At 35.7% G+C, this 249085-nt stretch overlaps 9 protein-coding genes and 1 non-coding gene across 10 annotated transcripts; 6 read left to right on the top strand and 4 right to left on the bottom strand.

Moving 5' to 3' along the window:
* The first annotated feature begins 20338 nt into the window (after nucleotides 1–20338).
* Nucleotides 20339–23683, top strand: LOC132565683 (sulfate transporter-like). The gene is made up of 2 exons (XM_060230379.1): nucleotides 20339–20444; nucleotides 21603–23683. The coding sequence occupies exons 1-2, from the start codon at nucleotides 20339–20341 to the stop codon at nucleotides 23681–23683; spliced, it is 2187 nt and encodes a 728-aa protein (XP_060086362.1).
* A 7538-nt stretch (nucleotides 23684–31221) lies between these two features.
* Nucleotides 31222–65164, top strand: LOC132565733 (branched-chain-amino-acid aminotransferase, cytosolic-like). Its single transcript, XM_060230471.1, has 11 exons — nucleotides 31222–31260; nucleotides 35894–35983; nucleotides 37632–37832; nucleotides 41391–41501; nucleotides 52446–52571; nucleotides 54186–54346; nucleotides 57764–57906; nucleotides 58204–58289; nucleotides 58407–58475; nucleotides 62338–62481; nucleotides 62701–65164. The coding sequence occupies exons 1-11, from the start codon at nucleotides 31240–31242 to the stop codon at nucleotides 62782–62784; spliced, it is 1236 nt and encodes a 411-aa protein (XP_060086454.1). The 5' UTR covers nucleotides 31222–31239; the 3' UTR covers nucleotides 62785–65164.
* Nucleotides 65165–68526: 3362 nt separating this feature from the next.
* On the bottom strand, nucleotides 68527–76639 carry LOC132565708 (tRNA (cytosine(38)-C(5))-methyltransferase-like). The gene is made up of 9 exons (XM_060230405.1): nucleotides 76555–76639; nucleotides 75044–75153; nucleotides 74471–74619; nucleotides 73901–74012; nucleotides 73274–73381; nucleotides 72403–73025; nucleotides 71902–71959; nucleotides 70005–70161; nucleotides 68527–69249 (listed from the first exon to the last, which is right to left on the bottom strand). The coding sequence occupies exons 1-9, from the start codon at nucleotides 76616–76618 to the stop codon at nucleotides 69140–69142; spliced, it is 1491 nt and encodes a 496-aa protein (XP_060086388.1). The 5' UTR covers nucleotides 76619–76639; the 3' UTR covers nucleotides 68527–69139.
* Nucleotides 76640–76881: 242 nt separating this feature from the next.
* Trnae-cuc (transfer RNA glutamic acid (anticodon CUC)) lies at nucleotides 76882–76953 on the top strand. The gene has a single exon. It is a non-coding gene; the product is annotated as a tRNA-Glu (tRNA).
* Nucleotides 76954–100838: 23885 nt separating this feature from the next.
* On the top strand, nucleotides 100839–158220 carry LOC132565681 (centrosomal protein of 290 kDa-like). Its single transcript, XM_060230377.1, has 21 exons — nucleotides 100839–101076; nucleotides 102266–102410; nucleotides 102957–103103; nucleotides 123542–123632; nucleotides 130775–130870; nucleotides 131311–131382; nucleotides 131743–131858; nucleotides 132150–132221; nucleotides 132482–132533; nucleotides 133892–133930; nucleotides 136280–136380; nucleotides 136547–136873; nucleotides 138421–143086; nucleotides 143216–148374; nucleotides 149246–149315; nucleotides 149614–149746; nucleotides 150004–150085; nucleotides 150236–150350; nucleotides 151176–151286; nucleotides 152333–152409; nucleotides 155091–158220. The coding sequence occupies exons 1-21, from the start codon at nucleotides 100839–100841 to the stop codon at nucleotides 155176–155178; spliced, it is 11997 nt and encodes a 3998-aa protein (XP_060086360.1). The 3' UTR covers nucleotides 155179–158220.
* Nucleotides 158221–158985: 765 nt separating this feature from the next.
* On the bottom strand, nucleotides 158986–162093 carry LOC132565639 (glutaredoxin-2, mitochondrial-like). The gene is made up of 3 exons (XM_060230332.1): nucleotides 161989–162093; nucleotides 161229–161485; nucleotides 158986–159435 (listed from the first exon to the last, which is right to left on the bottom strand). The coding sequence occupies exons 2-3, from the start codon at nucleotides 161466–161468 to the stop codon at nucleotides 159331–159333; spliced, it is 345 nt and encodes a 114-aa protein (XP_060086315.1). The 5' UTR covers nucleotides 161469–161485; nucleotides 161989–162093; the 3' UTR covers nucleotides 158986–159330.
* A 6761-nt stretch (nucleotides 162094–168854) lies between these two features.
* On the bottom strand, nucleotides 168855–179066 carry LOC132565693 (SH3 domain-containing YSC84-like protein 1). Its single transcript, XM_060230389.1, has 9 exons — nucleotides 179036–179066; nucleotides 178117–178264; nucleotides 177613–177735; nucleotides 177295–177359; nucleotides 176705–176946; nucleotides 176080–176272; nucleotides 172608–173088; nucleotides 172041–172157; nucleotides 168855–170095 (listed from the first exon to the last, which is right to left on the bottom strand). The coding sequence occupies exons 2-9, from the start codon at nucleotides 178229–178231 to the stop codon at nucleotides 169986–169988; spliced, it is 1446 nt and encodes a 481-aa protein (XP_060086372.1). The 5' UTR covers nucleotides 178232–178264; nucleotides 179036–179066; the 3' UTR covers nucleotides 168855–169985.
* Nucleotides 179067–179428: 362 nt separating this feature from the next.
* LOC132565697 (zinc finger protein 227-like) lies at nucleotides 179429–182702 on the top strand. Its single transcript, XM_060230394.1, has 3 exons — nucleotides 179429–179515; nucleotides 179848–179967; nucleotides 180508–182702. Exons 2-3 carry the CDS (start codon nucleotides 179873–179875, stop codon nucleotides 182189–182191), a joined length of 1779 nt encoding a protein of 592 aa, XP_060086377.1. The 5' UTR covers nucleotides 179429–179515; nucleotides 179848–179872; the 3' UTR covers nucleotides 182192–182702.
* Nucleotides 182703–186662: 3960 nt separating this feature from the next.
* LOC132565700 (prolyl 3-hydroxylase 1-like) lies at nucleotides 186663–209812 on the bottom strand. The gene is made up of 13 exons (XM_060230398.1): nucleotides 209729–209812; nucleotides 197942–198094; nucleotides 196741–196909; nucleotides 196270–196395; nucleotides 195836–195972; nucleotides 194525–194653; nucleotides 194010–194130; nucleotides 192224–192330; nucleotides 191860–191964; nucleotides 190552–190702; nucleotides 188094–188217; nucleotides 187330–187402; nucleotides 186663–186842 (listed from the first exon to the last, which is right to left on the bottom strand). Exons 1-13 carry the CDS (start codon nucleotides 209768–209770, stop codon nucleotides 186678–186680), a joined length of 1602 nt encoding a protein of 533 aa, XP_060086381.1. The 5' UTR covers nucleotides 209771–209812; the 3' UTR covers nucleotides 186663–186677.
* A 7953-nt stretch (nucleotides 209813–217765) lies between these two features.
* Nucleotides 217766–248581, top strand: LOC132565680 (prolyl 3-hydroxylase 1-like). Its single transcript, XM_060230376.1, has 18 exons — nucleotides 217766–218569; nucleotides 224440–224592; nucleotides 224833–225004; nucleotides 225621–225746; nucleotides 227706–227842; nucleotides 228871–229017; nucleotides 229825–230007; nucleotides 232781–232837; nucleotides 233262–233412; nucleotides 234889–234973; nucleotides 235187–235256; nucleotides 238232–238466; nucleotides 239049–239155; nucleotides 242499–242615; nucleotides 243658–243808; nucleotides 244426–244543; nucleotides 248025–248097; nucleotides 248348–248581. Exons 1-18 carry the CDS (start codon nucleotides 218102–218104, stop codon nucleotides 248579–248581), a joined length of 2784 nt encoding a protein of 927 aa, XP_060086359.1. The 5' UTR covers nucleotides 217766–218101.
* Nucleotides 248582–249085: the final 504 nt, after the last annotated feature.

Raw genomic sequence — 249085 nt, 5'->3', positions numbered from 1 at the left:
TGTTAATTGCTATGATTGGGCATGTGTTGTTTTTGTTAATTGCTGTTATTGGGCATGTGTTGTTTTTGTTAATTGCTGTTATTGGGCATGTGTTGTTTCTGTTAATTTCTATGATTGGGCATGTGTTGTTTCTGTTAATTTCTGTGATTGGGCATGTGTTGTTTCTGTTAATTTCTATGATTGGGCATGTGTTGTTTCTGTTAATTTCTATGATTGGGCATGTGTTGTTTCTGTTAATTTCTATGATTGGGCATGTGTTGTTTCTGTTAATTTCTATGATTGGGCATGTGTTGTTTCTGTTAATTTCTGTGATTGGGCATGTGTTGTTTCTGTTAATTTCTATGATTGGGCATGTGTTGTTTCTGTTAATTGCTGTCTTTGGGCATGTGTTGTTTCTGTTAATTTCTATGATTGGGCATGTGTTGTTTCTGTTAATTTCTATAATTGGGCATGTGTTGTTTCCGTTCATTTCTATGATTGGGCATGTGTTGTTTCTGTTAATTTCTATGATTGGGCATGTGTTGTTTCTGTTAATTTCTATGATTGGGCATGTGTTGTTTCTGTTAATTTCTATGATTGGGCATGTGTTGTTTCTGTTAATTTCTGTGATTGGGCATGTGTTGTTTTTGTTAATTGCTGTTATTGGGCATGTGTTGTTTCTGTTAATTTCTATGATTGGGCATGTGTTGTTTTTGTTAATTTCTATGATTGGGCATGTGTTGTTTCTGTTAATTTCTATAATTGGGCATGTGTTGTTTCCGTTCATTTCTATGATTGGGCATGTGTTGTTTCTGTTAATTTCTATGATTGGGCATGTGTTGTTTCTGTTAATTTCTGTGATTGGGCATGTGTTGTTTCTGTTCATTTCTATGATTGGGCATGTGTTGTTTCTGTTAATTTCTATGATTGGGCATGTGTTGTTTCTGTTAATTTCTATGATAGGGCATGTGTTGTTTCTGTTAATTTCTATGATTGGGCATGTGTTGTTTCTGTTAATTGCTGTGATTAGGCATGTGTTGTTTCTGTTAATTTCTATGATTGGGCATGTGTTGTTTCTGTTAATTGCTGTCTTTGGGCATGTGTTGTTTCTGTTAATTTCTATGATTGGGCATGTGTTGTTTCCGTTAATTTCTGTGATTGGGCATGTGTTGTTTCTGTTAATTGCTGTGATTGGGCATGTGTTGTCTCTTGTAAGTTTTAAGGTACGGCAGGTTTGTTTCTGATAATTTTTAGGGTTGGGTAAATGTTTGTTTCTAGTTTGTTCTAAAACCTGGCGGGTGTCGTCAGTTAAGTAGAAGACGCTTACCCTTCCGGAACACCTGGTCTTATTCTCCCTTATAATTTGTAGACAAGCACCAAACATCTAGTCAGTAGTTATCATATCTAAATGTCGAGGAGGAATTCTCCGAAAACAAGGAATAGTCTTCATTTTGCGATCAGGAGATTGTTTCAATACAAATTATAAATGTTTGTTTTAAACCGATTCATTATCTCTAATTGACTCAACACCCTGGTAGTGTTTTGTACATCTGCTTATTTATACATGTACACTAGATAACCACACTAACAGAGGTCAGTAATATTATCCCAGGACTTTGTCCTACATACATGTTATGTCATAGTTTTGGGACAGAACAATAAATACAAGACCACACTTCACTGAAATGTGTGTATGGATCAACAAATTACTGTTTACCACCATCAAGACGTTCATTGGCAGGAAGGACATCTTACAATGATCTTCCGTCTCCTATCACATTGACGCTATAAACACGCCCAGGACACATGAGAGTGGGCCCAGTCTGGTATTGGAAGTTGAACTGTTCACAAGGTGTATGCATAGCAATACCACCAGGTAAGGCAGTTTTTTACAGTGCATACTATCGTTTTATTATTTTTTTTAAAAGGCTTAAAAGAAAATTTTCAGAAATGTCGCATATTCTAGTTTGCTTAATTAGTATTTAAATATGTCATTGTTGTGTGTCTGAAGATAGCTGAGTTTTGTGACTTTAGATAAGTTTTGTCGTAATTATGTGTACCACGTTCAGATTCCGGAGAATGGCGGATTGATATTCTGAAAATGTATCCGTACTTAGCATGTTTATGTATATACATAATTTTACTTGTTTTCATTAGTATTCAAAACCTACTTTATTGATTTACTTTGTAGTGAGTGTTCCTTCTCCCTTCAGCTTCCGAATATGTCCTTCTTACAGTCGTCAGTATCATAAAATTGGTGCGAGTGATAGAATGAAACAACTGTATGTTACAGTTTAAATAATTATTTGGCATGTAATTGTTGTTAAATCCTTTCTCTTCTATGATGCTTACATCAAATTTTATTGATAGAGTCTGTCAGAAAAGCTATTAATAATTTTCGTTACTGATGATCGATCGCTCATTGCTTTATTCCCCGTGTGTACATTTCCATGCTTTAGCGTTTATAAACATTCCGTTAAGTACCAATAGGGTTCAATCAGATTTTTTTTTCTTTTATTTTCATTTATTGACTGTTTTTGTTTTGGTTTGTGTTTTTCCAGTCTTGGGGGTAACTGACGAATATGTTAGAGCCTAAACATGAATATATTTATTAAAACGAAATAGTCACGACATGGTTGCTTGGAAAGAGCATTTCCGGTTATAATTTCACGTTCATCTCCTTTCTCGATTTTATAAAAGAGTTTAAACATACTACTTGAGAACACTGAACAAAAATGTTTTAAATCTGTCTGATCTTTATTCTGTGACTAAAATATTGAGGCGAATTACCTGACGATTCGTGAAACATTAAATGAATAGAGGGTTTTACGTTTTCTTTCAGTTTATTTAATTTCGAAATTAAGTTAACTGTTCAATGGCTTGGGCCCGTATCACTGTCCGTATGTCGTCGCTTTCGTGTCAGTCTATATCTACTTAAAGCTTGTCCTCTATCTATTCAGTAATATCTTTGAACACCTTAGCATATAAGCATATCTACAGATTCCGAAGGTGAGTTATAAAATTGAACATGTTATCAACGTTGATAAGAAAATAGAACATTTATATAGGTCAAAAAAGATAGTCCGTTAAAAACTTCCACAGTATTCAATATATTCAATATATCTAATAAATCCTTTCTACCTCATGTACAATCATTGTACCATATATAGATAGATATAATTACGTGTGTCTCGTGTTATCACACTCGTCCCTCACTATTGTTTTTGACATATTTAGATGTGTACCATGGACAATTCATTTACAGTTTAGATACAAGATATTCAAAATCGTGTAATTTATTAGGATCTGTGTGTAAACACTAAACAAGATAGACAAGGTATGGCCAATCAGGCGTCTGCTACTTCCCTATATCCGGGCACTTCCTTATATCCGGGCACTTCCTTATATCCGGGCAATTTTTACCATTTGTTATATCAGCATGTAAATTACACTTTCCTAATAGTGTTTTAATTTCATATTTAGTAATACTGTGCTATCCTAGTGTTGATAAGATTTGAAAAAAAATCAATGAAAAAAATTGTTTCATTGTAAACTACCATTTTGTGATGCTTTGATAAAACTGTGGTATTTTTCACCATTATCTTCTGTGATCTATAATTTCAAGCTCTATTTGTATAACTAAGTTCCTTGGTTTTCGTATCTTTGTTTGTAGAAACTCATTCGAGCCTGTGTCTACCGTTGCCATACATTCGACGAAAAATGAAATTTCTTTTATCTTGTATCTATTTGGAACCCACTCTGTGACGGTGAACGGCAATTAAGAATTAATAACTAATTTAGGTAGATATGTCGATCATACATACAATGATGTAATAACAATGATATTATGACTATGACGTAATGTATATCACAACTATGACGTAATGTATTATAAACATTATGCAGTGTACTGGCCTAATTTAGACACGAGTAATTTCTTCCTGATGATGAATTAGAAGTGAAGGTTTGCCGCAACCTGTATAACACGTTTTATTTTATTCCAACAGTAGCGTGGTTCAGAATAAACAAATGTATTTGACTTTGTTCTAAAATTATCAGATATGTGGAAATAACAAAATATATTGTATTATGAGGCAAGTGCACCTCCCCATCTAGGTTTTCACTTTTCTTTCGACTTCGTTGGATTTTCCTCAGTCGATTCCTAGGCTTCGAAATTTAGTCCCTTATCATCACTGACGAGTCATGGAAGGACGAAACAGCTGTCTGATACATTTGAAATAATTGTTTGGCTCTATTGTGTCCGACTATAAAGGTGTTTTAAAGATGCTATGCACTTGTGTGTATTTTATACAACAATACTTATCAATAGGTTTCCATACAGTGGTCCTGTTCCTAATGAAAAAAAATACTTTGATTTGACAATATAAGTTACAGCAGCATAACCCTTCTGAAATAGACTAGCAGTTCTATTGGATGGTCTTTCAGGTTTGGTTCCGTATATAAGAAAATTGATTAAGCCCGAACATAGCTAGAGGTTCAGAGATCTAAAACTTGGTGTATTCACCGGCTGCTGGGTCGTGACTGGTGATGGAATGTCAGTATCCCAAAAATAACGGGATTCGACCCCGAAAAATGTGCCGAAAACTTACACGAGATGACAACAAGATGTAAGATGTATTAAACCCGGATTACTCAGCCTTCCAGTCTAAGACTTAAAATTTCTAGGGGTATAAGAAAATAATTGTCTGGAGAAATATACAAGGTATTTATACGATGTTGTCTATTCGGCTGAAAATACGACTCATCAAAATGTAATCTGCATAGATGATAGAACTCGTAAAACAGATTTAAAATATCGCTTGTCACTTAAATGGTACAAATGTACGACATCTTAGAAATCAATTGGGAATCGTTTTGCTTTAATGGGGAAGAAAGTTTCTTTTTTAATCTAATCTTTAAGATAAAGTGTTCACTCAACCTCTTTTTATACATGAGCCTAACATCAGCATTTAAGATGGTCAATGTAATCCGGTTTCTTGAACATAGGTATTGAGATGATTGTACGAATGGAATAAAATTACACTACCTATACAGATACAATTACAGTATAGTATTAAATCACCGTACAGCAATTTAATCGTTCCAGTGACTTGTCAGTGATGTTGTGGAGCAATACATAAATCAGAGACTAGATATGACACTCGTCCTACATAGGTCTTGTATGCTGACCTTTTTTCTACATTTAAATGAAGCTGGATCGGAAAACCTTATGCCTAAATGTAATTAATGAAAGATGAATTTGAAATATACAATGGATGTAAATACAATGTTCTTAGAACACACATTTTATAACAGTAAGAATAAATAAAAAAAAATATCACGCCTGTTATTCTCATTAGCAAACATATGCCAATAGTGATGAAAGTTTCTCCGGGAAGACCTCGTCGATATAGCGTTTGTACAAGATTTTCATTCAGATTTAACCTATATAGTGGATTTAACATGTATAGTAGATTTAACCTGTAAAGTAGATTTACCCTGTACAGTAGATATAACTAGTACAGTAGATATAACCTGTACAGTACATTTAACCTGTACAGTAGATATAACTAGTACAGTAGATATAACCTGTACAGTAGATTTAACCTGTACAGTAGATTTAACCTGTACAGTAGATTTAACCTGTAGATATAACCTGTACAGTAGATTTAACCTGTATAGTAGATTTAACCTGTACAGTAGATTTAACCTGTATAGTAGATTTAACCTGTACAGTAGATATAACTAGTACAGTAGATATAACTAGTACAGTAGATATAACCTGTACAGTAGATATAACCTGTACAGTAGATTTAACCTGTGTAGTAGATTTAACCTGTACAGTAGATTTAACCTGTACAGTAGATTTAACCTGTACAGTAGATTTAACCTGTATAGTAGATATAACTTGTACAGTATATTTAACATGTACAGTTTATTTACCTGTGTAGTAGATTTAACCTGTACAGTAGATTTAACCTGTATAGTAGATTTAACCTGTATAGTAGATTTAACCTGTGTAGTAGATTTAACCTGTACAGTAGATATAACTAGTACAGTAGATATAACCTGTACAGTAGATTTAACCTGTGTAGTAGATTTAACCTGTATAGTAGATATAACTTGTACAGTAGATTTAACCTGTACAGTTTATTTAACCTGTGTAGTAGATTTAACCTGTACAGTAGATTTAACCTTTGTATTAGATTTAACCTGTACAGTAGATTTAACCTGTACAGTAGATTTAACCCGTACAGTAGATTTAACCTGTATAGTGGATTTAACCTGTACGGTAGATTTAACTAGTACAGTAGATATAACCTGTACAGTAGATTTAATCTCTACAGAAGATTTAACCCGTACAGTATATTTAACCTGTACAGTAGATTTAACCTGTACAGTAGATTTAACCTGTACAGTAGATTTAACCTGTGTAGTGGATTTAACCTGTACAGTTTATTTAACATGTGTAGTAGATTTAACCTTTGTATTAGATTTAACCTGTACAGTAGATTTAACCTGTACGGTAGATTTAACCTTTGTATTAGATTTAACCTGTACAGTAGATTTAACCTGTACAGTAGATTTAACCTGTGTAGTAGATTTAACCTGTACAGTTTATTTAACATGTGTAGTAGATTTAACCTTTGTATTAGATTTAACCTGTACAGTAGATTTAACCTGTACAGTAGATTTAACCTTTGTATTAGATTTAACCTGTATAGTAGATATAACCTGTACAGTAGATTTAACCTGTACAGTAGATATAACTAGTACAGTAGATATAACCTGTACAGTAGATATAACTAGTACAGTAGATATAACTAGTACAGTAGATATAACCTGTACAGTAGATATAACTAGTACAGTAGATATAACCTGTACAGTAGATATAACCTGTACAGTAGATTTAACTAGTACAGTAGATTTAACCTGTATAGTAGATTTAACCTGTACAGTAGATATAACCTGTATTGTAGATTTAACCTGTACGGTAGATTTAATCTCTACAGTAGATTTCACCTGTACAGTAGATTTAACCTGTACCGTAGATTTTACCTCTTATCGGACGAAAAAGTAGTCGGTACGAGACAATACCGTGTACAAAAATTACATCATGTTTCGTATATCTTGATTTTCGTTTTTTAATTTCTGTGGTACAACACTTTGTATCTTCTATGTCATTTCTGGCATTGGATTTTGAAATTTTGGTTTTCTAAAATTCAATGCTGTATGTATCAATGTTCAATGTATCATCGGAAAACAAGCAGACAAACAACCAGAAAATACCAACAAGGCCACATAATTATAATCCAGACTCTGTTTCAATAAAACTAGGGCAAAACATGACCAGAGGAAAATCCAAACGGCGACTCCTGAAAAACTTCAAGGAGAATAAGACCAGGTGTTCCAAAAGAGTAAAAGTCTTCTTCTTCATCGATGCTACCCGTCATTTAAACCTTGGTCAATCTAAATATATAAATGTCACGTTCTCAAATTAGAACAAGTGTTTTGATTATCATTATGTCGTTTTGAGAGATCCCTTGAGAGATCTGGATGATCAATGCTGGTTGTGTTTTTTGGTCACAAAACGTTGTCGAACTGAACCTTCATTCTACATTTAAATACTCTCATCAAAATATGTTTCGCTTAAAAAACACAAACGTCAGTTTGCAAGTTCCTTTAACATTTTAACGATTTTATTACAGGAGCTGAAATTGTACAACTTTCAAAGGGCTAGACTCCGACAGTATCGAAATCAATGACATTGTGAACTGGCCTTGTCAGCGATATTGAATTTTTCGCTTTATTTCTTCAATTCGATTTATCGGTCTACCTGCCACAAACTCTTTGAAATAAATCATAGTTCTGAGACGTAAACGTAATATGTATAGAAATGACGTAAACGATACAGAAATAACGTGTATGTAATTGAAGCTTAGAGGATTGCAGGAAGGATCTTACATCGTATCATTTTATGTTATGGTGCTTTATATATAGACGTCTTAATGGAAATCCACAAAGAACTTTGTCGCTCCAAGTATTAAGCTCATATATTTACAAGCAATGACGTATGTCGATAACAAATGAAATCAAACTTGTACTTTGAAGTAAGCAAGTTTCCGCCGCTAAAAGTGTTATTCTTTTAGCTTCAACGTTACGATTTTTAAGCTGAATATTATAGATAGATCTTGTCCCAGCTGTTACGTCCAATATCCGGCAATATGGTGCTGTCCTTGTAAGTTATGGTTAATCCCCGAGCAACGAAGTCAACAGAGCGCACACAAACAAACCACTAAACTGCCTGATCAGCCATTACAACTGTCCAGATTGGTATATAAATATACACGAGACAAGACTATAGAAATAATGTTGTGTAAATTTATGGCATTCCTAGGCTCTAGATAGTTTTCAACAAGCAACATGCGAACTCGGTCACAAAGGATGTAATATAACATTCTCAGGGGATGGGATAGAAGACGGGGCTCAATATTTCACCAGTTCTTCAAAGAACTTTACAAAATATGAAACACGCTGGCTGATTGGCTGTTTTCCTTGCAAATCGGATTAGTGTTTGTTGTTATACGAGGTAGCATTGTATCGTCTATTGTACATCTCTCCACAAAGTTAATGATCTCACGTGTATCCATCATTTGTCAATATGTTCACTCAGTGACTGACCATTAATAGGTCTAACAAGCCATTAATTAGTACCATATCGGTCCTGGTGTTGGCCCTAATAGTTATTTGTCATGTTTTGAGAACAAAAGTAATTTTACGATCAACTGTAATTTGTTTACTGAGAACAATGGAAACACCTAAACAACTGTGTTATCGATATCTCACATCCTTTCAATTACATGCATGCCTCCTGCTATCCTTTCATTTTATGTGTCACTGTGCTGAGATAATGATTTTAACTAATCAAGAATAGGGTCATCTAATGTAAAGACCAATATCGGGAATGGTTTTATAAATATTAAAGGTTCTATTTATCACAATCATGGCAATGGTAGTTGCTCTCAGAGTTCTACGATATAAACAAGACATCAGATGGTCTTGCTGTGTGATAGTGATGACAACACACAGTGCAAGGTCTCCCTTTGGTCACACACAAGGGCCGGGGCACTTTGACCTCACATTCTAGTTAATCTCTGTACATTATACTATTTCAGATATCATAAACCTGTCTCAACTGTCAGATCGACGGAGAGACTGTTCACGGATGACCTGGACTGGCGATGGACAACACAACCAATTCAGATAATTCACGTGAGTAAAACATTAACATATGTCAAAATTATAATTTATTTAATTGTTCTGTTATTACATCTTGACCTAATCCGATAGGTAACAGAAACCTTTTCTTTGAGCAACAAGAAAGATCGACGATGTCGATACGATATAATAATATGTGATAAAGAGTAATACATTGAATTGATCTGACATTACATGGATATATTTACACATTACATGGATATATTTAGACACTACTTGGATATATTTACACATTACATAGATAAATTTATACATTACATGGATATATTTACACATTACATGGATATATTTTCACATTACATAGATAAATTTATACATTACATGGATATATTTACACATTACATGGATATATTTTCACATTACATAGATAAATTTAGACATTACATAGATATATTTATACATTACATGGATATATTTTCACATTACATAGATAAATTTAGACATTACATAGATATATTTATACATTACATGGATATATTTAGACACTACTTGGATATATTTACACATTACATAGATATATTTAGACATTACATAGATATATTTACACATTACATAGATAAATTTAGACATTACATAGATATATTTACACATTACATGGATATATTTACACATTACATGGATATATTAACACATTACATGGATATATTTACACATAACATGGATATATTTACACATCACATGGATATATTTACACATTACATGGATATATTTAGACATTACATAGATATATTTATACATTACACGGATATATTTACACATTACATGGATATATTTACACATTACATGGATATAGTTACACATAACATGGATATATTTACACATCACATGGATATATTTACACATCACATGGATACATTTAGACACTACATGGATATATTTACACATTACATAGATATATTAACACATTACACGGATATATTTACACATTACATGGATATATTTACACATTACATGGATATGTTTAGACACTACTTAGATATATTTACATACTACATGGATATATTTAGACATAACATGGATATATTTACATATTACACGGATATAATTAGACATTACATGGATATATTTACACATTACATGGATATATTTACACATTACATGGATATATTTACATATTACATGGATATATTTAGACATTACATGGATATATTTACACATTACATGGATATATTTACACATAGCATGGATATATTTACACATTACATGGAAATATTTACACATCACATGGATATATTTACACATAGCATTGATATATTTACACATTACATGGATAAATTTACACATTGCATGGATATATTTACACATTACATGGATATATTTACACATAGCATGGATATATTTACACATTACATTGATATATTTACACATCACATGGATATATTTACACGTAACATTGATATATTTACACATTACATGGATATATTTACACATTGCATGGATATATTTACATATTACACGGATATATTTAGACATTACATGGATATATTTACACATTACATGGATATATTTACATATTACATGGATATATTTACACATTACATGGATATATTTACACATTACATGGATATATTTACATATTACACGGATATATTTAGACATTACATGGATATATTTACACATTACTTGGATATATTTACATATTACACGGATATATTTAGACATTACATGGATATATTTACACATTACATGGATATATTTACACATTACATGGATATATTTACACAACACATGGATATATTTACACATTACATGGATATATTTACATTACATGGATATATTTACATATTACACGGATATAATTAGACATTACATGGATATATTTACACATCACATGGATATATTTACACATAGCATTGATATATTTACACATTACATGGATAAATTTACATATTACACGGATATATTTAGACATTACATGGGTATATTTACACATTACATGGATATATTTACACATAGCATGGATATATTTACACATTACATGGATATATTTACACATCACATGGATATATTTACACATAGCATTGATATATTTACACATTACATGGATAAATTTACACATTGCATGGATATATTTACACATTACATGGATATATTTACACATAGCATGGATATATTTACACATTACATGGATATATTTAGACAATACATGATATATTTACATACTACTTGGATATATTTAGCCCAGACTTAACCTTGTTTATAACGATATAGATTTGTAGTCAAAACTTAACCTTGTGTAAAATGATACCTACTTAAGGCTTCTGCTTTTATCTTATATAAGGTACATAGGTGGTGATTTTTTTCATTTCTATTTCCTCACCGACATATATCAGAGTCTTTAAACTCTGTCGTATTTACTCCATGCTGAGCTCTCAGCATTGTGGTAGTGTAATGATTGCTGTTACTTACAAAGAAACTGATTCAGGTAAAAGAAAGACTACATTAAAATCGGTTGTTTGTTTTCTAGTACCATGCTATAGCTTATTGAATTGACTGGAAGTAAAATAATTCAATATCGGATTGCGAAGGAATTAGTCATTCTAATTGACTAAACTGTTATTTAATAAGTTGTGCGATAGTTAGATAACGTCCGGAGATCAAATGTTGACAGATAAAACCATTTACAGTTGAGCAATTCTTTACACCAATAGCTTTGCAATGTAAGTCAAATTTCGGACCGGTTGAATTATTAGAAACGATAGTGCGCGTTGCGGACCTCAGATCAGTACAAAAAAAGACTAGGTATATTCCTGAGGTAAGGTAGTAAAAATATCCTTACAGTCTTGGATTTAGAAACACAATCAAATTAAGGGTCTCGTGACAGTTTCTTGTTTTGAGAAGCTATCGTGATTTGTCGCCTGGTTTTATACTTCTGTGAACTTTATGGAATATGGTAAGGTATATTTTCATTCATTTCAGAATATATCATTTATAAAAATAACCAATAGGATTAGACAGCAGGCTAGAACCTATATAAACCTTCTCCCAAGACAACATGGTGGTCAGACATAAACATAATACACACACACACACACGCACACACCCTCACACACACACACACACACACACACACACACACACACACACACACACACACACATACATACATAAATACAAACCTTACATTACATACATACAATCATAAATTTAGTGTTGACAAACTAATTAATTTTAAATTATGGGAGACACCTCTGTTATGTTTTATAACTTAATCTTATGATTATAACAAGATAATTAAAAATCCACCAGCTTTTCAGTTTACTATGTCTTATGATATCGATGATATTAAATGTGCATTACATGTACTTTCTCTCCCATATAAAAGGGGTATGGGCCAGAATGTCCATGATATAAAAGTTTGTCCTCTCCCACCTCAGTGAGCGAGCGAATACACATAAAGCACATTTTTTCTTATATCACAGGATTATTATTCTAAATAAAAAGGATATTCAGACCAAGATAAAGAACTGTTCAGAGTGGTTTCCTTATTATAAGATGATAACTGAAATATTGGGAATAAATCAGAAAGAACATAAATAATGGGGGAAAAGGGGGAAAAGTAAATAACTAATAACCAGCATTCACCTCGTTATTGATAAAAGATGAATCAACTATATCTATGGAAGGACATAATTGTTTTTCCAATTATATTTTGTCTTAGTTTTAGATTTGTTCTATAATTTCAATTCATGTCAGTAGATATTAAGCATTTGACATTAAATCCTTTCTGTATCATCAATATACTTAACTCCAGCATCAAACAATGATTTATTGGTGTGGGTGGTACAGATATATACGGATATATCCCGTATGAACGACTGATTATTATCATTTTAATCAAAATGCTTCTTGGTTTTTCTAACTTACATTGAGTATGTTATTTATTTTTTAATATTCTTTCTAGAATTGGGTGATATTTTTATAATGTCGCAAAAGCTTAACTACAATATCCTCATTCATATATGAACGAAAAAATACATTGGATCAATATCTTTCAATGCCTTTTTCATGAAACGTTGTATAGAAAAACATATTTACAAATTAAGTACAGTATTTATGAAGTGGCCACGTTCAAGTCATACAAAATCAATAAGTGAATATAAGAAAACAAGGGTGATAGATCATTATAGATGATTCCAATAAAAGTATCAAGTTTCTGTAGTGTTTCCCGTTTGTAGTGTTCATTAATTCAGTAAAATGAACTATACTTGGAATGAAACAGGAATATTTATTTATGTATAACATTCTAAATAGATAAACATTCAAGCAGATTCATAACCAATATATGATGCTGACGGTTACTATGGCAATATTTCCTTTCTCTGTTCTCAATCAAAGATAATAGTTTTGCACTTTCCAGTTTCAGTATTAAATCTATGATTCTTAGGTCGGAATTTACAAATTATATCGATATGCAATTATATCCATTTTTGTGACTAATATTCAAAATGATTCTATTAAACAAACTAGAACAAGAAAATACCAACATGTCAATATAATCCTAACCCAAACTCAAATTCAATAAAAGTAGGGCAAAATATGAATAAAATAAAAGATTTACATGTAGAGTCATGAAAAAGTACGAGGAGAATAAGACCAGCTGTTCCGGAAGGGTAAGCGTCTTATGCTCCATCGACGACACCCGCCATGTAAACCTTGGTCAACCAAAGTAAGTAGTGTCAATCAAATGGGAACAAACTATACAACAACGGAACCTACAGGCAAACTAACGAGCATCAAACACGTCCATTTCCTCCATGAGATCACTATGGCGACCATAAAACTTCCCAATAATTTTCATCAACCTGCATCTTTGGAAACCATGTTCACCAAACGTTGATCATTATTTAATACCATAAAATCTTCAATGTCATTTAGGTATTTTGGTATATCAGAGAGGAGAAATGTCTTGACCATGTCTCAAACCGCTTCGTGAGGAAAGAAGATAGAATTTCCACATTTAAAAATCATATTCCTCGGTACATGTTGTAAACAATTCCAGTCATTTTCTTGTTTAATATCACTCATTTATAATGGTTTACTTCACAGGTTGTTAAGAGAACATCAAATATTGTTATCATTATCATTTGTTAACATTAGATAGTAACTATTTTTATGCTTGTTATCAAATCTTTTATACAGTACAGTATACACTATCTATGCTAACCCAAGCCATAAGTTTTGCCCTGACACTAAGTATTATTAGATCAGACACCGGAATATGATGTTGGTACAGACACTAGAATATAACATACGGTTATAGACACTGGAATATAATGTTTGGTCTGAACGAGAATATAATGTTCAGACACTGGAATATGATGCTGGGTCAGAGACTGGAATATGATGCTTGACCAGAAACAGGAACATAATGGTTTGTCACACACTGGAATATGATGCTTGGCCAGAAACAGGAACATAATGGTTTGTCACACACTGGAATATGATGCTTGGCCAGAAACAGGAACATAATGGTTTGTCACACACTGGAATATGATGCTTGGCCAGATACAGGAACATAATGGTTTGTCACACACTGGAATATGATGCTTGGCCAGATACAGGAACATAATGGTTTTGTCACACACTGGAATATGATGTTTGGCCAGATACAGGAACATAATGCTACTATTAACCCAAAGGATTGATATTTTTGTTGAGCTATTTTATCCATTTAATCATTTTGTCACACACTGGAATATGATGTTTGGCCAGATACAGGAACATAATGGTTTTGTCACACACTGGAATATGATGTTTGGCCAGATACAGGAACATAATGGTTTTGTCACACACTGGAATATGATGCTTGGCCAGATACAGGAACATAATGGTTTTGTCACACACTGGAATATGATGCTTGGCCAGATACAGGAACATAATGGTTTTGTCACACACTGGAATATGATGTTTGGCCAGAAATTGTATATGAAGTTTCTGATCTCCTTACACATTTCATCTGTCGGTTTGGCGTATTTTTTTTTTATTTTCCCTGGCACTGGTTCCTGGTAACAATCTGTCTGTGTTGCACTTGATTTTTAACACTGCTATTTTCTTATATGGCGTGTGTACAATAGCGTGACAACTTAGTTGTCAACAGAGAAGTACGGCTTCGACAATTACATAAATCATCCGTTGCATTTCCGATAATCAAATGTTTCCTACCGCAAAGCCATGTAATTGAAAAAGCTGCTACTATTAACCCAAAGGATTGATATTTTTGTTGAGCTATTTTATCCATTTAATCATGCTACACTGAGAAAATGTAAACTGACCCAGAATGACCATGTATCATTTAATTTCATCAAAGTCTTTAGAAAATCACTATCGTAACGAAATCGATGTCAATTACTGGAACAGCATTTTCTACTGCTACCGTGTATCAGGTCACCGTCATTAGTACAGCGTGACTATGGTGTACAGATATCACATGTACTGGTGAACTATCCACTATACAAACATTAACTGGCAGTTTTTAACCTTCCCAGTACATAAATAAGATATTGGTGGACAGTAATGGTTGGTAGTATGTCTAAGAACGATCAAACAACAATGGCAGGTAAGTCCTGTAGTAATTGTGAGCACCTGATTAGTAAGGAAAAACATCTGTTTATGTTTGTGTGATTTGGTCATGGCATTGCCTGTTCATTTAACAACGATGTTTTACATTGTAATGTTATCATGAACCGTCGCTTTAAAAAAATCTTGCCACGTGATGGTTGAATGATTTTCCATGGATCGATATAGTTTTTGCGTGTCTATGTGTCACATAGTGCTTATTCAATCCAATGCCTCTTTGTATGTCATGACCCAATCGAGGTTAAGAAAGTAATTGAAATGTCACAACTACAAAATTCTGTCTAAACCAGCTGATTTCTAACTGTTGTTTCGAAGTGTTCTTCTAGATAACCACTCGTTTTCATTTAATATTTTCACAGTTTTTCTCTTATTACTGTTCCTTAGCAATACATATATACATAGTGTTTTTAAAGAATAGAACACTAAGTACCAATCTGTAATCTGTGTTCTTTAGGAAAAGGACACTAAGTAAAAATCTGTAATCTGTGTTCTTTAGGAACATGACACTAAGTACCAATCTGTAATCTGTGTTCTTTAGGAACAGGACACTAAGTACCAATTTGTAATTTATGGTCTTTAGGAACAGGACACGATGTACCAATCTGTAATCTGTGTTCTTTAGGAACAGGACACTAAGAACCAATCTGTAATCTGTGTTCTTTAGGAACAGGACACTAAGTACCAATTTGTAATTCATGTTATTTAAGAACAGGACACTAAGTACCAATCTGTAATCTGTGTTCTTTAGGAACATGACACTAAGTACCAATCTGTAGTCTGTGTTCTTTGGGAACAGGACACTAAGTACCAATTTGTAATCCATGTTCTTTAGGAACAGGACACTAAGTACCAATCTCTAATTTATGTTCTTTAGGAACATGACACTAAGTACCAATCTGTAATCTGTGTTCTTTAGGAACAGGACACTAAGAACCAATCTGTAATCTGTGTTCTTTAGGAACAGGACACTAAGAACCAATCTGTAGTTTATGTTCTTTAGGAACAGGACACTAAGTACCAATCTGTAGTCTGTGTTCTTTAGGAACAGGACACTAAGTACCAATCTGTAATCTGTGTTCTTTAGGAACAGGACACTAAGTACCAATCTGTAATCTGTGTTCTTTAGGAACAGGACACTAAGTACCAATCTGTAGTCTGTGTTCTTTAGGAACAGGACACTAAGTACCAATCTGTAGTCTGTGTTCTTTAGGAACAGGACACTAAGTACCAATCTGTAATCTGTGTTCTTTAGGAACAGGACACTAAGTACCAATCTGTAATCTGTGTTCTTTAGGAACAGGACACTAAGTACCAATCTGTAGTCTGGAACAGGACACTAAGTACCAATCTGTAGTCTGTGTTCTTTAGGAACAGGACACTAAGTACCAATCTGTAATCTGTGTTCTTTAGGAACAGGACACTAAGTACCAATCTGTAATCTGTGTTCTTTAGGAACAGGACACTAAGTACCAATCTGTAATCTGTGTTCTTTAGGAACAGGACACTAAGTACCAATCTGTATGTAATCTGTTCTTTAGGAACAGGACACTAAGTACCAATCTGTAATCTGTGTTCTTTAGGAACAGGACACTAAGTACCAATCTGTAATCTGTGTTCTTTAGGAACAGGACACTAAGTACCAATCTGTAGTCTGTGTTCTTTAGGAACAGGACACTAAGTACCAATCTGTAATCTGTGTTCTTTAGGAACAGGACACTAAGTACCAATCTGTAGTCTGTGTTCTTTGTGTTCTTTAGGAACAGGACACTAAGTACCAATCTGTAGTCTGTGTTCTTTAGGAACAGGACACTAAGTACCAATCTGTAGTCTGTGTTCTTTAGGAACAGGACACTAAGTACCAATCTGTAGTCTGTGTTCTTTAGGAACAGGACACTAAGTACCAATCTGTAGTCTGTGTTCTTTAGGAACAGGACACTAAGTACCAATCTGTAATCTGTGTTCTTTAGGAACAGGACACTAAGTACCAATCTGTAGTCTGTGTTCTTTAGGAACAGGACACTAAGTACCAATCTGTAGTCTGTGTTCTTTAGGAACAGGACACTAAATACCAATCTGTAATCTGTGTTCTTTAGGAACAGGACACTAAGTACCAATCTGTAGTCTGTGTTCTTTAGGAACAGGACACTAAGTACCAATCTGTAGTCTGTATTCTTTAGGAACAGGACACTAAGTACCAATCTGTAGTCTGTATTCTTTAGGAACAGGACACTAAGTACCAATCTGTAATCTGTGTTCTTTAGGAACAGGACACTAAGTACCAATCTGTAATCTGTGTTCTTTAGGAACAGGACACTAAGTACCAATCTGTAGTCTGTATTCTTTAGGAACAGGACACTAAGTACCAATCTGTAGTCTGTGTTCAATCTGTAGTCTGTGTTCTTTAGGAACAGGACACTAAGTACCAATCTGTAATATACGCACCTCTACTTATATAATACATCGTTATTTTTTTCGATAAGATTTTTTTATTTCTTCATCCTTAAACCACCATGATTAAGACCAATAAATCACTACAGACGAAACAACATTACTAAGTATATATACACAGTATCTGACACCACTGTTTGATGGATAGGTGCCACACCTTAAAATGAATTTACTTGTCCAGTTTGAATTAAACAGATCATATTTACTAATGAGGAGCTAGTCGAAATGGAATATTAATCTTTTCTTTCCACAATGCCTGCCTTTCTTTACGTTACATTACATACCTGACGCATGCGCTTATAAGACATCAGATTAGTGGACGTAACTTAGAAGGCGTGTTAAGTCCTTTATGGAGGTTGTATTAATACATAATGTAAGTACTATGCTTAATGTGTGTCATATTACTGTAGCGACATTCATATCATATTTCATAAACACGAATTAACATCATATATCATTTATATATCAAACAGTTAAACTGTCTTATTGGGAAATAGAAACTCTCATGTGAATAGCAGATTGGTTTACAATGCATTAAACTCCACGGCGTGATGGACTCTCCAGTGATCGTTATATGCCTAGATTAATTAAATCTATGACGTCTTCGTTAAATCATCATTGGCCAAAAGAAACGTTATAATATAGACTCGTCATCATTCAACAATTTGCAAAAATTTTTAACAATTATACAAATTTTTCTTAGAGGCAATAAAAACCTGAAATTGACATCTATAATATGTGAACATGTAATTATTTTCAACTAGTTTTTTAAAATAAAACTCCGAATGCGCTTCGGGCCGAAAGTACACAAAAAATTGGTATTGTCACTTCGTAAAATGGTTATGTTCTGTGTTCTTTAAATCGAAAAGTTCATTTATAACCAACATATTTAATATGAAATATAACCTTGTTCTTTATGTATGAGACTGTTCTTATCTTTCAGTGGTGTTTGAATCTGTATGCTACGAGTTATTTATTCAGGTGTCTGTCGATCTTGCAACAAATTGACGAGGATAACACTAACAAACATACATGCTAACTCACTGTCGGAGTTAAGTCGCAGTTCCGTAGGTTATATTTTATTGGCGGTGATATCACCGATTGAAATGTTAAGATAAGAATTTGACTCCAGTGTGATACTGTGCAATATTTTACCTGCAATCATGTATAGGTAGCTGTTACGTAATAAACTATGGAAGCCAAATCTACATAGTCCAAGACGGTGAGTTCTGAGGTATGCTGGTAAGGTATTTGGTTGGCCAAATGATACTAGGTGTGAAATGTAGCTATGAGATGCAGTATCAGCATAAGCTAGCACAACAATTTGTTTATTTCTGTATCGGTCCTTCAGATGACTTAAGCGAGAGTTTATGTGGCGGTATTTCCTCTTCTTTGGTCTATATTTACCTCCAGTCGAAAGTTGAATCGTCTTGGCTTCATCAGTAGCCTGAATCTTCTTTAGTGGCAGTTGAACAGACCCGAAGATGTTCGGGTGCACATGCTGACAGAGTTTGTTGACATTGCTGTGCCATCCCTCAACATGATTTGCTGTCTGTGAGCCATCATGGTCATAGTTGTTCCACAAAGCTATGTTCTGGGCCTCTTCCTCATATTTCTGTATCATAGTCCTTAAACCGTGTAGTTTTAGGGCTGATATAATCGTTGTTGTCACGGACAGAAAACCATAAACCGTCCATTTGATCAAGGGCCACTAAAAGTAGCACAGCTGCACGTCTAACTAGAGTTTTTAGTTCATCATCTTGTCTATAGCGTCCATCCAGCCCACATTGTTGTGCTTTCCTCCAGATATACTGCATGTAGTGGAAAAAACCGCTTTTTCAGTCAATGTATGAAACAGTTTCCAACATAACTGTTCAGTCTTGTTTGGTAGTATGGCAAACACCAACGGGAACACGGTCGAATCAACACATCCGTGAAGTGAAAACAACTGGCTGAATACTCCTGGGCAAGAATAAAATGTTCCATATCCAAACACAATAGAATATTCACACAGTACACACAAAATGTCATCACTAGCAAAAATGATGAGTCTATGTCCATGTTATCGGTATCATCACAGAGTAGAAATCTCTCTCCTGCTAGCGTTTCCGTCCAGGCACACTTTAAGTCCACTTCCTGTTGTGTAAGTGGACGTTTTGGTAAGGTCTTGGAACGGTCTCTGTAGAGGGATGCTGTACAGCTCTAAAATGTAAGAATTTTCGGTATCATCTCACCAAAGTCTCTATCACGGAGTCTCGCCAAAGATAGCTGAAATAACACAAACTTCTTCACTGCAACATTGCTTTACTTCATAAAGAAACACAACCGCTGCTATTTTGATAGAATCTCCGGGATTTTTGTGATTATGTCCAAAGTTAACAGGAATGTTGTTGATTGTTATGGTTGTGGCAGGACACGGCCTTTGTACGCATCTCCAATAAACTCTGTCATTACGTCTGGCCCTGTCTGAAAACCTGAAAACTTGCATGAAGGAGACAGTAACCACCTCTTCCATTTTCTTTGAAGTTAACATTATCTAGTGCATTTGCTATCATGGAATGAGAATGATGAAATTTTTATTTTAACTCCTTTGATATATCTGTTGTAATTCCATCCCACCCAAGCCAATAAGTAAGTGTAACACTCAATCAAGATTTGATATCCTCTTCCATCGCATCCCTGTTTTGATTGATATTATAACAGCACTAGTATATTAGGGAAACAGTTACACATTTAACATTATTTCACAAATATGCTATCAAATTAAAAAAACAACATTAAAAGCAATTAATGCAAACAGTATCTAATGCTATTTCACAATTCTATAAACAAGCTATGTAAATAATATGATGATTAACAGAATAGATTTTATTTGATTTCTGAAAAAAATCTTATTCAAACCATAGTGATTAAAACACGTGTTAATACATTCCATATTGAAAACACATTTGCACCCATAAGATGAAGGTTTCTTAATATATGTAGTATGTGGTATCTACCGCAAACATGTAAAATATGTCATGATAAATTGCCCACATAAATTAATTTAAATCTTTATTTTATAAATCATTTCCAACCTGTCATTTTCATACTATAGCTGAAACTCACTCAGGTGTAAAATTTGACATTCTGGCCAGGCAATACTGGTATATTTCAGAATATTGCCTAATCGAAAATAAACCAAGACTATTACCTTTACTATTGTCTGAGGTGTTGAGTTGTATTCCATGAATGCCTTTATTTCAGTAAATCTATCGTCATATTTGTCATAGAGATTTGTTTGATATTCATGTAGTCACATTTTCTTTTATTTACAGTTACACCGTTGTCAGTCATACCTGTAAAACCCATGGAAGACGAAGAAATACTCTTGGTCAATTGTGAGAAGAAATTAGATGTTACACGTTTTCTGCATACCCAGAAACAAATTAAGGACACTTACGGCAAGGAGGAGGCTGTTGTGCCATTGAAGGAGCGACTGCGAGGCAAATTTAAATGCTCTGGCTCTTCATGTCTACGTAAATGCCTCGCCTACATCCCATTTATTAACGTTATACGGACATACAAACTGCGGGAATACATTCTCGGAGATGTCCTAAGTGGAATTACCGCAGCGTGTCTACATTTTCCACAAGGTCTTGCGTTCGGGATCCTCGCCTCTCTTGCCCCGGCCTTTGGTTTATACACTTCCTTCTTTCCCATCATATTCTATATGTTATTTGGGACATCTCACCACATATCGTTTGGTACAAATGCTGTCATCGCCCTTTTTACAGCGGAAATGGCCCAAAACCAAGTCAGCGGTCTTGTGCAGCAGACAGTAACTATTGGGAACGGGACAGAAAATGATACGGTAACGACGGTGGGACTTGACGACGACGCCATAATGGATATCAAAGTGATGACAGCTTCTGGAGCATCACTGATTGTAGGGATCGTACTGTTAGCCATGGGTATATTACGGTTAGGCTTTCTCACTTCGTACATGTCATCATCCTTCATACACGCGTTTGTGTGCGCTAGTGCATTTCACATTGCATCAAGCCAAGTTCCCAAGGCCTTGGGTATATCTATCCCTTTGTTTACTGGTCCTGGGAAACTCGTTCTGTCATATATCGAAATATTCAAAGCCATTCCAGACATCAATGTCGCTTCGTTAATCATCACAATTATCTCGGTGACGATTTTATTGTTAGTCAAGGAATGCATCAATAAACGATTTAAAGATAAGATGTTAATGCCCGTGCCCATAGACCTAATCCTCATTGTTGTTGCCACAGTCATATCGCATTTTGCAAAATTCAAAGAAAACTTCCAAGTACCTGTGGCTGGCAGTATTCCCAGTGGAATCCCGGCTCCCCGGGTTCCAGTTCTGACTTCAGATTATATTGGAACAGCTATAATAGTCGCCATTTTAGTTTTTGTGTTGTCAATCGCAATGGCACGAACCTGCGAACTAAAACATGACTACCAAATCGATGACAACCAAGAACTTGTTGCTTATGGAGTTTCCAATTTAGGTAGTGCGTTTTTTCATTGTTTCCCGTCCTGTACCGCGCCTCCCCGAACAATGCTTTTAAGTTTGATGGGCGCAAAAACAACATTGAACGGTCTATTTTCAGCCATCGTCATGCTTCTTGTATTGATGGTGGTTGGGCAGCTGTTCGAGTCACTTCCGCTTCCGGTTCTGTCATCTATGGTCATCATTGCTGTGAAAGATCTTCTGATGCAGGTGACGGAATTACCCAACTTCTGGAGAATGAATAGATATGATTTCCTTATATGGATGGGCACAGGGTTGTGTGGCGTGTTTATTGATATCCCATATGCCCTATATGCTGGTGTTGGACTCGGTCTGGTAACGGTTATAGTACAGAGTCAGCGGTCAGCTGCCTACACACTTTCAACACCCGAGGACGAGGATATATATCTGGACTCTTCAAAACACCACCATCTCTATCAGCTACCGAACATACGTATATTCCGAATGGAAGCATCCATCTATTTCGCAACGGCAACAATCTTCAAGCAGAGGTTATATAGAGAGGTATGCGATCCAAGGGAACTTATAAAGTCAAATGCAACGGAAGACAAAAATGGAACTGAACACAATGACATTGGGGTAAATGAAAAACCCAGCAAACGTTACCAGGAGGGAATTAAATATGTGGTGATAGATTGTTCTCTCGTCAGCTATATCGACATGAATGGGATGAAGATCTTGGCTCAAATCGACAAGGAATTCCGCAAAGCGAACGTCACTGTTGTCTTAGCGCGGTGTTCGCGTTGTGTGCTACAAAGCCTAAGGACACCATTGCTTACGGACGTGTTTACCGACAATAAAGTATTCCTGGATCTAAACGACGCCGTATATGCCTGCAAACAATCTTTGGTTTAGGGGTTGAGGGGGTAGGGGTGGGGTGGGGGAGAGAGGTTCAACAACCGTTGTTTAAGGTCTAAAGATTATTTAAATGAACACTTCAGTTCTAATACAAAGTATTCAATAGAAAGCAAAATGTGAACAAATGGAAAGTTCGAAGAGAATGGGAACCAGACAGGTTCTAAGGGAATAAGCCCCCGGAAAATTAAGAGAAAAGGCCCCCAAAAATGTTCATTCCCTGAAAGTTCAAACAGTACAAGCTTCGGAAAGTCCAGAGAATAAGTCCCAAAAGTTCAAAGAGAAACATTTTACCGAAAAAAAGTTATAAGAAGAATAAACTCTGGAAAAGTCCAGAGAATTAGTCTACCTAGAAAGTCCAGAGAATTAGTCTACCTACAAAGTCCAGAGAATTAGTCTACCCAGAAAGTCCAGAGAATTAGTCTACCTAGAAAGTCCAGAGAATTAGTCTACCTACAAAGTCCAGAGAATTAGTCTACCTACAAAGTCCAGAGAATTAGTCTACCCAGAAAGTCCAGAGAATTAGTCTACCTACAAAGTCCAGAGAATTAGTCTACCTACAAAGTCCAGAGAATTAGTCTACCTACAAAGTCCAGAGAATTAGTCTACCCAGAAAGTCCAGAGAATTAGTCTACCTACAAAGTCCAGAGAATTAGTCTACCTACAAAGTCCAGAGAATTAGTCTACCTAGAAAGTCCAGAGAATTAGTCTACCTACAAAGTCCAGAGAATTAGTCTACCCAGAAAGTCCAGAGAATTAGTCTACCTACAAAGTCCAGAGAATTAGTCTACCCAGAAAGTCCAGAGAATTAGGCTACCCAGAAAGTCCAGAGAATTAGGCTACCCAGAAAGTCCAGAGAATTAGTCTACCTACAAAGTCCAGAGAATTACCCAGAAAGTCCACAGAATTAGGCTACCCAGAAAGTCCAGAGAATTAGGCTACCCAGAAAGTCCAGAGAATTAGTCTACCTACAGAAAGTCCAGAGAATTAGTCTACCACAGAATTAGGCAAGAAAGTCCAGAGAATTAGTCTACCCAGAAAGTCCAGAGAATTAGTCTACCTAGAGAATTAGGCAAAGTCCAGAGAATTAGTCTACCTAGAAAGTTCAGAGAATTAGTCTACCCAGAAAGTCCACAGAATTAGGCTACCCAGAAAGTCCAGAGAATTAGTCTACCCAGAAAGTCCAGAGAATTAGTCTACCTACAAAGTCCAGAGAATTAGTCTACCTAGAAAGTTCAGAGAATTAGTCTACCCAGAAAGTCCACAGAATTAGGCTACCCAGAAAGTCCAGAGAATTAGTCTACCCAGAAAGTCCAGAGAATTAGGCTACCCAGAAAGTCCAGAGAATTAGGCTACCCAGAAAGTCCAGAGAATTAGTCTACCTAGAAAGTCCAGAGAATTAGGCTACCCAGAAAGTCCAGAGAATTAGTCTACCTAGAAAGTCCAGAGAATTAGTCTACCCAGAAAGTCCAGAGAATTAGTCTACCTAGAAAGTCCAGAGAATTAGTCTACCCAGAAAGTCCAGAGAATTAGTCTACCTAGAAAGTCCAGAGAATTAGTCTACCCAGAAAGTCCAGAGAATGAGTCTACCCAGAATGTCCAGAGAATTAGGCTACCCAGAAAGTCCAGAGAATTAGTCTACCCAGAAAGTCCACAGAATTAATCTACCCAGAAAGTCCACAGAATTAGTCTACCACAAAATTAAGAGAAATAGTCCTCGAAATGTTCAGGAGAATAAGCCCCAAAAAGAAATATTTGGAAAAAAATAAGGTAATGGGAAATATGTATTTATTTATGCACGTTTTGAGATAAAGGTTTCCATACAACAATGATAAGTACTACATGAAACACGTACGTTATTGGGGTTATCAGAGTTATACTAAACATAACGATAGCTGAGAGGTTTTACCGTTGAAAAAGATAACAATATGTGGCAGGGTGAACTCTAACCTTTCTGTACTTTAACTTTTTAAAGTTTACGTAATATTTTGTAAGGTATCACGACCTTTGACCTTTTCTCTTGGCGTTCGTGATTTAGGTACGTGACAGGTTCGTTCTTGGTCCTAGTCTAGACACACAATAAATACAACCTATGTTTTCAATATCACAGATGTTTTATTGATCGAATAACACACAAATAAAAGGAACTGAGCGACAGGTGAAGAAAAGCTATAGAAGTCTACTCCTTATATGTTGAGTGGTAAAAATGTTGTGCTAAATTAACTAAGTTAAGTTGTATAATAGGAAAAAGACAAAAAGACAAGTCACCTATATGTACTTATAGATGTAATTGTAAAAACAAACGTTGATGCTACGTAAAGTAAATGAAGTAATACAAGGGGAAAAGATAATAAGACTCCACAGGCTCCCTCCCTGTGCTTAAACAACCTTTATACTAATAAGTAGTGTGGTAAATAACGTAAAAAACGAAAGGTTTTTTACGCGGGAAAAAGGTCACTACAAGCGCACTCTTTATAAGGTGGAGTGGTGAATAACGTAAAAAACGAAAGTTTTTTTACGCGGGAAAAAGGTCACTACAAGCGCACTCTTTATAAGGTGGAGTGGTGAATAACGTAAAAAACGAAAGGTTTTTTACGCGGGAAAAATGTCACTACAAGCGCACTCCTTATAGATGGAGTGGTGAATAACTAAACATTTCAAGTGTGTTGAATGAAAAAAAATATACAAGCCCGTTCCTTATAGACCGAGTGGTAACTGATGGAAATAATGAGATGTATCTATTAGCATTAAAGTGCCTTCAGTTTATAGGCTTAATAATGTAGACCAATGTGTTGATGTAAATATGGAATAGAGTTTTACAACCTCCGTCATATCGCAAATATTGACAATTTGTTGGTAACATGGTGAGAGAATATAATACAAAAATATACTTAAAGTAGAGAGTTATGTACATTCTAAATTAGAGATTATACATATTTAAATACATGTTGATACACCAGTTCTGTTGAATGATATGTTAAATGATTGTCGATGATTTTGTAACATTATACACTTTTGAAGTTATTTATACGTTTGTTTTTTGTTTTGGGGGATTTTTTATGGTTCTTTTTTAAGAATCTTGAACAGAAATTGTTTTATAAATAATATGAAGCTGTGTGAATCTGTATATTATGTTATTTATTTTGTTCGTAAATAAACACACTTGTCATTCTAGTACATTGTATGTAGTGACTTGTGGTCTGAATTGATAATCATTATACAAATCGTGGGACTCGTGTAATTAAATGATAATCATAAACATATCTGACCTTTAACAGATTAGTCATAACTGACCTTCAGCAACTTTTTCAAGATTTGCTCATTTTACTTCCCTGCAATTTTTTTTTATTATTCTTATTATTCCTAATAGCGGTCTAACTGGACATTGAAAGGAGGATATTTATCATCAGTTAAGTCCATGACCAAAATCGGAAGTTTGAGGTTTCCCCAATGCTAAATAACTATAACTCATCCAACAATCATTCTTGCACAACAAAATCTAAATCAGACCAAGGGAAAAGGCGAAATTATGTTCCAACTCGGAGCCACATATTTCTCAATAAGAAAATCTTTAAAAAGAGGTTGTGAGCTATTAAAAAAATAAAATGTCACAGTAAATAAAATCTCACTCAAAATTTCACTTTCAAAGAATATATACCTTACCGATATAGGAAACCAGCACAAGTGTTACCTAACACAGAAGTAGTACAGGTACTAAGCGTATGTAAAAAATGTTACCTCCTTTTCACACCATACACAAACCAAAATTATCATGTCTGTACAAAGTTTTCAGTTCCGGGTAATTACCATGAACGGTTTAAGAGAACTGGTATGAAAAAACTAACTTTTTGAATGGGCCTATCTGTTTCCATGAAAAAGTATTTAAATGGAGTACTTCCCCAAAGCAATAGATACTACTATCTTAATAAGTGTACAAAATTTAGAGCAATTATCTTGAACGGTTTCAGAGCATAAGTCCAGAAAACCTGAAATTTGTGATAAGGGTTATCTGTTTCCATGGTAACAAAATACAACTAGTGCACTAATCTAATATGTACAGAAAGTTTTCTGTAGTTGAGCGAAATAGTTTCGAAGTTGTAGCCCGAAAAGGAACGTTAACACTAATTTAGTAGGTATTTTTAAAAATTTATGTTACCATGGTAACAGAACAATTATTTTTAAAAATAGCAAAAGGCACAACTAGGGCACTTACCTAATACATGTTGAAGAAAGTTTAGTAAAGTTGAGTAGAATGGTTTCAAAGTTGCAGACCGGTAAGAAAAGTTAACACTTATTAAGTGTTTTTTTTTTTACTTTGTTTCTATGGTAACTGAAAAAAATAAGATAAATTAAATGTCGTCAATAGCAAAAGGCACAACTAGTGCACTAACTGAAAATCTTGTGAAGTTGAGTTGAACGGTTTTAGGCCAGAAAAGCCCCTCGGACGGACGTACGGACACATGCATGACCGGACGGAGCCCAAATCAATATCCCATGCAAACGTGTTTCGCTGTGATAAAAAGTTAAACATTATACCATAAACCATGTTTAAGTGACAATAAGAACATGCGTTCCTTAGGATTTTACACAGTTTCTCCTACATTTTCAAATAAGACCTTTGTTTAACACAAAACCTCGTGTACAGTTGAAAGAGTGCACTCCAATGTTTAGCCTAGTTAACTGCACGTGCATCACAAAGTGCACTAGTTATCAAGTTTAGCGGTTTACTACTAACTTAATGCACATTGACTATACACGACTGAATGTTTCGCGATAATTAGTGAGTTGTCTTCTAACAAAAACTTCTCTGAAGATACCGATGAATATTCATCCTTTACGTTAACTGAAAAATAGAATGGAAATTTAAGGTTACTGTGGTAGCAAATCTAATTGTAACGCGAATGAAGATTTGATATGTGAGGGTGAATGCTTTACTAATCAAAAATATTTCCAACTGTAATTATTATCAATGAATACCGCACACCGCAAATTTTAACCTTCTAATTTATATATTGTGTGTGATTTAGACTAGATGCTGAAAGGCAACAAAAGCATTGTTAACACCAGCGGGCTCTCTTAATGAGAGACTAATATTACTGAATAAATATCAGTGGCCTACACAAATTGCAAAATAGTAACTAAGGGGAGGTAAATCAAAATTAAAAACTGTCATCGTCCAAAAAATATAAGAAAAACATGCAGACTTACATATGATTAAACGTACATTGAAAGTGAAGAATTGTATCCAATATTCTTGGGACTTACTGCACAAGTTGAAGATCCTTTGTTCTTATATTGCTTATTTAGAACGTGAAGAGTAAAACAATGGGACTTACAAACTAAATATCTCTACAGTTTCTTGTTTACAAAATGTACAGGTGCGATGTATATAGTTGTGTGATTTAGGAAAACAATTTTGAAACAAGTTTTATGTTCATTAAAAGAAATAGGATCCGTTTTTGAACACTGAACACTGTGAAATGTCAAGGCTACGAAAATGAAAGTAGCAAAGAAGAAGCATGCACTCGTCGCATGCTCGGATTTTTATAGGTCATCGACCTGATCAGGGCTCAGTTGACTCGGCCCTTGGTGTTGTTTATCGAGTAACTGAACAGTTCATTTCTTTGAGTTTTGTCTGATTGGAGGGATTTACCAGTCAAACACACGCTCTGAGAATCAAGAGGATATATTTTGTACAGGTAGGTAGATTCTACGTGCTGGTTGTCGAGCCGCTGTCATAGTTCGTGTTTATGAAGCTTTATATAGCTCAAATATGGAAAGGGGACTTTGGACCCTCGCATATTTGACGTATTTATGATTTTTTAAAAATGAGTCTTTTGGAAATCTAATGTTGATATGTAGTTAAAATTTCAATAATCAAAACATTCCATCAGCCAGTCGAGAATGGCGAAAGGGAAAGAAAGTAAAGTATTATTTATCGAGAGGAAACTGACATATTGTGTGGGCACAATTTAGCAGCGGTTGTCTCCCTTTAACTAGCGAGTCTAGCTTTGAAGCGGTGAAAAGAGATGTCAGTTCACATGCATTTAAAGTTTTGCGACACATTGAAGTGTTTGCTGGGTAGGTTGTCCTGTGAAAAGCCAGTGCCGTTTTGAGGTTGAATATCCTTAGAGTATCTGGTGGCTACCACAACGAACAACATACACGATCCCCGTCAACAGTGGAGTTGTGTCAAAGGAAGGATCTACTACTTTAAAACTACTGAAAAAGATGTATTTCGTTCAGGAGTTAGAATGCTAACAGAAGAAGCAAATTACGAGCTCGTCTTATCAATTATAAATATGTTATAGCTGAGATAAATATATATATATTTAAGTTTTTAATTATTTTCATTTCTTGCTTTGGAGCCATTGAGTCAATCCTCTTTTAAGGTCGTCTCTTATTCGTCGTACACTCAACACTTTCTTTCCTGTTTTCTCTCTGAGCAGTCACCCCTTCTCTCATTCTTATCCTATTCTTACATTCAACCAGATTCAACATACAATCATATATTAAGTTCTTTGTCGTGTAAAAAGAACATAGGTTTGAAGCTAAGTGTCCTACATAGACAACTCGTTAATGTGCACGTGTCAGTCGTGCGTAATAGTCGAGAATATAGATTTCTAGTTTTAAAAAAAAAGTTAAATAAAATGAATTTTGAAACATATTTTTTCAAACTGTTTATGTATTGATAATATTTGCTTTTTTGGCTTATGACCTTACTTCTAAACAGGGTGTGTTTTAAAACCAAGGACATTCGAAAAACACGAATTACGCCAACAATGTAATTAAATTACTGAAACGATCACCCCTCCACAAGTGTAGGATCGTCCTCCTCTCAGTCTACAACCGGTCCACTCGCTGCTACATGTCTAACAAATCAGTTAGGTTCATAAGACCAAGGAGTCGTCTTCAAAAATGTAATTTAAGAACATATCTCATAAATAATTATTCAATACACAATAATAAGCTTAAACAAATTATATAAATAATATAATTACACATATCTTGGATATAACCCTGTACACGTCACTATATTGTGGGTTGGATCGACTTGGGGCCGGAACGACAAAGGACGACCTGGTCTGGGACCGGAGGCCGGAACGACTTGATTCGATTTCCACCTCATCTCCCTTCTACCTTCCCCTCTCCCCGATCCCTTCCTACTGTTTCCTCTCTGTTCATTTTCCTTTCTTTTCTCGCACGCTGAAAGACCATAACAGTCGACGTAAATCCTGTTATATATGCAAATTAAAATTATTCCAAGTCGATTACACTAAACAAGGTCAAAATGACTTTTGAACTTGTAAATTGATAATAATTTTCATAATTTGTAATGATATATAATTGAAGCTTAGCGAAGATCTGAACAAAACATCTTGTCTTGTTTTTTTATGCACACAATGATATCGACTACTGGGAAATGTGTCACGTGTACAGTATTATACCGAGTGATGTTCTGTGCAATACGTAGGTATATAAATTCCACGAACTTGCATACACTATAAAACACAAAGAGTTGTCTACCGTAGCAAACATCTCCTAGAACCGAAAACATGGCGATATGGATTCGCAAGGTAGGTTGTAAACAAACAAGATTCGGTTGAATGTCAATGGAACTGTAATTGGATGTCAGTGTATTTCTATTATTAGATACTTATTTATATGTTGCTATTAATTTCTTTCTGATTTTCTTATTGTAGTGACATGTTTTCCGTGGAATGTACACTGCATGAAAGCTTCTGTCACATGTAATTTTCGGAGAATAAATTACCATTTGACTTTGAAACTTGACTTTTAGCTAGATGTTCTCACATCTATTTAAGCTATTATCACTTGACCAAATTAGTGGAGTGCCTAGTTTAATGTTGTTTATAATAATTTGATAGGAATCGAAGTTTTTTCCACTGCTGCTAATCGAAGCCCTTACCATGACCTTCGGTTACCGTTCAGAATACAGTAGACTTAGGAAATTCCAATACAGTTCTTAAGGAGATCCTTAACGATAAGACTGTCATGTACAGTATCCAGAATTATTATTAAATTTATTTCAAACGATTCAGGTATTCCATTTATATACTGCCTTACCATGATTTCTGTTATATTTACATAACAATTCTTTATTTGAAAGCCATCTGGTTGAGTTGTTTACACTTTCTTCTGTCTCACCTCAGCTGTTTCCAGATTATTATACCTTTTCGTGATAACAACAATAAAGATATTTCTTGATCATAAAAACCCTACAGCAGTAAGATGAAGTTTGGAGATTTATGTCGCCATATTGTTCTGTGGCCACCTCTTCATTTAAATTAAAAGTTATCAATGTTATTTCATAGTACAATATGAAATTTTCATTCTTCATATTAGATAAATAAGAAAAATCAATTTGAAAACAGCATTTAAAAGAAATCAAATAAGACGTCATTTTTTTATAATTAGGAAAAATATCAGTGCCACTCTATATCTCTCATAATTTAGAAATTCCATTATATTTTGTTGTGTTAAGTATATGAGCCATGCTTATGGTATATGCATTGATTGTCCATCTGTCATCATTTGATCAAACAAAATTTCGAGTTATTTCTTTTCTTTTGCTTTTTGTTTCATTTGTTTTCGTATCTTTTGCAAAGATCATTTCATGTTTTTAACTTATCAGGATTTCTTTGAAGCATGTTTAACTATATGAAACCTGCTTTATTTCCTTTACATGAAGGCTTGTTTTTCTGAATGTAATCGTTTGAAAAAATATATTTCTTATGTTAGCATGTCTCTCCGAGTCTGATTTCTTTCATTAATTGTAGGTTTATCAGGATGACCTGTTGTATATGGTATTTTCCCCATTAGATCTATAGGCCCAAAACAACACTGTTTATTTTCTTCCTGCTGTCTATACTTCATATATTACATAAATAATTTCACTTATAGACATGCATGACCATGTGACAGTAATGATACAGGATGAACAGGTACTTGTTGAGAATCCATTCTGACACCGCTGTCTCTTGCTTTTGTTACAAAACTAAATGGTACAATGACAAAATTGTCAGGTTAAGGTGAATATATAGATGATATAGCAGATATATTAAAAGGTTTACTGTAGGAATGTGTGTGGCCAGTGCTGTAAGGTTGTCCTAGATTAAGTTTTCTTTGCATTGCATATCAGAATTTTCAACTAGCAGTCATCTAAATAAAATGAAGTCTTTAGACTTTTGTTATTTACATTAGATTTATGGAATTAAATTAATAAGTTAATGCCATGTTTACCAACTGTTCTTAGTATTACCAACAAATGCTTGTTTTTTTTTTGATGTCAGTCTTTTTCCAGAAAACTCCTTTCTGAGTTTTCAACCAATTTCTTTGAAATTTGGTCAGCTGTTAATCAATTACCATGAAATGAAATGCTGTTTCCTGTAACAGAAGTTTGATTAAACAATTTTATTGAGTGTCAATTTAACTTTTTCTATTTCCTTTTTTTTTCTTTTTCTTTTTTTTTTTTTTTTTTTTTTCGCATTTTAAGATCCCTTTCTTCAGTTTAAAAAACGATTTCTCTCGAACTTGGTGGGCTTTATAACCATTACATAAAATGGTGTTTTCCTTAATTATATGGCATTGTGATTTTAAAATTTTTTAAAGAGTTATTGCCCTTTGTTTTTTTTTTCAAACATTTTAATCTTGTCCAGATATTTTTTCTATCAGTTTTTAATCAAATTCTTTGACACTTGGAAGGCTGTGAACCCACAACATGAGATGTTTTCTTGTGAACAGCATTTTGATCTGATCATTTTTCGAAAACTTTCCCCTTTGTTCTTTTCAGCATTTTAATCTTGCTCAGAGAATGATCAAGGCAAGAACGAATTGTAACTCATAGGTATGACTGCTTGACGTGTATACTGGTATTGAGTCCTCTGTTCTTTTTGGTCCACTTTAATTGGCACTACACTTAAAATAATCTGGAATACTTCCATCGAATATTTTTCTCTTTTTTCTAGTTTTAATGGATGACGTCATTACATTATAAATATACCTGCACATTTAATCAACCGAAATGTGATACTTTTCAATAAGATCTCTTTTGAGTACTTTGTATGGAAACTGAGTGTGAACAGTCGTTGTATGGAAACTGAATGTGAACAGTGTCTTTGTCACTGATTATTTATATAAAATACATTCAGTTGATCAGTAACAACTGTGATATTATTTCCACTGCCTATTGGCTCCAATGGTTGATGGTTGATAGCTTCAAAAAGACAAATCTAAACAAGGAGTCATCTGTACATATATGTTATAGCCAAGTAAAGACAAATTGTACTTTTGCTAAGAATTAAAACAAGGAGAGCAAGACCAGATATTTTTCGGACTTGAATATTTAAGTTCTTGACTCGGACTTCTCCTATGGGATACTCAAAAATTTTCAGAATATTTGTGACTGGAATAATCAGAATTTTGGAAATGGTGTTATGGACTTATCGAAACTTGAAATCTTATCAAACCTATAGAAGATGGTGACTAGTCATAATGACAAATGTTTAAATTAAATCTGATTACATGCAAGAATACTGACTTGTATGATCCTAAATCTGGTAGTTTCTTTTAATTTTCTGCAAGCTACTATTAATTAGCATACAGTCTACAGTAAAACTATATTGTAGATCAGAGCTGTGATCATGATGGCCTGGCAGGGTCACGCTGCACTACTGAAATGATTTCATCTACACAACAAAGAATTTGAAACTTATTGACCTCATAGTCCCAGAGACATTAACACAATGAATAAAATACAAAAGAAATGTTGTCCACAATGGACCTTATTGTTCTGTATATTCTTTTATAAGAATATTCTTTTATGTGAATATTCTTATAAAATTTTGTGTGATTGATGTAGAACAGGATTGTGGAGACAATGACCTCGTCTGACAGGTGTAATCATTGACCGAGATCTGTAAACTAAGCACACTGACTTGAACAGGTAAAAATCTAGTTCATTGCCTTCTTAAATATGGAAATTTAGAAGTATTTTATTTGCACATTATACACCTCGAATATCAAATGAATTTTTATTGAAACTCAAAAACTTGGCTGTACATTGTACATTGCTAATAAGCACATAGCACTTACAGAATTTATTTACAGAGAAAACTTTCCACATGAAACTTGTACTTAGACTGTAGACTTGGGTCACAGAAAACTCCAATTGAATTGATAAAAAAGGAATAAGGTATTGAGTTTACCTGTCATATTATTTAGTTTGATGGCTATGTATTTCGGAGGTGAAGAATGAAAAAAATTTAACATTGAATTAATTTGATAAAAGCTATTATTAAGAAAATTTGAACATTGAATTTTTGTATTTATATACTATGGCCACTTTAAGGTTGATTAGTAGAGAATGTAAATATATATATAACAGGAAACTCTGATGGACTCCAATAGATATACAAATATAGGAGACTCCCTCAAGTTATACACATCGTCGGACTCAAATATGTATGTTACAATTATGATCGTTTTTGAGATGTTATAACACTGATGTAACATAAAAATCCTTCTGGCTATTCCCATGGATCTTTAGGATGTATATTTTCAATCCTGATCTGCATTATGTGACACATCTCTGGAGATATGACTGCTGAATGGTCTAGCAAGACTAGCAGCTGTCACTAAAATCACATCAAATAGTCCTACCTCATCTAATAAAATTTCCTTCAAAACATTGATATGAAAACTTGTATCTCCATATGTATCTGCAAGCCATGTTCTGAATATAAAATTTAATCCTGACAATTACTTCCAAGGATGTTTTTAAAAAAAATTTGAATGAGAATAAAATACAATGATCTTTTGAAAATACCAGGAAAAATAAGTACTTCCAACATGTATGTGTGCCTTTTAGAAACTGAAAATAAATATAATATGACAACTGTTCAATACTCTAGTTATATTTACATTTAAGAAATTATTTAAAGGTTATTAACAGGAAGATCTTCATGAAAAACTATATCTGAAACAATGTATATGTTGTAAGTTTAAATCTATAATGTGTATTATCTAATTAGGGTGATGCACGTGCAAAGCATTTTTCAGGTACAGCTATGTATTTTGTTACATAATGGAGTGTTTATGGTTGTCTTTGTATGCAGCCTTTATTAGCCTCAAGTGCTTCGTTTTCTAACATCAGTTGATAAGACTTTGTACATCTGCCTTTGTTTACAGCCCTTTGTTGGTGCCCGTAGTCTCCTCCAGTTCCTCAGACCAGGCCTTGCCTCACAGACCAGCTCATTCAAGTCTGGACCATCCTTCAAGGTAAATTCTTAATCAGAAGATTTTTAAGCTTCCAATTTAGCTAATGACTTTAAAAAATAATTACAGAAGAAGAATTACAGGAATTCAGCCAGAAGAGCAGTGTCTCATTGTTTTAATGGCTTAAGGTTGGATGGGGCCTATTTACATCATATGGATACTGTTACATCTTGTTTACAATAGTGCCATCAAACTAGAAATCAAAACTTTATAACAATAAGTTGTATTTATTAATCAGCTTGTCAACCTTAGTTGTTTTGATTGTAAGTGAATCATACCATATGTACGTCAAGTATTTGATGCATTGGAAATGAAGAATTGGAGGAAAGCCTCAGGTATTCTACGTTTATAACTAGTGACCACAGATATTCCTAAGGACATACCGGTATATATTTGTATTTTTGTAACAGGTTTACAGATGAACAGGCTATTAGATATTTGAAATGCACATATCATTAAAGTATAGATGTCTACAAAAACACATAATTATACATATATACTTATATTACAGTGTTCATTCCAATAATAATATATGGGTGTGCCATTGCTATGAAATTTAATCACTAGGCTTTATAACTGTTTAATTGAGCATAAACTTATTAGCACACAGATTATGACCAAACTGTCAATGTTTTTTGACACATGTTGGTTCCAGGTTCTGTGAAAAACTAGTTAATGTCATGCTTGTTTTGATAACGCATTTTCTTGAAACCTCTACATATTTTACGTAACATGTTGTAGTGCTTTTATTTGGCTGTAAAAACCCAACACTTTTAATGAGGAAGACACTTTTTGAGTCATTCTTTGTGATACAGGCTTTACACCTGTATTTAAATCAACTTTAATTACAATTTCCAAGAATTATTGATACCCTAAAGCAGTTCCATTTTTAAGTTATCTGACCCGAAGTATCAGTATGACCTGTATCCATTGTGTTTTGTCCGTCGTCGTGCGTCATGCACCATTTGTAAACTTTCTGCTTAAATAACTTTTTCTCAATAACCAGAAGGCCCTGGGTGCTGAGCCAAGAGCATGATGAAAGGTGCTGATATTTAGCCTGTAGCACGATGAAGGGCTGCCAAGTTTATGACAATGAATGACCTTGATTTATGTCAAGGTCACAGTGGTCAAATATGTGAAAATCTTAAAACCACTTCACAGTAATCCAGAATGCTGATATTGTGTTGGTATGATGCTGCTACTTTCAAGGTCACAGGTGTCAAATATGTTCAAGTCTTCAAATGACCTCAAGAACCAAAAGGCCCAGGGTACTGAAATTGGGCCTGTAGGCAGCTGGGAGGAAAGGCTACTAAATTTGTTTATATCATTGACCTTGACTGACCTTCAAGGTCATAGGTGTCATATATGTCAAAATCTTTAAAAGACTTCTTCTCAATAACCAAAAGGCCCAGGGTACTGATATTGGTTCTGTATCATGTTTGATAAAGTAATTGACTTTGACTTATTTTCAAGGTCACAGGGGACAAATGAGTAGAAATCTTTAAATGAATTTGTAATAACCAGAAGGGCCAAATCGCTGATAATAAACTGTAGAGTAGTTGAGCAATTTATTTTAGGCCTATTTGACTTCTTTTAGGTATATGTCTTTATACTGTTAAGGCCCATGTGTCTCATATTTTCTTATAACTAGCATGAAGACCTGCAGATTACCCTTACTACGAACCCAAAGCAAAAGCCAGATGTGGACAAACTGGTGTTTGGCAGGCATCACAGTGATCACATGCTGACTGTTGAGTGGACTAACGACAAAGGATGGGGAAAGCCACATATCCACCCAGTACAGAACCTCAGCATCCACCCAGCAGCCAAAGTGTTCCACTATGCTGTGGAGGTAAGTGTCCCTAGTCATATGTACCACCCAGCAGCCAAAGTGTTCCAATATGCTGTGGAGGTAAGTGTCCCTAGTCATATGTACCACCCAGCAGCCAAAGTGTTCCACTATGCTGTGGAGGTAAGTGTCCCTAGTCATATGTACCACCCAGCAGCCAAAGTGTTCCACTATACTGTGGAGGTAAGTGTCCCTAGTCATATGTACCACCCAGCAGCCAAAGTGTTCCACTGCACAGTGGAGGTAAGTGTCCCTAATCCTGTGTACCTCCCAGAAGCTTAAGTATTCCTCTACAATGTGGAGGTAAGTGTGCAGTGTGCTTTCAAAATTGGATTTCATAAGTTCTGATACAGCATCATTTTTAACTCAAAAATCACGTTTTGTGAGGGTCCAGTTCCAAGTAAAGGAATGTGGAAGTGACTTATATGGGTCAACATAGATATCAGGGGTTACTAAATAATTGTTTGGATTCATGAATCAGTGAAACTCCACCATTTTTCTTCCTGAATGATTATGTGGAAACACTTTGGTATAAATACTGTACAATCAATTTAATTATATCAACTTATCAACGTTTGTGTCCAAGGTGGAATGGTAATTTGCATTAAGTATTGTAATAAGCTTGTGATACCCAGCTCTACATGAGGCATCCATTGTATTACAGAGTTTTAGCACAAGTAATGTGGGGTTTGGATGTTTGTTGTGGCTAGAACATTATTGACACAACTGTGCATGATGTAATTTAGCTTCAAACTTAATTAGTGTGCATCTCTCATGTCTGCAGTGTCAGCACTGTTCAGTCATATAGAAGCTACAGAGATCGATACAGCCTGTACATCTATCTCAAAGTTGTAATGTTACTAAAACAGGAAATTGATTTTCATTCATGACAGATTATATAGTTATTTTTGGCCTGTTCTGAAGAGTTTTGTTTGTATAGGACTATCTTGTATATATACACCAATTAGTTGCAGCAGTGTGAGAGTCTTGTCTGTCTGTAGACAGACAAATGAGTTAGGTAGATATGACAGGCCTTTCTATCTGTAAACAGATCTAGATCTTTGAGTGACACTGGTATAAGGGCTGTGTGTCTGTAGTCAGAGATCTGAGTTACAAAGATATGAGGGGCTTGTTTGTCTGTAGACAGACCTGAAAGTTACACCGGTATAAGGGCTGTATGTCTGAAGACAGACCTCTGAGTTACAAAGATATGAGGGGCTTGTTTGTCTGTAGACAGACCTGAAAGTTACACCGGTATAAGGGCTGTATGTCTGAAGACAGACCTCTGAGTTACAAAGATATGAGGGGTTTGTCTGTCTGTAGACGGACCTGAAAGTTAAACTGGTATAAGGGATGTCTGTCTGTAGACAAACATATGAAATACATGGGTATGGGTTGCTTGTCTGTAGCTATGAATGAGACTGGTATGATCTGTGGGTCTGTAGACAGATCTATAGCTATGAGTAGGACTGGTATGATCTGTGGGTCTTTAGACAGACCTATAGCTATGAATGAGACTGGTATGATCTGCGGGGCTTTAGGCAGACCAATAGCTATGGGTAGGACTGTTATGATCTGTGGGTCTGTAGACAGACCTATAGCTATGAGTAGGACTGGTATGATCTGTGGGGCTGTAGACAGACCTATAGCTATGAGTAGGACTGGTATGATCTGTGGGGCTGTAGGCAGACCTATAGCTATGAGTAGGACTGGTATGATCTGTGGGGCTGTAGGTAGACCTATAGCTATGAGTAGGACTGGTATGATCTGTGGGTCTGTAGACAGACCTATAGCTATGAATGAGACTGGTATGATATGTGGGGCTGTAGACAGACCTATAGCTATGAGTAGGACTGGTATGATCTGTGGGGCTGTAGGCAGACCTATAGCTATGAGTAGGACTGGTATGATCTGTGGGGCTGTAGACAGACCTATAGTTATGAGTAGGACTGGTATGATCTGTGGGGCTGTAGACAGACCTATATCATGGACTGGTATGATCCAAGGGTCTGTAGACAGACCTATAGCTATGAGTAGGACAGGTATGATCTGTGAGTCTGTAGACAGACCTATATCATGGACTGGTATGATCCGTGGGTCTGTAGACAGACCTATAGCTATGAGTAGGACTGGTATGATCTGTGGGTCTGTAGACAGACCTATAGCTATGAGTAGGACTGGTATGATATGTGGGTCTGTAGACAGACCTATATCATGGACTGGTATGATCTGTGGGGCTGTAGACAGACTTATAGCTATGAGTAGGACTGGTATGATCCGTGGGTCTGTAGACAGACCTATAGCTATGAGTAGGACTGGTATGATCTGTGGGTCTGTAGACAGACCTATATCATGGACTGGTATGATCTGTGGGGCTGTAGACAGACCTATAGCTATGAGTAGGACTGGTATGATCCGTGGGTCTGTAGACAGACCTATAGCTATGAGTAGGACTGGTATGATCTGTGGGGCTGTAGACAGACCTATAGCTATGAGTAGGACTGGTATGATCCGTGGGTCTGTAGACAGTCCTATATCATGGACTGGTATGATCTGTGGGGCTGTAGACAGACCTATATCATGGACTGGTATGATCTGTGGGGCTGTAGACAGACTTATAGCTATGAGTAGGACTGGTATGATCCGTGGGTCTGTAGACAGACCTATATCATGGACTGGTATGATCTGTGGGGCTGTAGACAGACTTATAGCTATGAGTAGGACTGGTATGATCCGTGGGTCTGTAGACAGACCTATAGCTAATAGATAGATTGGTATGTTTTTTTTTCTAATCAGTTAGATTTGTTCCTTTTTTTGTTATAAGTCGGAAAATTGATTGAAGATATGGTCTGTCACTTAGCGCTTATTATTGCATCAAGGTAACAGACAGAATGGACTAGACAAAACAGTTTGAGTTGTCTTTGTCCCTCGTATGAAAATTAAGGAGCTTGTTACCTATATATATTGATAGATCGCAGTGGTGGAGGGTTGTTATTACACCGAAGTAAAACTATTCAATATTATGTTTAAAGAATCTCTGCTAAATACCACCTGGTGTCTATTCAATAAAACTGATGTAATTTGATATGTCAACAATGCAAGCTGACTTACCTTGTGTAACTATACAATATATATAAAGGTGTACTAATGTGATGTGTAAGGTATTTAGGTCAGTATGACCTTCAATTTCACTTCCAATTCAAAAGCGAGGTAAAGTGGAGAGAAACTTTGTTCACTAACACTTCTCTCACAGTAGTTGATGTGCTAAAACTCCGCTTGGGTCATGGGTCACTATTGCCTGATTTACTACAAAAGCTTTATTTACATTGAAGTTTCATTATTAAAATTCTTGTGTCAAATTTCCAACTCTAGATGTACATGAGAAAGTCACAGAGAGTGTCCTGCTAAATTTGTGGCAAGAAATTTTATTAGAGCAATGTCAGATCACTATAGTAAATCATTAATGTGAATTAATTGAAGTAGTGAAATCTCCTACAAAACACTTTATGTATTTAATATATCTGTTTTATTAGAATTTGTATTTTTTGTTTTTGTTGTCAGTTGTTCGAGGGAATGAAATCTTACCGTGGACATGACAATAAGATCCGTCTGTTCAGACCAATGGAGAATATGGAGAGGATGGTACGATCTGCGGAGAGAGCCTGTCTCCCTGTGAGTCAATCACTCTGTAGTATATATAATAGCCTGTCTATAACAAGCATTAATATTTTGTGCAATACTTACAAGTTTTAGTAATTGATAAAAGTAATATATATAGAAATGTTCATTTCTAATATACATAGAAATGAAATAGAAAATACATAGGATTAGATAGAGATGTAGTCCGTGGAAGCTAGCTCAAGGTCTGGATAATACAAGTTTTCAGACTACCCAGATTTAGCATGATTATACAGGAAAATTAATTTCATTGGAAACTAGCTAAAGGTCTGGTAAATATGTGTTTTCAGGCAAACAGATTCTGCCAGTTTATTTTTTATAGGAAATCAATTGAATTTTGTTGTGTGATTAGTTTATTTAAGATTACGCAGGGTTACATAGAATGTTCACCGATAGATTTTACTAGTTTAACCATATTTGGTTAATTTGGGACGGACACTAAGGGTTGTACTGTATTGAACTAGATACAACAAAGCAGGAAAGTTTTAATATGTCTGATTACCTAGGGTATGTTACATAGGATTTAACATCCACGCAACATCCAGGGTCATATGAGGATAGGAAGTAGTAAGTGTTTGTTATACAGTGTTTAACAGTAAGTGTTTGTTGTACAGTGTTTAACGGTAAGTGTTTGTTATACAGTGTTTAACAGTAAGTGTTTGTTATACAGTGTTTAACGGTAAGTGTTTGTTATACAGTGTTTAACGGTAAGTGTTTGTTATACAGTGTTTAACAGTAAGTGTTTGTTATACAGTGTTTAACAGTAAGTGTTTGTTATACAGTGTTTAACAGTAAGTGTTTGTTATACAGTGTTTAACGGTAAGTGTTTGTTATACAGTGTTTAACGGTAAGTGTTTGTTATACAGTGTTTAACAGTAAGTGTTTGTTATACAGTGTTTAACAGTAAGTGTTTGTTATACAGTGTTTAACAGTAAGTGTTTGTTATACAATGTTTAACAGTAAGTGTTTGTTATACAGTGTTTAACAGTAAGTGTTTGTTATACAGTGTTTAACAGTAAGTGTTTGTTATACAGTGTTTAACAGTAAGTGTTTGTTATACAGTGTTTAACAGTAAGTGTTTGTTATACAGTGTTTAACAGTAAGTGTTTGTTATACAGTGTTTAAGATCCTTGCAACAACCAAGGTCATATGAGGATAGGAAATAGTAGTGTTTGTTTTAGAGGTTAACATCCTCACATCGCCAGGATTATATGAGGACAGGAAATAGTAGTGTTTGTTTTAGAGGTTAACATCCTCACATCGCCAGGATTATATGAGGATAGGAAATAGTAGTGTTTGTTTTAGAGGTTAACATCCTCACATCGCCAGGATTATATGAGGATAGGAAATAGTAGTGTTTGTTTTAGAGGTTAACATCCTCACATCGCCAGGATTATATGAGGACAGGAAATAGTAGTGTTTGTTTTAGAGGTTAACATCCTCACATCGCCAGGATTATATGAGGACAGGAAATAGTAGTGTTTGTTTTAGAGGTTAACATCCTCACATCGCCAGGATTATATGAGGATAGGAAATAGTAGTGTTTGTTTTAGAGGTTAACGTCCTCACATTGTCCAGGATTATATGAGGACAGGAAATAGTGGTGTTTGTTTTAGAGGTCAACATCCTCACATCGCCAGGATTATATGAAGACAGGGATTATCTCAAGGAAAACATGTAACAAAATCTGTATGTTATTATTTCATTTTTATGCTAAGAGCATTTTCAATGCTCTTCAGCATGTTGCTGTTGCCTCTGGCCCTGAGTATCAGTACTTCATTTTCATTGGTTCATAAATCGAAAGTTTGCTCCTACTCCATCTGCCGGACATTACCGCAATCATTGGATTATCGCCCCTACAAGTTGCTGATGCTAGTCATTAAATGAAACAACCTTATTGACATTTTCTTCATTACTTGTACATCAAGAAAACGTTTTGTGTTGTGTATTTATGATAATCAGACATCGAAATTTGCAAATACAGTGACGAAGACTCATGTTTTATGGTGGTAAATTTTGCGAGGCGATGCCAATATGGCGGCTTAACTTTCTTTTCCGCGCGATGCATTGTGGGTGTCATATATCTTTCTTTTTTTTTCTTTTTCGAAAATTTTCATCCCGTTTAATACTGTTGAAAACTTTTGAAAATAATGAAATATGTAGTTGAAAATAAGAATGAAATTGAAATAAGAATGATTTAGAGTAGCATAAAATTTTGACGGAAACAGCCGGGGTGCTCTTTGCTGCTGGACCCTGAAAGAAGACGGCGGCAGAAAGAAGATGGCGGGTATTTGATGTAAGTAAGTATCACTATATATATATATAAGCTGAATTTAAAGTCAATACTTATACTGAACTAGCAATTGCATTTTTTGCAAAATACTCATTTGAAATGAGCTAATGCATGTATTGAATTTAGGCTCGACAGCGACGCGCAAACTGGGCACTGCCGCCATGGCACTTTTTTCAAAATATTTTCAAGACTTTTCCTTTGAAGCAGTATGCATTTGAAAAGTGTTATGTAAGCATCTAGCACATTTTTGTTGCTTCCGTAAAGTATTTCAGTGTTTTGAAATAAATTTATTTTTGAATGATCGGAAATTAAACAGAAAAAAACTTATCCGTAATATTGTACTGTACTACTTACGCTACTGTGAATAGATCTAGGAATCTATCTGTGTAATATATCGATTTTACTTTAAAATATCGGTCACTGTCCGTGCTCTTGTAGATCTAGCTCTTTCAAATTTCTGATCGGAGATAATTTATAAGTACCCCAAGTCCAGGGTATGAAATCGTACGGGAACTCTACAGCTATGCCAATTGAAGTTTATATATATAGTTTTAGCTTAAATTTAGTTTTTGTCTTTCTGACATGATGTCTCGTTGATTCTGTTGAAGAGTAATGCATGTGAACGACTACAATATGAAGATTGGGAATAATGAAGATGTCAATTAACATCTGAATCCCGGAAAGTGTTTTAATGAAGATTAGGATAAACCTAGCAAAGTGTTAGGTCCCATTGTTATTATACCTGAACTTTTAATATATGTACTGTATTTGTTCATCTCAGAAATTTCAGTATTATGTCAACTGCGTCAACTTTCAGTTCAACACTTGATTCATCAATTTTACACAGCCCTAGGCTCAATATTTGTCATTAATTGTCGACTGTTTTTAAGCATTTTAGAGTTTTGTTTCCATGGTGAATGGAATGAAATGGGATAAATAGTCTAACCAATACCCCTCGAGAGCTTATTAAAACATTGCAGTATTATCACATTGGGCCTTATTAAAAGTCAAATTCAAACTTTAACTGAAACTCAAGTGACCGGAAGTACAACAATAAGATGTTGATAATCAATGAAATTGATTAATTGAGAGGACATTGTCTTAGTACAGATAACCAGGCTTTGTAGTGGTTTGTTCAGAACTGTAGTTCTGGTTAAGTGACCATTAATTATGTCCTTTCAGCTACAATGACGTACATTTTTGAAATACCTCTACTGTAGCTAAATGTGGCATTTGTAATAGACATAGCCAAAGTTAATTTTGTGATAGATGTAGCCAAAGTTAATTTTAGGATCAGTTAGGACAGCTACTGTTTGTAACAGGCATGGGTTCAATTACATGATGATGTAATTAATTAAATTACAATTACATTATGAAAATGGCATTGCCATTACAGGTATTTTCAAAATAATTAAATAACCATTACATGACGGTCCAATGTAATTAATTAAATTACACATTACTTTTCAAGTCAAAATGATTTTTTTTGAAATACAAACGTCAAAATAAATTATCATACTGCACAGATTTATCACACAAATCTAATTTTATGATTCAATCTCTGTATGACCATGGTCAAGATATTATCATTTTGCTAGCTGTCCATCGCTTAATAATTTGACAGTCCTGAACGTCAAAGTAATTAATTACCGTATATTTAATATAGACTCCTATTGGGAAGACTATAAGCTTATAAAGAAGTGTATATTTCTTGCACATAATCATAGCAATAATGAAATATAGTAATTTATTTCCCTTACTCTCTTTTAGCAGGTGGATGTCCCTGAAGAAATGAAATCTGGAATGGTAGAAGGTATCTCTATTGATTCTTCTAAGTTGAAATTGGCCATGGTGACCAACAATGGATTTGAGGACATTATGGTGGAGAAAAACGTCCTTCTTTCCGGCCTCCAATTAAATGTTGAAGATGATTAATCACTTGAGGAGATGCTAACAACCATGTTGCCTTTTAATGTCACAGTACTCTCTAAAGGCGGAAATATATTTACCATCACAAAAGAAGAATCAACAAATCGCGGAAACTAAAAAAATGTGGAAACGATCATTGTATACTGCATTTGTAGTAAATTTGTATACAATCTTCTATTTACTGGAGTAGAAAGATTCACTAGTTATACCAAGTTTGTGTAGAAAGGATCACTGTATACTGAGTTTGTAGTGTACATAGAAAGGTTTACTTATTTGTTTTTTTTCTGAGTTTAGTGTATACAATATATAAAAAAAAAACTTTTTGTAGAAAAGATCACCGCATACTGAGTTTGTTGTTTACAAATGTGTAGAAAAGATCGCTGTATACCAAGTTTATAGTTTACAATTGTCTAGAAAAATCACTGTATACTGAACATAATACGACTTCTGTTTAAAACCTTCATTTAAACTTAGGCATGTATTTTTTTATGTATCTTAAAAGTCTACCTACAACAATTTTGTGTATGCAATCTTGTACTAGGATATTGACATGAGTGATGACAAGATTACATTGCTGATCAAAGCATGGAAAGAATTCTGTATCTAAAAACTGAATAAAACAAGATATAAGCATCTGTATCATGTTTTATTATTATTATTATTATTTTTCCATAATGTCTGTCCACATGGAATTTGTAAGCACTCTTGTGCATTCTTATACCACCAAAAGGGTGGGTAAACTGGAATCAGGTTGTCTATCCGTCCATCCATCTGTTTGTCTGTCTGTAGACACATCTTGTCTGGACAACTCCAATGAAACTTATCAGTAATATTCGGGACAATGTGTAGATGTGCATGCACCATTTTCCCTTGAAATATCGATTGCTATGGCAACTGGTCAATATAGACGGGTTTTGCTCGTCGGTCAACTTCTAAACCTGTGGACCAATTTCAGCAAAACTTTGCAGGAATGTTGGGGAACGTGCACATGCCGCTGTGTTTCAGAGGATGTTTCTGTGCAAAAGGTCACCAAGGGGAGATAGCTAAGGCTGTGGGTGTTGGGGGTATTAGTTATCATTTGGATTACAGTTTCAGTTATCCCTGGGCAATGTGGAGAGGATATAGTAATGATTTTGAGGATTGAATGTAGAGGTCACAGTACTTGCATAAGTACTATATGATTACCTTGTAAACGCATTGAGTCTAAGACAGTATACCGGTACCTTAATCAAATTTGGAACATGTATCCCTTATGAGAAGTCGGTTTCTTTAGAAATTCAGGGTCAGATGTCAAAGATCAAGGTCACAGTCAAAAAATGGATAGATGCATGGGGGTGTTCTTTGCATTACCCTCATTTTTCTATCAAATTTCACAACCTAAAAGATATTCACATCTTGCAAATTTCAAGGTTCAAGGTCACTGTTAGTATGTGAAAATTATAATACAAGAGGAATAAAATATCTTGCGACAAGTTTTAGAGAACAAAGAATATATAAACATGTCAACAGAATTGTAGAACCAGCAAAACAAGTGTAAAATTGAAACAAAGACAATATCTACTCGAAGATTTCCTGAAAAAGTACAAGGAGAATAAGACCAGGTGTTCCGAAAGAACAGGCATCTTTTATTTTAAGATATGGTGACATATCATGTTTGTTTTAGAAAATTGGCACTCTTATGCAGTCATTTACAGACAATCTGGAAAATGGGACATGTATTACATAAGTAATACTACTATGCCTGTTATTTCTGATATCTGCTGGTCATTTTTTATGGGCAATGATTTACTGCTTGCATATAGTTGGTTTCAGTATATAGCAAGCTAATAACAAAGAATTTATTTTTTTAATGGTCTTAGCATACCAGTACTTTCAGTACTTTGATTGTAAAACTGTTCTGCTTGAAATATTTTTCTGCCTCATGGTTACAGAAAATTGCACATCTGATTTTTGTATCGTAAACATTCCAGTATTTTAGTCATTTGTTGTTAAATGAACATCATAAACAGGTATCGTGCATGTTTAAATCTTTATAAAAAGTTTGCAACACAAAATTTAAAATGAAAATTCAAGATTTATGATTGCCAAGGTTTTCTCTCACCATAGTGTTAACACAGCTGTTGTAGCCAAGCATAACTTCTTTTTTATTGTGGAATTGTAAACAAACTTAAATTTTTATTATGAATTCAGTCTTGTTAAGTACACATATGATTGCTTCCTACATATTGTAACACATCAGTGGGATGGCATAGTGTAAAGACTGGACATTACAACCTTACAAACCTGATACATAGGTATTAGTAAAAGTTGAAAACAACCTGCTGTTAAACAAATACTGGCCATTCTAGAAGAAAGAGAATTAGAAAATCAGAGAGATTGTAAGGAAGAAAACTAGTTGTATACTAGAAGCAAGTAAAATAGTTATTATTAGAAACTATAATGTAGAGTTAAGAGAGACATTTAGAGAATTTATGTTAAAAACTAATAACCCTGGCCCCTGAGTTGGCCTGTTGGGCTTGTTGCAGGAGAAATAGGGTACGGAGGTAGGAGAAATATATTTGTATTCTGTGTAGGTAAGGCTTGCTTCTAAAGGATAGCTGAGGTTAGTTATATAAAACAGAATTTAAAACTTTTAAAACCTGAATGCTTATTTGTATCATATATATGCATCACAAGTGACCCTGAAAATGAATAGAAAATAAAATTTAAAGCGTCTCTTTAATTCAAAGAAAAAATATCAAATAACATGGCTGTAATATATATGTGAATAGAATTGCTGAAAAATTTAACCATGTTATGTCTGTCTGGTACCATAACACTGCTTCAAATGCAAAATAAATCAAGCACACATTTTTGTGTCCAATAACAAGCAATGATCATCACAAAATATTAAAAAAAGCAGCACACATAAAAGTTCAATAGCTATAGTTTAGATGTCACTGTCACAGGACAAACGCAATATTTTACACTTATGGAACAGTTATAAATTTTTATTTTACAGCTATGGCATAAATGTAAAATTCAGTCATTGTTTATCAGGCTGTTTGCTGAAGGTGTAGTCTCAGGCAAGTTCCACCCAAGTGATCAATATAGAAATATGTTGTTTTTTTCCAGTGAAGTTCACTTCATGTCTTTATGAAATGATTAAAAGTTTTTATAATATCTTCCATATACTGACGTTTCTAGTACATTGTCATTAGCTATCTGTTTGAAAATAATTATTTCAAGCTAGGAAAGCGAAAATAATACTGAATTTAAGATATTGGATTGTTAATGTATATTTGGAACCGGCTTATGCCAAAATGCTGGTTTATGTACACTATTTTTCCAGTAAAAAGAAACCAAAGGAAAGACTGAGGGTTATAGGTCAGAGCTGCAATTGATGTTTATATAAATCTAGATTGTATATTTGGTGTTGACCTGCATACAAACTAATCAAGACCCTGGTTGGTACCAGAGTTTTGTCAATACATTCACCGGTAGTAAGTGTATATAGGGAAACCTCAGTGTGGAGATTGGTACTGCAGTGATTGATCTTTAAACAAACTAATCTGAGTTGAATATGGTTGTGTTGTAGACAATAACTTAACCATGTAGATTTTACCCAAGTACACTCACCACCTACCCTGTATAAAATTGGATGCAAGCCAAGTTCCATATATGTTGTTAGTGTTAGCACCTGTTTAGTACTGAACATCAATAATCCATAAGGGTACAGTCTCCAGTGCTTATCGACATTGCATGGGATGGATGTGGCCAAACATACCCATTTTTAGCAGGACAGTGCATAAGTCTTGATTTTAAAATGGATTATAACCTTTTAAGATCACTTCACATATTAACTTTAAATTTAGTGCTATAGAGAATAATGAAAGGTTACCTAGCCCTGACCTCAGACTTGATTAAACAAAGCTAAAATATACATAGAAGAGAGGATGGCCTCCTCGCACTGATATAACTGTCAGTTATTAACCAAGCAATACTATACAGTATAATGAGGATACCTAGCCCTGAACTTCTACTTTTTGACAAGCTAGATTTCCATGGTAGAAGAGGGGATACCCAACCCTGACCTTAGACCTCTTTGTCCAGCTACATATCTTCAGTAGAAGAAGGGGTGCCAAACTTTGTTCAGCTGCATATCCTCAGTAAAAGAGGGGATGCCCAACCCTGACCTTAGACCTCTTTGTCCAGCTACATATCTTCAGTAGAAGAAGGGGTGCCAAACTTTGTTCAGCTGCATATCCTCAGTAAAAGAGGGGATGCCCAACCCTGACCTTAGACCTCTTTGTCCAGCTACATATCTTCAGTAGAAGAAGGGGTGCCAAACTTTGTCCAGCTACATATCCTCAGTAATTGAGGGGATGCTCAATCCTGACCTTTAACTTCTTTGACAAGCTAGATTTCCTTTGTAGAAGAGAGGATGCTCAACCCTGACCTTAGACCTCTTTGTTCAGCTATATTTCCTCAGTAAAGGATGCTCAACCCTGACCTTAGACCTCTTTGTTCAGCTATATTTCCTCAGTAAAGGATGCTCAACTCTGACCTGAATTTACTCTTTTAATCCAAATTAGTCTATACAGAGTAGATGGAGGGGATACTCAGCCCTGAACTTCAAACTCTTTTGACAAACTATATAGAGGAAGGGATACCTTACCTTGATCTTCTTCAACAGGATAAGTGATACTCTACAGGATACCCAGCCCTGAACTTAAACCACTTTACTCCACCAGGAGTGTAGAGTGGATTCCCTGTCTCACATAAACCTCTTTACTAAGCTAGACTATACAGTGTGGAGGGAATACCCAGCCTTGAACTCAGACAACTTTACCAAGCTAGAAGTATAGACAGGGTTCCTTGTCCTGACCTAAACCACTTAACTAAGCTAGACTGTACAGTTTGAAGGGGATACAAAGCCCTGACCTCAAAATACTTTACCAAGCTAGAAGTGTAGATGGGATTTCCTGTCTAACCTAAATTCTTTACTAAACTAGACTGCACAGTTTGAAGGGGATACTCAGCCCTGAAAAGTTATTTCCATAGGTCAAAAATAAAGTATATATAGGATACGCTGACCTGATGTCAAGCATCTGTACTGAGCTGGACTAAACAGGACAAACCTATCCCTTTTTAAAAGAGATTAAGAGGTGTGCTAATTGCTATCTAGATAAATCTTAGACTGCATGTCTAGAAATTCCTAGTTCTATTGACTGAACTTGTCGATCGTTCATCTTCTTCCTTTAATCTCCTTTACACAGGGCAACACATGTCACATTTTCACGTTAGCTTTTTCCATTTGGTCGATAGAGTAAAAGTAAAAGACTTCAAATATGCATAGGAGTGAGAAAGATGATCTCTTATATGCATATTCCAGGTACCTGCTGATTTATTATGATAAAGGAACTTGTTTGGCATTCATCCAGACTCCATAAGAAATGTAACAGATATACTAGAAATGGGCGAATGTTAAAAATCAACATAAAATGATGTATTGCCCCATCCCTTTGACTTAAGATAGGATTGTCAATTTACGGGGCAATCTGGCCTTGGTATATACATTCTGTGAAAGTTGTTGTTGTAGATTCAGAATGTTTTCCGTATGTCTGTTTCTGATGATATTTAAATGTTCCAGTGTTATCACAATGTAATGTGTAATACAAGGTATTTACGCATAAAGATGCATGTTGTGATAATTTTTCCAGTGTTGCTGTAAATGCTAGAGCAGGTAGCATTTCATTCTTCCCTCTTAATAATAGTAATATTAAAAAAACACAAATTATGCACAATTTCAGTTTTCCTGTCATTCCCCTTTATAGCCAAGGGAGTCTACACATAACTTTTCGACTCAAATCAATAAGATGGCATGGTCTTATTATAGGACAACGATATGGCTTTTGTTCTCATTTCTACTGAATCTGCAATAAATGTGGGTGGGCTTATTACCAGGCATTAGCTTACTGCACTAAATGGGTATGAGCTTATGACCAGGAATTGGCATATTGCCATATACATATGGTACATTGCACTTATGTTTATAATATTAACTTTCATTAGGAAGTAGTTGTTTCAGAATAATTTTTTGCCATAATTGGTATACATCCCCAAATTTTGAACCGTTTGGGATAGCCAATTGTTATTTATTGTCTGGTGTAGTTCACTCTCAACACTTCAATTCAGAATAAATGATAACTGATGATGATATAATATTGTGTCAGTCTTACATAGACAAAACTACAAACAATCCTCTTACATATAGGAAAAAACAATGATTGGATGTCGTGTAAATCTCCGCATGATGCCTTGGTGTTGTTTAACCAACACAATGAACTGATTTCCTTCAGCCATGAGGTTGATCCTAACATCCTGGGGAAACAGTTTTGACTGTTAAGTGATATTGAAGGCATGGAACAACTGTTTCTTTACCTGAATATTTTCAATTCTTCGTTATGGTTGCCAGAAGCAGCCATCCTGGCAAAAAGTGTCTAGTTACATTGGCAATCATGATCAGAAATGTTTCATCTGAATTTTTGAAAGTTTGGGCATGTTTAGATATTGGATGCCATGGTCAACAGAGCTAGTGATGTGTCAGTGGTTTTTACTGGTAACTGACTTGTTATGATTTTCTAGCAATTTTCTCTGGTGTTGTAACGATGTCTGTATGCTCTGCTCTTTTTGATATCATATGGAAGAGACTGATGTGTTTTGTTTCACTGTAGACATTTGATGGGCGTGAGTTGGTGCATTGCATGAAGAAATTGATCTCTATTGATGAGAGCTGGGTACCCCACTCCACAGAGGTGGCAAATGCTCTCTACTTGCGACCAACTTTTATTGGCACAGAGGTAAGTGTAATACTTAATACTCCTAATTTTTAGGTACCTTCCCTCACTTACTCCACTAAACTCTCTACCAATTACATCAACAGAACATGAGAGAGAAAACTTACCAAATAGAAAGATTTATAGAATTTTGTACAGTCAATAGTAACTATTCAAAAGCCAAAAGTATATTTTAAAGTCTTAATTATTCTTTTGTAATTTTTCAACAAAGAATAACATTATGCTATTTTCAATAGAATTCACCTCACTAATTTGTGTTTATAACTGCTTCCTCAAGTGTTAAGTATTTCAACTAACTTACAACTTTTAATGGCAGAATGCCATGTACGATGGTTAAGTGGCAGAGTGCCATGTATGTTGTTAAAGTGGCAGAGTGCCATGTACGTTTGTGAAGTGGCAGATTGCCATGTACAATGGTTAAGTGGCAGAGTGCCATGTATGTTTGTGAAGTGGCAGAATGCCATTTACGTTGGTTAAGTGGCAGAATGCCATGTACGTTTGTTAAGTGGCAAAGTGCCATGTACAATGGTTAAGTAGGTGAATGCAATTTACCTTGGTTAAGTAGCAGAATACTGTGTTCATTGGTTTAGTAAAGTCATTATTACTGGGTAGTAATGATTTACTTTCAACCTCTGTCTGCATCAATGATTGAAACAATTTGTCAATCTCATAATACAGTATTTTACCCCAGGTTCATTTTGAGTTGATAGAGTGAACCTTACCAAAATGGTGTCCATACCACATATCTTGACCTCTGACCTTTATCTCACCTTTCATCTAAAAGGTCAAATAATTGTCTCATTCTTTTTTATTAACCAGAAAGGGCCATGGAAATCCACAATCCTTGTTACATTGCTCATGTACTAATTTTCTTGATCTTAATTTTGCTAAGATGAAGGTTTGTCAGTTGTAAACATTTTCATGATTAGATAGTATCTCTCCTTTATACCTGTAGATTTGCTTCTTATGTGAGATTATTGATAATTTTTTTGTTCTTTGTGAATATCTCTATGAAAATAAGAAGGGAAGATGCGCAATGTCTATACAGGGATTGTTTGTTAAGACATGCATGAAACAACTTGTCAGTTAATGCTCATAATACTATCTGTTTTTGTCATGTCAGGTCTAAGGTTCAGGTACCAGCATGCTGTGATAGAACTGGTTATATTGTCTTGAAAAAAGTTTGCATTCGTAATGAAGTGTAATGTAGGTAAATAAAGATGAGATAAACCCCAGCAATAACAAATGTGGAACCTTTTATACTTTCAATTTGTAACTTTACCTGTATTACAATCATTAGATCAAAAATACTGTATGCTGAATGTCAAAGTGACAGGCAGGGGGGAATAACTCCCACCCACTTAAACTTTCTTTATGGTCTTTCTATATGTATTTTCTTCATATGGGATGCATTGGTACTTTTCACCTTATTACAATATGATATTTTACGTGTGAATGCCTTTTGTCTTTGAGAAATTGGAGGAAGATTAAACAGCTGTAACAATGTTGCTGTATCTGCCAGGACAACACCTATTCTTTGTGAGGTTACATTTAATGATAGCAAATAAAACATTATGTAACAGTTTTGAAGAGATCTGAATAAACTTGATTTTGCAGCCCTGCCTTGGAGTAGCCAGGTCCAAAAATGCCCTGCTTTATGTACTTACAGGCCCAGTAGGTCCATATTATCCGACAGGACTAAAGCCAGTTAGCCTCATGGCTGACCCTTCCTATGCCCGGGCCTGGCCTGGGGGTAGTGGCATGTTTAAGATGGGATCGTAAGTATACAATTAGAAATCTAAATTTAGAAAGTTTTTCCATTCTGGTTCTGATACAGTGTATCATTTAATCAATTCACAACCTATTGTAAACTTTACAGAGAAATTAAATAACAGCAATAATTGATTAGGAGAAATGAAAAATTAATCTTTTGATATCAAATACACTGGTTAAGGGTACAATGGTAACAACATATGATACCTTTGAATTACAAGTAAATATCCTCTTTTATGATGCAAATATGTTTTACATGGACAGAAAACCAAGATTTTATTTTAATATAAACATTATTTTCATTTTCAAACATTTCCAAATATCTAACAGTAACAATGTTTAGGGAAAGGTCCCTCTAACACCATCAACACAATCATCCCTATATGTAACACTATTAAGTAAACCATCCTCAAATGTAGCAGAATTAATCAAACAAAACCATAAGAAGAATCATTGATGAAAACATTCCCATATGCAGTACAATATTATCAAAAAGTCTTTCCCATATGTAGCAGCATCAATGAAAACATCCCCATGTTTAGCAGTATCAATTAAAACATCCCCATCTGTAACAGTATCAATGAAAACATCCCCATATGTAACAGTATCAATGAAAACATCCCCATATGTAGCAGTATCAATGAAAACATCCCCATGTGTAGCAATGTTAATGAAAACATCCCCATATGTAGCAGTATCAATGAAAACATCCCCATATGTAGCAATGTTAATGAAAACATCCCCATATGTAGCAGTATCAATGAAAACATCCCCATATGTAGCAATGTTAATGAAAACATCCCCATATGTAGCAATGTTAATGAAAACATCCCCATATGTAGCAGTATCAATGAAAACATCCCCATATGTAGCAATGTTAATGAAAACATCCCCATATGTAGCAATGTTAATGAAAACATCCCCATATGTAGCAATGTTAATGAAAACATCCCCATATGTAGCAATGTTAATGAAAACATCCCCATATGTAGCAGTATCAATGAAAACATCCCCATATGTAGCAATGTTAATGAAAACATCCCCATATGTAGCAATGTTAATGAAAACATCCCCATATGTAGCAGTGTCAATGAAAACATCCCCATATGTAGCAATGTTAATGAAAACATCCCCATATGTAGCAATGTTAATGAAAACATCCCCATATGTAGCAATGTTAATGAAAACATCCCCATATGTAGCAATGTTAATGAAAACATCCCCATATGTAGCAATGTTAATGAAAACATCCCCATATGTAGCAATGTTAATGAAAACATCCCCATATGTAGCAGTATCAATGAAAACATCCCCATATGTAGCAATGTTAATGAAAACATCCCCATATGTAGCAATGTTAATGAAAACATCCCCATGTAACAGTATCAATGAAAACATCCCCATATGTAGCAGTATCAATGAAAACATCCCCATATGTAACAGTATTAATGAAAACATCCCCATGTGTAGCAGTATCAATTAAAACATCCCCATCTGTAACAGTATCAATGAAAACATCCCCATATGTAGCAGTATCAATGAAAACATCCCCATATGTAGCAGTATCAATGAAAACATCCCCATATGTAGCAGTATCAATTAAAACATCCCCATCTGTAACAGTATCAATGAAAACATCCCCATATGTAACAGTATTAATGAAAACATCCCCATATGTAACAGTATTAATGAAAACATCCCCATATGTAACAGTATTAATGAAAACATCCCCATATGTAGCAGTATCAATGAAAACATCCCCATATGTAGCAATGTTAATGAAAACATCCCCATATGTAGCAATGTTAATGAAAACATCCCCATGTAACAGTATCAATGAAAACATCCCCATATGTAGCAGTATCAATGAAAACATCCCCATATGTAACAGTATTAATGAAAACATCCCCATATGTAACAGTATTAATGAAAACATCCCCATATGTAACAGTATTAATGAAAACATCCCCATATGTAACAGTATTAATGAAAACATCCCCATATGTAACAGTATTAATGAAAACATCCCCATATGTAGCAGTATCAATGAAAACATCCCCATATGTAGCAATGTTAATGAAAACATCCCCATATGTAGCAATGTTAATGAAAACATCCCCATGTAACAGTATCAATGAAAACATCCCCATATGTAGCAGTATCAATGAAAACATCCCCATATGTAACAGTATTAATGAAAACATCCCCATATGTAACAGTATTAATGAAAACATCCCCATATGTAACAGTATTAATGAAAACATCCCCATATGTAACAGTATTAATGAAAACATCCCCATATGTAGCAATGTTAATGAAAACATTGCCATATGTAACAGTATCAATGAAAACATCCCCATATGTAACAGTATCAATGAAAACATCCTCATATGTAACAGTATTAATGAAAACATCCCCATATGTAACAGTATTAATGAAAACATCCCCATATGTAGCAATGTTAATGAAAACATCCCCATATGTAGCAGTATCAATGAAAACATCCCCATATGTAGCAGTATCAATGAAAACATCCCCATATGTAACAGTATTAATGAAAACATCCCCATATGTAACAGTATTAATGAAAACATCCCCATATGTAACAGTATTAATGAAAACATCCCCATATGTAACAGTATTAATGAAAACATCCCCATATGTAACAGTATTAATGAAAACATCCCCATATGTAGCAGTATCAATGAAAACATCCCCATATGTAGCAATGTTAATGAAAACATCCCCATATGTAGCAATGTTAATGAAAACATCCCCATGTAACAGTATCAATGAAAACATCCCCATATGTAGCAGTATCAATGAAAACATCCCCATATGTAACAGTATTAATGAAAACATCCCCATATGTAACAGTATTAATGAAAACATCCCCATATGTAACAGTATTAATGAAAACATCCCCATATGTAACAGTATTAATGAAAACATCCCCATATGTAACAGTATCAATGAAAACATCCTCATATGTAACAGTATTAATGAAAACATCCCCATATGTAACAGTATTAATGAAAACATCCCCATATGTAGCAGTATCAATGAAAACATTCCTATATGTAGCAGTATAATTGAAAACATCCTCTAACATAACATTTTTAATGAAACTGTTCCTATGTACAGCACCAAAAAGTAGAATCATCCCGACAATATTAGGATTTGAAGGACCATCTCCATATGGGACATTATTGAAATCATCCCTATATCTTAAGTACAAGACTTCTGTGCCCATGTTGAAGATAGATCATTTTTGTATTCACTTTGATTTAGTTATTTAATGTGTTTACTAAAAGTGAACAATGATGTCAATATTCTTGTGAAATAAAATTGGATAAGGTTTTATTTGAATGTGACTTATAATGCCCGGTGATGATCCTTAATGTATAGATTTTAATTGGCAGTAACTATGCCCCAACGATTGCAGTACAGGACTTGGCTGAGGAGCGAGGCTGTCAGCAGGTCCTGTGGCTGTACGGAGATAACCACGAAATGACCGAAGTGGGAACTATGAATCTCTTCCTACATTGGATTAACAAACAAGGAGGTATATAATAGTATAAAAGGTCCTTTGTCTTTGTTCTGAGTCATTTACACTTTGTGGGAAATGGAAAAAGTAAATTCATTTTGAATATGAAATGTTTTTAGCTCACTACCCAAAGGGAAAGTGAACTTATATTGTTGTCTATACAGAGTCAACTTTTCCCTTTAAGCAACTTCTTCTCAGTAACCAAGATGCACAGGGTCTTGATAATGAGTCTGCAATATATGAAGGGCTGTGAATTTTTGTGAAGACTGATAAGGATAATTTTGAGGCAGCTGATGTACATTTTTGATGTTGTAGAGGAAGAACTTATCACGGCTCCATTGAATGGAATTATACTTCCTGGGATTACACGAAGCAGTCTTCTCCATTTAGCTAGAGAATGGGTAAGTCAGTATACCAAAATCTAAGCTAGAATAATTCAGCACATAATAGTTGATGAATGATATGATGTTGTATTAATGCTGTTCCTTTTGATATGATGTATGTTGTATCTTTTCCAGAACGAGTTCAAAGTGTCAGAAGGAATATACACTATGGAAGAAATGATCGAGGCCCTCAATGAGAACAGAGTAAGAGCATTATTTTATTGTTTGTGTAGAGCAATTAATCGTTATATTTCGTCAGTTATGACGGGTTACTGAGGTGATTCTGTTTGATGGGTTATTGAGGTGATTCTGTTTGATGGGTTATTGAGATGATTCTGTTTGACAGGTTATTGAGGTGATTCTGTTTGATGGGTTATTGAGGTGATTCTGTTTGATGGGTTATTGAGGTGATTCTGTTTGATGGGTTATTGAGATGAATCTGTTTGATAGTTTATTGAGGTGATTCTGTTTGATGGGTTATTGAGGTGATTCTGTTTGATGGGTTATTGAGGTGATTCTGTTTGATGGGTTATTGAGATGATTCTGTTTGATAGTTTATTGAGGTGATTCTGTTTGATGGGTTATTGAGGTGATTCTGTTTGATGGGTTATTGAGGTGATTCTGTTTGATGGGTTATTGAGATGATTCTGTTTGACAGGTTATTGAGGTGATTCTGTTTGATGGGTTATTGAGGTGATTCTGTTTGATGGGTTATTGAGATGATTCTGTTTGACAGGTTATTGAGGTGGTTCTGTTTGATGGGTTATTGAGGTGATTCTGTTTGATGGGTTATTGAGGTGATTCTGTTTGATGGGTTATTGAGATGAATCTGTTTGATAGTTTATTGAGGTGATTCTGTTTGATGGGTTATTGAGGTGATTCTGTTTGGTGGGTTATTGAGGTGATTCTGTTTGATGGGTTATTGAGATGATTCTGTTTGATAGTTTATTGAGGTGATTCTGTTTGATGGGTTATTGAGGTGATTCTGTTTGATGGGTTATTGAGGTGATTCTGTTTGATGGGTTATTGAGATGATTCTGTTTGACAGGTTATTGAGGTGATTCTGTTTGATGGGTTATTGAGGTGATTCTGTTTGATGGGTTATTGAGGTGATTCTGTTTGACAGGTTATTAAGGTGGTTCTGTTTGATAGTTTATTGAGGTGATTCTGTTTGATGGGTTATTGAGATGATTCCGTTTGAGGGGTTATTTTGACAGGTTATTGAGGTGATTCTGTTTGATGGGTAATTGAGGTGTTTCCGTTTGATGGGTTATTGAGGTTATTTTGTTTTACAGGTTATGACGGTGATTCAGTTTGATGGGTTATTGAGGTGATTCTGTTTGATGGGTTATTGAGGTGATTCTGTTTGATGGGTTATTGAGATGATTCAGTTTGACAGGTTATTGAGGTGGTTCTGTTTGATAGTTTATTGAGGTGATTCTGTTTGATGGGTTATTGAGATGATTCCGTTTGAGGGGTTATTTTGACAGGTTACTGAGGTGATTCTGTTTGATGGGTTATTGAGATGATTCAGTTTGACAGGTTATTGAGGTGGTTCTGTTTGATAGTTTATTGAGGTGATTCTGTTTCATGGGTTATTGAGATGATTCCATTTGAGGGGTTATTGAGATGATTCCGTTTGAGGGGTTATTGAGATGATTCCGTTTGAGGGGTTATTTTGATGGGTTATTGAGGTGATTCCGTTTGACGGGTTACTCAGGTGATTCTGTTTTATGAGTTATTGAAATGATTCTGTTTGATGGGTTATTGAGATGATTCCGTTTGAGGGGTTATTGAGATGATTCCGTTTGAGGGGTTATTTTGATGGGTTATTGAGGTGATTCCGTTTGACGGGTTACTCAGGTGATTCTGTTTTATGAGTTATTGAAATGATTCTGTTTGATGGATTATTGAGATGATTCTGTTTGATGGGTTATTTTGATTGGTTATTGAGGTGATTCTGTTTGATGGGTAATTGAGGTGTTTCCGTTTGATGGGTTATTGAGGTTATTTTGTTTTACAGGTTATTACGGTGATTCTGTTTGATGGGTTATTGAGGTGATTCTGTTTGATGGGTTATTGAGGTGATTCTGTTTGATGGGTTATTGAAATGATTCTGTTTGAGGGGTTATTTTGATTGGTTATTGAGGTGATTCTGTTTGATGGGTTATTGAGGTGATTCTGTTTGATGGGTTATTGAGGTGATTCTGTTTGAGGGGTTATTTTGATTGGTTATTGAGGTGATTCTGTTTGATGGGTTATTGAGGTTATTTTGTTTTACAGGTTATTACGGTGATTCTGTTTGATGGGTTATTGAGGTGATTCTGTTTGATGGGTTATTGAGGTGATTCTGTTTGATGGGTTATTGAGATGATTCAGTTTGACAGGTTATTGAGGTGATTCTGTTTGATAGTTTATTGAGGTGATTCTGCTTGATGGGTTATTGAGATGATTCCGTTTGAGGGGTTATTTTGACAGGTTATTGAAGTGGTTCTGTTTGATGGGTTATTGAGATGATTCTGTTTGATGGGTTATTTTGATTGGTAATTGAGGTGTTTCCGTTTGATGGGTTATTGAGGTTATTTTGTTTTACAGGTTATTACGGTGATTCTGTTTGACGGGTTATTGAGGTGATTCTGTTTGATGGGTTATTGAGATGAATCCATTTGATGGGTTATTTGATGAGTTATTGAGGTGATTCCGTTTGATGGGTTATTGAGGTGATTCTGTTTGACGGGTTATTGAGGTGAAGCTGTTTGATAGTTTATTGAGGTGATTCTGTTTGATGGGTTATTGAGATGATTCCATTTGAGGGGTTATTTTGACAGGTTACTGAGGTGATTCTGTTTGATGGGTTATTGAGATGATCCCGTTTGACAGGTTAATGAGGTGATTCTGTTTGATGTATTCAGTTATATACTCTGTGATCTTGTTAAATCACATAAAAAAGGGTGTCATACATATGAGCCTTGTTTTCACCCTTTCACCCTTGTCTTAGCTGGTCATGACCTGATATTTCACTCTATAGGTTGGCTATACTGATAAGGCTTTTTCTGTAGAAGGAGACTGGAATACTTGGGAAACCTACATGGTCAAACAGATTACCTCTATACCTTTTCACATCCATACTGGATATCAAACCCAAGGCATCTAGTTGAACGACATGTACCACTGTGCCACCCACCCACCTTACAGTTTATATTTGATGGGTTTTTAACTGACTAGGTTTGATAGGTTATTGTACTGACTGGGTTTGATAAGTTATTAAACTTACTGGGTTAGATAAGTTATTGTACCGACTGGGTTTGATAGGTTATTGTACTGACTGGGTTTGATAGGTTATTGTACTGCCTGGGTTTGATAGGTTATTTTTGGTTTGATAGGTTATTGTACTGACTGGGTTTGATAGGGTATTGTACTGCCTGGGTTTTATAGGTTATTGTACTGACTGGGTGTGAAAGGTTATTGTACTGCCTGGGTTTGATAGGTTATTTTTGGTTTGATAGGTTATTGTACTGCCTGGGTTTGATAGGTTATTGTACTGACCGGGTTTGATAGGTTATTGTATTGACCGGGTTTGATAGGTTATTTTACTGCCTGGGTTTGATAGGTTATTGTACTGACCGGGTTTGATAGGTTATTGTACTGACCGGGTTTGATAGGTTATTGTACTGACCGGGTTTGATAGGTTATTGTACTGATAGGTTATTGTACTGACCGGGTTTGATAGGTTATTTTACTGCCTGGGTTTGATAGGTTATTGTACTGACCGGGTTTGATAGGTTATTGTACTGACCGGGTTTGATAGGTTATTGTACTGACTGGGTTTGATAGGTTATTGTACTGACTGGGTTTGATAGGTTGTTGTACTGACCGGGTTTGATAGGTTGTTGTACTGACCGGGTTTGATAGGTTGTTGTACTGACCGGGTTTGATAGGTTGTTGTACTGACCGGGTTTGATAGGTTGTTGTACTGACCGGGTTTGATAGGTTATTGTACTGACCGGGTGTGATAGTTTAATGAACTGTTGATATTTGAATGCTTATTGAACTGTTCATTTAACAGGTTATTGAGCTGTTTGGAGCTGGAACAGCTGCTGTTGTGTCCCCTGTCGGAAGAATTTTATATAAAGATGACTGGATATATCTCCCTGTCGGGGATGAGAGCTCTCTTACACAGAGATTTTACAATGAATTGACAGATATACAGGTAAGTTTCCCTCATACTTACTGCTACTATATCCCTTCCCTAACAAACCTGGAAAAAATCAATTCATGTAATAATCTAACTTCCAATCACACTTACAATCACACTTACAATCACACTTACAATCACACTTCCAATCCACTGCAGTAAAATATTGAACTGTGTTAAAAACTGATAGTGTGCTTCAGTATAAAAACAGTTTACTTATCATTACATTTTCAGTATGGTAAAAAACCAAGTGACTGGATGGAGGAAATCAATGATGTAAAAAACAGCAGTGACTCACGGGTGAACATGTCGGGGTGAAAGCCATCAGGCTTGATTGTACAGCTGTTCCATCAAGAACAATCCAGCTGTGATCGACTGGTGAATCTCAGACATTTACTCCAATATTGTGTTACCTCATGTCTTTGTTTTTATCTGTGGAATCTCAATAGTGTAAGTTGGTGCTTTCGAGGAATAGTTTATAGGACTTTTGGTTAAAGATTCTCTCTATTTGGGGATCATCTTATGTCTTTGTATACAGGTAAATGGTTTAAAATTTGGAAACTTTAAGATATTAAATTACCTGGATATCATGGTTCAGTACAATAAGAACTTAAATTCTAATTTAAACTTAGAGGCAACTAGGGTGAAGTTAATGCTCAACCTAAAAAATAGTACCTAAAGACTAACATACATCTATTCTTTCTATGTGTACTTCTAAATCATGTTTGACAACGTTTCTGTGAAATTTTGTTTTCTCGCTTCATTTCTTTACAATAAAAACATTGAAAAATCAAAAAAAAAAAAAAAAAATAACAAAGTTTAACAAGTCCTTTCCTATTCTGTTCACTTGTATCCTGAAAATGGAGAAAAATACTGTAATCTTTGAAATCTTTTGGAACTTTGGACAGTAAACAACTACTATTGAATCAAAATTTGCTGATAATTCACAATTTAAGTTCATTTTATTAGTAATGAGTTATTTGGCAATAGAAGTGTGTATTCTAAGTCGTGAAAATTTTCTTTGTTTTGAAAGATATGCCAGTTAATTGAAATTTTCTCTTATTTGAAAGAGGTTCAATGTACATCCAGTGCTGATAAGTAAATTTCTTAATGGGCAAAAACTTTATATCAAGACAAATACCTACTGGTAGGTAGAGATGTTATGGTTTTACCGGAGGCCCTGCTAGATGTACCATTTTAGTATCATCTTGGCTAAAACACTAAAACACCAGTCTGTACTAATTTTGCTTAGTGTATTGGATAAAACCTGATTTATGATAATTTTGTAACCATTAACGGGTATTTTTTGTTCGTTAAGGTATCAAGTCTTTTTCAATAATCCTTATTTATGGCTTTTGTTTATGTTGATAGTACATTAACCTAATTGTTCAAATAGATTTCTGAGAATCTCGTCTAATAGACAGAATTGTTTTGTATTTTTAAGTTGTTACATTTTTGTTTTTTTTTTGTATCGAGTGATATTTATTTCAAGGGTTTACATTTCATGCGTAAATATACACATGACTTACTTTGTAGTGAAATTATTATAAACATAATGTGTGGCTATCTTAATAAAATGTATATGACATGATATATTTGCATATGATCTAAGTATTTTTCAATAAGTGCTTGAGATATAGGCAAATTGTCCTTTTGATATAAAACTGTTTTTTTTCCCAAAACAAAATTGTGCTAATAAGGCAATGGCTCTGTTCATCAAATGAAAATAACTTATCATAACCTTTGTCTTATATCCCTTTACGGAATTGTTATTTGTGTATTTTATGCATTGCTATAATGTATTGTAATATTCGTTGAAATGTTGAAATCAAAGGGAGGTAATCTGTTACTCATTCTGTGTATACAGGTGACAGGACTTCTCTAATAGAATCTTTCCCTAGCTGGAGGATAGAACAGAGAAATCTCTACCCGGGGAGGAGATTCATGACTGCCTAACCCCAGGCTTTGTCGAGAGACTGTTAGGAATCTCCTCTGAGGGTAGAGGTTTCTCAAGTCCACCCTCTAACTATGGAATGATCCTTTATCTATCCCTTATCTCCAACATGTTAGAACAAGACAAATATATATGCTGACAAATATGGAAACATCACCAGGCAAATAACAACTTTTGTTTTTGACTGATTTTTAAATGAATTAATATCAAATTATCTTAAACTATCGATACCAATCAGTCTCGTCTCAAATTTACAACTTCCCTTTCAGCACATATTTATGTCCAGTGCTGCTGGCTGTCTTTCTCCAGCAGGGTAGAGATATCTTACCCTCACTGGCATTGTGAATCTTTCTTTCCAGTGGGGTAGAAATGAATGATCTGTAGATATGTTATTTCTTGTTACTTATAACACATATATACAGACCATGGGGTTGGGATTGTTCCAAGTTCCTTTGATACAGGCCAGATTTAAAACAATAGTCATAACATTGTGTCTTAAGATCATTGTTTCTTGTTGGCGTGTTAATTAAATCAATTTTATGTATGTAATTAATGAAAACTCACTAAGGTGCATTTATTGTTTTTTTTAATCTGAAGGACTTCTATGTTTTGTTGGAGTATTAAGTTTGAAACATCCATTTGTGCTTTATATATCAAAGAATTCAGAAAATGTTCGATTAACTTGTGTTAAATGTTCATTCTAAGGGATGAAGAATGACTCGCCAAATGTTTTTTTGGAATACTGTAAGTTAAGAATAAGTAATTTTCAGAGATCATTTTTTTGAAACAGGATTTTTACTTCAAACCAAAGCTGTAGTCTTTGTTTTAGATCAACTTTTCTTCTGCATAGGAATATTATTGTTATCACTGTTTCTGTTATAGAATCACGGTCGATCGACATGTAAAATGATTTTCACGTTCTGAGTCAGTTGGATGTTTTTGTGTGGTATTCCAGTACAATCAGAGATGTTAGGAGAAATATGAATAAGGCTTATTGATTCCAGATAAAATAACATATCGTTTATATTTGTACATAGAATGGTATCAATTAATATTTGTTACTGTTAAAAATGAAAGCTATGCATATTGTTGTAGATACACATTGTTGTAGATACACTCTGTAGGGCTCAGTGTTGTAATACTGGTAATCGTGTTGGAGGAACTAGTCAATTGAATTCTTTATTTAATATAATTGGCCAGGACACTCAAACCAAGTGTAGATAATTTTCATCAACTCACCTTTCATCAAAGTAATGGTACATCGACAACAGCATAGAAATATCTGTCTAATGAAGTCCTATCTATTAGATCAACATCTGTTAAAGTCTGGTGTGTATGTATACAACCTGTCAGGTCTCAGTAATTTGGAATTCTCAATCAATCTGGCAATGGACTAATACAATATTTTTAATATTGTCACAGGAGATGAGCTTTAGAGATGAAAAGTAAGAATACCTTGATTTTCATTTAGAAATATTTTGCTTAAGATGAAAATTAGTAATGTAAGGGGAAGTAATTCCATAAGTGGCCGATGTTTGTTGTCTCCGGATAAACAAGCTTAAAGCTGACGGCACATATAACCAAACATCTGCTGTGCAATGATAGAGTTGTGTACATCTCACTATTAAATGCTTTAAGAATCACAATTGTGACAGCTTACTTTGTCTGCAGTTTTGTATTGCAATATAAATTTTAATCCACCTAGTTGCTATGACATACAAATGGACTACCAGTATTGTTAAAATGGGTTTTATTGTTGTGTAAATAGTATAACTATCACTGGCCTTCATTGATATTTTAATGAGCTGTATTTTTAGTGACTGATCTTGTTTTGGACTTTTTATTGTTATTCCCAGCTTGGTAGAATCTGTTTACTCTTCATAAACAATGATGTTGATAAGTATGCTCATTGTATTTTCTCTTTCTTTTGTTGTTGATGTGTTGATTTTAAAAACTATGATTTGCGTATGTTTATACTTATCTAGAATAAGAATAATCAAAAACAAAATTAAGGAAGAAATTTATAGAATATTAACTTTCCAATCATGATCTCGTAAGTAGCTAATTCAGTTGTTAGATGATATTGGTCAAATTGCATGTTTATAGAATTAGAATACATTCCTGTATCTAGGTAAGATGTATTTTTTGTGAAGTTTTTGTGACAATTGTTTGTTCTCAGGTGTTTCACATAACTAAAAACTTGCCTAATTGATATTGAAAGGGAGAAAAAATCAAACATAAGGAATATCCACTTAAAGGAACTCCTAGAGTTTTATCAGGTTGTGGCGCCAGTGAATTGGGAAATATGACCTGACAATACACTGTTATTAGAGCAAGTCAATACTTCAAATAGGGCAAGAATATTATGCATGTATCATGATTTTTGTGTTTATTTTTTTTTTAATTTTTTGTTTTTCACTCCTGTAATATCAAATTTCATCCTAGACTTGTGTGATGATCTAGATTTTTCTGTTACTAGCTTGGATGACAACTTTCTGTTAAAGCATGGTATTGTTTTAGGATAAATTTACTTTCCTCCATAGAAAGTAGAATCTCTGTCTTGGTAGTTTTTATTGCATGAAAATTATTGTTAAGTACTTTGTTTAATGGTTTACCAGTGGTAAATTTCAAATTCAGCATTAGCAATGCAGCTCAACCTTTTATCAGTATTGTGCTATTGATGATGATGATGATGATGATGATGATGATGATGATGATGATGATGATGATGACGATGAAGATGAATAAAGAGGATAATTACTATTTTGTATGATGATGATGATGAGTATATTTGTAAAAACAATAATGTTACAAAAAAGTATTTGGCTATTGGGTAGATAGTGTAGCATTCTAACTGCTACTCAAGAAAGATTCATTGATACTGTAAAACCTGTTAATAAACAAAAGCACATATCACATCTATGTTCAGATTCCTCTCACATACCGTATAAAGATTCCTGTGCACTACCAAGCAGGTCAATAAGAGCCATTGATACAACATTTAAAAAAAATTTTATGATTGTTAATTGTTGTAAAATAAAGTATATATATTTGTTGGAAATTATTAAGAAAAAGTTTATTTTTTTTTGTCACTCATCAAATTTATACCAGTTGCAATTTATGCTATAGAGTAATATGAAAATACATCAGAATAAGGTTTTGATTTTTGGGGGATTTTTAGTAGATATGAAAACTTTATGATACATTGTATTTTCAACATTTTTATGGCAAGAGTTTATCAGTGGTATGAAGCAAAATAAATAAACCTGCAGGAAAGATTTTACAGAACCCTTGATATTGTAAAATTATTTTGTTGACTTGTGGGCAATAGGTGATAAAAAATTGAATCGGAAAAAGAGGAAGTGTTCAGTGAATCAATTTTGATTTGACTTAATAAAGGAAGGAGTTTTAATAGCAAGTTCAAGTAGAAAGATCAAACAGCGTAATTTGACTTTTACCTCCGCCTTTTGTGATTGTGTTTTTGAAACTTGAACAAGTGAACAGTAAGGGTTTTCTTTTTATTTCTACATCACCAGAAAAGTAAGCTATGGCACCATGTAGTTTGCCAACACCAGAATCATCCTCTCTTTTTGATTTGAGTATGCTTTGTTGAATTGCAATTTGAAAGTGTGCTCTAAAACAATATCATGCTACCAGCAGGGCTGTGAAATATACCTAATGAAGATAGACTAGTGTCTGTGTGTTCATATTACACTTCATAGCTCTATACAGTCTGTATATCATTTTCAGGCTTGGAAGTTTTTTTAATAAATAAAAGAAAAATGATACAAAAATCTGTTGTTTGCTTATTCATCATGGTAGAAAATCTGACTGGTAAAAGAAGAAGATACACACATACATGACACAGATTATCGCTTTGTCAACACTCTAATTGATTCTGACCAGTATTCCATTATACATGTGCAGGTACAAAAACATTATTTACATCAGGAAGTACACTTGCATTTTGTAGACACGTGATTACTGACGAGACAAGCGTTTCACTATTTAACACGGGTAGTTTGACATTTATATAACAAAAGCAAAGAGTACAATGTAAATACATCTGTATTTTAATCACATATTATTAATTAATTGCATCACAGATCAATTGATTCCAGAATATATCCAGTGTTAACCAAGACCCAATATACCATAAGCTTAAATCCATTCCAGTAATCCTTAGAAACAAGTCTCTCTTAATAGTCAAGTGTGTCATGTAGCATTTAATATTTATAGACATCTGGGCAGGTACATACGTAGTAAAATAAGTAATACAGTCAGTATGATTAGTTCAAACATAAAAAAGTATCATTCACTTTAAATAAATTATACAAAGCTGCATACTTTAAAATTTGTTACTTTATATAAATCTCTTTTAAACAATTCACTAGCAGGACAGTGTTGGTATCAGGATAGGATCAATTTTTGTTGTAGCTAGTGGATAGAGTGCTTATCCTGGATTTTTCTTTTGTTTCATGTCCTGAATAATAACATCCAAAATCATCAGCATATTAGAGAGGAACTACTACAGAGACAGCAGTTTTAAAAACCCAAGTAAATCTGTCAACATCATCTACCATCAAATTCAAATACATGGGAACTGAGAGTGGATGTGCAGACTTGTAAATCCCTCTTTGAGAAGTTCATCAAGTGAAGACTCTAATAATTTTCATGTCATATCTTTCAACATGACACCATCTGCGATATCATTCTCTATCAGGTGTCGCCTTCAGTTAACATCCTCAACAGAACAGACACAACATGGACATTCAGACTGTTGCCTAACAAGCGATATGACTGTATTCTGGACAAGTCTTCTGGAAAACCTGTGGAAAAGTAAAAGTGATTCTTGTTGATTTCAAAAATTTCTTTTCAAATTTTTAGTGTCATCATGTGATGTAAACAGCATAGATATTCCAGGTCTTCTTATGGCAAAAATATTTGACCCTCTGTGCTGGTAGTTCGCCATGTGTATATTGCATGTGACCAGAGGCAGAGTGCAATATACTAGTAACATGGTCAACTTCCAGTGCTGAGGAACCAGTATTTTTTATCATAATATGCAAAAACATAAAATATCTGTTTTATTACATAATTATGTAATGAAAACAAATCTACACAAACTCGCTACAACAGAGCTCGAGGTTTTCTGACAAAGTTTTGCCGACATATGGTTCGGAAATTTAAATTGAACACTTTCCAGTGTTTTTACTTTGATATCTTAAAGTATTTTGAATCTTCCAGGGTAAGAAAAAAACCTCTCCTGTCAATCGTGTAGTCTGACAGACATTTTGAAAATTTCATGCCTTATCCTTCCTGAAGTCACTATTACCAACACATCATGCAATTAAAATCTTAAATGCACCATTGCATGACTAGGTACCGAGAAATATATCATTCTCATATGGAAATGGTTTATTCCAATATATGTAGAGCAAAAACAGCACATTATGTTATAAAATCTTTCAATCTTATCCTAAATGCTTGTTTAGCACTTTCCAATACTAACATCAAACTTCCATTTCATCAACCCTGAAAATTTCAGCCGTGTAGTAGTTTTCAAATTCCAACCATAACTTACCATAGCTCTGTGGAAAGCAGAGAAGGTTGGCAATTTCTCGAGGCGTAAAGTAGCGTAGCTGTAGGGCCCTGATGATGGACATATCCTCTTCTCCCCATTCATCACGATTCTTTAACTCCATGGCACTGTCTTTGAATTCACTAGCTCTCTTTACCACCTGATACAAGTGTAAAAGGGAAATCGTAATTAACAAAAATTTCAATATATTCAGTGTCATACAGGTTTGTAGATTTCCCCAAAATGATATATTTAAACCTGCCAGTGAAATAAAGGAATGAATGAATTTGATAAAAACTTTAATTATTACTGCTGGGATACTGTTCTGACACAAAATGAAGCCATTACAGGGCTGGTTTTCTCAAATTTGGTTCATAAATACAGTCTTGTAAGCAATGTTTACCAGATAACAATATAAAATGGTAGAAAACAATGTAGAGCATTCCATTCAAAATGGTGTTGTCTTGTTGTCTTGTTGTCAGGCATAACAACAAACTATTTGACATCAAAGAACTAGCTATTGTTTCTTGATCATTTGTTAACACTCAATTTACTTTATCTTTGGATTGCAATCAGCTTTTTTTCATTTGCTTTTCCTTCGAAAATGGAATTAAAAGAAAATTTAATGGTGTCCTGTTAAAAATCAAAGTTTTGATCAGTAAACAATGTAATTAATACTAGGAGATACAAAATGTGTCAAAATGTTTTGAGCCACATATATTTTTCTTGTAAGGAGGTGAAATGCACCACACCTAATGATGATGTATAAATCCTTGTATTAGCTACTGGTTTGTTGCAGCATATTTTCTGGCTGTCATTGTTTACTCATAACACTGCTGTTGGAAAGACATACCCCAGTGAGTTGGTAAAATGGACAAAACTGAGTATAGAGTAGGTTAAAAATAGTATGACAAGATGGTTAACAGATTACAGATCAAAAATACGAAAGATGGTAATAGAGTTCTGCAGTCAATGCAGCTACACTTTGTTTTGAAATAATTAGTCATAGATGTTCTGAAATGTGGGAGAGATGGTTTAGAAGATAATCCCAATCAGGTTGGTCACCTACAGGCACTAACCCAAAATAGATTGACACTGTGCACAAAAAAGTGATGGAGGCTTTTCATATGGATCCATACATGGAGTAAATCAACATAAACTATATATGAAGATTTTGAGCGTCACCATCAGCGGCACCTTGCTAATTTGCTACAATGGCAACCTAGATCATTTTCATTTAAGGGATGTAAACTGTGATCACGCCTGGTTTTATCATTACGATGGGGAGAAATGGAATGGAAATATATAACACACCCCATCTACAAAGACAAGGAGGTTCAAAGTCACCAGGTACAACAAGAAGGTTATAGCCACCATTTATTTTACAGTAAAGAAGTATCTCGAATCACAATCTGCTTTATATAGCCACAACTGATGTCCTACACTAACCTACTGAAGGATGTATGCTAATCATCCAGGAGAAACACCTTGGAAAAATCTGTAGATAGATTCTACTTTACCAGGGATGGGATGGGAGATCTGTGAGAGTGTGGCCATGAAATCCGCCCGCACACTTTTCTGCAGACCTAATGCAGAATGCAATCTATTTCACAAAAACCACTTTCTCTGCTGGAGATTGGAGGATGATGATGAGCTATGTGCTTTAGAGGGCTGGTTACACAGGGGACCAAGTAGTTGAGTTCTATTGATTGGGTATCAATGAAAGGAAACTATGGTGAAAAGTATATATCTCAATATCTTGCTCTTCATGTGTGAGGTTCAACACTTTCTGATATGTTCTAAGTTATATATACAGAAATATGGTGTGTGAAATATCCTGAGTACACTATAAATTTTGTTAAAATTTTTGATTATGAAATACAGTGAATATAACACTGACCTGAACATCTGTGGTCATCTGTATGATAGATCCTGCTCCCTCCATAAAGTGACCATATCTGTTAACACAGTCATTTACTTCAAATACAGAATGTTTACAAAAAAAAAAAAATGCCTTACCTTTGTACATGATTATAATGCAATGAAACAAAGCAGCCAAGACCTTATCATTAATTCATTCATTTACCATGGCATACAAATAGATTCTTCACAAAACAAGACATCTTAATCAAAAGAAATGAAATGTTATGTCTTTAGCAACTAAACTTTGACATAACTGTAAGGTTAGCTATGTTACCTCATCACTGCATCGTTGTGTTTTGCATGTTCTTTTCTTATCCATATTTACCAATAAGTAAATCCAACGTTTAGCTCATTATCTAAGTCAAGGAATACAACAGGACAATGAAGAAGCATTGATTTGTAATTTTACTGAACAGCATCATAACTTGTAGACTGACTTGTTAACAGCTGTAGGCTTATCACTGGATAGTTTACCTACCGTTTCGTGAAGCAAATAGTTTTGGTGAGACAGGGGTGTACAATGTCCATCACTATAAACCGGCGCAGCTCCTTGTCTGTGAGTTTATATGCATCAAAATACTGATCTTCAAAATGTTCCAGAAAGTGTCCAAGCTTAACACAATCTTCAGAAAGTTTACGAACATCACTTTCTAACTGTCTCATGTTATGTCCACATTCAAGTAGTGCCTGATATTTATCACTTTCTTTAAATTTACTCTTTCCAGATAAAACTGAATGACAGTCAGACTTTAACACCTCTGGTGGGACAAATTGCCTTCCTTGATCTTCTCGTGAAATTGCTGAACACTTTAGTGAACATGTCTGTATGTTTTTACTGTTGATGCTGGTCTGTGTATCACTGGTAGCATAAATGTTAGTTGATAGTGAAGTTGCTTGATCAGACCCCTGAGTGTCAGTGATTTCTGTGGCAACAGATGATGATACAATGACTTGGTCATTCTGTGTGGTGTCCATTCCAACATCAGATGATGTGGCAGTTCCACAAGCCCCTGAACTATCGGCAGAACTTGTCATGCAGTGACTTCTCCACAATTTGTATGATAACCATCTTAATGCACAGTTTGGAATTGTATCGAGAATCTGAAATTAACAGCATTGAAAGCGTACTTTTTGTTGGTATCAGATTTATCAACTGGTATGTAAAAGAATGAGTGCATTACCAAAGAAATCAGATTAAAGCTAAATCAAGCCAAGTGTGGGGTGTAAGCATGGCGATAGAGTCACACATGAATAACAATATAAAAAAGATGACTTCTTTTTTATAAATCAACAATATTGGACTTGATCTTGGAATCTCACAACATTGTAAGTGCATTGGTTATAGTTACCTTTTCACTTGTATTAAAACAGAATTTCAGAGGTGCTTTTTTAGCGATGAGGTAGTAGCGGAGTCTTGAGTTAGGAATTCCGAACTGTAGGGGAGTCAGCAAACATTCCTTTAAAAAAAATAATAATAATAAAATCCTATTTGCTTTTTCTTCTAAAGATTTTGAAATTAAATATATCAAGCAGACAAAACAAAGCAGGTTTACTGATGTATATAGAATCAGTATTACATACATCTCTATATATAACTGTTCTTTATACAGAGGTTAAAGCAGGAACCTGTAGTACTTAAAATCATAAAGATAGGTTCTGTATCAATAATGATAATGACAATTCAATACATATGATAATATAAACACTTGGTACCTACAAATTTTAATTACAGTTTGATCAAGACACGTCCTGTGTATATATCATTAAGAGCTCAATGACAGATTCATATCAAGACATCTATTGAGGGAAAGGACCCAGACATAATGTCCAAATCATCAAAAATATCTCCTGTTAAATACATCCTCAGAAGTCCTTATTAAACATAGAGATGACCTATGGCAATTTATCTACATATTCCTTATAAGGAAGTTTACATTATTGCATCATTACAACACCAATATTTATACCAAATTTACCTGGAAATTAAACTTGCAGGTATGGAGTGTTTCCAGCAAACGGTCCCTGGTTTGTGAGGACTCAAATCCCTTTACATTTTCTACTAAGATATAGGATGGACAGTTGGTTAGTCTGAAATATCCAAGTGCAGTAATACTTGAAGGGTTTCCTCCCTCATTTTGGCACACCTGAACTAATCTTGGAAGAGTTCCCTCCCTTACTTTGACATCCACTATAAAGGCAGAGCTGATCATATTTTGTATGTTTTTACTACATTACAGCTATAACTACTGTCCTTACACCAATAAGTTCCATGTGTCAATAACAACCCTTTACCCATCCCAATCAAGTCTCTCAGAAAGATTTATAATAATTATCTTTCACTAAAACGTCACAAATACCAATTCTTTTTTCTTTCTTTTATAAACTTTTACATGACCTAGTTTTTCATGGCAAAAGCATATAATATTATCACAGAAGATTTAGAAAATTTATGTTTATGTTGTTGTTTTCAAGGTAAATTCACTTCACATTTTGTTCTACTTTAATCAATGATAATACATTAGTGGTCAGCAACTGTGTTATCTTACCTTGGCAGGACACCAAGGAGATGAAGAAAGGACTTGGTTCTTAGATCTTCTGTATCCAACTTTTTACCAACTCGTGTGAATGGCTGGCAGGGTGGACTCATTACTATAATATCAATCTTCCATTCATCCAACTGTTTCACCGTAAGTGTCTAAAATATCAAGCATACATATGCATCAATATACATTTTTGTAGTGAGAAACATACTTTGGTGTAAACATGACCAGCTATCACTGGGGTATGGTCAGTGATTGCACTGGTGTCCGGTTTTCATTACATCTGCTATGAACTTTCGTTATTCACTTGGTTCCTACAGCACAAATATATCTCACAAAAATTTCCAGTTCAATTTAACACAATTTTGGAGAAGATCTATTATTTATCTTACCCAGTGATTTTGACTCTCAATTGTTAATACTTAACTCGCACAAGTTCAAAAGTTAAAAATAAATTTATTTTTATTATTCAAAGTATTATAATTGTAGCAAAAAGAAGGCACTGTGTACAGGTTACGTATTTTGTGAAGAAATAACATGTATTTTGTGCAAGGTCAGTCAGTGTTGAGTAAATATTACCTCTATTCCACACTCTGAGAGTTTGGTAGCTGGGAATGCATGTCTGTATACTTTGTTTGCTGTGGTATTGATATCAATGGCACATATCACTTCAAATGGAAGGCAGCTTTCTGTCATGGAAAAAAAATATCATTTTAAGACTGGTAATGTTACAGGAATTTTCATTCTAAACCATGCTATATGCCATAGAGGTCATTACTTATTTCAATGCCTCTGCTAGGATTCGACCCAGGACTTCTAGCTTACTAGTCTGACGCTCAACTGATCGAACTTGTGAGAAGTTCTCGCCAGCCAAGCAATATTTTGTGGCTAGTATTTTGCAATGATTACATACTCCCCCTCCAGTGAAAGACTCATCCTTGAGTTTCCAGGGGTTACAATGATTGATGCTTGTAAAGTATTACAAAGTATTATAACCAAGTCCAAACGTAATACCAATGTAATAAAGGTCAATATTTAGTTCAATTTCTCAGCTAAGATTCAAACCAAGGACCTCTGGCTTACTAGTGTAACGCTCAACTGATTAACCTACAGAAAAGTTCTCTGTAGCCAAGCAGTATGTTAAGACAAGGGGATGTAGTGGACTGGGTTGATCACTGGCAACCATGTAGGAACCTACAGCTTAATTGGTAGTGTTCATCTAAGAGGTCCAGGTCCCAGGTTTAAACCCTGGCATGGATTTGTATTTTTCTGCTCCTACTACGTTTGGTGCCTGGTGTAACCAACCCTTGTTTCAAGTATAGAAGGTGAATGCTAGACGAGAGTTACCCGAACTGGTGTTGTAAATAGTATAGTTAATACTTTAGGGGCAAGGACTAAGAAAACCAAGGAAGGAATGAGTACTGGGCGGGGTCAATAGTTGGGAACCAAGGTGCTCTGTTGGTAGTGAGTGTTGTAAAAAAAATGAATGGTATTGTGTTACACTGTCCAAGAGTTCAGAAGGTTCCAGTTTTGAACCCCAGTCTGGCTCTGCAATTTTTCCACTCCTACTATACTTTTGGTTTGTAGAAACAAATTTGTAGCCAAACAGGAAAGAGTAATGAAAAACACACTGCCTTCCGCTGGGATTCGAACTAGTGACCCTTCAGTCTCTAGCGAAACAACATTAGTAAGGTGACCTGTACTTTTTTCTACACTATAATATTTGGTACATACGGTTATGGATAGCTACATTAAATTGTTGAGGCAGTGAACTGTTTTGCTGTTTTACAGCCGGAAAAAGACCTCGCCAAAGTGAGTGTCATTCTCCACTTTATTTTCCCCAAGGTGTGATTGGCCATAGGAATCGGACAGTTATTATACTACAAAAATAGCAAGATATTACATTCAGTACATCCGATTCCAATGTAATTAAAATACCACTCCAATACTTTCCGTTCACTAATTAGAGTGATAAATTGAGATTTGTTTTTTAATCAGATTGGTCCGATTCCTGTAGAATGGCAGACGGAAAGGCTAGCGCTGGGATCAAGAAAAACACTAAACATACGTTTCATACATATCAAAATAACCTTTTAAAGCACAATGCATCCCACCGATGCCACTGTAAAGTTCTAAAACTCGTAATGTTTTCATTGTGATTGTCCGGATCCAAAGTGAGTTGTCGTTTTTGCCTTTTCGAAAAGCATTTCCGAGACCAAGACTGCAACACGTGCTTTGGGGCAACAGGATATGTTCATAACAGCTGATAGAAATGAATTATATAACTCATGTCGTACGAAATATATTGATTTGTTTCAAAATCTCAAATTAACAAATGATTGTCCCACAAAGGTCGTAAACCATAAAATATCCGAAATATAGTATTATATAGTTAGAGCATCCAATGTTTAGCAAGTTCCCAAGTGGTCTAGTGGTTAGGATTCCGCGCTCTCACCGCGGCGGCCGGGGTTCGATTCCCCGCTTGGGAAAATATTTTTGTTTTTATTTTCAATTAAAGCACATTGCATAAAGTCAACCAAATCTTTATTTCTTCGACGCACCCAGTTCTTCGTAATCATAAATATTAATGTCAAATATTTTCCATTCCATTATTATCGCCTTTGCCGGACTCGATAATGGCTTTTAATTGGGGGAGGGGCAGGGATGTACCTGTTACGATTTCTTATCAAGTAAAAGTATCTTTTGAAACTTAACCATTAAAAACAGAAATATTATGTGTAAATGTTGCTCATCCAATCTTCATTTACCAGTAGAAACAGATAGATGGACAGGAATTCCGCGGGAAGATGATTTGTAATTTATGTACTGAAGAAGTAGGTAACGAAATTCATTATCTATTTAAATGTAATAATCCTAGTGTTTGTCAATTACGACGGAAATTCATTCGGAACACTACTTTAAATCTTTACTGGAAAAATATCTAAATTACTGTAAGACCATCCTGTAATTTGGTTTCTTTTCTGTTATATATAAGCTGCAGTGTTACTACTCAAGTATATTTAATATCAGGTATTGGTTAGTCAATCTGTATTTTAGTTTCAATGTAACTGTATTGTTACTATCAAGTAAACAGAAAACATTTGTTACAAAAGTTGGCGAGATCAATTTGAAAACTGAGATTTCTACTGTACTGTTTGCTTTGAAGTTTGTTTGGATTTTTTGAGAAAAATGGTATATAAAAACAGCAACGCTAATTAACTATAATTGATACAGTATTTCAAATCAAAAATATTCTATAATACAAGCATCGTACAGAAATATCAATTTATACGTTATAATTAGCACGTTTCTAGACACTCATAATAATCAAATATCAAAAATAGATACAAAAATGCATTTTCGAGCGTTTGAAACAACCGCGGGAAAAGTAGAAATACGTTTCTGATTTTACCTGGTATAGCTGACTTTCAAAATTTGGTTGAAAAAAGATATAATTATGTTGGCAGGCTAGTATCGAATTTAGTACATTGTATATCATTATATCGGACTTGTAAAAAATCACGGACTTGTTGCTCGAAAATTAAGAACATGACCGCTATCTATAAATGTTATTCATAAATCTGAATGAGAAATAAAATGTCCAGCTTCAATGAATTCGAGATTTGCTCTGTACTATGTATTTATATTGGCTAGAAGCATTGCCACTGTAGAGAAAAAAAAGTCTTTTAAAAAGGCTGTGGTTAAGCAATTTCTAATCATTGTCTTTAGATATATTTGACGGTAGATGTTGTTGTCCAATTCGAATCCTTGATCAAGAGTTTTTAGTTGCTAATATTCCAATTTTAATTGCTATAGTAATAATCAATTGTTTTGTTCAAAGATATTTTCAAATTCTACATCTTCTCGCAGTTTTGTTTGTTTTACACCAAATCCAGAGGTGTCTTTATCACACGCCCCTGACCGAATCAGATGATTTCTTCGTAACTTGACTGAAGTAATGTGAAATCATATAGGACATAGTCAGACGATGAGAAATTTACCCATGAAAGAGATGGTTATAGTTCACACCTGTCCAGGTAAACCACAGGGGTTCTCAGTTGTGGTTTTACTGGCGCGTCCTTCGAAATAACTGACCACATGCATTCATATAATAAAATGTGATGTTTTTATAAGACATATTGTTGAGGTGAATTGTAACACTCTGGTTTTTATAATAATCATTGAAGGTGGTTATTTTTTGGTTATGATTTTTAACATGGATATTCATGATATCACGGGTTCAAATTCGAAATAAGTCCGACATGTTATGTACCGTACTATTACGGACTAGTAGATGTGTAACCTATATGTACAACAGATACCAATATAACCATGGCTGCACGGGTCTCCGAGTCTAAATCGGATTACTGAATCACTCATCCATGACCTGTGCGCTCACGACAAGACTAGTGATAAGGGGACGTAACCCATGGTATTCCGTAGAAATAAATATAGTTGCAAATTAATCAAATAGCTTAAAAATCTCACAATATTTCAGGTTTTTTTTGTTGTAAAAATATGCTACGTAATTTGTTATTTCAAACGTGAATACCTCTCGACAGTCTGGTTTTATTAGTTGCATTTGATTTTAAGTGAAATGTGTACCATGTATGCAAATTAGTGTATATCCACACAGACGTCTTTAAGGACCCTACATAAGAAATACTCAAAAAGGGTGGATGGTGGGGGTGTTCTAGACTCCGTTGCAACCGGAGCAAGGACGTTAAGCTCCAAACTGGAAAAGAGACAAATGGTGTGGTTGTCTCTGCTCCAAAAGGAAGATGTCACTATCTCCTTAAATGAAAAGTTAGATACGGCAGTCCCAAAAGGGGACTGAGGCACATATAAAGTGAAAGAAACGTTGACATTGAAAACTCTACACTTATTTAGTAAAGAATCAATAAAGTATCGGTAGCACGGCGGTAAGACCCTTGCTCACAGCTGCAAAGTTCTCGGATCGAATGCTCCTGCCGGGTTTTTTTCTTTTACTGAAGGCATGTCACATGGTATTTTTCAAACATGTACAGAACACTGGTAGACCATTGCTGCCGCTTTTGTCTGCTTAATCCATAACATCTAACATTTACAGGGATAATGATCGTGTCTCTAATGTCTTACATATAACTGATGTAAGGCTAACAGGCCTATAGTATCCGGCCTCACATTTGTCTCCCTTGTTATACATCGCACTCACCTGGGCTTTAAACTATGATCTGGGATACTTTATGTGACTAGGAACGGGTTGAAAATAACCGTAAGTAGTGGGGCTATTGAAATCGCAATTTCTTTGATATAGACTTATCTAGAAAAAATACCTGCCATTAATTTCTGATTGATTTTTTTATTTTGACTTGGTGTGTTTCCAGATTGCCTTTGCATTTTTCCTCGCCTTCGCTGATAGATCTTTTTTTAATTTCACATTTGAGTTAGGTCCCTATGATACCGTATTAGAATCACTGATGCATAACTAAACTGCGCACGCCGCTTGTACAACAGAATAAGAGACAAAAGCACGACACCTAGAACCCAGTATAAAGGTTTGGTTCAAAATCTGTGTGTGCGAATCTTCAGACATATCCGTCTTGATTTCCCACATTTTAAGCACAAACAGTTCACCGTTAAAATGCCACGACTGTCCGAAGTTGACAGGGGTCGCGCCATTGCACTTCTTATGCAAGGTACCCCGCAAAATCAGGTCGCTAATCAATTTGGAGTCCATCCATCGAATATTTGCCGTCTCATCCAAAGACTTCATGCCACCGGAAGGTTTGCAGACCGTCCCCGAAGCGGTCGCCCTCGTGTGACGAAGCGTCGGCAGGATAGGTCAATGCGACTTTCGCACCTACGCAATCGCTTTCTGACGGCCACGCAAACAGCACGGAACACAATTGGGCGTCATCTTGTTCCAGTTGATCCAAAGACAGTGCGTACTCGACTGCGTGCCTTCGGTCTAAGACCGCCGCAGCCATATGTTGGACCACAGCTTAATGCGCGGCGACGTGCCAGACGAATGCAATGGCTGAACGCACATTCCGCAAGACGCTTCCAAATGCAACGTTGGAGAAGGTCCTGTTCTCAGACGAGTCAAGGTTTTCGCTTTACCGGGCAGACAGCCGACGTCGTATCTATAGACGTACCCACGAGCGCTATGCAGATGCTTGCGTGATAAAGAATGGCCACTTTGGAAGAGGATCGGTCATGGTATGAGGTGGGATTGCGCATGGTGTCAAGACTCCTCTTGTCGTTATTCAGGGGAATCTCACGACCGTCCGCTATAGAGATCAAGTCCTAGCGCCGCATGTTGTTCCTCTAGTACAGCAGCGTCAACTGACGTTTCAGCAGGACAACGCCCGGCCGCATGTAGTGAGGGTTTGCCGTGGTTATCTCGCATCAAACAATGTCCCCACCCTAGACTGGTCCCCATACAGCCCTGACCTCTCCCCAATAGAACATTTATGGGACGAGTTGGACAGAAGGATAAAAAGTAGGCACTTCATTTTAAGTGGGGTACTCTTAAATCAACGTCAAATTTGAAAAGTTTACTTAACGTACACGAATTAAATTCTCGTAGATTACAGAGTGGTCAACTATCTCCCATTTACACCATAATTACATTCTAAAACCGTTTTCTATTTCCCGTAGTTGACCTAGAAATTCCTAATTGCGTTTTTCCTCTCAGTATAGTACATAGAAGTAATTCATGACTGTATTATTCTGATATGATATTAAATTTCAGCCTATTGAACAGAGCTGAATGACTCCCACGTGGATACATTGTGTATAGTAGATGAATATCAGGGACGTCTCTGTTGTATACCTTATGATTAGTTTGGTCATGTGTAAAGGATTAGAGATGGAATCAGGGCGTAATACAGGACGATAGACATTGAAATATGCATCATTGCATCACGTTCGTTCGTTACAAAAATATCACAAATACAAATGCATGTAGATTTTCATATACTACTTCTCGATTCATATCACGTCAGTAAATGTATATAGCAAACTAGTTCTGTTATTAGGTGTGGGTGTAGGAATTGCGGTTAGAGGGACACCCCCAAACACCCTCACACATGTTCTCGAGCTACTAGTTAAACAAATAATAACTGATTAACAGATATGCCTTGGGCAGAGGATTACAATCCCCAGAAACATTAAACTAAAATACAAGGTATAATCAAAAGTAACCACTACATTTAGAAACTAAACGGACTGATGTGACGTCAAAGCCCCAAGTCTACGATAGAAAGACAACTTAAGACATAAATAGTTAACCAAGATAATTGTTTAGGTTGGAAAAAGAATGATTTTGTCAATTTTCTCAATCCCTCAAAGGTAATGTATATCTTAATCAACCTTTCAACGCCTGGCAAGGGAGAATGAATAGTGACTATGTATGAAACAATTTGTTTATACAGAAACATGTACGTGTGTACATGCAAGCAGAGACATATGTGTGTTATGTATGTCTCTGATGCAAAAGAGAATGAAAAGTGACTGTGGATGAAACAACTTGTTTATAGATAAGTATGTAGGCTTATATGTGTATATGCAAGGGAGAATGAATAGTGATTGTGTATGAAACAGTTTGTTTATGTGTGTGTATGCATACAGTATATTGTTTTTTTATTGTTGTGTGTATGAGCATGTCTTGCTTGAGATATACAAACAATAGCTACTATAAGAGCTGTCATGTGTGCAAAGGTGTGTGTGGGCTTGCATGGATGAGCAATAGGATGTTTCATTGTATATTCCCTCTCTGTATCAACTCATTGTATTGAATAAAATGATAAATTACAAAAAAAAAAACAAACTTTCAACGCCTGTGTCAAGATATAACCCCGAAATCATTTACTAGCATTCATAAATAACGTTCTCAATCGATTTATTGGTATGCGATTTGAAATTTATTATTTATTAATTGAATTTTATTATTATTATAGCATATAATGGAGATTTGGCGAATTCAAAAGGGCACCACCTTCCGGATTCACCTACTTTTAAAAATGACCTATAACAACGATTCTTATATAAGAAGTGGTATAACTTCATTTGTTTTGGACAAATGAATGATTTTTATAAGCGTTTTTTTATTTGCGTTGAGATGATCAAAAACTGTTCTTTGTTTGTAAAAATTGACGTATCCAAGTCCTTGGTAGTACGCGCCACTTAAAAACAATTACATATTACTGTGAAGCTTTTAAAATTACCAATTTTCATCAGATTTCACCACTCTGAAATACTCTGTATCTGATTTACTGTATTAACAGAGAATAATAACAGAGTTTTTACTATGTCATTAGCAGTTAAATCTCACCCAAGTTAATAATAACCAAGAAAATTTAATTCTTCAAGCCACGTACTTGCCCACTTTTCGTCGGTCTTGAGTAAAAGGTTATGCTTCTACTGACTTGTGTATTTTATAGTCATTGTTCTCTGAGCATATATCTAAGTCAGCGGTCTAACATTGAATATATGTAACCATTGGGGCATCGCATCTAGTAACATTATGTCGTCCCTGCCTAAAATTGATGAAGACCTCCCAATAAATTCACACTGCCCAAACACTCAAAATTTGTATTTAGACCACGGAACAAGTTCTTTCTTTTAAATCTTTATTCTCATTTTATAAGAGGTGGGCGCCAAACAAAACGGCGAAAAATAGTAATTGGTACAAAACGAAAGTAGACAGACCTACGTTGTTTATGCTGTTAATTATGCGCTTATTTTGTTGTTAGTTAAATTTGAGGTTTGTCATACGGTAATTACATTATCGACGTTTTATACAAGCTAACAGCCTATTCGAACATGATGTTTTACATTGATAAAACCACATTTAACATAAAATACGAAACTTTGGCGGCCGAAACGCTACACTACACTTCCTGTGTTGACAACTTTGGTGACAGGTGGCAAGTACGGTGTGGAGTTGTCATTCGATATCTCATGCAACTACTCTAAGGAACGTGTCCTCATTTTACAGGTAATGTTGCAACCATAGAAGCATTGTGAACCCGAATATTACCAATTTTAAAAAATGATACATGTTCATTTTAATTCTGTAAAATTGTAGTCACAGGGAAGTTAACTAGTGAAGTGAGAAGATACAATTATGAGAACGTACGCCCACTCCAGAATATACACGTGTAAACATGTCTCACATGCAGTTTCAAATGACGTGCAAACCTCAACACTAAACGTTTTCGCAATTTGTCGCCTTGAAATGAATTTCAGTTGTTACAGGCTGAGGTATATTATGTAAAGTTTGTTGTCATTAGCAATAGTGCAGCAGTACATGTACCCGTGTTGAAGGGAGGTAACTCAAAACAAGTTTCAGGCATATATTTATGCTAGGAGTAGTAAAGGCATTGGTTGGAAACAAAGCTCACAGGAGATTTATTTGGTGACTCTTACTGTTTGTTCACTGAACAGCGGCATAAAGTCATCACTGTCCTCTTCATTTATAATCATTTCAGCTTCCTAAGAAACAAAAACTTTTATGGATAGGGAGCATCATATCTAACACCCCAGATACCTTCAGCTGAGGTCTTGTGTGGAATACTCTACTGACTCAACAAATCAAAGGAAATTATCAGTCCCGAAACCAGCCATTATCAACCAGTCCCAAAACAAAAATAAAATTAGGTATAGGTAGTCAGAAGTTTATGCTAAACCTTCAGAATAGTTCTGAAAATGTTCCATGGTCATGCAAACCTGGTGTCCATACTTGCACCAATTCTCTTTCTAGTCTAATGGTTTCCAAGAATACCTTAACCAACATAGCATTAATTAATTATTCCTAGAGGATGGTATTGTTTATAAAGACATTAAATACCTGTATAACTGCACACTTTTACAGCGAGATCCAAATGTTGCACCAAAATGGGAAGTTGTTTTCCTGATCAGTTTACAGTTATGTCAATCTTATACAAACAACAACCTCATCAGTGTAAATCGCTTTGTTATCATACTCCGTCTCTTCAGCCAAATGTCGGGGGTCACATTAGTAGTTATTTAAAATAGTTCGGACATGTTGGAAACACAGCAGCATTACTGCCATCAGGAAACATTAGGCTTCCTAAAGATGCTGTCTGAAAACAACAACATAAAGAGTAATGCATGTTATGATATTTGTCTGCCTAAAAATTAGAATACAGATAGCTATACCCTGGATTCATGTCACAAATTCTAGAGCTCTTTATTGATTAACTGGGAAAGAGATATGCATTTAGGCATGTCTTTGATAGATTTACTCTATCATCAGTATTGTCTCTGCCATCTTGTTGAATGTCAGCATAGGATATTTTAAGCTTGTATAACTCTATGGGATTAAAACTGAAATTTAGAATAACTATAGAGACCAAATCAGATCAGATTAAACAAGAATGTCCCTGGCTATAGAGACCATCAGACTGTATACAATCAGAATATACAATATTGTCCCTGGCTATAGAGACCATCAGATGGTATACAATCAGAATAAACAATAATGTCCCTGGCTATAGAGGCCATCAGACTGTATACAATCAGAGTATACAAGAATGTCCCTGGCTATAGAGACCATCAGATGGTATACAATCAGAATATACAAGAATGTCCCTGGCTATAGAGACCATCAGATGGTATACAATCAGAATATACAAGAATGTCCCTGGCTATAGAGACCATCAGACTGTATACAATCAGAATATACAAGAATATCCCTGGCTATAGAGACCATCAGACTGTATCCAATCAGAGTATACAAGAATGTCCCTGGCTATAGAGACCATCAGATGGTATACAATTAGAAAATACAAGAATGTCCCTGGCTATAGAGGCCATCAGACTGTATCCAATCAGAGTATACAATAATGTCCCTGGCTATAGAGACCATCAGATGGTATACAATTAGAAAATGCAAGAATGTCCCTGGCTATAGAGGCCATCAGACTGTATCCAATCAGAGTATATAATAATGTCCCTGGCTATAGAGACCATCAGATGGTATACAATTAGAAAATATAAGAATGTCCCTTGCTATAGAGGCCATCAGACTGTATACAATCAGAATATACAATAATGTCCCTGGCTATAGAGACCATCAGACTGTATACAATCAGAATATACAATATTGTCCCTGGCTATAGAGACCATCAGATGGTATACAATCAGAATAAACAATAATGTCCCTGGCTATAGAGGCCATCAGACTGTATACAATCAGAGTATACAAGAATGTCCCTGGCTATAGAGACCATCAGATGGTATACAATCAGAATATACAAGAATGTCCCTGGCTATAGAGACCATCAGATGGTATACAATCAGAATATACAAGAATGTCCCTGGCTATAGAGACCATCAGACTGTATACAATCAGAATATACAAGAATATCCCTGGCTATAGAGACCATCAGACTGTATCCAATCAGAGTATACAAGAATGTCCCTGGCTATAGAGACCATCAGATGGTATACAATTAGAAAATACAAGAATGTCCCTGGCTATAGAGGCCATCAGACTGTATCCAATCAGAGTATACAATAATGTCCCTGGCTATAGAGACCATCAGATGGTATACAATTAGAAAATGCAAGAATGTCCCTGGCTATAGAGGCCATCAGACTGTATCCAATCAGAGTATATAATAATGTCCCTGGCTATAGAGACCATCAGATGGTATACAATTAGAAAATATAAGAATGTCCCTTGCTATAGAGGCCATCAGACTGTATACAATCAGAATATACAATAATGTCCCTGGCTATAGAGACCATCAGACTGTATACAATCAGAATATACAATAATGTCCCTGGCTATAGAGACCATCAGACTGTATACAATCAGAGTATACAAGAATGTCCCTGGCTATAGAGACCATCAGACTGTATACAATCAGAATATACAATAATGTCCCTGGCTATAGAGACCATCAGATGGTATACAATTAGAAAATACAAGAATGTCCCTGGCTATAGAGGCCATCAGACTGTATCCAATCAGAGTATACAATAATGTCCCTGGCTATAGAGACCATCAAATGGTATACAATTAGAAAATACAAGAATGTCCCTGGCTATAGAGGCCATCAGACTGTATCCAATCAGAGTATACAATAATGTCCCTGGCTATAGAGACCATCAGATGGTATACAATTAGAAAATATAAGAATGTCCCTTGCTATAGAGGCCATCAGACTGTATACAATCAGAATATACAATAATGTCCCTGGCTATAGAGACCATCAGACTGTATACAATCAGAGTATACAAGAATGTCCCTGGCTATAGATACAATCAGAATATACAAGAATATCCCTGGCTATAGAGACCATCAGACTGTATCCAATCAGAATATACAAGAATGTCTCTGGCTATAGAGACCATCAGATGGTATACAATCAGAATATACAAGAATGTCCCTGGCTATAGAGACCATCAGATGGTATACAATCAGAATATACAAGAATGTCCCTGGCTATAGAGACCATCAGATGGTATACAATCAGAGTATACAAGAATGTCCCTGGCTATAGAGACCATCAGACTGTATACAATCAGAATATACAATAATGTCCCTGGCTATAGAGACCATCAGACTGTATACAATCAGAATATACAAGAATATCCCTGGCTATAGAGACCATCAGACTGTATCCAATCAGAATATACAAGAATGTCTCTGGCTATAGAGACCATCAGATGGTATACAATCAGAATATACAAGAATGTCCCTGGCTATAGAGACCATCAGATGGTATACAATCAGAATATACAAGAATGTCCCTGGCTATAGAGACCATCAGATGGTATACAATCAGAATATACAAGAATGTCCCTGGCTATAGAGACCATCAGATGGTATACAATCAGAATATACAAGAATATCCCTGGCTATAGAGACCATCAGATGGTATACAATCAGAATATACAAGAATGTCCCTGGCTATAGAGACCATCAGATGGTATACAATCAGAATATACAAGAATGTCCCTGGCTATAGAGACCATCAGACTGTATCCAATCAGAGTATACAAGAATGTCCCTGGCTATAGATACCATCAGATGGTATACAATCAGAATATACAAGAATGTCCCTGGCTATAGAGACCATCAGACTGTATACAATCAGAATATACAAGAATATCCCTGGCTATAGAGACCATCAGACTGTATCCAATCAGAGTATACAAGAATGTCCCTGGCTATAGAGACCATCAGATGATATACAATCAGAGTATACAAGAATGTCCCTGGCTATAGAGACCATAAGATGGTATACAATCAGAGTATACAATAATGTCCCTGGCTATAGAGACCATCAGACTGTATCCAATCAGAGTATACAAGAATGTCCCTGGCTATAGAGACCATCAGATGGTATACAATCAGAGTATACAAGAATGTCCCTGGCTATAGAGACCATCAGATGGTATACAATCAGAATATACAAGAATGTCCCTGGCTATAGAGACCATCAGACTGTATCCAATCAGAGTATACGATAATGTCCCTGGCTATAGAGACCATCAGACTGTATCCAATCAGAGTATACAAGAATGTCCCTGGCTATAGAGACCATCAGATGGTATACAATCAGAGTATACAAGAATGTCCCTGGCTATAGAGACCATCAGATGGTATACAATCAGAATATACAATAATGTCCCAGTTCCCATGTGGCTTACCTGATGACATCTGGCTTTGATTATAGGTAAAGAACTTGTCGTAATACATGTTACTATAGAATCAAATCTGTTGAGAGGTTCTAAAGATGTAATTGACACCGATTCAGAACGGGACGAGACAGTGATTTACTTGAAAAAATCCTACAGATATTACATTTGTTCTTAAGTTTGTAACAGGATATGCATACAACCCAGATTTGAACCTTGTGATTTAATTTGGAGCATTTGATCAAACTGTTATAGACTCACTACGTACATACACACGCATACACAATTATAAAGGAAATAGTTATATTAGTTGCTGGGTTTTATTGTTATCTTTTAAGTTGTAAATAAAGATCTATTTCAGAAAGGGACACCTGTAAACTATATTGTTGTTAGAACGTAATACAAGAGATAAATAACCATTGTATATTATGCTGTATGTGACAGCTAGCCACTTCTTGTCAAAACCTTTGCATGATAAAGCTTAGTTTGTGCTGCCAAATCACAGGAAATGGAGGTTTTAGATTTATAAGTAGTATTGTTGTACTGGTGTAGTTGTACCCTGAGGCTACCCTGTACATCATTGTCTACCTATTCCAGGTATAAACACCTTAATTACATTACCATATGTTACATAACATGATTTAAAACACCTCACCAGGTATGTTAATTTTAGCTGGATGGGAAGTACAGAACATAAGGTACACCGAAACAGGACAGGTAAGCAGGATGTTTGGTTTTAGTTTTGTACGATGTGAATCCTGCCTTATTATCAATTAATATACTGTGATGACTGGCCTGAGAAAAAAACCATCCTTCATTTAGTTTGGATACATGAAGCTAAAATTATTTGTTTATTAGCAGTTTTTTTGTGCGATCCATAGTTCATCTGTAGATGTATATTTCTCTGCACCCAATGACCATAGAATATTTTGTGACAAAACCAAAAGATTCTACCAGCGTGAACTGTATGATATGTTGTGTAAAATCCTTCAGTGACAGTTACCTTTTCAGGTTCCTTGAAGAGTTCTGTAATTTGACTAGTGTATATCCCAGTGAATGTATGATATGATAATGACCTTAACCTACTTTACTCAATGGACAAATAACTAAAGGAAAACAAAACGTGATTGGTTGGTTATGAGTTTTGTGCCTTATTCTTTAACCAATTTTTACGTGTGTTTAGCAGGTGAGAGGGATGGGGCTGTTATCCCTGCCTCAGGTGAGTCTGGCCCAGTCCATCTGGTAACTGTCAGAGTTTGGTCGGGTCTCTGGAACAGACTGTCACACAGTAGAATGCAAGAGGTCCTTTTAGAATCTGTTTGGGCGATCTTGATAAATTTGATGGTGTTGCTCCAATGAACTTGAAACATCCATATCTAAAATGTATATACATTGTAACAAGCTATATTACCTAGAGACATTAAATACTAGTACTGTTATGTGGTATAATGTAGATTATCTCTGGGCATTTTAATTTTATTCTGATTTACTTATGTCAAAAGTACTGGTATCTAGTCATAATTGGCTAGGAACAATGAGAAGCTTGAGAACTCATTTCATTGCATGTAGACATTTTATAATTTGATAATCAAACATACCATAGATTCTTGATGAATACTGAGTTACTAGTCACAATATATGATTCAAATCGTTTGTAAAGCATCAGTCAATAGCATTGAGTTTTCATCCCTCAGTCATGTGACTTTCCTTTTAACATTTTAAGGTGACAGATTGTATGTTCTGGTCATGATTCTATTTTTGGAAGTCAAGTTTTAACTTTTGATCTGTGTTTTCCTGACATACAGAAGGCTATCGGTGGAGACTCTCTAGAATGTGGATTACCAAGTTAATTAAAATGGTACTTGAGTCCTCTTGTTTGATTCCATGTCAGATAGAGATCTGTCATGTAAATGTGATACATAGGGCAGTTAAGGACACTATATAATTGTGACCCTTCAGTTAGCATTAGTTCTGTATGTACCTAAATAACTTTACAGTGTTGATAGTTCAATCCTGTAACAGCTAGTACAATGTTAGTGATAACTTTTTTCTTTAGGTATGCTGGGGCCATTTTAACTGCTTTGGTTAAGCATCCGAGGTGTGTGGTTCAGTCCTGACATGGGCCAGTTTGTAGGTCTCATCCTGTGCTGTTGTGGTTGTGTAGCTAGCTGAGCAGTGTAGTTTTCCCTCTGTCCATCATGTGGTGAACCTCCTGCATGTTGTTCAGTGAGGTAGCCTTTGCAAAGCATCCATAATGTCTGTTTATGATGATAAACAAATTAATTCTTAGCATCTTTGGGTTTGTCTACTGCGGTGATAGTTTAGAAAGAGTAGACTTACCATGCAAAAACAAACACAAATATACTTCCACAACCTAGAAAGACATTTTTTCCGTCCTGCCTCTGGATATTTGGTTCCTCTACAGTCAGCCTCTATTCAGAACTATACATAAACATGGTTCCTGGTAGTTTTTATTGGATTTACAATTACAAGGCAACGAATATATAGCTGTAATGTATTAGCATGTTCTACCTGTAATTGGTATGTATCCTATAATTGGTACGTATCCTGTGATCATTCATCACATGGATGATGGATCCCAGCCATGTTAACCTTGGACATGGAGTGAAATTAGAAATTATTGATGATGAGAAAAATACTGCAGGATTGATGAAATAAGCTAGTGAACAATAAACACAGGTCATTGGGTCATCTTGTCAATAAGATGTTGTAAATAGTGATAATATTACACAAATACTAAAATGTAATGAGCCTGTATTAATGAGCTTGAATGAATCTTTGTAGATACAGACTGCAAATATTGTAGGTTGGTTAGCAAGGATCCACATGTCCTCAACAAATATATGATCATGTACTGTTATTCCATAGCCTCATAGCCCTGAATAGATTAGCCTCACTATGAAAACTAAACTCTGATCTTATAAATGATAAACATATTAAAACATCGTCCTCCTCAGGCACATTTACAAATTATTTTAGTTCTACAATAGTGATTATGTACTGTTATTCCATATCAGGATTAGCCTCACTATGAAAACTAAACTCTGACCTTATAAATAATAATCATATTAAAACATTGCCCTCTTAAGGCACAAATTATTTTAATCCTACAATTTTTGTACATACTGAATTAAAGTATGTCTGAAATTAGCATATTATAATAACATGTTAAAGTCCAGTGTAGTGTTATAAGTTTGTGTACTTTCCTTCAATAGAAAGTTCATTGTCACAGGGCTGTAAGTCGGGTGTATATATTTACCAACAGATTTTGTCGGACGATCGTTTTTTTTTTAATAGATCGGTAGACCTGACCTTTTTGTATAGATCAGTGAGAGGAAATGTGGGTAAGTTTTTGTAACTGTTGATTGTATGAGTGCTGGCAGATTATCTGTTTAACACAGTATACTGCTGACGTGGCTCCGACTTCAGCCAGAATTGTCAGATTTATATAATGTTTTCACAATCATTTATTGAGGTCTCTGGATGTACCTGTGTTTTGTATTTGAGTGTCGGTTTGGATGTACCTGTGTTTTGTATTTGAGGGTCGGTCTGGATGTACCTGTGTTATGTATTTGAGGGTCGGTCTGGATGTACCTGTGTTATGTATTTGAGGGTCGGTCTGGATGTACCTGTGTTATGTATTTGAGGGTCGGTCTGGATGTACCTGTGTTATGTATTTGAGGGTCGGTCTTGATGTACCTGTGTTATGTATTTGAGGGTGGGTCTGGATGTACCTGTGTTATGTATTTGAGGGTCGGTCTGGATGTACCTGTGTTATGTATTTGAGGGCTGGTCTGGATGTACCTGTGTTATGTATTTGAGGGCTGGTCTGGATGTACCTGTGTTATGTATTTGAGGGCTGGTCTGGATGTACCTGTATTTTGTATTTTAGGGTCGGTCTGGATGTACCTGTATTTGAGGGTTGGTCTGGATGTACCTGTATTTGAGGGTCGGTCAGGATGTGCCTGTGTTATGTATTTGAGGGTCGGTCGGGATGTACCTGTGTTATGTATTTGAGGGTGGGTCTGGATGTACCTGTGTTTTGTATTTGAGGGCTGGTCTGGATGTACCTGTGTTTTGTATTTGAGGGCTGGTCTGGATGTACCTGTGTTTTGTATTTGAGTGTCGGTCTGGATGTACCTGTGTTTTGTATTTGAGGGCTGGTCTGGATGTACCTGTGTTTTGTATTTGAGGGTCGGTCTGGATGTACCTGTGTTATGTATTTGAGGATCAGTCTGGATGTACCTGTGTTTTGTATTTGAGGATCAGTCTGGATGTACCTGTGTTTTGTATTTGAGGGTGGGTCTGGATGTACCTGTGTTTTGTATTTGAGGGTGGGTCTGGATGTACCTGTGTTATGTATTTGAGGGTCGGTCTGGATGTACCTGTGTTTTGTATTTGAGGGCTGGTCTGGATGTACCTGTGTTTTGTATTTGAGGGTCGGTCTGGATGTACCTGTGTTTTGTATTTGAGGGCTGGTCTGGATGTACCTGTGTTTTGTATTTGAGGGTCGGTCTGGATGTACCTGTGTTTTGTATTTGAGGGTCGGTCTGGATGTACCTGTGTTTTGTATTTGAGGGTCGGTCTGGATGTACCTGTGTTATGTATTTGAGGGTGGGTCTGGATGTACCTGAGGACTTCAGAGATATCTAGAGGATGATCTAGATGTAAGGGAATTGTAGACTGATAGGTTGAAGGCCAAGATAGATTCAATTGTCTCACTTGCACTAAGTTGCTGAGACAGAATGATAAATTGAGAAAATGCAATGTAGGATAATATTCACAATTACTTCTCTAATACATTGTATTAAAATTCTGTTGAAGAAATTTTATTGATTTCCATTGGAGAACATAAAACAGCTAGCAGGTGATTCACTGTATTACATACCGTAACATAACAATGAGTTTGAGTACATACAGTACTATGGTGTAAGCGTGAAGATCACATAATGGTGTGTGTGGGTATAGACCACATAATGGTGTGTGGGTGTAGACCACATAATGGTGTGTGGGTATAGACCACATAATGGTATGTGGGTATAGACCACATAATGGTGTGTGGGTATAGACCACATAATGGTGTGTGTGGGTGTAGACCACATAATGGTGTGTGGGTGTAGACCACATAATGGTGTGTGGATATAGACCACATAATGGTGTGTGGGTGTAGACCACATAATGGTGTGTGGGTGTAGACCACATAATGGTGTGTGGGTATAGACCACATAATGGTGTGTGGGTGTAGACCACATAATGGTGTGTGTGGGTATAGACCACATAATGGTGTGTGGGTGTAGACCACATAATGGTGTGTGTGGGTATAGAACACATAATGGTGTGTGTGGGTGTGTGTATAGACCACATAATGGTGTGTGGGTGTAGAACACATAATGGTGTGTGTGGGTATAGACCACATAATGGTGTGTGTGGGTATAGACAATAATGGTGTGTGTGGTATAGACATAATGGTGTGTGTGGGACCACATAATGGTGTGTGTATAGACCACATAATGGTGTGTGTGGGTATAGACTACATAATGGTGTGTGTGGGTGTAGACCACATAATGGTGTGTGGGTGTAGACCACATAATGGTGTGTGTGGGTGTAGACCACATAATGGTGTGTGTGGGTATAGACCACATAATGGTGTGTGTGGGTATAGACCACATAATGGTGTGTGTGGGTATAGACCACATAATGGTGTGTGTGGATATAGACCACATAATGGTGTGTGTGGGTATAGACAACATAATGGTGTGTGTGGGTATAGACAACATAATGGTGTGTGTGGGTATAGACCACATAATGGTGTGTGTGGGTATAGACCACATAATGGTGTGTGGGTATAGACCACATAATGGTGTGTGGGTATAGACCACATAATGTTGTGTAAGTATAGACCATATAATGGTGTGTGTATAGACCACATAATGGTGTGTGTGGGTATAGACTACATAATGGTGTGTGGGTATAGACCACATAATGGTGTGTGGGTGTAGACCACATAATGGTGTGTGGGTGTAGACCACATAATGGTGTGTGTGGGTATAGACCACATAATGGTGTGTGGGTGTAGACCACATAATGGTGTGTGTGGGTATAGACCACATAATGGTGTGTGTGGGTATAGACAACATAATGGTGTGTGTGGGTATAGACCACATAATGGTGTGTGGGTGTAGACCACATAATGGTGTGTGGGTGTAGACCACATAATGGTGTGTGTGGGTATAGACCACATAATGGTGTGTGGGTATAGACCACATAATGGTGTGTGAGTATAGACCACGTAATGGTGTGTGTGTATAGACCACATAATGTTGTGTGAGTATAGACCACATAATGGTGTGTGTGGGTATAGACCACATAATGGTGTGTGAGTATAGACCACATAATGGTGTGTGTGGGTATAGACCACATAATGGTGTGTGTGGGGTGTGTGGGTATAGACCACATAATGGTGTGTGTGGGTATAGACCACATAATGGTGTGTGTGGGTATAGACCACATAATGGTGTGTGGGTATAGACCACATAATGGTGTGTGTGGGTGTAGACCACATAATGGTGTGTGGGTGTAGACCACATAATGGTGTGTGTGGGTATAGACCACATAATGGTGTGTGTGGGTATAGACCACATAATGGTGTGTGGGTATAGACCACATAATGGTGTGTGTGTATAGACCACATAATGGTGTGTGGATATAGACCACATAATGGTGTGTGGGTATAGACCACATAATGTTGTGTGAGTATAGACCACATAATGGTGTGTGGGTATAGACCATATAATGGTGTGTGGGTATAGACCATATAATGGTGTGTGGATATAGACAACACAATAGTGTGTGTGTATAGACCATATAATGTTGTGTGAGTATAGGCCATATATTGGTGTGTGAGTATAGACCACATAATGGTGTGTGTATAGACCACATAATGGTGTGTGTGGGTATAGACCACATAATGGTGTGTGAGTATAGACCATATAATGGTGTGTGAGTATAGACCATATAATAGTGTGTGTGTATAGACAACATAATGGTGTGTGGGTATAGACCACATAATGGTGTGTGGGTATAGACCACATAATGGTGTGTGGGTATAGACCACATAATGGTGTGTGTGGGTGTGTGTGGGTATAGACCACATAATGGTGTGTGGGTGTAGACCACATAATGGTGTGTGTGGGTATAGACCACATAATGATGTGTGGGTGTATGGTGTGTGAGGTGTGTGGGTATAGACCACATAATGGTGTGTGTGTGGGTATAGACCACATAATGGTGTGTGTGTATAGACCACATAATGGTGTGTGTGGGTATAGACCACATAATGGTGTGTGAGTATAGACCACATAATGGTGTGTGTGGGTATAGACCACATAATGGTGTGTGTGTATAGACCACATAATGATGTGTGGGTATAGACCACATAATGGTGAGTGTGTATAGACTACATAATGGTGTGTGTGGGTATAGACCACATAATGGTGTGTGGGTATAGACCACATAATGGTGTGTGTGGGTATAGACCACATAATGGTGTGTGGGTATAGACCACATAATGGTGTGTGGGTATAGACCATATAATGATGTGTGGGTATAGACCACATAATGGTGTGTGAGTATAGACCACATAATGGTGTGTGTGTGGGTATAGACCACATAATGGTGTGTGTGTATAGACCACATAATGGTGTGTGTGGGTATAGACCACATAATGGTGTGTGAGTATAGACCACATAATGGTGTGTGTGTGTATAGACCACATAATGGTGTGTGTGTGTATAGACCACATAATAGTGTGAGGGTGTACGTTGACCACATAATGCTTTATGAGATTTTCACTTCCTTATACCTACTTGAGACAATACCTGGTAACATTTACCTGCATTACCTGCGTTCCTGTTGTGTTGTGCAGTTTGTACACAAACTTGTTTTATGGTCTCTGTGTTCATATGACTGTTAGGTATTTATCTTAAGGTATAAGTCAACTGATAAATTTTATACAGTGGTTTTTTCTGATACCTTCTTAGTCTGTTACAGAAGTTATCAAGCATTTTTTTATATCGGTATAAACAGATTACATAAAACGTAACTGTGACATTTATGGCTAAGCAATGGTTTTACATGACAGTGATATTTGGGAAAAAATCACGGACCACTTGAATGATGTAAATAAATATACAAAAAATAACACACACGTAGGTGTACTGCCTGATGGATGGTAACTATTTCTCACAGTGAATATCTCACTGTGGTATGTCAGAGGTAGTGTGTGATTGGTAGACAATTAACTATAGGAGAAAATGCAGCACCAGCTGTTGTCCACTTCTACCTGAGCCGATTCACATGGTACAGGTCATTACAGATACCCATATATAGAGCATTGTGATGTCAACCTGTTGCATTCTGTGGTATTTTGGAGGAAATCTACCTGTAAGTATACACAAATACAGGTAGTACTCTGTAGTAGGTATTTACCGTTTACTGTGTTTCAGGATGATGAATTATGTCGTGCTGTAAATGTAAATATTCTGGTTGTTCAATAATTTGTAATGGGATACAACTAGGACCAATTTCATGTAGCGAAGACCTGAGGACTGTTGAATGTGTGCTTTGGTGCAGCTTCCATAGTAACTAATGTCTTCTGTCAATCACTACAAATGAGTGAATTTGTTTAGATTTGGTCTGGACCATCATTGGGTGAATTCATTATTGACGTAAGAAGGGATGGAGGGTTGGACTCATTTACAAGCACAGGTATATATGGGACCTGTGAAAATTACGAATGGGAGGTAAATCCATGAAAAAAACATATTTGTTCCATATAAGTCTGGATCTGGAGCCTCTTGATGTGAAGAGAAATTAATTTTGTGTGAACAGAACAGCAAGGACCAAGGTGAATGAATACCAGAAGTCTGCTATTGTACGAATCAAAGAATTTGTCAACAGTTCACATGAAGCATCCTTGAATGAAAAGAGTTTAATGTTGAATTAAAAACTCGTAAAATATATAGTAATGAGAAAGATTTTGGTAGGAATGGATTAGTGGTGGTTAGATACATGGGAATCTACCAGTGGTAAGGGTTTTCTTCTGAGGAATTTTTATTAAGTAAGATTAAACGATAGAAACATCTTGTTTTACACAACATTAGAAAGAAATTTGGTTTTGAATGATATTTGGGTGTTGTCCCTCACGGTACTAAAGATCAAGAAATGAGATAATATGGTAATACTTTTGTAAATGAGATGTAATGAGATTGGTGAGATGTAATGAGATTGGTGAGATGTAATGAGATGTAATGAGATTGGTGAGATGTCATGAGTTTGGTGAGATGTAATGAGATTGGTGAGATGTCATGAGTTTGGTGAGATGTAATGAGTTTGGTGAGATGTAATGAGATTGTTGAGATGTCATGAGTTTGGTGAGATGTAATGAGATTGGTGAGGTGTAATAAGATGTAATGAGGTGTAATGAGATGTAATGAGGTGTAATGAGGTGTAATGAGATGTCATGAGTTTGGTGAGATGTCATGAGTTTGGTGAGATGTAATGAGATTGGGGTGATGTAAGAGGTTGGTGAGATGTAATGAGATGTAACGAGATTGGTGAGATGTAATGAGATGTAATGAGATTGGTGAGATGTAATGAGATTGGTAAGATGTAATGAGATGTAATGAGTTTGGTGAGATGTAATGAGATTGGTGAGATGTCATGAGTTTGGTGAGATGTAATGAGATTGGTGAGGTGTAATGAGATGTCATGAGTTTGGTGAGATGTCATGAGTTTGGTGAGATGTCATGAGTTTGGTGAGATGTCATGAGTTTGGTGAGATGTCATGAGTTTGGTGAGATGTAATGAGATTGGGGTGATGTAAGAGGTTGGTGAGATGTAATGAGATGTAATGAGATTGGTGAGATGTAATGAGATTGGTAAGATGTAAGAGGTTGGTGAGATGTGTGTGTTGATTGGTAAATCTATTGTGATGAGACTTAAGGCTATATGTAGCTGTCTTATTGCTATTCACAAATAGTTCTCTCACAGAAAACTGACAAGTAGCATGAAAGTATGATAAAACTATCAATTGAGATATTTTGTCTAAATTCTTTTTGTAACAAAATCCTGTAACATACTGAGATCATTGTGCTGACAATCATTCAATGATCATGACGAGGTTTTGACGTGGGTGTACTGATAATGGTGACAAAGGAGTTAAGATGCTGATGTGAACATCTGTTTCTATCAGGTCAATACTGCCAGGGTTTATACTGTAACATCTGGGACTCGGACTAATCATTTACCACCAGGTGTGTATATCAGTCCTGTTATTAATTTATAGATTGTGTGATATTTTAGATTAATGGAACCTATCACCCTCTATGGAGTGCGGCATAGGATCTCAACAGGATGGGGGAGATTATTAAGTTGACTAACACATCGTTTATCAGGTGTTTGCAAGTTAATCTTTCCCAAAGGGTAGAGATTAACAGAATCTTCCACTGCCTTGAAGGTGAAATAGGGGTATCTTTACCCCAGGGGAAAGATGATTAAGATGGCAAACATGAGGCTTGCTAAGTGTTTCGAACTTTAACATCTTTTCCCAAGGGTTGAGATTCCCCCTATCTCATCAACAATGAGTGAATGATTAATTTTCTCTTACCCTGCTGGCTTTATTAAATGTTTGCTTTTGTTATTCCAGTTCATTCCATTGTTGACCTGATTGAATTGTTGACATGACATCAGTGAATCGTTACAGTGACATCCTATCAATGACCTGACTGGGGAATCCCCTCATCTCAACCCAAAGCTGAAATGAGGAAATCCCACTGTCCAGGGTCAGAGATCTCCCTATCTCAACCCTAGGGTGAGACAAGGGAATCTCCCTGTCCAGGGCCAGAGATCTCCCTATCTCAACCCTAGGGTGAGACAAGGGAATCTCACTGTCCAGGGTCAGAGATCTCCCTGTCTCAACCCTAGGGTGAGACAAGGGGATCTCACTGTCCAGGGTGAGAGATCTCCCTATCTCAACCCAGGGGTGAGACAAGGGAATCTCACTGTCCAGGGTGAGAGATCTCCCTATCTCAACCCTAGGGTGAGACAAGGGAATCTCACAGTCCAGGGTGAGAGATCTCCCTATCTCAACCCTAGGGTGAGACAAGGAAATCTCACAGTCCAGGGTGAGAGATCTCCCTATCTCAACCCTAGGGTGAGACAAGGGAATCTCACTGTCCAGGGTAAAAGATCTCCCTATCTCAACCCTAGGGTAAGACAAGGAAATCTCACAGTCCAGGGTGAGAGATCTCACTATCTCACCAATGAGGGGGCCAAATGGTTGTTTCTCTACTGGTCTTCTTATGTATGTGTTGTTATATCCCAATCACTAATCATTGTTGATGTAACATTATAGTTAAGAAAGGAGATTGATTAACGGTATGATAGATACAATTAGTGTTGATACTGTTGATTCTTAGACCTGATTACATCCATTTCTGGTCTGAGCATCGCAAATGTTTGCAATAACGTCTTTGAAAAACAGCTATCATAGCAATTTTTTTTAAGAAGTATTGAAGGTTAAATGCAATTAGTAAGTTTTACGTATATGTGATGTGTTCAATATTGTTACAGGTTGTAGGTGATAAGTGCTTTTATCACATTAATATGTCAGTTATCCATAATGACTTAAGTAAACCACTTTTTCAGAAATTTCAGAAAAAAACTTTAAAATAGCGCTATTTGTTGCCAAACCAGTTTTTTGGCATCATGTCATGGTTCTGTTTATGAGGTTTCAGTTTGGCATGTGACCATTTCTTATTGTGTACGTTTTATATAAATGTAGGCATATTGGGATGTATTGAATTACATTTAGAAATAATGATCTAAAAATTAGTTCAAGAATGGCTCTTAAATATAAAACTGTTGTTTACAAGAGTAGTCATACCATCATTTTTTTAAAACTAAATTGACATTTAAGTAGATCTATAAAAATGTCAGTTAGAATTTGATCATCTACAACATAAGATACTTGATTTGTATTCAATCTCTGTATCCGAGATAGTTTTCTAATGAATATTTACAAATCAGGGTAAAGGTATATATATGTATAATCTATAAATATTGAACATGTGTGTCAAATGTTCTAGTTATCATCTCAATTTGTCGTCAAGAGAAGTTCAGACTGGTAAAAAAAAAAAAAAATACATGTTATTGTGGTACTAAATGATGTATTTCATCTTTATAGTAAAGATAACATTCTGCTGGTACAGACTTTAAATTCTCTACATCAAGGATTTTCTGTAAGCTGATTAACCTGATGGTCTAGAAGCTCTGTAGTGTCACCAGGAATGTAGGGCAGATGTGGTTATGCTCACTAGCACAGATCATGTATTTCTGTTGAAGTACACTAACTGAAGTATAATTTTTTTCTGTTTCAGATCTGACAAGTTATGTTAACATTTGGACGATTGAAAAGGATTCACTGAGATGTTGTCAGGATAATAATGTTAACCATCACTTTAATAATTTGTTGACGATGTAATGATGCTTTGAAAAAATAAGAATGAAAAAGAAGATGTTTTAAAAACTATGTGTTTAGTAGAAGTGGAAAAACTGTGATCTTTATGTGTTGTAACTACCTCTGCAAAGGAGTTTTATAATCAGACCTTTAGAGATCAAAATCTGAGTAACCAGGATGTATGAGGTGAACCAGTCTGCCTCCTCAGAGGACATGGAAGCGCTGGCTGTACAGAAAGCCAAGGAGCTGTTCCAAGTCTGTGATAAGGAAGAAAAAGGATTCATTAACAAGAAGGACATGCAGAGACTACAGTCAGAACTTGCTCTTGAACCTGAACAGCTGGAGGCTGTGTTTGACTCGCTGGACGATGATGGCAATGGTTTCCTTACACTGGAAGAATTCATAGAAGGGTTTGGTTAGTGTTTTTGTTACTGTAGAACTTTTCTAATTCATTATTTTTAATGTATTATATACATTTGTCTTGGTTAAGCTGCTGAGGTTTGAGTAATACTTGTTAAGTGAACCTACTGAGGTTTGAGTAATACTTGTTAAGTGAACCTGCTGAGGTTTGAGCAATACTTGTTAAGTGAACCTGCTGAGGTTTGAGCAATACTTGTTAAGTGAACCTGCTGAGGTTTGAGTATTACTTGTTAAGTGAACCTGCTGAGGTTTGAGTATTACTTGTTAAGTGAACCTGCTGAGGTTTGAGTATTACTTGTTAAGTGAACCTGCTGAGGTTTGAGTATTACTTGTTAAGTGAACCTGCTGAAGTTTGAGTATTACTTGTTAAGTGAACCTGCTGAGGTTTGAACATTACTTGTTAAGTGAACCTACTGAGGTTTGAGTATTACTTGTTAAGTGAACCTGCTGAGGTTTGAGTATTACTTGTTAAGTGAACCTGCTGAGGTTTGAGTATTACTTGTTAAGTGAACCTGCTGAGGTTTGAGTATTACTTGTTAAGTGAACCTGCTGAGGTTTGAACATTACTTGTTAAGTGAACCTTGAGGTTTGAATTACTTGTTAAGTGAACCTGCTGAGGTTTGAGTATTACTTGTTAAGTGAACCTACTGAGGTTTGAGTATTACTTGTTAAGTGAACCTGCTGAGGTTTGAGTATTACTTGTTAAGTGAACCTACTGAGGTTTGAGTATTACTTGTTAAGTGAACCTGCTGAGGTTTGAGTATTACTTGTTAAGTGAACCTGCTGAGGTTTGAGTATTACTTGTTAAGTGAACCTGCTGAGGTTTGAGTATTACTTGTTAAGTGAACCTGCTGAGGATTGAGTATTACTTGTTAAGTGAACCTGCTGAGGTTTGAGCAATACTTGTTAAGTGAACCTGCTGGCATTGAGCAATACTCATTCTGGTTTATATAATAGCTCAGGGAGTTACCTCAGATTTTCTGGTATATATAATATCTCAGGTAGTTACCAAACATTTTGTGACTTAATTCTGGTTTATCTCAGGGAGTTACCTCACATTTTGTGACAAAATTCTGGTATATATTAATTTATCAAGTTATAGCTGAAGCACTATCAGGCTGTAGTCTTACATTTGATTCTCATACCTTGAGGATGAGTAATATATGTAATTTTCATTGTTTCAGGGAGTTACCTTGGTTTTAAGTCAACTGGTACAGAGGAGACACCAGTCGAGGCTGAGAATGTGTACGAGGGTGTGGATGAAGGAACTGAGGAAATCCTCTTTAAGGAAATGCTTCACAATGTAGGAGCCTCCAAGTTGTATGATGAGTAAGTAAGGTGACCTGACTTAATGACACCTACACATAGTGCTACTTTTCTTGTTACTTTCTTCTGAAATGTTGCTCTGTTAAAAATGTCATTTTTTAATGGCTCTGACCTTGCTTCATATGAAATAAAAAATATTTGGTTTATATGTACTGAGAAAAAAAAATACAGGAACAACAGAAATTACTATAAGCTACTGGGCTTACAAATAAATACATGTAGCTTAAAGATGCTAGAGTTATTGCCCTTTATGTGTATGCAGCCGAGTCATGAATGTAACAAGTACTTTTGACAGTAAAATCATTCCAGATCAGACATAACCTTATATAACCTAAACATATAATATTTTTGTTGGTGCTTATGTTTTTATGATAAAAGTGAATTAAAATAGTAATATGTAAGTAAAGTTGAACATTTCATTTAGTGCCCAAGAATATTAGACATCTCCACTTCTCTATTTGGTGAAGAAGAAGTATTATTCATTTTACATCTGGCCACCAACATTTAAGTTGTATATGACAAATATAACGCAACAATTTTGTGTTCCAGTGAAAAGGCTATCCAGAGTTTGTGGACTCGGTTACGTAAAGAAGATACTGAAATGGCTTCGAACTTTGAAGATTTTTTATACAAAGTCTCTAACGACATTCACAGATCTAAGACTGACTTTGAAACTTTGGAGTCAGCTCTGAAAAGGTAGGATGTTTTATCAACTTCTCTTGTTATCACTGGCTGTAGTTTCCCACTAATTCTATTGTGACATCACAGCTTCATGACATCATATGTATTGTGACTCGCCAGAGAAAGATATATTATGTCTTTATTTTAGTTTAATAAGTTTTCATTTAGGTTTGCAAAAGTATCTGAGCTATGTGAGAAACAGATTCTTACACTTGTTTTCATTTCCAATGCTAGTAAGGTGACCTGTAATTTCAACTTCTACACTACCCTCAGTTGGTTAAGGAAGCCATCTGGATATGACACATTGGGTCAATACTAAACACAGACGATAAGGGCCACAGACTCTCGCCTGAAAAACATAGCTGAATGGATTACAGTACATTGTTTCCATCTTGTGTATTTTTTGGTCTATATTGTGTTAACTATCTTGTCACACAGTTATCATCCTTAGTGTACATAGGATTATAGTACAGCTGAAAAATGATTGGATTCCATTCCATCTCGTACAATACATATGTCAGTGCAAGTATGCTCCACATTGGTCATTTGTTGAAGATGACTGTGTAGGCGTCAAAACATCACACTCTAATCTTTACAGGTTGTTTTATATAATCTTTGTTATAATGACATTACCAACCCTATAGAAAATGTTCAGAAATAAATCTTCTCTGCTTGCTAGTCAGTCATGTACAAGAGTAAGATAAATGTTTTGTAAAGTCTATGATTTATATAATCTACTAGAAGGCGGTATAATTTACATCTCAGCAGTCTATATATGTATGTATTCTGTACATGTTTATCCATACTTTATGGATATGTATAGAAGGACCTGTTATTGATCTTGAAAACATCATATCTAATAGTGGTCTATTTTAAGTGTGAGTAAAGGGTTTCCTTGAGAGCGACAGATATTTGTTGAAATCTGTTTACTTTTGTGGGTGTGTCTATACCTGCTGTTTGATGTAAGATTATAAGTGGGTCTTCCTGTGATTGGTGATCTGTATAGTGGGATTAGGATCCCATGACACATTAACTTATAAATTATTGAAGTCACATATTGAAGTATACTATATTTAACTCATAGAATCCCTTGTCATTTATATGTTAATTTTAGTAGATTTTAAGATAGCTAGGTGGCCCTTCAGAGCTTGTGGCCTATAAAACTTTGAATGTCAGATTTAAGGGTAAAAACAACCAATCTGCATTTCAACCAATGATAAAGTGAGATTGTCAATTTCTGCTGACATGCAACCTCTCTAGAAAGAAAAAGTTAGGCTTGGTACTATGGGTGTACTGGCTGAGGTTGCATACTACGAACCTTTGGAGCTGTAGACAGGACAAGAAACCAGGACACAACATGATAGAATGCCTTTGTAGGAGGAATAAGGAAATCTGGGCAGGAGACTTAAGGAACCCCCTGTGGAAGATTGTAGGAATCCTGGACAGGAGACTATATACACAGAGGTAGGAGACTATAGGAGCCCTGGGCAGGAGACTATATACCTGAAGGTAATAGGAGACTATAGGAGCGGTGGGCAGGAGACTATATACCTGGAGGTAGGGGACTATAGGAGCCCTGGGCAGGAGACTATATACCTGAAGGTAATAGGAGACTATAGGAGCGGTGGGCAGGAGACTATATACCTGAAGGTAATAGGAGACTATAGGAGCGGTGGGCAGGAGACTATATACCTGGAGGTAGGGGACTATAGGAGCCCTGGGCAGGAGACTATATACCTGGAGGTAGGAGACTATATGAGCCCTGGGCAGAAGACTATATACCTGGAGGTAGGAGACTATAGAAGCCCTGGGGAGGAGACTATATAGCTGAAGGTAATAGGAGACTATAGGAGCCGTGGGCAGGAGACTATATACCCAGTGGTAGGAGACTATAGAAGCCCTGGACAGGAGATTATAGGATCCTTAGGAAGGAGATATAGGACCCTTGGACAGGAGACTATATGATCCTTAGGAAGGAGATATAGGACCCTTGGGCAGGTGACTCCATTTGCCATGGACAGGAAATTAAACTAAGAGCCAATGGAACCCCTTGGCAGGAGACAATAATTACCTTGGTAGGAGGATGTAGGATCTGTGGGTAGGAGACTATAGACCCCTAGATAATAGACTGCAGGACCCCTGGGTTGAAAATTATAGGAGCTGTGGGTAGGAGATTGTAGACCCCTGGACAGGAGACTAATGGACCCTTGGATTGGAGACTATAGACTCCTAGATAGGAGAATATAGGAGCCCTGGGAGGGAGAATATAGAAGCCTTAGCCAGGAGGTTAGAGGTGCTCAAGGCAGGTGTCTCTATGACCTGTGGACAAGTTAAACTTGGAGTACTTTGCAGTAGACTAGGATCCCCCTGTCATCTGTCTCTGACCAAAGGAGCCCTGGACTGGACACTATAGCCTTGGACACCATTGCAGGAGACTATAGAGGCCACCTTACAAGAAACAGACTTCATTCTGCAAGCATTATTTTATGATTGTCATCTAATACAACAGTTATTGTATTTAGTTAACACCAGGTTTATCTACTTTAAAGATATATAAAATGTTGTAATCAGTGTATAGCTGATGTAAAAGTCAGTAATCATGTATTTTATATACTGTTTGAGATTCAAAAACAGAAAAAAAAAAATCAAACATTATAGCACAAAGTATTTATATATTAATGTTGGAGATTTTACATTGATAAGAGATATAAAAGAGGTGTGGTGATAGTCTTCCCATATAAAACAGTCTATAGAGGTATGGCATGTGACTAGGCTACTGGAGGAAGTGTATTATATTTTCGTCAGTGGTTTTACCTGTGGCATTTTGTCGTTAGTGTGTCTCTGTCACTATCTCCGCCTGTGTTATATGAGGGATCAGAGAAAGTCAAACTAAAGGTTGTGTTAGGTAAGGGTCACACAGCCCCAGGTATCTACAGGTAGACAGATTTACGGTAAGCAGTTTATCCAACATACTGAGCTGATCACTCTGGTCAGAGAAGTTTGGATGTTCATCAAATGACTCCAGTTGTACAGGTGAGTGGTAAGGGGACAGGTAAAAATTATAGCTACCTGTGCCAGAAGTTCAGGTGTGAGACCTAGTACCATTAATTTTAGTGCAGGAGGCTGTATAGTAGATAGACAAGGTAAGTTTATTGTAACTACATGTTGAAATCCTGTGATAAATGTTCCCCCAAGTACTACTGGAAGGAATGATGACTTTGTACCATGTACCTCAGTATGTATGCCACTGTGTGTAACTCTGTATGTCACTCTGTCTGGGCTATCTGTTTGCTAGAAAAGCTTTTGATTTGATCTATTCTGTTTAATTTCACATCTGATCACCTTTTAGTGATGGTGAGGTATATTACATGGGAAAAGCTTATCATGTTTAAGTATCTGTAGAGTTATGGCCCTTTCTCAGCTGATTTCACATTTGATTACCTTTTAGTGATGGTGACGTATATTACACAGGTCATTGCACAGGTCATGTTTTGTAGTTAGAGTTATAGCCCTTTGTTTGAAATAACTTTGTATGGTACATATTCATGGTCTGTTTACTTTCACATTGGGTTACCTTTTGTGATGATGAGGTGTATTGCACAGATCATTACACAGGTGATGTTGTAGCATTAAAAGTTTGACTCTTTGTTCACTGTAACATTTCATGGTTCATGTGCTTTTAATACATTGTCTGTTTGGTATCACACATTTAATACAGAAATAGGTATCACATTTTAGTGTACACAGAGTTATTGTGTTGCACTGAAATAGGTTCTGGTATCCTTCTATATAAAGTGATAAATGGCTGTCTGTTTGCTCATTCTCAATTTGACATGGAAGAAATGACATATTGCTGACAGTAATTTGAAATGTACAAGTAAACAAAAGAAATTGTCCTTGTTGTTACTTGTAATCTTCTTCCTAACATACAAGTCTCTTATATAATAGGGAATCTTAGAAATCCATCAGTTCAGGTTACAATTAAGATTAAAATGTCCAATTTATTACAAGAAAAGTCAAGACGGTATGACAAAGTATTTACAAAGTAAAAATAGGACAAATTTTAATACAAAGCAGAAATGACACAAATGTTGATACAAAGTAAAAATAGGACAAATGTTGATACAAAGTAAAAATGACACAAATGTCGATACAAAGTAAAAATAGGACAAATGTTGATACAAAGTAAAAATAGGACCAATGTTGATACAAAGTGAAAATAGGACAAATGTTGATACAAAGTAAAAATAATACAAATGTTGATATGTGTATACTTGTACTTCTAGGATTAATACAGCATTTTCATGCCTTTTTGAAACAAGTTTCTCAAGATTTTACTATGACTAAAAAAATTCTTCCAACAATCTGAATTCCAGTGTCTACCTGAATAACTTCAATGATAAACAAATAAATTATCTCATTTTCCATTCAAATATTGCTGTAACTTTACCTCATATTGTTTGATTTAATTGCTCTTTATAAATATTTCTGCTAATATCATATGTTGTATAGAGGTTGCACTATACAATATTTGATAAACATATTTATAAAACTTAGCTGTATTGGGTTGATGAAATTGATGCAAAATGTTTACAAAGTTAAGACACGTAAACACGCACAAAAGAGAGATGAAACAAATATATGACAATATAATGAAAACCTTTAATGCCTCCACGTTTATAACTTAACATTTCTTTAGGGATATGTTTATTGTGATATTCCTTTGAACCATCGCATTTAAACTCTATAGATTTATTGCTTTGTGGAAGGAAAGAAAGCCGTCTTTGTGAATCCTAATGAATATTTCATGACAAGAGGTTTAGATCATGAAGATAGACCCTTTAGGTGTTATTATATATCTGTTATATCATTTCTCTGACACTTTCCTGTCATTAATTCTTTACATTAGAGAGTTGACAGGATGATAAAAGTACACTCCTTAGACATATACAATACCTATCTTCGGGTTTAGATCAGATATGGTATACAATATATATTTTGACAGCCTTCCAGTTTTCGTTTCTAATTGTTCCCGATTTAGGCTTTAGAAATTAAGATAAAAAATTAAGATCTGACTGTCGCTGGAGTGAGAATCAATAAATATGGGGTAGAACATACATCATTAAAAATCAACAAATTACTGACTTGAATTAGATGAATTATTTTTAATTGAAATGCTAGAACACACTCCCATTGATAACTTCAGTATTTTCCAGGTGGATGAGCCACTTTGCTCCCAGAGGCTTTCTTCTATTTTTTCTGCAACAATCCAAATTTGTGTCATCCGAAAGTATAGGCAATTAACATACATTTACACTATGGGATTCACTCTGTCAGAATCATTTTAAAGACAGTCTTGATTTTTTTATTTTCTGTACATGTAATTAGTCTGGCTGATGAACTTTTTAAAATTTTATTTAAAACAACTTTTCTGAGTATGAAAGAGGCTCAGACCTGTAATATTTGGGAAATAGCATGCTGGAGTAAAGAGCAAGAAGTTTTTGAAATGTTTGACCATGAGGAACAGGGTTAAAGGGCTTTAGGAAACTTACAGAAGGTAAACAGAACCCTAAATTTCCTTACCCTTGTTATATTTTGTTTTATCATATGTGAAGGAACAAAATCAAGCAAACTGATAAATTAAGCAAACTAAAATAAAAATAAAACAAATTGATAAAAACTTAAGTGAAGAAAGATTCATTGAAAGCAAACTATAAGGTGGCTTCATTTTACCGGGAGGGGGTTCATTTTACCGGGAGGGGGTTCATTTTACCAGAAGGGGGTTCATTTTACCAGGAGGGGGTTCATTTTGCCAGGTTCATTTTACCAGGAGGGGGTTCATTTTACCGGGAGGGGGTTCATTTTACCAGAAGGGGGTTCATTTTACCGGGAGGGGGTACATTTTACCGGGAGGGGGTTCATTTTACCGGAAGGGGGTTCATTTTACCGGGAGGGGGTTCATTTTACCAGAAGGGGGTTCATTTTACCAGGAGGGGGTTCATTTTATGGGAAGGTGGTTCATTTTACTGGGAGGGGGTTCATTTTACCGGAAGGGGGTTCATTTTACCGGGAGGGGGTTCATTTTACCAGAAGGGGGTTCATTTTACCGGGAGGGGTTAATTTTACCAGGAGGGGGTTCATTTTACCAGGAGGGAGTTCATTTTATCAGAAGGGGGTTCATTTTACCATAATGGTGAAATCAACTGTGGTTCACATCACCATTATGGTATTTTGAACCAAATTCATTTCACCATGCAATGCAATACCATGCCACATTGGTTATGTTTTACTAATATGGAAAACAATGGTTCTTAAAATGACTCATGTCTTTTTTTATATATGAAGAGAGGAGAACTAACTTTGAAACCGATAAAGTTATTCGCAAGAACTAAAATCAATTTCTTGGCCTCTTTTTGAATTTTAAAAATGCAAAAATAACACAATACTTTGTCGTATTGGAAATGGTAAGATACAAATATATCCTTTCATATTTCAAAACTGAGAAAATGGCATTGTTGTTAAAACACATACCTGGTTAGAGACTTTTTTAGATAGAGTAATTGTCGATTTAACTTCATAACATAATCTGTTTCACTATTAACATAATAACAAAACTAAGGTAGACGTCTAATCCAGGTCCATTTCAGTGGTGTCCTGGGATATATAGCCCAGAATATTGTGAACAAAAATTATCTAATGATTGACATACAACTTCCTATGATTGAATCACAATGTGTTGACATGGTCATGAATATATTCACTTAGTACATCATCATTTCTGTAGCATTTCAAATATCTGCAGAAAGATCCCATTGGATAGTCACCCCAATATTATAATTACTGTCCATCATTGTTCCTCAGAATAGACCCAATTAATGATAGTGACAGACTGTGCTATAAGTTCACAACAGTATAACAGGTACTTCTTTGATCTTCGTGGTTTATGTTCTTCAGGTATGAAAATTAGCTGGTGAGAGGTGACTTCAGGCCCTCCAGCGAGGAGCTAATTAGTGTTATGATGACTTGTACAGGTGTGAAACTTTTACCACTTATCATACCTTGATGTTGTAGCTGACACATTTTATTCAGAATGAGAATTGAATTCGTCAAAAGAGAACAGATAAATTTTAGTTATCTGCCAAATATTAATCTCTAAAAAATCAAGAAAACAAATATTCAAATATTTTCCTCTTCAAATACTGTCCGACTGAACAAATATTTGTATGTTTCGGCATTCGCTGACATCCCTAGTTAAAATATTTCATCTATTCCTATGGCAAATAGCAGACATAGCAATGTATAAATATTTACTGGAATGAACCTGTTTGAATGAATAACCTTTACCTACATTCAAGGTCAAAGTAGTTCTGGCCCCACTTGTATAAAACATCTCAACTTGAGATTTCCTCAAGTCGAGATTTTCCTCTGCTGATATCTCCTTGAAAATATCTTGTATGAAAATTCCTCAAGAAATTTCAGGACATCCTAGCCGATGCCTTTCTCATGTTCCTTGAGAAAATTTTATACGAGCCGTTTTTGAGGAGATATCAGCTGAGGAAAATCTCGACTTGAGGAAATCTCAAGTTGAGATGTTTTATACAAGTGGGGCCAGATGTGTTAAAATCTTAAAAAACAACCTCTTGACTTTCCTGAAAGATAAAAGTCTTGGTATATGTATATGTTAAGTTTAAGCAATATTTTATTCAATAATCAACAGTATAACACATACATGAAGTACATATGGGATGGGAAATTTAGTTCCTTGCTAGAATGATGAGTACCATATTTTCTGAGTTACAAGCCACAGTTTTTTTCCTCGGCAGTTGGGGTGCAACTTTTATACTGCTTGTATGTGGAAGTAAAATCAGCATGATGAAAAAAAACAGAGGAGTTTCGTCCGGACAGTATATCAGAATGTCTTTTTTGTGGAGGCGTATCACATACACTATCGACTTGAATGACCTTGCACCCTGATAATTTTGGTTGCTGTAACATGTCACACTTACAGAAAGAATAAGAACTAGTGAAAAAATAATTAATTAACCGTTCCGTTTAATATGAATCATGATAATTCCTTCTGAAATTATGTGTTGCTTCAGAAGCTGTAGCGGAAGTATACAATAGCCTGTTGCATCCTGGGGTCAATAGGTCGTCGGGTCAAATTCTTGAAATACCGCCATGCTTGTTTACGATAAAAATGGCTTCATGTCACTTACAAGAAGAAATAATATGCGATTTTGTCATCATGCAAGGGCCTTTGGTAATACAGACACCAATGGAGATATTGTTAAGTAAACAGTATGTAACATCAGGCCCTATATCTCTATGTAGGCAGTCTTTGAAGGATCCCATGCCAAACAAGTTCAATAATTGCTATTTTACTTTTTTCAAACACATCAGCAGAATAAAAGAATATTGTGTGTAATTCATTTGCACACTTGATTAATTATTAATTGTTTCACTGATGATAAGTTTCCTTCGGTTGTTGCTAAAACTCAGCCCTGTGGTTTATGGTTGGTAGCGGTTTATAGTCGGGTGCAGTTTATAGTCGGGTGCGGATTATAGCCCAGAAAATATGGTAGTTTCTTCAGATGAAGGACCTAGTTAATCCCAAGGTCATGATATTTGGCACATTGCATGGTTATGAAAAAGGTTTTTTTTTTTTTTTTTTTCAAATAGAAGACCTAGATGTAGACTTTCAAATTCAGATGTAAATTTATCTGTGATATATGTTTTAATTTCTTACTGTCATAATTTGTTTTGTGTCAGAGGAATAGCTCTACAGAGCTCGTGTTTTATTGTTCAAAACCATGATTCTAAATAAAAAATTTTGTATCTAGCTGTGTGTTTATATATGGAAATCTTTGTTTAACAAGATTTTTATTTTCAATATGGCTGTCTAAGACTAAATACAAGGTGCTAGACAGGATATGCGTTGTGTTATAACAGATTTTACACTCATCAACATGCATCACCCGTGAGAGTGTAGAAAGGTATATAGGTAACACAACCTTTGAATTTCAAAGATATCACGTAGATGATATGTGATACAAACATATTGCTTCAATAGGTTATCCATGTTATCTGTTTACAAAGCATTACTTATACTGACCGAACAAGACAAAAGCAAGTGTTTGAAGATACAAGGAAATTATTCAAGGAGGAATTTTATTCCTTTTCTAAGATATTAAATTTTTTAAATTATCATTGAAAAGAACCTGAAAATATGAGGGCATTATCAAAACAAGTTATAGCACACCACATTGAAATCTACTTTTATTGACATGTTTGTTTACTTCAGTTGATGTAGAATAGGGCTTTCATAGGGTTTGTCTGTAAGTTTATCATTTCCATTTGCCTGTTAGACCTATTCAGGAAAATTGTCTGAAACAATGAAAATAAGTCATAGAGATTATGAATTTTTAGCTACAAATTGAAGCAATTTGTGTAATATTGTCCTCCCACTGAAACTGACATCATAAAGACACATGTGTAATATTGTCCTCCCACTGAAACTGACATCATAAAGACATGCGTAATATTGTCCTCCGACAGAAACTGACATCATAAAGACACATGTGTAATATTGTCCTCCCACTGAAACTGACATCATAAAGACACATGTGTAATATTGTCCTCCCACTGAAACTGACATCATAAAGACACATGTGTAATATTATCCTCCCACTGAAACTGACATCATAAAGACACATGTGTGATATTATCCTCCCACTGAAACTGACATCATAAAGACACGTGTAATATTGTCCTCCCACTGAAACTGACATCATAAAGACACATGTGTAATATTGTCCTCCCACTGAAACTGACATCATAAAGACACATGTGTAATATTGTCCTCCCACTGAAACTGACATCATAAAGACACATGTGTAATATTATCCTCCCACTGAAACTGACATCATAAAGACACATGTGTAATATTGTCCTCCCAGTGAAACTGACATCATAAAGACACGTGTAATATTGTCCTCCCACTGAAACTGACATCATAAAGACACATGTGTAATATTGTCATCCCACTGAAACTGACATCATAAAGGCACATGTGTAATATTGTCCTCCCACTGAAACTGACATCATAAAGACACATGTGTAATATTGTCCTCCCACTGAAACTGACATCATAAAGACACATGTGTAATATTATCCTCCCACTGAAACTGACATCATAAAGACACATGTGTAATATTGTCCTCCCACTGAAACTGACATCATAAAGACACATGTGTAATATTATCCTCTCACTGAAACTGACATCATAAAGACACATGTGTAATATTGTCCTCCCACTGAAACTGACATCATAAAGACACATGTGTAATATTGTCCTCCCACTAAAACTGACATCATAAAGACACATGTGTAATATTGTCCTCCCACTGAAACTGACATCATAAAGACACATGTGTAATATTATCCTCCCACTGAAACTGACATCATAAAGACACATGTGTAATATTGTCCTCCCACTGAAACTGACATCATAAAGACACGTGTAATATTGTCCTCCCACTGAAACTGACATCATAAAGACACATGTGTAATATTGTCCTCCCACTGAAACTGACATCATAAAGACACATGTGTAATATTGTCCTCCCACTGAAACTGACATCATAAAGACACGTGTAATATTATCCTCCCACTGAAACTGACATCATAAAGACACATGTGTAATATTGTCCTCCCACTGAAACTGACATCCTAAAGACACATGTGTAATATTATCCTCCCACTGAAACTGACATCATAAAGACACATGTGTAATATTGTCCTCCCACTGAAACTGACATCATAAAGACACATGTGTAATATTGTCCTCCCACTGAAACTGACATCATAAAGACACATGTGTAATATTGTCATCCCACTGAAACTGACATCATAAAGACACATTCATGTTTTACCATGTAAAATCTTCCCTCCATTGTTGAAAATTGTCACCTTTGCTTCATTCCAAGTCTGATACTGAGACCTCTGCCTAAATTTTCAATATTTTTGAGGAAGTATAGCAATGTCACAATGACAGGATGGTTGGTTGGTGTTGAGCATCACTTGGAAATATGCCTTTCAGTTAAACATCTGGCTTGTACTTCCGAAGTAACCTGAGGAATATATCTATAATCTTATTGGTGAAAAACTGTTTAAAAATACATGGTTTTTTTATCTTATTCATTGAAGAAATCCAGTCACTTCCTCAAAGTATTTGTGTGTTCCCGTCATGAATTTGAATGCTGCTGTGTGGAACCAATTCTTCTGAGGGCATACATGTATAATGACAATTGTACATGTCTGACAGTACCCAACATTTTGTTAACAATATCCTTTTCAGTTAGAGTTTATAGTCAATGGTATTGAATTTTTTTAAGATTATTTATGAATGCAAAAAAAAATGTTCTTTCACGCCTGAATTGTTACTTAAGTATGAAATGTTGTGCTGTGTCATTTATTGTCTTCATAAATGACACAGATTTACAGATGAATTGCCATTGATTGAAAATATTTCAGTATTATGTTTCTTATATGATTTTTGATTCCTTTAAACTGTAGTTATTTCTTACCAACAGCATGATGAGTCATTTTGGCTACAGTAAGGATGCCATATTCGATGTGTGAGTGACGTCATATAAATAACGTACTCTGTTAATGAAAATATAACTCTATATATCTGGTATTATAATTAAACATCATCAGACAAGACTTTCAATAATTTCCCTTGCATGATTGAGCCTTATGTAAATGAATCATTGTAATACCATGGTGGTGAAGATGATCTCACTATCTACTCCTGACCTCTTCTTTTGAAAAACCTGTCTGTCCCTCACAGTTCTATGTTCGACTTTTGTGCAGACTTCAATAGACCTGTGTGTGGTAACATGCCAGTGATGATGTATGATAGTTTCATGATTCATCACTAATGGACAATATGATGTAAACAAGCACCTGTTACAGGGATATAATTACTACACAAGTATGCATGTCACATACACTTAACGACAGACACTTTACTTCTTTGAGTTGTCAAACTGGTAAATTGGTCTATATAATATATCTTCTGATCAAAAAATCAAACATCAAATGCAGTTTATGTTAGCAAATATTCCCAAAAATTTTCTCATATAGTTTCAAACACTTGCAAGAAAAGCAATTTGTTTGTTCCCAGAAGATTTTTGCTAACTGTTGGTGGTCTTTTCACCGAATTAATTTTGTAATATGGAATTTTAAGTTTTTATCGTTCTGGTCTTTTGACTGAATTAGCTCTGTGGTACACAATTTAAGTTTTTATCTCAAATAAAAATTAGGTTAATTGATTACAAATGGAAACTTTTTATTACCTGTTTTATTGATGGTAAAGTAGATTCTGTTTGAAAAAATAAATGATTTTTTAAATACTTTTTAGGCTAAACGTACTCAGTACGCATAGCCTATTGCGACAGCCTTTCAGACAAAATTTACCGATCCTGGCTTTCTCATTGGCTGAAATATCGAAAAGAGTTAGAGCCCTCTATCGACAATTTTCTGCGTAAATAATGCAGTGATTTTTCAAATCGCTATTTTAAAAGCATCCAAAATAAGTTTATTTTTTAATAACAATACGATTACTATATATTTCAAAAAAGAAGCACATTGTGGTTAAACTATTGATAAATTTTGAACAATATATTTTACGGAATTCTCGACATGACGTAAGCGTACAGAACACTGTACGTGCGAGTTGGCGCCATGATAAGAAGCTAGTCTGGGGGCTTGGTTTGAATTATCAACTAACAGCACTGATAAACAAACAAAACTTACAAACAGAACATCAATTTTGCTTTAATCCTTGTCGTTGTGGCAAGATCGTCTTAATATATAACATCACTTTACCTCATTAGACGTCACAAAATTGGACTGTTCGTCCTACGTGCACACCCGCCGATATGACACTTTTTTTCAGGATTTTCACACCCACCGCCATGACACTTTTTCAAGTTTTTGAAGATAAAAAGTTTGCGTTTGGTAGGCAAGGTACATTTGGTGCTCATGATTTATGAATGATATATTTTTAATACTGTACAGATCAAGATGTTGACTTTGTTATAACATATATTTTTTTGTCTTTTATTTTATTTGATGAAGGTTGATTGTGCTGATTTCTCAAGGTTTGTTAATGTGTATCAAAGTTCCTTGAAATGAAAATATTCCTTCAAACAAAGTGCGTATATAAAACCCCAAAATATTCATGTTTATAATTATTAATTAACTAAAACGAAATATTTCCATAACATGTTTATTCATTTAGCGTGTCATGGTGACATTATCTCATGCATTAGAGATCAGAAAAAGTAGTAGCTATAGTGAAAATATTGTAAATTTTGTATATGTATGGAAGTCTGGTTTAATCTCATAGAACTATGCCTTTATAGACATAATTACTGGAAGAAAAGTCTATCCATGATACTTCAAGGAAGATAGGGATGTAAATACATTTAATGTAATTACTTACACTTCGATCTATCTGAAATGCTGTGTGTACCTTATCTACTTTCCTCAACTACAAATATAACCATAATAAGTAAGGACTATTACTTTGCAATTCATTCAAAATAAAGAAGTAGGTATAATGTCCTTTCGATTTGTCTAAATCCTCATATTGATAGGATAGTAATTGCAACATCTTGGGTATTTCAAAGGTTTTATTTAGTCAACTTCATCATAGAGCTATTTATCATTTGGCTTGTTGGTGATAAATATATGGTTGTGTGTATTTTGTTAATTTTTTTACCTATTTTTATTTATTCACATTATTATCGTCAAATTTGAAATAAGAATTAAAGAAGATATAAGATCGCTTAAAGTTAAGACAAATAGCCTCTGGTTCTCTTAGTAATTTTTGCATTCCAAAGTGTAGGAGTATGGGGAAAGTAATATAGCTTAGCGGTTATTTGTGAACATTTTTCAATACGTTTAGCCTCTCAGTACTTTCAGTACTTTGATTTAATTATGTGTCATTAGATTAACAAAACATTAATCAGATACACTGACAGTTCCGACATTATGACAGGTAATTAACACACATGAATTTGCCATTATGACAGGTAATTAACACACATGAATTTGCCATTATGACAGGTAATTAACACACATGAATTTGCCATTATGACAGGTAATTAACACACATGAATTTGCCATTATGACAGGTAATTAACACACATGAATTTGCCATTATGACAGGTAATTAACACACATGAATTTGCCATTATGACAGGTAATTAACACACATGAATTTGCCATTATGACAGGTAATTAACACACATGAATTTGCCATTATGACAGGTAATTAACACACATGAATTTGCCATTATGACAGGTAATTAACACACATGAATTTGCCATTATGACAGGTAATTAACACACATGAATTTGACATTATGACAGGTAATTAACACACATGAATTTGACATTATGACAGGTAATTAACACACATGAATTTGCCATTATGACAGGTAATTAACACACATGAATTTGCCATTATGACAGGTAATTAACTCACATGAATTTTCCATTATGACAGGTAATTAACACTCATGAATTTGCCATTATGACAGGTAATTAACACACAAGAATTTGCCATTATGACAGGTAATTAACACACATGAATTTGCCATTATGACAGGTAATTAACACACATGAATTTGCCATTATGACAGGTAATTAACACACATGAATTTGCCATTATGACAGGTAATTAACACACATGAATTTGCCATTATGACAGGTAATTAACACACATGAATTTGCCATTATGACAGGTAATTAACACACATGAATTTGCCATTATGACAGGTAATTAACACACATGAATTTGCCATTATGACAGGTAATTAACACACATGAATTTGACATTATGACAGGTAATTAACACACATGAATTTGCCATTATGACAGGTAATTAACACACATGAATTTGCCATTATGACAGGTAATTAACACACATGAATTTGCCATTATGACAGGTAATTAACACACATGAATTTGCCATTATGACAGGTAATTAACACACATGAATTTGCCATTATGACAGGTAATTAACACACATGAATTTGCCATTATGACAGGTAATTAACACACATGAATTTGCCATTATGACAGGTAATTAACACACATGAATTTGCCATTATGACAGGTAATTAACACACATGAATTTGCCATTATGACAGGTAATTAACACACATGAATTTGCCATTATGACAGGTAATTAACACACATGAATTTGACATTATGACAGGTAATTAACACACATGAATTTGCCATTATGACAGGTAATTAACACACATGAATTTGCCATTATGACAGGTAATTAACACACATGAATTTGCCATTATGACAGGTAATTAACACACATGAATTTGCCATTATGACAGGTAATTAACACACATGAATTTGCCATTATGACAGGTAATTAACACACATGAATTTGCCATTTTGACAGGTAATTAACACACATGAATTTGCCATTATGACAGGTAATTAACACACATGAATTTGCCATTATGACAGGTAATTAACACACATGAATTTGACATTATGACAGGTAATTAACACACATGAATTTGCCATTATGACAGGTAATTAACACACATGAATTTGCCATTATGACAGGTAATTAACACACATGAATTTGCCATTATGACAGGTAATTAACACCACATGAATTTGCCATTATGACAGGTAATTAACACACATGAATTTGCCATTATGACAGGTAATTAACACCACATGAATTTGCCATTATGACAGGTAATTAACACCACATGAATTTGCCATTATGACAGGTAATTAACACACATGAATTTGCCATTTTGACAGGTAATTAACACACATGAATTTGCCATTATGACAGGTAATTAACACACATGAATTTGCCATTATGACAGGTAATTAACACACATGAATTTGCCATTATGACAGGTAATTAACACACATGAATTTGCCAAGTACAATAACAACAGACTAGTTGACATTTTCTGTCCTTGGGCTAAAGTCTACCTAGTGGTATAAAGTAACATTCACACAGTTGATGTCCTAAACTTGCATGTGGTCATCTTTACTGCCCATTGTGATTACATACTGTTAGATGTTAGATTCTGTGTTGACATCGTTGTACAGACCTTGACCAACAGCAGCTGTATGGTAAGCTATATATGATATGTATTATAATGGTAAAAGAAATGGTAAAGTTATGTTTATGATTTGTGTATTGTTACATTATGATTATATGAATACAGTGGAAGCCACTTAATGTCACATCAGTTAATATCACTTTCCGGTTAATATCAAGTTTTCTTAAAACAAAAAAATAAGAATGTAGTAATAATTGGTACATCAACTGTTGTAACATAATTGTATCATGTTTTGTGGTATGGTCAGTGTATATTGTAAATATAGTATGTTTATAATAATTATAGAAGTGATGGTTATTAAATCATCAAGTTTAAAGTCTGTGTGTGACTAAAGAAATGTCATGATATTGTCTGACCATATTCACAATATGATGTGTTTAACAATATAGTCTCACATTTTACACAATATGATATATTGTATGAGAATTTAGTCCAATATTTTACACATTATGATATATTGTATGAGAATTTAGTCCAATATTTTACACAATATATATTGATATATTGTATATTGAGAATTTAGTCCAATATTTTACACAATATGATATATTGTATGAGAATTTAGTTATTTTACAATATTATATACACAATATGATATATTGTATGAGAATTTAGTTCAATATTTCACACATTATGAGGACACGGTATAACACATTATTTAAAAAATTCAAAATTATCATTTTTATCTAATATGGACATTCATCTAATTACATACTAATGTGATAACTGTACAATGGCATTGATGAAAACATTTTTTTTTTCAAACTCTGTTGAAGGGTTATGACCAGTTGGCAGTGGTGGATCTGATGTGATATATGGTGTATGATTACATTTAGTTTAATTAGTAGGACTTTGTAATTATGACATATAAGAATTATTCTTTATGCATGTAGCATATCAGTTATTTACTTATTTAAATGGTAGGCTGGCCATACACAACTGTCACTTAAAACCTCTATAAACTATTATTATGACTTGACCGTATAGATCATGGTCAGATGTGTTAATTTCTTTTTGACAATCATTATGTCCAGGTCTGTGGAGAACTATTGAAGTTTAGAATGTTTGGTCTGAAAGGTCATGTTTTGGCTAGTACAATAATTCATAGTTTATGACAAGATATCTGTGTTATCACAACCTGTTGTTGGAAGGTTATTTCACTGCCACCTGCATGTTTTCTGTCACCACACAGATGTAAAACATGGATGTGTCATACATCCACTTGAAGTCTGATACAGGCTATCATTAGCTCAACTTTCATGACACAAGTATGAAATTAACTCAACAGTACATGCCTCTGGTACTCAGATTTACTCACTGAAATTGATTGAAGTTGACACATTTCATACTAAGTATAATATTTGCTCAATGGTACATGAAAAAAAGTTGATCCCTAACCCAGTGGAAAAAAGTTATGGTATGAACTCAATTGTACCAAACATAAGTTGACCACTAACTCAATGGTATCTTATATAAGAATACCACTGACTCAATGGTACTGACCTAAGTTAACCACTGACTCAATGGTATCTGACATCAGTTAACCACTGACTCAATGGTACCTGACATCAGTTAACCACTGACTCAATGGTATCTGATATAAGTATACCACTGACTCAATGGTACTGATATAAGTTAACCACTGACATAACAGTACATGACATCAGTTAACCACTGACTCAGTGGTATCTGACATCAGTTAACCACTGACTCAATGGTACCTGACATAAGTATACCACTGACTCAATGGTATCTGACATCAGTTAACCACTGACTCAATGGTACCTGACATCAGTTAACCACTGACTCAATGGTATCTGACATCAGTTAACCACTGACTCAATGGTACCTGACATCAGTTAACCACTGACTCAATGGTATCTGATATAAGTATACCACTGACTCAATGGTACTGATATAAGTTAACCACTGACATAACAGTACATGACATCAGTTAACCACTGACTCAGTGGTATCTGACATCAGTTAACCACTGACTCAATGGTACCTGACATAAGTATACCACTGACTCAATGGTATCTGACATCAGTTAACCACTGACTCAATGGTACCTGACATCAGTTAACCACTGACTCAATGGTATCTGACATCAGTTAACCACTGACTCAATGGTATCTGACATCAGTTAACCACTAACTCAATGGTATCTGACATCAGTTAACCACTGACTCAATGGTATCTGACATCAGTTAACCACTGACTCAATGGTACCTGACATCAGTTAACCACTGACTCAATGGTATCTGACATCAGTTAACCACTGACTCAATGGTACCTGACATCAGTTAACTACTGACTCAATGGTACTGATATGAGTTAACCAAATGACATAACGGTACATGACATCAGTTAACCACTGACTCAATGGTACCTGACATCAGTTAACCACTGACTCAATGGTATCTGACATCAGTTAACCACTGACTCAATGGTACCTGACATCAGTTAACCACTGACTCAATGGTACCTGACATCAGTTAACCACTGACTCAATGGTATCTGACATCAGTTAACCACTGACTCAATGGTATCTGACATCAGTTAACCACTGACTCAATGGTATCTGATATAAGTATACCACTGACTCAATGGTACTGATATAAGTTAACCAAATGACATAACGGTACATGATATCAGTTAACCACTGACTCAATTGTATCTTATATAAGTTAACCACTGACTTAATGGTATCTTATATAAGTTAACCACTGACTTAACGGTACATGACATGAATGTAACATAACTCAATATGGCATGACATAATGCTGAAATCTGAAATTGACTAAGTGGCATATAAATGAAGTGAAACAGTTAAAAGTTGATAAAACATTTTGTGGTATATATACGTATATATTTAGTGTTTGTTACTTATTATTATAATCTTAAGGATTGTACATACAGTAAATATGATAGAACATCTGAGGGCCTTTTACAAGGTCAGTTCTGTGGATGTGGTAATTACTAAATTGTCACACATTCCTGATATTACCCTAGCCTGATCTGGCATGGTGACATGCTATGATAGAGGAGCAAGACAGGGCCAAGAACATGTGAGCAATGCTGTATCTGTTCAGAGATCAAAGGTACAGGGTTTGAATCCTGGTCAGGCCATAGTTTGAAAGTATTTATCTCCTCCATCTCAGTAATGTATATGGACTATCATTTCACTGTATCTATTCCCATAGAGTGATTACTGATATGCACAGGGACTGTCATTTCTGTGTGTCACCTCCCATACAGTGATTGTTGATATACAGGAACTGTCATTTCCCTGTATCACCTCCCATACAGTGATTGTTGGTACACAGGAACTGTCATTACTCTGTGTCACCTCCCATACAGTGATTGTTGGTACACATGAACTGTCATTACACTGTATCACCTCCCATACAGTGATTGTTGGTACACAGGAACTGTCATTACTCTGTGTCACCTCCCATACAGTGATTGTTGGTACACATGAACTGTCATTACTCTGTGTCACCTCCCATGCAGTGATTGTTGATATACATGAACTGTCATTAGTCTGTGTCACCTCCCATACAGTGATTGTTGATATACATGAACTGTCATTATTCTGTGTCACCTCCCATACAGTGATTGTTGATATACATGAACTGTCAATACTCTGTATCACCTCCCATACAGTGATTGTTGGTACACTTGAACTGTCATGACTGTGTGTCACCTCCCATGCAGTGATTGTTGATATAGAAGGACTGTCATTACTCTGTGTCACCTCCCATACAGTGATTGTTGATATACAGGAACTGTCATTACTCTGTATCGCCTCCCATACAGTGATTGTTGATATACAAGAACTGTCATTACTCTGTGTCACCTCCCATACAGTGATTGTTGATATACAGGAACTGTCATTACTCTGTGTCACCTCCCATGCAGTGATTGTTGATATAGAGGGACAGATATTTCAATAAATAGGAGTGCATGTTGTGTACACCTCTCCAGTTCACTGTAAAGGTTTCTACAGGGAGGTTCCTGCCTAACTAATGGCATGTTTACATTTTATCTTGGACTTACACTGTGTATTATCTAATGCTATAGAAACGATTTTGTTGGGGTAGTCACCAGTGTGTACATTAGAAAACACTTGAGAAGTATATATATTGGACTGGTATAATTTCCTACAGTGGGGACAGAAGTGTGTTAGAAGACAGATTTAGAGAAATCTACAAAATTTGGACTAACATCACTCTCTACACTGGTATAATTTTATGTTCACAGTAAGTCTTTGGCACATGATGAAGAAGTGAGAAAATTGTATGAAGAGATGGAATTACAGATCAAACAGGAAAAGGACCGTGTCCTCACAGAGGTATGTAAATGTCATATATGGGTTACATTTTTTAAATATTTGGTGTCCCTATAGGGTATAAGTCTGTCCACATTACACATCAATTCAAGGCTTTAAAGAGATATTATTTTCATGTCCATTTAAATTGCATTCCCTGTAGTCAGAGTGATGTATTAAACTGCCGAAAACTAGATAATTTTAATCTGATTTTAATCTGAATCAAATTGTTTTGAATAATATTCCTGAAATCAGATCTCTTTAAATCAGATTCTTGTAATCAAATTGTTTAGATTAGATTTCTGTAATCTGACCCATTTCAATTAAATTCCTGTTTTTGAAATTGTTTGAAACAAAAATCTTGTAATGAGATCATTTTTAATTGGATTGCTCCTTTAATGAGATGCTCGGATGTCTTGTATCCTATGATCAGATTCTGTTAAATCACATTCCTAGAAATATACAGGTCTCTTGTAATCAGGTCCTCAGTAACCAGATTCTACTTAGTTAGATTCCAGATGTTATCACATTCTTTTATATCAGACCCCTTTGATGAGTTCCCCTGTAATGAAGTCTCTGTAAGGAGACCCCCTGTGATAAGATGTCTGTTTCTTTTTCTTGTCATTTGTTCACTCTCATGTTAGAATATGAAAGTAAGATAACAGTATACATCAAGATGTTAGCCATATGGTAAGAATCAAGATGTCAGCCATATGGTAAGAATCAAGATGTCAGCCATATGGTAAGAATCCAAATGTCAGCCATATGGTAAGAATCCAGATGTCAAACATATGGTAAGAATCCAGATGTCAAACATATGGTAAGAATCAAGATGTCAGCCATATGGTAAGAATCAAGATGTCTGCCATATGGTAAGAATCAAGATGTCAGCCATATGGTAAGAATCCAGATGTCTGCCATATGGTAAGAATCCTGATGTCAGCCATATGGTAAGAATCCAGATGTCTGCCATATGGTAAGAATCCTGATGTCAGCCATATGGTAAGAATCAAGATGTCAGCCATATGGTAAGAATCAAGATGTCTGCCATATGGTAAGAATCAAGATGTCAGCCATATGGTAAGAATCCAGATGTCTGCCATATGGTAAGAATCCTGAACTCAGCCATATGGTAAGAATCCAGATGTCTGCCATATGGTAAGAATCAAGATGTCAGCCATATGGTAAGAATCAAGATGTCAGCCATATGGTAAGAATCCAGATGTCTGCCATATGGTAAGAATCAAGATGTCACCCATATGGTAAGAATCCAGATGTCTGCCATATGGTAAGAATCCAGATGTCTGCCATATGGTAAGAATCAAGATGTCAGCCATATGGTAATAATCCAGATGTTAGCCATGTGGTAAGAATCAAGATGTCTGCCATATGGTAAGAATCCAGATGTCCGACATATGGTAAGAATACAGATGACAGCCATATCGTAAGAATCCAGATGTCTGCCATGTGGTAAGATATCAGATCTCAACCATATGATAAGAATCCAAATGTTAATCATATGTTAAGAATCCAGATGTCTGACATATGGTAAGATATGAAGTTGTCAGCCATATGGTAAGAATCCTGATGTCAGCCATATGGTAAGAATCCAGATGTCTGCCATATGGTAAGAATCCAGATGTTAACCATATGGTAAGATATCAGATCTCAACCATATGATAACAATCCAAATGTTAACAATATGTTAAGAATCCAGATGTCTGACATATGGTAAGATATGAAGTTGTCAGCCATATGGTAAGAATCCAGATGTCAGCCATATGGTAAGAATCCAGATGTCTGCCATATGGTAAAAATCCAGATGTCTGCCATATGGTAAAAATCAAGATGTCACCCATATGGTAAGAATCAAGATGTCAGCCATATGTTAAGAATCCAGATGTCTGCCATATGGTAAGATATCAGATCTCAACCATATGATAAGTTTCAAGATGTGTGCCATATGTTAAGAATCCAGATGTCTACCATATGGTTAAAATCAAGATGTCTGCCATATGTTAAGAATCCAGATGTCTGCCATATGGTAAAAATCCAGATGTCAGCCATATGGTAAGAATCCAGACGTCAGCCATATGGTAAGAATCCAGATGTCAGCCATATGGTAAGAATCCAGATGTCTGCCATATGGTAGTCCAGATGTTAGCCATATGGTAAAATTCAAGATGTCAGCCATATGGTAAGAATAAAGATGTCTGCCATATGGTAAAAATCCAGATGTCTGACATATCATAAAATTCAAGATGTCAGCCATATGGTAAGAATCCAGATGTCTGCCATATGGTAGTCCAGATGTTAGCCATATGGTTAGAATCCAGATGTCAGCCATATGATATAAATCAAGATGTCAGCCATATGGTAAGAATCCAGATGTCAGACATACGGTAAGAATCCAGATGTCTGCCATATGGTAAGAATCCAGATGTCTGCCATAAGGTAAAAATCCAGATGTCTGCCATATCGTAAGAATCCAGATGTCTGCCATATGATAAAAATCAATATGTCAGTCATATGGTAAGAATCCAGATGTCAGACATATGGTAAGAATCAAGATGTCAGCCATATGGTAAGAATCCAGATGTCAAACATATGGTAAGAATCTAGATGTTAGCCATATGGTAAGAATCCAGATGTTGGCCTTATGGTAAGAATCCAGATGTTAGCCATGTGGTAAGATATCAGATCTCAACCATATGATAAGAATCCAAATGTTAACCATATGTTAAGAATCCAGATGTCTGACATATGGTAAGATATGAAGTTGTCAGCCATATGGTAAGAATCCTGATGTCAGCCATATGGTAAGAATCCAGATGTCTGCCATATGGTAAGAATCCAGATGTTAACCATATGGTAAGATATCAGATCTCAACCATATGATAAGAATCCAAATGTTAACCATATGTTAAGAATCCTGATGTCAGCCATATGTTAAGAATCCAGATGTCTGCCATATGGTAAAAATCCAGATGTCTGCCATATGGTAAAAATCAAGATGTCACCCATATGGTAAGAATCAAGATGTCTGCCATATGTTAAGAATCCAGATGTCTGCCATATGGTAAGATATCAGATCTCAACCATATGATAAGTTTCAAGATGTGTGCCATATGTTAAGAATCCAGATGTCTGCCATATGGTAAAAATCCAGATGTCTGCCATATGGTAAGAATCCAGATGTCAGCCATATGGTAAGAATCCAGATGTCAGCCATATGGTAGTCCAGATGTTGGCCATATGGTAAGAATCCAGATGTCAGCCATATGGTAAAAATCCAGATGTCTGCCATATGGTAAAATTCAAGATGTCAGCCATATGGTAAGAATAAAGATGTCTGCCATATGGTAAAAATCCAGATGTCTGCCATATGGTAAGAATCCAGATGTCTGCCATATGGTAGTCCAGATGTTAGCCATATGGTTAGAATCCAGATGTCTGCCATATGATATAAATCAAGATGTCAGTCATATGGTAAGAATCCAGATGTCAGACATATGGTAAGAATCAAGATGTCAGCCATATGGTAAGAATCCAGATGTCTGCCATATGGTAAGAATCCAGATGTCAGCCATATGGTAAGAATCCAGATGTCTGCCATATGGTAAGAATCCAGATGTCAGCCATATGGTAAGAATCCAGATGTCTGCCATAAGGTAAAAATCCAGATGTCTGCCATATCGTAAGAATCCAGATGTCTGCCATATGATAAAAATCAATATGTCAGTCATATGGTAATTATCCAGATGTCAGACATATGGTAAGAATCAAGATGTCTGCCATATGGTAGTCCAGATGTTAGCCATATGGTTAGAATCCAGATGTCTGCCATATGATATAAATCAAGATGTCAGTCATATGGTAAGAATCCAGATGTCAGACATATGGTAAGAATCAAGATGTCAGCCATATGGTAAGAATCCAGATGTCTGCCATATGGTAAGAATCCAGATGTCAGCCATATGGTAAGAATCCAGATGTCTGCCATATGGTAAGAATCCAGATGTCAGCCATATGGTAAGAATCCAGATGTCTGCCATAAGGTAAAAATCCAGATGTCTGCCATATCGTAAGAATCCAGATGTCTGCCATATGATAAAAATCAATATGTCAGTCATATGGTAATTATCCAGATGTCAGACATATGGTAAGAATCAAGATGTCAGCCATATGGTAAGAATCCAGATGTCAAACATATGGTAAGAATCTAGATGTTAGCCATATGGTAAGAATCCAGATGTTAGCCATATGGTAAGATATGAAACAGTCAGCCGTTTGGTAAGATATGAAGTTGTCAGTCGTTTGGTGAGATATGAGGTTGTCAGCCGTTTGGTGAGATATGAGGTTGTCAGCCGTTTGGTAAGACATTGATATGTCAGCCATTTGGTAAGACATTGATATGTCAGCTGTATGGTAAGACATTGATATGTCAGCTGTATGGTAAGACATTGATATGTCAGCTGTATGGTAAGACATTGATATGTCAGCTGTATGGTAAGACATTGATATGTCAGCTGTATGGTAGGAATGATTATCCATTTACAGTATTAGAAAGATTTAATCTACAGTGTATTATGTACCGGCCTGAGCTTTAAACCTGTGTTTTATCAACCTGACTCTGATGTGACCAGGTCTGGTATTAAATCTGTATATAAAGCTCTCAATCCTGATTAGAATTAACATTATCACTATTGTAAATATACATTAATGGTGTGATTCCTAAGAGTGTATACAAAGTCATATTCTTTGTAAATTTAGACAGTACCTCTTACAGCTAGGTTATTGCACAGAAGTGTTCCTCTTTTTCCAGGTGCATAGCCAAGCAATTTTGGGGTGTTGGGGGCAGAATCCTCTGCTCAAGAACCAGGGGTAAAGGCCTGGTAGGGGGTTTGGGAGCAAGCTGGAAAGAAATTAGGATAATTTGGTAGATAATTTGCTTCATTTTGTAACAGTATGTATGCACATCTGTGTGTTTGTACAAAGGCAGCTATGTGCATATTTATTATCAATGTCTATTGTTAAACAAGACTGATATTTATCTCCTATTTGTTACAAATGACTAGATATAAATGAGTAATGTTGTCACTGTCCCTTTCATTCGTCTGTTGGAAAATGGGATGGGACAATAAAATGTCAATATGAATTGTGGTAGTGTTGTTACCACAATGTTTTATTACTGTTGACATTTTTATATATAAACTTGAGATAGCAATGATGGTATATTATAAAATCTCCATAGTGTTTGTTAAAATGATGTCTCAGGTCAAATCATTGGTTTATCATTGCCTTATGGGCATCCCAAGAATTTCTAAATCCTACAGACAACGAAGGGCAGCCCTTTATTTTCAAAACTGATAAATCCTGTTTATCTTCCTCAATATAAAACACACACCAGGATTACCTCTATACAGCTGTTTACCTAAATATACAGTAAATTCCCTTGGTTTTTTGTAGAATTGCATGAAATTGAAATTCCCATTTGACCAACTTTTCTATAATAAAATGCAGTCTTGTTAGGCCTTACTCCACCTCCAGGAAAGCACTCTTTACTACTCCAGCCTCCCAAAATCCAACTTTACCCAAAGGAAAGCACTCTTCACTACCCCAGCCTCCCAAAATTCAACTTTACCCAAAGGAAAGCACTCTTCACTACCCCAGCCTCCCAAAATTCCAACTTTACCCAAAGGAAAGCACTCTTCACTACCCCAGCCTCCCAAAATTCCAACTTTACCCAAAGGAAAGCACTCTTCACTACCCCAGCATCCCAAAATCCAACTTTACCCAAAGGAAAGCAGTCTTCACTACCCCAGCATCCCAAAATCCAACTTTACCCAAAGGAAAGCAGTCTTCACTACCCCAGCCTCCCAAAATCCAACTTTACCCAAAGGAAAGCACTCTTCACTAATCCAGCCTCCCAAAATTCCAACTCGAATCAATCCTTGTATCATCCAGACTAACCCTACACTAACATCTCACCTGTTTAATCTACCTTCTACCCATTACTCTAAACATTTTACCCTTTACTCTCTATTCATATCTCTATGTTTTCTATCCTTTACTCTCTTTCCTCCACTTCTGCCCTTTACCCATTACTCTTTACTCAACCTTTTACCCTTTACTCTCAACTATATACCCTCTACCCATTACTCTTTACTCAACCTTTTACCCTTTACTCTCAACTATATACCCTCTACCCATTACTCTTTACTCAACCTTTTACCCTTTACTCTCAGCTATATACCCTCTACCCAGTACTCTTTACTCAACATTTTACCCTTTACTCTCAGCTATATACCCTCTACCCAGTACTCTTTACTCAACATTTTACCCTTTACTCTCAACCATATACCCTCTACCCATTACTCTTTACTCAACCTTTTACCCTTTACTCTCAACTATATACCCTCTACCCATTACTCTTTACACAACTTTTTACTCTTTACTCTCAGCTATATACCCTCTACCCATTACTCTTTACTCAACCTTTTACACTTTACTCTCAACTATATACCCTCTACCCATTACTCTTTACTCAACCTTTTACCCTTTACTCTCAGCTATATACCCTCTACCCATTACTCTTTACTCAACCTTTTACCCTTTACTCTCAGCTATATACCCTCTACCCATTACTCTTTACTCAACTTTTTACCCTTTACTCTCAACCATATACCCTCTACCCATTACTCTTTACTCAACCTTTTACCCTTTACTCTCAACCATATACCCTCTACCCATTACTCTTTACTCAACCTTTTACCCTTTACTCTCAACCATATACCCTCTACCCATTACTCTTTACTCAACCTTTTACCCTTTACTCTCAACCATATACCCTCTACCCATTACTCTTTACACAACTTTTTACTTTTTCTCTCAACTATATACCCTCTACCCATTACTTTTTGCACTTTCCCCTCAAATGTCTTCCTTTTATCCTCTACTCATCACTCTCTACCCGTTTTCTTTTCTCTTTATGCTCTATCATCCATTCCCTACCCTCTACCTTCTCACTTTACAGTAGAAACAGCTTACTCCATCATGTGTTATTATCCTGGTTATTTGATCTGTCCTCCTACTGATCTGTCAGATATACCTGTGAACCTTGGAGGGTTGGTAAATATTAAGATTAATGGTTACTCTTATTTCAGGAACAGTTAAAAGAACAGCAGATGAAAGACAGTATGGAGGCAGAGCTTAAAGAGAAAGACAGACAACTCCAAGAATTGTTACTGAAACACCAGGAGGTAGGTTAAAGGTGGCAGTACAGATTATACTTCGGGATGGAGGATAGGGATGTTCCACTCGAGGGGTCACAAAATGTAAAACCTAAGGATTTCAGAAGGTTATACCACATTTTACGATCTTAAGAGTGAAATATCCCATCCTTCATCCAGACATATGAAATAGTATTTTTCTGTCATTCCTGTTTCTAAAATATTAAGAAAAAATATCTTCAATTTTTATGTGTTACTTAACAGATGTAACTTAGCTGAAACTTTAACACTTTTCCTGTACTCCTTATCTTGGTAATTTGGCATCACTATACAGGATTTTAGGGGATGTTACCTATAAAACCTTGTCCTTGTACAGAAACAGGAATTAGTATGTTGATCTAAATTATATTGTTTTTGATGAAATGTTTTCCTATTTTGTGTGATACTTAACTAGACAACTGTATTTTCAGATGGAAAATAGGTTATCACAGTTGAATGTGGCTGAAAGTGAGACAAAACAAGAGAATGAGAAACTACAGAGGGTAAGGCCAACATCTAGTAGTGTCCAATATGGTCCTTATGTTGATGTCCTTTGTAAGACAGACACATTACAGCTCCTTTGTGGAAAGTTTTCAAAATAGAGATAAATTCTTCACAGTCAGATGACATGTGCTGTAATTCTGTGCCTTGTACACTTTACTTAGAGAGTATAACAACATAGCTTTATAGCGTTTGGTTTAGGTTAACACTGGGAAAGTTTAGTTTGTAACTTGTTCTGTCCGTTTTAGGCAAATTACAAGTAATGACTGCAGGACATCAGTATTTATCATATATTACCACTCTAAGGATTAACTACAGGCCCTCAATACCTCTTACTGTTATACTGATCTTATGTCTTATAGGAAAAAGAGGACCTGCAAATTCAGCTGAGGAAGTCTGAGGATGGACTAGAGGAATCCAAGTCCTACATAGACCAGCTACGCATCCAGTCCAAGGATGAGAAACGTGAAAGGGCACGGTAGGTCATATGTCAATAGGTGAAAGTTCAACTTATTTTCATACTGAAAACCTGTCCAACATATTCCATAACTCTACCTGCTCCTTGTTATGTCGTATCTTAGTGATCAACACTCACAGTTTTCTTGTTTCAGGTCCTTTTGCAAAAATACTTAATATATTGTTTTATCTTGATATCAACCTAGAATTTTTAAATTAGAACATAATAAATACCAATTGTTTGTCACAGATGTAAGTAGATTACATTCTGATCTGTCATGGTTTGCAAATACAGATCCTAATTCTGTTACAGGGCAGCGCTGAAGGTGACAGAGGGTATTGCCTTGGAGAGAGAGAGTCTTGTCAAACAATTGGATTCCCTTAGGTAATCCTTGTGAAGTATTTTGTCCTGATAGTACAACAAATCTGCTGCATTAGTTGTGTAGCACAACTGGTTCAGAAACCTAACTTTAACATTATGCTAATTATCATATTATCTAATGCAATGTTTTTGGCCCAAAGATAGATCAAGATGATAAAGATCTAACAAAGATCATACAGTGATGAAATATCTTGTTATATTTTCTCTCATAAAATGTAGAATAGAAATTATTGTACTGTGATACTTTTGGTTTCTTTCCTCAGAGACATCAACCAACAGCTCCGAGACGACAAGGATGAAGCGGAGACAAGGCGGGTACAGACCACTTTGTCACCTTCAGACAGGAGAGCTCATAAACCCCAATTATAGAGCACCAAACAGGCCCTTATCTATTCATCACACCCGTCATTCTGTTGTTTGTGTCAAAATTATTAACTGCAACAAAATTGATCCAGTAACAAATGGAAGATCAAAACTTCAGTCAGAAAAAATTTAATATCCAATTTTTTTATTATATAATCTCTAAATGGGAGCTTTATAGAAAATAACACTTCATATGATAATAGCCAAGCTTTCTGTATAATTGGCACTAGTGTGGGCAGAATCCAAATAAGAGCACACTTTAGCAATTTGTAAACTTCATGTTCAGAATCATTTAATTTCAGTGGCTTTTTTTGTAACAATCTCATAGGGATTCTTGTCTTCAGAAAATGCTATTTTTAATCCACGAACTTGATTTGTATCTTTAGTTACGATTTCAGTATTTACATCAAATAGAATTTGATTTTTCTTCTCTTTAAACATACTAAACCATATACTGGTGCCCAATACATCTTTATCAAAGATAATAAATGTATTGTAATTATATGTGTGGATACATTGTTCTGTAATTTCAATGTAGAATACTTCATAACCATGTATGATATACGAGAGAAAAATATTTTGAAATCCACTGATGAATGATCTGAAGACAAGAAACAAATCTATTACACAAATCATGATAAGATAATTATAAAACAAATTGAACATTGTGTTCACGCCTTTAAAAGCTTAGAGACTGACTACCTGTGTACCACATGTACTAATATTGTCAGTAAGGCAGTATATATATCGGCTCATTTCTAACCATCATATATGATGCTCACATTGTACTCCTATCAATGCCAGCAGCACCTTAATTATAACTGCTGAAGGAAAATCTGTTCAAAAGAATTTATTTCTGGGAAAAATTTTATTCTTATTTTGGTTGCACAATATGATTGTCTACCAATGTACATTTCTTTTTAAGCACATTTTCTGATCTTTCTAAGATTCATCTTCCACCATACTTCGTCTTGATAACATTTCTTTGGTATTTCCTCTGTACCAATGTAATAACAATGACCATTAGATTCTCTCCTTCACTAACACTAAATGGAGTGTTTCCATAGCAACGTGTAAACAGCATTTCCTCGAGGACATCATGGCTTCCCTGTCAATTAAATAAACCATTCAGTCTAGTTTTGAGGTTCTTTTAAAAGTCTGGTCTCCTATGAGAACTTTTACATGAAAATTCCTTGTTAACTTTGTTTGAACTGAGGAAATGTTGGTAATAAATCTCTATATTAAATGTGTTACTTGACTGACCTCTACATACTGTGTGTTTGTTGTTTTGAACAATCCTACACCAGGAGGATCTAAGTGTCTCTTCTTTGAGTGACGATCTCCACCAGGTATATTCATGCCCGACCCCTCTCAGAACCTTACCCACTTATCTCCTGTCTGAACTGACTTAGTTGGGATACTTACGGTTCTTGTTTAAAGTTTTTGCATGCTTGTGTTATTTCTTTATCTACCAGTATTTACAGCCAAGCTTACTGCACTTGCTGAAATTGTACACCAAATAAGACTGCTTTTGAGAAAAAAAAAAAAAACAACTTGCTTGTGCTCCAACTTTATGTCATTTAATTGTGCATTCTTTTCATTTTAACATGCAGCTGTTTTTGGTGGAGCTTTCCTCAGACTTGTGATATAGGCTTGGCTGTTTTATAATTTGTATAATTTGTTACTATATTTCACTATTTTATTGATTTAAATATTGTCATTGAGGTAAAAGTGGTTAGTGGATAAGTAGTAGGTTTTTACATGTTATAGATATTTATAGATAGTTTTTAACGCTTCCCAAAAAGAAGGCATATAGTCGCAGCTTTGTCCCTCCATCCGTCTGTCCATTCATCCATTTGTCTGTCAGTTATAATTTTGTCTGCAGCATAACACAAAAATAATGAGAGGTATCAACATAAAACTCCATAGGTAGATAGATCTCAACAAGGTGAATAATTTAGGAGTTAATGCCCTTTGTTATTTTTGATACTTAAAATTTTGTCAGGAGCATTACACTAAAACTATTAGAGGTATCATCATGAAACTTCATAGGTAGATAGATTTCAACAAGGTGAATAATTTAGGAGTTAATGCCCTTTGTTATTTTTGATACTTAAAATTTTGTCAGGAGCATTACACTAAAACTATTAGAGGTATCGTTATTTTTGATACTTAATATTTTGTCAGGAGCATTACACTAAAACTATTAGAGGTATCATCATGAAACTTCATAGGTAGATAAATCCCAACAAGGAGAAATGTAATGAACTAGAACCGTCACTCTTTTATACCCTTCGTTATTTTTCATACTTCAATTTTGTTCCATTTGGGAAGCATAACCTGTCTCTGATGGCCGTTGTCTTATTCAGGTGTGCAGTTAAAATATACAGAACAATAGAGGTTGCTTAATAGTTTGAAATTGGTTTGTATAATAGAAAAAATATCAGGAAAAAGAATTAGACAATATTAGATTAGAGATACTATCTAATTCAGTGAATGTTGGATTTAAAACATTATATTTGTAATATATCAATGATTGCACAGCAATGTCACAACATGAACTAACCAGATAGAAGTGTTAATTTTCTGATGCTATACAAGGCCAAGCGCTCTTAACATTTAGCTTTAGGTCAGAATTGCATGTTCAAAGCTATTCCCAGTTGTTTTGCAGTCTGAATTAAAATTGAACCATATATTTTACTATCAGAAGACTCTTTCATCCTTCAGTTGACATTGTTTGACCTCAAAACACAGAATTATGAGTCCACAAATTTGCGATAATAGACATATAAGTGTATATTTTTGATTGGCTAAAAGTATGGCTGCATAAACCTTGTTTGGTAGTATGTCGCGTCTGAGCAAGATAATTTCCTCTCATGTAATAAGATACATGGTTCATTTTTCAATTAAGTTTGGATGTTCACCTTGTTTATGTTTAATTTTTCAGTTCCATGTTCCAGGTTTAAACTTTTAGTTTATATCTTATTCTTCTTCCAATATAAATAATTTGCTAATTCAATACTAAACAAATTGTTTATGAATAGGTGATAAATTTGTGAATAACCAGAATAGAAGTTGTTTTGTTTATTGATGACAATCTATATTTAGACTACAAAGAAAAATTAGTTGGAATTTTTTATCATAATATTTTAGTTAGAATAAAGGATAAACTTGTACAATTGTTTACTAATTCCTGTAAATTATAATGTTTTAATTTGGTGATAAGCCTATGGACTTTTTACAGGACTTTTCTACTGAACTTAAGTAGACTGGTATTGTACCAGACATGGATAGATTGTGTAATAAATACAGACCATGTTGTTATTTGTTGACGTTGTAATTCAATTATATTGTGATTCAGTGACATTGAAATTTTAAATTAGACACTCAGAATCCACTTTAATGTAATTCATTTGTATTGTAATTCAGTGATAATATAATTTTAAATTAGACACTCAGAATCTACTCCAACATTTCTATAGGTAATCTGGATTACATCAGAGGATATAGGTAAAACTTGTAAATTCTTATCATTTGTTAGACTAATGGAATTTGTTCAAAAGAGCATAATTTTTCATATTTTAGGTTTTAAATGGGACATGTGTTAGATTTAAGAACTCACTTATTGAGGCTGATAACAATTGATAAATTCATTATATGACTCCATGCTTACACCAGATGTGTTGTTTTTCTTAAAGGTTCTTGAAACAGAAGCAAGAACAAAGCCGACAGTGTCCAGTCGTCGTGACCAGCTATCCAAACAGGGCTCAGTCCTTGGCGACTACTTCCCAAGTAACAGGTAAGGTTTATGTCACCAGCAAATTTGATTTTATTCTTTATGGCTGTAGGAGACGAGAAATGAAATAAAAAGTTAAATGTTGTTACCAGCAGGAATAGAAGTTAACTTTGGAGGTAATCTTATCATAGATCCGGTCAGTATTTTAATACATCTCATTTTGTTTTAGGGGGCAGCCACCATTTGGGGAATCGGTATCCGAGGACACACCAGATGTAGAGGAGGATGACATAGAAGTAGATTATGACGATGACCATGACGGTCAGATTAGTTATAGTACTCATAGTGACTTAGTAGAATCTAGAAATTTGTCTTTTCATCAAAACGGTCATTACAGTGAATCACAGAAAGTCAGTGGTAATCAAGGCAATACAAGTGAAGGTGACTCAGAGGAGAAAACTGGGAATGATGAATCAACGGGCAGGAGTCGCAAAGTGCGCAAAACCAAAAGGAGGCTACTCCCTGATACAGCAGCCAGCCAGCCGCGAGCAGACAGGTAAGCAATTTTTTATAGTAGGTGATGGGGTATTTTCATGAGGTAGAGAATAGTTGTGGTGGGGGGAAAGCTTCTTTGATCTGACATTTTAACTCACATTAATGGATATTGTAAATTCAGTTTAGGTGTAATAATTTCACCTGCCTGTGACAAAATGAGGGGAAATACACTATTTGACTCTGTGTATATTGTTTTCCCTGTTTGACTCTCTGTACATTGTTTTCACTTTTGACTCTCTGTATATTTTTTTCATCCCATGAATAGCTGTTTGGATCAACATATGACCTTTCAATCAAAGGTAACAGAGAATAAACAGGATTATTACCAGACATATGTAAATAGAAACTTTATCTATTTTACAGCAATTGCAAAACAAGCTATCAGCTTATATGAATCACTCTAATTGGCCTAAATGGAAGTGTGCATTTGAGGGAGGGGGTCTTACTGTGGGAGGAAACTGGAGTAGCTGGGGAAAACCCTAAGGGTTGGGCAGATGAACCCATACCTTTTCATGTCCATTCTGGAAACTGAACCCAAGTTGACTAGGTGAAAAGCGAGTAGATTAGCACTACACTACCTGACAACCCATTACCACATAAGTGCTGATAGAAGTGATAGCTAAATCAGATCAAGGCAGCTTAGGAATGGGAATTAGTCTAACAGAATCTGTTGCATGAGTGTTGAAATAACAGTAGTTTTGTAATCATTAACACTTTTAAAGTTTCTTTTGTTTATATGTGTAACATGTTTCTTACTCAAAACAGCTGTAGAACCAGCTAGATATCTCACAAACTCCAGTGTGAATAATAGTGCAAGATCACACAAAACATACACAAGCAAATACTAATCTATAGTACAAATTTGCACATTAAGACAAATCTTGGGTACTGAAAGTCAACCAGCAACCACCTGCAATATCAAAGATAACGTAATAAAGTTGATAATAATTAAGATAATTGATACCAGTTAACATGTATTACTTTAATATCAAGGAAACCTTGACCTAAATATATCATCAACTTTGATCAGAAACCTGTATATCTTGATATCGGGTGAAGAGCTTTATTTCAGCATCATTGAAACGAAAATGATTGTACAGTAAATATTAGGATTATTTTCAGGTTTTTGGGGATGGTCGAGAATTTCTAAACAAAAGAAGAAACAAGAAAAGAAAAGTTACTTTATAGTATTTGAAATATTTCCCTGCTGGCATTTTATTAGTTATGGTCAATAAAATTAACATTGGGAAAATGAGGAGCAGCCATATATCAGTAATGAATGAGAGTATTGATAGCCCATTCTGTGAAGCACTATAAACAAATTACAGGATATTTATACACTTAGTTCAATGATTATTCCCTCTGTAAGAAACTTTGATAATATCTGTCTGTTTGTAATCAATTTTTTAAAGGAAGTGACTCTGTTAGTCTAATGTTTGATAAAAAAAAAAACCGACATGTTAAAGAAATGAGAAACACAAACTACATCATATTACTAACACATTTAACAATGGTTTCTCTTCTGACAATGACCTGTTTCTCTCCCAGATCTAGCATAGATAGCAATTCTGATGGAGATACAGACAAGAGTGCAGGAGATCCTGATGATGTAAAGCAGGGTGCGGAACCTGAGAAGCAGGAAGAAATTGTTGATGTCCACGGAACTTCGGAAAATATTCCTAAATCAGAAGAGAACTTAGAAAAGATAAGCTTGGAAGGATCCAACCAATCAGCTGGAACATTGCAGGGGAAACCAGAGCAAACAATGAAGGTGGCATCACACGCACTGTTTGTTGAAAAGTCAGAGATAATTTTAGAAATGAAGCCAAAAGAGACATTGGTGAGAAAAGTTAAGGATAAAACTGAAAATGAATTAGCGAAGAAGGCAAAGGCTGTATTGGACTTCAGTACGGAGAAATCACAGGATACTGTTGAGGCTGTGTCTGACCTCAGTACTGAGAAATCAGAGGGTACTGTTGAGGTTGTATCTGTTCACAGTACAGAAAAATCAGAGAGTACTGTTGAGGTTGTATCTGTTCACAGGACTGTGAAATCAGAGGGTACCGTTGAGGTTGTGTCTGACCTTAGGACTGAGCAATCAGAGGGTACTGTTGAGGCTGTGTCTGACCTCAGTACTGAGAAATCAGAGGATTCTGTTGAGGTTGTATCTGTTCACAGGACTGAGAAATCAGAGGGTACTGTTGAGGCTGTGTCTGACCTCAGTACTGAGAAATCAGAGGTTACTGTTGAGGCTGTGTCTGACCTTAGGACTGAGAAATCAGAGGGTACTCTTGAGGCTGTGTCTGACCTTAGGACTGAGAAATCGGAGGATTCTGTTGAGGCTGTATCTGTTCACAAGACTGTGAAATCAGAGGGTACTGTTGAGGCTGTGTCTGACCTAAGGACTGAGAAATCAGAGGGTACTGTTGAGGCTGTATCTGTTCACAAGACTGTGAAATCAGAGGGTACTGTTGAGGCTGTATCTGTTCACAAGACTGAGAAATCAGAGGGAACTGTTGAGGTTGTGTCTGACCTCAGAACTGAGAAATCAGAGGGAACTGTTGAGGTTGTGTCTGACCTCAGTACTGAGAAATCAGAGGTTACTGTTGAGGCTGTGTCTGACCTCAGTACTGTGAAATCAGAGGGTACTGTTGAGGCTGTATCTGACCTCAGTACTGTGAAATCAGAGGTTACTGTTGAGGTTGTGTCTGACCTCAGTACTGAGAAATCAGAGGTTACTGTCGAGGCTGTGTCTGACCTCAGTACTGTGAAATCAGAGGGTACTGTTGAGGCTGTGTCTGACCTCAGTACTGTGAAATCAGAGGTTACTGTTGAGGCTGTATCTGACATCAGTACCAAGAAATCAGAGGTTACTGTTGAGGCTGTGTCTGACCTCAGTGCTGTGAAATCAGAGGGTACTGTTGAGGCTGTATCTGACCTCAGTGCTGAGAAATCAGAGGGAACTGTTGAGGCTGTATCTGACCTCAGTACTGAGAAGTCAGAGGGTACTGTTGAGGCTGTGTCTGACCTCAGTGCTGTGAAATCAGAGGTTACTGTTGAGGCTGTGTCTGACCTCAGTGCTGTGAAATCAGAAGGTACTGTTGAGGCTGTATCTGACCTCAGTGCTGAGAAATCAGAGGGAACTGTTGAGGCTGTATCTGACCTCAGTACTGAGAAGTCAGAGGGTACTGTTGAGGCTGTGTCTGACCTCAGTAGTGAGAAATCAGAGGTTACTGTTGAGGTTGTGTCTGACCTCAGTGCTGTGAAATCAGAGGGTACTGTTGAGGCTGTGTCTGACCTCAGTACTGAGAAATCAGAGGGTACTGTTGAGGCTGTGTCTGACCTCAGTGCTGAGAAATCAGAGGGTACTGTTGAGGCTGTGTCTGACCTCAGTACTGAGAAATCAGAGGTTACTGTTGAGGCTGTGTCTGACCTCAGAACTGAGAAATCAGAGGATACTGTTGAGGCTGTGTCTGACCTCAGTACTGAGACATCAGAGGGTACTGTTGATGCTGTGTCTGACCTCAGTACTGAGAAATCAGAGGTTACTGTCGAGGCTGTGTCTGACCTCAGTACTGTGAAATCAGAGGGTACTGTTGAGGCTGTGTCTGACCTCAGTACTGAGAAATCAGAGGTTACTGTTGAGGCTGTGTCTGACCTTAGTACTGAGACATCAGAGGTTACTGTTGAGGCTGTGTCTGACCTCAGTACTGAGAAATCAGAGGTTACTGTTGAGGCTGTGTCTGACCTCAGTACTGAGAAATCAGAGGTTACTGTTGAGGCTGTGTCTGACCTCAGTACTGAGAAATCAGAGGTTACTGTTGAGGCTGTGTCTGACCTCAGTACTGAGAAATCAGAGGTTACTGTTGAGGCTGTATCAACAACTAAGGTCAGTGTGAAGACAACAGAGATTATCAATGTTGATCAAGAAAAGGGATTAGATATACATGCCAGAGGGAAGGCAGATACTGGAGAAGATACAGGAGCTAGAACAGACACATATGAGAAAACTTCAGCTAATCAAATATTTGTCAAAGATTCTGAAGAAGATGTGGAGATTGATACAACTGTGGAGCTGAACTACAGTAACAAAGTTATTGAGGAACAGGTGGATATCAATGAACTGGTCAAACAAAACTTTGACAAAGTAGAAGAAATAACAGATATTGCAAAGGGAGAAACAGCAAAAGAGATACATTCAGGAAGCAGTACAGTGATAGGTAAGGTGGAAAATGAGGATGTTGTAGATGTAGGGAAGAATAACTCTTATCAGGATCAAGAGTTAAATGTTGCAGTTCAGAAAGAAGGCGGCCAAGTGATGGAAAAATCCCTAACTACTAATGATCAGGTTGTTAAAGCGGAATCTGCTCTTATTTCAGTTAATCAGCTGGCAGGGCTAACAGCAAATCAACAAACAGTAGAAACAACGGATACAGCCATTCAGCTCACTGGGAAAGTGACAGATACAACCAATCAGATGTCAGAGAAAGCAACAGATACAACCAATCAGCTCACTGGGAAAGTGACAGATACAACCAATCAGATGTCAGAGAAAGCAACAGATACAACCAATCAGCTCACTGGGAAAGTGACAGATACAACCAATCAGATGCCAGAGAAAGCAACAGATACAACCAATCAGCTCACTGGGAAAGTGACAGATACAACCAATCAGATGTCAGAGAAAGCAACAGATACAACCAATCAGATGTCAGAGAAAGCAACAGATACAACCAATCAGATGTCAGAGAAAGCAACAGATACAACCAATCAGATGTCAGAGAAAGCAACAGATACAACCAGTCAGATGCCAGAGAAAGCAACAGATACATTGAATCAATTTTTGGAGAAAGCAACAAGTTCCTCAAATCAGCCTTCAGAGGAAAATGCAAAACAAGAACTCTCTGTTTTGGACTCTCAGAATAAAATGGATGTGCTTTCAGACCTCCACTCTACTGAAGCTCTCCAGTCATCTAGTAAAGAAGATATCAAGCAATCTACAATAGTCATACAGGAAATTACAACACCTGTAACTATAGACATTGGAGCATTAAAAATAGCCCCAAAGGATGTTGTGGAGAATGTGCAAATATTTACTGGGCCCGCTAATGATTTTCAGGTATCTGCACCTGTCTCCAATGACCAGCAGAAAGCAACCACTGTTTTAGAGGATCCAACAACATCAGTTCCTGGACCTAAGGATCTGCAAACATTAGATGCTGTTGCAGAAGAACAACAGACAGCATTTGTTTCTGAAGTTCTTCCAACATCAGCTGCTGTTGTTAAAGACTTAAAGACTGCTGGAATTGCTAAAGATCAACGGATATCTGTCGCTGTAGCTAAGGACCTGCAGACATCAGATGCAATTGTTGAGGACCTGCAGACTTCTGCTGCTGTTGCAGATGATCAACAGACAGCTACAGGTACCGCTGCTTTTGGTGAAGAGGATGTGCAGACAGTTGCTGATGGGAATGTTCTACAGACATCACTTGCTGTTGGTAAGAACCTGCAGACAACAGATGATGTTGGTAAGGATAAACACAAATCAACTGCTGTTGTTGAAAATCTTGAGAAAACTGCAGTTGCTAAGGACCTACAGACATCGCATGCTGTCGCTAAGGACCTTCAAACATCAACTACTACTGCAGAAGATAAACAAGCAGCTTTTGTTATAGTAAATAAAGATCTGCAGACAACTGTCGTACCTACAGATTCACAAACATCTACTGCTGTTGCAGAGGATCAAGAGACAACTGTTGATACTGAAGGTCTGAAAACATCAACTTCTGTTGTTGAAGATTTGCAGACAGTTGCTGTTAATACAGATCTACAGACATCGGGCGTTGATGTTGAGGACCAGAAAATATCAGCAGTTGTTGCTGAGTATCAACAAAAAACTATTGTTACAAAAGACCTGCAAAATTCAGATGTTGTTGCTGAAGAACTACAGACATCAGTTATTGTAGATGAAGATCTGCAGACAGCTGTCGTAGCTACAGATTTGCAAACATCAGTTGCTCTTGTTGAGGAGCATAAAACAGTTATTGTTACTGGAAATCGACAAAATTCAGCAGCTGTGGTTGAAATTCTGCAGACTCCAGATGCTGTTGTTGAGGAACAACAGACAGCTGTTGCTGAAGAACAACAAACAATTATTGTTACAAAAGACCTGCAAAATTCAGATGTTGCTGAAGAACTACAGACAACAGTTATTGTAGATGAAGATCTGCAGACAGCTGTCATAGCTACAGATTTGCAGACATCAGTTGTTGTTGAGAATCATAAAACAATTATTGTTACAAAAGACAAAATTCAGCTGAAGAACTGTGGTTGAGATCTGCAGACAGCTGTCGTAGCTACAGATTTGCAAACATCAGTTGCTCTTGTTGAGGAGCATAAAACAGTTATTGTTGCTGGAAATCAACAAAATTCAGCAGCTGTGGTTGAAATTCTGCAAACTCCAGATGCTGTTGTTGAGGAACAACAGACAGCTGTTGCTGAAGAACAACAGACATCAGTGACGGTAGATGAAGATCTGCAGACAACTGCCGTAGCTACAGATTTGCAAACATCAGTTGCTCTTGTTGAGGAGCATAAAACAGTTATTGTTACTGGAAATCAACAAAATTCAGCTGCTGTGGTTGAAATTCTGCAGACACCAGATGCTGTTGTTGCTGAAGAACTACAGACATCAGTTATTGTAGATGAAGATCTGCAGACAGCTGTCATAGCTACAGATTCGCAGACATCTACTGCTGTTGCTGAGAATCAACAAACAATTATTGTTACAAAAGACCTGCAAAATTCAGATGCTGTTGTTGAGGAACTAAAGACATCAGTTATTGTAGATGGAGATCTGCAGACAGCTGTCATAGCTACAGATTCGCAGACATCTACTGCTGTTGCTGAGAATCAACAAACAATTATTGTTACAAAAGACCTGCAAAATTCAGATGTTGTTGCTGAAGAACTACAGACATCAGTTATTGTAGATGAAGATCTGCAGACAACTGTCGTAGCTACAGATTTGCAAACATCAATTGCTCGTGAGGAGCAAAAGACAGTTATTGTTGCTGGAAATCAGGAACAACAGACAGCTGTTGTTGCTGCTGGAAATCAGGAACAACAGACAGCTGTTGTTGCTGAAGAACTACCGATATCAGTGACGGTAGATGAAGATCTGCAGACAGCTGTCATAGCTACAGATTCGCAGATATCTACTGCTATTGCTGAGAGTCAACAAACAATTATTGTTACAAAAGACCTGCAAAATTCAGATGTTGTTGCTGAAGAACTACAGACATCAGTTATTGTAGATGAAGATCTGCAGACAACTGTCGTAGCTACAGATTTGCAAACATCAGTTGCTCGTGAGGAGCAAAAGACAGTTATTGTTGCTGAAAATCAAAATTCAGCTGCTGAGGTTGCTGCTGGAAATCAGGAACAACAGACAGCTGTTGTTGCTGAAGAACTACCGATATCAGTGACGGTAGATGAAGATCTGCAGACAGCTGTCATAGCTACAGATTCGCAGATATCTACTGCTATTGCTGAGAGTCAACAAACAATTATTGTTACAAAAGACCTGCAAAATTCAGATGTTGCTGCTGAAGAACTACAGACATCAGTTATTGTAGATGACGATCTGCAGACAACTGTCGTAGCTACAGATTTGCAAACATCAGTTGCTCGTGAGGAGCAAAAGACAGTTATTGTTGCTGAAAATCAACAAAATTCAGCTGCTGAGGTTGAAATTCTGCAGACACCAGATGTTGTTGTTGAGGAACAACAGACAGCTGTTGTTGCTGAAGAACTACAGACATCAGTGACGGTAGATGAAGATCTGCAGACAACTGTCGTAGCTACAGATTTGCAAACATCAGTTGCTCGTGAGGAGCAAAAGACAGTTATTGTTGCTGAAAATCAACAAAATTCAGCTGCTGAGGTTGAAATTCTGCAGACACCAGATGCTGTTGTTGAGGAACAACAGACAGCTGTTGTTGCTGAAGAACTACAGACATCAGTGACGGTAGATGAAGATCTGCAGACAGCTGTCATAGCTACAGATTCGCAGACATCTACTGCTATTGCTGAGAATCAACAAACAATTATTGTTACAAAAGACCTGCAAAATTCAGATGTTGCTGAAGAACTACAGACAACAGTTATTGTAGATGAAGATCTGCAGACAGCTGTCATAGCTACAGATTCGCAGACATCTACTGCTGTTGCTGAGAATCAACAAACAATTATTGTTACAAAAGACCTGCAAAATTCAGATGTTGTTGCTGAAGAACTACACACATCAGTTATTGTAGATGAAGATCTGCAGACAACTGTCATAGCTACAGATTTGCAAACATCAATTGCTCGTGAGGAGCAAAAGACAGTTATTGTTGCTGGAAATCAGGAACAACAGATAGCTGTTGTTGCTGAAGAACTACCGACATCAGTGACGGTAGATGAAGATCTGCAGACAGCTGTCATAGCTACAGATTCGCAGATATCTACTGCTATTGCTGAGAGTCAACAAACAATTATTGTTACAAAAGACCTGCAAAATTCAGATGTTGTTGCTGAAGAACTACAGACATCAGTTATTGTAGATGACGATCTGCAGACAACTGTCGTAGCTACAGATTTGCAAACATCAGTTGCTCGTGAGGAGCAAAAGACAGATACTGTTGCTGAAAATCAACAAAATTCAGCTGCTGAGGTTGAAATTCTGCAGACACCAGATGCTGTTGTTGAGGAACAACAGACAGCTGTTGTTGCTGAAGAACTACAGACATCAGTGACGGTAGATGATGATCTGCAGACAGCTGTCATAGCTACAGATTCGCAGACATCAACTGCTATTGCTGAGAATCAACAAACAATTATTGTTACAAAAGACCTGCAAAATTCAGATGTTGCTGAAGAACTACAGACAACAGTTATTGTAGATGAAGATCTGCAGACAGCTGTCATAGCTACAGATTCGCAGACATCTACTGCTGTTGCTGAGAATCAACAAACAATTATTGTTACAAAAGACCTGCAAAATTCAGATGTTGTTGCTGAAGAACTACACACATCAGTTATTGTAGATGAAGATCTGCAGACAACTGTCATAGCTACAGATTCGCAAACATCTACTGCTGTTGCAGAGGATCAAGAGACAACTATTGATACTGAAGGTCTGAAAACATCAACTTCTGTTGTTGAAGGTCTGCAGACAGTTGCTGTTAATACAGATCTACAGACATCAGGCGTTGATGTTGAGGACCAGAAAATATCAGCTGCTATTGCGGAGTATCAACAAAAAACTATTGTTACAAAAGACCTGCAAAATTCAGATGTTGTTGTTGAAGGTCTGCACACAACTGCTGTCACTAAGGATCTAAAGACATTGGATATTGTTGTTGAGGACCTGAAAACATCAGCTGCTGTGGAGGAGGAACAACAAACATCTATTGTTGCTGAAGAACTACAGACATCAGTTGTTGTTGCTAAGGATCTGCAGACAACAGCTGCTTTTGCTGAGGATGAACAAACAACTATTGTCAAAAAAGACCTGCAAAATTCAGATGTTGTTGCTGAAGAACAGCAGACATCAGTGATGGTAGATGAAGATCTGCAGACAGCTGTTGTAGCTACAGATTCGCAGACATCTACTGCTGTTGCAGAGGATCAAGAGACAACTATTGATACTGAAGGTCTGAAAACATCAATTTCTGTTGTTGATGGTCTGCAGACAACTGCTGTGGCTAAGGATATAAAGACATTGGATATTGTTGTTGAGGACCAGAAAACATCAGCTGCTGTGGAGGAGGAACAACAAACATCTATTGTTGCTGAAAACCAACAGATATCAGTTGTAGCTAATGAACTGCAGACATCACTTGTTGTTGCTAAGGATCTTCAGTCATCAGATGCTGTTTCTAAGGATCTGCAGACATCAGCTGCTTTTGCTGAGGATAGACAGACAGTTATTGTTGCTAAGGAACTACAGACATCAGTTGCTGTTGTTGAGGACTTACAGATATCAGATTTTTCTAAACAGGTTGAGACCTCAACAACTAGTAAAACGGAGGTTGAGATTTCTGTAACTCCAGGAGATGATCATTCCATTAAAGAAGTGAATGAGGAACTCCAATTAGCTTTAGATTCAAGTGTAGTTGAAACAATATATTATCCTAGCACATCCACAGATGAACCAGGCTCCATTATACTAGATACTGGTACAGACACCACAGCTGAAATTGTTGATCAGCAACCTGTTCCAGAATCAGAACAATTGTCTGAAAGTATTATACCACATGACACTGCTGTTTATATGGATTTAAAGGCTGCTTTAGACACTGTTCCAGAAAGTCTTGAAAGGGCAGCAGATTTGAAGTTTGCAGATAGTAAAACATTAGCTGATCTTGCTCTCAGGTCTGAGGTGAACACTAAAGACATGGAACAAACACTCCAAGGTGATAGTTTGTCAGGTGAAGCAAGCAAGATGACAGGTGAAACAATTATCAATAGAAACTTTAATGAAGAAAATATATCGGAGGTTGCTGAGAGTAAGATTTTGTCCTATCCAGAGGGCACACATACAGAGGGTAGAGCTGAAACAGGAAAAACTGAGGAACAAACGAAAGCAACAGTATCTACAGGGGACAATCTATCTATTGATATAACTATCAAAGACCAGAAAGGAAATACAGATGTAGATTCATCGAAAATGAAACCAGACAAGGTATCTGGTGTTGCAGGTGCTGATGATGAAGATGATACATTTTCTACAACCATGATCATTTACACCAACAAATTTGAGGGTTGTGATGAGCAGACAAGAATGGAGGAGACACGAGAAGCCCTAGAAAGCACAGTTTTATCTTATCCGGAACCGAAATACTACAGCTTCATGCCTCACAACAAATCTAAACATCTGTACAGTACACTGACAACATCTGGACTACAGGGCCACACACCAGAAGGCCAGGACTTGTCATCAGAGACCATGTTCCGATCTCCTCGGCTAACATCTCCAACAGGCATGTTTGATGGAAGTCTGTCCTCTCGCGTTGACTCCATACCAGATCAGTGTCATGGTAAGATTGTGGACAGAAAGGGAAATAAATCTGTCCATTTCCAGGATAGTGATGGCACTATCTTCACACCAGCACACACTTTATCATCTCAACAAAAAACAGACACAGAGGTTGTAATTGGAGAGTCGGGTGCTGAAGAAGAAGGTCGGAAACTCCATGTTATAAAACAAAGTCAGGAAGAACAAAAGGAAACAACAGACGATACGACACAATCTGAAACTGAAAGTACAAGTAAAGAAAAACAAAAGGTTTCTTCAGAAAAAAAGAAAAAGAAATCTATCCTTTCAAGTCTCTCTTATATCTTGCCTAGTGTTCCCTTTACTCGTGGAGTTGTCGTGGATCCTTGGGAGGGAGAAGAGGTCACTTTTCGCGGTGAATTTGGAGATGTTATTGATGAGGAGGAGGCACTTTCAGGAGAGCAAGTAGTCTTTTGCTCATTGACAAGTGTATGCATGTCACTGCTTTGTAACTGGCTGTGTATCATGCCAGGTGCAGCCTGTATAATATTATACTATATATGCAGTACAAAACACGCAACGGACTTGTATTCCCAGCCAGTATACTTTATATTTGTTGTCTATATGCCATTGTTCCTGTTATATATGATAATACTGGTTTTTTACTCTGGAAAGCCACATTCTATTTGCATGAAATCAGCACAAGGATTGGACGGATGTGCACTATAATTAACATTGTGTATCTCTGTTCTCTGTGCTGATCCTAACAAAACAGGAACCACATCTTAGTGTAATACTGATACTTTTAAGTGGACTTGTTGCTATGGTGATGGTTGTGGTGGTATGGTTTTGTAAGAGCATATTGTCACTATATTTGAGGTGACTGTGAAGCTTGGAATGGCAGTTGGTTGAGAAGCATGGCTTGTCTTTAGCCTAAGGTGAGAGCTGCTGACTATTTTATCCATCTTAACTTAAATTTTCTTCTGTCTTTTTTAATACACTAATAATACTATTAATTAATTACCTATTAATCAACATATATATATATTATATACCAACTACTAATACTAAACCTGTCGTACTTAAGGTTAATTACAAGATAATTCTACAAAACATTAAAAACAAGGTATAAAATTATCAGTCTTTGAAAGGCATATTTATCTGTCAAAATCTTAAAACTGAAAATTTTGACATATTGAATAGTGTTTCTATTTGTTTTTGAACACCTGCTGGAAATCAAGGAAAGATATCAACAAAATCCGTAAATATGAACTTATCTGATCTTGACTCAAGAAGTTTTTGTGACCTTGACATTGCAATATGTTTTTGTAGGAGTCCAGACCAAGATATGACCAATGTTCCTCGAGGACAACCTGTCGGGGCTGGAGATTCTGATGGAGAGGTATTAACTGAAGGGAAATAATCTATAGTTGCATGGTACTACCCTGTAAAAAGGGGAGATAATCAGTATTACATGTATCAGTAAATACTGGTATATAAAAAAGGGAGAAAACCTAGTTATTGTGATCTTCATTTATAACCTGTAATTATTAAGATATACTCTTGATAAACCAGAATTTAGAGTAAAATCCGGTTAAAGGTTAGAATGGTGTAGTCAAATTATCTGTTTTTCAGAGAAATAGCATGACTACTAGTCGGTTCTGTAATATCAAGGTAATGCATGATTAATATGATTCTAGCAAATGAACCCTGCACTGACAACACAGCGAGTGTTCAAGGTGGTGTTTGTAGGAGACTCAGGTGTTGGCAAGAGTAGTTTTATCCATCGTTTCTGTAACAACACATTCAACCCATCCTTCAGTGCCACCATAGGTAAGTGTGGTATGATTAACTATGGTTAACTACAGACTCAAAACGTCTCTTCTAAACAGATTTATAGATTCAAAGCTGATCATACTTAAATATAGAAATGTAGCAGTCCTTTCTTGCACTACTTCTTTTAAAATTACTCAAATATGTACAAATGTAATTTTAATGGAAACAGCCAGCAATTTGGACATCTAAGTCATATATTGTATAAAAATTTATCAGACTTGCAAACTGATCACAAGAAATAATGTTTGGTACAGGTGTGGATTTCCAGGTAAAGACAATTGAGCTGAAGGACACAGTTGTAGTGCTCCAGTTGTGGGACACTGCAGGGCAGGAAAGGTTAGTTTTAAATACAGCCATTTGGTCTATCAATACATCTATCATCTGCATGTTGTAATGGTAAAGTTAGTCATAAAATTCAATAGGTAAACATTGACATCCAGACCCAGAATAGGTATATTTTTATAACAGTGACATTACCATTTTCAGGTTCCGCAGCATCACCAAACAGTATTTCCGTAAGGCTGATGGAGTGGTTGTTATGTATGATGTGACCTCAGAGGCCTCATTCCTCAATGTACGGAATTGGATGGCCAATATAAAGGTAAATATGTATATAAGTACGCCTGTGTGAAACTGGTCATCACAGAGAATGTGGGTCCGGATCAAGGGAGCTATTGACATGAATAGAATTAATGGTAGAATTACATTTCATATATGATCTGCTTTTTTATTGCTATCCTATCAACATCTAATGTCATTTCAGGACAGACCTTTGATAAACATTCATAACGTAGACAAATCCATCGTAAATGTGCTGATGAAATTTAATTTTATGAAAGACTGTATTCACATGAATGATGGTAATTTCAAAACGACATTTTTTTTTCTTTTCTTATACCAAAACATGTACTTTTATTATTATCATTTTATTTTATTGTTCATGAATATTTTCCGTCATTTTCAATTAGATTTTTTAAATATAGGTTTCTTCCAACATTTTTCAATTTATTCACATGCATCACAGACAGGTACAGCTGTATCAGTAAAACTATGGTAGCCTTAGTTGCTGAAGAACTATACATTTACCTTTATAACCTTTTGTTCTTCACTAGTTTACCTGTTGTCTAAAGCTGATGAACTACTAGTCTAAACCTTGTGAACTATGGACGCATAAGAGTGAAAAGATCAGTCTACACAAATCGATAGCTAAGGATTTACGCTAGGTTAAACACACATATAATGCAACTTTCGAAAACCCAAAACAACTCTGTAGTTTTCTATAAATGTCTATAAAAGTTATTGTATCAGAAATGTTGAAAATTATTGTCAAAGATCTGCATATCATTGTAAAATTTGAAATACTAATAGCATTCATCCTCTTCACAACCAAGATGTCAACTATAAATATTGAAGGATTTTTTTTCAGGAAAATGTGGATGAAAACACAGTGATTGAAATCTTAGGAAATAAAGCAGATATGGCTGAAGGAGATGATCATCGTGTTGTGCGGATGAATGATGGCAAGAAACTCTCCATGGTGAGTGACTAGATTGTAAAGCCATGTAATGATTGTATGATAATGTCTTGCACAGAATTCAGTAGAACAGATTTCTTTTATCAAGTCCATCTTCTTTGTTGATGTGTTTTTCTAACAATCTGTTTTAATCTTTTATCTGTTGTTTTAAAACTGTTTATATACCAGGTGTATAATATATATCAAAGTCACCATTTTACTTGATATTTGTTAAAAACAACTTTTTTTCCTGAAGAAGTGAAAGTTATTAACCTCAAACTGATTTGGCAAAGTTAATAAATATCCTGATGTTCTAAAGGTACATAATATTTGAAATTCTTCATTTCAACATGAAGGACAAAGATTAATCCTGACAGCACAGTCATGCTTTTTTAGCTTATGTATGCTTATTTCCATGATCTGAATTCTTAAGAAATGAAGAATAAAATGAACAAGTAAGTGAACGACAGAAAAATTGGTTCAACCTTGGCAAAGCCAGAAAATTACACTTACTACCATCCAGACATTAAGACTCTTCGAACTCTTTAGATTGGTCTTTGATATCTGATTACTTGGTTGCCAGGAGGGGAATCCCTGTGCTGTAATGTCTTAATTTTAAAGTGTTGAGGTATAAATGCAGCTTTCAAACATTGTACATGTATTTTCTCTTCAATTCCTCCATCTTATCACAATTAGGCACACATATTCATGTGATCCAGTTTTAATTTGAAGTTTGAAAACAAATGAAAATAATAACAACCACATATGGTGGAAGTGAAGGAATGTGAAACTAGGCATGTTTCGTATGTCAGTTATTCTCATATGATCAAACACAGAAATTAGAATACCATTAAGGAGATAGGGGTTCCATATGTGTTTCCTTCTCTTAAAACTTGTTTCATCTGTCAGAAAGTACAAATTTAACAAGTAGGAAATAAACTATTCTTGGGAAAAGGGTAAATAATGTTTGAACAAGGCCACCTGTATTTGGAAATTACTACATTTTGGAATCTTGATCAAATTATAAATAACAGCTAATGGACATTAACAAAGGTTATGTCATGTTTTAGGAATATGAAGCCTTGTTTTTCGAGTGCAGTGCCAAATCGGGAGCTAACCTACAAGAGAGTATGTCTGCCATGGCTGAGTAAGTACTCCAGGGTTAGAAACATCAAACTACCGAGGTCAGATATTCAGTATATCTTCAAAACTTAAAGGTTCTGTTGACATTTTACATATCCTATCTATATATGGTGTGTACATGTATCTTAAAAATTCATGAGTCTTGTTGATACTATACCTGTTCACCTACCCATGAGATGTATCTCCAGAATAGAAGTGTTCTGTAGATATTATACCTATCTTCTCTACTAATGAGGTGTATCTCCAGAATACAAGTGTTGTGTAGATATTATACCTATCTTCTCTACAAATGAGGTGTATCTCCAGAATACAAGTGTTGTGTAGATATTATACATATCTTCTCTACAAATGAGGTGTATCTCCAGAATACAAGTGTTCTGTAGATATTATACCTATCTTCTCTACTAATGAGGTGTATCTCCAGAATACAAGTGTTGTGTAGATATTATACCTATCTTCTCTACAAATGAGAATACAAGTGTTCTGTAGATCTTATACCTAGAATACAAATGAGTGTTCTGTAGATATTATACCTATCTTCTCTACAAATGAGGTGTATCTCCAGAATACAAGTGTTCTGTAGATATTATACCTATCTTCTCTACAAATGAGGTGTATCTCCAGAATACAAGTGTTCTATAGATATTATACCTATCTTCTCTACAAATGAGGTGTATCTCCAGAATACAAGTGTTCTGTAGATATTATACCTATCTTCTCTACAAATGAGGTGTATCTCCAGAATACAAGTGTTCTGTAGACATTATACCTATCTTCTCTACAAATGAGGTGTATCTCCAGAATACAAGTGTTCTGTAGATATTATACCTATCTTCTCTACAAATGAGGTGTATCTCCAGAATACACCTCATGATGATGTTATACCTATCTTCTCTACAAATGAGGTGTATCTCCAGAATACAAGTGTTCTATAGATATTATACCTATCTTCTCTACAAATGAGGTGTATCTCCAGAATACAAGTGTTCTATAGATATTATACCTATCTTCTCTACAAATGAGGTGTATCTCCAGAATACAAGTGTTCTATAGATATTATACCTATCTTCTCTACAAATGAGGTGTATCTCCAGAATACAAGTGTTCTGTTGATATTATATCTATCTTCTCTACAAATGAGGTGTACCTCCAGAATACAAGTGTTCTATAGATATTATACCTATCTTCTCTACAAATGAGGTGTATCTCCAGAATACAAGTGTTCTGTTGATATTATACCTATCTTCTCTACAAATGAGGTGTATCTCCGGAATACAAGTGTTCTGTAGATATTATACCTATCTTCTCTACAAATGAGGTGTATCTCCAGAATACAAGTGTTCTGTAGATGTTATACCTATCTTCTCTACAAATGAGGTGTATCTCCAGAATACAAGTGTTCTGTAGATGTTATACCTATCTTCTCTACAAATGAGGTGTATCTCCAGAATACACCTCATGATGATGTTATACCTATCTTCTCTACAAATGAGGAGTATCTCCAGAATACACCTCATGATGATGTTATACCTATCTTCTCTACAAATGAGGAGTATCTCCAGAATACACCTCATGATGATGTTATACCTATCTTCTCTACAAATGAGGAGTATCTCCAGAATACACCTCATGATGATGTTATACCTATCTTCTCTACAAATGAGGAGTATCTCCAGAATACACCTCATGATGATGTTATACCTATCTTCTCTACAAATGAGGAGTATTTCCAGAATACAAGTGTTCTGTAGATATTATACCTATCTTCTCTACAAATGAGGAGTATCTCCAGAATACACCTCATGATGATGTTATACCTATCTTCTCTACAAATAAGGTGTATCTCCAGAATACAAGTGTTCTGTAGATATTATACCTATCTTCTCTACAAATGAGGTGTATCTCCAGAATACACCTCATGATGATGTTATACCTATCTTCTCTACAAATGAGGAGTATCTCCAGAATACACCTCATGATGATGTTATACCTATCTTCTTTACAAATGAGGAGTATCTCCAGAATACAAGTGTTCTGTAGATATTATACCTATCTTCTCTACAAATGAGGAGTATCTCCAGAATACAAGTGTTCTGTAGATATTATACCTATCTTCTCTACAAATGAGGAGTATCTCCAGAATACACCTCATGATGATGTTATACCTATCTTCTTTACAAATGAGGAGTATCTCCAGAATACAAGTGTTATGTAGATATTATACCTATCTTCTCTACAAATGAGGTGTATCTCCGGAATACAAGTGTTCTGTAGATATTATACCTATCTTCTCTACAAATGAGGTGTATCTCCGGAATACACCTCATGATGATGTTATACCTATCTTCTCTAAAACAGTCAAATTCTCTTGGAGTCATGATTTTCTCATGACTTATTCCAAAAATACCAGTAACATATTGTATATGTATTGATCAAAAAGGGGCCTTATGGATTTCCAAAAAGTATATGGTATCACATGGCTGTTAGAAGTATGTAACTTTTGATTTACAGTAATGTAGAAATGCAATGGAAAAGACTCACACAGTGTTATCTTTATGTATGACTTGTTACTCAAATATGATATACTGGTAAAAATTCTTAGTGAAGTTTTAAAGAATTGTAAATTTTAAAATGATGTAGAATATTCTGTATTATACATGACAGTATTGGTATGATTGTTTACAGTCTGCTGAAAGATAAGGAGGATGAGGAATTGGAGAAGGCTCTACAAATACAGGATGTTGAAGTAGAGAAGAAAAAGTGCTGCAAGTGATTAAAGCATGCCAGAGTCAAAAGTGAATTCCAGAATGAAAGTATCAAATCCAAACCAATGTGATTCCTGTTGAAGTGGACTACAACATTGTTATTTATTTATACAGTTTACTGTTGATTTCAGTGATTTTGATTGATTTCTACTCCATGTGGATTGTTTTTATGTTAATTTATACAAAAATTATTAGAATTGTTTTTCGTTTATTAAGTCAAAAGTTGTCAACATTCCAATTTTGTGATGATCAGTCAGTCGATATGTTATTGTTATATTCACTGAACCTTTGACGTACGGGTAATTTTTGGGACAGCAGAGTATCATTTCTGAAAATCCTTTCTTCAGTCTTAAAGGAAATTGCTACCTACATTTGCCAACATTAGCTAGGATGGAGTTTCACAATAAATTCTATACAGAGTTATGGTCCTTTTGTTCACTTTTTTTTTGGTGGGAGGAGGGGCATATTTTCCTTGTTCAATCACCTACAATCGCACAATTATTAATGCAAGTATCTTTCAGGTGTCATTTTTTCACTCCGTACAAATTTATCAAGCAAGGGTCATCTTTTTTTTCATTCTTACATCTGATCATGGAACAGTCATAGTATTCCTTGTTAGTTTCTTAGGGGTTAATTTTTTTCCTTAAGTTGGTTAAAGTTTATTTTCATCTGTTGTTCATGTATTTTGAAAATAAAGACATGAATTAGCAGACAGAATTTTGAGTTAGAAGCAGTAATTTTTTTAAGGTTGATGAAATTACCCTAAGTTCATTTGCTCCACAAACTCATTTTGATACTAAATATAAATGTCTATTTTTTCATATCTCCTTTATCAGACACCTGATATAAATTCCTCATCAATACAAACCTGAAGTTTTTTTTCAAATATTTCTATCAGCTTATTGAAAAAATATATTAGTCTGAGGTATATATTATTAGAAATCACCTTTTGTAAATGGTTGGATGAATAAGTAACAGTTTAACATAACTAATGGTATGTCAATGAAATTGTTTACTGTAAATTTCTGTGCCATTATCAACCAGTTTCCAGCCTGTTGCATGGAGGGATAAATCTGTGTATAAGTTGTATTTACACTGAAATGTGCATGGAGTGGTGTCTAACAATGTTGTAAGATACATCAGCTTATACAAAGTTGAACAATGTTGTAAGATACATCAACTTATACAAAGTTGAACAATGTTGTAAGATACATCAACTTATACAAAGTTGAACAATGTTGTAAGATACATCAACTTATACAAAGTTGAACAATGTTGTAAGGTACATCAGCATATACAAAGTTGAACAATGTTGTAAGTTACATCAGCATATATGAAGTTAAACAATGTTGTAAGATACATCAACTTATACAAAGTTGAACAATGTTGTAAGATACATCAGCTTATACAAAGTTGAACAATGTTGTAAGATACATCAGCTTATACAAAGTTGAAAATGTTGTAAGATACATCAGCATATATAAAGTCTAATGATGTTGTAAGGTACATCACCATATACAAACGGAAGACTTTGTAAAACTTTAAATGTGTATCAGTAGACAGATATAAAACATAACTTCATTAGTTTCAGAATTATTAAAGCATAATATTTTTCTTCCTTCTAATCTATATGCATATTTCTGGTTTACCCTAATCAATATACAGTACATGGCGGTGAAGGATTGAGGTGACAGTGGATCATAAAACTCGGAATATCTATCATTTATCTCCAAGTCATGTGCAATAATTTTTCAGTCTTCCATATAATCTTTAAATATATATCAATGTCATGTTATCTTTAGAAGTAGAAATCCTGTATTTCGTTATTTTGGTTATTTCCATTGGGTGATTTTATGGTCTTTGTAGTATCATTATAAACATGTTTCTGGTTCCACATTTTATGTACATTACATTGACGATAGAGGCTATAACCACAATAGAGCCATAATCCAATTTTCAATTATTTCCAGTATCTGTATTGAATTTTCTTAAATGTAAGGGGTCATTTTTGCTTGTCCCATTGAAATGTGTTTATCGTATATATAATCTCTAATAGTTTAAACACAAGTTTTATTGTCATTAAGCAATGTGGTACTAGTTTTAACAACTTAATAACACCTAATACATCATATTACTGTGAATAAGACTGTGTTCTCGGAGAACATTTTCTCATCAGGATCTTCATGGTAATTTTTACCTCCGACTCGGAATGAGGAGGTGTAATTATTACATTATTGTCAATAATAATTTTCTTAGCAATACCAAATCTTCATGACTGGTTTTAAGTATATTAATCTATGTTATCTGCGACTCTGAATGAGGGGGTGAAATTATTATGTTGTGAGTAATATTTTTTCTTACCAGCATGGGAGCTTCATGGCTGAAGCCCAAGAGGCCAACTCATTACAGAATCAGTGGTTGACATGATGAAGTAGATGCTATTCTACTGAACAGCAACAGATGAGCAGGCTTTATTTCCAGTCATTGTATAAATACAGTACGCCTTTAAGATAAACTGGTCCAGATACTGTAACCATTAACCTTACTTCATATCCAATACAGATTATTTATTAATATAAACGGACATGGCCTCAGTGGTTCAGCACTGGAATATACACCCTTATTATGGCTGTATCCCTGTCTATGTTGGACCATTGTTGTATAAAGGGCTTGCCACAGGCCCAATTTGTCACTGACCTCTTTACAAGCTGCTACCGAGAAAATGAATGGAAAAGAAGTGAAAAATGATTTGAATATGTCTATATTTCAATGTATATCATTTGATTACATCTGCGAAGCAAATAATAAACATTCCTTACCCTAAATGATAATTTTCACCAATTTTGTTGTAGGAAACTTTGAAAAATGGAAAAAATTTCCTGCATGCAATTTAACATATCTTGACTCTTACCGTGTGTGTTTTAAACTTTATTTTAGATTTTTATATATGTAGATCTAGTAGGGGGTGATTTGTTTTGATTTTGCATTTATCGACTGCCAAATATAGCTTTTTTGTTATAATATGCTTATGAATTCATGTTGCATTAAAATTTCCATAGTAAATTTTTGTTGGTTTATTTTTATTGGTTCTAGCTTACCTTATACGACCTTTAACAAGAGTATTATAAAAACACTTGTCAATAACAAGAGTACCGCAAAGCGGAACAAAATACGCCCATGAATATCCAAAACAAAGAAGATAAATAATTCATGAATTACAGTCCTCCACCTGGTGTACTTTGATGAAAGTCAAAGGCAAGGTCACAGTGACCTACTTTTGAGGAGATCTCCGGACAAGATTTCTATAGTGAAATAAACAAAGGGGCATAACTCTTGCTAAAATCACCAAATCAAAACCCCATTCAGGAAAACACAACTTCATTTCATGGTGATTAAGCCTACCAAGTTTCATAAAGTTCGGCTAAAAATTGTAGGAGGAGATCTCCGGACAAATAAAAGTTTACGACGGACGGACAGCGCCATACCATAATACGTCCATCTTTCGACGGCTGTATAGAAATTGTATATAAAAACACCTGTCAATAAATACTGCTATGACACATATATAAAAAACACCTGCCTATGGAAGTCATGATTTCTGGTCTCATTGTAATACGGATTGAAACTTTACACAAGGCCATCTGCCTGTGAGACATTTTTCTCTAATCTCTTAAGTGGCCTTACAGAAAGGTTTGACCAGATATTCAAAATTTTATTTTAGGTCATCTGAATGACAGTCTTGACATTCTCATCTCATTATACATTACAAACACTCACACATTGTCTCAACAAGTTGGTAATTCATAACTAAAGGCGACCTTGTCTTCTCTTTATTGAATAAGTTAAAATAGTATAAGGCATTAATTACAGGAAATTGATGAATGTATCAGATATGTTTATACACATATCAAAACCATGAACATTCTCCCAGAAATATGGTAGTTCTACACAGTCCAAGTGGCTTTCTAAATAAGGATATATGTTGTAACATGATATATCATAACACTTCCCAGCAAACATCTGTATGGTACAGTGTTGCTCTATACATCCGTTTTTCACTTAACAATTATCTGCGTAAACCAGTTGAAGGGCTGGCTATCTGTAGGAGATCCACAGTCGACATCAAGACTCTAACAAATGTCTATAGATTCGGTGAATCTTCATTTACACTGTTTGAGAAGTTCTTCTAACTGTCCTTTCTTATGTAGTGCTTTGGTTTCTGAAGCCCCACCAATACACCGTCCATTTACAAACACTCGTGGTACCTGTAATACAAGCAATATATTTCATGAACACTAAAACTTGAACTATCAAACAATCTATAATATTCACCAGAACAATGAAATAACAAAAGGTTTACTGCACTGAATGACAAAATATCAACCAAGATAAAAAGGCAGATATGCTGTGAAAAGGAAACCCAGGATGAACAATGGTTTCACTAGATTTAATGAAGGGGAACAGAGATGATGGATTACAAGGCTAGAAGAGAAAAGGAATTAAATGAAATGAAGGATGACTGCTAAAACAAAGAGGATGGAAATGAATTATGTTTGAAACAAAGCTCCCATTGCAGGTCTATGCACATTTCCATCAGTCAACATCATCATCGAATTTTCATTCTTCTATGGTCCATTGTCTGTCTTTTCACAATTCTTGTTATCTCTATTTCTTGAGAAGAAATAAAAGTATCTTTCCTATGTAGACTCCTCCTCGTCACAAGTTCATGTTAATTTATAATTTATGGACTGATCAGAAAAACAAAATACCCATCAGGTGGCCATATAAGATTATGAAAATGGAAACTTGGAAACTGTTCTCTGACAATGTGGTCTACATGAATGCCCGCATAACACATTTGGGTTTAAGTTAATGTTTTAGATATTTTGTCCTGTTGATATTTAGACCAAATTGACAACTAGTCCAACATATTCTAGACCACATCACAATCGAAATAAAGCCTTTATCTGAATTTTGAAAAGTTTCCTTTAAAACATATATAGCTATAATGACTTTGACCAATATGTAACAGTCTGGACAAGGGGGTTCTGGCAAACACTTTAAAAACGTATAGCTTACCATAGCTACCATCTGTTGCTCTTGAAATTTCACATTTAAGTAGAGTTTCTATATTGATGATCAACAGAACTGAATTTTTGCTTTGGTTAATCTGATATATTGGTCATGATATATCTGTATCTGAGCTAATCAGTTAAAGTTAATAATGTAGGTTTGACTGATGTAATCGGGAGATCAACAGGATGATTCCTTCTTGTAGAAGAACCTACCATGTACACAAATCAGATACAGTCCATTATTACCATTTTGTGTGCTTTCTTTTCTACAATATGTTTACCATCTGGTCACACTATTTCTGACCTCTGACCTTAGTGTACATAGGATTATAGTACAGTGGAATCCTTACCATCTTGTTCACTATGTATGTCAGTGCCGATACACTTCACATTTGGCATTTGATGAACAGACCATGTTGTCATTGAAATGTTGCCCTAAAATCTACTAGGGGTTGTGTTGTAAGAACTTTTATTCTATTGATATTACCAACCTGAAGAAAATGTTCTCAAATAATCGACTGCTGCTAAGGAAAACTACAAACCTTCAAAGAAATAACTTGAAAACTGATTGAGGAATTCTCTAAACAAGAATAGCATTATGAAATAAACAAGAGTTTAAACCTCTTCCAAATACATATTTAAGCCAAACTGCCATTCAGGAGGAAACAACATCATCAGACATAGTAATGAAGTTCACCATATTTTATAAACACCAAAAGAAAAGAGCTCCAGACCTGATCAACATGAAAACAACGAGGCAGTAAATCTTCAAAACAAAGTCAAACAAAACAGTCTTTCAGGAAAACACAAGCTCATATCATGATGAATGAGGAGATCTCTGGACAAAGAAAAGTTTTATGCAAGACAGACTGGTAACACCAAACAATAATTCATACATTACATTAAAATTGTTGACAAACACAAAATACTTTATAAGTGTCTTAATTTGATCAATGATATTTAGATATTTAAATATTACTTACAGTATATGCATCAGTCATGTGTCCTAAAATATTCTGAATCACGTCTCCATCTTTTCTGTCATCCAGTTCAATTTTTTTGGTAGCAACTTGTAGTCTCTTAAAGATTTTGTCAGCCTCGTCACAGTAAGGACAATATGACTTTGAGAAAATGACCACACAGTTGTTGTCCACAGTTTGTTGAATATATTTTGCCTCTGCAGACTCCATGTCTACAGGACCTGTGGACTCTGCATTTCCCATCCTAGCTGAATCTGTTTCTGTTACAGCCAAAAAATGAAAGTGGGATGAAGTAAAATGCCAACTAGTTAGTATAAGTTCACCACAACTTCAAAACTCAAATTTGACAAAGCTTTGAACATCAGCATATATATATATATGATATAGTTTGTACATATATATAACCTTAAACTGGCTCCATTTCCTCTTCTTGACGATACTAATAATAATAGAATAACTGAATTATTTGTACTGTTCGAACCCAATGCTAGAACAATAGAATCCCCCACGACTACATATATAACCTATAAACGTATCCATATAACCACAAGGGTCGGACGCTTCTTCATATTCTTGTGTTAAAACCATACTGTATAAGGACACATGACATCAATAATAACAATATGTCATTCACTGACATTGCAACATAGTTTAGAATCGGACAAAGTTAAGAATTGTGAAGGCTGTCTACTTCCACTTTCTCTAACTCTCTTTTTCAAAACAGAACTTGTTTGCTTGAGGCACAGGTACAGATGGAACTTACCAACAAATTCCGATTATTTACCACTAGTGGTATAGCTGTTAAGCAGACATGCAGACGGACACGTCCGGTATCGGGTGATGTCGACGCTTGAAAGGTCTCCGTAAAAAGCAAACACACAGAAGACTACGAATCGATTACGACGCGGAAGTATACGAAATTTCACTTTAATCATCACACTTCACTTAAAGAATATCGTCGAGCACTATCAGCCGTTCTTTAACTTTTCACATTTTAATTTTCTTCTAAAATTCAACTAAAATTCTTATAGTTGACATGAAATATCAGATGTCCTCAGTACACTGGAGCGGTGTTATTTTTCTAACCGGTCCTAAATCCAGTATAGAATCTAGTAGACATGACAGTCATGGCAGCAATCTTGAAAAAAACACATTAAACTTCTACGGTTTCATTGTCGTTATTGAGCTGTAAAATTGGTACTGATGCTAGGGAAGAATACAGGGATGCGTGCGCCGGTATGTACGTCACACTTATACTTGTCAGAACTCTAGTGGCTTGAGATGTTTTCATCAAATTTTACACATTAATGAAAATCGTTGTCAGCGCTCGAACGAACTAAATATCACCCACACTTTTACAGGACTCAAATATCTCTGACAATTTGTAGTTACAGATTGTAAAGTCAAAATCAAGATAATTTTTTCATATCTTCAGATTATCATTTTGATTTTTATCAAAAGAGTTTACTTTTCAAAACTGTGAGATGAAGGTCAACGTTACTATTTAGAGAAAATCCTCGTCAACATACATCATCGCTGATTCCGTGAGGGGTCATATATTTCATTGGGCTGAACCGCAGGGGATCAGTATATGTTGTGATGCCTTGTTTGTTATAAAGACATTCTAAAGTCTATCACAGTGCGTCTGTATGATCCACGTGGAAGAGAAAAGAGAGAAGAGTTTATTCTAGTGCAGGACTTTATCAAAGTCCTCTATACCAGACTCGTACACAACAAATAATAAATAATTTTTCAATACATCGATCCGGTCTTGAACTTTCATATCAATATTCGATTGTTGCTTTGTAACTAAAGAAAAGTTCTTTTTAAATGAATTTACATTTACAGCTGAAACAACGTTTTCTGGCAGACTATTCCAAATTGACATGGTTCTGATTGGAAAATTGTTTTCCTGAGCGTATTTATGGGTCGTTGTTTTGGGAACGATGCAAAAAGAAATGCAGAGAAAATAGATGACAAAAGGCGATTTTTTCAAGAGCATGTAGACCTTCAGTTCTCGAGAGAAAGAACGATCCAATGGGTACAGCTAAAGAGATATGGCTCTCGAAGTTGGATGTTCGTAAGAAGTTTGGAAGTCAGCAGACTTGCTTTAAGCGACTTCCGGTTGTACTAATTATTATAAACAAATGTTGGAATGTAAGTTTGGCTATCCTGCAGAACTGGTATATTTTCCCTTCATCATATAGAACATCATAGATGTCTGCTGCGGCCTTAATGTTGGTCCTTCCAACAGATTTATACGGAGAGATGCCTCTTTTGGATTTAAATACGAAGAAATCCGGAGAACCATTCTTACCATTTGTTTGCTTTGAAATGATAAAATGCTTGCCTGGAAACGTCAGATAGCAGATCGACAAAACTTTGCTTAATTGTATAATTTCATTAGGTGTGAAAGGAATCGGCTAAATTTCGCCTGCTTGATAATGAAAATACTATATACTATGTGTTTTACCTTTATAATACTGAATCATTTCAGTCACAGGGACTTGACAAGAATTCCAAACCCACGGACCATATATAAGGTATCATAGCGATGGCACTATATCACATATCTATAGACTGTGATACACAATTGTACACAAGTTTATTAATTTAAATAAGATAAATATCTGTACATGTGTTTTCTGTCAAAAACGTTCTATTCCCTAGAACGATTTTTATGTGGTTACCCCTCGGCCGTCACAGGTCCTAAATGATCAAACTAAAGTAGTAAGGTTACGAACACACTTAACAAATGCTCTTGAGAGCAAACGTTGCAACATCCGATGGTTCTTTTTTTGTGAATTTGTGAAAAGACGAAGTAAAATTGTATGAAGCTTCTACATATGCGATGAATTGCATTTACTGTAAGGTGATTTCACATTTTTGTCTTTGATGCAACCTTTAGGGTATTATGTGGTGATCTCTTCAGCAGGACTTTTAGGTCCCAGAGATTTGCCGGACACATGTATTTGTTACACGCCGATTGAAGCACTGGGTTAGTGTAGATTTTCACACGTTTAGTTCCTTGCTGCAGTGAAGAGTCCTAGAGGAACTAAGGAGGTTTATGTTTTCCACGTGTGCAGGTTTTGTACAATTATATCTGTGGTATGGTCAGGTGGTTAAAATTCTATATCACAATGTAACGCATTAACGAGGATTAGCTGCTCTATAAACTCGCTCACTAATCCCTGTCACGTGGCGGATTTATTGTGCCCTAATTTTCTAGAGAGTGTTTCATTGGTGACGTCATTATGTAAGTTCCACTTGGGCCACCGTTCAGTGTTTATGGATCAACGTTCAAATCATAGGTTTTCAAGAATCGGTTAGCTTTACAGCTTATTGCAATGATTACACACGACATTCTAAGTGATATATTATAGCTTTTACACGTTGGAAATAACATTTTATATATAATATATTGAAAAGTCTTTCCGTATGACAAGGAACAAAAGAGTACACGATGATTCGCGCATCTGAAGACATTTAAAACGAATTGTGTTTAGAAATCCATGTTGACATAGTTTTAACTAATGTCAATGTTTATATCCGTACAAAATTAAGACTATACCAGCTAAAGCTAATTCTAATAACCCTATTTTCTTGCTTATAGTACAGCAATGGATTCGTACGTCTCCTGTCCAAGCTTTGCGCCGAAGCACTGAGGCATTGTTTTAGGATGATAGTGTAGAAGGTCCGCTCTACTCTTGGACTTTATTAACAATTGTGAACATTTACCTGATTGACATTGATATCAATTAAGCAGTGTTAAAGTGGAATCTGACCTCTACACCTATCCTTTGTCGTTACGATTCTCGACACGGAAATTTCCGTCAGGGTTCGCTGTACATGTGGCCACTTAGGTAAAAGAAAAAGAAAGAAAAATCCTCTACCTCAACCGATAAAAGATGTATTCTACCATTTTTACGTGAATGTGGAAATTTTGAGCAGGACCCATATATACCACACTATAACGATGCGTCCATCGTTGGATGTCGTATTGTGTCTATTGCTGTTTGTTGGGCGTGGTACTTGCTGTGTTGTGCGCTTCTGGCAGTACTACAGCATGACGGAGCTGCTGTCCTTGCCCAACATCGTAGTGTTCGGCAGGGAGATCCAAAACATCACAGTAGCTCCCGATAGGGTCGACTCTATATTCACAGTCAGCTGTGTATTTCGGTCAGACAACCGCCCCATTAGGACAAATATCACGATAGAGGGTGTGTGGCCCCGCAGCGGTTGCTCCGTCACGGCAGATGTATACGGTTCGGGCAAGGACGTCATCGTAGGACTTAAAAGACTGACTGACAGTACATTCGAGTGGGACGAGAAGAATCCTTTACAAAGTATTGCATACGAGGGTATACCATATAACCTCCTACAACTAGCGACCACGTGTGGCTTTCAGAACTGGACATCACCGGACGGAATCAATGATACCGTATGTCCAATGTGTGATTACCATACGAACGACCAAAACCCATTCCAGACTGTGTGCCTGATTGAACAGCTTGCAGATGATAACTGTACAACTGTGCCCGCGCCGACTATATCCGGTGTATGTTCGTGTGGATCTAATAGATCCAGGAATATGGAAGTGGAGACGGGTGGAGGGAGAAGAGTGTCCATCTCTGGTGGCCTAACGGTCGTAATGGCACTGTTAACATCCATCAACATCGTACGTAATAATGGTAAAACATTCATGTAGTACAAAGTCTGGGCAGCGTGGATCAAGTTTGACTACTGTTGGTGGATTGCGTTGAGGTTTTTCGTCTCTGTAAATCGTTCTATCACTAGGTCCGTGGTATTGCTACTTGTAGATATATCTGTTATATTGTATGACTTACTGTTCCGAATGAAATGACTTGCCGGTTAAAAAGAATGGACACTTTGCCTTCAATGAACGACGAAATTCGGCGAGCTTTTTGAACCGCCATTTACGAGTTAAGTACATACAAAGATTAGTGTGATGCATAAATTGATTATGCGTTTGATTTTTAACAAGTACTGCGATAATATCTCCTCTAAACGTGACTTAAGAAATCTTACCTTATAAGTTGTGTCATAATAAGAATTTGAATTAAACAGAGCATCGTCAATTACGTTGACATATCATTTCCATGTGTTGTTATGTGTACCGATAAGAACGTCGACAAAGTTTGGTCATGATGAGAATGTGTGTTGTTGCGCTGGTTTTCGAAATAGAATTGGCGTTGTTTCCTGCCGTCGACCTCATCCTTTCTTGACAGTAAGTTCTATGGTATGGTTAAATATCCAGATACCGTTTTCGTTATAGCCATGAGCTTGTAGAAGAAATTTCGTGGAAATATACCAGTAGCGTGTTTAAATCACGTTCTCGGCGACCAAAGGTCAACCATCGTACATTGATATTATCAAGTTCCACAATAACAATGCCCTAGGTAACGCACCCGAAATGAAACACACTCCAAAGGGAACACACTCAAAAGGGAAAACGCCCCGAGGGAACACACTCCAAAGGGAACACACGTAAAGTTCGATGCAATCTAAAACAGCATTGTTCCTCGAAAATTAAGGTAAATTGAAAGAGAAGAAATGTTTCCATCATGCTCTTCCCAGACAATATCTTTGGAACACCAGAAGCAACATTGTTGCATGCATTTACGGACACATTCAGGACATAACGCCATGCAATATTTATAGGGATTTATCGACTTCTTATATTAGGTTCTCCTAAATTCCTAAGTTGCAAATGAATATCTCTTCTTACAGTAGATCAAATCTCCATTTTACACCTTGTCGTTTTCGTGATTGCTTCCGAATACAAGAAATAGAAACGGCGAATTTAGTAAGTACACTACGTAACCAAAAGTATGTGGAATATTAATGGTCACACCGCGTCACTCTTATCTTAAAAAAATAACTCGCTATCATGGTAAAGATTAACGGATTTCATACGGGGTGTTTGGACATGAAACATTAATTTATAATTCGTTGTTCCAGTGTTGGTAAATAAACACACAACTATTATTAATTCCAACATTTAATTACCAAAATTAAAAATGGCACAGTGGTTAAATGTAACAAATTAACAAACATATACATATCAGTGTGACTGTTCTTAGTGTCATTTATATCACGTATATATCCTCTGTTGGTAAATGACACCAGGAACATATCCCCAGGAATGATTTAGGTAAACCACCTCTTATAAACATATACTCTATACTAAAGTTTTCTCAATGGAAAAATATACAACAGAAAAAGTTTGATAAAACTATTATCATAGAACTGGCAAACATTAACAGTCTCCAGGCAATGTTTGGGTCAACATCTAATTTGTTGTGGTTAGTACAACAATGACAAGAGGTAGCCATGAACCACATCAAGTTTGTTGTAGATAGAAACCAATATCAACAGGTAGTCATGAGCCACATCAAGTTTGTTGTAGAAAGAAACACAATGTCAACAGGTAGTCATGTGCCACATCAAGTTTGTTGTAGATAGAAACACAATGTCAACCGGTAGTCATGTGCCACATCAAGTTTGTTGTAGATAGAAACACAATATCAACAGGTAGTCATGTGCCACATCAAGTTTGTTGTAGATAGAAACACAATGTCAACCGGTAGTCATGTGCCACATCAAGTTTGTTGTAGATAGAAACACAATATCAACAGGTAGTCATGTGCCACATCAAGTTTGTTGTAGAAAGAAACACAATGTCAACAGGTAGTCATGTGCCACATCAAGTTTGTTGTAGATATATTTTTTTAAAACCCATATAATAGTATAACTTGAAACGGTTTCATTCCTTTGAAGAAATAATTTTTCTTTTTTGTTGTTTATTGGTGCATAAACTGCATTTTCAAGCTGTCATGTAGAAATATGTCTGTTAAAAAATTAATTTTACAAATAAAAAAGAAAAATTATTTGTCATATTTACATTTTGACAGCGTTTTTTATATTTACACTCCCTAAAAAACAGTAATATTCATTCATTGGTGTTATAAACACTTACGGAATATCCCAACAACTGATGGAATAGCCCAACAACTGATGGAACAGCCCAACAGCTGATGGAACAGCCCAACAACTGATGGAATACTAAAACGGTTGATTCCAATTCTGAGGGAAAGCTTGTCAACTACAGGAAGTAAACAGATAATAGCTCCACAATAACATCATCATTTAAGTGCATTTTTTTTTTTTTTAGATATTTCAATGCATTCACATATTGCATGAAGATTTCCAGTTTACACAAAATACATTCACAAAATTAGTACAAATTAGAACAAATATAACTGCAGATTCAAAATAATTTTTACCACAAAAGTATAATTTTTCAGCATCCTATGTGCCAGAGTTAAAGTTTATGTAAGTTTAAACATCAATTTTGTTAGTAAAGCCAAATAGAGACTTCACTCAGGAGATGTCAATACTGTCAAATAAAGGCCTGTTATTATAGATTTATTGCTGAAGGAACCTCTGAGAAGGCGCCTCGGAGGTACATGTTAGTATCTTAAATAAAGGCCTGTTATTATAGATTTATTGCTGAAGGAGCCTCTGAGAAGGAGCCTCGGAGGTACATGTTAGTATCTTAAATAAAGGCCTGTTATTATAGATTTATTGCTGAAGGAGCCTCTGTTATTATAGATTTATTGCTGAAGGAGCCTCGGAGGTACATGTTAGTATCTTAAATAAAGGCCTGTTATTATAGATTTATTGCTGAAGGAGCCTCTGAGAAGGAGCCTCGGAGGTACATGTTAGTATCTTAAATAAAGGCCTGTTATTATAGATTTATTGCTGAAGGAACCTCTGAGGTACATGTTAGTATGTTAACTATTTCATTGCTTTAATGATACATGACATGGAGTATTTTTTTAATATCATGGTAGAATCATACCAATAGGTCAACAAAGTATAAGACACAATTCTAGGGACATGAAAATAATTAATGCATCTTGTATAACAAACAATAAAACAGAAAAAAACTTGATTCTTAATAAATATATTAACATTCTATAAGGTAGAAAATTAAATTTAAAATAAGACAAGAAAATTTGCACTAAGGAATTTAAACACAAATAATGCTCTTGTTTCTATAAGGGAGACAACCCTTAACCGATGAGCATGTTTACCATAATTTTCACAACCTTAGTACAATGAATGACACTTGTTTAATATAGGCAAATGAATGCTTTATTACATTCCACACCAATGTCATAAATAACTATTACTGAACAGAAAATAACATATGTCCAAAACAGTTTGGAAAATATGTAAATAGTAACAGGTTATTTCCTCCAGCAAATACCTAAACAATGTAATATATTTATTTCAAATTTTTAAAAAGGAAATTGAACCATTCATATTTATCAAACAGAATTTAGAAATTTTAAAGATAAATAAATTAAGTGAAATGTATCAGAGGTTAGAGACAGCTCAGAAAAACTACTGTACTATTATTTCAATTGTTTTCTGTATTGTGCTGTAAGGGGTCCGTGATAAGGGACCTCTGGTGAAGAATTGAGTAGTGTGGTTGGAAGTTCCCTACCCATGGTCTGCAATGTCTTGGTTGTATTCTTGGCTATAGATGCTATAGATGGCATGTTGCAGGTCACTTGTATGTTGCTCAGTGAGATAGCCAGTGGCTACTTCAAGGAAAATTTGCCTCAATGGCTGTTCCTGTGGCATTAAACAAACAAATGCATGCACTGTTGTAATTAACAGGGAAGAGACGACATGCACATCTGCGATATCTGATTACTTTCCATTCTGTTACTTGACAGTAATAAAGTTGGCAGGGAAGAGCCCAATTCGCCCTCTACATGTTCCTTCCCACCAGTCATTGGTAGATTGTGTGCGAGTTAAAACCAGAACTTCCTCTCCTGAAATGAAACACAAGCAAGGATCTGTACACTTATTGATACTAAACTCAACGGTTTATACTCTTTATCTAAACCAATGTACTCTGTAATTATCTTAACCAACAGACTCTACACTTATCTAAACCAATGTACTCTGTAATTATCTTAACCAACAGACTACACTTATCTAAACCAATGTACTCTGTAATTATCTTAACCAACAGACTACACTTATCTAAACCAATGTACTCTGTAATTATCTTAACCAACAGACTACACTTATCTAAACCAATGTATCTAAACCAATGTAACCAATGTACTCTGTAATTATCTTAACCAACAGACTACACTTATCTAAACCAATGTACTCTGTAATTATCTTAACCAACAGACTACACTTATCTAAACCAATGTACTCTGTAATTATCTTAACCAACAGACTCTACACTTATCTAAACCAATGTACTCTGTAATTATCTTAACCAACAGACTACACTTATCTAAACCAATGTACTCTGTAATTATCTTAACCAACAGACTCTACACTTATCTAAACCAATGTACTCTTTAATTATCTTAACCAACAGACTACACTTATCTAAACCAATGTACTCTGTAATTATCTTAACCAACAGACTCTACACTTATCTAAACCAATGTACTCTGTAATTATCTTAACCAACAGACTCTACACTTATCTAAACCAATGTACTCTGTAATTATCTTAACCAACAGACTCTACACTTATCTAAACCAATGTACTCTGTAATTATCTTAACCAACAGACTCACTTACACTTATCTTAACCAACAGACTCTACACTTATCTAAACCAATGTACTCTGTAATTATCTTAACCAACAGACTACACTTATCTAAACCAATGTACTCTGTAATTATCTTAACCAACAGACTCTACACTTATCTAAACCAATGTACTCTGTAATTATCTTAACCAACAGACTTTATCTAAACCAATGTACTCTGTAATTATCTTAACCAACAGACTCTACACTTATCTAAACCAATGTACTCTGTAATTATCTTACTCTGTAATTATCTTAACCAACAGACTCTACACTTATCTAAACCAATGTACTCTGTAATTATCTTAACCAACAGACTACACTTATCTAAACCAATGTACTCTGTAATTATCTTAACCAACAGACTACACTTATCTAAACCAATGTACTCTGTAATTATCTTAACCAACAGACTACACTTATCTAAACCAATGTACTCTGTAATTATCTTAACCAACACTACACTTATCTAAACCAATGTACTCTGTAATTATCTTAACCAACTTTATCTAAACCAATGTACTCTGTAATTATCTTAACCAACAGACTCTACACTTATCTAAACCAATGTACTCTGTAATTATCTTAACCAACAGACTCTACACTTATCTAAACCAATGTACTCTGTAATTATCTTAACCAACAGACTACACTTATCTAAACCAATGTACTCTGTAATTATCTTAACCAACAGACTACACTTATCTAAACCAATGTACTCTGTAATCATCTTAACCAACAGACTACACTTATCTAAACCAATGTACTCTGTAATTATCTTAACCAACAGACTCTACACTTATCTAAACCAATGTACTCTGTAATTATCTTAACCAACAGACTGCACTTATCTAAACCAATGTACTCTGTAATTATCTTAACCAACAGACTACACTTATCTAAACCAATGTACTCTGTAATTATCTTAACCAACAGACTCTACACTTATCTAAACCAATGTACTCTGTAATTATCTTAACCAACAGACTACACTTATCTAAACCAACAGACTACACTTATCTTAGCCAATGAACTATTAAGATATTATATTCAAGGGGCTATGATTTGATCAAAATTTTGGAGTGATGAATAAGTTAAAATAAAAAATGAAATTAAAAGGCTGTATGCTTCTTTATATCATATCATATTCATAGGCCTCACCTTTTCTAAAGGAAATGTCACAAGGCAGCTGTGCTTCATATGCAAAATTAGCGATGGCCTTTTTTGGTGCAACATCCGCTTTATTCTTGGGGTTATCTGAAGTCACTGCTTCAGATCCTTGTTAAAAAAATCAATAATTGAAAAGTTGTTGATCAAACAAACACATTTTCTAGAATTTCTTAAATTTGTCTTAGGTTTGCCTGCTATGTGATACAAAATAAGAATAGAAGTTACTAATATATTGCATATCTGCAGGTCAACAGACACCTATCATGTAAAACATATGATCAATGAAGTAATAACAGTACTGACATACAAGGGTATAATACTGTACACACCTCTGTTACCAAGGTTTCCAGTTTAAATGCCTCTTCTTTAGACACTTCTTGGCTTACTTACTAGAATTTGCTGTTAAGATTTCCTAATACTCAAAATAGAAAAGATTTTATTGAGTGTCTTCATTTTCTGTTTGTGTAAGTATTGCCTTGTTGAAATAAAATCATTTATACTTATTTTATAGTAAAATGCTCATTAAGAATCTGATCTCATCTTTGAAAATTAACAGACCTTGATATGAGGTCCGGGTAGTTCGACTTTGAACTGTACGCTTCACAACAGTCCTTGATCCTTCAGCGGAAGAAGAGTGCTTCGTAACAGTATGTACTGATCGACATGACTGGGCTCGAGGCATAACAGAAGGGAGGTCAAACTTTGACATGGGGTCATGACTGGATAGTTCAGAACCACCGTAGAGGTTATACTGTGACCTTGACCTAGACTGGGGCATGCTGTATTTATCCATAGGATCAGACGATTTTGGCAAGCTGTATTTTGCAGTGTCCTCTGTATAGTCACTTTCACCAACACTGTGTCTAGAATGAGACTTGGGTAGACTGTACCGGCTCATTGGCTCAGATGATTCCTCATCACTACTATCCTGATAAGAAGCGGGTAGGCTGTATTTCGACATTGAATCATCAGAACTCTGTAAACCATAGTCTGAATGGGATCGAGGCCTTGGAGACTTGGCCTTCACACTTTTTGTGCTCTACAAAACCAATGCAAATTTATGTGAAAAATTATGTATCTTTATGAACAGAATATGATATACAATCAATATGTATATAAACTGAGATATATTAATTGTGTAAAAATGTTTTAGTGATTACAGAACCAGAGATCCCAGAGGGATCTTGGTGCACATCATTGTTTTATCTTCTTCTGTTCCTTAAAGTTGGAACATTTATTTTTTTGTTTTTCCCCTCTTTTCTGTTTTGCTCTTAGTTAAACGAAATTTGGATACTTTTCTGAAGATATAGCAATGATAATCTTTTACTGCTCAATCTAAGATGGTCTCCTATCAGCCACTTTGTTTTTTCTAATCAGTTATTAAATCAAATGAGGAACCTACATAGTGATAATAAACTTTCTATGTCAAAATCCAATATGGCCTCTCCTCAGTTCCAAAATCAAAGAAGGGACCAAAAGGAACAGTCTGACCAGGACGAGTGGAAGGACAGACGACAGACCTTACACATATGGCATTTGAACATCCCACCATCTGATGATAGTGGGCTAAACAAATATCAAATGAAAAACATTAATGTTTACACTTAATATGATGTCTTACGTTCAATCCAGGAAAGAAATTGCACGTTGACATTTCTTCTATTACATGTACATAGTCTATCAAACCAGTCTAGCAAACCAGTCTAGCAAAACCAGTCTATCAAACCAGTCTAGCAAACCAGTCTAGCAAACCAGTCTATCAAACCAGTCTAGCAAACCAGTCTATCAAACCAGTCTAGCAAACCAGTCTATCAAACCAGTCTAGCAAACCAGTCTATCAAACCAGTCTGTCAAACCAGTCTGTCAAACCAGTCTAGCAAACCAGTCTGTCAAACCAGTCTGTCAAACCAGTCTAGCAAACCAGTCTAGCAAACCAGTCTATCAAACCAGTCTATCAAACCAGTCTAGCAAACCAGTCTGTCAAACCAGTCTGTCAAACCAGTCTAGCAAACCAGTCTATCAAACCAGTCTAGCAAACCAGTCTATCAAACCAGTCTATCAAACCAGTCTAGCAAACCAGTCTGTCAAACCAGTCTGTCAAACCAGTCTAGCAAACCAGTCTAGCAAACCAGTCTATCAAACCAGTCTAGCAAACCAGTCTATCAAACCAGTCTATCAAACCAGTCTAGCAAACCAGTCTATCAAACCAGTCTAGCAAACCAGTCTGTCAAACCAGTCTGTCAAACCAGTCTAGCAAACCAGTCTATCAAACCAGTCTATCAAACCAGTCTGTCAAACCAGTCTAGCAAACCAGTCTATCAAACCAGTCTAGCAAACCAGTCTATCAAACCAGTCTGTCAAACCAGTCTGTCAAACCAGTCTAGCAAACCAGTCTATCAAACCATTACAGACTACAGTTATAAATTACTGTTCTTCAAATGATTAACCCCTAATTTAGTAACATTATCAGTTTAATGATGAAGGCACCATTTTTTTCAGAGTTTCCTGCTTTTTGACTTTGATATTGGAATTCAGCAAACAAGGCCTTGTTAACCTTGGAATTCAGCAAACAAGGCCTTGTTAACCTTGGAATTCAGCAAACAAGGCCTTGTTAACCTTGGAATTCAGCAAACAAGGCCTTGTTAACCTTGGAATTCAGCAAACAAGGCCTTGTTAACCTTGGAATTCAGCAAACAAGGCCTTGTTAACCTTGGAATTCAGCAAACAAGGCCTTGTTAACCTTGGAATTCAGCAAACAAGGCCTTGTTAACCTTGGAATTCAGCAAACAAGGCCTTGTTAACCTTGGAATTCAGCAAACAAGGCCTTGTTAACCTTGGAATTCAGCAAACAAGGCCTTGTTAACCTTGGAATTCAGCAAACAAGGCCTTGTTAACCTTGGAATTCAGCAAACAAGGCCTTATTAACCTTGGAATTCAGCAAACAAGGCCTTGTTAACCTAAAGAATCACTAATAAATATTTTACTGTCAATGTGTTAAAGGTCAATGTGTTAAAGGTTCATCAGTGACAAGTGAAAAACAAGAAAAAAGTTTGTTAAAGATCAAAGTTAACAGTAGAATTAAGACACTTTGTTAGCACTTATAAAAGGAAAGGGGCAATCATGTAAACATATGTAGTGTGACCATATCAGGAATTATTTCAATATAACGATAAACAAACGGGAAATTGGTTTTTTTCTTTTTTTTCTTTTTTTTTTCTCTCTAAATTTACAAAATTAAGGGTCCTATGAGGACAGGTTTCAAGACGGACACCACAAGTGGAGAATAAAGCACAGAAAAAAGTCAGGATCCCATGGAAAGTGTTATAGTTGGAGGCAGGTCTCTTCAATGGCCCATTAGTAGCCTTGGAGACATGGAAGGGAAACACATTTTACAGGAAGTCCACTTTTAGTTGGCCTCCTACAAACATGCAAGGGAATGCAGCAGATACTATTCTTGGGATCTCCAATATCCCCTAAACAGAAGACAACAGAATAACCATCCCCAATATGCCATGGGTGCTACATGGTTAGTCGCCTTTCACGACATGCAATAACATACATCAGGTATATTCTTTTACCTGCTCCTGCACAGGAACAATTCAGAGATACAAGACAACAGAAACGAGAAGGCTGAACAATAAGGGAAGAATTTGATGGCAGAGGGCAATTTTTCATGATGCAACATTATAAAGACCAAACTTTGCTATAAATAGTACTTACATATGCTGAAATTCTAAAGAAATAAAGCACTTCTAGGTAAATATGAGTTTAAAATTATTTTCAGAACAGGATTCTTTCCTTGTTACATTCCACACACTTGTTCATATCAATATGTTGATGGGTGTTCAAAGACACTATAAAATGTATTTCTATCTTGATATATCCTATATATCCTACGCCATGTCAGAGTGAATGGCCACTGCATATGGTTATGAAACCAATATTTGAAATCTTAAAATGAAATTCAAGTAATATCCTATCATATCAGAACTGTTTCAATTTAGTTGATATGATTAAATAAAATAATTACAGAGAATCGGTCCTTGAGTTTATCGCCCAAACCATGAGCATGCTTAGAGGCAGTTTTCTTAGCCAGATCTAACATCTGTTTCTCTGCTCGTTTTCTATGCATCTCGAGGGTTTCGTACAGTGCACTGCATTCCTCTGGGCGTGGAATTTCACCTGACAAAATCTGGTAGGCACGCACATCTTGACCGTAAAATCTGAAACCCAATAAATTTAAAGACAAAATAAAATTCATTGATAAAACTAAAAATAGAAATCTTAAATCTGTTTGTTTATTCAAAATACAATTTCAAAGTGGTTTGTCAAATAATAAAAAAATCTGTCCCAAATTTCACATCTATTCTCAGATCTTTTTAAATATTTGAATTATTACTACAGGAAATTCTACAAGATATGCATTCACATAGAAAAGAGAAATACTCTGAATGTGAAAATACAAATGAAGTTCCTTTAACAGGAAAGGAAATAAGATATTTACATTGTAGTATTGAATTCAGAATTACAAGATTACTAAGTGTGTAAAGTGATTATCAATACTCATATCATGTTGTTTTGTCAGATAAATCCAAAAATAACCCTGACATGAAAGTTACTATTCAATATTTTATACTTTTGATGGAGAAGTGTACTTTTTATTAGCATCCTTCCTCTCTATCAAAGCACTTCCTTCCACAGAAATTCCAGCGAACAGTCCCTTTGTCTTCGAGTAGGTGTAGATAGCGGCAGGACTTCTAACAGCTATATCCGCCTCTAGGTTACGCCCAAGGGGGCCAGCAGCTATTGAGAAATTACCTCCAAGGGTCAAATTCCCACCCTTAGAGAAAGCATCAACTGATGAACGTGAGTTGAGGATGATGACAAAATCAGTGACCTGATGAGAAAAGAAAGAGAGGAATATGTAACAGATCAGATTGTTTAACTGCCGGACAGGGTCAAAGTACACATATGAATTGGACCATGAGAGAGATAATCGGCACACTCTACATGTAGCTATAGCTCATTTCCTGCTATAGGTTGTGTTTCTGTAAACTAAAAGGTTGAATTTCAATCTCTCATATTTTCACAATTATTTCTTAATTAACCAAAACCTGGAAAGCATTCATATTAACCTCTTCATATCTATAAAATGGTAGAATTAGATATTTCAGTTAACTGTACCTTTATATGTTAATCATTTGGTACAAAACTTTCACTGACACTATGAATTATTAAAACACACCTCTGCACCAATTTCAAATCCACCTCCTAGTCCAGCAATGCCCAGGGCTGATGGTGCAGACCATTCTGAAAAGCACATCAGTAGCTATAGACGAGGGTTTTATAAAACTTTCCATGGAAATATAGTGTTATGGTAGTGTTCTATCGAAGAATTTGAAAAGAAATTCATAAAGTAGAAAGTAATAGTGCATGACAAGTTCTTTTTTTAGGTCTGGATGAGAGACATCACAACATTAGCTGATACAACCAGAATCTCAGCCAATTACAACTAAGGTGTTGTGTGATAAATATACTTTTCTTTTTGATTTTCACCATATACCTGCATCAAGGTCATCCCCAACCTTTGCAATAACAATGCCACTTCCTCCTCGTGCTGTAACTAGGAATCCAGCCTTCACCACAGTAAGGATAGCCAATCCCTTCGCCTTCAGCAAGATACCAGCTAAAAGTCAATATTCGTAGAGTACATGTATAGTTTTCTGTTGGAATTGGATAAATAAAGGACTACAGGCGATGCATGATACACAGAGGAATTGTAAATCATTAAAAGTTCCATATAAAAGATGCCAATAATTTTTGTTTCAGTCATCCATTTCTCTAACTGTCTGAACTAAACAATAGAATTTAGATAGGGTCTAATAGCCAAAGAGTGAATTAATTACTACTATCCTTAGGTGTGGAATATAGTTTACTTTTTAAAACCTAATTAATCCTCTCACAAATCTGAATAATTTTCTGATTTCAGTAATCTCCAAAAAGAACAAATGACAAAGAGGGTGATTATCATGAGTATGAATTGTAATGTTTGATAGTATATCATTACCTGGAATAAGTTTGTCTGGCCCAAGGTTTGCTGATGGAACCGTAAAGCTACGTAAGATCTTGGCTGCTTTCTTTGCCTCTGACCGTAGACTGTGTGGTATAGGTGTGTTGACCATGGTATCAGGTTACAACCATCACAACTCTGTCATCTATTTCACAATGATAGCATACATGCAATTGATGTGAAGGATTCAGACTTAGCAAAGATTTGCATGCATTCTTTGCTGGGAAGCTGACATGTATTACACATTTATTCATGTGATATGCATAGCTAGGACTATTAACCCTAGCGTGGTTCTTTAACAAGCTTGAACACTATCTTCAAATGTCAAAATTCATAAAAGGCAACAGGCACCATATTGAATAGTGGATACATGAAAAAAAATGCAATTATATTGTAAACCAGTGAGCAGGTATGTTACTACAGTCTCTGTCACTCAGCTGACAAGTCATGTTTCTTTGGTCAGCTGTAGAGTCATGAATTATCATGATGTTATTTGTTATATTTATTATTTTACTGCAATCTTCATTAAGATAAGGAACGATTCCAAAGTCAGCATACAGCACGAAACACCGTAACAACTACTCCAACAGAGTTAGAGGTTTTACACGGCGAGAAATTTATGACAAGCGTCGCAGTCTGCGCAATAATGTCAGAAATAATAAAACGACCGACCAGCTGCCTCTTATGATATAGGAGTACGTAACAACATACTGGGCTTATAACGTGATAACTGTTCATGTTTACATCATACATGTGATGTAGAAACTAAGAAAATACAACCTTTGGTAAAAACAAAAAAATAATTGAACGGAATACTGATTTAAATGTTACATATTGACTGAAATATCTTATCATAACGGGGCATCATTTCCAACATTACAAAAATATTTCCTTATTCTACTTTCTTACGTCTTACCCTTATTATTACTGTCAAGCAGAATGAATCCGGAAGTCAGTTAAAATTTTAACAGAGTTATCTCCCATTATTACATATTAGGTTGGTGCTAAATAAAGGAAATTGTATACAGGAGACTGTACTATGATGTTAATAGTCAGCACTGTGCTATAGCTTTGTAAATACGATGGACTTATTATGTGAAGTGGTAAAACTATAGTTTACCCGTGATAACCTTCAACCACAACAAGAAACTCTCTTACGCTATCTGATTTATTCTTCATTCTTTTAACAAGGCGAACTGTATGCAATCATATTTGATCATTAGTATGCGCCACAAAATGATGACAACAAAAGAGATTGGCATCTCATTTAGGAGAAAACGGGGTTGGGGTTCCTTTTGCTTGTATTATTTTTTTTTAGAATTCGAAATTCGACAAGAAACGTCATGTGGTCTCTTGTAGATCATAACACCGCATAATACACGAAAAACCGACTCAGGTAGGGAATTCTGATATTCAGCTGATCATGACTGGCAGGATAGTTTGAAATCCTTAAATGTAAGCTTGCTATACATCTTACGGGTCGACTTGTGCATAACGTATTAAAAAGATTTGTTATGTCAGAAATATTCGATCTGGTCCCATCATCACTGATCATTCTGTCACTAATCAAAATTTGTTCTCTTATGTATATTATCGTCGTGTAGTCCTACATATTTGGAGATAAGTTTTAAATGAGGGAACTTCAAACGCTGATGCTATGATAAAGAGAAAAGATGGTATGGCATATATATAAGACAACATACTTTCAATACATGCAAATTATTACAGGGACTTGTCAGGGAATTTCCAGCTCATGTTGCCTATATATACCGTGGATGGGAATTTGTGCCAAGTTCGTGTGCAAATTATTACTTCAAGATGGTTACTGAAAAAACCCAGCAGGGATTGGTATGTAACATTACATACATTAAAATAAGTGAGTTTCTGATAAAACGTGCATTTACAGAAGACATGTTCATATGCAGAAACTAATCTAATCACATGCAAAACCCGACCCTGGCTATGGTTAACTCAAAAGGTAGCTAATTCACTAACACAGGAAAGAGTGTATCCAGACTTATTAACAGACCTATAAACAGAGGCAAATGTGCAAACTGGAAAGTGACATGAACTACTAACAACCATCTTGAGGTTGGATACTTGAGATCACTGTCCGTTTATATCTTTTTTAAGTAGGTCCCTATTAGGATGCTTACTTATTTCATACTATAATATTCGAAAAATTAGATTTGAAAACATTTTCGCTTTGAAAAAACAACTTAAACTTTTTCTATACTTTGCTTATCTACCTACTTTGAGGAGAGAATATGTCGCTGTGAGGCTTAATGAAGTGTTGATGAAAGTTGTCATGCATTGAATGTTTAAGAAATGTAAAATTTCTTATATTGTATTTACACCCAATCAATGATCTTTTGTTCATCATTTCAGGGAAAGTTTATATGGCATTAATGTGAGAAAAAAGGAAATTATGTTGACCATGGCACAAAGCATTACAACAATGAATGTACCAGAACTGTATGAAAGAACAATAGGAGAAATTGAAGAAAGTATGGAGTTGCTCCAAACCCCAACATGCTCTGAAGAGACACCAAATCTCGTTAGAAATGATGTTAATTGCAACGAGTTTGATCATACAAGTGACCAACAGAAACCACCCAAATGTATTGGTGAGCGACCATATACATGTTCTGTATGTGGTAGGGGATTTTATGAGGAAGAAAAGCTTCAAAAACATCGAAGTCGACACAATGGAGAGAAGCCATTTAAATGTGAGATCTGTGGTAAGGGTTTGAGTAGGTCTACCCATTTACAAGAGCACATCAGAACACATACAGGAGAGAAACCTTTTGAATGTGATGTGTGTGGTAAGACATTTAATCAAACAGCAAATCTATTGAGACACACCAGGACCCATACAGGGGAGAAGCCGTTTGAATGTGATGTGTGTGGAAAAGGCTTTAGTCTGTCACAACACCTGAGAACTCACTACCGATCACATACAGGAGAGAAACCCTTTAAGTGTGACATATGTGATAAAATGTTCAGTGAGTCAGGTAATCTTCAAAAACATACCACTACACATACAGGGACAGAGTCGTATGGGTGTGAAGTGTGTGGGAAAGGATTTACCACAAGTTCTAGTCTTCATTCTCACATCAGAACACATACAGGAGAGAGACCGTACAAGTGTGATACCTGTGGTAAGGAGTTTAGTCGCGCAGATGTACTTCAGCGGCATATCAGGACACATACAGGAGAGAAGCCCTATAGTTGTGATTTCTGTGGTAAGAAGTTTAGTCAGGCAAGTCAACGACAGAAACATCACAGAATACATACAGGAGAAAAACCATACAAATGTGACGTCTGTGGTAAAAATTTCAGCTTGATTCAAAATCTGCAAACCCATATGAGGACACATTCTGGAGATAAACCTTACAAATGTGACATCTGTGGGAAGGATTTTAACCACAGATCTAACCTAAAGACACATATTAAAACACACCTAAAAGATAAAGAGTTTAAATGTGATGTTTGTGAAAAAAGTTTTTCTACATCAAATGATTTACATGCACATGTTATGTCACATACTGGAGAGAAAGCATTTATATGTGGTGTGTGTGATAAAGGTTTTAGTAGATCTCAATATCTTAAGATACATATGAGAACACATACAGGAGAAAAACCCTACAAGTGTGATATCTGTGGTAAAGAATTTAATGACTCGCGTGATTTGAAAATACACATTAGAGGACATACTGGGGAGAAACCTTATGTGTGTGGTATCTGTGGTCAGGGCTTCAAGCAGACATCTAATTTAACATCACACCTCAAAAAGCATTCTGAAGAGAAACCATTTGTGTGCCATGTTTGTAGTAGGGCATTTAAACGAGCAAATAATCTGAAGACGCACATGAAGACGCATACAGGAGACAAGGCACACACTTGTGGTGTCTGTGGTATAAAATTTAGTCAGTTTTGTAACCTACAGAGACACCTAGTGACACATTCTGATGATAAAGAAACAGTTGGTGAGATGTATCTGGTGAAGAATTCCCACAAATCTCCCTCCTTCATTACAGAGACACAGACAACCTATGTAATTCCTACTTAATATATCTTGACCAACATGATAAGCTATATACTAAGAGGTGGTATCTAAAACATGATTTATACAAACCTAATCCACTGATCGCACGAAGGAATGAGTAGCATATGTCTGTAGTAAGTTATGAATAGTTAAGGTAAATCTTTCATTTATTTTATAGATACAGAAAAGCTACATTAATCCTTAGCTTCCAAACATCTCAGAACTAAAAGGAAGATTGTTCTCTCTTTAAGGAACAGGCTGTAGGGCCTCTGGCACAAATATATGATTTATAATATATACTGTATAATTAGCTTGAGCCTTAATGAAGAAGCATCTTGAAACACATGCTTGGAAAAATACATGCTTGTTCACATATGATGTAGTATTACATCTCATTTGTCACTGGTTAAAGAGGAATTGTAACCTAGAACACTTTAACTTTGGCTTATATAGGCTTTTTGTTAATTTGCTAGACAATGAAATATAACAAATGTGATTCAGTGTATACAATTATTTTCTTTACATTCTCTATATGTCAAACATATATGGGACTTTTTCCCTTTTTCTCTCTTTTAAGGAGAATAGTGTTCATAATATTACTGTTATTATTTTTAAAATTGTTCAAACATTTTAATGATTTTATATAAATATATTGTTTTGATATAAATAATTTTCTCTGGAAGCTTGAAGTTGTTTTGTTAGATATGAGAGTTTAATTTATTACATATTTGTGCTCATTACTAATAGAGCTGGCTTTCTATTAGAATTTATAGCACATCATCATCAGATGGTGGGCCATCCACATTGCTTTTTGTCCAAGATTCCTCGTCTGAAAGGCAACCATCTTGGATTTAGCAGTTGAAGCTGTTAAAGCATTTTCATTATTATTTCTTAAGAGTCATTTTCAAATTTCATACACCTAGGTAATAAAGAGAAAAAAATTAGGGGCGAGGCATCTTCAATACTGCTGGGATTGTGATCAGTTTTGCTGTCTACACCCCTGGAACATTCCATGGCAGAATTGAAGGCACAAGCAAAGTAATTTGATTGGTTCCAGGAGAAATAAACTGACCATTTATAGGCTGATACACTCCTGTAAAAGATTACAAAGGAACGAGACCCAACTTCAAAGCCATTGCAATATATATTATGCACCTGGAGATTTATATGATGTACATCAGAGGATCTTATTAGTCTTTTCATCTAGACCACAATTTTGCCATGACATGTTCCAGGAGTGCAGAGATTGAAGGTGATGTAACCTCTAGAGTATCACAGATGGGGGAGGGGTAGAAAAAATATCCAATTAAAGATCAAACGGTGATGGGTGCCAAGATCTCTGTGGGAATTCTTGTTATCAACTTGACATTGCCTGTACAACTGGTATTTTTAATGAAATTTTTATATAATGATCCTACTGTCTTAAAAATAATTACGTATATAGAATAATGAAAATTCTATGATCTATGGAAGCTTTAGAATTTTTTGTTATTGATTACTTATTGTAAACCTATTGTTTATACATACACTGTATGTACAATGTGTGTGACAAGGTTTTAGCTTTGGATATATATCAAACAAAGAAGAATTTGTACATTGTTGATAGAATGGCACAACAGTTCAGACTAACAACTGCTTTGGTATTATATATACTGATATAAACAAGTTATCTTTAAAAAACTTCAGATTTTTAACTATTAATACATATTGTAATATGTATAGTCCAGTAGGCTTAAACTTATCTTGCTTTAAGCTGGTGTATAAAACTGATATTGTAATGTGTTGTCAGGATTGTCACCGAGATACTTTGGTATTTCAGTACATAAAGCTGTTAGCAACAATGCGTTCAGTTTTCCTGTTTTGAAATACTATTTGTAGTGTGAATAAAGATATCAGAGATTTGATGTTTCCTTATTAATGAACTAATTCAGATTTATCTACATATATATATATATATATATGCAGTTTTTATGTTTTGATGATTTTATCACTCTATGAACAGCCAATCATTTTGAGGCAGGGTCTCCTCTATAGCTAGCTTGTTTTAGCTGTTGGCTATACCTCACTAAGCAATGGGAGGCCCATCACATGCCATTCAGAGCAGTATTAATGATAATGATGTCTCGCCCAATGGCACACAGATATGATCAGTCTGTATAGAGATTTCTGAGACAGCTGACACCACTGGACTATGACTTACATAAGTCTATCAATGGTTATCAATTAATATTATTCCAAATCATTTGATTTTCGTTTATTTATTTAATCTTGACAATTTTATGTTTCATCTGTAAAGCATTTTGTACAACCGCTGCTGACTTCGACTCTTCTTGGTTCAGTCTTTGATGAAGTTGTTACAGAACACATCCACACATTATTCTGCCTCTCACTGACTTCATTCAGTCTATGTAGATATAATATATTTCGGGATGTCCAAATGTTGAGAGTCACGGTACAATCCCTAATTTGCCTGCCCACAATGCTTTGTGATAGTGAAGGGTTGAAAGCAATTAGCACTAAAGTTGATTTTTGCTGCCTTTTTTTACCTTAACATTCTTGTTTTACCTTTTTCTTGTCCTTGTCTTTTGATCTGTTTGTATTCCCTAGAACAAATAGAAGCAGTGTGTTTTTGTCTAAAGTTAAAGTGTGACGTCCTTTCTGAATCTCCAATATGTCCCTTAAACGCCTACTTATGACCAAGTTGGATGTTCCTCGTAATTTGTTATTGCTGTCTATAAACGAATGTGTGTGATTCTGGCTTCTCTCACGTTTGGACTTGGTATAGTACCTCAGGATTGTACACTAAACACACAATTTATATAACACCACATGAAAGTAGACATTATTTCATCAGGTGGGAGAAGTTCTACAGGACTTGTTTTTAATTGTACTCTCAGTGAACTCTTAATTGCCATACTCTTCAAACTGATTCAGTCAGTCGTGCAGTATTGCACTGTGATATCTTTTAATGCCCGACGATTTAAAAACGTGATATTTTCTAGAAGCAGTCTTCGTTGGGAGATTTTTGACAATTATGCTTTTTTTTCTTAATGATAAGAGGACCATGGCCCTTAATAATCGGGACAATTGACAGATGGAAGAAAAGAGTTATGTTGGATTTTGGACCAATCCAAAAATCAGATTTGGTCAGGACTATCTCATGTCACTTGTTCACATATGCTATCATTGACTTTCCCTGGTTGTTTCAGATGCTAGAAAATGCATGTTTGTGTCATTTTCATATCTGATTACCGGTATCATGATTGTCTCGAAACGTGCTAATTAAAATGTATAGATTGATATTTTCTGAATATATTGAACTGAAATACTGTCAAATAGAGTTAATTAGCCTTGCTGTGTTTATATAACTTGCCTAATTGAAACAATGTAGCAAGAATGAAATTGGGAAATTGACCATTCATGTAATTTCTGATAGGACGCATGGGGAGCAGGGGATGACCATGGGCCTGCTGTCGAGGTGTGAAAATCAATTGCCCTAGGGCGTATAGCAGTTATTACATATGTCCAGAATAAAGGTTTCAATTCAATTTATTTCTGTAACTTATACAACTTATTGGATAAATAACAGTTACAAGGACAAAGACACTCACACTCTTACCATAATGCACACTATAAAATTATTCTTAATGTTGGTATAATATTTTCAGAAGAAATCTTTACATACTTATTACATGTAAAACCTCTCTCTCTCCCTCTCTCTCTCTCTCTCTCTCTCTCTCTCTCTCTCTCTCTCTCTCTGTGTGTGTGTCTGTGGTTGTGTGTGTGTGTGTGTGTGATATCTGTATCTAATTCTCCATAACGTTTCGTATTCATATCGTTACTCGAGTTATCGTAATTCTTCATGAATCTGTCAACTTCATCATTTAGATAAGAGTCAACTGACGCCAAATTTTTTAAATGTCCAAAGAAATCTTCGTTCATCAAATCACTTTCTTTTTTAAACATCTGTAGATTTTTTCGTATTATCTTTTCTCGTGTAGTTCATTAAGTTCTCTATCAATGTTTTTCTTATCAATTGGTGAGTAATGTTTCACACCAAATTTGGGTTAAATCAATTCAATCTTTAAGGAAGAGTAGAATTTTGAAGCAAAATATTGTCTAATTTCCCCTTTTGGGGCCCCGTCCGCAGGTCCTTAGGTATCGAATCACTTTGTGAATATAACAAATCATTATCTTCGCCCAGTGATGCATCAGACCAATTCTGGTTGAAATCCACCATGCCATGAAGGAGGAGTAGCATTTTAAAGAAAAAAGTTCAACATGCCGGACGAAGCACGATAGCAATAGGTCATCTTGACCCTCCGAGTCTCAAATGACCTAAAGGTCAAATCAGTTCTATCAATTTACGAATAGTGAGCGACATTCAAAAAAATATAAATTGAAGTTTCACATAAAATGTAGGATATATATGCTTATGGAATGGATATTTTTAACAACGATAGTTTATAACTTATTAATTAAGACGATATAGCAATTGTATGGTATATATTTATTGGATGATGCCCGACCACGTTGGTCTGTGTCGGCTATGGATCTTCGATGCTGTAAACCAGACAGTGGCAGCACATCGTTTGCCCTTGGTAATGGCCTTGACCCCGTGGAGATGGTCACTCGGAAAAGCCACCATTCGCCCACACTTTGGAACTATAGATACCTAAACAAAACAATACATCATTTGGACTTTAGCTAAAACTCGTTATAAAATTTGGAAGGGGATTTATAAGAAAACCGCATCTGTATCATCTGTTCCCTGTTCATAAAAAATCACACAATGGCCAGGTAGTCATCAAGTCAACTGAGGAGATATTTGATATACTTCATATCTCGAAGTGCAGTACCTACGTAACGGGTATTGCGAATGTAGGAACGACAACTCTGGTACAGATTGCTGATATAACAGAACTCTAATTTTCATGTAGATCTTTTTGTTGCCAGTTGTTTGCGATCGATAGTAGTAATATTGTTTTAACTAATTTTATTTTGTTTCAGATTCCATAGATATGTTTTTACACCATTTGTAAGAAATGAGGCCTCTAGAATGTCGTGCAAGACCAGGAATCACGGTTTGATTTAAATTGTTATATTATTGATATTAATAACACAATAATGGCCATTTGGTTCTTAATCCACATTAATATTACCTGTTCGGATTTGTCTGCATTGGCAAAGAAAAACTTTCCACCTTCAAAGTTATCGTTGAAATACAGCACGGCACTGGAAAACAAGAGAACCAATGTTGTATCCGTGGGCCATAATATTTATACCAACGCGCTTAACGATTAGTTCTTGACGAGCGCTTCGTAACATGAACATCTTATATATGTTCTCGTTAAGTACGTAGGTAATAAGAGTTTAATTATCTCCCTTGTCTCAAACAATAACCTGATGAAGCTTGGTACTATCAATGTCTATATTGGTATCTATTAATGACTGCATTTCTTACGTTACAAACTTTACGCCATGCTACATATAAAATATACATACATCAAGGGTATCATAGTTTTATATCTGTCTTAAGTTTTCTGTAATTTATTGAAACATATAGAAGATACATACATCAAGGGTATCATAGTTTTATATCTGTCTTAAGTTTTCTGTAATTTATTGAAACATATAGAATATACATACATCAAGGGTATCATAGCTAGTTTTATGTCTGTCTTAAGTTTTCTGTAATTTATTGAAACATATAGAATATACAAACGTCATGGGTATCATAGCTAGTTTTATGTCTGTCTTAAGTTTTCTGTAATTTATTGAAACATATAGAAGATACATACATCAAGGTTATCATAGTTTTATATCTGTCTTAAGTTTTCTGTAATTTATTGAAACATATAAAATATACATACATCAAGGGTATCATAGCTAGTTTTATATCCGTCACTAATTTTCCATAATTTACCTGTATGTTCGCCATGGATATGCAGCAGTTTTTACAGAACACACTCCTTCGTCTGGTTTGAAATCGCAGCTATCTCCATGAATAGGATGGCTTAGATCCTCGCTTGTGCGGTTCGTCTGTTTCCCTTTACAAATATTTACTTAGTTAAAACCGAGTACATTTACTTTTTATTGAATCTGAGATAGGAAAACATACACCCAATACTGTAAGTATCACTGATCTGATTTAACAGGAATTTTCTACACAATATACAAAAATGAATAGCAACTTTTAATACAAATTTATAATAAGATACAGTAGAACAAAATAACGAAAAGAACTGAATCACATAGCTGTTTCATCCTTCTAGGACTTGTCAGTGATGTTACATCATACAGCTGTTTCATCCTTCTAGGACTTGTCAGTGATGTTACATCATACAGCTGTTTCATCCTTCTAGGACTTGTCAGTGATGTTACATCATACAGCTGTTTCATCCTTCTAGGACTTGTCAGTGATGCTACATCATACAGCTGTTTCATCCTTCTAGGACTTGTCAGTGATGCTACATCATACAGCTGTTTCATCCTTCTAGGACTTGTCAGTGATGCTACATCATACAGCTGTTTCATCCTTCTAGGACTCGTCAGTGATGCTACATCATACAGCTGTTTCTTCCTTCTAGGACTCGTCAGTGATGCTACATCATACAGCTGTTTCATCCTTCTAGGACTTGTCAGTGATGCTACATCATACAGCTGTTTCATCCTTCTAGGACTTGTCAGTGATGTTACATCATACAGCTGTTTCATCCTTCTAGGACTTGTCAGTGATGCTACATCATACAGCTGTTTCATCCTTCTAGGACTTGTCAGTGATGTTACATCATACAGCTGTTTCTTGTTTCTAGGACTTGTCAGTGATGTTACATCATACAGCTGTTTCGTCCTTCTAGGACTTGTCAGTGATGTTACATCATACAGCTGTTTCGTCCTTCTAGGACTTGTCAGTGATGCTACATCATACAGCTGTTTCGTCCTTCTAGGACTCGTCAGTGATGCTACATCATACAGCTGTTTCGTCCTTCTAGGACTCGTCAGTGATGCTACATCATACAGCTGTTTCGTCCTTCTAGGACTCGTCAGTGATGCTACATCATACAGCTGTTTCATCCTTCTAGGACTCGTCAGTGATGCTACATCATACAGCTGTTTCATCCTTCTAGGACTCGTCAGTGATGTTACATCATACAGCTGTTTCATCCTTCTAGGACTTGTCAGTGATGTTACATCATACAGCTGTTTCATCCTTCTAGGACTTGTCAGTGATGTTACATCATACAGCTGTTTCGTCTTTTTAGGACTCGTCAGTGATGCTACATCATACAGCTGTTTCGTCCTTCTAGGACTCGTCAGTGATGCTACATCATATAGCTGCTTTGTCCTTCTAGGACTCGTCAGTGATTCTACATCATACAGCTGTTTCGTCCTTCTAGGACTTGTCAGTGATGCTACATCATACAATTGTTTCGTCCTTCTAGGACTTGTCAGTGATGCTACATCATACAGCTGTTTCGTCTTTCTAGGACTCGGCAGTGATGCTACATCATACAGCTGTTTCGTCCTTCTAGGACTTGTCAGTGATGCTACATCATATAGCTGCTTTGTCCTTCTAGGACTCGTCAGTGATTCTACATCATACAGCTGATTCGTCCTTCTAGGACTCGTCAGTGATGTTACATCATACAGCTGTTTCTTCCTTCTAGGACTTGTCAGTGATGCTACATCATACAGCTGTTTCGTCCTTCTAGGACTTGTCAGTGATGTTACATCATACAGCTGTTTCGTCCTTCTAGGACTTGTCAGTGATGCTACATCATACAGCTGTTTCGTCCTTCTAGGACTCGTCAGTGATGCTACATCATACAGCTGTTTCGTCCTTCTAGGACTTGTCAGTGATGCTACATCATACAGCTGATTCGTCCTTCTAGGACTTGTCAGTGATGCTACATCATACAGCTGTTTCCTCTTTCTAGGACTCGTCAGTGATGCTACATCATATAGCTGCTTTGTCCTTCTAGGACTTGTCAGTGATGCTACATCATACAGCTGTTTCGTCCTTCTAGGACTTGTCAGTGATGCTACATCATACAGCTGTGTCGTCCTTCTAGGACTTGTCAGTGATGCTACATCATACAGCTGTTTCGTCCTTCTAGGACTCGTCAGTGATGCTACATCATATAGCTGTTTCGTCCTTCTAGGACTCGTCAGTGACGCAAAGGCCTAAACATTGTAATACATGAGGCAACTGAAGAAACCCCAGAGTGAATGATTGAAATGTCAAAATCTAGACGCATTACATGCGAGACAGATGACAAAAGGAGTGCAAGGAAACAGGTTATGTCAGGATGGTAAATGATGGACGATATAAGGTTAAGGGGCGGTTACATACGTCTATAGGACTAGGTAGGTGTACGTACCTTCCAGAGCCTCTCTACAGGTAAACTGGGTGTAATCGTGATAGATAGGACGTGTCTCGTTGAACCAGCGAATCACAAGTTGGCGGGTTTTTTCTGATAACTTGATGAGGAGATCAACATCACTTTCTTTGAGCTGTTTCTGAAGCACTAGCTGATATAAAGGATTAGACGTTTACCTATGTTTTTAATCTGATAACCGTTACCAATGATACTTATATCGATGATATGTTATTGGGTAGTTGTGACTTGTCTGTTAATTAACGGGAATGAGACTGCAGATTTTTTTTTTTTTACTAATTTTGCAAAAGAAATGATCGCCTTTTCTGGTTACCGCAATGATCCGTTATGTTTAAGAGAACGAAACACTCATTTTTCTGTATATCTGTAGATCTTTAACTGTATCTCAGGCAGCAAGTAATATATACTTGTATTGACAATTTGCAGGTAAATGATTGGAATATTGAAAATTCCTTTCACTATGAACGCCGTGTGACCAATCGACACTAGTTGCTGACCAGTCTCCGCTTGGTTTTAATCGGTCACCAAAGATTCACTGACCAATCATAAAGAGCCGGATGTGTGGGATCAAGCAGTGGATGGTATTCCTTAATTCGAAATATAATCTAACTTCGTTATCTAGAAGTTGGCCAGGACAATGGAGAAATTTCTATTAAAGTGAGTTCGAATACTTGGTGCGAGGTTTTGCCCGGACCTACGACATGCTTCAGAGTAAGCTATTGGTTGTATCCGTCAGAACGATTGCAAACATCTAGGCGCGCTGTGGAGTGAGTCTCGTTTTCTTATGGAGGTGCTTACCATATTTACATATCGCCAAGTAAAACGTTTAAATTCTGTCTAAATGCCAACGCTTGGAAAAAGGATGATTAAGAAATCTTATATTTTGTGATTCTTTAACTTAACAGGAAATCGTGTGCCATTTTCTAAAATAGATTCTTCCAACACCACAAGACAGAAGATATGTAAGTGACGTTTCGATGATCATACTGACACCTTGATTTTTTAAACGTCACCCACAAATTTCCCTCTGATTGTAAGATAAGAAAAATCTATTCACACATAAACCTACCATCTCAAAGAAAATGTTTCATAACATATGGCAGCATAATTTAAGTTGACGGGAAATTCATAACAAATTCCTTGGTGACGCTTATAAACATTGTACGTACATAAAGTACATTAAGAAAATTAAGAAATTTAAAAAAAATAAAACTTTTGATTTAAAATTGTTGGATAAATATTAATACAAAATCTAAGTTTATTTTTTTTATCCTAGGATACTGAACTTACATTCCAGCAGTCCATTATGTCGATACCCGTGAATAATTCTTTGGCGAAGTTGGGTCTGACAGCTGTAGGAAAGTAGTCGTAATAACCGGCGTTTTTAACTCCGTTCTAAAAAAAATACAACTTTTTGTAATCAAAACCGAGTATCTAATACCTTTCTATATATCACAGAAATTGACAGTATTAGTTTTTAAGTCCACAATTCTTAGATTTGAATCTCTCGACTAGAAAATGCGAATCCTTTTCCTACCCAATATAAAATGTTTTCTCCATATTAGCTTTTAGTGCAAGTCTTTTTTCTCCCATGCTTTGATATACTTCATTATACACAATTCTTTGATTCCAGTTATTTTCGTTGGTTTCCCACCTGTGATATGCGCATGACTTCTTCACACTCCTCCTTTGTAAAGATATCGTCCATCACTACACGCTTATCATGCTTCAATGACTCTCCGGTCAGTGTGACGTCACCACCTACATCATACATAAATCAGTAGTGTACTGTTCTACAATGAATAACACGACCTATAATATTGGATTTTTCTTATCTTGTCATGTTACCACTGATATGATCTAATTTTATGCTATTTATAATCACAATACTTAGTATGATTGCGAACTAAGCCTTCTTTTGCAAGCAATTTACGCTCGAAAATGTCACGATCAAAAATCACTTTCGCGAAATTTAATTGTCATGAATTAAGGCATGGATGATAAATATGTAACAAGGTATTACATATAAATCTGGCCAGTATTGCCTCGAATTTGTTGCGATGAGAAAATCGCCAAAGTCATCATCCGCGAAAGAAGGTAGGTTTACTGTAATGTTTCGTTATATTTTCATTTTTGTTGAGCAAGAATTAAAAGTGATAATATTGAACATTGTACCGATCAGTTCGCCATTAATACTAGTATTTTTTTTTATGTTAGTGACGATTCACCCGATATCTGAAAGAGTCCGTATCGATAAATGTGTCCATGACACAGGACTACACAACAGATGTACATACTATCTGTATACCAAATTTACGTTACAAGACATGTCCTGTATCATTATTCAAATAGAATGAAACAAATCATTTTAAATTGGAGGGAGTTAAAACGACTTCGGACTGTATTACTCTGTATAAATTGTTCATGTTGATAGAGGTTCCTAATTAAAGATTACCAAAAACTCGAAATAGTTGGTGTTACTGGTATAAATGATCTATATATATCTATATTGTACATATCTAATCAACATACTGACAGACATTTGTACAGCTATGTCTGTTAGCGAGGAACCAATGAACAGGTAGGAGTTCTCATTTTGGTACACTTCATTTAAGAATATTTTCGAATGGGACGTCTTTAGTTGGTTTATAAACATAAGGCAATTAACACGGAAGTAATTCACAATATAAAATCATGGCGTGGACTGTAATCAGATACAGCTCAACCTCGTTAACTCGAACTTGTATAATTCAAGCACTCCGTTTATTTCGAATTATAACGCGGATACGTTTTCCCTATGGTTCTGTAGAGGTTCGACTGTATTTGTGCTTCATGCTTTCCACATATTCTACAAACGGCTAAATGCACCAGTTTCTGCTATGTCATTCACAACTACTGATTAATCGTGATCGAAGCTTAGTCCATACAAAAATCAAAAGGTTGCTGAAGCTTTGTCCATACAAAAATCAAAAGGTTGCCGAAGGTTTGTCCATACAGAAATCAAAAGTTTGCCGAAGCTTTGTCCATACAAAAATCAAAAGGTTGCCGAAGCTTAGTCCATACAAAAATCAAAAGGTTGCCGAAGCTTTGTCCATACAAAAATCAAAAGGTTGCCGAAGGTTTGTCCATACAGAAATCAAAAGTTTGCCGAAGCTTTGTCCATACAAAAATCAAAAGGTTGCCGAAGATTTGTCCATACAAAAATCAAAAGTTTGCCGAAGATTTGTCCATACAAAAATCAAAAGGTTGCCGAAGATTTGTCCATACAAAAATCAAAAGGTTGCCGAAGATTTGTCCATACAAAAATCAAAAGGTTGCCGAAGCTTAGTCAATACAAAAATCAAAAGGTTGCCGAAGCTTTGTCCATACAAAAATCAAAAGGTTGCCGAAGATTTGTCCATACAAAAATCAAAAGGTTGCAACAAAACGACAATACTTACGCAAGGTCTTAAGTAGGTTATTCAAATTACGCGTGACATTAAACCATTGCAAACTCTCAAGTCTTGAGAAGGAGTCACTATCGTCCAAACCCCGCGATTCAGTTTTGATGAAATGGTTTTCCTGGAATAAAATATATAAAACCAGCTGTATTTCTTGTTCTACTATATAGTATTCTAGCTATAACTCTCTCTCTCTACGGAGGCAATATTAACAAATAGAATGATACCTCTGCGATGTTCTACCACGTCAGATAAAAATTACCACGAAAATTCCGTAAGGATAACAAAATTTCGCTTAATTGACGACTCCATGTAAATCTAGAGCAAGCTGAATTATTTCACGTTTTCAACCATAAAGCGTATTCAAAATATAATGCTTTTGCAAAATTTGTTGATATTTTTCCCTCGTTTGTTAACATATCCCTATTTCCTTGCTGTTTTTGTTTTCAATGTTATAACATGTAATTTAAATGATCGACCATTTTGATGTTTATTTTCCGTCAATTAATACATACTTCAGTATTGTGTGAAATCACTCCTTCGCCTCCTTGACCACGGTATTTAGATCTTTCGTGGTTACTCCCTAATATCTCATCGAGTAAATATTCAATATGTTTTCTTGAGTCAACATAACGTATAGCCTCCTGGTTGATGTCACAGACACATGCAAAAAAACAGATTAAATCGTCACAATAGTATGATACAACAACAAGACAATTAGTAAGCCATGAAATAACTAGTGTAAATAAGAATTTACAAGATTTAACAACGAATGCAGATCAGAGATAAATCTCATTCGTCGCTCCATCAAGTTTCACATCAAATAAATCACAATCAAGGAACCACATTCACACAAATAAGACCATTGTCCCACAACAAATAAGTCATTGTCTCACACCAAAATAGACCATTGTCCCACATCAAATAGGTCCATTGTCCCACACCAATTAAATCATTGTCCCACATCAAATAAAGCATTGTCCCACAACAAATAAAGCATTGTCCCACATCAAATAAAGCATTGTCCCACAACAAATAAATCAATGTCCCACATAAAAAGACCATTGTCCCACAACAAATAAAGCATTGTCCCACAACAAATAAGTCATTATCCCACATCAAATAAAGCATTGTCCCACATAAAAAGACCATTGTCCCACAACAAATAAGTCATTATCCCACATCAAATAAAGCATTGTCCCACATAAAAAGACCATTGTCCCACAGTAAAATAGAACATTGTCCCACAGTAAAATAGAACATTGTCCCACAACAAATAAATCATTGTCCCACACCAAAATAGAACATTGTCCCACAGTAAAATAGAACATTGTCCCACAACAAATAAATCATTGTCCCACACCAAAATATACCATTGTCCCACACCAAATAAACCATTGTCCCACATAAAAAGACCATTGTCCCACAGTAAAATAGATCATTGTCCCACACCAAAATAGACCATTGTCCCACAGTAAAATAGAACATTGTCCCACAGTAAAATAGAACATTGTCCCACAGTAAAATAGAAAATTGTCCCACAACAAATAAATCATTGTCCCACACCAAAATAGACCATTGTCCCACAGTAAAATAGAACATTGTCCCACAACAAATAAATCATTGTCCCACACCAAAATAGACCATTGTCCCACATAAAAAGACCATTGTCCAACAACAAATAATCATTATCCCACATCAAATTAATCATAGTCCATATCAAACACCAGTATATAGCAGTGCTATGGTAACGATAGGCTGGCCGGATGATGATTGATATATGGAACTTTTGTGTGTTTAAATTAAAATTTCAAACAACTTAATACCTTTCGAGGCGTTATTTCCGAATCGCTCTTTGGAAATTTCTTTAAGTAAGTATTTCTGAATTTCTGAACCCGTTGATCTTCAGGCTTGAATGCGAGGTATGTAATGGCCGCTTCGATAGCCTGAGTGTAGTCTTCAGCTAGAATTTGTGATAAAAACAAATTTAATGTTATTTTCGCTCTTTTGTTGATCAAACCATTAGTGTATTTAAGCTTCTGCAATAATTTCCAGTATCAAAAATGTTTTATTGTTTTCACGGTTTACAATGAATCAAATATATCTGAATTTGGCTGCTGAAATTTATTCTTGATTGTGTATATATCAGTAGTTTTTAAGGCTTCATTTCATAGCATTATCGTGTTATAAAAATATATTTCACCAGCAACTTTTCATTTTCAGATCCAGACGAGATAAGAAAAAAACCCTCCAAACTTACTTTTGGCATATGCTGCCTGTAGGAAGAGATAGTGATCCGTGAGATAATCGGAATAAGTTTGGCCATACTGTTGACTTAAGGTGTCCTCACAGTCGCGTTGACATTGAAGGATGTCTGTTATTCCATCTATGTAACATTGCTAGTTGTTTTAATATGTACGATATTTAACAATAAGCAACAACCAAACATCCTTATACTTATCTGGAGATGACATGTTCCTTTATATATAGGCGTTATTACAAAACTTGGCCCAATTAAGGACATATATTTGGATATACATTGTTCCAATTTGTAGGCATATTTATAATTGATAATGCCACAATTATTCAATTATATTCCATTCAAAAGGTATTTCCATAAATTTTGGACATTATTCTATTTTACAGTTATTTCTATGTTTAATTCAACAATCAATTTCCGATAATTTTTTTATACAAGATGTGGACTCTATATCGTGAACGTGTACACTACCTACTAATATCTGTGTAAGTCCTGATGATGTACTGGTGTAGCCTATGTCACACTGAGCTTGACATCTCTCGCTTTCTATGTAGTACTCCTTCAGTGCAGCTTCAAAATGTTTCACAACATCAGTCCATTTACCTTGTCGATAGGCTACCTCTCCTTCCCTTCGGTGTTTCTGATTGTACGTGGAATCAAGTAAATACATAGGACGTATGAAATGTACTCTTGTTCAATGAAACATTACATTCGATATTCGAGTGCATACAGTATAAAGCTTTATAAATAAAACTCGATATAAAAACTTGTTAATTTTGTCGTATTACTGAAAAATATATATCAGTAAGATTTCTTTTCTTTCAACAACATCTTGATTTCCTTGTCTGTTTTGTTCAACACAGCGTCAGAATACACTTATGGAAGTCAAAAGCTCAATATTTCAACTTTGATCAAACTTTTGACAATAGAAATAAAAAAATACCGAGCACTGTAGGCAAATGATGTGCATCTCTACTGGTGGACCATACATGACATGTCTATTTTTTTTAACTAACACGATTCAGAATACCTAGCACGGATTTCCAACCAATGGTCCATATATATGTATTGTAGTGACTATGATACATATATATGGACAGTGGGTTAGGAATTCGTGCCAAGTCCCTGTCTCACAATAACACATATATATGTACAGTGGGTTAGAAATTCGTGCCAAGTCCCTGTGTCACTATAATACATATATATGGACAGTGGGTTAGAAATTCGTGCCAAGTCCCTGTGTCACTATAATACATATATATGGACAGTGGGTTAGAAATTCGTGCCAAGTCCCTGTGTCACTATAATACATATATATGGACAGTGGGTTAGAAATTCGTGCCAAGTCCCTGTGGTTCAGAATGAAGTCGATAATAAAGCTAATGATCTTATCCAATACAAAAAGTACTGTTATTAGTCCTATCACGAGTTTGTTTCCACCTCCCTGTCTATATTATGACACCTAATCTGGTCAGTTTTGATTTCATGCAGAAGTCAGTGTACGATCCATTTTCACTCACTCTTTGGTTGTTGTATCTATTGTATTGTATCTCATCATCAATTTGTTTTAAAAGCTGTTATTTAATTATGTGTCTTTGTACAATTCTATAATTAGAAAACAAACGACTTTGATGAATTCGATAGATAGATTGTCGTTCATGATCATTGTTACCATATAAGGTCGCTCCTCCATATCAATGATCATGTGATCGAAGATGTAGTTCTCGTATCGATATACTGCTAGCATGGACAGGACGTCATCCGAACTGGGATTACGGAGGAGGAACGTGTAGGCTGCCGAGGCTGCATTTTCTGCCTGTCCGATCTACACAAATCAACAATATTTCAAAGTATAAACGTAACTGATAAATATTAGTGTATTTGTTCCCTATGAAAATGTGGTCTTTTTCAGTAAAGGTAAAATCTGTGCAAACCGAGATGAGTGTGCGGGAAAAAAACATAAACTGTTTCCATGTAAGTATGTAGATCTATAGATAATGAAGTTTGTGGACGTCCCCGTCTATATTTAACTATTACCTTTTGATTACTAAAAATTTTCCTTTTCCGTCTCATAGGTTAAACGATTAGGCTCTTAGCATCACTATCGGAGTCCTAGTAGGAAAAACAGATTCATAAAGCAATTAAAGTCATTGTTTGGCTCTACTAAGCCTTAATATCTACGTTTGCATTAAAAGGTGCTATTCACTTGTGAGTTTGCAAAATCATCTATGCTTTCGGTGTGTATATAGGTGTGTGTAGCTAGACAAGTGTACGTGCTGGTTATGTTGTTTCTCTTACGAAATATTTATATCAAAGAAGGATTTCAACCATAGAATCTTGTTTATATTTTAAAAACAATACGTGCTTTTTGAAGAAACATATACGTGGTTTTTTTTTCTTCACCCTGTGTTATTGTCAACTGAAAAGCGTAAAAAATCTGCTATAACATCAAATTTTATCCACCGTTTTATTAAAAAGGGCGAGAAATGAGCAAACGTTAAACCGAGACGAAATGTTCTCCGTACACAACACACTGTACAAATAAATCTAGTGTCTAACTAACACTTAATGCTTATATGTGTGTAATTATACTTGAAATAAAAAAAATACTGGATGTCAGAAAGTTTATCACAGCAGGTAAACATCTCAGACACTATCATGTGAACAGATATACGACAGGATACAAGCACAATAGTATACCAGCAATGCTATAGTATAGAATACTTATTGTCTCAGTTTTAACTTGTAGTGACATTAATGAATTATTAAAGTATAGATCATGCTTAAACATAGTTTTTGCCGGAGGCTGGAGAGATCCAGGACCGAAAATTTCCGTGTCTATGTCTTTCCGTAGCTTGGTTAATATACTCCATCATAACTGTCACGGTATACTACATATTGTCATTACCACGCATTGTCACATGAATAGTATGTTACAGTGTCCAAAACCTTACTTTTCTAAAACAAAAAAAAAATCAAAACAAAAATAAAAAATATCAACACAGATCTACCTAACGAAAAGACCAGGAAAAAAGCAAATTAACCTTCCTCAAAACTCCGATTTTCTGAAAGTTTGTGTCCTTGAAATTAACTATACTTTTACTTGTAATATAAAGGCGTTCTATTATAGTCAATAGCAGGTTAATAGCTCAGAAGATTGATCTAGCATGAGAGTTCAGCAAGGCAGAAAGGAATTTCAGAAACACAAGGGGATAAGATACAGAAACAAATTATTTACTTTCATAGCTCAAATAAATTTATACTGAAGTGCAAAAGAAAGTATACATTGAAGCTGGGGATGACGTATTTCCAATAGAGACATCAGTCACTAAACATAGATGTCATCATTGGGAAATCCAATGTATTGACCAATCACATTTGATAATACAATGAAATAACAAATAATTATCATCAAGTTCATTCATTTTTGAAACAGTCATTATTTTTCTGCATGTTTACTTTTGCACCAAAGACTCGCGAAATCAAAAATATTTGTAATCCACCAACTGAATTTCATCCTAACAAATATGGGGCTTGTCTTAAACAGTTAACTCTATACAAAATGGTCATGTTCCTTTAAACAAATGGCGAGGCAATTAATAAACAATATGATAAAACGTGCATCATTCTAAGTACAATGGAAATCTACTGAATTTCTCTTTACTGAAGAACAAAAATAAATTTCCTGATATTTTGAAAAGATGATACGAAATATAACCATTTGAAAATGATTTTTTCACTGCATCACTTTTGTAACGGCAGCATGTAATATATCAGTCGTAACGATCAGTTTTAAACTGAAACAGTAGACCATGTAATGAGTCTACTTTTACCATACATGTATGTGGATATGATTTACCGTAAATATCGTGATTTATGTTTTCATGTATATAGTGTACTGTGTTATGTTAATTTAATTAGTTTATCATAATAATGAATAGAATTCAAACACAAACCAGAAAAGTAACATACGGTGTGATCTTTTAAGGAATTATTTTATCTAGATAATTACTTAATTGTGTATGTTTGATACCATGTAGCAAGAACAAAGACAAGTATGTCTATTGCTTTAATAAACAAGAAATGGATATCGCTGTTGTTAGTGCTACTGAAGCTGATATTGCCAACAGTATTAATAAATAACATTTCGGCTCCACTTAAAAACACGGATTTTAAGAAGAAACAGTGGTAAATGATATATATTCGTCCTATATTAGTCAGTCTATACGTTCCAGATTTTGCATCAAATTTCGAACTGATATCCGGTTCAGACATGAATATATATAAGTCTACATTGAGCCTCACTATAGTTATTTGATGGTGTGAGACGAAGCTGTCATTTTATTTCAGTTCCTTTTACAATATTTATGCATGCATATGATCAAATATGATATGAGTAACTTGTCACATGTGTATTTATTGTCGAGTACATAGTTCCTATACAATATTGGGACACTGTTGGAAATATTCAATCTGCTTTGAAAAATATACGTATGTCGGTATTAATACCGAGAAAGTATTCATGGTCAGGATATATACGCTTATATTTTTAGCCAATTATGAAGTATATCTATGTAACAAGACAGTTAATACTGGCGTGACCTTATCTAGTGTATGATATTTCTTTGTGCGTGTGTGTGATATTATTACATTATTATGTATGTGTGTATAATATCATTACATTATTGTGTATGTGCGTATAATATTATTACCTTATTGTGTATGTGTGTATAATATTATTACATTATTGTGTGTGTATATAATATTATTACCTTATTGTGTATGTGTGTATAATATTATTACCTTATTGTGTATGTGTGTATGATATTATTACCTTATTGTGTGTGTGTGTATTATTACCTTATTGTGTGTGTGTGTATGATATTATTACCTTATTGTGTGTGTGTATAATATTATTACCTTATTGTGTATGTGTGTATAATATTATTACCTTATTGTGTATGTGTGTATGATATTATTACCTTATTGTGTGTGTGTATAATATTATTACCTTATTGTGTATGTGTGTATGATATTATTACCTTATTGTGTGTGTGTATTATTACCTTATTGTGTGTGTGTATGATATTATTACCTTATTGTGTGTGTGTGTATGATATTATTACCTTATTGTGTGTGTGTGTGTATAATATTATTACCTTATTGTGTATGTGTGTATGATATTATCACCTTATTGTGTATGTGTGTATAATATTATTACCTTGTGTGTGTGTATAATATTATTACCTTATTGTGTGTGTGTGTATAATATTATTACCTTATTGTGTATGTGTGTATAATATTATTACCTTATTGTGTATGTGTGTATAATATTATTACCTATTGTGTATGTGTGTATGATATTATTACCTTATTGTGTATGTGTGTTTGTATTGTGTATGTGTGTATGATATTATTACCGTATTGTGTATGTGTGTTTGATATAATTTCCGTATTGTGTATGTGTGTATGATATTATTACCGTATTGTGTATGTGTGTTTGATGTAATTTCCGTATTGTGTATGTGTGTATGATATTATTACCGTATTGTGTATGTGTGTTTGATGTAATTTCCGTATTGTGTATGTGTGTATGATATTACTACCTTATTGTGTATGTATATAATATCATTACCTTATTGTGTGTGTGTGTGTGTGTGTGTGTGTGTGTATAATATTATTACCTTATTGTGTATGTGTATATAATATTATTACCTTATTGTGTATGTGTATAATACTTGTGTTTCCCGCGAGTCATAATACTGTCCAGATTTACAATGTATAACTTTACTTTTTCATGCGTGTACTTCACCTGATTTTGTGTGTCATAACACTACCTTATCTTATTATTTGTAAATAACAATATAACTTCGTTTAGGATTATATATCAACTTGTTGGTATATGTGTACTTCATCCAGTTATGTGTATACAGAGACGTATGTAACACATTGTGTTATATACCTATCTGGTGTAATATATTCTCATTTAGTATTCATAATTCTTTATATGTAAACTGTTATTTTATTATTAATAACATTACCTTATTTAGGCAGTGATGCAGGTATAAATAAGGTTTCCTGAGCTCAAACTCTGTGGGGAAGTTAGATTTGTGTACACTGCCCATCATCTGTCCTCTTGCAGATTTCTGGCACGGAATAAAACAATTTCGTTCTGATAACAGATTTCCCTTCAAGATATACTCCGCCAAAGATTCGCTCTTTAAGTCTATATGAGGAAGGACATGTTCCTTTTTACATTTGACAGCACACTCTAGAAGTGTTTGTTTGTAACGGTTATATAAGCCAATAGTGTTTCCCATATATTTAACACATGAGCTCCATTGCTCTTTCTGATGTGCAATTTTCCCTTTGGAATACATTTTCGTAATATTATCATCCGTGTCAGCACAAAACACTGGAACCACACTAAGATACAACATCACTAAAACAAAAAGCGTCCTTTCCTGTCCAGACTCCGCCATTCTTGCCGAAACTTTGCAGGTACATACACAACGTAGGAGTATATATGATAATACTGATCACAAGCATACCTGTGTTCGTGGCGGCTTGACATAAAGCCGTGTGCTTGAGGCGCAACGGAATATTGACACCTCCGTCAATAAACAATAACTTATGTCAATGTCACACAATATGCTGGTCACTTACTGTCAACCACTATACAACAGTATGATATTTAGTGAATCAGTTACATAATTTGATACAGTATTACACGTGTACTATCAAAATACATGTACATATTTTTATCGGGTTTGCAAAATAAATTTCTCCATTATAGGGCGTGGATCCAGGATTTACAGCTTAGAGAAGGCGCAAATTTTAAAAATTATTTATTTTTAATTGTGTCCTACCCCTGCCCTATTTACCGGATTCCGCTTTGTTTTGTCATATGAAGATATTTCCTTGCATTGTAGACAGAGACAGGCTCCAATGTATACATTTTAAAACTTGTTATTGCAATGGCTTGAGAAGTGGTCGAGGGATCGATTATTGAAAATTCACAGGTGCAAAATGGATTTCTATCCACTTTACGACATACTTATGCAGTTTAACTGAAATTCAGCAGAAAATGCCTGATAAGGGACACGAGCTCATACAAAGCTGACAGACAGGTGCTCTGTTCCAAAAAATTGTCCTTCAACATGGTTTCTCTACAGCTACGACACCTTTCGCTAATATTAGGCTTATTAAAGTTTAACTGATTGTTGCTTCTTCGACATAAAAAAATCATCGAGAGAAATTTAAAATGTGTAAAATGAAGTTTTAAATCAGTAGTAATAATGAGTTTGCTTTGTAGCACGACTGGGGGTTTCGTGTCCCGATGTTATTCCTTCGTGTCTAGGAACCGAGTACGATAGCAGAAAATCAAAGTGGTAGGAAGCAAAATCTACTAAAATGCATGTCCAAGTACTGGACACAGTTAAAAAACAAATGACACTGGCGCCACGAACACAACATCTAAGTTACAACCACTGGACTTGGTCATTTAAAACACATGACAGAAGAGAAGTGATGGAACATCTTGTCACTACAATTGGTAATTGTTCTTACGTGACAGCCCTGATCAAGAAAATATTTTTGGACATGATATTTTAGTCAATAAAAGCTTGGAAGGACATTTTATCGTCAATAATACAACGCTGTTTTCATGATGCTGGTTTCCCCTTGGTAGACCCCCATATCACCGCAAACGCAGATAGTAATGGTGACGATGACAGTTCTAGTTGCAAAACTCAGAAGCCTTTTCTGTTGAAAATGCTTTCGATGTTGAAGCAGAATTGAAAATAGAAGAGAAATACGGCGGCGATTGGGGGAAAAATCGAGGAAACGAAAGCATCTGCATAGTGATTCAGACGACGCATGCATCGGCGAATGATAGAACAAAATACACGTACACTTCCACCTGGACGTTCTGAAAGTGTTATAATATTACAGGGAGGTAACAGTATATGATAGTGGTACAGGGAGGTAATGCCATGTACTAATGTTACTGGGAGGTAATAATATGTAACACTAGGCCTAAAGTTTAGCATTTTGAGACGACCCTTATAATTAACCGGAAGCGGTTGTAATCAAGAAAAACAACTCCGGTACGTGTAAGTTTCAAGATGGCAGTTAAAAGATTCAGAAGTTTTATAAATTTTGTTTCTTGGGCTATTTGTATTGTGTATGTCCTATCTTCGGTGAATTTATGTGCCGGGCTGTCGGACGATCCCCATATGACATTCGATAAACTATTTACGTTAGGAATGACTGCGTATGAGAAAGAAGATTGGCAAGGATGTGTGCGGAATATGGAACGTGCACAAGACGACTTCAAGTTTTATAAACAAACTGTCCTTGACTGCAGAGTTGGCTGTAGAAACAAGTTTACACCTTCAAAGAACAGCTACACAGACAGTTTGAACCAAGAGATAGACGACTCTTTGTTAAAGTTTTATGAACGAATGATTTTTGAGTCTGGCTGTGTAAGAAGATGCAGAAAGTCTATTTTTGGACAAAGACCCGAAAAAGTTCCAAGAAACGTATTAATGAACTTTGAAAATCGTCTTGCATACAGCTACTTACAATTCTGTTACTACAAGGTAATTATAAACTTTTTACGCGGAAAGGCTGTCTTAGCCTGGCCTTTTCCGCCCCATTTCTTCCCCCTCCCCATTCCCAAAAATAGGTTAAGCAGAGATTGTGTATAACCCGACATATGGATACAGTTGTCCTGTATATGATAGATAGTTGTTTTAAGTAATGAATTATTTACTTAAATGCGGGATTACTTGAAAAAGATATGGACACGAAGTTCTATTAAAAAGAATTAATAAACTGTATTTATCTGATTAAACGCCCAGGGGGCTTTAATCAACATTTTTCGCAGGATTGGTAAGGTGGATTGCTGAAAATAACAAATAAGCTTGTGGCAAGTTACAGTGAAAGTGTCAATAGTGATTCATGGTTACTGGTTCAGACTATTGAGAATAGAATCTCATACCTGTACAATAGACAAAAGTGTTCAAATCAGGAGTTATTATCTTTATATGTTTAAACTTTAAAAAAATCCCTGTATAACCCCATGGGTTGTGATGTCTTTGTACAACCAGACAAGAGTGATTGATCATGTTTGGACGCTTTAGCTACATAAATTATTGAAAATTGTTACAAAGCTGAGCACAAAACATTTAAAATTTTATTCTGTGGGTTGAGATAATTCTGTGCATATCAAATAGAGGTAATAATATTTTTTTCGCACACTTTCTCCAAGTAAAATGTTCAAAGCTGCTGAAAAGCTTAGTGTAAAACATAAAAAATATATATTATCCTTGAGTTGAAACAGCTCGGTCCTCATCAAACTGATGTAATTGATTATTTTTCTCATTCACTTTCCTATCCCAACGGAAAATATTGAAAGTTGATTTTGTGAACAGTATTTTGCACAATGGTCAAGGAAATATGTTTAAAATTGATAATGTTTTCCAAATATAATATGATTTACACTGTGCTACATAAACATAAAACAGTAAATAAAGGATTCACAGATTCTCAACATCCAAGAACTCTTGTGTATGTGTATTCTATTGAATAAACCACCGCCGGCATGTCGACATCAGGACTGCATAGTAGTTGAAACATGTGGAATCCTTAATTTATCCAGGAACCTAACCACTATCTGAGACTTTGAGAGTGCTCGATCTCCAATATTCTTTTTCTCTATGCTACATAAAGTGATGGCTGATGGCAATTACCCTACTGTGATTGATGATGTCAAAGTTTGTGGGAGTTATTTTGTCCTTCAGTCTTCATTTTCCCTATAGCGATCATAGTGATACACCTGTGAAATATGGGAGAATATTTTACCACTGTTGACTGAACTCTAGTGGTATTTTCATTAAGGATGAGTATTTACAGTGTATTTAATAGCATCAATATATTTTTATTATATGAAGAAAGGGGTGTGGTCAATTGCAACAAACTTAGGATCTTCAGTGTGATAACGTCATTACCATGTCAACGGGATCTTGGGGTATACAAGCGAGGGATTAAGGAACCTACGATACCTACACAAGGAACCTACGATACCTACACGAGGGAACCTACGATACCTACACGAGGGAACCTACGATACCTACAATAGGGAACCTACAATACGTACACAAGGGGACATACAATACCTACACGAGGGGACATACAATACCTACACGAGGGAACCCACGATACCTACACGAGGGAACCTATGATACCTACATGAGAGGACATACCATACCTACACAAGGGAACCTACAATACCTACACGAGGGAACCTACGATACCTACAATAGGGAACCTACAATACGTACACAAGGGGACATACAATACCTACACGAGGGGACATACAATACCTACACGAGGGAACCCACGATACCTACACGAGGGAACCCACGATACCTACACGAGGGAACCTATGATACCTACATGAGAGGACATACCATACCTACACAAGGGAACCTACACGAGAAGTATGGCTCTACACCCCTCGTGATGTCTTTATGATATTGATAATCCGTTGTAGATGTTTGGAGTACTATAAAAAAAGAACAAAAACAAATAATTTACAAAGCCACTTCTGTGAACCTGACTTATCCATCCATTATAGAAACTGAGAGGACCATGAACAGAGAAGGATAATTGCTTATTATCTGTTTCAAGACAAATTTCTTCAACAAAGTGGACAGTATTCTTGGGACCATGTTTTATTTGAGTATTTGTTTCTTGGCCGATAGTCAAAAATGGCATAAAATTAAAGATAAAAGTGAATGGAAACATGTATTTTTGTAAAGTAGATACATTTATTAGTGGCATCAATGGTAATACAATTTCTTTTTTCTTACTGATCTTCTATTGCATTTATAAATCAAGTTTATCACCTTATCAACACTGATAGTTTGAGATCGGTGAAATATGCACATCAAAAGGTTAATTAAAAATTATAAAAAGGAAATCTTTATTTGTTAATCAACTGTTAATATGTAAATTTTTGCATCGTATATGATGCTGCATGCGCACACAACCCCATCACCTGTAAACAAAAATGGCTTCCCACCTGAATCAGTTAGATGTTAAGCCACACCCATAACAAAATCTGGTGCTGGATAACAGGATATTACTGACTGTGTTAATACTGTCGTTGTCATTTCTTCCTACCATCATGTGTTCATGTTTTCAAAAAATATCATGTGACATTTTCAGCACTTACTTTGAAAGGCATTACTTGAACCAAAGAACTGGTCAAGCTTGACATTGGAAATTGAAGAATAGTAAAGAAACGTAACAGGAAGTGTATATAACGTGTACAATCAGTAACAAAATTCATGTTGTTACTGTGATGTCCCTTTGATTTACTAATACGGCAGTTCACAACTCAAGATAATACAAATTATCCTAGAAATCATACAGGATACATGCAGGGGTGTTTTCTGTACATTTCCATTCTTATCACTGTTAAGCATAAGTTCTAGTATGTTCCTCTTTTAGGTCTAAACTTAAAAAATGATAATGTAGCATATTTCTGCCATTCACAGGAAGGAATGCTCCTCAAATGGTTTATAAATCTAATAAATATACAGATACAAACTGTGGTTAGACAGGTGACCCCTGACCTTTAAGGTCCATGGAGAATCAAACACCCTGACGTCTTGGTGAAAGCTAAGGCACAACCTGATCACCCATAATTGTAACTGTGGACACACAAATAAGGTATCATGGTATCATTTTTCCTCAATCTTCAATATTAAATTGTAATCTATCTCATCCTCACTTCTCTAGAGATTATGCTCACTATCGCTCTCTACACATTTCTTGGCAAAATTGAAAACACAAGTAACATAAAAAGTTTTTATTGATGTAGAGAGGGTTTCAGGCAAAAAACTGACCACTCACAGACTGATGTGCTCCTTTGAAGGTTATAAAAGTCAGTACAACATACTGTTATACGACCTCAAGATTTATTTGATGTACGTCTAAAGATCAAACTATATTCTTCTTGTCTTATCCACAAAGTTTTGTACATGGAACTTTCAATTTCGCCATGAAATGTTCCAGGAATGCAGAAAGTGATTGTAACCTCTGGAGTATCGAGGATGGATCTGTCTGTAAGAATATTGTTGGTTACTGTATAAGACTTGTTGGTATAGCTGATTGTGTAGAAGAAAACCTTTACCTTTATCATTAATGAAGTGATTACGTTTCCTGTGAGATTATTCATTACCTTAACATATTTATCATATTTATAGAACATTTAGCCACCTATAGTTTGATGCTGAGGTATCATTTCATTGTCCTTTAATTGGTCTTCATTAAGGGTAATAAGAAGTGCTTTGTTGCCCTGGCCATGGGTTTGATAAAAGGCACATTTGATATTGGCATTATTTACCCATTGACTGTTCCTTGTGTTTGATTAGTATTTATCTGTCATCCTATCTGTGGTAATCAGAACATTGAAACCTGAGCATGTTGTATCTATAGGAAAGGCAATTCAGACGACAAGTTGGTATTTTAGGGCTTGTGGCTGTAATGTACCCTCCAAACACATTAAACCAGTAGAAATGAAAAATTGTACAGAGAAGAACCAAGTTTAGTGTCCAGGTCATCAGCAACAACTTATGGGGTACTTTTAAAACAGAAATATAGATGGTTGTATAAAGGGAGGTAAATCTGGAGCTCTTATTTACAGATACTGTTGTAACATATTTATGATGCAGTAGTTTTATTGTTATTTTGATTATTCATACATAAAAAATGTGTAGATTTCTGGTCTAAATGTTTCATGATATACTTGTATTTATATGTATTCAGGTACTTCGTAAGTCTGTCATTCAAACAAACCAGTTTGTTTATTCATATTTTTGATTTGTAAACAAATATATTGGATTGCGACTTCGTTATCACTCTCTAGACTCTGTATTATATTATTCCCATGTGAAACTTTCAAAATAAGAAGCCTATTATAATGACTACTAGAACATTATATGGACGATTTTGAACAGTTAGGTGGTTATTGTGATCAGACATGAAATAATAGATAAATCACCTCTCAGTAACTTGCACTGATAGCTCCATTATATAGTTACAATCAGTTAAATAGGTATATCATAAAATAGTATAATAATTGATTAACTTTAATGTAGATCTTTGTGTTTCTCTCCTCGTTATTTCTGGTGTACAGAAGTAAAAGAACTTGTATTTTCAAAAACAACCTTCAACAAATGCTCGACCATGCATGATGACATTTCCTTAGGAGTGTGATAGGATTTGGATTATCTCTTTTGCCAATTGCCCTCGTTAAACTGCTGTAAACAACTTCAGAAAAACAACATATGCAATTCCTTAAACATGTAGATGTTTTAGGTAAAATTGTGTATATTATAATTGTGGTTGCGACAGATTCTGTACATGTATAATCAGTAACACTTACGTTTATGCTGACTCGACATGCTCCTGTTCGAGAAGTTTCCATGTTCTAGTGATCTAGTTATCAGATTTACAAACCAAACGCTTGTCACTGGTGTTATTATTGTCACTAACATCAAAATCAGAATTTTGAGTCCAATTTTTTTTTTCTTAAAAAAATATTAAATATTGTAGTAATTTGAATCTTGGCCACTTCTGTCAGCTGCAGCAAAATACATGTATGTGGACTTGAAAAAAAATTGAAGTGGAGAAAATCTAGCTATGTTCAGGCAGAGCCAAAAAACAGTATGATTGACAGTCAAGGTCATGCTGGCAGATAAAATAACAAAAGACATCCATTATAAAGTCAGGACAACATAAAAGAGCAAGTGATATTCAAGGTTATGTTGCATTGTGAGATACTAGCCCAGTATATGGATGAGATGCCAGTTATTGAATGCTAAATAGTATCTATATATATTCTTTGATAGAAAAAAGATACTTGTTTTGCTATATAACTGAAAAGTCCCCATTTTGTTGAAGATTAGATGGTAATGTAGGTGTTTGATTGTCAGTGATAAATTTTTGAATCTTGTATGTTCTACTTGGCTGTTTGTATAAGCTTGAGGAAGTGATAAAATATTACAATGTTGGCTGATTATAAGTTTACAACAACATATTTATATTAAATACTTTCTGTACCACGCTATTGTTTACCAATTACTGTTGGTCCTATACAGTGTAATGGAGGAGATTTGATCCTACAATCAGTTGACCTTGGGTTTTTGATATCTTCTCTAATGTATGGTAGATGAAAGGTTAAAAATTAATTGACCAGGTAACAATAAGATACTTTACATTAGTTGCTATACAGAGTCCTTATGATTATCAACAGACCTCAAACATTAATCATATTGAATTTATCCCAAACGTTGGATGTTGTTTGAGTTGGCCCCCCAACGTTGGGTGTTGTTTGAGTTGGCCCCCAACCTAGGGTGTTGTTTGAGTTTGCTCCCCCCCCAACGTTGGGTGTTGTTTGAGTAGGCCCCCAACCTTGGGTGTTGTTTGAGTTGGCCCCCCCCCAACCTTGGGTGTTGTTTGAGTAGGCCCCCAACCTTGGGTGTTGTTTGAGTTGGCCCCCCAACCTTGGGTGTTGTTTGAGTTGCCCCCCCCCAACCTTGGGTGTTGTTTGAGTTGGTCCCCCAACCTTGGGTGTTGTTTGAGTTGGCCCCCAACCTAGGGTGTTGTTTGACCTTGGGTGTTGTTTGAGTTTGGGTGTTGTTTGAGTTGGCCCCCCCCAACCTTGGGTGTTGTTTGAGTAGGCCCCAACCTTGGGTGTTGTTTGAGTTGGCCCCCCAACCTTGGGTGTTGTTTGAGTTGGCCCCCCCAACCTTGGATGTTGTTTGAGTTGGCCCCCCCAACCTTGGGTGTTGTTTGAGTTGGCCACCCCAACCTTGGGTGTTGTTTGAGTTGGCCCCCCAACCTTGGGTGTTGTTTGAGTTGGCCCCCCAACCTTGGGTGTTGTTTGAGTTGGCCCCCCCAACCTTGGGTGTTGTTTGAGTTGCCCCCCCCCAACCTTGGGTGTTGTTTGAGTTGGCCCCCCAATCTTGGGTGTTGTTTGAGTTGCCCCCCCCCCAACCTTGGGTGTTGTTTGAGTTGGCCCCCAACCTTGGGTGTTGTTTGAGTTGCCCCCCCAACCTTGGGTGTTGTTTGAGTTGGCCCCCCAACCTTGGGTGTTGTTTGAGTTGGCCCCCCCCAACCTTGGGTGTTGTTTGAAACCTTGGGTGTTGTTTGAGTTGGCCCCCCGACCTTGGGTGTTGTTTGAGCTGCCCCCCCCAACCTTGGGTGTTGTTTGAGTTGGCCCCCCCGACCTTGGGTGTTGTTTGAGTTGCCCCCCCCCCCCAACCTTGGGTGTTGTTTGAGTTGGCCCCCCAACCTTGGGTGTTGTTTGAGTTGGCCCCCCGACCGTGGGTGTTGTTTGAGTTGGCCCCCCCAACCTTGGGTGTTGTTTGAGTTGGCCCCCCGACCTTGGGTGTTGTTTGAGTTGGCCCCCCAACCTTGGGTGTTGTTTGAGTTGGCCCCCCCACCTTGGGTGTTGTTTGAGTTGGCCCCCCCAACCTTGGGTGTTGTTTGAGTTGGCCCCCCGACCTTGGGTGTTGTTTGAGTTGGCCCCCCGACCTTGGGTGTTGTTTGAGTTGGCCCCCCCCAACCTTGGGTGTTGTTTGAGTTGGCCCCCCAACCTTGGGTGTTGTTTGAGTTGGCCCCCCGACCTTGGGTGTTGTTTGAGTTGGCCCCCCGACCTTGGGTGTTGTTTGAGTTGGCCCCTGGAGAACTGTTTCAGACCCTGATCATCTGGAGTCGTCACCAGATTTATAGCCTGAACCTCATTACGATTATTCTTCACAAAGAAAATCCATCACTCATCTATCTCCGCGAGAGGGATTAAATGTGTTTAGAAATTATTACCTGAAGTAGTTGTCATTTTGTATCATTTTGCCAAATAAATCTATATAATACCAACAGATTTAAAAGAAAATGTGAATTTCTCATAATTACATATTTCATATGTGAGAATCCTGAACCATTCTATGCAAGTATTACTGCGCCTCTAGTCTTTGAAAGAAAATGTTTGGCCTATCTTCTGCCTGTCCAGTTGTCTCCCATTGTCCATCCATTCAAAGTTTAATACACACGTAATTGTGCAAGAAGGGATTTATTCTGTCTTGTCTGAAATTTGAAAAGGCAACAGATTGCAGATGATGTGTATGTTTTAGTTTCATTTTTAGTGGTAAATCCATGAACTCAATCTTTGAAAGCTAGTTTCTTACACAATGTATCAAATAGATTAGTGGAAAACTTTTCAGTTTGAAAAGTGTAATATGGCAGTTATGAATGTTCAATGAAAATTTTAGTAAAACCTTTTTTTCTGCTAGATTTCTTCAGTGAAGTAGTAGCAGTCTTGGTTTGTAATCATGGATGAGTAGCAACCAAGATTTGGTAAGATATATTTGCTGAAATGAATAAAATTGGGTCGGCAAAATACTTAGATATGATCAATGATGTGTGTAGATTTTGTCACTTAGTATGTGCTAACAAAGGTTAGAAATCATTTCAAGATTGGTCACAGTTCTGATTTACCATCGCGAACATCAATTTATATAATATTTAGTAGGAGTTTACCATCACGAACATAAATTTATATAATATTAAGTAGGAGTTTACCATCGGGAACATCAATTTATATAATATTTAGTAGGAGTTTACCATCGGGAACATCAATTTATATAATATTTAGTAGGAGTTTACCATCGCGAACATCAATTTATATAATATTTAGTAGGAGTTTACCATCGGGAACATCAATTTATATAATATTTAGTAGGAGTTTACCATCGCGAACATCAATTTATATAATATTTAGTAGGAGTTTACCATCGCGAACATCAATTTATATAATATTTAGTAGGAGTTTACCATCGGGAACATCAATTTATATAATATTTAGTAGGAGTTTACCATCGGGAACATCAATTTATATAATATTTAGTAGGAGTTTACCATCGCGAGATCAATTTATATAATATTTAGTAGGATTTACCATCAACATTTTATATAATATTTAGTAGGAGTTTACCATCGAACATCAATTTATATAATATTTATAGGACTTTACCATCGAACATCAATTTATATAATATTTAGTAGGAGTTTATGAATCAATTTATATAATATTTACTCCAGAACCAAAGGCTCAATTTATATAATATTTAGTAGGAGTTTACCATCGGGAACATCAATTTATATAATATTTAGTAGGAGTTTACTCTGGAGTTGATCAATTTATATAATATTTAGTAGGAACAATACCATCGGGAACATCAATTTATATAATATTTAGTAGGAGTTTACCATCGGAACATCAATTTATATAATATTTAAAGGCTCTGGAACATCAATTTATATAATATTTAGTAGGAGTTTACCATCGGGAACATCAATTTATATAATATTTAAGGCTCTGGAGTTTTATATAATATTTAGTAGGAGTTTACCATCGAACATCAATTTATATAATATTTAGTAGGAGTTTACTATCTCGAACATCAATTTATATAATATTTAGTAGGAGTTTACCATCGCGAACATCAATTTATATAATATTTAGTAGGAGTTTACCAACGGGAACATCAAATTATATAATATTTAGTAGGAGTTTACCATCGCGAACATCAATTTATATAATATTTAGTAGGAGTTTACCATCGCGAACATCAATTTATATAATATTTAGTAGGAGTTTACCATCGCGAACATCAATTTATATAATATTTAGTAGGAACCATCGGCATCAATTTATATAATATTTAGTAGGAGTTTACCATCGGAACATCAATTTATATAATATTTAAAGGAGTTTACTGGAACATCAATTTATATAATATTTAGTAGGAGTTTACCATCGCGAGCATCAATTTATATAATATTTAGTAGGAGTTTACCATCGCGAACATCAATTTATATAATATTTAGTAGGAGTTTACCATCGGGAACATCAATTTATATAATATTTAGTAGGAGTATAGATTAGAATTAATCTGACATTCTATCAACTTTTTACATCAGTCTGGAGTTGATGAACTTTACTTCATGGACTCCAGAACAATACCAAAAGGCTCTGGAGTTGATGAACTTTACTTCATGGACTCCAGAACAATACCAAAAGGCTCTGGAGTTGATGAACTTTACTTCATGGACTCCAGAACAATACCAAAAGGCTCTGGAGTTGATGAACTCTACTCCATGGACTCCAGAACCAAAAGGCTCTGGAGTTAATGAACTTTACTCAATGGTCTCCAGAACCAAAAGGCTCTGGAGTTGATGAACTTTACTCAATAGACTCCAGAATCAAAAGGCTCTGGAGTTGATGAACTTTACTCAATAGACTCCAGAACCAAAAGGCTCTGGAGTTAATGAACTTTACTCAATGGTCTCCAGAACCAAAAGGCTCTGGAGTTAATGAACTTTACTCAATAGACTCCAGAACCAAAAGGCTCTGGAGTTGATGAACTTTACTCCATGGACTCCAGAACAATACCAAAAGGCTCTGGAGTTGATGAACTTTACTCCATGGACTCCAGAACAATACCAAAAGGCTCTGGAGTTGATGAACTCTACTCCATGGACTCCAGAACAATACCAAAGGGCCGATAGAATGTCAGAACAATTTGTAATAAGTATAGATAAATGTAGAAGTCTTACGTTTATCAAAAACATTTAAAAATCAAAAGATGCAGCACTCAAATCAACCTTGAGTTGATGTAATGTGATATATTATTGGTTACAAATGAGTAATGGTCGAGAAACACTTGTCAGTATCCAATTATTGTAACTGATCATTGATGTCGAAATCTCCACAAATACCCATCAACACTAAAAAATATTTGTAAAAAGTATGGTTTCAGCGATGGATAGGGCATCTGTTCTTGTCACATATATCTAAGCCAGTAGGAAATTTTAACTGCATGACATAAATCTACAGTTGTTTAGGAAATGCATCCTGTGTCCCAGATCTTCGAGATTTATAGCTTCTGTAATGTACACACAGGGCTGCTGACCAGAGAATGTACCACTAGACTACTGCCTTAGTCTGTAGGGCTGCTGAGCTGAATATACCTGTATAGTACAGACCCACCCACAAGTAAACATCCACAAGGGCTCTGTGTGAGGAAACGGGCTACTACATGGTACAATTACAATTAATGTAGTTTTACCTGAAATAAATTCTTAAGATGTCCGTTTATCTTATTGACAGATGATAAAATTCTTGATAAGTGGCAATATTTTCTTAATTGATAGGTTCACTAAGTGATTTGGTTTTAATTCGTCAGTGTGTTCTCCAAATTTGATTATTTGATGGCTATCTGTTGCTAAACAGGAGTGAATTAAAAGTACCTCCTTACACTTACACATCAGCTGTTGCCCTGTCTAGAAAATTGGACCATACATACTTGATGAGGAGGATGTGATAATGATACATTTCATATATGTAGAGTGATCTGATATGTAATACTCAGCTAGACATACTCTCAGTTTTTCTGCTCCATGAGAGATTAGAATGAAAGATCAGTTATGCAATGAACAAAGTTGTACAAAGCCACTGCTTGAGAGAATGGAGGTAAACTGAATCACTGCTCGAGAGTTCAGTAATGTACTGCTGCATTCTGTGAGGGATTACTTTCTTGAGAAATTAGAGTTACACTGAGTCAATGCTTGAGAGCTAGACTTTACTCAGTTGTTGCTTTAGAGATGGGCAGTATATCGAGTCACAGCTTGAAAGATCGGACAATTTACTGCTTGAGAGAATTGTTATAAAGAGCAACGGCATGAGAGACAAGTTATGTTGAGTTACTGTTTGAAAATCATTCCGTTGACACTTGAGAGATCTGACAGTGAATCAGTGTCACTTCTTCAGAGATATATCTCAATTGCTTTATTGCATGGAAGGTCTTGTTGTCACTTTACTGCTTCTTAGATCAGATTCACTTCAATGCTTGAGAGATCAGACACACTTTACTGCTTCCTAGATCAGATTCACTTCAATGCTTGAAAGATCAGACACACTTTACTGCTTCTTAGATCAGATTCACTTCAATGCTTGAGAGATCAGACACACTTTACTGCTTCCTAGATCAGATTCACTTCAATGCTTGAAAGATCAGACACACTTTACTGCTTCTTAGATCAGATTCACTTTAATGCTTGAGAGATCAAAATTAGTCACTTTACTACATGGGAGATCACACTTAGACACATCAGTGATTGAGAGATCATTAGACTCGGTCACATTAATGCTTGAGAGATCAGACTCACTTTACTGCTTCGTAGATCAGATTCACTTTAATTCTTGAGAGATCAGACTCGGTCACTTTACTGCGTGGGAGATCACACTTAGATACATTAATGCTTGAAAGATCAGACACAGTCGCAGTCACTATAATTAATAACGGTAATTCTGATTTCTATAAATATTTTCTTGATGAGCGTACATTCCTGATAATGCAGCTGGGCTCAGCTAAAGGAGATAAGATAACAGATGTACTCTTGTAAACATCCAGACACATAAACATCTGCCATAGTTATTGTCACTTGTAAACATATTTACCTTCCTGCCTTAGTGTTGATGGTGTGAAGTGACTCTAGGTAGAGGTACAATACACGCAGTCTTCATCATCATGTGAGATGAAATTAGCCAACTATATCTACAGCTGTACTGTCACCCTAATAAATGACTTCTTACCATCTCAGCTTAGTAGATAATTTCTCTTTACCTCAGTGGAGAACCAAACAATGTCTTGGGTACAAATCCCTGTCAGATCTAATAAAATGGCCTTTGTTATATATGTATATACATAAATATATAAACACTATATCCATCTGTAAAATCAAATGTTTTATGTATTTTGAAAGTTTTGAACAGTTGTTGTTTTATCTTAAGAAACATGTAAAAAAAACCCAACTGTTGTAAATTTATTATAAACAGCCTAACTGTAAATGATGTGGTTGCTCAGCCCCTTATTTAAGATTAGGGATGTTTTAGGAGAATCCATTGCTACAGTCTCTATGATCTCTGACCTACATGACATTGCCTGGTAAAATATCCAGAACAGTTTTGATAAAGGAAGTGAGAGTAATGATATATCCTAATTGCTTCTTGGTTGACTCCTGTTTAAAAATAATCTTTTGTTGTGGTAATCTGTAGAGTAAGTAACATATAAACAGCTTATACACACGAATACTGCATTTAATATGTTTTGATGTTTTGCAAAAGATTACCCATGAACGACCTGTCAGACTTAATTGTGAGAAAAGCATGTGTATTGCACAGGCTTATGTCACATTGTGAGGAGAGAAGTAAGGGGCTGCTATTGTCATTACACAGATAGTTAACATTGCTCTATATACACCGCCTCTGGATTTGTTGAGGGGGTGTAGAGAAGTATGAGGCCAACTCCTCAGCGGTATGTTACAGTAAACAGTCTAGGCTCAACCACATAACACTTCAGTGTTGAAATTACTTATAGACAAACAGGAAAATTTTAACAATTGGATGTGTACCTGTAGATGTATTCTGTACTAGAACTGAAGTATTAAAGGACCAGTAACAATCTGAAGATCAAACTTGTGATTTTAGGTGTTTCTGTTACTCCTGTAAATTGTGGAACATTCTGGTGTAATGATGGATACAGTACTGTATGTTGGACAACACGAACACTGGACAAATATGTCACCGTTTTTTGGCCATGATCCCACAGGTTGATCGAGAAATCTCTTCATACTTTAGGGTTCTGACTGTACAAGGTTGCTGGTGACTGATCACAACAAATACAGACTAACAATTATGGATACTTGTCACTTTCCAATTTCCAGGAGCAGGTTTCATTGGATACTGTTGCTGTTGTCATGGAGTTGTTGTATTGGACTGGTGTGGGATTTACCCAGAAGTCCAGTACTGACCTTTGGCAAGTTATACACAGCAGGACTCCGGATGTATGTTGATGAAAAATGGCACAAATGTGTCCTATTTTTGAAAATGGCTATAGAAGACTATCATTTTTATAAAGAGACCATGACCAACTGTCGACTGAAATGCAAACAGGAAGTCCAGGAATATATGGATGACGGAATGTTCACAATGATAGATTTACAGAGTCTCTATATTCAGGTGTCTGTTACAGAAAAAGCTTGTGTTCAGAAGTGTAGAGCAGCTGTGTTTGAGGACAGACCTGTTGCTTCTATTTCTGAAGAAGTTTGGAATGACTTCAATAATGGCAAACCATATCTTTATCTTCATTACTGTTACTTCAAGGTAAACACATTTATCTAAAACACATGGCTTAGGTTTTACAGTGAAAAGAACTGATGGTCACATTATACTGACAACAGACTAGTGTGACATCCCACCTTGTCACATTACACTGACAACACACCAGTGTGACATCCCACCTTGTCACATTACACTGACAACACACTGGTTTGACATCCCACCTTGTCACATTACACTGACAACACACCAGTGTGACATCCCACCTTGTCACATTATACTGACAACACACTGGTGGGACATCCCACCTTGTCACATTACACTGACAACACACCAGTGTGAATTTCCCCCTTGTCACATTACACTGACAACACACCAGTGTGAAATCCCACCTTGTCACATTATACTGACAACAGACAAGTGTGACAACCCCACCTTGTCACATTACACTGACAACACACTAGTGTGACATCCCACCTTGTCACATTATACTGACAACACACCAGTGTGAATTTCCCCCTTGTCATATTATACTGACAACACACTGGTGTGACATCCCACCTTGTCACATTATACTGACAACACACCAGTGTGACATCCCACCTTGTCACATTACACTGACAACACACCAGTGTGACATCCCACCATGTCACATTACACTGACAACACGCTGGTTTGACATCCCACCTTGTCACATTACACTGACAACACACCAGTGTGACATCCCACCTTGTCACATTATACTGACAACACACTGGTTTGACATCCCACCTTGTCACATTACACTGTGACAAGGTGGGATGTCACACCAGTGTGACATCCCACCTTGTCACATTATACTGACAACACACCAGTGTGAATTTCCCCCTTGTCATATTATACTGACAACACACTGGTGTGACATCCCACCTTGTCACATTACACTGACAACACACTAGTGTGACATCCCACCTTGTCACATTATACTGACAACACACCAGTGTGAATTTCCCCCTTGTCATATTATACTGACAACACACTGGTGTGACATCCCAACTTGTCACATTATACTGACAACAGACTAGTGTGACATCCCACCTTGTCACATTATACTGACAACACACCAGTGTGACATCCAACTTGTCACATTACACTGACAACAGACTAGTGTGACATCCCACCTTGTCACATTATACTGACAACACACCAGTGTGACATCCCACCTTGTCACATTACACTGACAACACACTAGTGTGACATCCCACCTTGTCACATTATACTGACAACACACCAGTGTGACATCCAACTTGTCACATTACACTGACAACAGACTAGTGTGACATCCCACCTCTCACATTCAAACACACCAGTTGATAGTTACCTTTTTATGGTCCTGTGTTTTTAGGACAGTAGATACAATTGTAGGGTTTTTAAGGGGTTTACCACAAACTAGTAAGATATGAAATAGACTGTTTTACAGAAAACTGTGATATTCTCCAACTATTTGGTCATTTTAGAAATGAGATGTTCCAACAGTTATTAATTATAGCCTTTCCACTTTGGTTTGTGGAAATAAGTGATGATTTAGAGATTGTACCATGATAAAATTGTTATTGAGATTTTTTGTTTTACATAAGGATTGAAATCACTTCTCCAGAGGTTAAAATTATTGCACAAAATAAAACATGAAAAAAATGGAGATGCTTCAACCAGAATGCTTATTAAAACTGACAGAGATTTGTATCAAAATAAAAGGATGCTGTTTATATTACTTTCATGTTCAGACAATTGAGATGAATGTCATATTTCAAGGCTGTATTGAAATCATTGTCAATGCTATCGGTTTGTTTTTTGCTAAATGTCAAGGTCATAGAAAAATGATTTTTTATGTTTTGTTTATATATACAATGTAATTGGTTATGTACTAAATATTGATTAGTCTATTATTTATACAGATAATTGATTATTAAAGTTTGAAAACAAAGTAGATAATCATTCATGTTTAAGAACATTCCCTTTGTTTTATTGATTGCCAAAATGTGATATTTTTCATTAATTAAAAGTGAAAACTAACTTACCCATGTCATACGTGTTATTGCCTTCAGGGTGGGAGCTATAATGTTGAGATTTGAGGACAATATGCCATGTGTTGATTACCAGGAGAAACCTAGCTGTAACATACACACGGTATTCCTTGATCATGGCCCACGTCTAAAACCTGAAATGTATTTTGTGGGAGGGTGTCTTTAAGTTGATACAGATATTGGTGCAGCGAGGCTTTACGTTTTTATATGGAAGCAATAAATCTATACAAAATGTATGTATATACCTGTATGTAACGGAACATTGGAACTGATCCAGTTGCTTTTGATTATGTAGTGTGGTGCTACTGTCCATCTTCTAACAACAATTACATAACAGATTCTGTACAGGTAGCTCATGTCCATCTTTTCACAACAATTACATAACAGATTCTGTACAAGTAGCTCGTGTCCACCTTCTCACAACAATTACATAACAGATTCTGTACAAGTAGCTTGTGTCCATCTTCTCACAACAATTACATAACAGATTCTGTACAGGTAGCTCGTGTCCCCCTTCTCACAACAATTACATAACAGATTCTGTACAGGTAGCTCGTGTCCATCTTCTCACAACAATTACATAACAGTTTCTGTACAAGTAGCTTGTGTCCATCTTCTCACAACAATTACATAACAGATTCTGTACAGGTAGCTCGTGTCCATCTTCTCACAACAATTACATAACAGATTCTGTACAGGTAGCTCCTGTCCATCTTCTCACAACAATTACATAACAGATTCTGTACAGGTAGCTCCTGTCCATCTTCCCACAACAATTACATAACAGATTCTGTACAAGTAGCTCCTGTCCATCTTCTCACAACAATTACATAACAGATTCTGTACAGGTAGCTCCTGTCCATCTTCTCACAACAATTACATAACAGATTCTGTACAAGTAGCTCCTGTCCATCTTCTCACAACAATTACATAACAGATTCTGTACAGGTAGCTCCTGTCCATCTTCCCACAACAATTACATAACAGATTCTGTACAGGAAGTTTGTGTCCATCTTCTCACAACAATTACATAACAGATTCTGTACAGGTAGCTCGTGTCCCCTTCTCACAACAATTACATAACAGATTCTGTACAGGTAGCTCCTGTCCATCTTCCCACAACAATTACATAACAGATTCTGTACAGGAAGTTTGTGTCCATCTTCTCACAACAATTACATAACAGATTCTGTACAGGTAGCTTGTGTCCCCCTTCTCACAACAATTACATAACAGATTCTGTACAAGTAGCTCCTGTCCATCTTCCCACAACAATTACATAACAGATTCTGTACAGGAAGTTTGTGTCCATCTTCTCACAACAATTACATAACAGATTCTGTACAGGTAGCTCGTGTCCCCCTTCTCACAACAATTACATAACAGATTCTGTACAGGAAGTTCGTGTCCATCTTCTCACAACAATTACATAACAGATTCTGTACAAGTAGCTTGTGTCCACCTTCTCACAACAATTACATAACAGATTCTGTACAGGTAGCTCCTGTCCATCTTCTCACAACAATTACATAACAGATTCTGTACAAGTAGCTACTGTCCATCTCCTCAAAACAATTACATAACAGATTCTGTACAGGTAGCTCGTGTCCCCCTTCTCACAACAATTACATAACAGATTCTGTACAGGTAGCTCGTGTCCATCTTCTCACAACAATTACATAACAGATTCTGTACAAGTAGCTTGTGTCCATCATCTCACAACAATTACATAACAGATTCTGTACAAGTAGCTCCTGTCCATCTTCTCACAACAATTACATAACAGATTCTGTACAGGTAGCTCCTGTCCATCTTCTCACAACAATTACATAACAGTTTCTGTACCAGTAGCTACTGTCCATCTTCTCACAATAATTACATAACAGATTCTGTACAGGTAGCTCCTGTCCATCTTCTCACAACAATTACATAACAGTTTCTGTACAAGTAGCTACTGTCCATCTTCTCACAACAATTACATAACAGTTTCTGTACAGGTAGCTTGTGTCCATCTTCTCACAATAATTACATAACAGATTCTGTAGAGGTAGCTCATGTCCATCTTCTCACAACAATTACATAACAGATTCTGTACAGGTAGCTTGTGTCCATCTTCTCACAACAATTACATAACAGATTCTGTACAAGTAGCTCATGTCCATCTTCTTACAACAATTACATAATGATTCCTCAGTCATTTGTTTTTTGACTGGTTTTGGATATTTGTAACCTTCACTGTTACAGAACTACGGAAGCCCATTGGTACCAAATGAAATCTTAGAAAAAAAATAAGATATTGGGAATATATGCAATATGTTTTGAAATATATGCAATACTTTGCAAATATATGTAATACTTCGGCAAATATATGCAATATATTTGTGAATATTCACAATAATTTTTACGAATATACACAAAAATTATTGCAAGTTTCGTTCGCTACACTATATAAAAATTCTACAGCAGCACTTCATTTCTTGAGTAAACCAAATGTTCATCTAGATAAGTTACATCTCAACATGACATGGATGATATGAGTGACAAAGCCAGCTATGATTCATTAGCAATCAAGTACAGCAGTAAAGAAATACACTTGCTACTTCTTGGCTCTTGGCAGATTTTACCAAGGAATGCTGATTTCTTGTAAACATGTTTTATTACATATTGACTGTTCTTGTTTAAGATTTCTATTTCAGATAGACATTCAAATTGTCATTGTTATGTAATCTGCTGCTGTAGAAGGTAGAGTAGTAAGTGCACTAAAGCTACGAAGCCATGAGAGACTTGAAGTTAATAGTATTTCATACACTTGCAATAATTTTTTTTTCCCTTAAGATTTTATTTGGCACCATTGGGCTTCTGTACAGAACAGTGTAGTAGCTCACCTTGCAAATGTTTGTCAATGCCAAATGAAAAAGATATAGAATGACAGTTGTTAATTATCTGTTGGTATCTTTCGATTCCAAATATTGAATTGTCTTTCAGCATCAAAATCTTTTCATTTTCTTAGACACAGAAAGTTGAAGTCTGAAATATCAGCAAGTGGCTTTTTTTCAAATTACTTTGATCGGAGTTTTAAAAGGGATATTTGAACAAGAAAAGAGCATTATTTCCAACTATCAGTAATGCAGTATAATTATCAACTGATGTTTGTTGTTTTTTCTCTAAAACTCACATCAGAATCTTAATGATTGTTACTGTATATATTATGTACTGTATATCATATTACACACAAAAGTCAACAACATGAAAAACATTTTTCCTAAGAAAATTGCTTTAGTCCATCTTTTATCCAACCGAGGGAAAGAAATGATTAAATTCTATCAGAACTCTCAGTTAACCACAGTAGCTCTTCTTCTAAATGTAAGTGATACATAGAAACATGCAAGATATCTTATTTTGTGTTTATTTTTGAAATACATGTGTTCCATCTCATGGAGAATAGTACGTTCAGTGTTAACACAGACACATGGAATCTGTCCTGTTCAAAATAAAACCTGAGAGAAGATTCTCCCCGACTTCCCTGCCATGAACTACAACTTTTGTGTAAATAAACATCAAAGTATAGTTCCTGATTATAACTTCTCACTCGTGCCCTTAATGAGAGGTGTATTGTTTCACTAGCTCTCTTCTACATGGCCAATAAAACCCCATCTACAAAACTGGCCACTTTGGTCAATGGACTGGCTGCATTCTGTTTACATATACAGACACTTTTGTGAAGTGTAAACAACTGATTGTTACTACAGTGTAATATCTAACTTTGTTCTGTATACAAATCATCCAAATGTATTATCTGTAGAAATATAATTGTGTTTTTCCGTACGTTTTTAATTTTATTTCGTCCTACAGATTGGCCGATTAGTGGATGCTACCTCAGCTGCTTATACTTTCTTTTTGAAAAACCCAGACCACAAGGACACCATAACCAACATCCATGCCTATCGTAAATCATTTGGGGTCAAGAATGAGGAAATCATGGACCTTGAACGTAAACAATATAAGGTAATTTATGACTGAAGTATGAAACCAGTCAGGACACGTTTATAATCTGTGTAGAAAGTTGTTGATATCAACCTATATGCGTCAATTTGAAATTTATGTAGCATTTTAATAAAATAGAGAAAATCAAAAAGCACTTATTAGAGAAATTAAAATCAAGTTGAATTTCCAAAATTTATAGATGTATATCCCATTTGGTTGAAATGAATTAAGTAGAAGCTAAAGTAGATGTGTTTGGTGCAGGTGTACCGAGCTGAGGGGGAGAAGGCCTATGAGAAGGAGGATTGGGATAATGTTATCTCACACTTTGAAAGGGCACTTGAGGAGTACTACTTTGAGCATGAACGTTGTCGTGCCGACTGTGAGGGCCAGTATGAACATGACAGAGATCCAGATTTTATACATGCTTTGGCAGGTATTAAGTTTATGTCACAGATGATATTTTTCTTCATACAAATCTGTCCATCTGTTTATTTTTGATGTGTATTTATTGACAGCCTGACAAAAATCCTTTACAAAAGTGCTAACTATGTGCCACATCTTCATACCCTGGAATGTGTACCATACCTCTTTATATATAAACGTAACAGTATACATGTACAAAGGAATGAAGTTAATGCAATCAAGTTTGATGAAGGTTTGCTTCCAACCTCATTTGCTCGAGAAACTAAAACCTTGACTTAAGTTCATTCGTCCAAGAATTGAAAACTTTAACAGACAGAAAAAAATGATAATTTAGTGTTTCTACAGTGAATAGAATTATTTTATTAGACTGTGTGAGACTTTGGAATTGCTATGAGAAACGGTGAGTGACCAGTTTAAACAGGGATAGATGTGCCATATTCTGATCAGACATCTGTTCTTTAGAATTGGGAGGGTACTTGTTTTAGATAAGGTTTGACTCTAGAAGTTTTGTCTCATCTAGCACCATTGCTATTGATTTACATCGCGTCCCTGTATCTTTTAGTTCTGTGAGAAAACTATAGTTTTCAGTAATTATAGCAGATTACATTAAACCTTTCTGTTAACAGATCACTACATCTCCGTACTTCAGTGTCAGGTCACATGTGGTGATGTCCTCAGCAAGATATATGCAGAACACCAGCCAAACTACTTTGCTGAGCATTTCAACTACTTACAGTTTGCATATTACAAGAGTAAGTATCTTCAGATACAGTTTTATAAGACTCTTTTCTATATGGGTATGTAGGATAGGGATATTCCACCCGAGGGGTCACAAAATGTGGTAAAACCCGAGGCTTGCCGAGGGTTTTTACCATATTTTGTGATCCCGAGGGTGGAATATCCCTATCCTACATACCCATATAGAAAAGAGTTTTTTTCTCTCATTTCTAATCTCATATTATCAAATATTTGCACTCACCTCGCGGTAGCCATCACTGGACGCCGCCATTTTTCAGATTTCTATTTTTTTCCCTGGGCCATATACATAAAAAATATGCTGAAATAGATTCTCCATCCCCGAATTTTGCAAACTATGTTTGCGGTCGAAAACATAATATGGACTTTGAATGTAAACATCCAACGTCAATGTTTAACTGTTTTTTCTTCAAGCGGGCTGGGTCAAATACCCTGTCAAATATATCACCCAGAGACATGCGTACGCGTTCAAATATAGTGCCTTAAAACACGCAATAAAACAACACTTTTCTTTTTAATATTTACTATTGCTCAATGTATAATATATCATAAACACTTTTTACATCTTTGAACATGTTGGTCAAGTTATTAATACTACTTCACTGTCAATAGTAATCTTACAAATCTTACACATTTATGAATGGAATTCTTGGTTTGCTTGTGAGATGACGTCACTTACGTCACACATTTCGCGCCACACCGACAGGAGGAAAGTTAGTCATTGTCACTTTCAATCACACGTGGACGACGGCGGAAAGGCCGAGTCCCAGGGTTGGTGATGTTGATATTTATAAAACAGTTTTGTTAATACGAGCCTGCAAACAATGACTCCAATCGACTATGCGTGTTTGTGGATGAAGCGGATGACGAGGACATAGTCGATGAGTGCGCGGGAAAAAACTATGAATTACTCCGCGCGCGAGGCTTTGTTACACAGGCGCCTGTGTAATAAACGTCTATCATGACCATGTTTATTGCCCTGGACAGGCCTATCTGACACAGGTGGAAATGAGAGAATAAGTTATCTTAGATGACTACAAATGTAATGACTTCTGTAATCTCTGCCCCTATCTCTGTAAACCTCTCCTGACAGAAAAAATGGACTCCTGTAATCTCTGCCCCCTACCCACTAACCTCACACTCTCTGCTGTGGACTCCTCTAATCTCTGCCCCTTACCCACTTACCTCACACTCTCTACTGTGGACTCCTGTAATCTCTGTCCACTACCCACTAACCTCACACTCTCTACTGTGGACTCCTGTAATCTCTGCCCCCTACCCACTAACCTCACACTCTCTGCTGTGGACTCCTCTAATCTCTGCCCCTTACCCACTTACCTCACACTCTCTACTGTGGACTCCTGTAATCTCTGTCCACTACCCACTAACCTCACACTCTCTACTGTGGACTCCTGTAATCTCTGCCCCCTACCCACTTACCTCACACTCTCTACTGTGGACTCCTCTAATTTCTGCCCCTTACCCACTTACCTCACACTCTCTACTGTGGACTCCTGTAATCTCTGTCCACTACCCACTAACCTCACACTCTCTACTGTGGACTCCTCTAATCTCTGCCCCCCACCCACTAACCTCACACTCTCTTCTGTAAACCTCTCCTGAGAGAAGAATTTGTATCAGTTTTACGTTTTGTACTATTATTGCTAAAAATCAGTTATTTCTTTCTGTTGTAAAGGATTTATTGTGTTATATATTGGTTCTGATGTTAATACCAATTAAAAGTTAGTTAACACTCATTACACTTATTTGTTAGTGTCTCTAAGATCATGAAACAGTATCAGACACTTTCAGAAATTATCCGACATAAAAAAAACTCATTCATGAAACTTTTTTGTGTTATTATTTTTCACCCCAGAAGGAAAAACTTAATCATCATTCAAGTAATGAATCCTTCTTTAAATCAAGATATTATCATAATTTTTTGTTGTCCGCAGAAAAAGACCACGATCGTGCAGTAGTGGCTGCAGGTACCTACCTACTGTTTGTACCAGATCACGAGGAGATGTTGGCTAACAAGATGTTTTATATTCAGAAGCTTGGTTATCATGAAGCACATTTCACTCCTAGAAAGGTATACCTTTATTTCATTATATAGAAACTAAATTCCACTCTCATATCAGATATACCATATTTTGTTAGCTAGTTATAAAACAGACACATGACTTTCTAAATAACCTGTTCAGTAAATTCATGTTAGAGTTACCTCCCTTTAGAATTATCTATATTATATATCTGTATATTTTCTCCTGCCACAATTCCATGTGACGATTGATATTTGATAAGAGATATTTCCCAGGGTATTTTTTTCAGACCCGGTTGTAAAGATAATAAATGTACAACAGTAGAGTTGATTGTACCTGTCAATCTTCCCAGTTGTTTTAGGGAGATAAAGACTTCAACAATGCAGCAGGTCTAATCTTTGCCTTATTTTGCCCAAAATAGATGAAATATGATCTGACCATGTCAAAGAATTACCGTAACAAATAATTCATCTCTTACAACCTTGTCCAGAGATTCATCACACAAAGAAATAGAGTTAAACAGTAAACACTATAAATTTTTATTTTTTTTTTATCATTTACAATCATTTTATTTTCAACACACCATGTACAAACATTGTTTAAATGAGAATGTAATTTGCTTTCGATATCATCTAATGATTTGTGAGCAGCAGATTAAGTAGAGTCGGCTGTATACATATCTGTATCAGCCTTCACATTTAATGGCAAATTGTTCATGAAAACTAGAAACATCAAAGGACCTTCCGAGACACCATGAATAACTTTACAGGTGTTTGACATGTTACCAGCCATAGAAACCCTATTGTCAAAATAAGACTGAAACCACAATAAGGAACTCTGATCAGTTCCTTTTGATTTGGTCCTTCACATTTTTACCTTGAACCTGCTCAGTATAACTTTTCTGATTTATGTAATAAAAAGTATCTTAAATTAGTGCTCATTTTTATATGAAATTTTATGAAACTCGTCTCTAAGTTTCAATTTTTGCTTGTTAAGGGTCCCAGGAATTGTTTTTCATTTAAATTGAAAACTCATTTCAGATCCTATATATATTGTGTGGTTTGATTGTGTTTTGAAGGAAGCCTTGCAGTATTATAAAAGACAGCAGATGATGGAAAAAATGTTAGAGTTTGTTAACACAAAATATTCCATAGATGAAGAGGACGATGAGGTGGAAGACGAGGAAACTGACGAGGAGGAAATGGATAATCTGATGATTGAAGATGTAAGAAGTGCACTTTTAATTTTACAAGTACATTTATTTAGCAACAAAATGGGGATGACAACCAATTCAGGATACAAACTAGGACAGACAACTCCCAGGTTTTAAACTGGGACAGATAACTCCCAAGATATAAACTGGGACAGACAGCTCCCAAGACATAAAATAGGACAGACAACCCACAATATATAAACTGGGACAGACAGCTCCCATGACATAAAGTAGGACAGACAACCCACAATGTATAAACTGGGACAGACAACCCACAATATATAAACTGGGACAGACAGCTCCCAAGACATAAAGTAGGACAGACAACCCACAATATATAAACTGGGACAGACAGCTCCCATGACATAAAGTAGGACAGACAACCCACAATGTATAAACTGGGACAGACAACCCACAATATATAAACTGGGACAGACAGCTCCCAAGACATAAAGTAGGACAGACAACCCACAATATATAAACTGGGACAGACAGCTCCCATGACATAAAGTAGGACAGACAACCCACAATATATAAACTGGGACAGACAGCTCCCATGACATAAAGTAGGACAGACAACCCACAATATATAAACTGGGACAGACAGCTCCCATGACATAAAGTAGGACAGACAACCCACAATATATAAACTGGGACAGACAGCTCCTATGACATAAAGTAGGACAGAAAACCCACAATATATAAACTGGGACTGACAACCCACAATATATAAACTGGGACAGACAATACCTTTTACATGAATGAGACAGACAACTCACAATATATATACTGGGACCAAACTTGTTATATTTTTTACAGCTCATAGAGGACCCTGAGGTGGATATTATAAAAGCACAAGACAAACAGGAATTCAACCTGAAGATCTTTGAGAAGATTGGCATGAAGTTTCTACAGGATCAAGATAGCTTAAAAGGACCTAGATTTATATCAAAGGGTTTTACACGAGAGGGACAGTGCATAGAGCTGTTGTACATGATAAATGTAAGTACTGTAGTACAAAAGATGGCAAAGTAACCATTCCTGCTCTCAGATATACATTCTATTTTAACAGAATTTACCATCAAAGATCTCAGAAATACATTCTATTTTAACAGAAGCTATCATTGTAGATCTCAGAAATACATTCTATTTTCACAGAATTTACCATCAAAGATGTCAGAAATTCTTTGTATTTTCACACAAGTTACTATTTATTGCAGATCTCAGAAATACACTATACTTTAACAGAAGCTATCATTGTATATCTCAGAAATACATTCTACTTTAACAGCTATCATTGTAGATCTCAGAAATACATTCTACTTTAACAGAAGCTATCATTGTATATCTCAGAAATACATTCTACTTTAACAGCTATCATTATAGATCTCGGAAATACATTCTACTTTAACAGAAGCTATCATTATAGATCTCAGAAATACATTCTACTTTAACATAAGCTACTATTGTAGATCTCAGAAATACATTCTACTTTAACAGAAGCTATCATTATAGATCTCAGAAATACTTTCTACTTTAACAGCTATCATTGTAGATCTCAGAAATACATTCTACTTTAACATAAGCTACTATTGTAGATCTCAGAAATACATTCTACTTTAACAGAAGCTATCATTGTAGATCTCAGAAATACATTCTACTTTAACAGAAGCTATCATTGTAGATCTCAGAAATACATTCTACTTTAACAGAAGCTATCATTGTAGATCTCAGAAATACATTCTACTTTAACAGAAGCTATCATTATAGATCTCAGAAATACTTTCTACTTTAACATAAGCTACTATTGTAGATCTCAGAAATACATTCTACTTTAACAGCTATCATTGTAGATCTCAGAAATACATTCTACTTTAACATAAGCTACCATGGTAGATCTCAGAAATACATTCTACTTTAACAGAAACTACAATTGTAGATCTCAGAAATACATTCTACTTTAACAGAAGCTATCATTATAGATCTCAGAAATACATTCTACTTTAACATAAGCTGCTATTGTAGATCTCAGAAATACATTCTACTTTAACAGAAGTTATCATTATAGATCTCAGAAATACTCAGAAATACATTCTACTTTAACAGAAGCTACATTCTATTCATTGTAGATCTCAGAAATACATTCTACTTTAACAGAAGCTATCATTGTAGATCTCAGAAATACATTCTACTTTAACAGAAGCTATCATTATAGATCTCAGAAATACATTCTACTTTAACATAAGCTACTATTGTAGATCTCAGAAATACATTCTACTTTAACAGAAGCTATCATTATAGATCTCAGAAATACATTCTACTTTAACAGAAGCTATCATTGTAGATCTCAGAAATACATTCTACTTTAACAGAAGCTATCATTATAGATCTCGGAAATACATTCTACTTTAACAGAAGCTACATTATCTCAGAAATACATTCTACTTTAAAGACTATTCTCAGAAATACATTCTACTTTAACAGAAGCTATCATTATAGATCTCAGAAATACATTCTACTTTAACGTAAGCTACCATGGTAGATCTCAGAAATACATTCTACTTTAACAGAAGCTACTATTGTAGATCTCAGAAATACATTCTTTTAACAGAAGCTACTTTAACAGAAGCTATATTTAACAGAATTGCTAGATCTCAGAAATACATTCTACTTTAACAGAAGCTATCATTGCTCAGAAATACATTCTACTTTAACAGAAGCTATCATTATAGATCTCAGAAATACATTCTTTAACTAAGCTTATTGTAGATCTCAGAAATACTTTCTACTTTAACAGAAGCTACATATTGTAGATCTCAGAAATACATTCTACTTTAACAGAAGCTACTTTAACAGAAGCTTGTATAGATCTCAGAAATACATTCTACTTTAACAGAAGCTATCATTGAAGCTATCATTGATCTCAGAAATACATTCTACTTTAACAGAAGCTATCATTATAGATCTCAGAAATACATTCTACTTTAACAGAAGCTATCATTATAGATCTCAGAAATACTTTCTACTTTAACAGAAGCTATCATTATAGATCTCAGAAATACTTTCTACTTTAACAGAAGCTATCATTATAGATCTCGGAAATACATTCTACTTTAACAGAAGCTATCATTATAGATCTCAGAAATACATTCTACTTTAACGTAAGCTACCATGGTAGATCTCAGAAATACATTCTACTTTAACAGCTATCATTATAGATTTCGGAAATACTTTCTACTTTAACAGAAGCTACCATTGTAGATCTCAGAAATACATTCTACTTTAACAGAAGCTATCATTATAGATCTCAGAAATACATTCTACTTTAACAGAAGCTACCATTGTAGATCTCAGAAATACTTTCTACTTTACAATTGTTTTTAAAACACTAAGACATTCTATCAGTTGGTCAAACCATTTGCTGATTTCCGATGCTGTGTTTAATATACTTTAACCATATTGTTGTGATTGTCTTTGTAATCAAGTTTCCCTTTTTGGGTCGCTCAAGATTTTTAAACAAAATTAGTTGTTTTATTGCATAAATGAATTTAAAAACAAATTACCATGTCAATTACAGAGATTCTGATCAACCATAAACACTCAGCTGCCTAACACTTTGTTTTGAAAGTCTTAGAAATAGATGCTGGTTATACTTTGTTTAAGAAAATATCCTTTAGTGTCTGTGATAATATGGCTAAGAAGAAATGAGTTTGATTTAGATATATTTCACCCAGTTTCTGTATTATTCATTGCTTATGGTGTGTTGTTTTTACAGTCAGTAACTCCGGACAAACACGGTATCAGACAACTTTCTGTAGCTGAGGCACTGGAGGTAACTTAACTATTTACAAAAATATTGAATATTAATTTAAGAACCAAAATTATTCATGCACATTGTCCATTAAAGATTTTTTATCATTTAATCATTCTTTATATTATGAGGTATATTTCAGATTATAATTTCTTGAGACCAGAGTATTTTTTGATTGAGAAGATAAAAACTTGTCCTGCTTTTTCCTGAATTACAGGTGCTTCATGACCATACTACTACCCTACTGGTTTTATCGTGGCTTATTAACAAGGTTTTTAATCATGAAATCAAAACAGATATTATGAAATGTTAAATTATTTTTAAAACCTTTGAGCCATCAGACTTATCAATACCACTGTGGTCTCTGCCATCAGGAGAACATTATTTATACCAATCTAAAGTCAATCTTGGTTTCATTTTACCTGTATTTAACTTGTATTTACAGCTTGTGGAGGAAGAGGTTGAATATGAGATGGCCCTTCGGACATTATTGAAGACCTCTGAGATAACACGACATTACACTGGGCGCTTCTTCAACAAAACTGAATTCTTCATCAAAGATGTCAAACTTGTCTGTAGGGAACCAGTAGACAATGGTATATACCAGAATCCTGTTGGTCTGCAGTAATCCTGTGGTTTAGAGCTTGTTTTACTGAATAATTCACTGAATAGACAATTTCATTTATGTTTGGAGATGATTACCAGAGAACAGGGTTTTCCAGCTCTGTAAACTGCTGTCATTATGTTTTCATATATTTCCCTCTAAGAATTGAATGTAGGACCTCTTGGCATATTTATCTCATGCTCAACCAATCATTAATGTGCAATTAATATTTACTAGTATTACAAACAGAATGGACAATTGATATAGTGTATTTTGGAATTATATCATTTTCCTCAACTATGATATTAAATCAGTTTACGAGGACAGGTCATTATGTTTGTACCACTAAGAGACAGCTAGGGTACTCCCAGGAAAGTACAAGTATCTTTGCATACTGTAGGAGAGAACTTGGATATTTTTGTCCCTCAGGAAAGGACCAGGATGCTTGTGTCACTCAGGAAATGACTAGCATTCTTGTGTCCTTCCCTTCAGAAGAAGATCAAGGGGCTTGAGACACATGATAGAGGATCAGTGTCCTTGTATCCCTGGGTAGTCAGGAAAACTAGGTGACAGTCAATCCTTGTATCCTTAGGGAGTCGGGGAGACTCCAGTTTTATTATATATATATCTTTATCACTAGGTAACAGCCAATCCTTGTATCTCTAGGGAGTCAGGGAGACTCCAGTTTTATTATATATATGTCTATATCACTAGGTAACAGCCAATCCTTGTATCCCTAGGGAGTCGGGGAGACTCCAGTTTATTATAATATGTATATCACTAGGTGACAGCCAGGCTCCCTGTACCCCCCAGGAGTCAGGGAGACTCCAATTTTATTATATATATCTCTATATCACTAGGTGACAGCCAGGCTCCCTGTACCCCCCAGGAGTCAGGGAGGCTCCAGTTTTATTATATATATCTCTATATCACTAGGTGACAGCCAGGCTCCCTGTACCCCCCAGGAGTCAGGGAGGCTCCAGTTTTATTATATATATATCTATATCACTAGGTGACAGCCAGGCTCCCCGTACCCCCCAGGAGTCAGGGAGACTCCAGTTTTATTATATATATCTCTATATCACTAGGTGACAGCCAGGCTCCCTGTACCCCCCAGGAGTCAGGGAGACTCCAGTTTTATTATATATATATCTATATCACTAGGTGACAGCCAGGCTCCCCGTACCCCCCAGGAGTCAGGGAGACTCCAGTTTTATTATATATATCTCTATATCACTAGGTGACAGCCAGGCTCCCCGTACCCCCCAGGAGTCAGGGAGACTCCAGTTTTATTATATATATCTCTATATCACTAGGTGACAGCCAGGCTCCCCGTACCCCCCAGGAGTCAGGGAGACTCCAGTTTTATTATATATATCTCTATATCACTAGGTGACAGCCAGGCTCCCTGTACCCCCCAGGAGTCAGGGAGACTCCAGTTTTATTATATATATCTCTATATCACTAGGTGACAGCCAGGCTCCCTGTACCCCCCAGGAGTCAGGGCAGTGTGTGGATGATACAGAAATACAGAATAACACCAATGATTACACGTAAGCTATCCCTTACTTTTTCAAACTTAGAGCTGAGGCCCTCACAACGGAAATCAGGAATTCAACAAAGTATTTTGGTGATAAACTATATATCAGTGAAAAGTCATTTAGACTTTTTTTCTGAAACCAACATTAAAAAATAAAAACAATACCTGGTACCTGACAAGCTGTGTGCTGTTGTAGTGAAATCTGATTCTTATCTGCCTTATACAGGAGCGTGGCTTACCTCACTGAAAATGAAGACAGCGGACTCTATTTTCTAGACAGGTGGAATAGAAAACAGGTGAGTTTGGTCTTTATGAAAAAATAACAACTGAAAATTAGAAGCAGATTGTGATGAGGAGTTTCAGACATCACTGCTATTTCTATATTTATTGAACTTAGAAAATTAATTTTCCAGATGGAGCTATAAACACCAGATTCAGAACAAGACCTAACTAACACCAAAGAGTGTATTATCATGGTACATAATGAGTCCGTAATAAACTATTCCAATAGGCCCATCCATATCTATTATAGTTCAATAGAAGGAACATACGAACAAACGCTATAACAAAGTTTGGTAACGAGCTTTCCAGTTTCAGTTAAGATAAGCCACAACTTCGAGCCAAGTATGATAACTTTAATTATAGTCAGATTCTATAATATCACCATGTCTAAAGTCTGAATGTGTTTAGTCAGATCCTGTAAGGTCTCCATTTCTAAAGTCTGAATGTGTTTAGTCAGATCCTATAAGGTCTCCATGACTGAAGTCTGAATGTGTTTAGTCAGATCCTGTAAGGTGTCTATGACTGAAGTATGAATGTGTTTAGTCAGATCTGAATGTGTTTAGTCAGATCCTATAAGGTGTCTATGGCTGAAGTCTGAATGTGTTTAGTCAGATCCTATAAGGTGTCCATGGCTGAAGTCTGAATGTGTTTAGTCAGATCTGAATGTGTTTAGTCAGATCCTATAAGGTGTCTATGACTGAAGTCTGAATGTGTTTAGTCAGATCCTATAAGGTGTCTATGACTGAAGTCTGAATGTGTTTAGTCAGATCTGAATGTGTTTAGTCAGATCCTATAAGGTGTCTATGACTGAAGTCTGAATGTGTTTAGTCAGATCCTATAAGGTGTCTATGGCTGAAGTCTGAATGTGTTTAGTCAGATCTGAATGTGTTTAGTCAGATCCTATAAGGTGTCTATGGCTGAAGTCTGAATGTGTTTAGTCAGATCCTATAAGGTGTCCATGGCTGAAGTCTGAATGTGTTTAGTCAGATCTGAATGTGTTTAGTCAGATCCTATAAGGTGTCTATGACTGAAGTCTGAATGTGTATAGTCAGATCCTATAAGGTGTCTATGGCTGACGTCTGAATGTGTTTAGTCAGATCCTATAAGGTCTCCATGACTGAAGTCTGAATGTGTTTAGTCAGATCCTATAAGGTGTCTATGACTGAAGTCTGAATGTGTTTAGTCAGATCCTATAAGGTCTCCATGACTGAAGTCTGAATGTGTTTAGTCAAATTCTATAAGGTGTCTATGGCTGAAGTCTGAATGTGTTTAGTCAGATCCTATAAGGTGTCTATGACTGAAGTCTGAATGTGTTTAGTCAGATCCTATAAGGTGTCTATGACTGAAGTCTGAATGTGTTTAGTCAGATCCTATAAGGTGTCTATGACTGAAGTCTGAATGTGTTAATCAGATCCTATAAGGTGTCCATGGCTGAAGTCTGAATGTGTTTAGTCAGATCTGAATGTGTTTAGTCAGATCCTATAAGGTGTCTATGACTGAAGTCTGAATGTGTTTAGTCAGATCCTATAAGGTGTCTATGACTGAAGTCTGAATGTGTATAGTCAGATTCTATAAGGTGTCTATGACTGAAGTCTGAATGTGTTTAGTCAGATCCTATAAGGTGTCCATGACTGAAGTTTGAATGTGTTTAGTCAGATCCTATAAGGTGTCTATGACGGAAGTCTGAATGTGTTTAGTCAGATCCTATAAGGTCTCCATGACTGAAGTCTGAATGTGTTTAGTCAGATCCTATAAGGTCTCCATGACTGAAGTCTGAATGTGTTTAGTCAGATCCTATAAGGTGTCTATGACTGAAGTCTGAATGTGTTTAGTCAGATCCTATAAGGTGTCTATGACTGAAGTCTGAATGTGTTTAGATCCTATAAGGTGTCCATGGCTGAATGAATGTTTTAGTCAGATCTGAATGTGTTTAGTCAGATCCTATAAGGTGTCTATGACTGAAGTCTGAATGTGTTTAGTCAGATCCTATAAGGTGTCTATGAGGTGTGTGTTTAGTCAGATATAAGGTCTCCATGACTGTCTGAATGTGTTAATCAGATCCTATAAGGTGTCCATGACTGAAGTCTGAATGTGTTTAGTCAGATCCTATAAGGTGTCTATGACTGAAGTCTGAATGTGTTTAGTCAGATCCTATAAGGTGTCTATGACTGAAGTCTGAATGTGTTTAGTCAGATCCTATAAGGTCTCCATGACTGAAGTCTGAATGTGTTTAGTCAGATCCTATAAGGTGTCTATGGCTGAAGTCTGAATGTGTTTAGTCAGATCCTATAAGGTCTCCATGACTGAAGTCTGAATGTGTTTAGTCAGATCCTATAAGGTGTCTGTGACTGAAGTCTGAATGTGTTTAGTCAGATCCTATAAGGTCTCCATGACTGAAGTCTGAATGTGTTTAGTCAGATCCTATAAGGTCTCCATGACTGAAGTCTGAATGTGTTTAGTCAGATCCTATAAGGTGTCTATGACTGAAGTGTTTAGAATGTGTGTTAGTCAGATCCTATAAGGTGTCTATGACTGAAGTCTGAATGTGTTTAGTCAGATCCTATAAGGTGTCTATGACTGAAGTCTGAATGTGTTTAGTCAGATCCTATAAGGTGTCTATGACTGAAGTCTGAATGTGTTTAGTCAGATCCTATAAGGTGTCTATGGCTGAAGTCTGAATGTGTTTAGTCAGATCCTATAAGGTGTCTATGGCTGACGTCTGAATGTGTTTAATCAGATCCTATAAGGTGTCTATGACTGAAGTCTGAATGTGTTTAGTCAGATCCTATAAGGTGTCTATGACTGAAGTCTGAATGTGTTTAGTCAGATCCTATAAGGTGTCCATGGCTGAAGTCTGAATGTGTTTAGTCAGATCCTATAAGGTGTCCATGGCTGAAGTGTGAATGGTATTCCCTCCAATTACAACATCAGTAACAATAACCTGGAAATACAAACACATCAAAACCTTTACTGTTGTCTCGTATTTCAGTCGTCATTGTTGCCTGGTAGTGTAAAATGTGGACATCTGGTAGGTTTTGAAGCCTCGGACAGACATGGAATCATTCCATCAGAGACACAAAGATGTGCTACGATTGTAACATATACCTCAGATCGTCGCCATGACAACCCTCTTCTTCGTAAAGCCAAGGCCTTCCTATTTGATCTAGAGGATCAAAGAATGGCCAACAACAATACTGCCATTCTTAAGAAGTTTGAAACAGAAGGTAAGTCTTGATGGAGAATTTACAATTTGTCGGGAGAAAGGATGTAATAACAGGAAAAACCCAGTCAATAGATAAATGTGCTATATCATATTTGTTAATGATTTAGAGTGAAAGGAAAGACTTGACATTGTTATGGAGGTATTACAGTATAACCTATGGTTGTATGTTCTATCAACATCCCGTGCCGAATTAATATCACATCTTGAGAACATCATAACAGATTTGGTTTATAAAATCCTAACATCAGATTCTACACCCGATCAGACTGTTGTTTGCATAGTAGTAAGAACTTTCATATCATACAGACATTTTCTAGTTTCATTTCATTTTTTTTGTCAAGAGTATTTGTTTTTTTAATTTTCTATTACTAATTAGCTATGTGCACGGAAATATTTGCCCTACACAGTATAAACCATACATTTCAACTTCATCATAAAACTTAGTATCCAACCTTTTAATATGTTGATTCACATTTGTCTCTCACAAAGTTTTTGTCTGTAAATGTATTCCTTATAGAAATACTTTATAACCAAGCTTGAAAATGATACTGAATTCTGCCCGAAACTTGTGAATATTATAAAGGTACAACTGTAGTCCTGGCTAATGAGGAACTTCACAGTAATGAGAGAGTAATAGCAGATGGGCTGATAGACGAGGAAGCTTGTTCTACCCTCATCGAACTGGCAAAGGTACCAATCAGATATAGAGAGTTTGGTCTTCTGTTTGACTGTATTTCATTGTCAGTACAATCATGACAATGAAATGATCTGAAATGAAAGATGAACTAATTGCTAAAACTCTGTCACACCAGATGGTTTCCTGTCCACAGTTGCATTGATGTCATCAATATTATTCTAGAAAATGAGACAGTATTTAAGCATCCAGATTGTTAAATAATGGTAGTATTTCAACATATCTTATGGACATATTACAATTTTTATGTCCCATTCCAGTATTTTTATTCAGCTTTATTTAGATAAGTTAAACAAAAAAATAACAAACAAAACAATCAAGAACATCAACAAAACACACACCCCCCTCTCCCCCACTTTTTGTGAAGTTTGTTTACAGTATTATTCTGACGATTAGATTTAGTGTTCCTATCATTCTTTAATTCCTCTCCAAGATGATAGATAAAAAAAAGTGAAAGAAAACATTGTTAATGTCATTTTTATAATAAAACAAAAGAATAAATATTTCTATAAATCCATATATAAATAAATATTGTGAATTATACTGAAGAGCATGAAAATACAAAGTTTGTATTAAAACAGTTAGAATTGACTACTTGTTCAGAAAGTTCCTCAGCTTAAATGACTTAGGTTGATTTCTGATTTTACTGAAGGAAAGTATTGTTGATGATGGGTATCAGAGAGCTAGTCCTCACACCAAACGAGAGATATTCAGAGGACTGAATGTGACTCTTGCAGCAGAGGTATTACAGCACACGTATATAAGGACGGCTAATATGTATAGTCTGGTGTCGGTCATAAACCAGTAAAACACGTTTATCAACAATAGAACAATTTTTTGTGTTTCTTAACAAGACATCATTACTGGGATGTATCGGTAGTTTATATGTTGTTTTTTTGTGTGTGTGTGTTTTGTAGATGGTGTTCTGTGTTGTGGATGGTGTTCTGTGTTGTGGATGGTTTTTGTGTTGTTGATGGTGTTGTATGTGTTGTGGATGGTGTTGTGTGTTGTGTATGGTGTTGTGTGTTGTGGATGGTGTTGTGTGTTGTGGATAGTGTTCTTTGTTGTGGATGGTGTTCTGTGTTGTGGATGGTGTTGTGGATGGTTTTTGTGTTGTGGATGGTGTTGTGTGTTGTGGATGGTGTTTTGTGTTGTGGATGGTGTTTGTGTTGTGGATGGTGTTCTGTGTTGTGGATGGTGTTTGTGTTGTGGACGGTGTTCTGTGTTGTGGATGGTGTTTGTGTTGTGGATGGTGTTCTGTGTTGTGGATGGTGTTCTTTGTTGTGGATGGTGTTCTGTGTTGTGGATGGTGTTTGTGTTGTGGATGGTGTTGTGTGTTGTGGATGGTGTATGTGTTGTGGATGGTGTTGTGTGTGTTGTGGATGGTATTGTGTGTGTTGTGGATGGTGTTGGGTGTGTTGTGGATGGTGTTGTATGTGTTGTTGATGGTATTCTGTCTTGTGGATGGTGTTCTGTGTTGTGGATGGTGTTTGTGTTGTGGATGGTGTTTGTGTTGTTGATGGTGTTTGTGTTGTGGATGGTGTTTGTGTTGTGGATGGTGTTGTGTGTTGTGGATGGTGTTTGTGTTGTGGATGGTGTTCTGTGTTGTGGATGGTGTTTGTGTTGTGGATGGTGTTGTGTGTTGTGGATGGTGTATGTGTTGTGGATGGTGTTGTGTGTGTTGTGGATGGCATTGTGTGTGTTGTGGATGGTGTTGGGTGTGTTGTGGATGGTGTTGTATGTGTTGTTGATGGTATTCTGTCTTGTGGATGGTGTTCGGTGTTGTGGATGGTGTTTGTGTTGTGGATGGTGTTTGTGTTGTTGATGGTGTTTGTGTTGTGGATGGTGTTTGTGTTGTGGATGGTGTTCTGTGTTGTGGATGGTGTTTGTGTTGTTGATGGTGTTGTATGTGTTTAGGTGTTTGGTGTATGTGTTCTCTTGTGTGCTGTTAGTTGATGGGATTGGGTAGTATATGTATATGTGTGTGGTGTATGTGTTGTATATGTGTTGTTGGGTTGGGGTGGGGTGGTGTATATATATGTGTGTTGTGTATGTGTTCTGTATGTGTTGTTGAGTTAGGGTGGGGTAGTGTATGTATATATGTGTGTGTGTGTTGTATGTGTTCTGTATGTGTTGTTGAGTTGGGGTGGGGTAGTGTATGTATATATAAATGTGTGTAGTGTATGTGTTCTGTATGTGTTGTTGGGTTGGGGTGGAGTAGTGTATATATAAGTGTGTGTTGTATGTGTTGTATATGTGTTGTTGGGGTGGGGTAGTGTATATATATGTGTGTTGAATGTGTTCTGTATGTGTTGTTGGGGTGGGGTAGTGTATATATATGTGTGTTATATGTGTTCTGTATGTGTTGTTGGGGTGGGGTAGTGTATATATATGTGTGGTGTATGTGTTGTTTGTGTTGTTGGGGTAGGGTAGTGTATATATATGTGTGTTGTATGTGTTGTATATGTATTGTTGGGGTGGGATAGTGTATATATAAATGTGTGGTGTATGTGTTGTTGAGTTGGAGTGGAGTAATGTAGTGTATATATATGTTTGTGGTGTATGTGTTGTTTATGTGTTGTTAGGGTGGGGTAGTGTATATATATGTGTGTGGTGTATGTGTTGTTTATTATTGGTGTGGTTTGGGGTTGTAAACGTGTTTTACTGTACATTTAGTAATACATTTTTGAAAAGTTTTGAATCAACAAATCTAGTGGGGTATTTATTTGACATTTTTTGGTGCTGGACATCTTTACCTTTGTTTATCTTTATGTTAACTTTTTCAATCAACTTTAATTTTGTTATTTTAAAAAAAAGATCATAAAATACAGCTTTATTGATTTTTGTGTATACATGTTAATCATTTTTATATCACTTTTTATGCACTTTATATATTTTACTTACTAATTACCTGTATATGTGTACAAACACCCTCCCCCCCTCCTTACTTACTAATTACCTGTATATGTGTATATATATGTGGTATTATACCCAGTAAACAACTCCCCCCCCCTCCTTACTTACTAATTACCTGTATATGTGTATATATATGTGGTATTATACCCAGTAAACAAACCCCCCCCACCCCTTCTCTTCCCTCCACCCAAAAGCACTATTTCATTTTCAGGTAATTAGAAATAAAATGTTAGCCACTCTGTCTTATTTCAGGATAAAATTTGTAACAAAGGAGACCCCATTTCACATTTCTAGCTCTCACAACATGGTTCACACACTGCACATGTATTTCACTAGGTGTTTTTATGCATGGATACAACTTGGGGAAGTTTATACCATACTATAATCAGTATAGACTGACTTGCATGCGGTTCTCCTCACTAGAATGGAGCTATAATCGGTGATGGGTACAACGAGAAAGACAATTTTGAAGCTGTGGCGATATCTCCTCATACAGACAGTGAGATATTTGAGGGACTCACAATTCGCCGTGCCATGAAGGTTTGTAAGGCTGTCATTTTAAATGTTAGAAATACTTGTAATGTATTGATTTGTTTTTTCTTATTATTTAAGGATTTATAAAACATTGTACATTTACATTTTCATTGAAACTTTACTGCACAAAAATGGAAAATTAATATCAATTGAGTTTTGTTGCTTTATTCAAACACTTAGAAAAAGAATATCTGAGGAAAAGAGAGCTTCATTTGAACCATATCTTCAAAGTTTTTATGAAGATAAGGTTCTTAAAAGGCTTTTCTATTTCTTTCACAAGAAAAATGGAGGACAACAAAGTAATGTAAACCTATGAGTCAATATTATACTGTCAGGTGAACTAAATTTGGACAAGAAGATGATTTAATTAATTATTCTCATAACAGAAAAGATGATAGTAAATTTTAATTTTCCTGTATATTTCAATATGTGGTAAGTATGTTAAAGTAAATTCTAAACAATGTGAACATACATATATAAATAAGAGAAATTATTTTGTATCATCCATAGTGATTTCTCTTGATCATTATATAGTGACGGCATTTACAAGTGATGTAAATGACATGGAGTACTTTTTTTTTTATCTGTGGGGTTAGTTAGTGGAAAAGTATAAGATGAGAAAAGGACTGGTATAATTGATAAAGAAGTAGTCCAAGGGAGATAACTGCATGTTTTTTTCCCATTACATTTAAACTAAATGGTGATCAGGGTTTTTTTTGTTTATTCTATACATCACTGCTTTTGTCTGTTCTGGACTTTTTTAAAATTTTAGTTTATTTTATTCTTAAATGTAATGATATTAATAGTTTCGTATTGTTTTGTCATTTTTTTTCTTTGTTGTTTATTTATTCCAAAATAAATTTTACTGAAATGAAAATCATTTTTCTTTATATTACATTTGTTTACACACAAATAACCTGTACATTGTTATCAAACTTTTGGAGTATTACAAGTATAAGCAACATGAGTACTCTGAAAACTTTCCAAAGGTGAGTAAAGTATAAGAAAGGTAACTCCTGTGTTATACCTTCTTACATGTAATTTGTAGCTGGCAAAGAGTGGAGCAGTGAGCAAAGAATCAGTGGAACTTTACCTCAGTGCCAGTGAACGTAGTCGTCTGTTTGTGGAGAAGTTTTTCAACCTTACAAAGCCACTCCACTTCGACTTCACCCATCTTGTGTGTCGCACAGCTGTAGAAGGTAGTCATCCTTAGCCTACTAATAAAAATGTTGTCATCATATTGAAGAGCTAGGGATTTTTAGGTCCCCTGAGACATTCTCATGGTGACCTATTGCAATTTCCTTCATCTGGTATCGTGCATCTGTAAACAATTTAACATTTTCAACTTCAATAAATGCTCTTGAATAGAAGCATCTTAAGGTGCTTGATAACTAAAATGAGACGCATATTTCTTTCTGGGGATGAAGAGTTTTTTAGACTTCACTGTGCTTTTCCTAGAAAAATTTCATTTTTGAGCTTAACGTTTGTTATTTCCCACTGGAAATAACCTCTGGGTCATCAGGAGTTTGAGGCCTATGTTTGTCAGTCTTCAGGCACTCTGCTTTTCTAACACCCAAACATGGCACATCCTTAAATGATGCTTACCTTTCTGGAACACCTGGTCTGATTCCCCTTGTACTTTTTTAGGAGTTTCTGTGTAAACCTTTCTTTTGTTTATATTTTGCACTAGTTTTATGGAATTTGAGTTTGGATTATGATTATGTTGACGTGTTGATATTATTTTGATGTTTTTGGCTGTTAATAGGACATAAAGCAACAATAAACCAAACGGAATTTATTATTTACTGTTTTGTAGGTGTACAAGCTGGGCGTAAAGATCTAAGTCACCCTGTCCACGGCGATAACTGTCAACTCAACATCAATGATGGCACCTGTGTACGTGCTTTCCCTGCCTTTGTCCAGCGAGATTACAGGTAAGATGTCTACAGGTACAGAAGCGATATAGTGGCTTGACTTGATAGGGTGATATGATATTGTCAGTATGGATATTTTCACTGATTTATACTGTAAGTCAAATAATTGGTTGCAGACAACACAGATACCTAGGATGATACAAGAAAATATCTGTCTTTAGATTTTTCAAATGATATGATGAAGGGCAACATGTAATTATTACTTTGTTAACTACATAAGGATTAAACACATCAGGGTCAAATACACCACCATGTTACATCAGAGTTAAACACTGTGTTACATCAGGGTCAAACACTGTTACATCAGGGTCAAACACTGTGTTACATCAGGGTTAAACACTTTGTTACATCAGGGTTAAACACTTTGTTACATCAGGGTTAAACACTTTGTTACATCAGGGTTAAACACTGTGTTACATCAGGGTTAAACACTTTGTTACATCAGGGTTAAACACTTTGTTACATCAGGGTTAAACACTGTTACATCAGGGTTAAACACTTTGTTACATCAGGGTTAAACACTGTGTTACATCAGGGTTAAACACTTTGTTACATCAGGGTTAAACACTGTGTTACATCAGGGTTAAACACTTTGTTACATCAGGGTTAAACACTGTTACATCAGGGTTAAACACTTTGTTACATCAGGGTTAAACACCTTGTTACATCAGGGTTAAACACTGTTACATCAGGGTTAAACACTTTGTTACATCAGAGTTAAACACTTTGTTACATCAGGGTTAAACACTGTTACATCAGGGTTAAACACTTTGTTACATCAGGGTTAAACACTTTGTTACATCAGGGTTAAACACTGTTACATCAGGGTTAAACACTTTGTTACATCAGGGTTAAACACCTTGTTACATCAGGGTTAAACACTGTTACATCAGGGTTAAACACTTTGTTACATCAGAGTTAAACACTTTGTTACATCAGGGTTAAACACTGTTACATCAGAGTTAAACACTTTGTTACATCAGGGTTAAACACTGTGTTACATCAGGGTTAAACGCTTTGTTACATCAGGGTTAAACACTGTGTTACATCAGGGTTAAACACACCACTGAGTTACATCAGGGTTAAACACTGTGTTACATCAGGGTTAAACACACCACTGAATTACATCAGGGTTAAACACTGTGTTACATCAGGGTTAAACACTTTGTTACATCAGGGTTAAACACTTTGTTACATCAGGGTTAAACACTGTTACATCAGGGTTAAACACTTTGTTACATCAGGGTTAAACACTGTGTTACATCAGGGTTAAACACTTTGTTACATCAGGGTTAAACACTTTGTTACATCAGGGTTAAACACTGTTACATCAGGGTTAAACACTTTGTTACATCAGGGTTAAACACTTTGTTACATCAGGGTTAAACACTGTTACATCAGGGTTAAACACTTTGTTACATCAGAGTTAAACACTTTGTTACATCAGGGTTAAACACTGTTACATCAGGGTTAAACACTTTGTTACATCAGGGTTAAACACTTTGTTACATCAGGGTTAAACACTGTTACATCAGGGTTAAACACTTTGTTACATCAGGGTTAAACACCTTGTTACATCAGGGTTAAACACTGTTACATCAGGGTTAAACACTTTGTTACATCAGAGTTAAACACTTTGTTACATCAGGGTTAAACACTGTTACATCAGAGTTAAACACTTTGTTACATCAGGGTTAAACACTGTGTTACATCAGGGTTAAACGCTTTGTTACATCAGGGTTAAACACTGTGTTACATCAGGGTTAAACACACCACTGAGTTACATCAGGGTTAAACACTGTGTTACATCAGGGTTAAACACACCACTGAATTACATCAGGGTTAAACACTGTGTTACATCAGGGTTAAACACTTTGTTACATCAGGGTTAAACACTTTGTTACATCAGGGTTAAACACTGTGTTACATCAGGGTTAAACACTTTGTTACATCAGGGTTAAACACTTTGTTACATCAGGGTTAAACACACCACTGAATTACATCAGGGTTAAACACTGTGTTACATCAGAGTTAAACACTTTGTTACATCAGGGTTAAACACTTTGTTACATCAGGGTTAAACACTTTGTTACATCAGGGTTAAACACTTTGTTACATCAGGGTTAAACACTGTGTTACATCAGGGTTAAACACTTTGTTACATCAGGGTTAAACACTTTGTTACATCAGGGTTAAACACTGTGTTACATCAGGGTTAAACACACCACTGAGTTACATCAGGGTTAAACACTGTGTTACATCAGGGTTAAACACACCACTGAATTACATCAGGGTTAAACACTGTGTTACATCAGGGTTAAACACTTTGTTACATCAGAGTTAAACACTTTGTTACATCAGGGTTAAACACTGTGTTACATCAGGGTTAAACACTTTGTTACATCAGGGTTAAACACTTTGTTACATCAGGGTTAAACACACCACTGAATTACATCAGGGTTAAACACTGTGTTACATCAGGGTTAAACACTTTGTTACATCAGGGTTAAACACTTTGTTAGATCAGAGTTAAACACTTTGTTACATCAGGGTTAAACACTTTGTTACATCAGGGTTAAACACTTTGTTACATCAGGGTTAAACACACCACTGAATTACATCAGGGTTAAACACTGTGTTACATCAGGGTTAAACACTTTGTTACATCAGAGTTAAACACTTTGTTACATCAGGGTTAAACACTGTGTTACATCAGGGTTAAACACTTTGTTACATCAGGGTTAAACACTTTGTTACATCAGGGTTAAACATTTGTTACATCAGAGTTAAACACTTTGTTACATCAGGGTTAAACACTTTGTTACATCAGGGTTAAACACTTTGTTACATCAGGGTTAAACACTGTGTTACATCAGGGTTAAACACACCACTGAGTTACATCAGGGTTAAACACTGTGTTACATCAGGGTTAAACACACCACTGAATTACATCAGGGTTAAACACTGTGTTACATCAGGGTTAAACACACCACTGAGTTACATCAGGGTTAAACACACCACTGAGTTACATCAGGGTTAAAAATACACCACTGAGTTACACCAGGGTTAAACACACCACTGTTATATCAGGGTTAAACACACCACTGAGTTAATTCAGGGTTAAACACTGAGTTACATCAGGGTTTAACACATCACTGAGTTACATCAGGGTTAAACACATCACTGAGTTACATCAGGGTTTAACACATCACTGTGTTACATCAGGGTTAAACACATCACTGTGTTACATCTGGGTTACACACATCACTGTGTTACATCTGGGTTAAACACATCACTGTGTTACATCAGGGTTAAACACACCACTGAGTTAATTCAGGGTTAAACACTGAGTTACATCAGGGTTTAACACATCACTGTGTTACATCAGGGTTAAACACATCACTGTTACATCAGGATTAAACACATCACTGAGTTATACCACAGTTACAAGTACTAATCTTAGATTTTTGTATACTTTCAGTGCCATCATGTATCTCAATGATGATTTTGAAGGTGGAGAATTTTTCTTTGCTCATTCCAACACGAGTGCTGATGTAAGTATGATGAACACAGACTTAATGATGACTGGGACTTCTTGGTCCATATCAGTGTTAACGATTTTATTTCAATATCTGTGCTGATGTTTTTCATGTTTAATTAGCAAGAAATCATCAATTTGATTTTCATTTGTTTTTCTTTTGTTGATGAACAGATGAAGGGAGTTTTGACTTGGATATGATTACTTTCATGAACAATTAAGGCGAAGTGTTGATATCTGTTTGATGTGTTATCTCCTGTTAACAGGTTACTCTCAGCCCAAAGTGTGGACGAATCGTGGGCTTTAATGCTGCCCACCTTCATGGTGTTAACAGTGTTACCAAAGGTCAGAGGTGTGCTGTAGCAATGTGGTACACACTGGATCCTAACTACAAAGAACTCGCAAGGACTCAAGCTCGTAAAATTCTCGATAGTTTGTCCAGCCCCAGTGAAACTGGTCAAGAGAGCAGTACAGACAAATCCCTCCGTGAGGAATTATAGTTAATACAAAAAATTGTTTGAAAAATGAAGTCTTTCAAATTATTTTTGTATGATCACTTGATTTTTATCATTGATTTGAGAATATATTTTGATACAATATTTTGGAATAGATATCCTCTTTTTGCAAATGTTATTTACCTGTAATATTTTTACCTGTTATCAACATTTGAGTCTAATTACTGGGAACATGACACAGACATAGCAAGGTATTAATTGTTGTAACATGGAAAACCTCAGGCCTTCTGGGAGGGAGGGCGGATATAAGAAATACATTACCTGTGATATTACCAGCACAATACATCATAAAAGGTTGTTAATGGATTGATCCTGCCTTAGTGGTCAGCACTTACACTCTGACCAAATATCAACAATGAACTTATTACTGGACTATGAAATAGAATTTGTAATAACTTCAGTTGAAAAGCCATACAGACGGGTTTGTTACCAGACACAGTCTTAATTTTTGGCGGTTTGATTTTTTTTTTTTTACACACATTTAAACTT

This window comes from Ylistrum balloti, unplaced genomic scaffold (assembly GCF_031769215.1).
Source record: "Ylistrum balloti isolate Yb309-2 unplaced genomic scaffold, AGI_CSIRO_Ybal_v1 Utg369730, whole genome shotgun sequence".
NCBI lineage: Eukaryota > Metazoa > Mollusca > Bivalvia > Pectinida > Pectinidae > Ylistrum > Ylistrum balloti.
The sequence above is the reverse complement of the archived record's forward strand: the minus strand, read 5'-3'. Positions and strand labels throughout refer to the sequence as shown.

Bases quoted from the DNA above. Each gene is read 5' to 3' on its own strand.
- LOC132565683 (XM_060230379.1), top strand. From the start codon at position 20,339: ATGTCCATGTTATCGGTATCATCACAGAGTAGAAATCTCTCTCCTGCT. The intron at 20,445-21,602 runs GTAAGGTCTTGG...TTTTATTTACAG, and splicing joins TTGTGTAAGTGGACGTTTTG to TTACACCGTTGTCAGTCATA.
- LOC132565733 (XM_060230471.1), top strand. From the start codon at position 31,240: ATGGCGATATGGATTCGCAAG. The intron at 37,833-41,390 runs GTAAGTGTCCCT...TTTTGTTGTCAG, and splicing joins TGTTCCACTATGCTGTGGAG to TTGTTCGAGGGAATGAAATC. The intron at 52,572-54,185 runs GTAAGTGTAATA...TTGATTTTGCAG, and splicing joins CAACTTTTATTGGCACAGAG to CCCTGCCTTGGAGTAGCCAG.
- LOC132565708 (XM_060230405.1), bottom strand. From the start codon at position 76,618: ATGAAAACATTACGAGTTTTAGAACTTTACAGTGGCATCGGTGGGATG. The intron at 70,162-71,901 runs GTCAGTGTTATA...CACTTGTATCAG, and splicing joins AGATGACCACAGATGTTCAG to GTGGTAAAGAGAGCTAGTGA. The intron at 69,250-70,004 runs GTAAGTTATGGT...ACTTTTCCACAG, and splicing joins CTGCTTTCCACAGAGCTATG to GTTTTCCAGAAGACTTGTCC.
- LOC132565681 (XM_060230377.1), top strand. From the start codon at position 100,839: ATGTATGAGGTGAACCAGTCTGCCTCCTCAGAGGACATGGAAGCGCTG. The intron at 133,931-136,279 runs GTATATTCATGC...TTTTTCTTAAAG, and splicing joins TGAGTGACGATCTCCACCAG to GTTCTTGAAACAGAAGCAAG. The intron at 149,316-149,613 runs GTATTAACTGAA...ATATGATTCTAG, and splicing joins CTGGAGATTCTGATGGAGAG to CAAATGAACCCTGCACTGAC.
- LOC132565639 (XM_060230332.1), bottom strand. From the start codon at position 161,468: ATGGGAAATGCAGAGTCCACAGGTCCTGTAGACATGGAGTCTGCAGAG. The intron at 159,436-161,228 runs GTAAGTAATATT...CTTGTATTACAG, and splicing joins ACATGACTGATGCATATACT to GTACCACGAGTGTTTGTAAA.
- LOC132565693 (XM_060230389.1), bottom strand. From the start codon at position 178,231: ATGGTCAACACACCTATACCACACAGTCTACGGTCAGAGGCAAAGAAA. The intron at 176,947-177,294 runs GTGTGTTTTAAT...TTTTCTCATCAG, and splicing joins GATTTGAAATTGGTGCAGAG to GTCACTGATTTTGTCATCAT. The intron at 176,273-176,704 runs GTACACTTCTCC...ATTGGGTTTCAG, and splicing joins AGGAAGGATGCTAATAAAAA to ATTTTACGGTCAAGATGTGC.
- LOC132565697 (XM_060230394.1), top strand. From the start codon at position 179,873: ATGTTGCCTATATATACCGTGGATGGGAATTTGTGCCAAGTTCGTGTG. The intron at 179,968-180,507 runs GTATGTAACATT...TCATCATTTCAG, and splicing joins AAAAAACCCAGCAGGGATTG to GGAAAGTTTATATGGCATTA.
- LOC132565700 (XM_060230398.1), bottom strand. From the start codon at position 209,770: ATGGAAACTTCTCGAACAGGAGCATGTCGAGTCAGCATAAAC. The intron at 194,131-194,524 runs GTATGTATTAAT...ATTTTATTCCAG, and splicing joins TGATTTCACACAATACTGAA to GAAAACCATTTCATCAAAAC. The intron at 186,843-187,329 runs GTAATATTAATG...TGTTTTGTTTAG, and splicing joins ATGCAGACAAATCCGAACAG to GTATCTATAGTTCCAAAGTG.
- LOC132565680 (XM_060230376.1), top strand. From the start codon at position 218,102: ATGGATACTTGTCACTTTCCAATTTCCAGGAGCAGGTTTCATTGGATA. The intron at 224,593-224,832 runs GTAATTTATGAC...TGTTTGGTGCAG, and splicing joins TTGAACGTAAACAATATAAG to GTGTACCGAGCTGAGGGGGA. The intron at 243,809-244,425 runs GTAGTCATCCTT...ACTGTTTTGTAG, and splicing joins GTGTCGCACAGCTGTAGAAG to GTGTACAAGCTGGGCGTAAA.